General features: G+C 42.9%; 9 protein-coding genes and 2 long non-coding RNA genes across 47 annotated transcripts; 5 read left to right on the forward strand and 6 right to left on the reverse strand.

Moving 5' to 3' along the window:
- Positions 1 to 9,851: 9,851 nt before the first annotated feature.
- LOC129784990 (uncharacterized) lies at positions 9,852 to 15,324 on the forward strand. Its single transcript, XR_008748387.1, has 3 exons — positions 9,852 to 9,938; positions 12,174 to 12,371; positions 14,939 to 15,324. It is a non-coding gene; the product is annotated as an uncharacterized LOC129784990 (long non-coding RNA).
- A 36,969-nt stretch (positions 15,325 to 52,293) lies between these two features.
- On the forward strand, positions 52,294 to 63,204 carry LOC114010366 (uncharacterized). Of its 2 annotated transcripts, XR_008748383.1 has the most exons (6): positions 52,294 to 52,432; positions 61,493 to 61,556; positions 61,814 to 61,840; positions 62,212 to 62,287; positions 62,453 to 62,601; positions 63,079 to 63,204. It is a non-coding gene; the product is annotated as an uncharacterized LOC114010366 (long non-coding RNA). The 2 variants fall into 2 exon arrangements; XR_008748382.1 differs by lacking the exon at positions 63,079 to 63,204 and having other exon boundaries at positions 62,453 to 63,041.
- Positions 63,205 to 64,579: 1,375 nt separating this feature from the next.
- CASP8 (caspase 8) lies at positions 64,580 to 87,162 on the reverse strand. 7 transcript variants are annotated; one of them, XR_003551773.2, is made up of 9 exons: positions 86,229 to 87,157; positions 83,074 to 83,403; positions 82,740 to 82,845; positions 81,571 to 81,709; positions 80,030 to 80,118; positions 79,311 to 79,422; positions 77,810 to 78,299; positions 76,720 to 77,048; positions 76,101 to 76,263 (listed from the first exon to the last, which is right to left on the reverse strand). XR_003551773.2 is itself a non-coding variant. In XM_055811519.1 (9 exons), the coding sequence occupies exons 3-9, from the start codon at positions 83,382 to 83,384 to the stop codon at positions 76,898 to 76,900; spliced, it is 1,398 nt and encodes a 465-aa protein (XP_055667494.1). In that variant the 5' UTR covers positions 83,385 to 83,403; positions 85,278 to 85,312; positions 86,308 to 87,162; the 3' UTR covers positions 76,101 to 76,897. The 7 variants fall into 7 exon arrangements, 6 of the variants coding, with proteins under 6 accessions (XP_055667491.1, XP_055667494.1, XP_055667492.1 ...); XM_055811519.1 differs by adding an exon at positions 85,278 to 85,312 and having other exon boundaries at positions 76,101 to 77,048; positions 86,308 to 87,162; XM_055811517.1 differs by adding an exon at positions 85,278 to 85,312 and having other exon boundaries at positions 76,101 to 77,048; positions 86,229 to 87,162.
- A 1,124-nt stretch (positions 87,163 to 88,286) lies between these two features.
- LOC101918719 (caspase-10) lies at positions 88,287 to 101,747 on the reverse strand. 6 transcript variants are annotated; one of them, XM_013305557.3, is made up of 11 exons: positions 99,802 to 101,358; positions 97,824 to 97,950; positions 97,139 to 97,478; positions 96,896 to 96,995; positions 96,194 to 96,329; positions 95,315 to 95,400; positions 94,056 to 94,092; positions 92,771 to 92,859; positions 91,228 to 91,339; positions 89,970 to 90,474; positions 88,287 to 89,441 (listed from the first exon to the last, which is right to left on the reverse strand). In XM_013305557.3, the coding sequence occupies exons 2-11, from the start codon at positions 97,888 to 97,890 to the stop codon at positions 89,279 to 89,281; spliced, it is 1,635 nt and encodes a 544-aa protein (XP_013161011.1). In that variant the 5' UTR covers positions 97,891 to 97,950; positions 99,802 to 101,358; the 3' UTR covers positions 88,287 to 89,278. The 6 variants fall into 6 exon arrangements, with proteins under 6 accessions (XP_013161011.1, XP_027633374.1, XP_027633373.1 ...); XM_027777573.2 differs by lacking the exons at positions 97,824 to 97,950; positions 99,802 to 101,358 and adding an exon at positions 101,436 to 101,747 and having other exon boundaries at positions 92,789 to 92,859; XM_027777572.2 differs by lacking the exons at positions 97,824 to 97,950; positions 99,802 to 101,358 and adding an exon at positions 101,436 to 101,747.
- A 543-nt stretch (positions 101,748 to 102,290) lies between these two features.
- CFLAR (CASP8 and FADD like apoptosis regulator) lies at positions 102,291 to 122,200 on the reverse strand. Of its 6 annotated transcripts, XM_027777575.2 has the most exons (12): positions 121,724 to 122,200; positions 120,787 to 121,193; positions 118,706 to 118,850; positions 115,400 to 115,831; positions 114,455 to 114,560; positions 113,884 to 114,019; positions 113,615 to 113,712; positions 112,495 to 112,546; positions 111,694 to 111,743; positions 110,436 to 110,514; positions 105,528 to 106,041; positions 102,291 to 104,737 (listed from the first exon to the last, which is right to left on the reverse strand). In XM_027777575.2, the coding sequence occupies exons 4-12, from the start codon at positions 115,693 to 115,695 to the stop codon at positions 104,599 to 104,601; spliced, it is 1,470 nt and encodes a 489-aa protein (XP_027633376.1). In that variant the 5' UTR covers positions 115,696 to 115,831; positions 118,706 to 118,850; positions 120,787 to 121,193; positions 121,724 to 122,200; the 3' UTR covers positions 102,291 to 104,598. The 6 variants fall into 6 exon arrangements, with proteins under 6 accessions (XP_027633376.1, XP_027633377.1, XP_005230994.2 ...); XM_027777576.2 differs by lacking the exon at positions 120,787 to 121,193 and having other exon boundaries at positions 111,694 to 111,740; XM_005230937.4 differs by lacking the exon at positions 120,787 to 121,193.
- Positions 122,201 to 128,171: 5,971 nt separating this feature from the next.
- NDUFB3 (NADH:ubiquinone oxidoreductase subunit B3) lies at positions 128,172 to 132,841 on the reverse strand. Of its 2 annotated transcripts, none has more exons than XM_055811532.1 (3): positions 132,581 to 132,841; positions 131,047 to 131,182; positions 128,172 to 128,428 (listed from the first exon to the last, which is right to left on the reverse strand). In XM_055811532.1, the coding sequence occupies exons 2-3, from the start codon at positions 131,178 to 131,180 to the stop codon at positions 128,272 to 128,274; spliced, it is 291 nt and encodes a 96-aa protein (XP_055667507.1). In that variant the 5' UTR covers positions 131,181 to 131,182; positions 132,581 to 132,841; the 3' UTR covers positions 128,172 to 128,271. The 2 variants fall into 2 exon arrangements, with proteins under 2 accessions (XP_055667507.1, XP_005230993.1); XM_005230936.4 differs by lacking the exon at positions 132,581 to 132,841 and adding an exon at positions 132,237 to 132,414.
- Positions 132,842 to 132,929: 88 nt separating this feature from the next.
- HYCC2 (hyccin PI4KA lipid kinase complex subunit 2) lies at positions 132,930 to 206,583 on the forward strand. 10 transcript variants are annotated; one of them, XM_055811492.1, is made up of 26 exons: positions 132,930 to 132,972; positions 133,500 to 133,543; positions 154,214 to 154,315; positions 156,469 to 156,547; positions 157,606 to 157,707; positions 163,198 to 163,377; positions 165,368 to 165,448; positions 166,093 to 166,208; positions 166,980 to 167,075; positions 168,850 to 168,966; positions 169,666 to 169,753; positions 175,238 to 175,397; positions 191,275 to 191,361; positions 192,681 to 192,770; positions 193,540 to 193,571; positions 194,819 to 194,876; positions 195,752 to 195,936; positions 196,553 to 196,651; positions 198,270 to 198,379; positions 199,885 to 200,017; positions 200,434 to 200,530; positions 202,672 to 202,818; positions 203,412 to 203,583; positions 203,918 to 203,979; positions 204,687 to 204,805; positions 205,444 to 206,583. In XM_055811492.1, exons 4-26 carry the CDS (start codon positions 156,497 to 156,499, stop codon positions 205,528 to 205,530), a joined length of 2,469 nt encoding a protein of 822 aa, XP_055667467.1. In that variant the 5' UTR covers positions 132,930 to 132,972; positions 133,500 to 133,543; positions 154,214 to 154,315; positions 156,469 to 156,496; the 3' UTR covers positions 205,531 to 206,583. The 10 variants fall into 10 exon arrangements, 9 of the variants coding, with proteins under 9 accessions (XP_055667467.1, XP_055667469.1, XP_055667470.1 ...); XM_055811494.1 differs by having other exon boundaries at positions 132,933 to 132,972; positions 133,500 to 133,593; XM_055811495.1 differs by lacking the exon at positions 133,500 to 133,543 and having other exon boundaries at positions 132,942 to 132,972.
- A 697-nt stretch (positions 206,584 to 207,280) lies between these two features.
- NIF3L1 (NGG1 interacting factor 3 like 1) lies at positions 207,281 to 218,095 on the reverse strand. Of its 4 annotated transcripts, none has more exons than XM_027777570.2 (6): positions 217,474 to 218,095; positions 216,584 to 216,749; positions 216,010 to 216,136; positions 215,495 to 215,633; positions 214,072 to 214,155; positions 207,281 to 207,447 (listed from the first exon to the last, which is right to left on the reverse strand). In XM_027777570.2, the coding sequence occupies exons 1-6, from the start codon at positions 217,895 to 217,897 to the stop codon at positions 207,383 to 207,385; spliced, it is 1,005 nt and encodes a 334-aa protein (XP_027633371.2). In that variant the 5' UTR covers positions 217,898 to 218,095; the 3' UTR covers positions 207,281 to 207,382. The 4 variants fall into 4 exon arrangements, with proteins under 4 accessions (XP_027633371.2, XP_027633369.2, XP_005230991.2 ...); XM_027777568.2 differs by having other exon boundaries at positions 207,281 to 208,319; XM_005230934.4 differs by lacking the exon at positions 207,281 to 207,447 and adding an exon at positions 212,711 to 213,084.
- A 127-nt stretch (positions 218,096 to 218,222) lies between these two features.
- PPIL3 (peptidylprolyl isomerase like 3) lies at positions 218,223 to 224,528 on the forward strand. 3 transcript variants are annotated; one of them, XM_055811530.1, is made up of 8 exons: positions 218,227 to 218,286; positions 218,632 to 218,693; positions 219,031 to 219,078; positions 220,280 to 220,354; positions 221,142 to 221,235; positions 221,900 to 221,967; positions 222,428 to 222,546; positions 224,118 to 224,528. In XM_055811530.1, exons 3-8 carry the CDS (start codon positions 219,076 to 219,078, stop codon positions 224,242 to 224,244), a joined length of 486 nt encoding a protein of 161 aa, XP_055667505.1. In that variant the 5' UTR covers positions 218,227 to 218,286; positions 218,632 to 218,693; positions 219,031 to 219,075; the 3' UTR covers positions 224,245 to 224,528. The 3 variants fall into 3 exon arrangements, with proteins under 3 accessions (XP_055667506.1, XP_055667505.1, XP_005230990.1); XM_055811531.1 differs by lacking the exon at positions 218,632 to 218,693 and having other exon boundaries at positions 218,223 to 218,286; XM_005230933.4 differs by lacking the exon at positions 218,227 to 218,286 and having other exon boundaries at positions 218,519 to 218,693.
- Positions 224,529 to 224,672: 144 nt separating this feature from the next.
- On the forward strand, positions 224,673 to 234,870 carry CLK1 (CDC like kinase 1). 4 transcript variants are annotated; one of them, XM_027777563.2, is made up of 13 exons: positions 224,673 to 224,815; positions 229,397 to 229,554; positions 229,731 to 229,926; positions 231,065 to 231,155; positions 231,596 to 231,662; positions 232,457 to 232,573; positions 232,709 to 232,875; positions 232,951 to 233,045; positions 233,136 to 233,265; positions 233,398 to 233,480; positions 234,059 to 234,138; positions 234,358 to 234,448; positions 234,550 to 234,870. In XM_027777563.2, exons 2-13 carry the CDS (start codon positions 229,397 to 229,399, stop codon positions 234,760 to 234,762), a joined length of 1,488 nt encoding a protein of 495 aa, XP_027633364.1. In that variant the 5' UTR covers positions 224,673 to 224,815; the 3' UTR covers positions 234,763 to 234,870. The 4 variants fall into 4 exon arrangements, with proteins under 4 accessions (XP_027633364.1, XP_055667488.1, XP_055667487.1 ...); XM_055811513.1 differs by lacking the exon at positions 224,673 to 224,815 and adding an exon at positions 228,603 to 228,624; XM_055811512.1 differs by lacking the exon at positions 224,673 to 224,815 and adding an exon at positions 228,611 to 228,678.
- Positions 234,871 to 235,177: 307 nt separating this feature from the next.
- BZW1 (basic leucine zipper and W2 domains 1) lies at positions 235,178 to 245,591 on the reverse strand. Of its 2 annotated transcripts, XM_055811525.1 has the most exons (12): positions 245,374 to 245,591; positions 244,929 to 245,002; positions 242,578 to 242,754; positions 240,132 to 240,226; positions 239,814 to 239,879; positions 239,400 to 239,535; positions 238,706 to 238,815; positions 238,416 to 238,586; positions 237,932 to 238,078; positions 237,495 to 237,633; positions 236,525 to 236,647; positions 235,178 to 236,304 (listed from the first exon to the last, which is right to left on the reverse strand). In XM_055811525.1, the coding sequence occupies exons 2-12, from the start codon at positions 244,990 to 244,992 to the stop codon at positions 236,273 to 236,275; spliced, it is 1,260 nt and encodes a 419-aa protein (XP_055667500.1). In that variant the 5' UTR covers positions 244,993 to 245,002; positions 245,374 to 245,591; the 3' UTR covers positions 235,178 to 236,272. The 2 variants fall into 2 exon arrangements, with proteins under 2 accessions (XP_055667500.1, XP_027633368.2); XM_027777567.2 differs by lacking the exons at positions 244,929 to 245,002; positions 245,374 to 245,591 and having other exon boundaries at positions 240,221 to 240,226; positions 242,578 to 242,655.
- Positions 245,592 to 252,396: the final 6,805 nt, after the last annotated feature.

A 252,396-nucleotide genomic window follows, 5' to 3' on the forward strand; every position in this document is an offset into this window, starting at 1 on the left:
TCCAATGTATGAGAGCCTGCAGGGCTCCCATCAGGGTCCTTTGACCTACCCATCCTCCAGCCAGCAATCCAGGTGCTGGGGGGTCCCATGTAAGTCTCCTGAGGTACCATTTAGCCCCGGGCAAGGTGTCGTGCCTCAGTGTGTGCTTGCAGGGCATGTTTCCTTCCTGCTGACAAGGGCGGAATTGCAGTTAAATGCCCCTGGGCGGTCCCGAGCCAAGCAAACTTTTTTCTATGGGTCACACTGCTTTGCAGTCCATGTGTGTGGTTCAGCTCCTGCATGGGAGCTGAGGACACGAGGTGACCTAGCTCGGAAGCTGGCCACTCTTGCTCCAGGCAACTCCAGTTGCTTGCGTTTTCCTTCAGCTTCCCCAGCCTGATCATCTCCACTGTCACCTCCTCCCTGTCCTACAAGAAGTATCCCTATCCCAGCCATTAGGACAGTGGCACAGCACTCAGAATCCAGATCACTGGTAGAGAAGAAGGACAGAGGAAAAGAGAAGTTCTCCTTTGAAAGAAATCCTTCTTTGCCCTCCTTTAGCTACTAGTGGATGAAAAAAAGGGGGACAGAATTTCAGGCCAGCCACAGCACTTGGTTTCAAGCCTGAGCTGGTCATGTCATGGCTGTTCTGGAATGTGGTACAGTGAAAGGAGAGACTGAAATGGCAAATTTTCCCCCTCGGGGCGATCAAATGCTGGCAGAGGTTGCCCAAGGAGGTTGTGCAGTCTCTGTCCTTGGAGATCTTCAAAGGCCAAGGGCACACAGTTCTCTGTGACCTGCTCGAGGCGAGCGTGCTGGAGCAGAGGGCTTGGCCCAGAGGACCTCCACGGGTCCCTTCCAACCCCACCCTCCTGTGTGGCTCTGTGCTTTGCTTTTGCCCTGGCAGAGATCTTCAGGGACTTTGTGCTCCGTTTTGTGTTGCCTTAGGGCTACGATGTGCTGTGGTTTGGGGGCAACAAGGTCAAGTATGTCAGAGGTCAAGCGAGTTAGTGTCAAAGTGTGTTACTGTTATGGACAGAATCTGTGTTTGTTGGCCCTGTGTTCCTGGGGTTATGGCATTTTTATCTTATCTTGTGATCTGTGTGGTGGGTTTTTTTTGTGGAGAGTGCCTTTTTCAGCTTTTTTTTCCTTTGTACAGTATGGATGGGTGCCTTTGGTTTGTGTACGAAGTTTCTTCTGGTTGTTTTTCTGCTGTGCTGGTGGATGGTGGTGTTTTTTCTGTCTTGAAACCATCGTTACTGGTCTAATAGATCTCCTGCAGGTCAGGCAGTGTCACTTCTGGCGTGGTCTGACTCATTTCTGGTGAGCTGGTAGGTAGGTGTGGAGGACTTGTGGTCCCTCCATGGAGAATGACTGCTAGAGGACTAACAGGCAGATCTGTGGAGGGGTGAGAGGACCGCTGGCCCATAAGTAGTGACTGTCAGAGGACTAAGTGTACTTGAACTAACGTGGGCTTCCAAATTCGTGGTTATCTGTCCTGCCTTGTGGAAGAGCCATGGGAAGTCACCAGCCACACGGAAGGATAAAGGGTTTCCCACGGCTACGTGGCTTCTTGGGTTTTGCTTTTGAGTAAGAAAGTCTTATCTCTACATGAGTACAACTGTGGACAGTCAATTTTGCTCACTTTGGAAATTAGGGAGCAGCACTTTTCTGCTGTGCCTCACATGGCTGCCCGGGCAGGGTGAGAAACAGCAAGAGAATTCCTGCCTGGCACCTTCTCCAGGGGAGCAGCGCTGCACTTTGCTGAGGTGAGCTCTGGTTCTGCATGAGTGCAAAATGCTTGGGTCAAATTTCTTACCACTGAAAGCGGGGAGCAGAACTTTTGTGCTGTGCCTCACATGGCTGCCAGGGCAGGGTGAGAAGCAGCAAGAGAATTCCTGCCTGGCACCTTCTCCAGGGGGACAGTGCAGCACTTTGCCAAGGTGACTCTTTGGGGCTCTGCATGATTGCCAATGTAAAGGCGTCCAATTTCTCATCACAGAGAGAAGGGTGCCGAACTTTTCTGCTGTGCCTGACGTGGCTGCAAGGACATGGTGAGAAGATCCCAGGTAGGAATTCTCTTGCTGTTTCCCACCGTGCCCTGGCAGCCATGAGAGGAACAGCACAAAAGTTCTGCTCCATGCATTCTGTTCTGAGAAATTTGACCTCTCATACTTGGAATCATTCACAGAACAAAAAAATCACCTTGGGAAAGCGCAGCGCTGCTCCCCTGGAGAAGATGCTAGGAAGGAATTCTTCTGCTGTTTCTCACCATGCTCTGGCAGCCATGTGAGGTACAGCACAAAAGTTCTGCTCCCTGCTTTCTGTGGTGAGAAAACAGACCCCTCACATTTGAAATCATGCAGAGCCAAAAAACCTCACCTTGGCAAAGTGCAGCGCTGCTCCCCTGGAGAAGGTGCCAGGAAGGAATTCTCTTGCTGCTTCTCACCCTGCCCTGGCAGCCATGTGAGGCACAGCACAAAAGCAGAGCAGTACATAGTAGTAGGTACTGGAGTAAAGGGAGCGTGGGGGAGGGGGCTGGAGCTTGGCACCCTGCTCTGGCACATGTGGGTTTCCTGAGACACGTCAGGAATTGTACCCCAGCCCTGGGTATATTTCCTCATTGCTTTTCTGAGGTGATGGTAGCTGTTGTGTCCTGGCGCAGCTGGTTCCCCTGCCCAGGGTTGGGGCGTTCATGCTCTGAACCCACAGTCGAGGTGCCCGAGCCATCTGTGCCCTGAGCCTGGAGCAGAGGGGCAGTTGCAGTCTGTCCTTAATTTCTGGGGGGGGTGAAGGGCTCTCTGAGGTGGGGAAGATGGAGCTCCCCGTGCAGCAGCCAGGGGTGGTGGCTGGAGGTGGGCTGTGTTGCGGTTGCTGTTTTGTCCTGCCCCCGCAGGAGAATGTGGCTGCTTTCTTAGTTCTGCTGCTTTCCTCCTAATGCAGGAGGCTGGTCCCTGCAGGCTCCAGGGAAGTGGGGCTGTGGAAGTGCCTAACTCTGGGGCTAGAGGGTAGGGGAAGCTGCTGGACTGGTATGGGGGCATGCAGACTGGAAGCCCTCTGGAAATAACTGGTGTGGGCATGATGAGCAGGATTAGTTGAAACTAATTGAAGAAACAGTTTACCAACAGAATTTCAGTCAATCGTATGAGAGAAGTACCAACTATTCCATCAAGACATAGTCCACCACCGAAATATGTTGAAACAAATGATATGTAAATAATGCGAAAGTATTGAAAAATTATTTTCAACACTTTCAAAGGGGGGAAATGTTATAAATTTGCTAATAAGTTAAGATTGATTGACTTTATTTGATTGATTATTTGATTTTATAAAATTATTTTATAGAATAGAAAGATAGAAGGATAAGAAATCTATTTTTATGAAACTTATAGTTGCACAGCAAAAGCTGCTATGAGATCCTCTGTACATCCCATACCACGGCTAGAAGAATGGGCTAGAACCATTGTGAAAACTTCAGTAATAACTTTAGGGTTTGGAAGGTTTCTTTCTATTTGACCAGTCTTCTGTATGTAGAAGGTGTATTGAACTGTCAGAATATGAGATGATTGGAAACTGGGGAGAGTCGACTGGAACAGCTTCTGGTTACCTGCCAAGAAACCGTGAACTTTAGTAGCAGGGAATTCCGGCAGGGGGAGATCGCGACCACCGACTCACATACCACCTACCCAAATCGTACCCCAGACCCATTTCTAGACCTTTCTAAGCTCTACTGCGCAGAATCGGATATAGGAGGAGAATATGTTAATGCTTTACGGGAAATATCAGGGTTATGCGTGAATACTTAATGAATATGTATGAATAAGTTCTATATATGGTGTCTAATTTTGAGACCTGGCGTGCGTTGATCATGAGAGGACTCGCTCACGCACCCGGCCGTCAATAAAGAAGTGTCTGCTTATCTACATCACATTGGTGTCGATAAGTTCTTCATTCCGAGATTTCGGTAACACAGGGAGCTCCTTCCCTTCTGAGCAGGAGGAGATGGGCTTTGCTGTGGGGGTGTCACGGCCTGGGGTGGGCTACCCCGGGGCTGGGCAGTCTCTGGAGGCTCTCAAACCCTGCCTGGCCGTGACCCTGAGCGGCCGGCTCCTGGGGGAGCTGCTTTCGCAGGGCCTTGGGCTGGATGGCCTCCAGAGGTCCCTGCCAGCCCTGACCAGTCTGATTCTGCCGCTCTGTGCGGAGGCGCGGGGCCGGCCCACGGTGCTGAGGGGCGGTGGGGCCGCAGGGGCCGCGGGGTCGGGAAGGCGGTGGCGTGGGCTCTGAGGGGCCGGTGTGCGGGACAGCCGGGAGCGGGCAGCCCGGCGGGCAGCGGGAGCGCCCTTCGGCCGGCCTGTGTGCCGCCACAGGCTCACCGCCCCGGCCATAGGTGGCCAAAGACTGTTGCCGTGCATGCCCGGGGCATCGTGGAGGGGCTGCTGGCTGCCCGCAGGTGGTCTCCCCTTTGGAGACTGGTCAAAGGCTTGGGCTTTGTTTCTTGGGCTTTGTTGATGGCTCAACAGTGGGCTTGGTTTTGCAGTGTGCCCTCTTACTGCTGCTCTCGTGACGTGCTGGGCAGCAGTGGCTGCAGGGCAGGTGGGGACAAGTGGCATGGGCAGGAGGCAGAGCTGCCCATCCTGCTGGGGACATGGAGGGGCCTGTGCTGCTGGAGCCAGAGCATCGGTGGCTTGGTAGCCCCTGGGCTCGGCCACGTCAGCCCCAGGCAGTGCAGGCTGCTCAGACAGTGGGTGGCAGAAAAAGTCATTTATTCCGGCAGCGTGGCCCTGGAGAGGGGAAGGAAGGCATTGCTTTCAAGTTCTGCTTCGGCTCCACCTTGGGCTTCTCCCCTCTGCTTCACAGCCCAGTGGAGCAGCTGGCACTTTATGGCAAAGGCGAAGCGTGAGGGCACGTCTTTGCCCTGGACCACTGGAAAGAGCAGTTGTCCTGCTGCTCTCCAGAGGACGCCAGCTCCTCTGGGGCTGAGGTGTCTTCTTCCCTGTTAGCCTTCAGGAAGAGAAGCCTGTAGAGCATCCTGGGGCTGGGGCTGCTGCTTCGTCTCTGCCTGAGCAGAGCCCTCGCTGGGGGTCCACCTCCCCCATGTCCTTGGCAGCCATAAACACAGTAGTCATAGGTTAAACCACCCCTTACAGCCTTCGTCGTCCAAGGATGAGGAGTGTCTGAGTTGCCAGGGAGGAGACCAGGGGGCTGGTGTCTTTCATTGCGCCTTTAAGCACTGTGGGGACAAAGCAGCAGAGGTGAGGTGACAGCCCTGTGTCCCCTCCAGGCAGGGCACACTGCACCCTGTGATTGCCAGGGCCAGGAGGCAGCCAGGGGACAGGTGGCTCGGCTGGAAGCTGCTTCTCAGGAACAGCCCCCTGCAGAAACACCCCGTCCCCCCTAGGCACGCTGGGAGCAGATCCCCCCTTGCCCAGCTTCCGGGGGTAGCTCCGTGCTAGCTCCTTCCTCCTCCCCACTGCCCTCGCTCACCATGTCGGATGTACTCCATGTGCTGCTGCTCACGCACGCACCGCCCAACGAGCCCTGGAGCAACACAGTGTGTCAAGGATGCTGCTGCCGCTCAGAGACCCTTGCAGCCAGCCCACCTGGCTGCACGGTCCCCCCGGGAGGGCTGACCCCGGAGTGCAGCATCAGGGAGGGGATGGATGAGCCTCCTGCCAGCCCCACCTGTGCAGGCAGGGGCAGGAGGGGGTGAAGGGGTGCCCCATAGGTCCTGTGCTGGGACACAGATAGAGGGTGCCCAGGGCCAGGTGGCCTCCGCAGCCATCAGCGACCTGGGCACAGGCACTGTCATGTGGGGAGGCAGGGAGCGTGGCATGGGCTTGTTGTGCTCATCATCTCCTTGCCCCTTTGCAGTGCCTTGACGTTGCAGCTAGTCCAGGCACTGCCCCCCACCAGTGCAGGGACCCTCGCGCAGCGCTCCAGCTTAAGATCCCTGGCACCGGCTGCCCAGAGAGGCCTCTGGAGACATTCCACCACCACCTGCACAGGATTTTGTGCAACCTGCTCTATCACAGCCTGCTTTTGCAGGGCGTTGGACTAGATAATCTCCAGAGGTTCCCTCCAACCCTGACCATTGTGTGATTCTGGGACTCGTGGCACTTTGGATGAGGAAGAAGAGGTCAGGATCTTCAGGCAACACAACACCTGACTGCCCTTCCAGTGCCTGTCCAAGAAACCTGCCAGTCCTCCCTAACAGAAGTTGGACCTCCACACATGGGCTTGCAGATGTGCATGAGCACTGCAGGGCAACAGCCTTCTCTCTCTTCCCCATCCTCCACTGCAGGGCGAGTGCAGATGTTCTGTGGAGGAAGCACCAGCCTGCACAGGCCCTGCTGCCCTCCCTGTCATGCACTGACCATTCTACCTGGGCTCCCTCTACTGTGTCCCAGACCACTGGCCTGGTGTGATGGCAGAGCCAGTGGCACTGCCCGGCACTGCACCTTCCTGGTCCATCAGGGCAACCTGGGTGCCAGTGGGAAGCTGGGAATTGCCCTTGGCCAGGGCCTCTCCGTGGAGCTGCCAGAGCAGGAATTCCTTGTGGATGGCAGGGATGCCAAAGCATGAGGAGTTCCCCATTGGATGGCAGGGACAGGGCGTAGAGCCCCATCGATGTGCAGCCACCCCCGGCAGCCCCTCAGCCACAGCCACGGTCACAGAGAACCTCACTGGGGAGCTCATCCGCATCGTCCAGGGCACCCGTATAGTGACCAGGCAGTACCAAAAGTTTCTGCAAGTAATGATGGCCAAGTGGCAAGAGGCGGTCCGTAGTGGGACACACACCACGCACACCACCACCCCACAGTTGTCTCCCTCCCCCTCGCCAGGAAAGAGGAGCAGCAGGAAAGAGGAGCAGCTCTATCCAGGGCTGCTGGAGCCCAGAGGGTTTCCCCAGGGCCTTAGCGTGGAGCTGCTGGGGGCAGATGTGCACATGGAGAAGATGGCAGATGGGGACAAAGACCAAGGGGAGGACACGGGGCCAAGCAGAAGCAGCCCTGTGCAGGTGGGCAGAAGGAGCCCAATGGGGATGAGGAAGAGGAGCCCCATGACTCCAGACAGAATCAGCTCCATGGGCCTGGGCAGCACCATCCACGTGGGGCCGGGCAGGAGGACCCCAGCAGACCCCAGTTCCCGGCACCATGTCCCTGTGGGCAGGGCACGTGGGCAGGCAGCCTCAGGACCGTGCTGTGCAGGACTGTGCCTGCAGGAGGGCTGCTCCCAGCTGTGGGGCTGCCCAAAGGCTTGGTGGAGATGCGACTGCCGGCTCCATTGTGTCTGTTTCTGCAAGCCCCCGTGGTGGCAGCGCTGCTCCCACAAGAGCAATGGGTTCCCCTGCCAGTGAGCAGCTGGTGGGGTGCAGGGCTGGGACCCCCCTGGCCTGCCCCCTCATCTGAAATGTTAAATCTTTCCTCTATCCATGGATCTATCTGTGGAGCTCATCCATCCATCCTGCAGCTGGGGCTGCTTCACCCTCAGTGCCTGAACCCAGTGGGGATGGTCTGGCATTGGGCACTGCTGGCACCCACAGAATGGGGGGTGGGGGTGTCTGGTACCACACTGGTTGTGCTGGCAGGTGGGGACCGGGCTGGGCTGGAGAAAGGGGCCAGCAGGAACCTCATGAGGTCCAACAAGTGCCAACTCCCGCCCCTGAGGAGGAGCAAGCCCAGGAGGAACAAGCACAGGCAGGGGCCACCTTGCTGGAAAGAAGCTTGGCAGAGAAGGTCCTGGTGGGCCCCTCAACGAGCTGCCTACTGGGCAGGGGTTCTGTGCCCCTTGCAAAGGGGGGAACTGGTATGTATTGAGACCCCACGGTGAATCCATACACCACAAATAGAAAGTCATGTTATCCCCAGGTTGGCATATTCAAATGGCTAGTAAGTGGGGTATAGCCTTGGTGCCTTAAACATTTTTGTCCAAACTAGATAACAGAGTTGAAACATGGGAATAAGTCCCCCACCCCATCAGAACACTCCGCTCAGGAATTGTTCGTGAACGATTTGTTGTGAATCGTGGAATAGAACCATGGTACACCCCAGATTTGCGAACCCTTATTCCAGGCATGTGTCTTTGTTGGGGTTTTCAGGCACCAGGGTTTAAACTGCATAACACGTTTGCAGAACAGGTTTGCAGGTTTGGAGATCCCACGTGTTATGCAAAAACTACCAATCAAGGAAACACATTGCAATATGCAGTTTTGCTTACCCACAAAACAAAACGAAATTTTGTGTGAGACGGAAAAAAAACATGCCACGACCCATCAACGCACTCCACCGTTCAATATCCAGCCCCTCAGGGTCCTTTCTGAGCATGTTCAGATGGGAAGATGTACTTTGCACTAACTACTTCCTCAAAATTATTTACATATGCATAAGGCACTTGCACATGTCACTTTGTTCCTGGGGGCCTTTCTTGGGGTCTTTAGAGATCGTTGGTGGTCAACAGCCTGGTGAACTTCAGCTGAACTTTCCTGGGGCACCTGTACTCTACGTGTGGTTATAGAACTTCATTTATTCTCTGTGCTGTGTGGTCTTGAAGGCAACGCACCGTTACCCCACTACCCTCATCTATCGGTATAGCCCAGGTGCCTCAGAAAGCTGCCACCCCTTACTGAGCTTATTCAATAGGTCGAGTTAACCACTGCTTTAGCTGCAGCCTCTCCAAGTGATTCTTTATAACTTAATCCTGTCAGCAAGGAGAAGCGTCCAGCTCTGCCACTGAAGGCAGCAGCCTCGAGTCACCAGGCTGCTCCCTACAGGAAGCAATCCCGACTGCCTGGATCTCGCCGCTGAGAGGCTGTATTTAAAAATGAAGTGTTTTCCAGCAAGGGAAACAAGGCTGGAGCACTCATACTCTGGCTGGTGACTCTCCCAGGCAGCTGCATACTCCCAGTCCCTCAGCAGGACAGGTGTAGCCAGAGCCCTGTCAGTCAGCAGAAAAACACGCTGGCCCTATTCCTGCAGGACCTACAGATGCCGGGGCCGCTCCAGGGGGCTCTGTGAGTCGGGGTGCCCGGTGCCTGTGCCCGGGGCACCTGCCGGCGCCTCTTTCCCTCCTTAGCTCTCAGCTCCCCCCCAGGGCTGCCCCGGCCAGGCCTGACTCCAGCTGCCCCGGGGCCTGGCACAGCAGGGGGCTGGAACCTCCCCACAGAACCCCCGGGCAGCCAGCAGGCAGCAGACACCCCTGTGCCAGCCCAAGGGGCTTCCCTCGCCCCACGGCCGGCCACAGATCCCCTCAGCCGGGCCACAGCCTCAGCACAGGCTGTGCCTGCCCAGCCCAACATGGCTGCCAGGAGGCTGAGGGTGGGCAATGGCAGCTCCCAGCATGCCCCGGGAACAACCTGGCCATGGGGCGGCCCCGGGCCTACAGCTCCCAGCATGCCCCGGGAACAACCTGGCCATGGGGCGGCCCCGGGCCTACAGCTCCCAGCATGCCCTGGGAACAACCTGGCCATGGGGCAGCCCCGGGCCTACAGCTCCCAGCATGCCCTGGGAACAACCAGGCCATGGGGTGGCCCTGGGCCTAAAGCTCCCAGCATGCCCCGGGAACAACCAGGCCATGGGGTGGCCCTGGGCCTAAAGCTCCCAGCATGCCCCGGGAACAACCTGGCCATGGGGCGGCCCTGGGCCTACAGCTCCCAGCATGCCCCGGGAACAACCTGGCCACGGGGCGGCCCTGGGCCTACAGCTCCCAGCATGCCCTGGGACCAACCTGGCCATGGGGCAGCCCCGGGCCTACAGCTCCCAGCATGCCCCGGGGCACACCTTCTCCCAGCAGGCCATGGGACATCCCTGCCCTGCAGTCGGGCCCTGGGGGGACACCAGCCCCCAGCCCGGGCCCTGTAGGCCCCATGGCCCCTGCCTGGGGCTGCCCGAGCACAGGCCCCGGCCCCGGAGCCCCCGTGGGGCAGGGACAAGGGGAAGAGAGGCACCAAGCGGCAGGGAGAGGTGGGTCGAGGCGGAGGGGTGGCCGGAGAGGGACAGGAGGTGGACAGAGAGGCAGGGGGAGCGGGAGGGGATGGGCAGGGATGGAGAAAGGACAGGGACTGGCAAGGAGCGGGATGGAGCGGGACAGAGACAGAGGTGCAGGGGGTGCCGCCGAGAATGCAGGATCAGCAGCAGGAGAGAGGGCTAGGGAGTGTAGCAGAGGGGCGGGAAGGGGGACAGAGGCACAGACCAGCACAGGCAGGGCGAAGGGACAGGATGAGCAGGCTGTGGCCTTGGCAGTGGGAAGCAAAGCTGCTTCTGTGGGTCTTTCCTTTCCCCCTCTGCCCGTATCCCCTCCCCACCCTTCCCCTCGGTGAGGCTGTGTCTGTGGTGTGCCTGCTCTGGTGAAAGGAGCTCCTGCACCAGCCTGAGGGCAAAAGAAGAGGGGCAAGGAGCGAGCGGTCGCAGTGACGTGCGGAATTAGACTCTATAACTTGAAAGTTATAAAGTAGGTATGTTTATTGCGCGCAGATGCACGGGGGATCGCTCCTCCACAAGCGTGCATGCCCGAAGTGACGAACCATCTCACATTTATACAATGAATCAAATGAATATTCAATTAACGCCTATACATATTCGTTACCTAAACCCGGCTTCCTATGTTAATTAGCTTATCAGTCCGTTTTCTGGAATGTGGTGGTCTTACAGGTTTGTAGGTGATTCATGTTCTTGTGACCATCCGATCTTCTTCAGGTGATTCATGTCCTTGTGACCATCCAATCTTCTCCAGCAAGGAGACTTAGCACTCCCTCCCTCTAGATAGCATTGGAATATCTCTCATCCTTTTCTCATTCTCTTTTAAATAGCCCCTTTGTTAGAGAAAGAGGGGCAGGCGTCTCCCCGTCTGCCCTTTGTTAGAGGATTGTTAGAGGAGGAGGGGCAGGCGTCTCCTCAAAACTGTAGTTGTCTCCTCAGAGCTGTGTGCCTATGTGGCCAGACACCGCACCCATGACGAGTCACCATACCCACATTCCTTGAGCAGACATATACAATCACAATCAATGTCCATTATCCCCATTTCACACTATTTCTCCATATCAGCAGTCCTTAATTTGCAGGTTTAATGTATCGGCCCTGTTCAGAAAACACAGCGTGTCTGTGTGTCAGTGGTGCCGGCAGATTTTTATTCTTTATAGCAATTTCTTTAAGTACCGGGCTTCATGCAGAAGGTTCACATGGTGCTGTGCTTGTAGTAAACGGAATTGCTTTTATGCATGCTGCAGTCTGGAGGTGGCAAGTGCCAGGTTAGAGATGAAGATGGAAATGAAAGCAAGTGACGCACACGCAGTGGTGATCCTGCCACAAGCATGCTGTGTATTGACCTGGGAGAACGCTGCAGGGACTCTCAGAAGTCAAGGTTTTCAGTGCTGTTTCTGTGTTTGATACCCCAGGGATGGTTTCCCTCTGCATGCGTTTCTGGGCAGGCATGTGCATGGACCATAGGTGTGTCTCTATGGTGCGGTAAGTGGGACTGATGGCAGCTTTTCATTTCATTCCAACTCAAAAATAAAGAAAGATTGTACCTGCAAAAGAATTCAAACGGCCGTCTTTGGTTCCCAGAGCGAGCATACAAGCATGGGGGAGCGGTTTACAGGTTCAGAACTTTGGCCAGCTCTGGATGGTAAACTCTCAGGTGCAGCGAATGAAGAGACGGGACGCAGCTTGATGCAAGCAAATGTCAATTTATTGTACAGAAGCACGCGTTTTTATACACTTTCAGAAGCTGCGCGTTTTAAACAGATTGGTTCTTGAAGCTAAGCGTTGCATACTAGGCAATCCCTGATTGGTGGTTAACTACAAGCAATTAACCGCAAGGTGTTACCTTTCCTTGGCGCCATCCGTCTCCCACTCCCCTGTGCTCTGTAAACATGCCTCATCATGTTAATTGTCTAGACAAGCTCAAGCACATTCCCCTGAGCTAACTGATTGCCACGCGTGGTCCTAGTTTCCAGCCCGCTCCTGCACTCAGGAGAGGAAAGAGAAGCCCCACTTTTTTAACTACAGCTCTGCTTCCCTTTATGTGTCTTCTTGTTAGATTGTGTCAGTAGTCCGATTAAAAGCACATGATTAAACTGTGCTTCTTTATGAAGATATTTGAGGGTAATTTACTGTCTTCAATCCTCTTACAAGTGGGGCACTCTGTTGCCCTGTGGGCAGTACAGTGTCGTGACTGGTAATTTTCCTTTTCTTGCCTAGTGTACGGATGCATTTATGAAGGCAAGTGTTGGGTCTTATTGGCGCCGCACAAGAAACCAACGTGTGAAACCCAGACATTCACTGTTAGAAACAGGAAGAAGCTGTGGGCCCTTGCTTCAGATTCTGCAAAAGATGTACCAAGGCTGAGGAAACTGGCAAAAAGGGAAGAAATGCCGTAGCATAACTTTGGGATGGCAGGTGAGGTTTCCATCAGTCTTCCTCAAACATAGCAGCCTCATTTGGTTTGCGGATGTGGTGTTGAACTCAAACTGCGAGACTAGTTTCCTTTATTATGGGTGGTACTGTAGCGCACATACCTTTCATGTCCCAAGTGAAGTTGCCAAGGCTCTAGTTAAACTTCTGCAGAACCACCTCAAATTTTCCGTAGTGCGTGATTTCCTTCAACAGTCAAGTCCAGGTCTGTGGCATACAATAACCCCTACCCCATTTGGGATCTGGATGGAGTTGATTTTTAATTCAGACTTACCTGTGTGCATTCTTTTGCTTTTTCATAGTGTTGTTCCATGTTTAGTCCTTTGTTCCTTACAAAAATAATGTATGGGTGTCTATGGAGCTGGAGGTGTTTACGTTCTTGTGGCTGAATGTAGCAGTGGAGCTATCTTGCTGTGTTTAAATCAAGAGGAGCATAATGTAACTTCACTTAAAATCTGGTCTTGGTAGGCAGATCCTACCCTGATAAGCATTTAAAACAAAAAATATTAAAAAAAAATCAAATCTGTGACAAGGTATAGGTAGAGCACCTGAACTGGTGCAAGGCAGCAATTCTCTCGCTGATATCCACACATTGCAGAGCTGTTGCCATCATGACCTTGAAACAGTGAGCCATTAATGTTAACTACTAGCAGCTTGTGAACCTAACAGTCAAGGTAGAAAATAATTTCCCACTGCCACCTTTTTTTAATTTTCTTTTATGTTTTAAAGTTTCTGATTTGATACTTTCTGATGTATTTGAAACCTGTGTCATATCCTACGAAGTTTGTGACAAGTGTGTGGCAGATGGGACTTTTCTGCTTGGAGAGGTGGTAAGATGGAGAGTGGAGAATGGTTTTATGGCACAAGTGTAGAAGTATAAAAAGGGATTAAGAGGCTTGTGTACCTTGCTGCCAGTTCAGTGGCATGAGAATTCCTGTAATGACAAATTCCTTCTGGCTCTGAAGGCATGAACATGCCAGCCTGCTGAGTTTCCACCCAGAGCGACACTAGCAACGGATGTCGTTCCCAAATGGTGAGGTGGTTGTAAGCTTCATCAGTAGTAGAAGCTGTGGAGAAAGTCACGAATCATCTGCCGTTCTGCAAGTCAAGTGCTTGGCTCTTTTGTCACTAGTGTTGATTTAAGGGTGCATTGCTTATAAATAGCACTTGACCTTTGTAATTCTTCATACTGCTAAGTTCTGGGTGCCATCAGAGAACCACTGTGCTGTGAAGGCCCTGTAAACATACGGCGATGTTTGTGTTTATCCATTTTGCCTTCCCTTAGATGATGTTATTTTGTCATTTGAAACCTTAGTGGCAGGATTTGGGGCTTTATCCTGATCAGGCATCTAAGGGCCAGCTCTCGGCTGCAGCTGCAGCATAAGAATTCAGGTGGTTTGAGCACCAAATGAAACTTCCACTTGGCTGCCATTTTGGCTTTTCCCTTCCTCTTAATTTTTATATTTTAATTAAGAGTTTTAAGTATTTGGCTTCCTTACAGAAAAAACCCCCAGTGCTATCCTTGTCCTGTTATGATAAGGCCCTAATCTGGACGGCAGAAAGCTGAGACCACCAGGAAGATGTTGAGAGGAAGGGGAAGAATGTTAGAGCCATGAGTTGGGTGTTCTGAGATCTGAGGAGATGGAAAAGGTGCCTCCCAGGTAGCTAAAGGGAAGTACAGGAGAGCAGCTGGGAGCCAGAAGTGTGGTGTGGGCATATGGAAGTGCTACGCTGTGGTATGTTAGGCAAATTATTTTTAGGAACTTTCACATTTGTTGTCATTTCCCAGGCTCCTGAGGTGCAGGAATGCTGGAGGCAAGAAGCTGCCAGCATCAACTACGTGGAGAACGAACACCTCTATCTCCATTTCACTTTCCTCACTTCTGTGTTGCGGTGGCAGGGCAGTACAGACCCTGACCCGGACCCTGACCCTGACCCTGACCCTGACCCTGACCCTGCGAGTACGCAGGCAGCTTGTGTGGCCAGTGCCGGTGTGGTTCTGGCACAGAGGATCAAGCTCTTCATGCTTCAGAGCTGTCAGGCTGACACTCTTCAGCACTCAATGAAGCTCTAAATTACAGCTAAAGGAAGACAGAAATTTTGCTTCAGAGCTTGATAATGTCGTTCTGATCCATCCTTTTGCTTGTTCAGTGGCTACAGAAGGGAACCACTGCCTTGGTGGGAGCATCCATTGAGTTCTTCATGTGTGATATTAGAGGATCATTGTGTCTGTTTATGCATGAGACCATTACAGTAGGTGTTTTGAAGATGTTCACATGTGGTACATAAAACCTTTGCCAGTAAAACAGTAAATCCACGCAGTGGGGTCTAAAGCACACAGATCCAGTGTGATTCTCCAAAGAGCTTTGAAATTGTCTCCCCAAGGGTACAGACCTGGCTGTTGGTGATTCTTTTGACCTGCCTTTTATAGCGGGTTGCTTGGAGAAGTTGCTACGTCAGAAGTCTTCTTCTGGGGGCCGAATGCTGCAAATGGTAGGATGTTTAAGGAAGCAAATGAGTAACCTTCAGACTTGATTTTACTCTTTTAACAGATTGTACACAAATGGGAGGCCTGAGCAGGCTGCTTTTAGCAGGGGAACATGACCTGACCGCACAGGAGGCAAGGAACTCTCTTCTCTCGCTGACCATGAGCCCTCAGTTTCAAGGCAGATGTGAAGAGGAATATTTGACCCGTGGGAAATGCAACTTCAGATACGTAACCCAGGTGGGACTGCCATGTGAGCCCTGTGATAGGAGCCGTGTATCCCAACCGTGAACGTAGAGGTTGGGCCCAGTTTTTAGCTTGGTTCAATATGAACTCTGCTGACTGGTTCTGTGATCAAGAGCAGGCAAGTCTGCCCCCTGAGAGGATGTTGTCGTGGGTGGAAGGGTTGAAGTGCAGTGACTGCGTCAAGAAACAGGTGGTTTGAAAAGTCTTTTGGGCGAGGATCTGGTACGCTGGTGTAATGCCTTTTCCCTTTACAAAGGTGTCCAGTAAACACAAGTGTTCCTGCATGTGTCCAGTAGCGCAGAGACCTCTGTACTTTCTTTGGACTGATTGTTGTGTAAGATCTGGGGGTTTGGGGACAGTTCTGAAAATTGTTCAAAAGGTGTCTTGAATGTTGGGTGAAATGGGTCATCACTTCCATAAACCTCTAGCCTGTAAAGAAGAGCCATGGATGTAAGGAGATTTTCTTTTTTTCTCTTTTTATTGTTGCTGGGAGGAAAAGCAGTGATTAACTATCGACCTGTGATACCCCCAGGTGCAGACTGTGCAGTGCATTTGAGGTGGATCACTCCTGTACTGCCAGGACTGAGCCCAGACTCCTCAATGCTTTGCACACTGGCACTGGAAGTCCTTGTGCAGCTGTGGGTACTGGCTTTCTGTGCTGTAGCATGAAAACACTGGGGTTAAGTTTGCAGAGAAGTAGGAAAAAATTGATTATTTTGTGCTAGGAAGAGAATGTCCTGTAGTTTTCAAGCTTTGAATGTCTCCACTTGGAATTTAAAAACAGCTTTTAACTCTGCTGCTATGTTTCAATGAGAGGGAAGGTGTCTGGTTGTCACAGATGATGCATGCCATCAAGAAGGATCTTTGCTTTCTGAGTTGAGCTTTCTTTGCTTGACGTGGAAAGTGCCTTAAGCTGTACGATTTCAGATGGCAGTGAAGGAATTACATCGACATGGGGATTTAGAGACAAATCCAAAAGTATGTTGCCCTATCGTTTCAAAATATGAACTTTCTAAACAGGATTTGCTGGGGTTTGAGCAGCAGACCCATTTCACATGTGCCTACATAAACCCCATTTTCTCAGACAGACACATGCATTATAGTTTGTGATGCGATATTTACTTGATTTGTAAGCCGTACTGTGCTGTGCTCTTCTGGGCTTGTCGTAGTCCTTTGAAACGCAGCCCTGCGCATCAAAGGGGCAAGCTGTGTCATCTGCTTTCCCCCACAACATAGAGCAATGTAACTGTCCTAAGTGCAGGCTGAACAAAACTAGTTGAGGGATTTGTGGGCTGCTGTTCAAATCATGGTGGGCCAGGAATCAGCCCATGCTTACTAAGAAGTTTAATTGTCCTATGCCACCGAGAGGCAGGACAGTGTCAGGGCATTTTCCCAGGGAATAAAACTGGACGTGTCTGCTTCTCTCCAAGGGTCCCCTATGTAAAAAACATCCTTCAGCACAATCTGGGTGCTTGGTGTTCTCAAAAGGACCCAAAGGGATGAAGTTCACTCCTCCTGCCTGCGTAACAGCAGGAATTATGTCTGCAGCTGTGCTTCTGCGCACTTAGAGACTGCTTCCGTTTCTTTGCTTAGCCAACCAGAAAAAAAAACAACCAAAAAACCCTGAGTTGGCAAGTGTCTTGCTGTCCTCTCTGAAGGAAGTAAATTACCATCATCCTGCAGCTTGCCAAACGTGCACCAAGTGTGAAGAAGAACATGACGTGCACTGTCCTAAGCTCTCAGCAGGTCAGGTTTTGCTGTCCTCTGGAAACTGTCTAGCTCCTCAGTTTTTCTCCACAAAGGACACATTGTTTGGAGTAGTGATGAGGTGGCCCCCCAGATGCCCCAGCTTTGTTTCTAAGTGCTGTTGAAGTATTTTGCCTCCTGAAGAGACTGTGTTCCTCATGAGGAACGGTTACTTCGAAATAAAGTGACCCCCTTTCTGTCTAAAGGGGTCGAGCTTGAGACTGTGGAGGGGGAGGTGCTTGGTGAGGGAGGCAGTCAGGCAGGGCCAGTCTGGGGTGCGCAGCTGCGCAGGGCAGTGATGGCACCCGTGTGCCTGGCGAATGCTTCTCTCGCAGTGTCGCAGGGAGAAGGTGTGAGGGTGCTGGGAGAGAGCCGGCGCCCCTGGGAATGACAGCAGCTAAAGGTGAGGGCTGGCTGCGTGGGCAGCAAAGGGTGAGCCAGCCATTCCCTTTGCAAATGCAGTGGAGAGGGAGGGAGCCCCTCCCTCAGCGCAGCAACGTCTGCTGGGGCAGGGCCGGAGGCACCGGCGCCCAGGGCAGGGCTGGCAGGGGGTCTGAGAGAGCCACTCCGCCACCGCCTTGCTTACTGAGCCTGTGGGGAAATCGCTTTGGGGGCAGCGATTAAAAAGTGCGTGCAAAGTTTTTAGGTCCAATTGGAACACTGAGAAGGGGTTCGGGGCCTTTCTCAGAGCGCCGCACGTTGCATAGTCATGTGTCATACACAGGTTTGGTGGCTGGTTTCTCGCTTCTAATGCAAACGCGTACACATCCTCAGTAGCACTGCTGATGTGTTTTATGGACTACACATGCTCCCCAAGTGGGATTTTGGCCTCTTTGGGGCAGAACTATTTCAGTTAGAGGTCCCCATCTCCCACTGCCACCATTATCTTTGTCCTATTTTAAACTCATTTTCTGTTGATGTCAGTGGATCCCAAGACCTGATCAGCTTGTGTTCTCTTGCAGCCAGAACTTTCCTCATTGGAAGTCTTCTTCCTGCGCAACTTAGATAACGGTGCTCTTTTCACTACCTGCTCTTTGTTTCTCACCCCTGCCAAGGCTGCCTCCCTTGATGAGAAGTACCTTCATTTGTAAATACTTTAGAGAGTGGGTCAGCTCTGTGGAGGTGTCACCTCGACAGAGGGGAAGGTGGAGCGTCAGATCTCTGCATGTAGCAGGGGCTGCATTAACCCTCATCTCCCGCTGTGTGAATGACCGCAGGCAGAGGCACTGTGCAAGGAACATCAAACCTTTAATGAATTAGGAAAGACAGATCTGGTAGAGGGCTGGGGCTGCAGTGGGCAGGTGCAGGTCACACGTCAGAGGGATCTGTGCTCCACACCTTCTCTATCAATATATCAACGGTGACTGGAGCAGCGTGGAGCACCTTGTCTCCCAGTGTTCCTCAGGGTTCTAGCTCGCTTGGTGGGCACATAGTCGCTATTGGATGCCCTCTGCTTGCTGCTGCCCCCCTGCTCCCCACTACAGCCCACTGCCGTGGCATCCCTGTGTGGCTTCCCCTCCCAGAGGGTTTTGGAGCTTTTTGCCACCGGGCACACCACCATCTTCTTCCTCTTCTTGGGTGGCATGCTGCCCCATGGGGACATCTCTGGCATCCCGAGGGTGTCAGCCAATGTGGGGCACTTGGCCTGTTTACCAGCAGCCTTGCCTGATCTGGGCACCACCCGGCAGGAGGAGATGCCCGGTGGTGGTGGCAAGTGGGTCAAAATGACCCGGGGCTGCCTCCGCAGCACCTCCTCCACCAGCTGGGCCATGCGGGGCGGATGATGCTGGGGTGCAGTCGGGGGGCTGGCCAGGGGACTATTCAGCAGGATCTGCTGAGGACCCTCTGGGAGACCCTTGTGGGCACCCTCTGAGCATCCCTTCAAGGGGCTCTCCTCTGAAGTGTCCATAGGACCCTCCTGAGAGGGCTCCATGGGGCTCTCTGGCAGCCGGGTGGGGAAGACCGCTGCCAGCCCACCCTGCTTGCCTTTGGCGTCCAGCAAGGGGGATGTTGCCACCCTCTGCCAGGAGGGGTTGGTGTCCTCCTGCATTGCGGCCACCACTTGGTCCTTGGGACAGTTGCCCTCCATCATGCACTCTAAGAGGTCAGGGATCCTGTTGAGGGTGGTGGTCAAGACAGGGACATCAGGGACACCACGGTCGGTGTCCTCGCTGCCCCCCAGCCCTGCCACCAGCGATTGCTCCTTGGAGCAGCCACCCTTTGCCATGTACTCTGAGAACTCCGGGAACTTGTTGAGGAGGGTGGTCAAGCAGGAGCTGCTGAGAACTTCAGGGAGCTCCAGGATGCTGTCGAGCCAGGCGAGCGGGTCACTGCTGTCCACGGTGGACGAATGCTCATCCTGAAACTGCAGATTGTCCTCTGCCAGCTCAGGGAAGGCCTCGCTGAAGGCATCTGGCCCCAGCTCGGGCAGGTCCAGGAGATTCTCTGGGCTTGGCGGGGTGGTCACCACTTCTGAAAAAGCAAACGAAGCCAAGCCACCCCCAGGGTGATGCAAGCCTTCCTTGGTGCAGGTCACCCCCTATGGGCTCTGCCACCCTGCAGACCTCACCTTGGTGCTTGGTCCTGCTTCTGCCAGAGAGCATATCCAGGGCGGGCTGGCAGGGGGTGGCAGCAGGGACACCATCCTCACTGGCCACCACGTCGTTGTTAAAGGCCTCCAGCAGCTTCTGGGCGCTGCCAGGATGGGTGCGGAGCACAGGGGAGACCTGCACGCAGTGCTGAGCCGCAGGGTGTTGGGGTGGCAGGGGCCCAGCATGGGCAGGGACGTTCAGCACAGTGCAGCCCGTAGGGTGGAGGGGCTGCCCCTGGCCCACGGCCCATGGGCCCAGCCCCACTGGCTGGTGGGGCACAAGTGTCCCCATCACCACTTGCTGTCCCTGGCCATAGGCAGGGGGACAAGGGGCAGGCAGCGGGGGCAGCTGCACACCGCTGGGGAGCTGCAGCACGTGTGGCAGCTGCACGACCTGCCCCGAGGCCCCCAGGGGCCCCTGCACACCCTGCCAGGTTGCCAGGGCGGGCTGGTGGGTGACAATGTGGAGCTGGGAAGGCCGAACGGTGATCAGCAGCCCCGGGACAGAGGGCAGCACACCAGCAGTGACCGGTGGCGGCATGGTCAGGGTGGTGAAGCTCATGCCGGGCACCTCTGGTCCTGTCGGCAGCTGGAGGGGGAACCTCTCTGTGGGCAGAAGCGAAGGGGGGTGATGGGGTGAGATGCTGGCCGGCACAGCTGGTTGGGGGTTACCCGAAGGGCAGGAGCACCACGAGGAGCGTGCTGCTCTGTGCCGCAGCAGTTGGCCAGCGTGGCGTTTGTTGGGGCAAACAGTGTTCTGGGGTTCCATCTCCATGGCGATCATTATGCCAGCACCCGGGTCAGCCAGCATTGTGACGGTTTGACTTTTAATGACAGAACAACTTCCCAACTCAATGGTTTCCCATCCTGCTGATGCTTTCCTGCCCTCAGCGCTGATTTCCCACCCCCACCATAGTTTCCCATCACAACTGTTTTTTTGTTTGGGAATTGAGTTTCATGTCAAAGGGGAGTTTTCACCAAAATTTCTGTTGATGTCAGTGGATCCCAAGACCTGGTCAGATTGTGTTCTCTTGCAGCCAGAACTTTCCTCATTTGAAGGCTTCTTTCTGCCTTCTTTCAGCCAGGGCAGGGCTGGGAGGGAGTTTGAGAGAGCCACTCCTCTACTGCCTTGCTTAGGGACCCTGTGGGGAAATTGCTTTGGGGTGGGGGCAATTCGAGAAAAGTGGGACCTCAGAGAAGCATAGTATTACAGGAAACTTTTTAGGGTAAGAGACAGCTATCGCTTTCAGGATGGCCGGCATTCACCATCCTAAATGTGTGCTGCCATGGCTCCCTAAGCAGCGCAGCCTGCAACCTCAGCACGTGCTGACAGGAGTAACGGGGGCTGGAGCAGAGTGGAGAGCCCGCGGCCAGGCTCTGTTATGCTCCTGCAGAAAGGGGAACTTGACGGTACCACAGAGCTGATGAGATGTCCACTGCCATGATTTTCCCTTTTATAACAAATTCTACCAGGGACGAGCAATGACGGAAAAGGCAGGAATATGGTTACGCCAGTACTTCACAGTCCCTTGAACTTGTTGTAGTTCCAGCGTACTGGATGGGTTGTGCCCAGATTCTTTCTTTTCCAGTGTGTCTGGTGGAAGAGAGGCAGCTCCTGCAACCCACCAGACTCCTTGGAATTTAACTTCTCATGCTGGCCCTTGGCACTTTGACTCTGGGACTTCCAGTCCCAACTTGATTAGTGTTGCCCAAATGGTTTTCATTGCACCTGTAATGCTTTCTGGCCCTTCTGCCCCGCTGAGGATGCCATCGATGTATCGATACACTGTGAGGCCAGGTGGAATGGTGATCTGTGCTAAGGCTGTGGCCAGAGCATTGTGAGCGATAGTGGGGCAGTGTTTGTGTCCTTGCGGAAAACTGTTTGAAAACATACTGAGTCCCGCTCCAGGCAAAGGCAAACCGGGCTTTTTCTTGTGCGTGGAGCAGAATCACGAGGAATACATCTCTAACATGTAAAGCATCTAAAGCTAACCTAACATCTATGCTAACCCTAATGTCCCACAAAAATCACTGCGTTACTGACAGTGAAAGGAGAGGAAACAGCACTGTGAGAACGAAAATATCCCACTAAGTCAATTTTTTTGTCTACCTATACAGCAGAAGTGTTCTTTCGTGTTAAAGTCAGAGTATGTTCTGATTTGCACTGCCCCACTAAATGGTTTTATGCTGGAAAGGTTTACTAAGAAATAATTATTAGTGTTCTTCCTGGTTATGCACCCACATCTTATAATGAAAAAATTAGATGATAACGTCTTTGCTGTGCTACACTGTTCTATAACTGAGAGTTAGGTTGTGTTTCATTTTAAGCATTCTCAAAAAAATACGGATAGTTACAGCTTTTACTAACAGCACTGTGGCAAATGTGAATTCACAGGTGGGCTTTTAAGCCTCACCTCAGCATGTTTGGTGTAGGAACAAACATTACAAGTACTCTAGTATTTTTGCCAATGCTTTCCTGCACAAATTGTATTAAAAGCATAGATTCTTCTGGTCTTCCATGCAGAAAGTATGGTGAGAATAAATCTGATATTAAAATGACTTCTTCAGATGTCAGAGGTTTATTTAGAAATGTCCACTACCTGTATTTTTTCTTATATACTTGCAGCGGGTCGTAACAACCTGCAGAGAAGGTATGCAAAGTATGTCATCCCTATTATTTCCATTCCTGGGTTATGATAGAATCTGGCACAGAATTTTAGATCAGTTGCAAAAAGTAGTGCTGGGCCATGCATATTCAGATTGATCCATGATCCCAGGTAGCTGTATGGGATTTGGTCATTTTCTTTAATAAGTAAAGGAAAACTGCATGTATTATAGAAATGAGAATTTAGTGAGACAAAGGGCAGGTCCAGTTCCTTTTCGACTACTACACAGAGATATTCTAACACATCAAATGAAAATAATTTCTAAAGAAGTAGACCTTTCTGAGCTGGAGAAGAGGTAGATGAAATAGAAAAGATAGAACTAAAATCTGCAGCAAAATACTGCCTCTAAAGGAAGATGTGTTGGGGTTTTTTTCTTTCACGGAAACAAATGAACAATTACTCTGCGATTCTCCAGACTGGAAATTTGCAAAAAGCTGTGTAGTGTGGTTTTCAGTAGTATAAAAAGCAAAAGCTCTTCAGGGTTTCAAGTACATCTTTGCAACAGCTGTGAAAAAAATGCAAGCATGCAGATTGTTCCATTGTATGAAAACACCTTCATTTACTACTTATTTGTCATACAGGGAATAAACTAGCAGTGACGACTGTTGGAAAGTTTTAGGTGAATAGAAAAATCCTCCAAACCAGGAAAAATACTGTGCTATCAGGTAGCTGCAGCTTTGCTGTGTGAGCTTAATATTCACGTAGAGACTTTTTCTAAATGTGTCACTTAAGGCAGGGATGGCTTCTAATTCTAAAAAGTCATTTGCCTAGAGCAGTCGCTCATGTGCCACATACAGGATTTTTATGCTAACACTATTAAAAAATTTCCCTAGAAAATTTTCCACCTCCTTCGAGTAAATACAACCGATGTCCCTAACTGTCTCAGTTTCCTATTCCACCATAGGTTGCTGTATTTCAAAGACAAAGTTAACCAACGGCTGGTTACTAACCGAGGGCTCAAACCAATTTTTGCAGCAGTCAGGTAGAGAGTGGCCATTTAGTCTGGACCCACTGAAGTGCCAATGTAAATACAAACAAAATAAGGTCTATCAAACTTTAGATTCTCTAGCAAAACAACGGAAAGAATATGAAGAACTACGTCTTGTCTACTGTCTGTTTCCCATATGTGTTGTGATCGGCTCCCTGGAAAACAAGAGGCTGGACTGGTCCTGGCTGTGCCCATGAGCTTGCCAGCTGAGTGCTAGGTGGTAGCAAGGAGAGCGCTAGAGAAAAGCACAGACCCATTGACCCAGCACCACTGTTCTCGTGTTCTTCATGCATGTGAGGCCTGTTAGCCATTGTACTTGTATTTATTCTAACACGGGACTTCAGTCAACAGTCACAACACAGGTGGATTACCAGCACTTCTGTCATATGCTTCACATATAGTGTTAAAGGAGAAATTTACACAGACGTGGGTACCACTAGGTTTGCTTTAATCGCCCCTCAGAGCTGGGCCACCACCCCAGAGAGTGGCAGAGAGCAAAGGGATACAGCACGGCTTATATACACTTATCAAATCATTAGTCAACGTCCAAAGTTTTTAGAAGTTGCCTTTGGTCTTGTCCATTCTGCAAATCCATCACCTGACCCTGTCCCTGTTGATTCATCTATTTGCTTCCAGTCTCTGCCTCGGTTCCAAGCTCCTCCTCGGATCGTGATCTTCTTTCTGCCTGCTTTAATTCACACACTCCTTCAAGCACACTTAGTCTTTGAACAAGCAATTCCTATTCACATATACTGATTTTTTTTTCTCGGAACACCTGCGTTTCTGTGAGCACCTGTGTGCACAAGTTGATCATCTGTTGTTTCTCTGTTCTCCCACTGATTAACTGGACTGGGTGTTAAACCAGCCTTGGATTAGGGCTGCACTAGGGACAAGGCCTGGTTCTGCCACTTTAGCTGCTTCAGCACTTTAAATTTCTGAATTCAAAACACATTTTCTTTAACAAGCAATACCAGAACAATTGAGAACAATTAACAATGGTTTGGTCACTGCTGATGACAATTGCTGTTTCTAGTGTATATTGCTATATGTCACATTTATGAAACCTGGATCTGCAGGAAGAAAAATGTTCTGTTTCACGTCCACAGATGAGCTCCCTGAGATGAGCATCCACGTTTTAACAAGCCTTTACATCAAAGGCTGTAAACGAGTGTCAGTCTGCACAACCAGCTGGGAATCTTGTGTTGTTCCAGGCACATATTTTTGTCCCATTCAATACCTTGTCTGTGTGATTTGCCTTTTGTCTGTCCTGTGCTTTCCTGCTAAAGATTTATAGGCTTCAGTCTTCTGATACTGCTCCAGCTCCTGCATCTAATGCTTCTTATCTCTATCTGCTCCATCAAGGTGTTGCTGAAACAAACAAGTCCAAGAGTACCAGGGAGTTGCCTCCCCTTCAGGAGGAAGGGAAGAAAAACAACTTGCCAGATGAAGTGCTGATCCATTTCACCTCTGCAAACAGGAAAGGAGTGAAGAAACAATGAGAATGTACACGAGATGCAAAGACGCAGGATTTCCAGATAATATTACTGTATTCTGGTGTGTGTCGTGTCCATGTCTCCCCTCCCACCCCCTTTTTTTTTTAATTCAAATCACTATTCTGTTAACTCTTTTTTTTTTAGATCAAGCTTTAACATTCAGACCTGTCTCAGCAGGGTTCCAATACGCCCTTGGTTTTTTGCCCCACAGAAAAAAATGCACTACCATTCTACAACCACACACTTTTCCCATCTGAGAGGCGAACAAAACATCATGGCTATTGGAAAAGAGTAGCATAAAGATAAAAGAGCCTAGGTGATACCAATTTAAGCTATCTACGTTTAGGTTAAAAGAAAACTTCAGGCTAGGAAGAAAAAAAATATTTCACACGTGCATAATAGAATGAGCTTAGCTGGAGAACTCTTTAGAGGGACCAGTGAACTGAAAACCATTTAAGAGGTGGTCACAGCACTTGATAAAGGGATCCTTTCCAGAAAAAAAAAAGGTTGTTGAGCAAGTTTTTCACCCAATGAGTTTAAAATTCAATGGAAATAAGTATTCAATCTGAGTGAACATTAGTCACTGGGCATGCCTTTTTATTTTCATTACGTCATCACAAGAATACATGCAATAGTTATAAATTTCATGCATTTGCACACCTGTTTTGATGCTGCTGAGGACACAGTTAACATTCTAGATTGGGGTGCAAATTTAGCGATGCTGGGTTTGCGTTTCTGTTGGACACTGTATTCTTCCAGAAGACATTAATTCTTCTCTTCTGTCTCCAGCAATGTGCTGCTGACAGAGTACAGTAACTGAGTCAAAAACAACACAAGTTTTTCCTCAGCTTGTGTCTTGGATGGATTGTTTTGAATCACTAAGAAAGAGTTCTACTGTACTACCTGTAAGTAGGTGTCCTAGGTTTTCTAGCACAGATCTATACAGTTCTTTAAATATTTCTTTATATATATATATATTTCTTATAAAACTTAAACAAGAAGAATGATTTTTAGGGTGTCTGCTCTATGACTACAGTAACGGTCTTTTTCGAGAGGAGACTCACTATTTGGTCAGCTCAACCAGTCCTTATTTCAGTCAATTCCAGTCAGCTCAGCGGTCCTTATGCTCACCAAACACACCAAGAAGTAGCAGGACTACAAGGCTGGAACAGGGGAAACGCGAGACTTGCCCTTCAACTGTTGTATCGGACAACTAGTTTGCTGTTGCTGCAGCTCAGACACTTTTCCCCTGGGTTGCGGGACACTCACCCACACACAGTAGTATACTATGACTCCACCACTTGCTTCAGGAGAACGACTTCATATTCGTTAGCTAACCAAAACCAGGCTTACTCAGCTTCAACAAGAATGTTGGTCTGTATTAGAGATGGGGGCTCCCAAGCAGCAGCAGCCTTCAGTGCCACAGTCAAAAAGCACAGGAGAAAACGAAGGGAAGGAAGTACTCAGCAGCCTTTCCCTGACCTGCTATAGGCTAGACTCACCATTTTACTCAAGAAATGCCCTGGGGATTTAAAAAGCAGCACACAGAATAGAGATTTGAACTCAATCTCCTTCTTCCTAGAATAAAAAAAAAAAAAATCTGTCTCAGGCATGATAAGAATATGTTAAGGGCAAGGGGTAGAGGGGCGGAATGTCTTACTCTCTTCCCCCCCTCTCCCAGCAGACAGCAACATCATTCTCGCTACAGATGTGTTACCAAATCAACGGCTTTACCTTTGACACACATCCTCAGTTACGGTTAACATGCTATGGCTATGCAGCATTTTATAATATCTCTGTATAAGTTACATTCTACAAGCTTAGTGAAAAGTGACAAAAGGAACCCTTGTTTTTTGCATCATCCCACTTTTCATCCAGCCATCATAAAAACTTTTAAGCATTTAGTCCTTGAAGTATTTTCAAAAGCTTAAATGTCCTGATAAATTCATGTGATGCCATCAAGTTGCACTGGGACTTAACTACTGCTTTGCTGTAATCTCCCCCTGGCAATGAGGCACGGATGGCCCGTTAGCAATTACAAGGTGCTCTCTGGAAGGCCTTCAAGAAGGAGACCCAACACTGCCTGGGTCTTCATTCACCTATCAGACCCTGCAGAAGGACACAGCAGTCCCAATTAGAAGGCATTACATGATGACTGAAAGGTGGGAAAAACACTTTTCCTGATGTAATGTGTGTAGAAAGTAGAACATGTAACTCTCCCTGTCCCACCCATCGTACGGATCTCAGCTTGCTTTCTAGGGCTAGCAATGCTTTAAAACACTGTCTAAAAGTTTATTCATGTTAACCATCTCCTCCTTCAGTAACCTGTCCTTTCAGGTCTGCTTGTCTTAAGAGTGAGACACCAGATGTTTATATACATGGATGAGTTTGTAAAATAAACAGATCTGCAAAATCCTTGCAGAAGCTGTGACATCCTGCTGAGTTCTCCTCAGCCACAGTGAATAAATGCCTGCCCCATCCTTCCCAGTGACTTTGGCCTTGGGAACTGGTGGGTCTCAGCTGTGTCGGAGTTAGGTACAACAGAGTTACACCCCGCTGAGTCACATCAACCCTGGGATGTCTCACCAGAGCAATCCCACCTGTTCTGCCTGGATTCTGGCACTGTCTAGAGGATACAGTTCTCCTCAAGTCACACCAGGATGAGATGCTACAGCCCTACCAGGGTGCATTATTTGAACGCTGGAGGACCTGCGCACCTTACTTTGAGATATATTCCTAACCACATCTTTAATCAAAAGCCTCTGTTAACTTCCTCACTAAACAACATTCCCATTTAACAGTAGTCATAATCCAACAAGGAAAAGGGAGTTTAATGGTACCCGCTGCTCCACAGGAGGCAGTTTACTCCATTCGTTGCCCAGCATCTTGGTGATGTGAAACATTTGAACATTTGAAAGATGGACAACAGGCTGTGCTACACACCTGGGCTCCTCGTTCTTGTCTCCTTGGATTTCCTCAGTTGCCCACCCCTGAGAGCTCTCCAACTTTATCCTCTTCCTGCCTGGCTGCCCACCCCTCCCCTCTTCACAGCCGGGTTTTTGCTTTCTGTTTTCTCGTGAGAAGCCTGGCAACCTTTCCATTCAAGAGTACTGTTAGACAGGTAAAGCCACAATGAACTTGAACCAGCTCTGCTCTTAATCAAAGCTAGCTCATCTTCCCTTCTCTCCTCAGAGGAGTTCTTCAGGTGTTTGCACTCTGGAGTGACTGGAGGCACCTGCACTGGAAATGTGGAAGCGAACAGGTGGCAAGGACCGACCTGCCCAATGGCTACCTTAGCTCTGAAAGGCAGGTCCCTTGGATGGGTTTGCTCAGTCAGCTGAGCCAGTTCTGGCTGGATCACTGCACAAAGTGCCACGGCCAACCCACATCAGCCTTACTCTGCACTTGGGCAAGGTGGATGACCTTGCTCATCCCTGCGGCAGCAGGGCCACTTTCAGCAGGTGGAGGCCTTTGTCAGCACACTGGTTTTGGACCTCACATACCTCTGCGGTTTCTACTTCTGCCCCCGGGGCTGGCAACTCCTCAGCTGATGTGCTGGCCAGACCAGCCACCTCCTCTCCAAAGAGTTCCTTGTGGTGCTGTGTCATCTGCACACAAGCAACCACCGTTGGTTTCCACCTAGGTGGCTGAAAAGTGGCCTGAGCAGCCTTTCGCACTCCTGACCCTCGCTTCTGCGCAGAAAGCTGCAGCTGTGGGGCTGCTCTGCCCAGCAGCTCCCCCACAAGCGTTTGCTCAGGAGAGGCGGCAGCCAGGTACCTCTGGGCAGCAACGCTCCGGTGGGGACGGAAGGCTGTAGCGGGCTGGTAAACAGAGCGTAGCTTCCCCATCACCTGCCCCAGGACGTCCAGGGGGAGCGTGTGCCCGTCGGGTGGGCTGAGGAGGTTTGGCCCCACGCAGAGGGCCAGGTTGCCAGTCATAGAATAAATAGCCACAACAGCTGAACTCTCCTGATTTACTCTTCTTTTTCTTTGCCCTAGAGTGCACTGCACTATCTTAAAGTGATGCGCCACAGGGATACACCACAGACTCCCCTCCCCTTATTCCAGCATGACTCATCCAACATCTGGCTTGCTGGGAAAAGCTGTTTTAAAAGCCATTTTTTAAAAATCCCTAGGATGGAACGCACTAACATTTTTTAAAAGGCAAAGAACAGCAGGGCGTAAGGTCTACTCTAACAGACTAGCAATCACTTTTGATTAGGGTATGTAACGGAAATAGGCTTTAGGTTACCAGATAGATCATTCACTTCTCCAGAATTTGATACATGACTCTCATCAGAGCTGCTCTAGAGAAACGGATCTCTTAATTCCCATGTAAACTCCAGGCAAACAGTAGCAAAGCACTAATGTCCTGAAAATAAGTTTTCATGATTTGATTTCTTTTTCTTCTGTACCTTATGTAGCTTATTTTTCTTTTATGTAGGAGGCCTGTGAGGCTGGGAGGAAAGGCTATGGGTAGGAGGGTTATTTACATACCAAAGGAAGATAAAATAAATACCTAAGTAAAGGTAAGCTTAACTATTCTGAGTTGGAGCTGTTCAGATGTTGGCCTGAACTTTTAGTGAAATGGATTTGCTTGTGCTTTTCTTTCCTAGTTCATGTGTGGGTACAGGAGAGAAGGCAGCAGGCATACACACGAGATAAAGCCCCTTTTTATTACCAGCCATAAAGGTGCCTCCTGGCTGGGAGCCTGATAAGGACCCCGTATTTCAGTTCTTGATTCCTTATATGCAATCTTAAGGCTGCTCACCTATTCACCTTTACAGTCTATTAGTTTTGGCCACGAGATTGCCTGTTGCCATTCACTTTTGAGTATGTGTTCACATGAACCCCCTGTGCAAGGACACTTTATGCATATTTATTAGCTGAGTTTGCACTATGTTGTTGCAACTTTACCCCTTTCAGCTGGTTTCTGTCTGGTTTCATCTAACAATAAACCCACTTGTATAGGCAAGGTCAGTCGATTGGGTCCTCTGGTGTCTGTCTTTGAAGCATCTTCACACAGGAGCTTTTTCTTATGTACCGCAATCTGCTGATCAGCTTTTCACCAGGCTAGTTCAAAGCCTGCACAGCAGGATGCAACTGCTGCCTGACAAGTTTTCTTCATATCCCACCGGAGCTCGATGGTGATAACACCATTTCTAGCTTTCCGTGGGAGCGAGGGAGGACCACAGCTCTTGTATCACAGCTTGGCATGGTCTGGGAAGGCAAAGTGAAGAGCAGGTGGGAGTCACAGACACTTCTGTCCAGGGCTGTGAGCTGTGCAAATGCCAGCAGAAAGCTTTGGAAAGGTTTTTCACATGCTATAAAGCGTGTTATTCCGCTAACTGTTAGTGTGAGTCCTTTGTGGGCGCTAGTGGTTACCAGCAGCAGGTAACACATTTAAACAAAGTGGGCAGACCCACTGGGGGGTCCCCTAATGCTGCTGGCGTGTTTCCCTGCACAAGTCAGTCGAATTGCCCTCTGATCCAGTGGGACTGTTCAGTGAAGGGTCCCTGTAACGGGACACTGGCAGACTGGTCAGGCACAAGGGTCTGGGCTTTCCTGTGACACTATAGACAGATCAAACACCTGGGCTTGAGAGGATTTCCACACACACCCTCCTTTTTCACGTGACACTTATACTCTTTGTCCCCTTCCTCCCCCTCCTGCCATTCACCAGTTCCTCTTTGTCCTCCTGTTCATTCTCTGTGATGGTGTCATCAGAACCTGGTTGATTGGGTGCCTGGGACTCCGTGGTAGATAAAGGGATTCCCCATTTAGAAGCAGGTTTCCGTATGCCCTTTCCTGATGTCAACGAGAGAAAAATGACAGGTGGACAAGTGGGGGTTTTAAAGGGTGCCTGGGTTGGAGAGAGCAAGAAACTGAGCTCATTCCACCGGGCATCCAGTGGGTACCTGCCCCTTATTAAAGTGTCATTATTTAAGTGCTGTTAGTTTTGGGTCTGTAGGGCAGGCAGAAGACCCTGGTGATTCCACGAGATTCACGCCATTCCTGTACAATTTTATGTGTATCAAGGCAGAAGACTTGTGCCCTGCAGGAGGGGAAGGTGCCATTTGTCATTTCCTCCACCAGTTAGCTATTGGAGGAGGAGTGAAAAGTGCTGCTTGATTTTCTAGACAGTGCTCTGTGCGCTGCTGCACTACCCTGTTTGGTGACAGGCTCATCGCAGCCTGGTTAGCTGGGTGCCTGGGACACTGAAGGCCCGTAAGCAGGGAAGAAGTCGGCCTGGTGCCCAGGAACCTTAAGGCCAGTGGGGAGGGTAGAAGTCTGCCTGGCACACAGGACCTTCAGGTCCTGATGAGAAGGGGAAAGGGGTGGATAGGTGACCATCTCGGTCACAGAGCATGGCCATTTGCCTGATCAAATGGCATTCGCCATGCCAACCGCATTACCAGGAGCCAGGAGAAGGGGCACCGGTCACAAGTGCCATGTTAATTGCCTTTCTTAAGTACTGGGATGGCAGCATTGCAGGGCCCAAAGAGCAGGTTAAGCTCAAGGCCACTGCTTTCATCCTCGTTCTCCCCGGCAGAGCACAAGCAGAGATGCATCCCTGCCTGCAGCTTCTCTGAAGGGAGTGCAGCAGCTCTTGCCCATTGCCAAGGCACTAGCTGGCGCTCAGTTTCATACCACAGTGTCATGCTTTGCAGATGAGTTGGTACAATAGTTTGGGAATGTCCCTTTCCTAACAGTCCCTCCTTTTCGTCTGACCATCAGGGTCACACTATACATTCATTAAGTTGTATGTCGAGTTTGTAAGGCAATATAAAAGTCAGGAGGTTAGCTTGCCAGATATATTTAAGGGAGATCCCAGACTTACTTCATGTAATGTTTTTTAATGAGTCTTTGTTTCTGTCAATTTCATTTTTCAGGGCTTGATTTACATATAAACCCCAGCGGCTGTTATTCAATCATGCACACACTCTGTCCTGTAGTTCTAAAAGGGGGTGTGGGGCTAATCATTCCTATGTTACCATTTATGATAGCAATTTGATTTCTTCTTTTAGGGCTGTAATACCACCTGGGGTTTCATTAATGGCTTTTTCTAATTCTCTTGATACATCTGCAATGTTTAGCAGCCCCTGACTGTGGGATGAAAGCTGTTACAGACAGGTGGAACTCGGTGCCACATACTATCAGAAGGCTCTAATGATTTTTCCCATAGATATCACTAGTGAGGAGCTACAGAGGCAGAAGATAAACTGTTTCTAAGCAGGGGGATGGCATTCCTGCACCTAGAAGACACATTTTGGCTCAGGCTGAGGCTAAATCCTCAAATGCCCATTCTCCATTTATCTAACGTTTTCCTGGGAGTTGTGTCAGTGGGTAGTATAATCTTCAAATATGTCTGACTCCTGTAAATTATTTCCTGTAAATAGGTTTGCATGTGCCTGATTGGGTTGTTTAGGTAAACCAGTGAAGGTTCAGACCCAGAGTAGGTGATGCACAGAAATTGGGATCCTAGAGGCCTGTAGTCGCAACCAAACTTTTGACATTGCCTTCAGTTTGATTACGGCTTCCTGCAGAATACCAAGTTAACCTGTCTGGGAATATCCCCATTGTCTCAGAGTCTGCAGGGCTGATAAACTCCATCCTGGAAGACATCTACAGCGTGATGGCTTATGAGAATAGGTTTTATGTAAGGGCTTCTGCAGAATCTCCCTTCCCAGTTCAGTGGATGTGTGGTATGTAGTAAGGTGTTGGAAGAATCTGTGGAGTGATAGCGTTTGCCTCTGGACATAGGAACAGATCTATGGAATGTTCCAGGCATAAGACTTGCCTTTTCATCTGTGTGGCCCTCAGATCTGAATAGTCCATTTGCAGCCGTTTTAAGACTTTATTGGCATTTGCAGTTCCCAGTCCCTACAGAGTGAGTAAGCTGGCCAATGTGTTTGCTCTTCAAGCATACCCAGGAGTCTCCTTTCAGACGAGCGATAAACCTTTCTTGGAGCAAGGGTGGTACGCTTGCTTTCCTCAGTGAAAATTCCTAATGTAGATGCAGGTTCTTGTACCACTAAGAATTCAATGGGACAGATACCCAGGGGAATTGATTTCTTGGAGCGGGGGGCTTTTAGCATATGTCCAACACCCGGGCTTGTTTGCCTCTGCTGCTGTAGTATGAACTGTGGCCGTGGCTGGATTATGGAATGAATGCCTATAATCCATGTTCCACCACCGGCTTATTAGCAAGGCTGCCATATTGAAATGTGGGCTTCCAAATCACTGTTAACACTAAAACCAAACGGACACAAATAGCAAAAATAACTGTCCCTTGGATATGGAGGACAGCATGGAAATCAAAAGGCTTTCCTGACTCTAGAAAAGCAGGAGACATTTAAAGATTTAAACCAAGCAAAATGGTTTAACGTGGAAGCTGCTCATCAGCCCTGCCAGACTTCCACAAGCCCTTTCTGTTTTATTTACATGACCCAAAAGGCCAGTCGGCCAGACAGCCTGCAAGCCATAGCCTACTACTCATCCGAGCCAGAGCTCATGACTCCCGGTGGGACTGCGTGGGCTCGGGCTGTTGCAGCAGCAGCAGGGATGGCTGAGAAAGCACAAAGCGCTGTCCTGGGCCCCCTCCTAACGCTGCCGGGTCGTTCCTCGCTTGTTGCTCCTTCTTGCCAGAGCTCAAGCAGCTGTGGATGTGCCGCAGTTGGAAGGACACTGGTTGGTGGCAATGAACAGAAATGGGTCACTGGCTTCTCTGGCCGGGCTTGCCATACCTGCAAGGAGAGACACTGTGACACCCTGAGATGTCTGTTACATTAAAAGAGATGGAGTAATTTGGCTGCTGTGAACACAAGACATTAAAAATGTCTGCTGTGAACACAAGAGAGCTCAGTGAGGGGTGGGAAGTGGTATGGATGGTGTCCTTCTGCAAAGGCCATGGCAGTGCTGTCCCTTGGAGGTGCTGGCTTTAAGCTGCACAAGCACGCATTATCCCCTCTGCACCCTTGAGGGACTCTCAGCCTTCTCTTTGCCCTCCCTCAACACCCACCTGGCTCCTAGGCTGATGGGTTGTGTTGTTTTCATTACTGATGACCCTGCACACCGTCAATAGCTGAACTGAGCGGTGGCACGGTGAGGTAGCTCTTCGTAACGCCGGGAACCTCTGGGAAAGGAGGGAAATGTTCAGCATCATACCCTCTTTCCGTCTCCCTCTGGCCAAGGTTTGCAGGGTCACGGTGGGTCTCCTCAGCGGCAGCCAACTGCGTCTTGTGGGCAACTCCTCCTGAGTGCTTGGGCGAGGGCATTTCTCCCAGCTCAGAGCTCTCCTTTCTCACCCCTCCAGGCAGCCTCATCTGTCACCGCAGCTCTGGAGAACTTTGTGAAACCTGAGCAACTGGGTGGTGAAAACAGCTTTCGATGTAGCAAGTAAGATGATTACTAACAACAGATTAATACTTGTTTCTGCATGAAAGTGCTGCGTGTCATCGAGCAGAAGTAGCTTCAATGCACAATCATGAGACACAACTTTTTTTTTCATATGGCCTTATGGTACTGAAGTCTTAGCATAGCGTAAGGATGTGTGAGACAGGAAAGGTTGTCTGGCCGCCTTGGGGAAAGACAGGGTGCTTTTCAGCACTTGGTGCTCTGCTTGTTTTCAAGGTGTGACAAGACGGTTACAACTCTCAAGAGGGTTACAATCGACTGCGCGCCCAGGGTTCTCACACTGCGACTGGGAAGGGGTGATGCCGCCAGTGAGAAGATCAACAAGGTGTGTACGCAAGTGGAGGGCAACTCGTTCTCTTCCTGGAGCAGGAGATTTGCCAAAGCAGGGCACTCTGTCACAAACTGTTCAGGCTGAGCTTCTCACGTTCCCTTCTGGGGAGAGGAGCGTTCCCGTGGGAAGGCAAGCATATACTCTGCCCTGACCAAGCTGCTTCAGCCAAGAACAGTTTCCTGCTACCAATGCCACCAGCACGATGTCTTGCTTCAGGAAAAAATGAGTGTTGATGAGCCACAAGGATGTATTTCTACACCGCTGGCCCCTGGTCTTGGCAGGCTATTTCATGTAGTATTCCAGGATCCTTCCTGAGCCCTCTTGGTCTCTCCACAGTTTTTCTTGTATCCCCTATACTTGGATCTCGGGCCATACATGTCTCAGGCAGCTGCAGAACCACTCCACTACGCCTTATGTGCTGTCCTGGTGCACAGTGGTGACAGCTGTCATGAAGGACACTTTTTCTGCTACATAAAGGTAAAGAGCCACCTCCTTCACAGTGGGGCGGAATGTGTGCTGGGGAAGGCAAACTTTGATGGTGGTCGTTTTGGTAGCCAAGGTTTTGGGGGAGAAGGTCTCCTTACTGGCTGGATGGGACTTGGTTGGGTGGACTCTTGCTTTTTTGTAGTTTTCTGCCTGTGTTGTTCTGGAGAAACCATGCAGTTCATCCCCAGATGTCCTTGCCTTTCTTTGACAGGCCAGCAACGGGCTGTGATACCAGATGGATGATATGTCTGTGACCTGTTGTGGCCTGTACACAGTTCTCAAGCAGGAAGCCTATTTACTGCTTTATGTCAGGTAACAGCCAGTACTAAAATGTGTCCGGAATGCATTTCCTTTTCCCGGTTTTGCTGTTTTTCCTCAGATCTATCGAGTCTGTCTTTCTTAGGAGACAGTGACTACCTGTGTCATCCAGTGCTGATGCATTTGAACTAGCCTCCACCAGTCCTTCTCTTCCCTTGCTGGGCTTTAGGCTGCTGCCCTGATGTAAACTGCTACTTGTCTGCTATCGGTAGCTGGCCGATAGAAGAGTACGTGGAGGGGGCCTACAGGGAAGATGGAGAGGGACTCCTTATCAGGGAGCATAGTGGTACGGTGAGGGGCAGCATTTTTAAACTTCAGGAGGGTAGATGTAGAGTCAGTATTGGGAAGAATTTGTTTACGGTGAGGGTGGAGAGACACTGCAAGAGGTTGCCCAAAGAAGCTGTGCATGCCCCCTCCCTGGAAGTATTCAAGGACAGGTTGGATGGGGCTTTGAGCAACCTGGTCTTGTGGAAGGCATCCTGGCCCATATCACGTGGTCGAAACTAGATGGTCATTAAGGTCCCTTCCAACCCAAACCCTTCTGTGATTTTATGATTCTATGAAATGGAGGCAATAGAGGGTAGGAGGACAAGGTCTTGCTGTGACAGGCGTCGACCTGGTGGGAAGACCCCAAATGAATTTCCCATTTGTAGACTTGACATGACTTCTCACTGTCATAGAAACCGCTCCAAGTAAATGAGTGAACCCCAGTGAAAGCTTCAAGAACAGCCCTAAGCAAACATCACTTTTTTTTTTTCTTGGGGTTTTTTCCCCTGTCCCCTAGGTGCTCTGATTTGAAAACTGGTCAGCAGACTTCATCCTCATCTGTGCTATCATATGCCTGCTCCTTCCACAGTCAGTGGGAGGCCAGCAGCCAGCTGGCAGGTCCTGTGGGACCACAGGATCAGCCTTGTTGGACTAAGGTAAGTCTGAGGAGGTGGACCAGGGCACCAGATGGACAGTGGGTTTCTTTCTGGGGTCTTGGCATTGCTCTCTTCTGCCCTTCCCCCTCCACCCCACCCCACCCCACCCAGCTTTCTTCACAGCCGCAATGCTGCTCCCTCTCAAAGCATCCCACCTAGATCCATCCTACTTGTGTGCCTTTGGCCCCTCTACCTTCACAGCCCTCCAGGAGGGCCTTTGGGAGGTCTTTAGCTGTCTCCTCACAGAGATTCTGGGGGTTCCCCACTGCTCTGTTTCTGTCAGGAGGAAAGCGCAGGAGCTTTTCGCATCTCTCAGCAGGACATGGCGATGGGCATGGAGGACTCTCCAGAGAACAGCAGCTCCTCCACTAGAGCCAGCACCAGCCAGCTCACCTGGGCAGGTGTGCGAGAGGCAGCTGTAGGTTGGCTGTGGCCCATCTTGTCAAGCAGGCTCAGCATCACCACCTGTGTGGGCCTGTGCTTACATCGCTGCTTCTGCAACTGTAGAAGGCTGGTGTCTGCATGCCCACACTGGGCATGTGCGCCTCACGCTGTGCAAAAACACGGCAAGAAAGGGGAGCACAGATCCAGCCCTTATTCCTACATACAGAGGAGTGGTGCCAGGAAGAGAACCTGAAGCAGATCCCTGTGGTGGGGAAACATTCTCCGCAGCTGATTTGCGCACCCCACAGACTATGACCACTCAGCAGGGCAGTGGAAGAGGAAAACTAGTCCATGTCTTGACCAGGGATAATGCAGCTCCAGGGCCCTCCAATGGCAGCTCCCAGTATTCTCCTGCACGCAGGGCTGCTCGGGAGCAAACCCTGCTGAGGTAGAGAGAGCAGAGCAGACCCTTGCGGCATGGCTACGATCTCCACAACCGGTTTGTGAACTACACAGAGTACCACCATGCAGGTAGGAGGAGGAAAAGGAGGAGAGTTTTGGTGCACTGGAGATGCGGCTCAGGGAAATACTCAGGGTGCTGCAGTGGAGACAGGGGCAGGCTGTGACCCTGGATGAGGGTGGAGCACAGCATCTGACTCCTGCAATGTCAGAGAGGAGGAGGTGGAAAAGGATCCAGGAAGCACTAGAACTGCTCCCAGCAGGGACCAAGCTGCACAAAGGGCACCAGCAGCCCACCCTGTCCCTCCTCTCAGTGCTGCCTGTGGCCAGGAAGAGCTCACAGGGAGCTTCCAGAGACTCGGACAGCTCTGCTGGCTGGCCCACCTGCCCATGGGTCCATCAAGGAAGAGCTTTGATCCCTGTTCTGCTTTGGGGATCACCTTGCAAAAACAACACACATTTGGAACCCACAGGCAGAAAAGCCAAAGCCAGAATTGAAAGCAGTTGTTGACCTTGCACGTGTAATTGATGGGGCATTTACTTCTCTGTAGGTTCTGGGGGAACTGGTGGAAATACCCAGTGTGGGAAGTTTATGCTATGGGATTTTGAAAGCTGTGTGCTTGCATGGGCCCTTCTTGCAATCTTTTTAAATTTGGAGTTCAAGTCACTGAAATGGAAATGGGCTGGATGAGCCAACAGTGAGCAGGGCTAAAATGGACTGAACAGCCGGGCCCAGCGGGGGCTGCTCAGTGGCACCAAGAGTAGTGTGAGGCCAGAACTAGCAGTGTCACCCAGGGGTCAGTACTGCGTCCAGTCCTCTTTGACAGCTTCCTTAACTAACAGTCTGCATGACGGGGCACAGGGCACCCTCAGCAATTTGGTAGATGGTGCCAAAGCGGCGCTTAGGCCAGTGGGCCGTGCTGCCATCGCAAGGGACCTGGGCAGGCTGGAGAGGTGGGCTGACAGGGACCTCATGCAGTTCAGACCTGCTTCAGCACACACAAAGCAGCCCTGTGCTTGATGGCAAAGAGGCAATGTACCATGAAGCCTAAAGAGTGAACGAACAAAGGAGGGGAGGAGTTAGGGAAGACTCCATCATAACTTCAGGGATCAGTCAACAGGCTGAACTTATCTCCTCCCACACAGGGACACCTACTGGGCAAGAACTTTATTCTGTGACTTAAGTCATGCTAGCTATTGTTAGCCGTATGGTTTTCAGCTTGTTTTACAGTCAGTGTGCTATCACCGGCAATCACTGAACCTTATTCTGAGACAAACTTGTGTTTTTTGGATAATAAACATCTTCAGCTGAATCCATTTCTTGTATAAATCTCTGGATATTTGAGTAGTTGACTCCGTGATGATGTCACCAGGGGTCCCCGAATAGGTTGGTCAAATCACCTCCCTGATATGGAGAAATAGTGTGAAATGGGGGCAATGGACATCGATTGTGATTGTATATGTCTGCTCAAGGAATGTGGGTATGGTGACTCGTCATGGGTGCGGTGTCTGGCCACATAGGCACACAGCTCTGAGGAGACAACTACAGTTTTGAGGAGACGCCTGCCCCTCTTCCTCTAACAATCCTCTAACAAAGGGCAGACGGGGAGACGCCTGCCCCTCTTTCTCTAACAAAGGGGCTATTTAAAAGAGAATGAGAAAAGGATGAGAGATATTCCAATGCTATCTAGAGGGAGGGAGTGCTAAGTGTCCTTGCTGGAGAAGATTGGATGGTCACAAGGATATGAATCACCTACAAACCTGCAAGACCACCACATTCCAGAAAACGGACTGATAAGCTAATTAACATAGGAAGCCGGGTTTAGGTAACGAATATGTATAGGCGTTAATTGAATATTCATTTGTTCATTGTATAAATGTGAGATGGTTCGTCACTTCGGGCATGCACGCTTGTGGAGGAGCGATCCCCCGTGCATCTGCGCGCAATAAACATACCTACTTTACAACTTTCGAGTTATAGAGTCTAATTCCGCACGTCAGTTTGGGGAGCCGGGCAGGAGGATTTCTGCTCGGCTGAGGGACCAGCTGCGGAGCGGACGCTCCTAGGCGGAAAAATTGGGTTTTGTTTGTTGTTTGTTTTTCGGCAATTGTTCATTGAAATGCATACTTTGTGAACTGTTAGTGTTCCTAAAAGTTGTACGTAAGTGCACGGTACCGTATAACATACTGCTTGTGTGACTGAGGGCTGCCCGGAGAGTGTGAATGGTGTGATTGAGATGCGCATTTTGATTTTCCGTGTATAGCTTAATTATTTTGACTGAGTGTGAGTGCAAGAGCGCTTGAGACACGCGTTTGAGTGCAAAACGAGTAAGAAGCTCTATCCGCGTTTCCGACCTTGGGTGGCTAAGGCGGCCGGAGAAAAACAAAGTAATTAAAATTGCAAAATGGGAAATGGAAGGAGTAAGCCCTGTGAAAAATCGCCCTTGGGTTGTATATTAAAACATTGGAGTGATATCGTAGGACATGGTGGTACCAAAAATAGAAGGAAATTGGTTAAATATTGTAATCAGTGGTGGCCTTTGTATAAATTGGAGAGTGATGCGAAATGGCCTCAGGAGGGAGGAACGTTAGATTATAACACTCTCCTGCAATTAATGTTTCTGAGGAGAGAGGGAAAATGGGACGAAGTATCGTATGCAGACATGTTCTTCGCCCTCCAGGACAAACCTGAGTGGCAAAAGGACTGTGGATTAGTACCCCCTCGGGATCCTATGGTACTAGCACTAGAAAGAGTGCGGGATTAACATCACCTGATCTTTGATTATGGCTCTAGACAAGGATAGGAAAAAAAACCTAAGACCTAAACTAGAAAGATGTTCTTGTTGAAATTTTTGTGTTTAAAAGCTCAGGTTGTGGTTCCTTCTGCGGAGTAACCAGAATGAAACACGTTGTAAGATAAAAACTTATACTAATGTGACGTGCGGAATTAGACTCTATAACTCGAAAGTTATAAAGTAGGTATGTTTATTGCGCGCAGATGCACGGGGGATCGCTCCTCCACAAACGTGCATACCCGAAATGACGAACCATCTCACATTTATACAATGAAACAAATGAATATTCAATTAATGCCTACACATATTCGTTACCTAAACCCCGCTTCGTATGTTAATTAGCTTATCAGTCCGTTTTCTGGAATGTGGTGGTATTGCAGGTTTGTAGGTGATTCATGTTCTTGTGACCATCCGATCTTCTTCAGGTGATTCATGTCCTTGTGACCATCCAATCTTCTCCAGCAAGGACACTTAGCACTCCCTCCCTCTAGATAGCATTGGAATGTCTCTCATCTTTTTCTCATTCTCTTTTAAATAGCCCCTTTGTTAGAGAAAGAGGGGCAGGCGTCTCCCCGTCTGCCCTTTGTTAGAGGATTGTTAGAGGAAGAGGGGCAGGCGTCTCCTCAAAACTGTAGTTGTCTCCTCAGAGCTGTGTGCCTATGTGGCCAGACACCGCACCCATGACGAGTCACCGTACCCACATTCCTTGAGCAGACACATACAATCACAATCGATGTCCATTATCCCCATTTCACACTATTCCTCCATATCAATCCCCCCTTTTCTATCAAACTAAGTAAATTCTTTTACTTAAGCAGTCTTCCCGAATGATATAAAGCATCATACATAAGTGTTACCCTTTTAAGCATTCTCCAAACCCACAAATATAACATAATGATTAGTATTAAGGAAATTCCTGAACTGATCAATAAGATCACAATGGGGTGTACCATAGTGTTAAGAATTCCTGTTGCAGAAGGTGACCAGCCAAAGAGAGTATCCCACCAATTAGGGTTTCCATCCTGTTCTACCTTTTTAAAACTTTCTTGATCCCCTCTACATCATGATGGATCATAAGAAGAGTTTCATGTCCCTTTTCTTTGGTTTCTTCCAGTATACGTTGTAAATCTGCATGTTTTAATAGTTCTTTTATACTGCTTATATTTAGTCCTATGGGGGTAGGAATTATCATCTGTGATAGGGTAAAGTTGGATTTTAAGAATTGATGAGACACACTGGGGCTGAGTAACTAAAATCGCATCCTGTGATAGTAGTAAAATTACAAATACAATAATTTGAATACTGTGCAGTCTCCTTTACCTCCCCATCTATGGTTACTGTGTTACACTTAGTTCTCAAACACGCACATCCCTTCCCTGCATATATAATTACTGTTTTCAAGTTTGCATTTGGTCGGGCCTCGAAATGACATATTTTCTGATCTGTATCTAAACAAGTATCCTGAGCCATTATAGTATTGCTTTCACAGAGGAAGCCCTGCTGTTCTCGCATAATACAAGATTCTAAATCTACTGTTTGCCACTTGTCGCCTGTCTTTCTGGCCCATGTTCTATGTTCAAAAGGGTATAGGAGCACCCCATTATGGTTAATTCCAAGGGCTACAATGGGGTGTATGGTAATTATTACTGCATTATGTATGGTTAACACAAAAGCTGTGATGGTGTGTGTGTTGGGGTCGTAGGTAAAGTTCACCATATTCCACCATGACTGGAGTTTTCTTTCTACCTCCGTAGCATTGTCCCAAACCATCTTTCGAATTTCCGTAGGAAATATGCCTTCCTCTCCTTCTCTTATTATGGATGCAGCTATTGATTGCATCCACATTTGGGCTTGGATACAACTTAGAGCCAGGGCGACGTCATCCTGTAAACCACCTAATGCCTTAGTGATGAGTTGATGATCTTCCATGTTTATTTGTTCCCACCTGGGGAGTACCTTCGATATCAACCATTGGTGCGCCCCTAATGCCAATAATGAAGATTTTAGTGGTTGTTGTAGTTTTGATAGATCGGCCGTGGTGGCGGCTAGTTTATTCATTATCACCTCTGAGTCTATGGAATTTAATACTCCGAGTCCTGTTCCCAACATTCCAGTTACATCTCTCACTATTCTGTTTCGATAAATATTTCCCCCTTTTCTTAACCAAGTTGTCCATCCCTCATAAGAGGTTCGTAAGAAGGGGGAACAGGATGGCTTAGCATCAGAAACACTGACTTGTATTTGTAACTCTATTCTTTTAAGAGACCATTCTGGGTTAAACAACATTTGTTGCTGACCTGTATTTCTGATTACATATGGTCCAATTGTATAAATTTTTGGATCTGGTTTAGTTAATTTAAGATCAAGCTTTAATGGGGTTTTTGTAACTGTGGTTGTGGTAGGAACAATGGTTAGCATGATTGTTATTTTGATCTTGTAAGTCAGAGCTGTTCTTGGGGATTCCTTTCCTAGGCATATTATAAAGATGGGCTCGGTTAAGGTAAAATTGTGCCAATATGTGGATAACTGGCTAGCTGAAAAGGGTCACATAGACATAGTCCAGCTGGCTGGACAAAAATGCACATCGCTCTCAGCTTATCTGAAGTAAAGCAAAATACACTGTCTTTGGCTGTCCTTGTTACACAGTAACAGGAAGATTTTGGTGGGAAAAGAATGTTGCAGGTGGGAACAGAAAACTACAGAAGAGAAACTAGGGGCGGGCTTGGTATTTAGGCAACTAACCAATAATGAGCTTAACTTTTGTAATGTGTATGAGCTAATTATAAGAAGGCATAAAAGGTGACTGTAAGAGACAATAAACGAAGTCTGCTGATCACTCATATTGAGTGACTGTGTCTTCCCTCCGTCGCGACACCAATATTCCCGTGAATTAAAGCACATGGTTGTATTTAGAAGGGTAAATTCCTTATCTACCTTTCTGACATTAATCAGGGTGTCTCCCAAAATCTTGGTGTTATCCTTTTCATTATATGTTTGACACCCTACTTTTATCCTATGTCCTAATTTTCCTCATAATCGGTCGACTATGTGTACATCCTCCCGATCCCATTGATTCCTTTGGTACACCTCATTTTCAGAAAAAACCACCATAGCTAGTTTCATCTTTGAGTCCACCTTTCCCATTATTCCAGTGTGTTTTTTCTGGGCATGATTCCAAGGCCAGTTATCAGGCTCTTGGTTGCAGGCAAGAGAGAGGGTACAAAAAAACCCCAAATGGTTTAAACCCACTATTGATCATTTTAAGAATCTAAACGTTCCTCATATATACATATAAAATCTGTTTTGATCAAAATATCTTTGTTTGAGTTGGGGCTTACTGATAACAAGTTGGGCAAGACTGGCCACTGGCTCAGTCCCAGACTCTTTTGTTCTATATTGTTTGTTGTGGTGCCCTTCCCATATGGTGGATCCGCAACCGCTCAGGTTCACTTACTTGCCACCCACATTGTTCCCATTTGTCCGAGTAAATTTGAGTTTCAGTTCTTTTTTATCTGGGGTTACTTTCCACGAAGTTGCAGGGGCTTTCTTAATCCGGGTATGGTGAATCCAAGAATTCTGTCCCTCAACCTTGATTGCAGTGTAGGTGGTGAGTAGGACTTGAAAAGGTCCGGTCCACTGTGGTTCCAGGGTTTTATCTGCAAAACACTTAACGTATACATAGTCCCCTGGTCGTATATCGTGAACAGGTCCATCCAGACCCCTACTGCGTGTTCCCTTCACATGCTTCTCAATTCTTATTAACTGTTTGTTTAGCGCCACCATATAGGAAGTCATTGTTTCTTCACCAATCTGTGAAGACATCCCCTTTTGTACCCCATAGGGTCGTCCATATAAAATTTCAAATGGGCTAAGCCCCTCTTTTGCTCTTGGTCTAGTTCGAATTCATGTAAGAGCTAATGGCAAAGACTGGGGCCAAGTTAGATTTGTTTCTTGACCTAACTTGACAATCTGTTGTTTGATTAGATGATTCATCTTTTCCACCTGGCCACTCGATTGTGGTCAGTATGGGGTATGTAATTGCCAATCTATTGCTAGATGGTGGCTGATCTGTTGTACTATTCTGGACACAAAATGTGGTCCTCTATCCGAGGACATTACCGCTGGGACTCCAAACCTAGGTATTATCTCTTGGAGTAGTATTTTGGTCACTTCCCGGGCTTTAGCAGTTCTGCACGGGAAGGCTTCTGGCCAACCTGAAAAGGTATCTGTTAGTACCAATATCGATACCCCCCTTTTCTAGGAAGTTCCGAGAAATCAATCTGCCAATGTTGCCCTGGAACATTTCCTCTACTAATGTTCCCTAGTTTTATTTTATTTGCTGTATTGGGATTATTGTGTAAACATATTTCACATTGCTGAGTCACTTGTTTTATTACAGTATACAAGTTTCGCCCTTTCAATTTCTGATTTAGACTTTTATATAAAGTATCAGCTCCCCAATGCATCTTATTAATAATAGCGCTGTGGTCCATATTAAATTGGATGGTACCACTATACGACCAGCCCTTAAATAAATCCACTTATTTATTTTTATTTTATCATTCATGTCCTGAATTACCTTTAAGTTTTCTTTAGAATAGTTTGGCTCTTGATCTGTACTTTCAGTTTGGATTTTATCATCTGGTATTAAGGATAATTCCTCCTTTCCTACCTCCTCTGTTACTTGTCTGGCCTCATGGTCGGCCAGGCAGTTTCCAATTTCCAAATCAGTGCCTCAGAGTGGGCCATGCCTCACATCAAGGCCTGGCATGGCACATGTTCCCACCACTCAACGCCTACTGGGTTGCAGCCAACAGCGGAGCTCAAGATTCTTCTTGGTGGCAAACACAGAGGCCAACCCAGTCTTGCCCTTGACTATGGTAGGAGGCACCTGACCAACCTTATTCCTTGTACTTCGTTGTCAATGCAGAGTTTCATCTGCGCATCCCATAACAAGTCACTGTCATGGTAAAACACACAGATTTACATTAGTAGAACTACTACAGAGTGTATTTTATTTCACTTTTTCTGCCAATATCCCCACAGCCTTGCTGACCAAGGGATATTGTTTTTATCTGAACTGAGCAAGCCTCCCCCTTATCATTTTACTGTAACAGGTAAAGCATTTTTCACCTTTCCTGGAATTTATTTTCAGATACACCTGGTTAAAAATTTCTCTTACTTCAGGGAGGTCCTCTTTTCCTCTTTTCTGCTGAATTAAAGATGAGCTCAATATCTCAATTACTTGATCATATTTAACTTTTAATTTCATTTCCCCTTCTTTAAACGTCTAGATGTTCTAATAAATCTCATCCCAACAAAGATTTTAGTGAATTTGGCATTCTTATTTGTTGTTTTAGTTTGTACTTTAAAGGTTTCAGGATGTTTTCCTGGTGGCCAGCAGCTCCCACAACTGTTAACAATTTTTTAATTTATTTATTTATTACTGAAGTTTAACAAATAAGTTGGTTTTGTATTCACTAAAATTCCACCTCATACCCATTCCCTGCCCTAAAGGGGCCGTTACCGGTCCCGCTGTACTGCAAATGCTGCAGCAATTGGGGTGACATTGTCAGGTCCTTCTGCTCAATTGTCAGCAACAGCAACCCCCTCCTCCTCACCATCAGAAGGATTCGGGGCAGGAGATGCTCTTCCTGCTCTGCAGGTTACACAGGCCTGCCTCTGCAGCAGCACTTCTGTTTTAACTCTTTCTTACCCTGAATGCAAATCTGCTACTTGTTGCTCTGTGTTCTTACATATCACGCCTTCGCAGGCAAACAGCAAACACCCTGCCATGCGTCCCAGCATGATTCAGTCGCACCTTCGAGGGGGTACGGGGGTTTGTACAAACTCACCCCAATACTTCAACACTTTCACAAGGTCTCTGATTCTCCACACACACACACATGCCTCAGGTTTTACATACATCAGTACAAGTTTTTATATCTTACAATGTGTTTCATTCTGGTTGCTCCACAGAAGGAACCGCAACCTGAGCTTTTTAACACAAAAATTTCAACCAGAACATCTTTCTAGTTTAGGTCTCAGTTTTTTCCTATCCTTGTCTAGAGCCACAATCAAAGATCAGGTGGTGTTAATCCCGCACTCTTTCTAGTGCTAGTACCATAGGATCCCGAGGGGGTACTAATCCACAGTCCTTTTGCCACTCGGGTTTGTCCCGGAGGACGAAGAACATGTCTGCATACGATACTTCGTCCCATTTTCCTTCTCTTCTCAGACACAACATTAATTGCAGGAGAGTGTTGTAATCTAACGTTCCTCCCTCCTGAGGCCATTTCGCATCACTCTCCAATTTATACAAAGGCCACCACTGATTACAATATTTAACCAATTTCCTTCTATTTTTGGTACCACCATGTCCTACGATATCACTCCAATGTTTTAATATACAACCCAAGGGCGATTTTTCACAGGGCTTACTCCTTCCATTTCCCATTTTGCAATTTTAATTACTTTGTTTTTCTCCGGCCGCCTTAGCCACCCAAGGTCGGAAACGCGGATAGAGCTTCTTACTCGTTTTGCACTCAAACGCGTGTCTCAAGCGCTCTTGCACTCACACTCAGTCAAAATAATTAAGCTATACACGGAAAATCAAAATGCGCATCTCAATCACACCATTCACACTCTCCGGGCAGCCCGCAGTCACACAAGCAGTATGTTATACGGTACCGTGCACTTATGTACAACTTTTAGGAACACTAACAGTTCACAAAGTATGCATTTCAATGAACAATTGCCGAAAAACAAACAACAAACAAAACCCAATTTTTCCTGGTCTTAAGCAGAGTGTTAAGTTTTCCGCTATTTGCCACGAATTACCAGAATATTAATATTTTTCAACATACATTTCATAACTCCAAGTTTTGAACATGTAACAAGGCAACACATAGAACAAACAAGACACAGAGCGCTATTTCAGTTGTTACATTCTAGGAATTCCCCAATTCTTAAGACAACCTAAAGGAAGTTTTTTAGCTTCCTCTTTTTCCTATGCAAAAGTTTCCCTTTTACTTTTGCTGTGAGGTCCCTCTTGTTCCTGTGAGATTCCGCCGTATTCCGTCCCGCCCCCCTCTTTCCATCACGAGGCCTCCGGGCTTTTAGGAATGGCAGTAACCTCGGGTTTGCTCGATCTGCCCTCAAGATCGCTAGCGGCCACCCCTTGGTCAGCAAACCCCCTCCCAAGGTACCTTTCCTCCTGGGGACTACGCTGCGCGCCGGACGTCTCCGTGTGTCTCACCAGCCGCCCCGTCACTAAACATACCGTTTTATCCGTGGATCCAGGGGTTTCTCTTCTGCTCCCGGGTGAACAGCTGAGAAGAGGAGGCTCCTCCGAGGAAATCTCCCGGGGCGCGCCTAGGAGCGTCCGCTCCGCAGCTGGTCCCTCAGCCGAGCAGAAATCCTCCTGCCCGGCTCCCCAAACTGACGTGCGGAATTAGACTCTATAACTCGAAAGTTGTAAAGTAGGTATGTTTATTGCGCGCAGATGCACGGGGGATCGCTCCTCCACAAGCGTGCATGCCCGAAGTGACGAACCATCTCACATTTATACAATGAACAAATGAATATTCAATTAACGCCTATACATATTCGTTACCTAAACCCGGCTTCCTATGTTAATTAGCTTATCAGTCCGTTTTCTGGAATGTGGTGGTCTTGCAGGTTTGTAGGTGATTCATGTCCTTGTGACCATCCAATCTTCTCCAGCAAGGACACTTAGCACTCCCTCCCTCTAGATAGCACTGGAATATCTCTCATCCTTTTCTCATTCTCTTTTAAATAGCCCCTTTGTTAGAGAAAGAGGGGCAGGCGTCTCCCCGTCTGCCCTTTGTTAGAGGATTGTTAGAGGAAGAGGGGCAGGCGTCTCCTCAAAACTGTAGTTGTCTCCTCAGAGCTGTGTGCCTATGTGGCCAGACACCGCACCCATGACGAGTCACCATACCCACATTCCTTGAGCAGACATATACAATCACAATCGATGTCCATTGCCCCCATTTCACACTATTTCTCCATATCAGTAGAACTATTGATTTCCTGATCGTAGAATGCAAATTGTGGAATTTGTGTACAATAGGGTGGCCATGGGCAGAAAAATATATACTTCTAAATGTACCTATGCCTGACCTAAATTTTTCTACAGTAGCACTGCACAACATCACTTTTTACAGGCAGGAATGGACCATCCCAAATTATAGTAAGAATCAACACATCCCATCTCTAAAGGGAATTAAAGGAGACATCATTTCAATAGGATGCCAAATTTGAAACAACACTGAATGAGTAACAAGTCCTACACATTGTAGCAAACTATGTTGAAGAAGGTGGTGTAGACTGTGCACATTGTACATACCTGTTCTTTTAAACATGAGTGCTGGTATACCTTTGAAATATTTAATCCAACACTCACAGATCCCAGCTCTCAGTCGAACCTGGGCCTTTAATTCAAAATTGTTGTTGAGGATATACATCCTACAACTCAACCTCCAACAATACAGCCACCTATTGAATTGTCTCCTTGGATCTATAACATTGGCCCCTACTTAATCAAAAACTGATTGTCAAATGGTTCATTGAAGTTACTTTGCGTCAAACACAGGGTTTCAAAATAAATCCAAAGGGTTGGGTAATACATATAATAATAACCTACAAAACAAAACCTAAAACCAACACTTACAGCTATATGTTTCACTTAATAATAAAAACCAATATTATTTAAATGAACTATAAACACTATAGTTTCTTAACACATTCCTTTTTTATTACATGCGTCACTATCATGGCTAGACTATAGGGATTTCGCATGCGCGGTCTTTACAGATTTTTCCAACACATTCCGTGGGGCTTTAAAATTGCGCATGTTCAAAGGCATACACGGATCATTTGTGTGATAAAAAAAATGGCTACTGCATGTCTAGATGAAGTCCCAGACCCAGAAAACCGTAAAAAGCCAGATTACCAAGAATATAGCCAAAATCACACTAACAATAGAGTCAAATGTCCACACTCAGTAAGTCAGAAAACCGTAATAAGCAAAATTACCAAGAATATAGCCGAAATCACAGTAACGATAATCAGAGTCAAATTTCCACACCCAATAAGTCAGAAAACCGTAATAAGCGAGACCGTACCAAACGAGCCCTATAGGTGAACTTGCCAGGCTCCAAACGGCAATTGAATGCCAACCAAACAGCAATTAAATGCCAACCAAACAGCAATTGAATGCCAACAAAACCAAACGTATACTTAAGGTGCTAGCCACAAAAGCATACACCACCCTGCAGAAGTTTAACTTTTGACTTACGGGCAGTTCCAAATGACCAGTCTACCAAACAAACAAACAAACCAAAATAAAGAATACCGTCACTTACAGCAATGGGGTCCTTGTCTGCCACCACAGTGATCCGTTGAGTCAAGGAGTCCCTCTGGGAAATCCCGGGGGTACCCTAGGGAGTCCTATCCCCAGCGGGTCCTACAGCCTGGCAGAGAGGTGTCCCATCTGGGTCGCCAGATTGATTTAATTGATGTCCTTGTCGACCATTTGTTTCTTCTGCTTGTTTCTTTTAGTCACTCCCTCTAGATAACTTATAAACAGGCCCCTTGTTAGAGGAAGTTAAAGAAAGAGAAACAGACTCCTTTCATTAATTATTTCATTAATTATTTCTTTCAGACTATGGTTACATGACCTAATTACCATACCTACATTCTTTGAGTAAATATAAGTTCTTAGCTTGGTACAGGGCTGTACAGAGAATTTCACAGCAGCTTTTGTTGTGCAACTACTAGCTTCATGACGATATATTTCTTATATTCGTTATATTTTAACTACAAGGCTTAGTGAATTCATACATCACACTGCTGCACTTTCCCAAGGAGTGTTTTTTTGTCTTTCTACGAGTGCAATCATGATGGGTCAATGTTCTCACCACAGAAAGCAGGGAGCAGCACTTTAGTGCTGTGCCTCACATGGCTGCCCGGGCAGGGTGAGAAGCAGCAAGAGAATTCCTGCCTGGCACCTTCTCCAGGGGAACAGTGCTGCACTTTCACAAAGAGAGCTCTGGTTCTGCATGAGTGCAGAAGGTTTTGGTCAATTTTCTCACCACAGAAAGCAGGGAGCAGAACTTTTGTGCTGTGACTCACATGGCTGCCCGGGCAGGGTGAGAAGCAGCAAGAGAATTCCTGCCTGGCACCTTCTCCAGGGGAGCTGTGCAGCACTTTTACTTTTTCAAGGTGACTTTGGGGGTCTGTGTATGATTGCAAATGCGCTGTGTCAATTTTCTCAGCACAGAAAGCAGGGAGCAGCACATTTGTGCTGTGCCTCACATGGCTGCCAGGGCAGAGTGAGAAGCAGCAAGAGAATTCCTGCCTGGAACCCTCTCCAAGGGAGCAGCGCTGCACTTTCCCAAGCCATGTGTTTTGCTTCTGTATGAGTTCTAAAGTGCTGTGTCAATTTTCTCACCACAGAAAGCAGGGAGCAGAACCCTTGCGCTGTGCCTCACATGGCTACCATGCACGGTGGGAAGCAGCAAGAGAATTCCTTCCTGGCACCTTCTCCAGGGGAATTTCCCAGTTCCCAAGAGACTCCTGGCACCAGCTGCAAGGGGGCTCCCAGCCGAAGGGAATTGGGGTGGGAATTGGTGATGTCTCCTTTCCTTAGGCATGTTAACACTTTGGAATAACAATTGGATGCTTCGCTTCTGTTGCTCTTTTATCATATTGCTCACAGTAACTGCTACTGGTTCCTTTTATCATATTGCATGCTATTTTCTTTTATTGTAATATAAGAAACTGCGTTTGATATATTCCATCATTTGATATATTTGATAGATTTGATTATATTTGATGTAGAGTTCAGCTTTGCTGTGTATCCAGTCAGTCAGCAAAACATAATTTGGCGTAGTCGGCATCGTATGAAGTAAAACTCTCTCTATTTAAGAAGAAAAAATGTTCCTCGACTTGCTATTGGCAGGTGGGAACCATTGCCTTACGGTGTTTGTGCCAGAGTGGTCTGGTGGTGCTGGGCAGTTGGGCCGTGCCAGGGACAGAGGGACGGGGGCAGGGGAGGGGGCGGGGGGAAGGGGTTTAGGGACGGACGGGTGGGAATGGATGAAGGTGTTTAGGGATGGAGCGGGGTGTGTGGGGGCGGGGCAAGGATGTGTGTTTGTGGGAGTGGGTGTGGGGGGGGGTGGGGGGTGGGGGGAGGTGGGTGTGTGTGTATTGATAAACCGGGGGTGGGGGCGTGGGGGGGGTTGAGGGTGTGTGTGTTATTTAGAGAACAGATTGGGGGGCCTGGGGGAAGGGTTTTAGTGGCGGACGGGGGGTTAATGGAGGCCTTTAGGGAAGAACCGGGGGGTTGGGGGAAGGATTTTAGGGACGGGCCGAGGGTGGGGGAGGGCTGGACCAGGGTCTGGGGGAAAAGGTTTTAGGGACAGGGCGGGGAGGTGGAGGTGGGGGATGATTTCAGGAACAGCCAGGGTGGAGGAGGGGGTCAAGGGAAGTCTTTCAGGGTTGTTTGGGGGGAAGGATTTTAGGGACGGATGTGGTGTCTGGGCGGACGTTTGATGCCACCGTATAGATTCCACTGTATATACGTTTATGTCCAGGGATTCTGTTAAGGGAAGGCTGCTGGCTCGGCAAAGGGACAAGATGTCTGAGCTCCCCAGTTACCACACTGATTTGCTGTGTAGCTCTACGTTAAACACACCTGCGCACAAAGGTTAGGCCAAGCTGACTCTCTAAAGCTGTTAGAAGTGACAAATTAAGGGACCTCTCATCCAGGGAGTCAGCCTTGGGAAGGATGGGGAATAAAGAATGGATGGGGAAAAGATCTCCATTCTCTTCAGTGATGCAGAAAGAGCCTCTGGGTGAGGACGTTGTGGCCACAGGAGGAGACAAGCCGATAGAGTGCTGCAATCCGCAGAACGTTGGTTGGAAGTCGGGCAGAGGTAATTGTTGTGGGGGGAGATCGCGACCTCTGACTCAGATAGCCCCCCGAGAGAGGGCAAGGCCCCGCTTGGGGAGCACGGGGAGCTAGTAAAAAACCTCAGCAGTGCTGTCTGAGGGTGTGTGCTCATTTGTATTAAAGCAAGAAACTTGTAACCCATCCTGTGCCTGACTGAAAATGCATGTGTAATGCGCTATGAGTGTGCAAGTGCTCTGCTGTCCGTAGTGCGTGCCCTCGAGTAACTGGGTGAGCACGCTCAGAGGAAACATTCCCCCGTGCTCCCAGCACTGCCATAAAGAATGCCTGCCTTCTGAAACTTGCAAGCAAGGCTTAGAGGGTTTCTCTCCATGACCGACTTTATGGCATCATTCCCACCATACTGGAGAAAGCAAATCTTTTATTGTTTGGTGGTGAAAGCAGCTTGGGCAGTGTCACTGATGTGCAGCACTTTTTTAACCTCAGGTCTAAAGTGCCACCGGTCCCACCGTGGGGTACATCCTTCCTCAGGCTTTCACCAAACGGAAAGGATGCAACAAACCCACCCCACTAACACGTCCTGCACTTTTTTTATCTTTCCTGGAACGTGGGGACATGACCCTGCTGGGCCATCAGTGCCACCTGCCTGGGAGCCAAGATGGTGCCTTTGCATTCCAGGCTAGGAACTTACCTTCTTTTTTTCCTTTTCAGTGACTTTAGAGCCATCCTTAGGGAGGCTGGTTAAGCTGGTTTACTGCACAGCTGGTCGCCAGTGGAGGGAAATGGTAAGCTCCGCTGTTGCCTTTGGTGTTTGCTTGTTACTGTGTCGCTCATTTGAGTGATCTTCTCATGCCCCGGCAAGCAGAAGCTATCACTCCACTTTAGGCCTTGGTCTAATAGTCATGCAAAGCAATATTGAAAGTCATTCTGAGATCTGGAACAGGCCCCAATATGCATTTTATAAAAGTGCTTCTTGGCTGCTGTTTCTCTTTGTATGGGGTTTTTTCCCATTTCTCCAGACTGTTGAAGCTCTGAAAGGCACCGATGAGCTGCTCTCCCTCAGTTTGCTCCTTTGCCTTTGGGGACTGCGGTTCATGTTTTCTTCATGGCTTTGCAGAGGAGAAAATCCATGAATACACCACCTTGCTTGAATTGATCTTGCAGGACAGTGGTTGAAAGCTTATTGCTGCCCCATCTTGCAAATGGCATACATTCTGGTTCTCATTTGATGGGGCAGCGTGTCGGCTTGTCAGTTGACTGTAGAACAATTCAGTTGCTCAAAGCAGCAATGCTGATAGGGAGACTTTACGTACTTCATTGCACAAAGCAGTTCTGGTCTTTTTTCCCTCTGCGTGTGTTTCTGTGCAGGCATGTGCATGAAACACAGGTGTCTCTCTGTGCCACAGGTGGGACTGATGACAGCTGTTCATTTCATTTCAACTAGAACTTAAACAAAGATTGTGCCTGCAAAAGAATTAGAGCAGCTGTCCTTGTTTCCCAGAGCAAGCATCCAGGCGCTGGGGAGCAGCTGGCAGGATCAGAACCTGAGCCTGCTCTGGGTGGTAAATCCTCAGGAGAGGAAAGAGAAACCCCACTTTTTTCAATACAGGTCTAGTTCCCTTAATATTTCGAGCAGCAGAGGGGGGTGAGATGGGGCGGTGTGGTGGCAGGAGAGGGACAGGAGAGGGACAGAGGAATGAAGAGAACAGGGGTGGAGCTGGGCAGGGAGTGGAGGAAGGAAACCCCTGCTGAAGAGCCAGCAAACCGTGAAGTATTCCTAAGTGCTAAATTTCATCACACGAGCCTTTTTCCACAGCAAAGACTCCAAAATTGCCCAAAGAAGCAAGGAAAAGAGCAACTGGTAGCAGTGATGGCAAACACGACAGAGTTCTTGGCAGCATGAGGAAGTAGATAACTACTGTAGGAAGTTCTTCAACCTACCCTGATGGAAACAAATCTCTGAATCATTTACGGCAGCTATTGCGTAATTTTTCTGTCTGCCTGATTATCTATCTATTGATTAATATTGCAGAAGACCAAGTTGCAAGATATTGAGAAATATACCTCTGTTCCTGGTAATAATACTTAACCTTAAGACTTAAGTGAAGATTTAACCTTAAGACTTAACCCTAAGAATTACACCTAAGACTTAACTCTAAGAAATAACACTAAGACATAACAAAATGACCTAAGCATAAGACTTAACCCTAAGACTTAACCCTAAGACATAACCCTAAGACTTAACCCGAGGAATTAACCCAAAGACATAATCTTAATACTTAACCTTAAGACTTAACCATAAGACCTAACCCAAAGACTTAACCATAAGACTGAACCCTAAAGACTCAACCTTTAGACGTAACCTTGAGACTTAACCCTAATACCGAAGCTAATTACCTAACCTTAAGACTGAACCCTAAGACTTAACCCTGAGGCTTAACCCTAAGACTTAACCTTAAGCCTTAGCCCTAAGACTTAACCCTAAAACCTAACCCTAAAACAAACGCTAAGACCTAACCCTAAAACCTAACCCTAAGACTTAGTCCTAAGATTTACCCTAAGACTTAACCTTAATACTTAACCTTAAGACTTAACCATAGGACTTAACCCTAAGACTTATCCCTAAGACTCAACCTTAAGACTTAACCCTAAGATTTAACCCTAAGACTAAACCCTAAGACCTAACCTAAAGATCTAACCCTAAGACTTAATCTTAAGAATTAACCCTAAGACCTAACCATTTAGACCTATCCATAAGACTTAACGCTAAGACTTAACCCTAAGACCTGAAAGTAAGACTTAGCTCTAAGTCTTAACCCTTAAATTTAACCCTTTAGACTTAATCATAAGTCTTAAACCTAAGACTTAACCCTAAGATGTAACCCTAAGACTTAACCCTAACACTTAACCTTAAGACTTAACCCTTAGACTGAACCCTAAGACTTAACCCTAAGACTGAACCCTACGGCTCAACCTTTAAGGCTTTACCCAAAGACTTAACCCTAAGACCTAACCCAGAGACCTAACCCTAAGACCTAACCCTAAGACTCAACCTTAAGACTTAACCTAAAGACTTAACCCTACGATTTAGCCCTAAGACTTAACCCTAAGACTCAACCTTAAAGAACTAACCCTAAGACTTAACCTTAAGACTTAACCCTAAGTCCTAATCTAAAGACTTAAACCTAAAACTTAACCCAAAGAATTAACCCTAAGACTTAACTATAAAGCATAACCCTAAGACTTAACGTAGAGACTTAATCCAATGACTTAACTTTAAGATTTAACTGTAAGACTTAACCCTAAGACTTCACCCTAAGACTCAACCTTAAGACTCTACCTTAAGACTTAACTTTAAGACTTAACCCTAAGTCTTAATCTAAAGACTTAAAACTAAGACTTAACCCTAAGAATTAACCTTAAGACTTAACTCTAAAACATAAACCAAAGACTTAATCCTAAAACTTAATCCTAAGACTTAACCCTAAGACTCAATGTTAAGACTTAACCCTAAGACTTAATCTAAGACTCAGCTTTAAGACTTAACCTTAAGAGTTAAACTAAGGACTTAAACCTAAGACTTAACCTTGAGACTTAATGCAATGACTTAACCTAAATACTTAACTGTAAGACTTAACCCTAAGACTTAACTTTAAGATGTAACCCTAAGACTTAATCCTAAAGTTTAACCTTGAGACTTAATCCAATGACTTAACTTTAACACTTAACTGTAAGACTTAACTCTAGGACTTCACCCTAAGACTCAACCTTAAGACTCTACCTTAAGACTTAACCTATAGATTAACCCCATAGAATTAACCATAAGTTTTAACCTTAAGACCTAACCCTAAGATTTAGCCCTAAGACTTAACGCTAAGACACAAACTTAAGACTTAACCCCAAGACTCAATATTAAGACATACCCTAAGACTCAACCTTAAGAATTAACCTTAATACGTAACCTTAAGTCTTAATCTAAATACTTAAACCTAAGACTTAACCCTAAAAATTAACCCTAAGACTTAACTCTAATATATAACCTTGAGATTTAACCTAAGATGTAACCTTAAGACTTATCCCTAAGACTTAACCCTAAGAACCAACCTTTAGACTCAACCCTAAGACTTAAACTTAAGACTTAACCCTAAGTCTTAATCTAAAGACTTAAACCTAAGACTTAACCCTAAGACTCAATGTTAAGACTTAACCCTAAGACTTGCAGCTTTAAGACTTAACCTTAATAGTTAAACTAAGGACTTAAACCTAAGACTTAACATTGAGACTTAATCCAATGACTTAACTTTAAGACTTAACCCTAAGACTTAACCCTAAGGTTTATCATTGAGACTTAACCTTGAGACTTCATCCAATGACTTAACTGTCAGACTTAACACCCTAAGACTTAAACTTAAGACTCTATCCTAAGACTTTACCTAAAGATTAACCCTAAGACAACCTTGAGACTTAACCCAAAGACATAACCCTAAGATTTAACCTTAAGGCTTATCCTAAGACTTAATTTTGAGACTTAACCATAAGTCTTAACCTTAAGACCTAAGCCTAAAACTTAATCCTAAGACTTAACCCTAAGACTCAGCCTTAAAACTTAACCCTAAGACTCAACTTTAATACTTAACCTTAAGACGTAAACTAGGGCCTTAACGCTAGGACTTTATTCGAAGACTCAACCTTAAGACAACCTAAAGACTAAACCCTTGCGACTTAGCCCTAAGACTCAACCTCTAAGACTTAACCCTAAGACTCAACCTTAAGAATTAGCCCTAAGTCTTAATCTAAAGACTTAAACCTAAGACTTAACCCTAAGACTTAACTCTAAAACATAACCCTAAGATTTAACCCTAAGACTTAATTTTAAGACTCAGCTTTAAGACTTAACCTTAAGAGTTAAACTAAGGACTTAAACCTGAGACTGAACCCTAAGACTTAACCTTGAGACTTAATCCAATGTCTTAACTTTTAGACTTAACCGTAAGACTTAACCCTAAGACTTCACACTAAGACTCCACCTTAAGACTCTACCTTAAGACCTAACCTAAAGATTAACCCTAAGACACAACATTAAGACTTAACCTTAAGGATTATCTCTAAGACTTAACCCTAAGACTCAACCTTAAGTCTTAACCTTAAGACTTAACCCTAAATCTTAATCTAAAGACTTAAACCTAAAACTTAACCCTAAGAATTAACCCTAAGATATAACTATAAAACATAACCCTAAGACTTTAACCCAAAGACTTAACCAGAAGACTTAACCCAAAGACTCAACGTTAAGACTTAACCCCAAGACTTAAACTTTAAGACTCAGCTTAAAGACTTAACCTTAAGAGTTAAACTAAGGACTTAAACATAAGACTAAACCCTAAGACTTAACCTTAAGGATTAGTGCTAAGACTTAACCCTAGAGACTCTACCTTAAGACTTAACCCTAAGTTTTAGTCTAAAGACTTAAACCTAAGAATTAACCCTAGGACTTAACTCTAAAACATAACCCTAAGACTTAACCCGAAGACTCAACATTAAGACTTAACCCTAAGACTTAACCTTTAAGACTCAGCTTAAAGAATTAACCTTAAGAGTTAAACTAAGGACTTAAACCTAAGACTAAACCCTAAGACTTAACCTTGAGACTTAATCCAATGTCTTAAATTTAAGACTTAACTGTAAAACTTAATCCTAATTGTTCACCCTAAGACTCAACCTTAAGACTCTATCTTTAAGACTTAACCTAACGATTAACCCTAAGACTTAACCTTAAGGCTCAACCTTAAGACTTAACCCTAAGACTTAATGCTAAGGCTCAACCTTAAGATTTAACCCTAAGAATTAACTTTAAAGCATATCCCTAAGACTTAACCCTAAGACTCAATGTTAAGACTTAACCCTAAGACTTAATCTCAAGACTCAGTTTTAAGACTTAACCTTAAGAGTTAAACTAAGGACTTAAACATAAGACTTAACCTTGAGACTTAATAAAATGACTCAACTTTAAAAGTTAACTGTAAGATTTAACCCTAAGACTTCTCCCTAAGTCTCAACCTTAAGACTCTACCTTAAGACTTAACCTAAAGATTAACCCTAAGAATTAACCTTCAGACTTAACCCAAAGACCTAACCCTAAGACTTAACCCTAAGATTTAACCTTATGGTTTATCCCTAAGACTTAACGTTGAGACTTAACCATAAGTCTTAACCTTAAGACCTAATCCTAAGACTTTACCCTAAGACTCAACCTTAAGACTTAACCCTAAGACTCAACTTTAATACTTAACTTTAAGACTTAATCTAAGGCCTTAACCCTAGGACTTTATTCTAAGACTTAACCTAAAGACTTAACCCTAAGACTTAGCCCTAAGACTCAACCTTAAGACTTAACCCTAAAACGCAACCTCTAAGACTTAACCCTAAGACTCAACCCTAAGGCTCAGCCTTAAGACTTAACCTTGAGATTTAATCCAATGTCTTAACTTTAAGACTTAACTGTAACACTTAACCCTAAGACTTCACCCTAAGACTCAACTTAAAAGACTTAACTTAAAGATTAACCCTAATACACAACATTAAGCCTTAACCTTAAGACTTAACTCTACGACTTAACCCTATGACCTAATACTAAAACTTAACCTAAAGACTTAACCTTAAGGCTTATCCCTAAGACTTAACCTTAAGACTTAACCCAAAGACCTAACCTTAAGACTTAACCTAAGACTTAACCTTAAGGCTTATCCCTAAGACTTAACGTTGAGACTTAACCATAAGTTTTAACCTTAAGACCTAACCCTAAAACTTAATTCTAAGACTTAACCCTAAGACACAACTTTAATACTTAACCTTAAGACTTAAACTAAGGCCATAACCCTAGGACTTTATTCTAAGACTTAACCTTGAGACTTACCCTTAAGACTTAAACATAGGACTTATCCCTAAGACTTTACCCTAAGATTCAACCTTTCAACTTAACCTAAGACTTAGCCCTAAGACTTAACTCTAAAACATAACCCTAAGACTTAACCCTAAAGCTCAACGTTAAGACTTAACCCTAAGACTTAATCTTTAAGACTCAGCTTTAAGACTTAACCTTAAGACTTAAACTAAGGACTTAAACCTAAGACTTAACCTTGAGACTTAATCCAATGTCTTAAATGTAAGACTTTACTGTAAGACTTAACCCTAATTGTTCACCCTAAGACTCAACCTTAAGACTCTACCTTTAAGACTTAACCTAAAGATTAACCCTAAGACTTAACCTTAAGACTTATCCCAAAAACCTAACCCTAAGACTCAACCTTAAGGCTTATCTCTAAGACTCAACCTTGAGACTTGACCTTAAGACTCAACCTTAATACTTAACCTTAAGACTTAACCTAAAGACTTATCCCTAAGACATATCCCTGAGACTTAACCTTAAGACTTAACCCTAAGACTCAACCTCAAGACTTAACCTTAAGACTTAACTCTAAGACTTAACCCTAGGACTTAATTCAAAGACTCAACCTTAAGACTCAACCTTAAGACTTAACCATAAGACTTAACTCTTAGAACTGAACCTTAAGACTTAACCTTAGGACTTCACCCTAAGATTTCACCCTAAGACTTAACCCTAAGACTCAACCTTAAGACTTAACCCTAAGTCTTAACCTTAAGACTCTGCTTTAAGACTTATCCTTAAGACTTAAACTGAGGACTTAACCCTAAGACTTAATGTTTTAACTTACCTCTAAGGCTTAACCAAAAGACCTAACACTAAGACTTAACCCTATGACTTAACCCTAAGACTCAACCTTAAGACTTAACTATAAACTTAACCTTAAGACTTAACCCTAAGACTCAACCTTAAGAATTAACCTTAAGACTTAACCCTAAAACTTAACCTTAAGTCTAATCCTAGAGACTCAACCTTAAGACTTAACCTTAAGCCTTAACCTAAAGACTTAACCCTAAGATTTAACCCTAAGACTTAACCCTAAAACCCAACCTTAGGACTTAACCCTAAGACTCTAACCTCTAAGACTTAACCCTAAGACTTAACATTAAGACTTATCCCTAAGACTTAACCTTGAGACTTAACCATAAGTCTTAACCTAAAGAACTAACCCTAAGACTCAACCTGAAGACTTAACCTAAATTATTAGCCTTAAGACTTATCCCTAAGACTTAAGCCTAAGACTCAACCTTAAGATTTAATGTTAAGACTTAACTTAAAGACTTAACCCTAAGACTTAAGTCTGACTATTACTGCCGTGCATGTTATCTGCCTGTCTACCGATCGTTCCTGCCTCTTGTTCAGTTGTGGTAATTCCTTTGGGTAATGCGTTGGGCTCTAAATGTAGTGCAACTTGACTTCCTCCTGACCCGCCGAGATGTTATCGGTCTTTGCCTTCCTTACGTTTCACAGGGCATGGCAAGGCCAGAGAGACTGGAAGCCTCAGCTGTTGTGTGCGGAGAAGCTGTCAGCCTTCTAAGAGAGCATGTAGCCATCAGGCGCATCGTGGTGCTTCAATACCAAGCTGATACCACAGGCCTCAGTCTTTTTGTGAAAAGGGATCACAAGGAAATGTGCTGATGTTGAAGGGGGAAAGGTGGCGGGGGAAGAGGCAGGAGGCAGCTTTCAACCAATTTTAGGCTTAACTCCTGTGTTCCTGAAAATGGTTCTGGGCTTTGAGGGGTTTGCTTTTTGCCTTATTCGCATCCTCCGTCACTGCTATCAGCGTGTGCTGAGCTGCCAAGAGGTGTTGCTTAGGGAACTCTAGTGATATGGATTCTGTGCATGCCAACCATCCTGAAGGCCATAGCTGTATTTTACCCTAAAAAAGCTTTCCATAATACTACGCTTCTGTTAGGATGCAATTTTCTCAAATTCCCCCCCCTCAAGGTGATTTTCCCACACACCTGCAGGCAGCAGGACTAATGTCATCTCCTTTTGCCCACTTGGGCTTGGACTAAAATCCCTTCCCTGACTATTCTTTAGTTCTTACAGCCTTTGAGCCTTCCCTTGGGCCTGGTTGATAGTCCTTTGCCATTTCACCCTGTTCACAGCCAGCATGAGTCTAGGTACAGACTATCTCAAAGAATTTCAGTTACATGATAAACCTGCTTTTTTGTAAATTAATTTTAGCATTTTAATTGCTTTCAAAGGGAACTATGGGAAATCCTGTCCGCATGGTGGCCTAGCATAAGCAATGATGGAAAGGTGCATCAGATGTGACCTCTATGTCAGCTCAGTGTGCCTCAGACAGACTGCATTTGGCACCCCATGGCATGCTGCACAGCTCCAGAAATTCATGCTAGGGAAAAAATGGGCAAAAATAATAGTCATGTAGAAACATGAGTTAGGAAGAAATGCTATAAATTAGGTATTTCTGTTGACTGAGGCAGCTGATCTTGCTTGTGGATCTTTGGGGTGTGAGCTTGATGCTGAACGGCTCATTTTTCATTTGACATGCCTTGAATTATTTTAAAAGAGATAGAAGCTTATGAAATAGAATAGGTTATTGAGTCTTCCTAAAATGCTCACAACGATTATGTATAAAGCCAAAGTGAAGGATGATGGAATAAAATTCTGTGCTTTATAAGTAAATACAGTACATTTAAACCTGATCTCCATGCAGGGTCCTAGTTTTTTTCTGTTTTTAAAATCCAAAAGAAGTTTAGGAAGTCTTAGAGGTTAGTATTGTGGGAAATAAATGGCTCTTCCACAAAAAATTCCACATAAGCAAGGCTCTTTGAACAATTCTTTTTTAAATCGGTTCTAACTACAACCAGTTAACAGTTTAATGTTGAAACGTATACTTGCTCTCCTATAAAGCAGTATTTCATTTGCATTTCAGTGCTGTGAGTCTTGACAAATTTGGGAAGAGCCCGAGGGAAATTTTTCATCCTGAGCTACAAAAGGTAGGAGGTGACTTCTTTTTTTTGTTTCGTTGTGGCTTATTATTATTTTCTGGAAAAATAAGTCATTATGTATAAATGCTAGTGGTTTGTTTCTTTCGGTAGCAGGATAATAATGATGAGTAGGGTTACAGCTACAAAATAAGCTGTCTTTATCAGTTAACTGGCTACTTGGAAATTAAACAAATATACGAGTACATTACAGGGGGGTTTGTGCTGTCTTCAGTACCAGTGTGCTAAAGATATTTTTTTGTTTACAGGATTTGTTGGCTCTTGAAGAGCAAGAGGTAAATGTAAACTTTTCACTCCTAGCACTTACTTAGTGACTTATAACAACTTAGATATCAATTGCTTATTGCAGAAAAAAAATGTAGCATTTCTGTGCAACATATGAGATCAAAAATTATTTTAAGCACTGGCATAATATATCATGTTAATAGATGATCAACTTCGTATATCATAAAATTCATAATCTATGATCAAAAGTAAATTACTAGGTATCTGCTACTTGAGCATGTCATGGAGCTGGTATGAAGTGTATATTCCTGTGTGTAGGACATATACAAAAGATGTATATAAAAGTCCTTAGAGGAAACATTATTTTAGGTCTTTTGTTTGATTGTCTATTTATCCTATAATATTTGGTTTTATTTGTCAGGGACCTGTGAATTTTAAATTTGGAGTCCTTTATGCTAAGAATGGGCAGCTTACAGATGATGAAATGTTCGGCGATGGTGAGTTTTTCACCTTTTTCTTGGCTGAAGGTGCATAGAATATTGAGCTTCACTGTAAGTACAAACATTCACAGTCATGACCCTCTTAGAATTCATCTTAGAAGCCTTGAAGATTTGTATATAAATCAAATTGTTATACTGAATAAACTGTTTCTTTTTCTCTAGTGTGTGTTCCCACAATTAAGTGGTGTGGAGCTGAAGGGGACTACAATGTAATGGTGATGGAGCCGTTTGGACCGAGCCTTGAAGATCTCTTCAGGTTTTGTTCAAGGAAATTTAGTCTCGAGACAGTCCTATTACTCACTGACCAAATGGTAGGAAACTGCTTTGTTGATCTTGACGGCGCAGTATGTTGGAATATTAAAATTCCTGGAGAGATCAGAACCAAATACGTTGTTTCTGTAATTTAGAGGTGAATAGGCCTGTATCATTAAAGAAAAGACTCAAAATTGGTTTTGTTTCTCTTAAATACAAAGTGCCCCATCTAAAGTGATTACAAAGTCTTAATTGATTTTTAGAAACCAGACTTGTGCTGTTTGCAAACCATCTGTTGCACTGCTCAAAGACAGAAGAAACTCACCCAAGAAAGTTTTTGGAAACAAATGTAAAATAGACATGGGGAAAGAGCTGGAGAGGTTTATGTATTGTCTATCGAATTATGTTCTCTCTAATGCCCTTACATTTTACAATAAAAAATTTCATTGCCTCTTTTATCGTTAAGACAATGTTGCTAGTGGTTTTGTAAGGAAAAAAATGTCTCTCTTGAGTGATTTTTTTTTCTCTTTATCTAGACTAGTTGAATTGAATTGAATACATTCACTCTAAGAACTTCATCCACCGAGATGTGAAGCCAGACAACTTCTTAATGGGCCTTGGGAAGAATTCCATTATTGATTCCATTCCTATAATAAACTTTGCAGTCTATGTTAGAGAGATTGGCTGCAGTGCCCATTTGTTTTCGCTAGGTGGCAGCAGCGCTCCATCGGCCTGACGCCAAAGGGCGGGTTTTCGGGATACGCATGTGTATTACGCAACCTGCTGTTGCGCATGCGCGGGAGTCCCTCTGGCACGCTGAGGGCAGCGCATGCGCAGACCCGGTTTGAGGCCTCGGGGCGGGTCTGTGCCTAGGTATGCGTATTACGAAACACGGCTGCGTTTGTCCCGGGGCTGCAGCCGTGCTGTAATTCCGTACTCCCGTGCCCAGTGCGCTCTGGCAGCGTGCTCGGGGGACGGCAGCGGCGCCTCCGTACCGGGAGGCAGCAGCGGGCGCCGCGGCACCGCCCCGCAGGCAGCGCGGGATCGCGGTGCCGTTATATACGGCGGGCAGCGCCGACTGGGTACGCGCCACCGCGCAGGCGCAGCGCCAGGGCTCAGCACGACCGCTCCGGAGGGTTTCACAATGAACCGCTAAACGACCATCAGCTATCTTGGAAAATTTCTCCTAGAATCTGGAAGCACATATTTGCCCATTTCTGTCTCTGCTTGCTGCGTCTGCTACTTGTTAGGACTCTAGTAATTCTCACAGTCTGTAATCCCTCTGCCCTTACCTTTGGGGACACACAACTGGTACCAAATAGAGAAAAAGTATTCAGCACAGGAGTCCAGGGAAGGCCTTGGGCTGTTAAAATCATTCCAGTAAAGATCTGTCTGTTTAGTTAAATAATCACCTATGCTGAAAGCCATAACAAGGATGTAACAGAGCGAGCACCTCATTCACAACAAACCAGAGAAACTAACAAAGCTTTAGTTTCTACTCAGGGCTCCTTAAAACTCCCCCTTCTGTGTGCACACTCATCACAGAGGGCCATAGAAAAACGTTTTTAAGGAGCTGGGTACCTACCTAGTGATGACTTCTTTTACTGTGCTTAGAACTGAGACTCAAGTCTCAAAGATCAGCAAAGTAAGTGAACACAGGGTAACCGTGAGGGAAGGTGTTAAATAAGTTTTAGTAGGTCTAATTGCTTAACGATTACCTAGATTGTTGTTGATAAATAATGCTTTGTTTTACTAACTATTGTGTAAATTAACTGAAGCAAGGAGTCTACAGCTCCTCCTGAAGGACAGTTTGTGATGAGAACTAGCTAAAACCAACTCTATAGTTTGGAACAAGACCAAGGAACAACTGAGTCTGCATGAAGAGAGAAAGTAAAAAGTTCATAGTGAGGGAGACTACCAAGCCTTCATCCCCAGGACCCCCAACCCAACCACCACCACCAGGCACTACGCAAGCGCAGTTGGGAGGGACTTATGGAAATTACTTCTTGGAACGAATTTTAATATGAAGCAGGGCAAGGTTATGAATATGTATAGGTGTATTTGGAAATCTTATGTATGTGCAACATTTGATTATATAAATTGAGCCAAGTTGTTGCCCCTGGCATGCATGGCTTTGGTGGGACTACCCCTGGTGCTGCCCAGCGCTGAAAAAACATACCTACTTTACAATCTGGTAAGATTGTGGAGTCTGATTCCACACAGCAACTGGACATCTTCAATCACGAAGCAGTACCTGAGCAACTGATTTTCATTAAGACTATCCTGTGTAAAGGATACTCTGAAATGCAAGTTGCAGCCACATTCTGCTGAGGGCAACAGAGGACAAGTGCTTGTCTTTTCCTTGAGGTGTACCAAGATGCTAAAAATGAATAGTTTTAAGTGATAGGGACATCTGTTACTACAAACCATACTGATGTGAGCTGATTATATCCTATAAAATTTGTGGCATCCCCCCTGTCTTTACTTTGCAAAAGTTAGTTGGGCATTAAATACACAAGGCTTTGTTAACAGTCGTCTTTTAAATCTGCACTGGAACAATACCTTACTAAAGCAACTGCAATGCAGTACTGCTGATAGAGGAAACAGAGCGTATTTTAGCTAGCAAACCACAAATTGGAGACCAGTTCAGAGATGCTTTCAAGTATAAAGTGTCACACACATTAACACAGATTTCTTAAGGCTTTTGCTCCTCAGCTCTATTTTCGATAAAAATGTTTGCTCTTGTGGCAAGAGCAGACACCAAATGTCTGTTACATCTTCCCAATTTCTTAGCTGATACCAGCCAGTTCCAGACTGCTGCAGCTCCCTCTGCCATGCAGGTTCCCTCCATTTAGTTGACAGGAAAGATGAGCTTTTTCCTCAGCGTGAAACTGGGCTGTGGCATCTGCTTCTCTGCATTCGGCTTGCAACTCTTTCTGCTCACCTCTCGATTCACTGCTGTCAGGATGGTGAGAATATCTTCTCCTCTGTGAAAACACACACATGTTTTGTATTAGGGAGGCAGTTAACATCAGAAAAATTACCATATTCTCATGTATCTTGATCTACACTCAGTGCTAATGGCTCCTGTTTGGAACAGGCTTCAAAGTAGTTAGCAAAGGTGCTCTGAACAATCTGCATGGTGTTGCTCTGTCCCACACTAATGTTTTCATTCTGAGCAAGCAGTCTCACTGCATATCATCTACCTCTGCACCCAAATCAAACTCCTGTCATTCAGAAGGAAAATACAGGCGTTGCCAAAAAGCAGCTTATGGAATCAAAGTTACCGAGGACAGCTGTACTCCAAGTGCTGGCACAATGCCTGTATGTACCAGGTCCCCTGCCTTGGGCTTCTGTAGGAAACATAATCTTGCAGGGTAGCCATGCCCAGGAGGAAGTCTGCCTCTGCAGGGATGCAGTCAAGTTGAAATCTTGCATTTGTTTCTACAGAACAATCTTGCTCTCCAGAATCTGTTTCAATGGTTACACCTTTCTGGCAAGCATCACCTTGGCAGGCCTGAACAAAAAAAACTTTTGGTTTTCCTGCGAGTGAGTGGCAATTCTGCCCAGTGAAAGAAGTGGTCAGTTCCTGGATAGGTACTTCCTGCCCATCAACGCCATATATAATGCCTCTTTTCCCATGAGACAGGATACAGCAAACAAAACAGTCTTTGTCCTTGTGGTCTTCGCGCTGGTAGATGTTCACAGTCTTACGGATTTCCTCTGCGGTGAGGTCTCTATGTTCCGCTATTGTGAACTGAAGCTTGCTAAAGACTCTTCTCAGAGCCGCTGGGAAGTAAACAGAAGAGGAATTGGAGCCATTTCATTATATGAAAGTTGCGGACTCTGCAATTGCAAATTGCATTTCTAAACGATCTTATTCTTTTTAAATCCTGCTATGCCACTATCCAGATAGTTACATTCCTGCTCTGAAAATAATCTAGTAGTCTAATCACTAATGGTATCTCTGCTGAGTTCCCTTCGCTCTCATTAATAGGCTTCCTTGCAATCTTGCTGTTTGGTATTGCCTCTCTTAAGAGAACTGTATTTCTTTCCCCCACCCACTTCACAGCTAGTCCCTTCATCTCACAAAAGGTGTTGAACAGTGCGGTTGCTTTACCCAAGAGAAGAGGGGGCACTACCCATTTGGGTAGTACCCACAGAGGAAGGGAAGGAAACCTTGCACTGAATCTTGAATTAAGTTGTTCGATTAAATCAAGGAAGGTCCGTTATCGGATTTTATCTCTTGGCATAGATAATGTAAATACAGGCATTTCACAGACCCTAGAACCTGCAAGGAGCTATGCTGCTCCTGCTGTAGGACAGCCTGCTAAAATCAGGGACCCTGAATAGCAAGGTAACAGAGTCCCTAAATTCCAGTGTCCTCCCTGACCCACCCTCACCCCACCCTTTTTTTTTAAATTTTTTTTTTAAGTTGGATGTTAAACAACTAACACCCTGTTCCGGTTCAGTAGAAAATCTATTTCTGATTCTGCATATTTTACAAGTAGTATGCATAAGGCTGATATAAAGCTAGCCTAGCTTGTGAAGTCCAGACTGAGGTTGCTGCTTAAGGTTGCAGTAAACTCAGTAAAACAGCAGAATGCTAGTAAATTGTTCTAATCAGTAAGAACCTGATCAGTTGATTAGAGATTGTCAACACAGGAAACAGAGCCTACTCACCCACTACAACAAAAGTACCCTAGAAAGGGAAGTTTGAAATTCAGACCTTTAGTACAGAAAAAGAAATGAGTTTTCTGTTTTTGAAGAGATGCAAACTCGTCTTTAATGTTCACTGTACCTGCATCCACATCTGTCCCATTCCGATCCTTCATGGTTTTGGGTTCTGGCAGTGCTTCCCTGGCTTTTGAAAAATCGTGATTATTCAGGATCAAGCACACTCCACGGGGTCGGCTAGTCATTTTGTAAGCTTCAAGCTGTTGAAAAGAAACACTATTGGTTTCTTTTCTCCTGCAGTCTCCTCCAGGTGCTTCTCAGCCTTTGCAAGTGGCACAGCAGGATAATGAGGGAGCTGGCTTTCTCCTTAGGCAGCTCTCCCTACACAGCTTTGCTCCCAGGGCCTGGCAATGCACTGCCCCACTGCCTTTGGGAATCCGTGCACAGCACAACAGCACCCCACCCCAGATCCACACCGTGTTGCGTTCAGCAACTTCTCCACACCCAGCCATGGTGCCAACTGTGTATTTCCTGGTATAATAAAAATTGGCCTATCTTGCTACCCTTGCAAACGTTTCTGAAGTTTTAACATTGCAGCAGCTGCTGCCTGTGACTTAACTTCAGAATAAAGGATGTTACAGTGGCAAATTTTTCTTCTTCTAGACAGTGCTTTTAACAGTTGGGCTTATAAATAACTGTTCACCTCACAGAGGATGATCCCTTCTAAGACAAAATGATGATGTTTCTAATAAACAAACTGACTTACCTGGGAAGATTCATTCCAGCTGCCAGGAGAATCGGGTGCCACAGATGGCGCCAGCCATCTGGCATGGGCTGAATACAGACAAAAAGATTTAAATACAGAATGTAGCACTAGAGAAAGCAGAGCACCTCTGTTCTTATTCTCCATCTCCACAAGTACCCCCTGGGGTCAGAACTGTTCTCTGAAAACACTGAATTGTGGTTGAACAGCTATTCCTGTTAGCTATAAACCACCAAATAACCAGAAGGGAGCAAAATGTATTGTGATCAGTTAGTAAGTAACTGAATACTTGATCACTTTTATAGAGAAGTGCTGTGTAAAGAAGTGAGATGCAAGTGGTGTGGAGAGTCCAAAAGGTGAAGAGTGAAAAATCCAAATATTTTTTCCCCCCCGCAGTGTTTCAATTACCTTTGGGGCCTCCTGTGCTACCCCTCTGTTCCTCTGTGATAAGCATCTCTTCTTCACCTGAAAAGCATTCATTATTAGTCCTGTATGATACCTATGTGCCACTACAAGAGTTACTATGGGAAAGAGGCTTGTTTGGTTTGGTTTACCAAATACGCTTAATTCATACTCTTCAATTCTCTTCAACAGGACGATGTTAATTTCTGCACAGAGACTCTTCAGGATACTTAGGTTTTCTTCTCCCAATAGCCCTTTCTTCTCCATCTCGGTGAAAATGTCGAGCATTGTCTGGGTAATCAGAAAGAAAGGTAGTTTGCTCTTAGGGCACCTCCGTGCTGTGACCGGGAGGGAAACTGCAGCATGTGTGCATACGCCTAAGCTTTAATGTGCTGACAGCACATGTGACCGTCAGAGTCAGTGCAGCTGACTGGTTGCTCAGTTGAGACCTCAGCTGAGCCAATTAAACCTAGTTCAACAAAACCTGCAAGTACTGTCAGTTCTCGAAACACACTCGTTTCCCTTCTGCAGCTCAAAGATGCTGAGACCTAGTAAGATCTAATCCAAGAGATCTAGAGGTGATCATACAGGAATATATAATGTCATTTTTAATGATTGCTTTCATTCATTTGACTTCCAGTGGCTATCTTTCACACTTAACTGAAACACAAGAATCACTGGAGCAACCATCTTGAGCGATGGTGAAAATGGGTATAAGTGTGCAAATACGGTATAGAGATTTCTCTGAGGCAAAAGGGGACTCAAGGGACAGGAGCCCATGACTGAGTGGCTGAGCGCAGTGGTCACCCCAAGGATTTATTAGAATAGCTACCACTAGATGGTCACAGTCTCTCCTGTAAGAAAAGAGAGAAAACGCTACAAGAGTTTTCATTAGACAGAACAAAGCACCCAGCAGATAGCTGAAGAGCAGCTGGATCTCCCGCAAGACTTTGTAAACTCCAAGCTCTTGGACCTTGGCCTGGATAAGGATGTGCTGCTTAGATCTGTATTCTCTGAGTCTGGAAATGAAAAGAACAAAAGCACAAACTAATAGCCACAGTGGGCGACTTTCTGTGTTTGATAATGGCTTAGAAAGCAGTCAAAAGAAAAACAGCTGGGCAAGATGAGTAAATGTGCTCATCAGTCTTCCACTGATCAAAACCACTGAGTCCCCCAAGTCCTATACAGTGCTTGCACATGAAGGCCTCTGCACCTGGTGTGGGGCTGGCCCATGCTCTCTGGGCTGTGACACTGCTGCAAAACCTACAGATAACACTAGCACAGGCAAGTCCCACATGCACCGGAATGCCCCTTTCCAGGTGCACCCTTTTCCTTATAGTATTTTCACCAAAAAATGAATGACACCATAAGAAGAGTGACACTCATTCCCAAACGCCAAACATTCCCAAATGCAACCCAAATGCCCCTATAGACTATAATAGTCGTTAAAAAAAAAAAGGGGGGGGGGGGGGTTTAAATAAATTCTTACAGTCTTCGGGTTTAGCCTGCATTTTGGCAATTCGTTCCCCAAAAGAAACTTGAAAGACTTCAGTTCATTTTCAGTGATGTCTTCTGATAGCTGGAAGAGCAGGTACCTAGTAAGAGAAGTGCAGGATGCTGTTTCATCGCGCCTCCCTCAGCACAACTTAACGCCACACTACTGAACACCTCCTCTGTCAGATCGTGTCGTGGCCCGTCCCTCCCGCACATATCCCCTTTCTTTTCCTTTTAAATGGGGGGCCATTAGTCCCAAGACAGCCTGAAGTGAAACCATTTTCCACTGCAGTTAGAAGTATCTCAAGGTTTCCTAAAATTAAAACCATGCCGAGACTCTCCGGAGTTGAGAACGAAGGTTGACCGTGAGGGGCCCCGAGGCCTTCGGGGCTCCTCAGTTCGGCAAGGCACGGCCTCAGCTTCCTCCCTCCCGCCGGGCCGAAACTCCAGCTCGGCCCGTGCCCGAGCCCGAGCCCCCTGGAGGCTGCCTGCGCGCTTCCAAGCCGCGGCCCGGCGCCCAGACAGCCGGCCGCAGAGCGCGGGGGCCCGGGCCGCCCGCCCGCCGCTCACCTGTAGGCCGACACCCGTGCCCTGCCCGGGATCTGAAGCTCCCTCTCCATCTCCGCTCGGCTGGAGTCCAGGTGGACACCCAGGAGGTCAATCCGATTGATCCGGTAGAGCAGCTCCTTCAGGAAGGACAGGTTCCCCGCCTCCATCATGTCTTTCTCCTGCAGCACTTCGAAGAAGGCTTTGGGCTCCCGGATGGCTTCCAGCTTCCTCATGGGGATGTGCTCCAGGCTGAGGAACTTCAGAGCCGCCAGCTCGGCCTCACCCAGCTCCTCGCTGACCGCCAGCAGCCGCCGCCGCTGCAGCTCCATGGCCCCGCGGCGCGGCCGGCCCGCGGCCAGGCCGGGATGGGGGGTTCCCCGTCGCGCTGGGCGGGCGGGAGGCGGCGCCTGGGCCCCGGCAGCTGCAGCGCTTGGTGCAGCGCCGCCTGAGCGAGGCGGAAGCCCAGCCAAAAACCGGGAGCACGACTGAAAAACGGCGCATCTCGCGGGCGCATTTTAGGGCCCCCCCGCTCGCGGCTGTGAGGCACTGCCGACTCTTGGGTCCGTTCCCGGGAACGCCCAACCTGCTAGTGCAGGGCCAAAGGCCTCCCCCCGCCCGGGCTTTTCCGGCAGTCCCCTTCATCTACCTTAAAGGCACTCACACGTCGTCGCCATTTTAATGCAAACAGCAAGAAGCTCACAAGCCCGCTGGCTCGCCCTCCGGCTGCTGGCAGGCCGTGCGGCAGCACCGCCCCCCCAGGCCCCCCGGCAGCAGGAGCCGGCCCGCAGCAGCCTCCGGTCTCCCCTTCTGGTGCAGCTCACTAGAGGTGGCACCCACGGCGGCTGGAGGGAGCGGGGAATGGATCCTACCAGCTGGCACTTCACCCTGCTGAACACCTTAGTGCTCACCTTGGGCCGGAGAGCAGCCCTCAGAGCATCCGTACTCTCCAAACAGGAACAGTGCTCTCGCTAGGCACTGTTTAAAACCAGAGTCCCTTCCCTCCAAAAACCAGTGAAAACCAGTTTGACAAGCGACCAGGCAGAAGTCTTCACGTTGATACCACAGAAGTGGCTTATCTGTGTTCAAAACCCTACATGAGAGATTAGATTACTGCATGTGTGGCAAATTGGGTTAAAGGTAGACATAATCTGAACGCTACAAGTCCCTTTTTCAAGGTCAATGAGCTAATGTGCCCTCAAGTCATGTTTAAAATAAGCTCTTCCCAGTAAATTGAATGAAATACGGATCCTTCACTCTGCACTGGTATGCCTGGACCGATCAGGCCTAAACACACAGGGGCTACATGAATACAAAACCAATGAAAAAGACTCAAGCCAAGCTCAGAAGACATGTCCAGAGCAATGTTCCACCCAGCTAGAAATGTATTACAGTTGGCACCCACGAGAGCCAGCCACGTCTGGGTCCTCGGGAACTCCTGCAGTTGTCAGCAACAGAACAGAGAGTGTGACAAGCAAAGGCACAATTACAGCAAGGACACACAGAAATTAGTATCTGGGAATTCCCAAAGATGTCAACTATATTTTTTAAGCACATTGCACAGAAGTCATTGCAGATCAAACATGCCATTCTCCACTCGTAATTTTACATATCTCTAGCTGAAGAGAGGCAGATCTGAATAATTTCAGGGAGAATGTGCCCATGTTAGTTAGGGGTCAGGATATAAAGGGTAACCAGCAAGGGCTGAACACCCAACATCTCCTGAGAAAAATCTCACTCTGGACTCCCTGCCGCATAGCTTCACCTCCTGAACGGTGTGTATTTTGTTTCCACTCTCCCTGGGCTTCAAGATTTCCTGCAGGAGACCTTATAGATCACAGACACAGGCAACAGTTCAACTAATCAAAACTCCACAGTGCCCAGATTTTGCACCGCTTTGACAACTAAGAGTGAACCCTTATATAGGTGGTGAGAAAACACATACTCATAGCAGCCTGTACAATGGGAGAAGCTGGCAGAAATCTGAACACAGGCAGGCTCCTCACACATACCGCTAACCCGCCCCAACCAAGAGCAGCACATTAACAGGTCACCCTAAAACCATTACGGTGGAGAGAATTACAAATTTCCCATGGAAAGCAGGTGTACACAGCTCTGTGGGAACGGATGCTAAACAAACAAATACAAATGACCAGGCAGGGGTTCATGCCACTGAGTAATATCATTTCCACCTCTGCGGCTAACAATCCTCCCCAACTGTTCTAAGCATTTTGCTTTTCAAACAGCAGCACTTTAATCTTGCCTGCTTTTAGCTTAAGCCTGCAGGACTGTGACTCACCAACTTTACTTTCCTACTCACCTTCTGACTCCACTTTCTGGTGGTATTTGTTCTGCTCACTGAAAACAAACCACAGAATTGAGGGCCAGGACTGTTGTGCTGAAGTGTTTGGCCTCCCAGCCAGGAGCTGAAGAACAGGGAGGGCAGGCAAACGCCTGTAGCCGAAGGCCTTCAGAGAGGAAAGGCAATCACCCCTCACCACTCTCTGAGTTGGGCTACAGAGGAAAAACAGAGTCAGAGAACTGCAGATCCTCCTTCCTTCTTCCCTCTCGGTTCTGTGGGAGAGCCACAAAGGTATGCGAGAACACACCAGCCACCTTGCTGCAGGTACATGTTGGTATACTTTGCTCAGAACCATAAAACTGAAAGGATATTTTCTCCTTCCTTGACCGCTGCATGAGCCACACACAAACTCACAGTACCGCTACTTCTTCCAGTCCTTTAGAGGATCTTGGTGGCGTTTTCTCTCGCTTCTAGTAGGTCTTCATCCACAGGCAATCGTGATAGCTATGGAGGTGGCCTGATTTTAACAGGTGGAACAAAATACCGTGCCGATTTAATGACAGGGTGTGACTGACCAGCACACCTCAACAGTGAAGGACAGCTCAGAGGAGAGCAAAAACCCAACAGTCTCAGGGAAGAATATATTGTAAGGAAAGCTCAAGTTACTTCGGCATCAGGGAGACCAGAGGGTAACCTTAGTTTTACAGAAGACAGCTGTACCTTTGAATCATCAGGTACCCCAATTAACAAAGAATAACGTCTTCCTGGGCTAGCCAGACCGACATGGGGGGAGTGAATACATGGCTGAGCCCAGCATAAAAGTGTAACAACTGGATAACTGATAAAACATTTAAACCCTGAAAAGAGCAATGGGTTTGAGCTGGCTTCAACCCACACATTCCATCATGACTGGGGATGCTCAGTGTCATGATGGTGCGCACACAGACAGGTAATGAGAATCATGTTTGTATTGTGATTCAGCTGTATATTGCAGTTGCTACATTACGCTTGTGTTGTAATTTCAGTATGTTGCTGTATCACTCTACTAAATCAAAATCCCACCTAGCAACACATATAACAAATAAGTGATTTTGATATCCAGTTCCCCTTCATGTGGAATATCTGCAAGCTTCCTCTGAGAGTACTGAACTCTGACACAGAGAAATATGAAAAAACCTGAAATGTAGATTCACAATTTCACTATTGGAGCAGCTGCCACCTTCCAGCAAGTTTCTCCCACAGGAAGCAGTTATTTCATTTAAGCTCTATTTCCTTATCATAAATCAACATTCACAAATCTAATTACTAACTTCATATCGGGGTCTCATTTATGAAAACATCATAAAAATGCGAATAAATTGTTGCCACAGTTCCTTCAATGGTTAACCAACAGAACTGTATCACACCTGGTAACACCTTCTGGTAGCTTCTGCCACAAACAGCACTCTTGTTTACATAGTGCTGGTAACGTCTATTTTTATTTATGAAACCTGTGTGAACAGAGCTGTGATTCTACGAATGGGCATTCTCCCTTTTACCTGGAAGGTGAAAAAGGGTGAGGGGAGAAAAATGCAACTCCCAACACAACGTATAGAATTAGGAAAAAAAAATGTTTTGCTTCAAGAATACAAGTAGGTTGAATAAAGAACCCCTGCTTCATAGCTAGACATGCATTTCAAAGAAACACCAAATAAAAAAAGCAGAATTTACAAAGTGTCTCAAATCCATCCCTTATCTTATTATGAACTCAAAAGGAATGTAGCTGTTAGAATCCCACACACCATCTACACATTGCCAAGGATGCAAGGTAGGAACAGCCTCACTGGCACTATGTGGGAAAATCACCTTGGGGGGGGGGGGGCGGGGGGGGGAATTAGAGAAAAATTGGGTCCTAACAGAAGTGTAGTATTACAGAAAGTGTTTTGGGGGTAAAATAGAGCTATCGCCTTCAGGACGGTTGGCATGCACGAAATCTACATCACCACAGTTCCCTAAGGCACAGAACCTGCTATCCTAGAGGAGCAGTGGAGGGTGGAGCAGAGTGGAGACACCACGGCCAGGCTCTGCTGTGCTCCCTGCAGGACTGGGAATGCAATGGTACCATACAGCCGACAAGCAGCATAGCAGCTGTAAAATATATGAGAAGATAGCTGGTGCTGGGCCAACAGCTGTGGCGAAGACCAAGAGCCTCACTATCTGCGAGAGAAGGTTGGGAACTCGGCCCGCTCAGCACTTCAGAACCTTCTAACAAGGATGTGCTAACTGCTAAAAGAAAACAAACTGCTGAAGAGATAAAATTAAAGGATGCTAGGGTAAAATAATTGTGGTAGTGGGAGATCGCGACCTCCTACTCAAATGGGCCCCCCGAAGAGAGTGAATCCCCCCGCTCGGGGAGCATGCCCAGTAAATTTAAAATGAACTCTACCTTTAAATGAAAGCGAGAGAACTTTGCACCAATGATAATAAAGGAATGTATGACTAGAGTCACTCAAGCTCCACCTGAGAGTAAAGAGAAGCATAAAAAGTGATGAATGAGGGGGACAAGTGGGGAAGACACCACCAAGAGCAAGTGAAGGGAAAATGCCACCGAGACGGACTCCTGGGATCAGCCGGCGGGCTGAGCCTTGCTTCTCCCCCCCTTGGGACGCCTTGGGTGAGACTGAAACCAAGTGCTTCATTGGGAGACTTAGAAATATCTCTAGAGAGTTACTTTTTAATATTTGTAGCCAGGCTGCATTGTTTGTAACTTTTCCACATGTATTACACTTTATAACATTTTATTTGCACATGCCTTTTTGCAGACAGTCACTATCACTGGCAATCCAAAAAGCCGTGTATCTGTTACACAAATACAACTGCCCTGTTAAGGAGCTGGTCCTCAGTTTCTCATGGAAGGTGACCATACCCTAGAGTGTGGCCATGCTAGTTCATGAGCACGGCTGGACTGGCAGTGCAAACTGCTATCAGTGTATCCAGGCCCATGGTAGTGTAACATATATATATTAAATGCGACTGGACTGACAGTGGTAAATTGGACATAGCTTAGAATTTAAACCTAGCCACACCTAATCTCCCACCTCAGTGAGGAGAGTTGGAAGGCGGGTGTGTGTGTGTATTTTCTGCTAAATTACTCCATCCTCTTTAATGCAACACACCAGCTGCCACTATCATGAAAGTCCTGAACTTCACCTGACTCTTTCCTCCCATCTGTCCAGCTGCTAATGGAGGGATATCAATATGCTGCCCCTCAGGGTGGCTGCCATTGAGTATTTCAATGAGAGCAAAATAACTTCTGCTACTGAAGTAAAAGCACTCGTCATGCTGACTGCCCCTCAGCCAGCTCAGCTAAAAGAGAAACACACCGAACACAAAGGTAATATGAAAACCAAGACTGTTTATTACAACAGAAACAAGAGTCCACAGGAACTAGAGTCAGTCGCCAGGAGGAGAAGGCATCTCAGAGCAGAGGGTCTAATGAAGTGGGACCTTCCTTCCAGCAGTCAAGAGCCATTCAAAACAGGCTGTCCCCTAAGAGCTCTGAGAAAAAAACACAAATAGAACCCTTACTATTTAAAAGCCTAAACAGCAGTGCTGTTTAGCCAAGTTAATTAAAAAAATAAAGTAAGCCAAATATTTGGAGGAAATATTATCATAATAATATCTTTTTTTCTGTCCTTCTGGACAGGGACGTTATTTTCCATGAAAAATTATACAGCTTCCAGAGACAGCCAATGACCCACCTCTGGGTAAATCTGTTACAATCTTACACATGCCCCCAGTGAAGAGATCTAGTATTCCCAATGTATCTGTTCTTTTCTTCAGATTCCAGGAACTTAAAACAACTTGGACAGAAACGGAACTTCCATTGGTATTTCCAGAAACTCTTAAAAATCATACTACTTGGAAGTGCTTCCTCACTTGAAACCCAGACTGAACAGACTCCACTGCTTCTGCAGGGCAGAAAGCCAGACCCGTACTCCTCCACGGCCTTACCAGACTGCTACAGATCCAGGTGACAGGAGTCTGTTTAAACTCGGGAATGGGACAACTTAGGTCCCATGGCCCCTTGGAGGAGCCAGGCTAACTACACAGCTCCAGATAATTCCTCTTGCAAATTCTCTTCCTGTGGAAGCCCATTCCAAATGCGATTCCTAACTGAGTGTATATTTTTCTACTTTTCAGTTGACTGACATTGTGAAATTTGGAAGATCAATTGCTTCCGTAGGGTTGATGTTATCTTTGGCATCTGCTTCCATCCATTTAACACTCTTCCTCCCACTTCCTTGTTCACTTCTGTCAGGATTGTTATGAGATCCTTGCGGCTTGAATAAAAATGAAGAAAAGTTACATTGAGATACATGGTACTTGCAGCTAGGCCAAGAAGCTGATCTGTTTGCTCCAATCAAGTGGTATCTCAGGGAAGGCTAGTATCTTCCCCTCACCCTGCCTGTCACTGAAATTGCATACTCCGTTGTGCAACCACAGAACTCACTGTGTTTGGTGGAAAAAACCGAAACCTCCATGTAGCATCACTTTACCAGCAAATGCAGTTCCCTGCTTTGGTTACAGTCAGAAGAGCACACTAAGATGAAACAGAACTAAACCTATGCATTCCCCACACCCTCTTCTGGACACCATGAAAAAGTCATGTCTGAAGAGAAATTCTGTTTTCTGAATCAAGATTATGATGGAGATGGGAGGGAGGCAACAATACAAGTTATGACTAAAGAACACTGATATTTTTGTCTGTGTAATCACTCAACAAATTGGCCTCTGATTAGGTGTCACCGGAAAATAAAACCATTTACCAGTCAAAAAACTGTTCAAATGCATGCACACACATACACACACTTGTTTATATGTAATGTTCCAGCATTACAACCCTGGTTCTGCCACAGGAAAACTAGGGAAAGTCACTTGTACTTTGGTTCATCTGTAGAATAACAATGTTGAATCTGCACTGTTCTCCAGGTGAAAAGCATCATATACCACAAATGCAAAACACTCATGTTTCAAGCACAGCATGCTTAAGCATGTGTATCTGCAATACTCCAAATGTACATGGATTTAAAATAGTACTTACAGTGGGCACAGCAACTCCATTTTGTCACAGAGGCACTGAACGTAAATGCTGCCAGTCTTTGTACAGCGGTAGCACTCGTAGTCTTCCACTGTAGCCATGCCAATGAGAATATCAGCCTGATCAGGAATGGAAATCATAGGGGTAGCATCCACCTCAAGATGGCTAGAAAAGTCTTCTTTTACTGTGACAGCTGGATGACCTGCAGAGCCTTGGCAAGCCTGGATGAAAAACAGCTTGGGTTTGCCAGCAAGAGACGGACAATTTGATCCACTGAAGCAGGAGACTAAATCTCTAATATTTACAAACTGATGATCAACACCTTTTATTTTGTCTTTTTCACCATGGGAAAAAATGAAGCAAACAAAACAGTCCATGTTACTATGATCTTTTTTGCTGTATTCTTCAACTTTTGCGTACATTTGCTTTGCTTCTAGATCCATGTGCTCAACTGTCTCAAACTGAAGCCACTTGAAGACCCTCTTCACTGCCTCTGGAAAAGAAGTCAGAAGGCACTTGGTTAAACGTAGACAGTGACAAGGAAGATGCTAAAATATCAGTCTGTGTGGTAGATTAGATACTATCAGAAGTGTTCAAATCCCACCAATAAACTCACCTGACTCATAGCCCGCCAAATGTAATTAGCAAATCACAAATGCCTAGTTTCACTTTTTTTTAAACGCAACTGGGTTAAGCATCATGCTATCTAAAACAAAAACAGGTTTCAGATTATCTGATTCATCGGTACAAATTAGTGAAGCTTACTGTGTTAAAGCAAGCTTTAACTATGCGTTGCATAGTAACCTCAGATGCTTAAGAGCAGGGGTCCTCAAACTACGGCCCGTGGGCTGGATACGGCTCCCCAGGGTCCTCAATCCGGCCCCCCGGTATTTACAGAACCCCCCCGTGCCCCCCCGCCGGGGGCTGGGGGCGGGGAACCAAGCAGCCGCAGATGACTGCCTGCCACTGCATCCGCGCCGGCGCCCTGGATAAAAAGTCTGAGGACCCCTGCTTAAGAACATCACTTAGCAAGTTAAAGCAGGTACCTTTTTTAGAATGACAAATTCTGCCACTCTTAAATGAAGTAGGTCCATCATTCTGTGACAATGATCAATGCAGCAAGAAGGAAGGCAGGGTAACCCGCTAACAAATGCTATGCTGACTTTTTGCAAATGCTGGCTTAATTGTGTGGGTGGTGAGAGAGTAGCTGGGAAGCAAGCAGCCAGCAGACGGGCTGGATGAAGTTAAAAGATCAGTGATGTGTGCTTTCATGAAACAGGTTTTAATTTTTATTTAAGATACACTCTTGCTTATCTTAAAAGTGACTCTTGCAGAAAGACAGGCTTTAAGGAAAATGATAAAGCAGTAGCATTTATTTGAGAATTAAAGAGAATTTAAGGGAATAAGAGACCTAAGCTTAAGTGGACATGATTCTTCTTCACCAGAAAGATTAGATAATTTTTTCAGAGAAAAAAACAAACGAGTAATTGGATTAAGTACTTACCTCCATCTTTCACTGTTCCTTCTCTGGCTTCTGATGGATTTTTAAAAATGTAGTTGTTAAGAATCACACAGTAACCATGGGGGTTATTTTTCATTTTATATGATTCCACAACCTGTAGAAAGAAAGCAAGCTGATAAGAAAGCAGTGCCATGCATCCAAAAGAGAAAGATGCTATACACGGGTTGTTGGTCCTTCATGTCCAAGCACAAAAAAAAAGCATGAGGGCCAAGAAACCAGAAAAGAAAAGTGTAAGTATACAAGCTAGCTACAGGGGAGAGGAATCTGCTTTGTCTCCCTGAATCCCTCCTCCTCTCTCTCTGTGGTTAGGATATGATTTCAGCATGGGAGGAAGCGAGCATCCAGAAATGCAAATTTGCATGTGCAGAGGAAAAACATTCCCTCCGAGCATGAGGTAGTAGATTCTGTGATTCCCTTTCCATCTGTCCAGGAGTATCCTGACCAGGACTTTAATGTCCCCGACTCCATTATCATTAAGACTGGTTTTCTTCACACAAAAGTACTCCTTCATTTCTTGCCAGGTCCTCACAAAGGAACAACGTTTGCTCTTGTTTTGGAAACAGGCATTGTTCCAAGGCCTACATATAAAGCCAGAACCCCTCCCTTTCAGCTCTTCCACCTGCTTAGTCTTTAAGAGTTTATGCTCCTCCCTTCCAGGAGTTGGAGAAATACTTTAAAGGGGATCTTGAGGTATTTCTCACCAGGTGTGGTGTCTCCCCCTCTGCTCCTTGTTCTGCTGCATGCACAGACGCAGATACTGGGTGGTGGAATTTTTCCTTAGAATCATTTTCTAAGAGGGAGAAGACAAACAGAACATTTTAGGACTAAAAAGATAAATCCTCCACTGTGCCTGTTTCAACACTCAGAAAAACAGTACAAGAGTGGGGTAGAGGGTGGTTTCCACATCACTGAGACACCATCATTTTGTGGAGCTGGGCTAAGCAGGGTTCCAGTTTCACAGACTGCTGGTTATTGAAGTTGTGCTCCATTTCTTCTCTGCTCTTTCACTGGTGGCAAGATCCAGATAATAAAAGGCTGAATGTGAGCTGTCACCCCAGGCAAGCCAATAGCACCTCCACTATGGAATACATAAGTGGAAAAGGAGACCCATTTTTTTACCGTGGTACACTACAGCTAGTTCATTTACTTCTGAGGCCATTGCTTCTCCACAGAACTCTACCATTTGGGTGGACACACCGAGGATGCAGCATACCAGCATAATGGAAGATCTCCTCAAAGCGACAAAACACATCTTTGAATACAACTGTCTGAAATAAGTGAAGAAATGATCAAATCCATGATTCTACCCAAGGAAATAAATCACACTACCCTTTTTACAAGTTACACCGATGTGTTTAAATGGAATGTAATTGTCAGGGCAATAAGATCTATAGGACATGCTCTTTTGCTACTTATCAAGGGGGACAAAATAGTAACAATACTACTAAAAAGCCATTCCCCTGACACAGGGCTTGCTTACACTAGCCACCCTCGGCAATTTTCTTCTGCTGTTTTAGAGACACAAGCATATGCTGGGGAAACTAGTGAGTATTTCTGCAGGAAACCACATGGGCTGTATTGATGTGTCTAAGACACATATGTCCCGAGTCATCCAAAAGAATGTTCTGGGGAAAAATTTAATAGGCCTCAGTTGTTGCTTGACATACCCTGTTTCACAAAGATGAAGGCCCAGCTGTGGTGTCAGAAGTCACCACCTCAGCTGCAACAGCCCAGATATACTGATGTACTTGAAATTTCATGTCTGGTACAGAAAGTTAATGGTTACACTTTAACCAAGTACCTAGTCTCCAAGGAGGCTTCCTTTGACTAGGAGCAAACAGTCTGGCTAACAGAAAACAAGGGTGACAACCTCCCAATACAAGTTTCCCCAAGGCAACTGTCACTTTCAGTCTCTTTCAGCGACTGAAAACCTATGCTGGTCCAAAACCAGCACTGCACTGTTTCCTGAAGAGAAACATTGCATGTAAGGCAAAAAAGAGGAGGGAGAAGCAAACCATTTGCAAGGCACAGAACGTATTTCAAAGAGAGACACAAGAAGGTACGATGGGATAATGAAGTAGCAGAAAACTTCAAAAACCACAGGTATTAAGAGCCACTGTGCCTATCCTAGGATACTGTAAGGTCTCTCTTTCACCTCTGGACTCCTAAACTGCCAAGAATAAAGCCAGAAAAATCACAAAAAACCTAGCTCTACTCTTGAACAACAGATTAAATAATTTACCTTTTCTTTTTTCTTCATAGGTATCGATTTTTTTCTTTAGATCAGCTCTAAATCCCTTTAATGTATCTTTCAGCACTGCCAGGTCATCTTCTTTAATTATCCCGTTTCTTTCCATTTCCAGGAAGACCTTCAACATTGACTGGTAAAACAAAACCACATAACACACAGTCATACCGTGACCTTCAGTAATTGCAGCATCAAGCACTTCTGGACAGAGCAGAAGACAACATACTCATTCACAGAGACTGACCAGCTACAGATCTATTTCTTTTTCCTCCAAACCTCATTAAGACAAGGGTCAGGACACAGTATCACTAAGGCTAAGACAGGATCATTAGAAATTGGCTGCGGCTAAGTTATCCTGCTTTGTTTCAGCAGTGCAAAGCACTGATGTGAATAACAGCATGGCATCCTGTTGTGCCTCTGTGTTCAGATCTTAAGTGCTGTTAAGTCATATAGCTGTGCCATTTTACATTTTCTACTACAGAAAAGGTGTTCAGATCTAATTTTGTTTTGTAAAGTTCAGTAGTCCAACAACTTGGAGGTAAATCTGCTAATTTTCCTACAGGTGCTACAATACAAACAGGACTTTTAAGGAAGCTTCTTAATAACACCAAGCATTTTTAGAACACTGTTCATTATTTACTAGTATTAAATTAGCTTATCAAAACTCTTAATACTTTTGTGGGGGAATTAACAAAATGCTGTTACCCCAAATTACAATAAAAAATAAAATTTAACCAATGACACACAAAAATTTGGTTGAACTCACATTAGAACTTGAATTTCTGACTCCAAAACACTGTTTTTCCTCCAGCAAACATCACTCTTCCTAGATACAGCATATGTACAGATGTCTTATAAATGCCAAGCAAAGACGAAAGGAAGAGCATGAACGGATTTTGCAAGATGAAAAGATTAGGGAGACAGGTGGTGGAGGAGAAATAGAAACAGGACAGCAAAAAATGCTAGAGAAAAGATACAATGAGGAAAAAGAAAAAAAAAAAAAAAAGAGGAGTCCATTCTTTCACACAGCAGCTATCAGCTAACATCACAATTCTTTCAACAGATTTTTGTGAACAGGCTGCTTTCTCTTTACTCCTTTCTTAGAAGAACTAGCGGATTCTGAACTAGCCTTGCAAGAAACTTAGCAAGATCACTTTGCATACAGCATTATCCTGGAGCTTGTTCTTTGGTATTTGTTTTTGGAGCAGGAACTTCACGCTCTTGACATCTTCCGGAGTCAAGTCCTCTGCAATTTCATATAGCAGTTGCCTGGGAATAAAGGTTAGGGAAAGACCAATTAAGAAAGTTTATGAGAAGAAAACACCACAATTACACAGCTGAACTGCAAAATGTAAAACTTCACAATGGGATGTAGGCATGCTGTAATAAATACAATTGTGCTGGGATATTCATAAGACAACAGCGCAGACAGAAAACAAGACAGTACACAACAGTACTGTTGTATATTTTGCAAAGGTTTACTGCTTCTGTGCTCACCTGTAGGCCGACACCCGTGCCCTGCCCGGGATCTGAAGCTCCCTCTCCATCTCCGCTCGGCTGGAGTCCAGGTGGACACCCAGGAGGTCAATCCGATTGATCCGGTAGAGCAGCTCCTTCAGGAAGGACAGGTTCCCCGCCTCCATCATGTCTTTCTCCTGCAGCACTTCGAAGAAGGCTTTGGGCTCCCGGATGGCTTCCAGCTTCCTCATGGGGATGTGCTCCAGGCTGAGGAACTTCAGAGCTTCCAGTTCATCTGTGATCAAAGCCTCAGAAATGGCAAAAAGGAGTTTGTGGAAGTCTTTACTCATTTCACATCAGGATTTGGATCTAAACAAACAGAAGTTGATCTCATTGGTCAGCAACAGCAGAGCAACAACATGATTATAAAAGGCATCATATTATGTAGAATGGTCCAAAATAAATATATGCAATCAAAATCACTTCAGCAGAGAAAGGCGGCCCTGCTACCATAGCTCTGATGCTTTGCTCTTTCAGTTCCTGAGACTTAACAAGGAAAATAAAAAACTCTATACTAAGTGAATTTCACAAAGTCACAGACTGTTCTTGCTTCCTATGGTGTGCCTAGACAGCTGAAAGTACCTACATACAGGATGCGCGATCCTGACAGCATGCTGCTGTTTTAGTTTGGTTTTGTTTGGTTGAGGTTTGATCCCATTTGGGAGCAAGAGCCACTTGCCAGTCTGAAATAGAGACTATGTAGTAAATGAGACTGCCAGGTTTTACACCTTAACAAAGATAGGATACACTTGAGTATGAATCTTCTAGGCTATCTAGCTTCTCCCTTCCTTATGCACTGCTTCTGACCTTGGCCATTACAGCCAAAGCACCTCTTCCTGTTCTGGATTAGCTGCATCAAGTAAAACTCAGTTTCCAGCTCTCAATCAATCTGTATTATTCAAATCCCACATAGATCATGTCAACCCTTTTAAAAAGGCCACAATTCTTGTCAAACTATCTCTGTTTCACTGAGCATCAAATACCACCTCCCTTCCACACCACTTCCTCCATCAGCTTTGTGGATCCAATTTTTGAGCACAAGAGGAAGTTAGAAAATACCAAGTGCAAGCCTTCTAACTATCTCACCTTGACATTTATAAGACATGCCTCCACTGCCCCTCTGGTAAGAGAAGCATCTGCAACTTTATTCTCTCTGCCTTAGATCTAAGACACCTAGGAATCTCTGAAGAGAAACTCTACAGAAATGCATCTAGTTGAGGTCTCTTGTCCCATTGAAGTCACTGGGAGACAGAAAAGTTACAGACAGCAAACGCAAACAAATTATTCCTACACTACTGGAATATTAGGCAACGCATTTCAATGTTACTGCTACTGCAAATGTTCTGATACCAGGGCTAATAACTCCAAGGCAGCTCAGCTGACTAACTGAATCAGTACTACTGTAAATATTGGGGGGGGGGGGGGGGGGGGGGGGGGGGCAGCGGCGGCGGGATTAGCAGACAATTGTACTCCCCTCTCCTCCAAGGACCACTCTACAGCAAAGCAGTTTTTTGTGGCATGCCCTTGGTCAGCATTCTGTTAGTTAGCAAGAGTGAACATACAACTGAACCTTAAACCTTTGTCTAGCAAAAAAACTGATAAAACAGCAAAACATGCATTGTGATGCAGCATATACGATTCATGCTCTGCCCCCAAATACTGTTTTCTTTAAATCCATTCAAACTTAATTTTTAAACAGACTGGAATCTGTATACCATTCAGCCCATATAACCACAAAACCACTGGTATCTGAATTAATCATATGTGCTTAACCTCACAATTCGATGATCTTGGATCTGACTGAATATTTCTGTACCCACACAGGAAAGAGAATACTTTCTTGGTAGCTAGTTAGGAAGTTATCTTCCTTCTCACATAAACCATGCCTTTTGTTTAAGATACAAGGCATGTGCTTATAACAGTATATCCTGTAAAGGGAATTTTTGGTTTTATTTCTCAAAGAGTTTAAGTTTCAAACCCACAAAATTACTGCAATTAGAACAGATTTGCCACCTAACACACTATATTTAAGCCTGTCTGCAAACACAGGGAGCACACTAAAAGAATATTTAACGGCTTCTGTCTTTTTCTCCCACTTCACTAAATTAAAGACACAACTGATACAACAAGCAACTGTTTAATAGTAATAATAATGATAATAATTATAATTTTACAACACTTACATGGGAGGACAGGCTGGAGGACTGCTGGGACCACTCTGAAAAAAGTGAGACAGCCATAGTCTCCAAGTTCCAGGATAAGTATGGCCTTTTGTACTATGGTCTATATTGTCACATGACTTACAAAATGTATGTTACAGAAAAGTAATAAGCTGTGGTCATAAAGCAGAAGTTCCCTACTCCACCTATCATGGTTCCAGCTTTAGGAAATGAATCATTACAGTGCTTGTGAGAAAAATCAGTGAACAAGCCACAAAAATAACCCAGGTTTCACTTTTGTTTTAAGCGGACACAGTAAGCAGCATAGCCAGAACTTTCTAGCATACAGCACAGCCCAGTACATTTGTTCCCATATATACATCCTAATTAAAAGGCAGTGAGGGAACGGTAAATCAATTAATTTTATCTCCCCTTTTTTAAAAATATCTCAGTACCATTGTCCAGCTGTGTCATCAGACTCTCCATGACTTACATCCTTTCTCTGAAGACCCTCTCCAACTCACCCTAGCCTATTTTTAACATGCATTTTCATGTAAGGTTATTTACTGAACTAAAATCAAAAGTCAGCTACCAGCACCAAATTCAGCAGCAGTGGTCAGTGAATACAGGGAACTGAAAGGCTAAACATTCCTCTGAAATTATTTAAGTGATAGAACTTCCCCGTTCACAAGAGAATTTAAGCAGTAATTAACTTCTGGCATTTTCACCCTCTTTAAAGTGTAGAACTTTGCCTTCAATGGTAAGGTTCACAGTATGATCTGTTGGTCACCAGCACCCTCCCTGCGGCATGAACCACATGATCAGCAATCGGTACAGCTACCACACTCTCTGAAGCTTGTGAAGCCAGCGTTACGGAGAGTTGGAAGAGCTAAAATTTGTTAAAATTTTGCAATGAAAACAATCGTTCGTTGATTTCAACCTATCTACCTTTAAAGACTCAAAATCGTAACATACCCTTTGATAGAACGAGGCATACAAATTCCTTCCAAAAGGCACACGCTAGTTATCAGCTCAGAAAACGTGCCTGACTTACGGCACTGGCACGAGTTGTCCTTTTATCAAAAGGCTGGGAGCAAGCACTATCTGATCTTCAGGCCCCAAATAGTTCTGCCTCCACGTCATCCCATGCCTCGGCACCTCTCACTCACTGCACCCATCAGTTCCTCTGTGTCCTAACTGAACCAAGGCCCCGGTGAAAAACGCTTCCGGAGGAGACCCAGCCCAGCTTAGCTCCTCCCGTTCCCATCATGCAGCAGTTTCAAGGACCAGCCCTCCTGGCACTGTTCTTTGTCTTTACTGTTCCACTTCCTATTTCTTCCTCTCTCACCCTCCCCCAAAATGTTCCCGTCCTTTTGTTAACTTACAGTCTCTCCAATTGCCCTTAGTTCTCCGGCACCCTGGTTTTGCCCTCTGGCTTCCTCTAGAACTGTCTCAGTGACCTTGTTCAGCAGCCAGCAAAAAATTAATCTCTCAGAAAGGCTGGTCTGGAAGAAGTGAAAAGGCTGAGGCTACCAACTACTCAGCAAACGTAGTGGCTGTGGCTTCTACTGGCACAAGGCAGGATACCCAGCTCCTGCACAAAATGGTGACAGTTGGGAGGGAAGGGACACCAGAGACTGGTGGATGTTAGAAATCCCACTTGAAGATCATGATCTTCCCAAGATACCAACTTCCCCAACAGAAAGACTCTTGTTACACTAATTCTGCTTAAATCTGTCTAAACAAGGGTTGCACAAATCATAGCCCTTCTTTAATTCCGTAGGTGGAGAGCATGCACGTGTGCATATGCTTCTGTATGCCACCAGTAAGCCTCAACAGAAAACAACCACGTTTCTTTTGTTTGCTTGTTTTAGGCCAATTTCTTTCCGGTACAGCTCTGTATTACTAGACTTACATGTAAGGTTTACAGTGTGGACAGCAAGGAACAATGAATATTTAAGTTGTATAAAAACCACCCACCCTCCCCCAAGACTTTAAAACTGCTTACAGTACACCGCGGGAGATCACACAGAAACATCCAGCCACCTTGCTGAATGGTAGCTGTGGCTAGCAGTACTAAGCCTACCCTGCCTTCGGGCTTGTGCTGAGAGTACCACTGCCCGCACCCAAGTGATACAGCGTGCAGCCCTCCACACACAGCCCTCCACACAAGCGAAATATTCACACTGAATAGTATAAATTATGGTAAACTGTGTTTGAACAAACCTTTTTATGAGCGAGGGAGGCTTCACCAGTCTTTTATACCTCACAAGAAGTGGACCCCTCTCCCCAGGGAACTCAAAGCAGGAGTCAGCTTAAACTCTTCTGACTGCCTTTACCTACCTATGATTTAACTGGAGACTACCCAGGCAGAAGTCTCTAACAGAGAAAGCAAGTTAACAGGATGATGTGCTCTGTCTACTAAACTTAATGAAAACAAGATCCCGCAAAACAAGGTCAAAATTTTTGTCAGGTGTTTCCCTGTACTGACAAAAATTCAATTGTTACATAAACATACAAAACAAAGGTGCACCAAGCCTGAACAGTAATTGCGAGCCAGAAATTCCACCATTCTATTAAAGTGTGTTATATATGCTACTAACAGACACAACATTTTCTATCTGTGGCACAAATGTAACTTCAAGTGTGGCAGCCATACCAACTCAGAAGACTCAAAATGCAATGAGATCACGCGACCATGAATTCCATCACGATAAAAGTTCACCATTATGTTTTGGCAAACTTGCTGCATTTCAATGTTCTGCATGATGCAAAACCCCCCTCCTAAAAATCCTGGATAGCGCAAGCTAAAAACTGCATTAAGGCAGTATCCTTCCAAACTGTCACTCTAACCTGTGGCTAGTAATCATACATAACAATCAGTGTTTTGCTGAAACAAAATAAGTTTCACTTCAGCTTAAACCCTGAGGCAGTTAAAACCCCGGTGATTCATGTAGCCCGACAAGGTGCAGGGGCCAGTCAGAAACACAGATAAACCTTACACTAGCACATAATTTTTATCTCACCAAGCTCTTAAAAAGAGGTATGAATTTAATGCAGTCACAAACAGGAAGGACAGACAGACATAGTAAATGCTCATAAAAAACATGACATTATTTCAGTTAACTCACAAAATGCTCTGTTAGAAGCTTAATCAACAAGAAGCCTTGTTTCCCATATGGCTACCTATTGGGTCTTAAAGCAAGAAACAATAATCCAAAAATTTAATACTTAACAAAGTTAATCAATCTGATAAACCTATACAGATACACTGCTGAATGCCATATTTCATAGTGTGCAAATCTTCCATCATAACTTCTATTTCCGGAAGTGATGGGGAAATGACAGTTCACAAGGTTTCACAGAGGGAATACTATGCAGCATTTTGGCTTGACTCAGTTTTTGAAAGATCTCATTGTTCTGAACAAGGTTTATGTTAGCCACTAGACAGTCTCAGTGTGCACTGTGGAACAAATTACTAATGTCAATAGTTAACTGTTTCCCCATTAAGTTAAATGTAATTTAAATCAAAGATGGAATAAATCCTCTTCCACTCACTACTTAAGCTTCTCCCCTTTGTCCCCACCTTTGTCTTCCTCTATGAACATTGCTAGTGGATTAGGGGCAGGATTTAACAGTTTTAGCTTGCAAAATAAAACATGATGGGCCTAAAGCAGACCATTAACAATCCTGGTTTAGATATGGAAGGCTACATGTAACCCTTATGCTGTCAGAAAAACACTTCTGTATCTGCAGTCTGTGCAGGTACAAAACAGTTTTAAAACAATAAAAGCATTCTTCTCCCAACCCTGATAACTCAAAATATATAGACGATGTAAACAGCTGGCACATGGATTGTTTAATTCAGTCTTTTCCAGTTTCACAGTTTTGTTTGTCCAAGATATTTATGAGCCCTTGCCTTGAAGCTAGGTTCCTCAGGATTCTGGCTAACTGCTTTAAAACAGGTAGTGTGGTAAACTGCATTTAAATGAGATGTGCTGGTAAAAGGATGTATTTTAAAAACCTCAATGTTGCTGTGAAGGAGGAGGGTTTCTAGGTATCGGGAATATTAATTTTCTCCTTAAGGTATATGCCGGTTGGGGCATCTGCTTCTTTGTCCCCAAGCGGTCAACACGTCTGCCCACATCTTCATTAACTTCTGTAAGAATTGACAAAATATCTTCACCCCTGCAGCCAGAAGAAGAGCAAAAATACAAAAATTACTTATTAATGAGCAGATGGCACTCCATTTAACACTTCCCAGATAATCTAGAAGATACGGTATAAATATTCAAAACACAAAACCCACATCTTTTTCTCCAAATTTCTCTTTTGTTCTCATTTCAGTCACATTAAATACAAAAGACCTTTTTTTACTCTGTCTTGCTTGATTCAACCAGCAAAAAATAACGGAAAAGAGTATTTTTACCTCAATCCACTCAAGAAACAGATTGTTCTGCCTTAGAGAATACAGATAGGAGGTTCTGAGGTTTTTTTACAATAAACTTTGCATTGTCCAGATTATCTCTATGGTACTAGCAGTGTTAAGGTAAATTTATCAGTGGCAAGCAAACAAATCATCAGTTTAACGTTTTGGTTTTTTTGTCCACCTCAGAAGATGGTTAGGGTTCCTATGTGAATTTGCCTTTGGAAAAAAAGGAGGGGGCAAGTTCCTCCCGTTTTTTCATGGAAGAGCTAAGCAAAGTACTTACTTACCTTGGTACCAACAACTGTAGCTTGCTGCACAGGGCCTGAATATACCAAGCACCCTGCTGAATGTGCCGGAAAGAGACATATCCATCAATTGTGGCCATGCCTAGGAGGAAATCAGCCTCTTCGGGAATACTTTCAGAAGGAGAAACACTCTGTTGCATGGAAGACAAATCGGGAATTCTTGCATCAGCTTCAACATAGACAGGACACTGTATCTCCTTTCCCTGGCAAGCTTGGATAAAGAAGAGTTTGGGCTTTTCAGCCAGTTGTGGACATTGTTTAGCCGTGAAGTGGGACATGATCATGCGGATTGATACAAGTTCCTCATCTTTCCCGTAGATCGCTCCTGACTCTCCATGAGATAGAATACAACATATAAAACAGTCCCTGTCTTTGTGATCTTGCAAACGCTGCCAAGTTCGCATCAGATCTTTAATCTCCCAAGATGTCAGGTCAGTGTAAGTCCTCACGTCCAGACCAAGCCATGTGAATACTTGCTCCAGTTCCCCTGTAATTAAAATATAAAAGAAAAAAAATGATGCAGTAGAAAAACATTTCATGAAGTCACCATGCAAGCTAATCTGAAAGACCTCACAGCCTGACACTTCTGCAGATTCATCCTCATACTAGTATCAACTAAAGGTTAACTGGAATAAAAAAAGGTAGCATCAGCTCAAACATAGGAGTTCCTCAGTTTTTGTAGACAAGTTTCAGAAAATACAGTGACATTTCACAATGTATGATGACACACAGAGTGAGCTCACAAATGACACCTGAAAACTCGCGGAATCCTCCCCACCCCAAGTTTCAGATTAGATCTTTCAAAACCTTCCTCATATTATTATTTTCCAGTTGCAGTTTTGACGATTAGAGTTTCACACACGAGATAAAGAGAATGAACAGAATAAAACAAGAAGTATGCACAGAGTTGCTTGGTTATGGAATTTTGCATTATATCATGTAGAATGATGGTTTACTTTTTGTTCTTCATTATAGCTATATAGATAAAGGCTTAGTAAAGAGATTCTTAAAAGGATCCAAGAGTGATCCAACTGCATCAGAAACTCAGTGGTTACTCATCCTTTAATCCTTCCTCCCCTAGGAGACACAAATAACATAATATAACACATCCCAAACATTTTACTCTTTAAGAGTATTAACTACCTAAAATATGCACAATATATAGAGCAATACTAGACAATCAACTCACATGGGTAAACAGAGAGACTAATCCTTCAAAAAACTGACTTCAGTAACTTACCAGCATCTTTGCAAGAACCCTTCCTCTCCTGAAGAGACCTATCAAAGTTAACATTATTAATAATAAGACAAAATCCTCTGTGTGGTCCATCCATTTTGTAGCTTTTCATCTTCTGTAGAAAGGAGAGGAAAAAAGATTACAGCCTCAATGAATTTATTCAACTTACTTGGATTTCCTTAACATGTCTCAAAATTGGCATCAAAAAATTAGAGGTACCTAAGACTGTGAGTGACTTTTGGAAAGCTGGAACTCAATGGTTGCCTCCCTGTGTGAAAAGACATGGATGAAGCCTCAAGCACACTGTCACCATACTATCATACTGCAGAGGACAGGTTTAGCAGCTGGGTTGGTCATCTGTATGCAAAAGGAAGGACTCAGCAGCCAAACTGCACAATCTGAACTGGTGATAGGGACAGAAGTCCCCAGCTGTTTCCAATGTCACAACAATATTTTAACTTCAGATGGCAGAGGGTTGACAATGAAACTACAGGATGCTAGACATCTGAGTTGTTTTTTTTTCAAGAGTGCTGATGAATACCTGGAGCAGGTGGTTCACAGTGATCCACTGGAAAGTAATGCAAGCAGAACAGAGATCTCAGAAGTGTGTAAACCTGCCCGCACTACCAGTTTTGCTAAGACTTAAAAGTTACCTCCCACTGTTAGGAAAGAACGTTTTAAAAACTGAAAAGTCACCAAAATTTCAAGTACCATCTCTTCAAGTCCAACCTTGGGTTGAAATCAAAAACTCCCACCACTCCAGTTCCTTTCTGCTCACTAGAGAAAAGCAACAAACACCTGCTTTTGTGCATTTTAGGAGAACAAACCGAAGGCAGCACTCCAAGCCCCTTCAACAGCAGTAAGAAGTATTTCTGATACACCAGCCTGAACATCAGGTGATACCAAGATATATTACAGCACAGAACATCAAGAAGTTAAATAGTTATAAACAAATGCAGGAAATTGCTCCCTCAATATCCATGCTCATCAGAAGGAAACAGCCAGAGGGAGAACCCAGTGGTTACACTGCTGCACAAGGTTAAAAAGTGCACATAAAGCTTCTAAGAAGGGAACTCACAAAATGGATCTTTTCTCCTGTACCAAGACCTCTGGTTTATTGAGAAAGATTGTTACATGCCTGCAACAGCTTACTCAAAAACTCTTGCCACCTTTTATCCTCACGAGGTCTTTGCATGCTACCCCTGATCAAATTTCAAGATGGCCTGAACCTTTTTCTAAGCCAGATCCAGAGAGAACTGTGAAACTGTTTGTGTCTTGCACATTCTGCTGCCGTCTCGAAAATACATAACTTAAGAGAATGCCAAACAGTTTGCCTGTATCAGGAAGATAAGAAGATACAATGATGTGTGGATAACATCAAGGGTTAAAATGTTCTCTGAAAAGCTCCAGTTGATCAGACAACTCAAAAAACTTTATGAGACGCGCAGGCATCTCACATGTCCTTGTATGATAAATGTCATTACAGGGATGAAGACCCCACACACCCAGGTATTCAACAAGAAGGATTTAAGAGATTGTCCCAAACCTTGGATTCATTTTCTACATTGCTGAATTCTTCTGGCAGCTCCAGGTTTATTTCAGAGAAGCCTTGTGTAAGATTAGTTGCTTTGTTATCTAGAAAAAAAACCCAAGCATAGATATTTATGACGAGAAATCTAGTACTGGAGGACGTAACGAAAAGGAGCTTAACTTCAATGCAGCACTTTTTGTATTTTAAATCCTGTTTTCATTAAAAGGAGTAATTACTCCATATGAGATAGCATCATCATAGTCAAAGGATCTATTTTGAACATGTCTCCAGTTATTTTTATTATACATATTTTCATGAAAAAGGCAAGGCTTTTATTTGTATTGGTATTGTGGAACAAAGATATCCATGGTACAAGATTAGGTTCTACCTGAAACGTTCAAATGATTTTTTCATTTGGAAATCTGCTTAGAAATAAACTGTATTACAAGGATTTCCAATGTTACTACTGAAGCTCCCATTAAAGATTTTTTTGTTTTGTTTTGTTCCTGAGTCACTGAAAACTCTCAGACAAACTTTCAGAGCAAGGCTGCACCAACAGAGCTTAGAAGAGGAAGAGAGCTGACAGATGTTGTACTGCTGTACTTTGCAACTGGTCTATTTGAGAGAGTCATACAAGGTGGATGCAAACTAACCACTGTTATTTTTACAGAATCTTTTCAGAGATGTAACTCTGAAAACAGATCCAAAATGTAACTTTATTTATTGCTGCTTTATTTACTTCTCCTTCTGAATGCCCTAAAATGCTTGTCTCCTTTTGTACGAATCATACACTATTTAAAGCATTCAAAACATCCATCTCTACCATGCAACACTCCCTGGCTCTTCAACATCACGATCTATACAGCAAAAGAAGTCAGAGGTAAAATCCTGCACCCCAAAAATTAAACCCATCAGTTTTATAAACAGTCATGGTGTCTCATTCTCTTGTCCTCCCAGGGATATTTAAACAGAAAACTTGTTTTTCTTTTTCAGGAAAGAAATAACCTCTTTGCTTCTAATAGGACCAGCCCTTACTTCACTTCCCAGAAAGCACATTGAGTAGTTGCTAGTAAATGCCCGACAAAGTACACATGATTTACCAGTTTTCTCTTGCCTCTTTTATGTAAGAGCAAAAATCCTTCAAATCTATTTGTGCAGAAAGCAAAAGACCCTTCCAAGAAGACAACAAGGTAAGTCCATTGCATTAAACCAAATGGTAGAAATTTTCTAGAGAAAGTAAAGGAATGCAACATTAAACATAAAGGTAATAATAACCAAACACATTATCAGAAATTCTTACCATTGATATTAGAACTGACTGATTTGATCGAGGTCTCCTATTTTTTGAGGAGGAGGAACACCATGTTAAATATCACTATTATATAAAATGAGTTTTCATAGTTATTTTTAGCAATATAGCCTTAATACAAAGCTCTTTAAGTAGTGTGTAGGAAAAATACTGAATTCCTAAGAGCAGCAAAGCATTTAATAGTGAAACTACAAAGGAATTCCTCACTTAGAGCAAATCTTACAGAGCTGGAAACAACTCTATTTTCTCTCAAGGATAAAGGGAAACAGCACAGAATTTTCTTACACTTCCAAATGATCCTATCACTATAGGGGTAGGCAGTCACTACAAAGAAAATAAAGGTCTCAACACAGTCCCGTATCAATCCTCTTGGTTAGCCAATTATTTGAGCATGAATCATTGTAACTAAGTGATTCTAGTCCTGCCTAAGAGGTATCTTCTAGCAGTAAGTGTCAATGGTTTATTACAGAGCATGGAAAATGTTTATAACCTCTCATAATTTTAAAGAGAAAATCAAACATAATCATCAGGGTTATGGAAACAGTCTCTAAGTCTTTTTCTAAAATTCTTTTAAATATGTTTGCTTAATAAAACTACATTAATTTTCTTACTGCACCAAGTGCCAATGCATGACGGCTTCCCCAAACCCTCTGGACACATATAGCAAAAATAGCTCAAAGCAGCAGTAATGCAAACCCTTCTGATACTAAATAGCTCATTTTCCTAAGCTCTTGTCTACTAGAGCTTCACTTAAGGGAAGTATCCTTAGAAAGGTCACTGGTTTTCCTCATTCAGAACTGGGTTAAGACTCCCTACCTTCCTCCCCTCTTCCTCAAAAAGGAAATCCATTACAGCCCTGGTAAGTTTCCCAATCTGATTCATCATGCAGCTGCAGGAGTTTAACTGATCAAGGACTAGTACGGTACGTTGAGCAAATCGGACACCTCCTTTAGCAGCAGCAGTTTGAACTGATCATCAAAGTATAGCGTTAGCCTTCAGAGGTGATTTAGTGTTGATCAGACTGAACAGATCAGCAGTGACTGATCCATTCTCTAGAAGACACCTGTCTAGCTTTTTTGCTCATCTCTCTTCCTAACATGATTTTTTTCCCCACAGTTGCACATGACCAATAGTAATACTTTTAATAAACCACTGTTTAATACTATATGCAGCTCTATTCCTTACATGCTGAACAAATACAACCCCCCAGACCACTAAAACCCAAGCTGGCAGTATGTACTCCAGTGTACCTGTGGGGAAGTGAATACTCTGATGTCTCCAGTGTGAAACAGTGAAGATTCCTTGACTGGCAGAGTGTTCTGCTGAGGCAGAGGCACTAAGAGCAGAAAGAGACAAAATGAGAAGCCAAGTGCCTTTTAGTTAAGCCAGTATCAATCTGCACATTAGGCAAATGTGGATCTATACCTACTGAAAGATGTATTAAAACAGAAAGCAACTTCGAAACACACTCAAAAAGCATGGGGGAATGGAACTCACGAAACACTGAGTGCCCTTGCACCTACTGGGGAGATGTAGCTTTTTACTTCCCAGAGTCTGTTTCCCAGTGCTTAAATAAATGGAAATAGAACTGTTTTCCCCCAGTATGCTTATAGTCACCCCATAGGGCGTTAGATGAAGGGAAATTACAAACTGCATTATAACCCTTGATTACGTGAATCACACATTTAGTAATAAAACATACCATGTATTGGGGACACATGCAGAGTTTGCCTCTCCAGTTTTTTAGCAGGCAACTGCCTTGTCATACTGTACATTCATACACCACAAAGTGCCTTTTACAGGACAGTCATCATCATCTCAATACTACTCATGGGGAAATGGAGAAGTGCAACATAACTATAAATAGATTTTCAGTTTCCCACCCTGTTCTGTATGTGCTGGACTGCTCTTTGTGGCCTCAGGTATGCCAGCATGTCCCTACTGGAATTCAGCTCGGAAGTAATGCAAGGTAGGGACTGTTAATGCCAAATTTGTGTGTGAAGATGAGTGATACCACTCCAGCTCCTGTTCCAGCAATGCACACACGGAAACCTGAGGCAGTGTTACCCAGACCCTTCTAGTGCTTCTTGCATTTCAGTGAACCTACTCCCTGACTCTGAATTTCTCACCTTTTGTCCTTTTGTAGCAGTTTACTGTTTCCAGGAGATCAGGTGAAACATTCATACAGACCTCCTCCAGCATCTGTACATTGTTTTCAGTTAAAAGGCCCTGTTTTTCCAATAAAATCAGCAAATCCAGAGCAGACTGGCAGCCAAAAGGAGAGGGTAAAATACAGTTATTTTTCATTGGAACTGAAAACCTGTCTCAGGCCTGTCTGTCTCAAACAATCATGTCATTATATGCTTTGCTTCCTCCCAACAAGATTCAAACAGTCAATTTCACATCACTGTGGGAGGTGGAAATGTGGCTCCATGGAAAGCTCCATGTTTGCGTTATAATTTGGTAGGGTCTTGTTTAATTAAACAGATTCACCCAAACCATATTAATGGCTTTAGGCCTTGAGAAGGCTTTATTGCTGTAAAATGGAACCAATGACATATATGGACGTGAATCTCCTTTACACACAGCTCAAGCAGGGAAAGATTTTATTTGTCACCCTTTTATGACCTAATGCAAGACCGTGGACTGTCAGCGATTGACCTTGGCACAAAGCACCAAATTCCACACTTATCTGTCAACAGCTTCCTCCTTGCTCGTCTTATAAATACTGACTAGTCTAGTTGCAATTATGCCCTATTCTGCCAAATACTTTTCCCACTTTCCCTCCTGTTTCCCCTCCCATATACATATTTGGCTCTCTCCTCACATACATAAATTATCCGTCGCTTTGGAAGACAGTTTTGCAGTAGGAATATGATGTGCTTCAACATCTCATTGGTAATGTTCTCTGACAATTCATACAGCATCTGCCTGTAACAGAGATACAGCGAGATAAAAGCAGAACAGAAGATCATGTACAAACTAAAAGCAATTTGAGAATTTAAAAATGGAAAGGGAAACAGTATGGCATAGATGGCAGTAATGGAAAGAACAGAACCACACTGCAAGCTTACCTGTACGGAGACACTCTTCCCTTCTCATGCAGACATTCTTGCACTTTCTCTTTGGTATAACCAAGTTTCTTGAGCAAGGAGTGACATTTAATTCTGTATAAGAGTTCAGCTAGCAGGAAAGTATCTTCCTTATTCAGATATTCTTCAGCCATGAGAAGCTGAAAGATGTCCACTGCTGACTTCACACTTTCTAGTTTTTTGAAGGGAAGCAAATCAGTACAGAGAAATTTTAAAGCTGCTACATCTTCAGCCACCAGATTTTCATCAATGAACAGAAGCTGCTGACGGAACTTCAAGCTGACAACTTCCTCCATGTTGCTGGAACCAACAGTCTCTCTGCCTGAAAGCAGAAAGCAAATGCTAGTAACACTTGAATCTTCAATACAACAATCTTTGTAATAAGATTACACCCAACAGATATTTGGAAGCCCTGAATTCTCTGCAAAGAGGAGTTTCCTTTTAAATAAATTCAAAACTTACTTCCTTCTCCAAACACAAGACTACAACAAAGCCCAGATTTGGCAGAAGCTCTGAACAACCCAGTCTAAATTTGAAGTTAGCCCTGTCTGAGCAGAAAATGGGGCTAGATGACCTCAAGAGGTCCCTAAGTTCTTCTGTGTCTTTCAAACATTCAGATCTTTTCTTCTCTCCATTGTAGGTGGGACGAGTCCCTGCAGTAACTTACCACAACTTTCAGTGGAGAGAGCACAGTGGTTCACACATATCCCTTGATTTGCAGTCCAAGGGCTCATTCTTCTCTGGCTGTAGCAAGGTGGTGTTCCTTTGTCACAAGCCTCACAACGAAGCTGAAGCTGTGGAATACCCATCCACTCCCAGTCATATCTTGCTACCAGACTATGTTTCATATTTGGCATAGGAAAAACCTAAAGCCTCCCTTGTAAGTAAATGTCAACTAAAACGTAATAGCGCTCAGCCTAAATAGGGTCTGCACAAGCAACTCAGTCTTAACTGAAGTTTAATGGAGACTGATCACCCTTCCACTACATAAACTTCCGCATAGCCTAGGCAGTTCTTTTCTGCCTGTGGAAGGTTATATAGGTAAAAAGGTGCTTCAGTGCCTTCTGCCCAAATGGGCAGGTAGGTCTTTAATCTTTTGTTTAGAGCAGCTGGAAGCAGCAAAGCTTTCTACATGAGAGAGCACAGGGGAAAATCAGGGGAGTAGGGACAGAACCTCCAAACCTGAAGCCTTTGAAGCATCTGGGAGCACAGCTCAGCAGATAAACCACAGAGGATATCACAGCACATGGCGGCACAGAGAAGAGACTGTTGCGTTTTTGTGTTCAGGGGCAGACAGAAAATATAATCCCCAAATCCAGATGCCCACTTAGGAAACGAGGTTTGACAGAACTCAGGAATCCTGAATTGTGTCCTGTCCCCAGGTCACAAGTCAGAGCCTTTGCAAAAACAAAAAAAGTCAGATTGCTTTTTCCTGTATTCAAACTTACTCTCCCATAGCTTAGTAATCGTTCTTCACATTCCTTCTCATACTAAATCCCACGTGCCATGACATCCTCTTCATGTGAGCTGCTATCAAAAAGCTTCAGACCTCAGCCTGTCAGCTACACAGAAATTATATCACTTCACAGTAAATCAGACTTTAAATTCATTTAGCTAAAAGCTACTTTAAAGCCCTATCAAGATGCTTTGATCAACTAAATTTAGCAGAATAACTTAGGTTAAACTGACCCTGTCTAAACTAACAAGCTTATGTAATCCAGGTTCAAACTGAAATTATGACAATCCAGCACTTAGAGCTGATTTCAACTAAATGAATTTAAAAATAATTGCTTTAGGAGATTTAGGGGCAATCTGTGTGTACACCAGGTGTACATAGTCATTTCATCAGCAAATCAAACTGAAGCAAGATCTGGCACAAATTCCTTCATCTGCCTCTCAAATAGTTCTCAAGACTGTGTTGCTGCCACTCTTGGAAAACTTTGTTCACTCCAAATATTTCCAGCTTGAGTTCGAAAAGCCTTCAAGGCCTCTCAACACGTGCTGCGTTTGCCAGGTACCCGTACCTCCTCCTCCTTCCCCCCCGCCGCCCAGCACCACCAAGCAGGGGAATCCTGCCCACCCGCAGCCCCTTACTGCGGCAGCGTCTTTATATCCCTCTACCACTTCATAGGCCACTTATAAAACAGCGTGGCAAAAAACCAGCGTCCTAATGCAAAGAAGGAAAAGGGGCGGACGATCCCCATCCCAGTAAAACCAGATGATGCCGAACACCCGGCAGAAACACAGGCGGGGCGCAGGACACAGCCGCGGCCCGAGCCCGCCGCGGTTCACGGGCACGCACCGCTAGAGCCGGCAGGACGCTAGCGGGCAGAACAGCGATGGATCAACGTCTCTCATTTATATTTTGCGATATACCCTTACAGAAGGAAAATCTCATGAAATACGCAAATAAGATTATCAAATTACTATTTCCTCCTGAAAAGTTTTATTGACCAGGGCACTACTAGGCCGAAATATTTAAGAACAATGGAGAAACACGGAGCACAAAGGAATGCCCAGGCACAGCCCGCAGCCCCGCGGGCAAGGGGAGCCCCGCGGTACCGGGAGGAGCGGGGTTTAGGCTCCGAGCTCCGGCGCCGCAGCCCTCCTTTGTGCCCTCCCCGGTCCAGGCCCCCCCTTCTTACCTCTCACACGGCTTCCCGCCCCGCGCCCTCTCCCGGCAGCTGCTCCGCGGGCGGCGCTCAGCGCTTCCCGCTGTTTCCCGCCCAGCCGCGAGCCCAAGCGCTGTGTCACGGCGCCGGGCCCCCCCGTAGGGCGGTGCGCCGCCAGCCCGAGGCCTGCGGGACGGAGGCGGCACCCCCGGCCCCGGCAAGCGGCAGAACGTCGGTTTGTGGGCGCGTCCGCGGAACGCGCCGCCTCTGCCAGCAGGCGGGCTCCGGCGGAGCGCGGCGGTGCCCCCCGGAGGGAGGCTGGGCCCCGCGGAGCTGAAAGGGGCCATCAGACATACAGTACGCTCCATCTGCAGCTGTTAGCACCGCGACTTCCTCTTGAACCTACCACCTTCTGGATAACGAGCGGGCAACCACAGTAATACACACGTATGTAACAGCACAAAGTAAACTAGACTGATGTGACAGAGCCATCAGCAACAAAGCCTGGGGCAAAACACCACAGAATCTCCTTCCTCACTGGTACACCTGAGCTGCTGAAAGCCGTAATTTATATTCTGCCAATTCTCCTTTCCCTCTTCCATATATATACAGCATGTACTGAAGTACAAGAATTTTTTATTTCTGTTATCAGAAGGCAAAACTGAAATTCAGTACCAGGAGCAGTGTGTTTCACAGCCTTGTTCCAACCACAGTCAGTTGAGAAGCAGAGGAGGAGTGGCTTGTTTTATCTTGTTCAACAGCTGCTTCTGAAAACAGGCATTTTGGCAGTCCATGACCATGAAATTTCACCAGCATGTCTCTTTCATGTTACTGTGCTGACACCCTAAACTCATGGATCCAGAATGAACTCTTTTCCTCCTCTTCTGGCTACTGAATGGAAGTCTGGTATCATTCAACCCTTCTATCTGCAACACATGTACAACTTGATGCAACCCATGCCCTGCATCCAGTCACTTTCCAGATTCAAATTTTAGGTGCACAGGACAGCAAGCGCAGACAGTCCCTACCATGTGTACAGAGGGACACAAAAAGCTATGGCAGAAGTGACAGACAACTGGCATCACAAAATTCCTGCATGTTAAATACTGACTTCAGTGCTACTTCTTACTGTGCAGTGAGCACAGGGAATCAGTCTACCCACACACCATTCTTCAAAGAGGTGTCAAGGCAACAAATACTGCTTGGATGATTACAGAGTGACTTCTGCTATGGTTTAGAATCTACTGAGGGTCAAGACATGAGTGCAGAAAATTGGTATCTGACATCCATGAATGCTGCATGTCCCCTCCACTCACTGGTCATTAGAAGGCTCTGATCACTCCTGAGCCAAGCAGCAAGATACTAAGAGACTTCCTTCCTTTTTCACTGCAAGGGTAATTTACAGAAACCGCAACAATTTTCAAAACAGCATTTCTTCATCATTTAAGGAAGGGGACATGGATTTTACTCACTGTGTCAAGCACTACGGTGAAGAACCTCCAAACCAAAACCTACATTGTCACAAAACTATCACAAACAGAATATATTCTATTGCTAATATTTTAAGTACATAGTTGTATTTAGCATCACGCAAAACCCCCCAAAACAATAAACCCACGAAACCCCACCACATTGTTAAACCCTGTAAGAATAACCACTACTCTTACTTCCTTTCTCCCTTTTTTCCTGTTTTCTTCTTTCTGCTTCCAGTAATGATGCTGTATTTTTCCTCCAGATCTTCTTTTCCCTACTTGTTCTTCTCTTTGTTCTCCCTACCATTCTCCTTCTTGTTCCTCCTTGAAATTTCCATATTTCTTTCCCTTATCTCTCTGCCCCCTCTTGGTTCCATTCTGCCTGCTTTTGGTTGTCTATAAGGCGGAAGTGCTCATCACATGCAAAAGCTAGTAAGGGAAATGGGAAAAAGTGAAGTTAATTTGTGAAAAAAATCACATTTATTAACATCACATAGATATATATGATAACTAAGAATTGCATCTTATTTCTACAACCACAGAAAACATATTTGTTTCACCATTTGCTTCATTTACCAGCCACTACAGGAAGTAACTTCTAATAGAGACTCCAAATCTGTCATTTTATAATCCTTCTTACCCCATGAAAAATGAGCAAGGTAGTTTCAAAATTACACTTGTGCTTTATTTTATTTTAAGACAGTCAGTTATTAAATATTCAGGGTTAGAAATGAATGCTATTTTTATTACCTACCATATATAATACACACCCTTCTGTTAATGCAATGCATTAAGTTCTCTACTTGAGTGTGTGGAATACATATGAGGGCAATTTTAAGACACAAAGTATTTTTAAAGCCAGAAGCGATACGGCACTAGTTTAAGCAAAAGACCAGTTCAACAGGGCCTTAGAAAACAGGAAACTGAAAGGAAGACCTGCACCCTCTCCCTGTCCTGCTATGATGCATTGATTTCCACACCTAAAACACCATGATACTGGATTTAGTATTTTTACTTTAAAGCTCATAGAAGACAAGCTTTTAGATAGTCTGAATTTCGCAAAGAATTATTTTTTATTTTTCTCTTATGTCTGACTTACATAAAATTACAGTAAGACAAATTACATACGTACCCATGGCTTAACAAAAGATTTGGGGTTGCATTTCCCAATTCAAAGCTATTAAAAAGTTTGCATGTACTTTAATTAAAGATGACACTACAGCTTATGAAGTGGAAAGAGAAAAGTATGGGATGTATAGGCTTGCAACAGATGAGTGTTTCCCTAAATTGTGCAATAATACCTTCTCATCACAACTGTGTATGTAACTTCCTAGAGTTAATATGCAAATAAAACTGTTTATAAAATTAAAAAAGATAACAAGTGAAAATTTAATCACCATGATATAAAATGTACTTTATATATATTATACAAAATTGTACATTAATATGAATAAATATACATTTTAATCTTAACATTTTATATGGATATTTAAAGACTATAAGGTAACACTTGTTCAGTTGGTTTCTCCTCTTTGTATACTCTTAACAATCCTCATTGATCAGCAGTCTAGGAACCTCTCAAGCCAAGAAGGGTCTGGGTCTACATCACATAACAAGGATGGAATCCTGAGCACTTTTTAGACTTTGATACATATTTTTTTTCAAATAAAAGTGATTTTTACTTTCAGTTATAAAAGCTACTTTAAAACTATTTTTTTTTTTCAGAATGAAACTTAAGAAGCCTGGTTTGAAAAAAAAAAGTTAATAAAAATTACATCAAGGCAACACCTAAGTAGTACAGCATAGCATCAAGGAATAAAAAAAAAAAAGTCACTGCTACCAGAGTTTACTGGCCAAAATCTCCTAATAATTATGAATATAATTATTGTATACAGTGTATAGTATCAATAACCTGGCTGCCTGTTAAGACTTGGTCTACAATGAAAAGCATTGTTAGTGAAGTTATGTATGTAAGCACACATGCTTTTTGTTCAAATCAAATGCAGCTACACTAGCAAAAAAATCTTTTTGCAGTACATTTGCTAGAGGAACCAGCATACCCCGTACTAGTAAAACCCCCTTTCCTTTCTACTTGCATGAAACACATGCTAGGACTTATGACGTAACTACACCAGAAACCAAGCAAGGCACACCAAGGCCTCAAATTTTTTTCCTGGACAGGAGACTGCATTAAGAGTATTAAAAGTCTATAAGCGGCCTACATTAGGAGGGAATTAGGATTCCATAAATTCAGTGATAATAAATTTCAATACCACTCGTCCAGGTTATGCTGTATACAACAAGCAGGTTACCTGAACTCTTCATGTTAGGCATCTGCTCCACTGGAGAAAAAATTCTGTATTTAAGACAATTTTCACTCACCTTTTTTTAAGAAGATCAAGGACAACTTGAAAAAAAGTATCAATTAATAAAGACCTATCCTTTTTCATAAGAAAAAGTAGCAAAGGTGGGGTGTCTTAAAAGCCAGTGGCTGCTCCATGACATTTAGGTTCAAATACGATAAAGTGCACTTTTATAACTATACCTGGTGCAACAAGTGTGCATCATGTTCCAGCTTCCATAAAACATCTGCCAAAATCCTACACTCTTTAAACTGTGTGGTAGATGACTGTAAGGCCCTGCCACAGGCAGACTCATTTTTGCATCAGCAGAAAACAGCCCAAAACATGGCAGACTGTCTCATTTATTAACATATAAACCTTGTGTGCAGTGGACGTACTGACGACACACGGTTCTAGGTGGACCACAACCTTTAATGAGGCAGGCAGACAGAATCCAAACTATTTAAAAGACCATCTCTCTCCTCCTCCTGTTTTGCTAGTCTGTGGAGGCATGAAAACTAGAACTTGTTAATGAAGAACTAGCTTTGCTGGCTAGGCACTCTTTCATGACATATTTTCCACTACTAGGTGCTGGGGAAAGCACTCAGTGGATTTTAGTGATTTGCACTGGCTTGTATTTGAAGTATCAACAGAAGAACCTAGATCACTGCACTGCTAATAGTTATGCTAAAAAACAACCAATAAACCCCCAAACCCCTGGAAAACCCAACAGCTATACAGTTTAGCGCTCTTTCCACCTTGTTTACCTGTTGTACTTAGTTGTAAGACCTGTTGCAGTGCTATATGAAAGCTGCCATTCTCATCCAAGCTTTCAGAGCCTTCTGTATTAAAACAGAAATAACACACGAAAACACTTCTAAATCCACAGGTTTGGAAGCAATAGGCATTTTAGATACACATGCAATAACAATGCATAAAGTAAAAAGTATGTGTGAAACTGTCTGAATCATAGTGTTTCTTGTTAGCCACTTCAAACATGTCCTTTCTAACAGCTGTTAAGTGGGAGAAAGAAAAAGTTTCTTCCTCAGCGTGTGTTGGAGCAGAAGTGAGTATTGGTGGCTGGGGTCAGCGGTCTGATTCCATTCATAGACTTTCCTGTTCAGTTCCGTATGGATATCTAATATAGAGAGTTTCCTGCAGCAACAAAAGTAAAAGCTTTCTATTAGAGAATGAAGCAAGACACCATTTAAGAATTCACAAGAGAGAAGACAACCTTAGATTCAGCAAGAAGAAAAGTTTCAAAATTCAGTCTTTATTGCAGAGGTTACACCTCTAAAACCCAAGGCTAAATATGTATTTTGGAGACAATCTGTTATAACCCAGATTACTATAATATTGGTTAAGCTAACACGATGCTCTGTGACTTCACAACAAGGTTTTAGAAGCTGTAAAAATGTACTAAATATTAACCCTGCAACTACCTTGAAAAACAGTTGCTAGCTTGCTGGTAGATCAGTCGTACAAAGAAAACTTCTGTTGGCAAGTTATTTATCCAAACATACCTGGTTATATATCCAAACATACGTGATTTTTTGCTCAGATTCCTTTTGATAATCTCTTTAGATAGTTTAAATTGAAGATTACAAATTGGCAACATAGTGGCTCCCAGAGTGGAGGGTTAATTAGATCTGAAGAAAGGACAAAATCCTTCCCTCTCAACCCAGGTCAGGTTCTTCCCTTCTCACTCTGCAAGACCAGTGCCATAACACACTTAAATTTTACTCTCCAGAATCAGAAGCTTCACTCCTACTTTAGATTACCTTCCTGTGCCATCGTTCCAGGATCAGGTATACTTGTCTTTTAACCTATGACACAGCACGGAGACACTTTTCAGGACCAGACAGGATGAAACTTAAGGTTTCTCTTTCTCTAGGACAGCAGGCTGTCACAGGAAAAGGGTTATTTTTTTCCTGTTTTTATTTACCTTTTATGAGGATTGTGGAGTAGCTCAGCCAAGCAACGTAGATAATATGAGGATGAACTTGGACATTTTTCTAGTATAGACACATCCACCTTGCAGTGACTCCAAAAGATATCTGCCACTTGGGGGATAGTGACTTTCCAAGGGATTTTTGCACTGGCAATGACTTTCTCATCATTTCCATCTACTTCCAACAGACTAGTACATTCTTGCTCATTTTCTGGCACAATGTAGGTCTGAATAAAAAAAAGCTTTGGTTTTCCTAGGAGTTCAGGACATGAGTCTGCTGTAAAATATTTCTTTATTTGTTCCAAAGGGAATCCAGAAAAGGTATGGTCTGTACAGAAGATGCTCTGAGGACTTCCATGGCTGACCAATATGCAAACGAAGCTGTCACAACTTCTATGCTCCTGCAACCTTGCAACTTTAAGCAATGTTTGATTCATGGTGTTAATATTTAAATATCTGTGACAACGAACATCATAGCCTAAGCCTCTGAAGGTCTCTTCCAACACATCTGAAAAAAGCAAGATGTAATTAAGTCAGAGCACATCAGGACTCAATCTCAGCTATCTTGAATTACAATATTTACAATATTTTGCTACTGGAAATAAGATGTTTATTTTATCACAATTAAAAAATAGGGAGTACTTGATGTCGATCACAGTACATTACATATTTATAGTGCTCTATGCATGCTGTGTTTAATATGACTGATACGTTTCACGATAGCAAGATACTATTATTTGGCATGTGATCTGTTCCAAACTCCAAGACACTTGTATGCTTTCATTCAGAGCCAGTATCCCAAGTTCCTAGGGTTTAAAATACTAGGCAAGAGAAAACATTAGGAAATGCTTCACATGGAATGTTCCTGAAATGGTAGTGATCTGGATAGCACGGGAATTCTGTTTCACCTTTAAGCTTGTCTCTGAATTACTCTGAATGGTCACTATACATATACAGAACTGCACAGGAAACACACAGGCTCCCTTTCATCAGTCAAAAAGGAACCTGCTGCAGTCATTTATGCTTCATATTATATAAAATGGACTTTAAGTCGTGAGTTCCAGGTGGAAAATGGACATTGGGTCTTTAACTGTGACAACACCATTTTTTGGGGGGTAAACTGAACAATGAACGCTTTCAAATGTGTTAGAAATTAAAGCTGCAGATAACCAAAAATCAAGATTTAACTCTATTGCATTTGTGTTAACCTGTGCTGCAGGAAAATGTGCTATGCTCTGAATAACTACTTTGGATGTTTATTAATATGGGAGTGAAGCCAGATACATAGTGGCTAAAGCCACAGGTATTTTTTAAGTGTTCAGAGAACCACAAGCTACTACTATGACCCATTTGTAGCATCGCATCTTTAGTACAAACCACATACACATTGCCCATGCACGGTTTCTGATCTGACAGGACATATCAAGTGCCATGTTTATGTAAAATGCCTTACAGGCACAGAAAGCTAGACTGTTCCCTGGCTTCAAAAATTTAACAATCCCTAATTAGCACAGGCTATTTCAGAGCTAACTGGTAGCAAAGCAGGATGTGTACTACCACACTGTTTTCCTCAAAAAGCCTATAGTGAAAACAGGGAACAGAAGTTGTAACTTTTCTCAGCAAGATACAGGGTAGATACAAACTGTATACTATAGCAAGATGATAAATGGGAACTATAGGGTTTTATTCCAGTTCTGTTGGTTTGATTAAATTTTGTAAAACAATACAAACACTTTCCAGACCTTTTTTTTTTTTTTTAATAGACAGGAAAATCCCCTCTATTTTAGGCACTGAAACATACTCTCAAAATTCAGATGGAAGATGCAGTATTAATACCGTTTAGCAGTTAACACACTCGATGAAGCACTTCATCCATCAGAGGGCAGTAGTACAGAGGAAAAACGAGAGTTACAGCCAGAGTGCTTTTTCTGTAATTCACTTACCTCACTACCATATACACACACAAAGATACAAAACTTGGCATCACCTTAGACCATACACACACTCTAAGTGCCACAATTACAAAACATTAAACGCAAAAAACTTAGAGCTGATACCTTGGTTTAACAATGAATCAGAAATTACACATGGTAAACTTTGGATACAGCAATTTTAGGGCAAGACAAAATGCAGCATCAAATGATGCAACCTGTAATTAGAAAACACGTTTCTTCAACAGTAATTAGCTCCCAACAAACCTCCACTGACTACTGAGCACTTCCACTCAACATAAAAAAATACCCTTTTTCTTCTCCTGATTGTTTACAACATAAGGATAAGAATTGGCTTCCAAATTAAAAAGTCAAAAGCAGCTATTTACAAAACAGCAAGACTGTACTTACAAAGCAGCAAGGTGCAGTTCAGTTTTAGTTTTATCAGCATCTGATGAATTCACGTTGTTTACACTGGCCATTTTAATTGTTGTAAACCTTGATCCTACAGTACCTATCATTGGTTCAACTTCCTCAGATTAAATTACAGGATAGCTACAGATTCTAATGTTTTCTCATTCTACAGAATCTAACCACAGATACAATTCCTAATGCTCTCCCTGCTCTCTTCTCTTTCTTTGGTATTTTCAGACTTCAGAAGTAGTGTGGCACGACTCTTTAGAATAGTGAATGCCTTTCTAACAAAATGCAGTGTTGTATGTCTTGCCTCTCCTGAATCTCATTAGCACAGTAATGTATTTTAGTAAAAGTCTGGCTTTCTATCATGTTAAAATGCTGATGTGCTGGTCACATTAAACATCTAAGACACACTACAAGTTTTAATTGCTTCTGTATCCAATGCACACGTGTATGGAGACTGAGGCACACTAAGACTTGCTTTGGAAGTTTGGAACAACAGCAACAGAGCCATCTAACATGCCAACTGCTAAACACTTAACCCTTTCTTGTCCTTTCCAGTCAGCAGACACCCTCCATCACGTTTGCACTTTCTGTTCTTGTACAAGTACTGAAATGACCATATGAGCTCATGAAGAGCACATGCATTGATTATTTATTATACGCACATCTTTGTATTTAGTAGCAATTATTACGACAAAGTATATTGCCAGTGCAAAAAATTTGTGCCTTCTAAGAAAGGGAAGATCTAAATTTATGTATCTGACTATGAACTGACATAGCAGTTCCTTCTTTAGTTCCCATTTTCTCTAGTGTATGGGCCTTACTTGCTTTTATACTGTTTAATTTAGAAAACTCAGACCTGACAGAGTAAACCACTCTTGTTCGATACATCAGGTCAGCACATGCCATATCCCATTAGAGGCAAGGAAATTTAAAGAGGTTTTTTAAGTAAACAAGGCTATTTTCACACCTCATGCTTTCTTTAGCTGTCCACACTGAAATTTCTCCAGCAACCCTTTTTGCATTTGCTTTTAAGAAACAGAACTCCAAGTAGCAAGTAATTATTTTGGTACTAGAACAGATGATCATGCTACCTTCCAGACTAAGGCTGCATAGTAAGTTTCTTGCACCAGAAGGGTCATTTGTTCTCTAAAGCTACCATGAAAGAGAAAAGAACAGGAAAGTAAAGCAGCAGGCAACAGAACAGAGCAGGATGTTTGATCCCAAGAGCTGCCCCAACTCCCCAGTCTTTCACTTCTTGCCAGGCTGTCTTACCTTCCTCTTGGGGCAAAGTCAGTATTTCAGGGAGTGGTGGTGGTGGGGTATGGGGTGTAAGAGCAGAAATGAACAAGTGCTTCAGATTGAACAAATTGATTTCTACATCCAGCAATTGCATCCTTGTTTTATCTTTGGCTTTTTGGGTTGGGGTTTTTTTTGACCAGAGGTCATCAATAACCTTGGCAGGACAGACCAAAATCAGATCCCAAGGATGCCTCCCTGTTGCATGTAACGGAGTTAAGTGCCTTCCTAGTCGCTCTTCTCCATGCACAGCAGGATTGTGAATCAGTTCTAGTTTCTGTTACCCTAATGGTAAACTAAGTGTCTTGTTTTATATCATTTACTTAAAATACTACTGTCAAGCAAAGACAAAAATTTTATGGTCTGTGCTCTACATCCATTGCTCTTCAACAACTACATCTGTAATTCTAAGTTGGTCCATCTGTTGGACCATTAGTTATGAGAAAAGATATGCCCACAAACCCTCTTCTTCCCTTACACCTACTAGCCTATTACAGAACTGTCTGCAGTACTATTTTTTAAATTTTTTTAAATTAAAAAAAAAAACCCAAACATTTTTGTTTTTAGCCTCCTATTACAATGATTAGAGTGGCGTGGGTTTTTCTGTATTCTACAAAGGCAATCAGGAAACCCCCACATTTTAACCATGGCACCGACTACCTTGAATTCTATGTGCAAACTGGTTTTTTTTTGCTTTTTGTTGCTGGTTGTTGAGTCGTGGGGTTTTTTAACTAAACCAAGAGGAAACAAAGAGAATACCTTTCCCTACAAAGCTATGATGATTTAGTTAGACTGTGTCAGACGTGACAGAGGCCTACACACATTATTGATAAAGGACCATGTGCATTCAGCTATTCAAAATCTATGGTGTCCGATATGATTTCATTTCAAATCCACAACAGTTTTGCTTTTATTAGCTGTTAGGAAACACTGTCTTTACCACCTCTGCCAATAATCTGCTGTATGACTGTAGATTAACTATTCTGTTGGTCTCCTTTTTCTCCTGCCCAAAATTCAGGCCACCCCCTTCCAAGTTTGTTCATTCAAAGATTCTGCACCAAAGAACAAACCAAAATTGTTTGCAATAGTTAGGACAGCTGGCTTTATAAGACTGACTAGAACTGATAGACCAACTGACTGGGACCAACACTACCCTAGTCTGTCTGGTAAATGTACATCATATTCTTTATACTAAATTGTTCCAGTTATCAGAGATTAACAAGATAAGGAACTTGAAATTCCAGAGACTTACCCGTGTCATTGCCAATACAGTCTATTATCAGGCATACTCCTAAAGGTTGACTTTGCATTCTGTACTGATCATCAAACACCTGAGGAACATGAAGGACAAATTCTGAGTTAATATGTCATTCTCTTAACTTACAGACTTGATTCTTTTCTCAAATATAACCACCTCAGACCTATTCAATTATGAAAAAAACAACAGAATGTAGAGTAGCTAGGTGAAGTCTGTCTACTGGTATGTAGTATGTCATATCTGCACAACAGAAACAAAACCAAAAAATCAGAATACATGGACTAATGACTTTTTTCTCCCTATTTCTAGTACAGGTTTAATTTTTGCATCCTTGTTATGCAATCTTACTACCATAATGATCCTTTAAACAAAGGCTAAGACTGTACCAGAAATGAGAAGCAAGTTTGAGACTGAACCTCAACTCTGGACAGATATTCAAATGTGTAAAAAAACCCCTCAAAACAAAAGCAAAGAAAGCAGTTTTATGGGGTGAAGGGGCTTTTTAAAGACCTGGACTATGACAGCAATGATCCTTCTATAGTACTTCCAAACTGATTTCTTTATGTGTAACTGCAGCTGAGATGTTGGGAGCTACAAGCTTCATATTGCCAACACAATAAATGTAGAGAAGTGTGTTCTTCAGGTGAGCAAGCAAGCACTGCCCATCAGAACATTTAATTCTTTTGTTTAATGGAACAACCTCCTTGTTCCTAAATAATCTGTAATGACTTTATCACAATTCCTCTCCCCTTCAAAAAGATTACAATTAATTGGCTATAGGTAACTCCCTGGTTCCTGGCCTATAGGGGAGCTTGTGTCCATTCTTATTATTAATACCCAAAGCATGTCTGTCTTCTACCTGAAGAGTCAGGGACAGGAAGAGAATAAAGGACAAAATTTACTGCATGCAAAGAAACCCCACAATTTCTAATGCCAATGACAAGAGGTCTGACTTCCAACAGGTTTTGACTTAGCCTCCACCAATAAATACACAAGTTCGCCGTGTACACCACATGCATGTGCATTTTGCACACTGCTGCTTCCGAGTTACAGCAGATATTTTATATTAAAAATATGTTCTTCAAAAGTAATTCATAGAACCTGTTTATGGCTGAGGAAGATATGGACATACACACTGTTCTGTTTGCATGCAACTACAGGAAATCTCAAAACGAAACACAAAGATAACTAAGGTAAATACCTGCAGAAGGTTTTTTTATATTTACACGCATACATAAGCACAAGCACATACCTTATGGGACACTGATCCTGATTCCTGAACGGACATGTGGACTGGTTCTGCTGCAGTAAAAACACACAGAAGTAATCTTGAATGTAGGAACCAGTGACATTTCTCTGATGCCAGATCAGTTAAAGAGGAACCGCTCCAGTTCAACCAAGTTCTTACTCACCTGGACATCTTAGTGTCTATGTATCCTATTGAAGTCCAAACCCCCCCCCCCCCAAATTTTCACCTCTAAAATGATATTTGGATTGCATTCTACATTGATTGTGACTAGAATAAACAAACAATCTCTCCTACGCTGACAGAATTCAGCCATCTACTCTTTTAAAAATCACCACATGTGAGAGTTATTTTGGGTTTCTAGAAAGAACACAACACACATGGTAATAACCTGGTACTCACTGGACAACTTCCTCATTGACCTGGTGGCAAGTTCACCACTGAACTGACAAAGGAACTTCCCTTGCAAGACTTAATGGGCACAGCTGCACTACATGGGCCTCCAGAGCCAGCTAGTCAACCATTTCCATGATTTTATTAATAAACTATTTATTCTGTTTATAAGTTGTGACAGTGGAAGCCCCCAAAAATTTCAATAAAGCTTTAAGATCTGGCAGCACAAGCAAAGCAAATACAACAGCAAACAATACGCCAATGCTCAGTTTTCAGAAGTACCAAATACTCTCTGCTCCTGGTGCTAACAGCTGGATTAGACAAACACAACTATCAAACAACAGTCCTTTTGATATAATGAAATTCATCATTTGGCTCTTTTAGATTATCAACACTCAGAGAAAATGCTCTTACCCAGAGTAAGACTTTGTCCATTTTGTGAGTTTTCTTTGTTCACATTCTGGATCTAAAATGAAGAAAAAGGTCTATTTTCCCCTCTCTCCTTCCAGAATTAATAATCATGTGTTCCAAAATACAACACAACAGTATTTTTCTTCCTCTATAAAAAGGATTACATATTTTAGATGTACATCTATCAGCTAATTAAATTAGAAAATAACAAGTAAAACAAGAATCCTGCCTAAACCACAAACACAGAAAACTCAAAACTATTCCTCCTCAGAAAAAAATTACCAGCTTGCCACGAACAGCAAAGAACAGCTTATTCCCTAATGGAGTAAAACAAAAAACCTCTGAAGATGTAAATTTTATTTCCTATAGAGTAGCAGGAAGGAACTTTCACTGAATTAAAAAGGAATTTTTAACAATATTAACATAATATGGAAACTTGATGCAAACTCTTTCCTATCAGTAGTCCGGAAAACAAAGCTCTTGCAATTTGTTTTAACTAACAAAGCCACACCACCAGTGTCTTGTATGGAAGCTTTATACACACATATTTACCGAACACGTGACAGAAATAATTTAATCAAATTCATTTAGCAAGGCTAAAAACTTTAAGTAAGTTCATACTATTACAATATCAGACCTAACCCAAATATAGAGAATACTGCATGCAGTAGGATTTGATGGACCTTTCACATACTGAAATATCTTTGTTAAAATGAGATTAAAACAAACCGCACAAGAAAACCCCACAACTGAAAAGCTCTCCTTAAAAAGCCATAACCTTCAGCTGCCAAAGTTAGAAAGCTACTTTTGCTGCAAAGTCCAGAACTACAAACAACAAAGATGTTTTCCAAAGAACAGTCAAAGCAAGTCTGTTCACTTCCCAGAGTAGCAGAAAGTACTTTGGAGATACAGAATTTGTATGTTCTTTAAAGGGGATTTCTCTAAGTCAGAAGATTTAAACCAGACCCTAAACCTAGCAAGTAACAAGAATAAGAGAAATAAACCAAGTAGTATTTTACTTATTAGCGATCTCTCATTCCTTAAGCTCTGCAAAGATGAATCCCCTTTCAATGTCTGGTGATATTTAGAAATAAAGGATCTGTCTGATTTATTGTATACTTACCCCTGAACTATAAGGAGGATCAATCAGAGTGAGATTAGGGAGAGATGCCTGAAGTGCATTTACATATACTGGCTGAGTATGAACGGAGGGCATTAAAGCTGAAAATTTAACAGAAACACACAGAGAAATACACCATGATGTATCAACAGTTTAAAAACCTAAATCTGTAAAGCATGCAAATTCTCAAACTTGTAACTCAATTTTATCTTCAGTAAAAGCATATCTGATCCTTGCTATAAAGAGTAACTGGTGCAAAAATAGCATCTTACCTTCATGTTTGTACTTCTGAATCTTCCTGATCAGGTCTATCCTGTGAATATTCTGAAAACAATTTTCTATCAAATCCAGTTGATTAGGAGTCACCAAATTTAGTTTCTCCAGGTCAACCACAAGAGCTAGAAAACTCTAGAATAGCAACAGAAAACCAAGCTGTCATATCAGTAATTTCTTCTCCATCAGTAACAAAGCAATCCAGAAAATAATGTGGGGAGGTCATAAAGCAATATTTCGTATGATTATTGGTTTGAGATCCTTCATATATGAACTTTCAGATCAGTAATACTGAAGATATATTTTTTTAATTGCTTCTGCTTGTGAGGTTCATGCCAATACCATTCACTACAGCAAGTCTTCACAGTTCCCTCTCACTGTTTCTCATCCTTCTTTCCTTGAATTAGAAAACAAAAGTTGAAATAGAAGCCACTACTCCTTCTCTCTGACTTCTGTCTACTCCTGCCTCACTACCCCTTGCAGTACTGTCTCCCCTCTTTTGCTGTCTAGCTACTTCCCTTTTTACTTTAATCTCTTATTGCTCCAGAGAAGACCAGCAGACAAACATACCTTATCTTTTGCCATTTTCATACGAGGTGCATAATCTCTGAGTAGAAAAACAAGAGAACCCACTTCTTCTTTTTCCAGATTCTCATTAATCTCTACCATTAGTACCCTGAAATAAAACTGAGATGTTTCTGAAGGATTGGCTTTCAGCAAAATCCCACTCTTGCCCAACAACCCATCTCCCATGTTCCAGTCTTAATGTACCATCCCCAAATAAACAACAGGAAAAACACCTACCCTGCTCCAAGATCCAATTACAAAATACCTACTTCTTCCTAATCAGCACCTGTGTTACTCAGACTGGCCATGTAATAACCACTGCTAGGAAAACAGAAGTCTCCTTAATATTTCTATAGAGATGAAGTGAGAGAATGAGACAGAAAATCCATCTAACTTTTTTACCTAGTTGTTACAGGGGTTTTATTTCAGTGAGAAGTTAACACTGGGAAATCTTTCATATCAGTAAATGTATTTCTTTCTGAAGACTCTCAAAGAAAATAACTGGAGCTTCTTAATTTAAGCCTCTTAAAACTACAAAGGGAAAAGTAGTAAGGGGCAGGTCCTCTGAGAAAAGCTATACCACAAGGCTACGTGCCCAAAGCAAACTAGGAAAGAAAGTATCTCTAACTAATGTTCCTCTAAAATGTCATTTCTATCTGCTAATCTAGAACTGTACAAACATCACTGGTTTTAAGGATTAACATACACAAACTCCTTAAAGACAGATGCTTCTAATGCCATGACATGGAAGAAGCTAAGTCTTATTTTAGGGACTAAACTAGACATATTCTTCTCACTGTAACTCAAGACAATGCCATTTTCTGCTTTCCTTTTACCTTCAAGGCCCATTTAAGAAAGCAACAAAACCCCTCCCAAAAAAACCAAAACCAACCCGCACCCATTTTGAACAAAACAGAGTAGCCATGAAATCTGAAATAGACATATTACCTGTAATCAGGGACAAATCTGAGACTCCTCGCAAGGTTAGCTTCCACTGTTCCTTTCTCAGTCTTCAAAATCCTCCTCAGCAAGTCAAACCTCTTAACTCTGTACAACAGCTCAGACAAGCCAAGGAAAGACAACTTCTCCCTCTCATTCAAAGCCACCAAGACCTCTCTAAGGTTGCCAGTGGCCAAATCAGGAGCAAGGTCTCGGCATAGGAAAACCATCATCTCTTCTTCTTCTTTATCCAATTCTTGTTCAATCTGGTAAATAAGGGCAGCTGGCACTTGGCACCTGGTCATCACTTTGTTGCTGTGCCTTAAAAATTGCCAGCCTACTGTTTTTTAAACAGAAAGCCAACACAACATGAAGCCCGTGTCTATCACAGCACTTTTCTGGCGTTCATTCTTAACTAGATGCATTTTTATATAAGCAGTTCTGTGGGAAAGAATTAAAAGGTACTAAATCAGTGATCTGCTGCACAAGTTCACAGTTAACTCTCCTATCTGATATACCTCACTCACAACTAAAACACTAATGTAGTCTACACATACCTGCTGTTCTCATGGGGTTCTCCCAGCTGTTCATTATAGAACAAAAAGTACTTGGTAGGTCATACTGATATGAAAAAAATGAAGTTCTTTTTAAAGTAAAATTACCTTAACACAAGTCTGTAAATTCCGTGGGAAGTGAAACAAAAGTCATCAGCTTGCTGATGAGTAATATTTCAAGTGCTTCTGGAAGTAAGAGTTAAATTCCACAGCAATTTCAGTCTAAAGATCATACCTCTTCCCAGCAGCCCTCCACCCCTCTGCTCACCACCACCTTTTCTCCCCTAGAAGTCTCAAGGTATTTTTCAGGAAGAGTTTTGGGGGTTAAGTAGCAGCGTAGCACATTGTAGACAAAACAATTAACTCACACACACCCCCTATAAAACCAGTGCTATCAGGCAGGCACTTTGCCTTAAATGCAGTCAAAATAAATATTCACAATATGTAATATTTTAAAATGTTAATTATCTATAAATTCAGGAATGTGTGGATTTTCTTACTTACTAACATAATTTAAAGTGATTCCAATCTGAATGAGTTATTGGAGTTTTAAAGATTCCCAACACACACTCTCCATGCGCAAAAACACTGAAGAACCACACAAACAAAAATTTCCAGCCTTAAGTATGCAAACTGTTTAACTCTGAAGGTACAGATAAGCCAAAGACTGCCCTTTTTTCATGTGACATTCATGTTTCACCATACTGAAAACTGAAATAAAAATTCAAACCTAGGAAAAACCCTACCCTTTTGATTAACAAAATAAGTAGGGTGCTATGCTCAATTTCCACTGCCACCAATATCGAAATTCAATCTAACCTTCTCTGATCCCAATTACCTACATGGAGAAAGGTGAAATGAGCAGCCTCAAGACAAATCTTAGCCTCTCAGCCCTTTTACAAGGAATGCAGTCACTATACTGCATAGCTATGTTTAAACCATTCTGAAAAGCAAACGCCAATTTGACTTCAAAGCCTCATACACTGAAAGATTCTAGCATCTGGATAACATTGTTTAAAGCATTTTCTGCCTTTGTTACACATTCCTGAAGTTACAATCAACAATGTCACACAGTGTCCATGCATTAAGGAGAGAAGATAAACTCATCTACAAGCTTCTCCATCCGCCCCCCCATTCCAATGCTGTTTAAATTTAAAATAACTCTATACATCCACCTGCCTTTCCTCAGAAAGGGAGTAAAAGTTGGATTTGATTAAATCCATGGATTGGGTTCCAACGCCGACTAAAACAGAGCTATCAAATTTAAATTCCTAAGGCAAAGTCTCCTTTATCTACATCTATCCCAGTGAGCCCTATTTTCTATGGTGTCAAAGACTGCAGTGGCTTTCTCCTCACAATGGCAAGTCATCAGTCTTAAAAAAAAAAACAACAAAAACCCAAGCACTGTTAATCTTACTGATAGTATCTGAATCACTAGGGCGTTAGAACACAAGTAGCTGCTATGACCTCAATGTCCCACCTTCAGAAGAAAAATAGAAGGGGGAGGTAAGGAAGGGCAAGCTGTAAAGTATCATAAAGCCACCACATTAGAAGATGCAAGCATTACTCAAGTACTCCTGCACTTCCATACCACAGTGTAAATGATACCTAATGTATATGCCACAGAATCCTCAAAATGGCACTGAGGCCACTTTGGCTCATTTTCAGAAGCACAGAGCACTCAACAGTTCTAAACAGACTATGCTAAATACCTAAAGAAAACACACAATTATAATACTCCTGCTACAGCACACAACCAGAAAAAAGCAAAGCCAGTCCTCTCTGATACAGTTCTGTTCTTCAGAACCCAAAAGGGTCAGGCACAAACACGTTTTTTTCTCTTATCACATCACACCATTTAGGAACTTCAGAGAATTAAATGCACTGTTTGCTCTAAATACAACAGCATTTAACCCTAATGTAAATAGTACAATAGCAAAGAAACTCACAAACAGAAATGAAACATCAGTAGAAGCTGCTTCTTTCAAAGAGCTGGGACCACAGTATTTTTAATACAGCAAGCTGACAAGTTTTGTTTCCAACAAAAACAAACTGGGTAGGCAAAATACTTGTTCTTTTGAACCTGTTCTAGTTCACACATGGACTTGTAATACTACCACTTGTACAGCTTGGGTGGAAGGGGCAGGGTGGGAAAATGTTCAGGCCTCTAATAAGCAGAGGAACACTTCATGAACTGGAATGCATTTTCTACTGTTTTCTATCAAGAGGAAAAGCATATTTATTGCAAACTTCTTATTTGCAATCTAGCATCAAACATTAGGAAGAATTCTGCAGAAAGACAAAAACTTTTCCTGAATAATGCAGTCAAGAAGGAGGCACAAAACGCTGTCTCGTATGACAACACTTCCCAGGTACACACCAATGGGACTTTCAAAAGAGCTTGAGGAAGTCATATTTATGACTCACTCTAAAGGGAGATGGGAATTTAACAGCTTTTGGCCATTTTCAGAAATTTCAGATAAACTTTTTTTTTTTTTAAACTACTTTAGTTGATTTTTATGTTAACTTTTAAAACTAGTTTAAAAAAAAAAAAAGCTATGCGTGTGTGATAGGGAGGAATCTCCTACAGAGGTAACATTTGAGACACGCAAAATTACTATTTATACGTTATCTTAAAAATAATCTGCCTTTAAAAAACACATACAAATTATTTATTTTGCGAACTTCCTTATATAACATAAAACACACATTCATTATAAAAAAATGCTGATCAATACTTCCAGTGCTGAAACTCCCTTACCTGTATGCAAGTCTGTCCACAAGAACATTGGAAGACTGGCATCTGACCATTGCTAAATCACTGATCCAGATCCAGTACACACTGGTTCCATCCAGCATTTTCCGATGATGGTCCATAGGCAAAGCTGATTACATCAGCTTGTTTTCTGTTGGACAAATAACAACATCACAAATTACTACTGGGGGCTACTTCCTAATTTGGGGGCGGGGGGGGGAAGGAAAAATGACCTAGGATCTATGCATTCTTCTGTATGATTCCACTTCCACTGGTCTACTGAACCAGGAATGATGGTCCAAATTAAAGGAAAAACAACTGTGCACATATAGTGATGTCAGTAACATTCATTCCCCCAGAGTGAATGAGTAAGAGCAACATGAAGTAAGTATTCAGTATAAACTAAAACAGTTTATAACTTTGCATCCAAAAACTATGTCACTGTATTTTGATAGCAGGAAATGTCACGCTGCTAGTGCAAGCCCGATACATTCCCATCTGCATACATCTGAGCCAGATCCACTTCACTATGAAAGGTGAATGGCATCATACTTCACCCTTTCACCTCATATGACCAGTTTTGCAAACATCATACAGTTATCATAGCTGCAACAATTAAAAAAAAAAAAAAAAAGAGAAAACCTGTGACAAGGTAAAACTCAGCAGCCTGGCTTTCATTTTAGGTTACCTGGGCCCTGCAAGGAAAAGTTACTGAATATGATTTCTTTACAAGGAAGGAAAGAAACACAGATTATCTTCTTCAGAGGAAAGAAAAAGGTTCACAGTCATCAGAGATGAAACTGCCCCAATAGTTTGTGCGTTCACATGCATGTGCAATTTGCCAGTATTGCTGCAAGAAAACACTCAAGATTTTCCTCTTCAGTTCAGTGTTTCATGCATTGAGTAAAGATTTCAATGCAAAGCTTAAGGAGCATGAAGATGGTTGAAAAAAAGAAACCTAAAGTGCTACACATTCTCATTTACAATCCCGATTTAGAAGAAACCCAGAATTATTCCAAGTAGGTGAAGTCTAACACGATAACCACCACTGACAGGTGAAAGGATACTGCAAGATCACCTCAGTAACATTCAATGCAGAGCAAGAGAAAGGGGCAGGCCCACACACAAACAATGATATCTCTTTTCCTCCCGCATTCAAAGAACAAGAAAAACCCCTGGCATGCTGAGGGAAAGTGACTGGTGAGGGGAGAATTTTCTGAAAGTCTGGCTATTTTAGTTCACTATCACCCCAAATTTTCACAGAGGAAGGGCTCTTCTGGGAAATAGTTTTAGGGTCTCTGGTAAGAAAATCACCAATTCTAGGGTGACTCATCTGTCCTCCTGTCCCCAAAATACACTGGAAAGAAAACACATGTCAAGCAGATAGTACCAAAGTGAGTGCATTTAAATACAAGTTTCTGGGTTTATTTAACTTTCAGATTATACTGAACAAACTAAGATTTTAAAGCTGGTGAAATTTGTCACATACTGCACAGGAAAACCACCTCTATCACAGGCATTTTTGTCTAAGTCTGCCCTGACTTTCAACCCCAGGTAATTACACTGTAAGCAAGGTTCACAAAAAGAATATTTTTTTTTAAGGTAAACACCTGAGAATATCAGCAAGCATATTTATTCCAGACCACATATCATCTCCATTCTACACTCAAACAGGTAGAAAAACATCTGTATGTTCATTAGCTTCTGCGAAGCTAATAAAATGGATTATACTCCTATTTTTTAACTATTTCACACCACCCCCAGTCCATACAGAACACAACCAAAATCAGGGATAGATCCCCCCCTTTTCCTTCCCCAAGGAGCAAGAAATAACAACATACTAAAAATCCACACACAATGACGCACAAGGCTCCAGTTAACTCCTTGCTGGCAGTTAACAGGTGGAAACTGGTATGCGCCTACAAGGCTCAAGTGATTTTACTCTCCATTGTTTAATACCATGCATGAAACCTTGTTCCCATGATTGCAACACAAACGTTGCACAATATACAAATACCAATGTGATTAACAAGGTAAAAGAGAAGTGTCCCGTATTAAAAATGTTAAGTCAACATATGAGGACTCACATTAAGAGGGAAGATATTTCAATAGAAGCAAGGAAACATTTCACGCTCCAGACATGGTCTACAATTAGTGTCTGTCATTCCTGACAGAATTTGTTTCTTTAACGTTTCACAACAATCTCTGCAGCAGCAAAACCAGGATATAACATCAGTGGGTGTAATCTGATTTGGAATATGATATTTGTTTCACAAGATCAGCTCACGTGGAAGCCCCTGCGCTAAAGGGAGAGAGTTAGGTAGGTTACTTTGCTACAGGAGGCACTAGCTGCCTTTTGTGCTTCCTCTGCTCTGCTTTGCTTGAAGAGGTAGAGGTGGTGAAACCAGAGGTAACTGCATTTTGAGTCTGTATCATCTGGCATTTTCCAAAGTGCTGAATTACTTGGAGCATGCTCCAGAATTTTCACGCTTCCCTATAAAAGAAAGAGGATTTGGTACGAAATACTTAGGGAAAACAGAGAAATCCCTCAATAACTTACACATTCCTCATTACCGTATTAGGCTTAAATAGTTCGTTCTCGGTGTAAACTAGTAGCGACCACGCTAATTTTTTAGAGACGCACGAATTTCACACCCCAGTCCTCCTAATACAATAAACCAAACTACAACTGGTTTTACCGTAGGGAATTTATGTAGATTTCCATACAATTAACCACGCCATTTTAAATCACACTCGGAAAACGAAGCACGAGGAACCTCCGCGCTGCAAGATAAAATAGTTTCGGGCGGACGGGCTGCGTCGGGTTCCGTTCCTCCTCACGAGGAAGGTCAAGCTCAGGCGCCAGCAGCGCCGGACGCGCCGGCTCTCCGCCCCCGGCGAGGACCGGGCCTAGACAGGGAAGACGACTCGGTCCCGGCGCACGGAGTGTTGGGGCACCTATACTGAAGGCGCAGGCTGGGAAGAGAGGCGTGAGGGAAAGGAAGAAGAAAAAGTGTAACGCACCGTGAACGTCTCATCTACAGCAGCAGGGCCACGTCCGGCGCTGGGAGCGGGGCGGAAAGGGGGTGGTACCGGCCTGGCAACAGGCTCCGGGCGTGGTTTCGAGTATCGCTTCTTCTTCTCTTTCCGTTTGTAAGACGCGCGGAGCGCTTTGCGCTCGTAGCTCTTACAGCTATCAGAGCAACCTGAGCCGCCTCTACGTGTCGGCAGCAGCGCTGTTCAAGGCAGACGTCTTCCCTCGCTGAAGGACGAGGGAACTGGCCGCCTTACCATCGCTGCATCTGCCGAGCCACGTTCGCTAACCCTCACGATTTTATCGTGAGTCCGGCCGTTAGGTGTTTGGGGTGAGGCGAGGGAAGCATTATGCTTTGCGTGTTGTTTTACAGTCTATTTCCGGAGGTGAAACTCGCAAGCGGCGCGAGCAAGGCTGCCCCGGTCCCTGCCTCATAAGATGGCGGTGGGGCTGTGGCGGAAGGGACGTCTCCTCCCGCGCGCCGCTTCCCGCTGCTGCCTCTGGCTGTCGGTTGCGTACGAAATGGCTTCCGACTCGCCGGGGTGCTGGCAGCGCCGTGAGGAGAAGGGGCCGATAGCAGGGTGGGCTTCAGTTCAGTGCGTGCGTAGATGTTTACGGGACTCTGCATTTTTACTGGCTGCTGGTATGAGGGCAGACGAAGGAACTTTGTGTTGTCCTCGGTAGCCGTTCAGTGTTAACAGACCGTTGATCAGTGAGCAGTTACAGGCTCGGGGTTGGTGCGGGCCTGTGTTTTGGTGGGAGCTTGTACAGAAGTAAGCCCTTGGTTCGCGTCTTGCTCTATCGCTGGGTTTGTTCATAGTGAGGATAATGTTGTACAGGTGTGTGAAACTTGCATGCTTCCCGTTATTGTATAATCTTCGATAAATTTTAAGTAATGCCTTGTCCCTGTAAACTGGGTGTTGTCATTCCCTTGCTATAATCCCAGCAACTTTCATGAATGACTTGTTCTGAGGTGCTGGTTATGGTGGATGGACCTGCTTTCTTGAAGGCCTAAAATCTAAAATACTGGGATGTTTTATCTGCTGAAATAGACAAAAGCCACCTCCATGTGTGGTGAAATTAAGACACATTATATTTAACTCCCAGCTCAATGGATTTCAAAGCATTTACAATACAGTCAGTTTTTATGCTGCTAAAAATACAGGAGTGGAAGCACAGTACTCTAGGATAGCACGCTGTTGTGCAGAGTCACACTCGCTTTGGAACTGCAGGGAACATGGAGGCAGAAAGTCATCACCCAGACTAGAATTTTGTGAAGTACCAAGCAACTGCGCTGTTCTGAAAAAATACCAGGGTTCTTACTGAAATTGTATGATCAGGCTCTCACTTTAAAATCAGTCATTCAAGGGTATCGCGGTGTCGCTGCTATTAAGACATAGCATTGGATCAGTGCTGATTCAAAAGGAAACCAGCTGCCTGTTGTGAATTAATATGCACACTTGGACCATGGCTCTGTTCTGTACAAACACCTAAAGACTTGTACAGGCTAATAGAGATTTTAAGGAGATGGTATGGCTGCAGGCTTATGAAAGAATGGGGTTTTTTTTTTTCGAAAATGATTCTATGAATGATCTACCAATTTAACACTGTCATTACTTAAGCTTCCAAAATACTCTTTTGTTTACTTACTCCACTTTTCCGTAATTTATCTAATTTTTATATTCTTATTAAAGAGTTTTCACATTTGTATGGTTGCATTAATGAGTTGTATGCAAGTTTTTTTCATTCCCCCCCCCTTTTTGAAGTTAAAATACTACTTTGTCTTCATTGATACGTTGTCATGTAAACTGGAACTGTAAATCAGTGTAAATATAGCACATAGGGCATAACACTTAAGATCAGATACGACTGAAAAGAGCTGGTCCTATATATTTCAATTTAGCAGGCTTTGGGTATAAATCTCCAGCTTGGACATACTTCTTTTCATTTGTTTTCATAACAGGTTTGATCTATTTAATTTTGTAGAGTTATGTAAAACAAAAAAAATCTTTTAAGGATTTATGCCTCCTAAAATACTATGAACTTGTATTTATGCTGTATGTTTCAAAATCAGACTTGGTATGGTCTGTGTGAGTGCATTCTATCTGTATATATAAATGGTGTCACGAGTTTAATTAGTTACATCTTGGTGTTGCTTTTATTATTATTATTTTTTAAATGGCTAAGTCACTAAGGGAAGAGACCATTTTTGAGAGTTTTTCTCCTCCAGTGGAACAATGGTAAAATGATTATTTGACTTCAGATTTCCAGATTCCTATTGGCCTGCAGCTGGGAGTAGAGAACATACAGAGCATCTGTGAAATTAGTGCCCTGTCATACATGTAAAACAGTTTGAATCAGTCCCTGAGTGTTTTGATACCCATGATGAAATCAAGAAACTCAATTGGAAGACAAACAGGGGTCCTATGCACGCTCCTTGTAAAACCCCTTGAAGCAAACATTCTTAACTTCAGTTAGCTGCATGTAAAAAATGCATTGATGTAAAAAGCCTATCTAATAAACGCTGATCTGGCAAAGACCTAATTGCAGGATAGAAGCTCCTAGTTTGAGAGCTCAAAAAAGAGGCTTTTTGTCAGAAGGTTTTCAGGAGAGATTTCAAGGCAAGCTAAAAACACAAACTCACAGTTATAATCTGCTATTTAAACTGGAACTGCCTCACATCATGAGAACAGCTATTCCATTATGGATACGTGGGACCTTAAAGATAAGAAACTTACAAGAGAATAGTATCACAATAGCCTGGAAAGATACGGTGTACTGATCCCAGAACGGAGTTTGCACCGAAGTAAAGGTCAATCGGTGGGCGCAGTGAAGAATACTACAAGTCTTCATCTGAAGACCCTGACTACTGCCCAAATACCACCAGGGAATACAACTGTGACTGCGCATGCGGACCATACATTTGCATATGTTAATGATCTCAGGAAATCTCATATATATGTAAATGAGTTCTCAGAAATCTTGTGAATATGTATATCCTTATGGTATATAGTCTTTAGAAGTTTGCCAGATTGTGGGAGCACTTAGAGTGGAAAATCCCCAGTGCGACCCCAGCGCTGCTAATAAACAATACCTGCTTAACAGTATCATCAAAGTGATGTTGAGTCACATTTTTGTTTCAGTATTGGCAAAACCAACAGATAAATCACAAGTATCTTTCCAGGTGAACAGATCTTTGACTGCTGGTGGAGATGGGATTTCCACCTGGATTTCAGAAAATGGAGCATCATCAGTTCTGTTTTTCAGAGCTTAAGATACACAGAGCACTGTGGTGTTACAGTCACGTGTGTTCCTCACCTGCCAGTGCCGCTGCTGTTTGTGACCCTGTTGTTTGCACTGTAAAATAGCTGTGCTGGTAGAAAGGGTGTTTTAACATAGGGACAGCCATTGCTATGGTTATGGTGAAGTCAGATTTGGTACTTTATTTTAATACACAGGAAATACTCCACCCCCAGGCAGGATTAGTATTAGACTACCTGTGAAATAAAAATCTTTTTAGTATTGTATATATGATGAGACATTTTTATATTCCACAATATTGGCAAAATATGTTTATCATAAATTAAGGCAGTTGTTTAGGGCAGTGGCTGCCATCTGGCTATTTAGCTATTGAATGATACTACCTTAATTCATAAATTAATGAATTTTGCCTAAACTAGTCCAGTGTAACAGTGAATATGCCCAGTATATTTGCTTATGTAGAATGTTGGTAGGGCTGATGCTTATGATCATCCCTATACAGGGCAGCACTTATGCATTAATTTGATTTTTAAATCTTTAAAGTAGAGCCAGTGTGGAAATTAAATTTAATTGAGATTACTTGCTTGCATGTAACTTCTGGAAACTGGCTGAAAGTAGAAGACACAACATTTTGATTGTCTTAATGTTCTCCATATACAATAAAGTCTTGGTAAACAAAGTGATCTGTTTTTAAAAGTCATTGAGGAATGCAGCAGCCAAACTACCTTTGTATGTATTTTGCATTGGTCTAAATAAGCAACATACCAAGGTTATGTATGCTTAAAATATGAATACAGTAACTTTTAAATCTGTGTTCATCTGCTAGTCCTTGAAAATAAAATAATGTATGAATATCCCTTCAGCTAGTGTTAATTTTCTTAGTAGCTGCTGCAGTGCTGTGTTTTGGGTTTAGTACGAGATTAATGTTGATAACACACTGTTTTAGTTGTTGCCAAGTAGTGCTTACTCTAAGTCAAGGACTCTTCAGCTTCCCATGCTGGGCCAGTGAGGAGATGCACAAGAAGCCGGGATGGAGTGAAGGCAGGACAGAGTAAGGCCAGGACAGCTGACCCGAACTAGCCGAAGGGCTGTTCCATGCCACAGAACATCGTGCTGGGTATATAAACAGGGTTAGGGGGGAGTTGGCTGGGAGGGGCTGATCGCTGGGGGTGAGCAACTGTCTTGTGCATCACTTGGGGTTCTTTCCCTCTGGGTTTTATTCCTCTTTCTCTTCATTACGATTGTTGTTGTTACTATTTTTTTTTATTTGTATCTATTTTATTATTAAACTGTTCTTATCTCAACCCACAAGTTTCACCTTGTTCCTGAGCCTCCTCCCCACTGGGGCAGGAGCAGGCAAAGTGGGCAGCTGCGTGGTACTTTGTTGCTGGCTGGAGTTAAACCACAATGTGTACATACAGAAGAACAAGGAAACAAACTTCCAACAGGAAACTGAATGGGATAGGAACTACTGCTTAAAAGTTTTTGGTGTTTTGGTTTGGTTGGGGTTTTTTTAAGGCTTATGCTTCTGGGACAGCTGCAACAGAGTTGGAGCTGAGGGGTGGGGAGGGAGGAAGGAGCAGCCTGCTGGCACACAAGTACCACACACTAAATTAAAATTACAGAGCAGCTAAAGTAAGAAGCAAGTATCTCAACTGCAGGATTCACCAATCCTGCATGTAATGCTAGCTGTGTTGTTTTTCTGAACAACCATCTAAAATTCAGTTATCCAAGAGGTTTACTCTTGGACCCAGATAGAAAACAGGCAGTGAATGCCAGCCTTTGAATATGTGCATTCTGGGCGGAGGGGCCCAAGGGACAGCACAGAAATGTTTTGTGCAACAGACCTTCTGCAGCAGGCTCTTGATTTTGCTTTTCAGGGAATGATGCAACTGGATAGGGATGCTTGAGAAAGAATTAGGCAAGAAAAGTTTAGGAGAAAAATGCTTGCCCTGTGAACAGTGCCTTGAGCAATGCCATACGGAGATGACAAACTCCATGGAACAGTACAGCTACACTCCCACAACGGATTGTTACTGGCTCTGAAAATAAAGCTGTTATAATCTCACTCCAAAAGGTTGTATATGAATATATATGTATATTATTTTAGATGTATTTTGGTAGGACCTTCAAGTTTTTTGTAAACCTGCAATTTGTGACCTGATTAATATTTAAACTTTCCAGTTTCTTCACTGTGGAAGTACACTTATGTAATTGCCTAGTGGCATTTACAGTTTCTCAATTGTCTAATTTTGTTTTTCTGTTTAGTGTCACAGATATCCTGTTGCTTGCACTGAAAAATGAGACAGCATACCCTCCTTAGCTTATGTCGCTAATGGTATATAAAATTTACAATAGGGTATTAGATCAATTCTAATCACTAGCACTGCAGAGGATGTACACTGCCAACAGGCCCTTTTCTACTATAGTCCTCAATCCAGAAGCTGTTAGATAATTTAAGGAAAAATTAGAAAATCTGAAACAAATTATTAGAAGAGACTATGGGCAAAAAATAAATAAATTGTACGACTACAAATTTACAACTCAGTACACTAGGACAAAGAAAAAAACGATTGTTCTTTCTCTTTTCATGTTACATTCAAGTATATTGGAAGTCATATTAGGATTAGGTAGTTATTGCTGAGTGAAACATTCTACTTTGCTAGTAAATGTGGCAGCAATGTACTTTTTAATTTGTGGATATTATGCAGCAGATTAATTTGGCAGACGCTATGCAACAAAATAATTAAATCTTCAATATGATTATAAACTTTGCTGTTTTCATACACTTTGGACCAGTTTTGGATACTTTTTAAAGCTGTAAGGTAATAGTTCTTTTTATTTAGAGATGCAAGAGTGAATAGTAACAAACCGTACTTTTAAGAATGACAAGTCATTCATTACCACTTACTAGCAAATAATAATTATCAAATGTGTAATTAATACAATTTCTCTTAAAAGCAACACACTTCACACTTTCATTTAATAGAATGTTGGCAGAGCTTGAAAAAGCTGGGCTGACAGGTTCCCCTGTTCTTTTAAGGATGGTACAGTAAAACCAAGAGCCTATGTCTGTCTTGTTTTTTTTCCCCCCCCCCCCCCAGACTGAAGTCAGGTAAATTGCTCTGGCTATGTGTTTTGATCCTTCCACAAAAGTATAATAAAATCAAAGAAACATGTTTTTGCCTGTGATAGACTTTAATATGCATGTAAGTACAGAGTGAGCAGGCTTATCTATGTTTCAGCTTACTAATTAGTAAGTAGTCATATTTGATCTTCAGTGATGGCCTCCATTCTTCTTTGGAGGAAATAGTGTGTATTCGATGCCAAGAGCTATGACAAAAGCTGCAAATCCCCACTTGAGTCCCCTAGTAAAGACTTCTGTTAAGGTGACAGGTTTTGCAAAGCCACCCATGTATCTCCAGGCTTCATTACTAGAAGAAAAACAAAACAAAAAGAATAAAACAAGATCAGCGGAGCCACTGTGATAAACATTAACAGGAATTTCTTGTTTGGGGAGGTGGGGGCAGGGGGAAGATGAAGGTATTTCAGCTAGATATACATTGAGACTGTAACATTTCTATCACTTCAGTATCATTTAAGTAACAGGAGTTGCCACAAGTGAAGTTTGTGATACTAACTCTAACCCTTTGTGTATATAATTTGAGACACAAGTAATACTAGGCAACAACATAACTATAGTAGCAGAATCACCTCCCCTAACCTATGTAATTGTTGTCTTCTGTTCACACTCTGAAACAAAATCAAAACCCGCTACCATATGCACGGGATGGAGTAACTACAAAGGCTAGTCACTGTGCTAGACAGTACCTAGCATAGTTAGATCTTAAAAGGGTAAGTTTTTCCAGCCATAGAAAACTCATCCCACTTTCTGTTTTACAATATGACATGTAACTATATTAGGGTCAGAAAAACCTACTAAAACCAATTAAAAAAAAAAAGCTGAGAGGATTGTGTTTAGCTAAAAATTTACAGAATATTTATATTGTTTTGCCTTACTGCTTTCAACCTATGTTATTAGTGAAATGTTAGCCATTGCTATAACTGACTGTATTTATGTGTAGCACAACCAGTGTAATCTCTACAGGTAGCTACAGTATGTTTCTTCAAAGAATTTAAAGTCCTTAAGAGAAGGAAAAAAAACATTTGCACAGAAATAAGCAATAAATTCAGAATCGTTATTTCAGGAGAAGATTTTTTTTTAAACCAGGAGGGGTGTCAGGTATTTATGTTTATAGATAATCCCCTTCTGCAGGTGGTTTCTGTGACTCACAATGAAGGCATATTGGCACAGAAAAGCATCTTCTAGATGCTAGTATAGGGTGCTAATTGATAAAAGCTTAGGTTTCCAAATACGACATCTCTCACACAACTTGAGCTGTATTGAATATGTACATTAATGTGCATTTGCTACAAAGGTGGAAAGCTGATCCCCTGTTAAAAGGAACTTAACACACCAAAGAGGGAAGCCCTAGAGAGGTTTAGTTTTTCAAGAATTCTAGTGCAAGGTATTAACAATGGAATCTTCTTCCTGGTTACTGAAGCAAATAACTTGATACTTTAATTTCTCCTTTGTTAAGAAAGACTGTCTTGATACTTGTTCTACGGAACTGAAGTATTACCTTACATAAAATTTTGAAAGTTCAGGAGGAATCATCTCATACTTAAAGAGCTTGGTTTTGTTCCTTATTTCAACTGCTCAAATAATTGGCTCAATCCCCTTCTTTCACCAGAAAATTAATTTTTTTCATCTAAGAGGGGCAAAAATTACTAAACAAGCTCTTTTCCAGTTTGCTGTTTTCCAGCACTACCTGAACTTGGAATTGTATGCACTAAAAGGTTAGTTTAAATTTGTGATATTAAACTGTGTCCTTTTTAAAAATGGGAATAAGCCTATTGCTTGCTGTAAACAATTTTGTCTGAAGCAAAGGGGAAAAACAAGAAAAGCTAACACGGCTTGCACTCCACAGAAACAGAAGCAAAATAAATGTGCCACAGGCCTGTAAAGTTTAACAGTAACGATAATCCTAAGGACTCATACGTCAAATGCTTCTTGTCATCATCAAAACTGTTTTACTCCATGCTTACAGCCTTAAAACTGCTTCAAAGGAGGGGAAAAAGTGCTGTGAAACCCAAAGCCACCTAGAGGTTATAGCACGTTAACAACTTTTTAACAGGTTACCTGTTTGCTCTTACATTTTTCTTGTAGTTATTTGAAGTAGAGCCTTTTCTATGAAGGCCTCTGGAACAGTTTCCTCATACAGCTTTTCCCTTACAGAAGAACCAGACTACACAGCACAAATCATTTAGCGTTTTTATTCCCCAAGATTAAAGACTACTTGAGCAAAGTATTACACAACTCACTATGTGGGAGAAATACTTTAAGCCCTGTTTTAACATCTGCCTAAATGATCCAGATTTGCTCTAGCTGAAGAAAGAGGTGGTGTTCTTCATTGTTGAGTGGGACAACTGAAGAGGTAAAAATCTGATCTTCCATTATGTCATTCACCTTATCTTCCATTATATCATTCACTGCTTAGCAAAATTAAATGCTCTGTTGAATCAAAATCCACATTGTATGCTAGTACATTTCTTCTTTTCAAGTAAAGGCCTCCTGTTGTATATGAGGAATGCTATTCCTACTCTCAAAGTCAATGTAAGTTCCAGCAACTTCAGCAAGATCTGAGCACACAATCTCTTCCCTGAGAAGGGATAGGCTTACTTATGTGTCAATTTGTAATATTACTTATGTGTTTTGGTGGATGAGGTATTGGTCATTCATGCTGAAACAGATCTGGCACAAACATCACAAAGTGCAAGAGTGCCTTACAAAATGCGAAGACTGGTCAAGGCAATGCAAGGCATGACCTCCATGCAAAAAAGTAAACAAAGACTTAACTGAAAATCTGTCTAGTATATTCCAGATGCATTTTCACTAGTTTCATTGAAGAAAGAATAATCTGCAATGACAAGGCCTGGTTGATGCTACAAGATGAGATATCCAGACTGTTTCTGAGGCTCTTGGACTTACCGAGCCCACGGATCCCTAAGACCCCGTTTAGCTAGCCTCTCTTGGACTTCCTCTAGTGGAGTACCCTCTATCTTCCATTGCCTGTAGTCAGGGAGTTCCATTTTGCCATGGCCATGTTCATTTCCATGCCCCATACCTACAGGAAAAGAGTTTTTTTATTTCTTGGACAGTATCAGCTTATTTTCACACACTTGCAGAGAACAATACCCTGTACAGGAAAAACAGGGAGGTTACAAGAGGTATTCCAGAGTACATAACACTTCACATGAAGCATCTTCTCCATTGTACACAGTACAATGCAGAACAAAGAGCTAAGAGACTTTGTGCTGCATTTCAGAAGCTGGTGATTAAGCACAACAGGCAAACCGTGCAGACTTAAGCATTACTGTGTTTTAAGTCACCACCACCATTACATTAAGGAGCAGTTACGTAATTTTTTTGTGCCAGAAAAGCAATTGTTTCCAATGTCTATAAATGCACTTTAACAACATCAGAGCCCGTCAACTTGCAGGCTTTTCAAAGTAGCTCAAAAAGCTCACAGTCCAGTTTTGAAATTTCTGATTTAGGTATGGCAGAACTATGATGACGAAGCTCTGAAGAAAAAAATGAAAAACAAAGACTTAGCTCCACAGCTCCTTTTAAGTTGCCTCCTATTCAGTCAAACATAACTGTAGTGATAAACAGGTACAAGGCAGATGAGTGGACAAGGAGATGCACCTTACTACTCATTTCATGAGGCTGGGAAACATAGGTGTTATTTAGATACACTCTTGAAAGAACTATGAAAATGTTAAGGTTCTTATTAAAAACAGTGATCAAGGCAGGCGGGAAGGCGAGCATTTTCAGTGAGATCAGGAGTGACTGGAAGAAAATCATGATGGCTTTTAATTCTCTATTTTCACAAAGCTGCTGAGACTTTGAGCCAAGTTTTCCCACTTTAACACATATCTGGTAGCAAAGAAGAGATTTAAAGTCCTTAACTTTTAGAAGAATTGACTGGAATGCAATGGTGCAAAGAACACAGCTTTGAAGCCTGTAACTCTGGAAGACCTCAAGCTGCAGAGGCCAGCAAAGAGGATTCTCTTGCAGAAGCAAACCTGAAGAACTCTAATGCGGTCATTACCCAAACCCACACCCCGGTCTACAGCCTTACCATAAAACCCCAAGGCCTCTCTCCTACCAATACTTACCTTCCTACAAGAAAGGCGCTTATGCGCACATGCACACTGGCGCCCGCGGGTCAGGACCAGCGGGCTGCCCTGCAGCACCAGCCGAGAACCCTCCGCCAGCGCGACCGGCAAAAAAAGGGCCGAAAGGGCACTCCGAGGCCGCGGGGAAGGCGGGGCGCGCGCAAGCTCGGCTAACGGCGCGCGGAGAAACGCTCAGCAGCACCCGCCGGAGCGGCGACCATCCCCACCACCCCCTCCCCTCCCGAGCCCAGCCCGCACATAGGCGCTCCCAGGGTGGGCAACGGCGCCGACGAGTCCCAGAGGACGCCCGGCCCCCGCCCCTCCCGCCGACAGACCCACCACACCTGCCCGCTCCGTGACCCTCCTTCAGGACGCAGCGGCCACCCGGAAGCGGAAGTCTCGCTAGGGACCGGCCGCTCCAGGAAGCGTAGCCAGCCACGAGGGTTCCAGGCAGCTTCCGTTCCGGTTGCTCCCGCTGGCTTGCGGAAGGCAGCGCGTGCGCCCCCCAGCCCTCCGCGGCTCACTGCCCTCCTGTCGCCAGGCAAGCAGGTCCCGCACACGGAGCGATACCGCCAGCTCTGGCGGGGAAGCTGGGGACGGTAGGAGGAGGGAGAGGCGGAGGAGAAAGTGGCCAATCAGCGCGGGGCTTGTTGGGGGCGGGAGCGGCCCAATGGGCGGGTGCGTTGTTGAGCTGTGGGGTTGGCAGTGGCTGGAGGTGGCAGCAGAGGAGACAAGGGTGAGGGGGCGGCGGCAATAGCAGTCGGTACCGGAGCCGTTGGGTGGCGGCGGCGGGCGGGGCCTAGGCCGACACCAAGCGCTCCCGCTTTCGCTGGTGGGCTGCTGCCCGCCGGTCGTTGCCGGGTGCGCGAGCAGGGACGGAATCCCGCAGGGTCTGCGTGTGCGGGGGCGCGAGTCGCCGCTACCTCCTCCCGCCCTCGCCGCCGCTGCCGCTCGGCCTCCCCTTCCCCCACACCCCGGCCGGCGGCTCTCCCGGCGCCGCGGAGGGGCGGGCGGGGGCAGCATCCCGTACCTAGCCGTTATGTAATCCCCGGCCCCGCGCGGCCCCGGCCCTGGCGGCGAGGAGCGGCGGAGCGGCGGCGGGGCCCGGGGCAGTGCCCTCCCGTTGCCTGTCGCGGGGCTCGCCTCCCGCGGGGAAGAAGCCGTGGGGGGAGCCGGAGGTGCTGGCAGGCCCGACGGGCACCGGGAGCAGCTCGCTGGCGTTCAGCGGACACATCGTAAAAGGGCCTCGCTGTTTTTCCGCAGGCGCGGCGGAGGGGCGCCCCGGGACCCTGGAACGGCGCTGCACGGTGAGCGGCAGTTCGGAGTCCTACGGGCAGCCGCGATTTGCGCGAGCCAGGTGCTTGGGGCCGTGGAGTACCTGCCGCGGGGGGGTCGGCGTTTCTCCTGGTGTGGCTGTGTAATTGTGAAGGGTCGATTGCGTTGGTGTCTGGGTAGTTATTTTTTCTGTTCCTCAAGGTTGAGTACGTGGTCCCCTTCACCCGAAAAGAGACTGGTAAAAGTTAACTGCTCAGTGAGTTATGAAGGCTTGAATTCTTAGATCTCTTACAAGAATGAGAAAAAAACACTGGGTTATGGCGTTATGCTGACAGATTTTTAGGACAGGCTGTAGTGCCTTTTTTTATTTTAATACCCTGATGTAAAGCTGCTTCTGGTTTTCAGGGCTTTTTTATAGGGAGCGCATGAGAAGAGTTCCAGGAGGAATGCCATTATCATGTTGCTAACAGTGAAACTGTTCTAAATGGAGTGCCATCTGTTTAATCCAGACTGCCTCTGTCTGGTTTCAGCAGTCAGTGTTTTTCACTGTGAGATAGTCTGCAAGACTCAGAGCAGTGTCTTCTCTGCAGATGCAGTGTCAGGTTGAGGGGAGACACCTTTGTTTCTGTAATGTATGCAGGGTGGAATTGCAGGAGGGCTTCTTTATTTGTGAGGTGCCTAAATCTCTGTCCTATAGAGGATGAAGTTCTGTCAGATAGATACCTGTGAAGTATTTCTTCTTTCTTATTGTGACTGAAAGTTAATGGGTATGCGTTCAGAGTCTGGTGTTGCTGAAGGTTGTTTCTATTTTCCTCAGAAAAAAAAAAAAATTGGGGACCCATGGATGTGTTTGGTACCAGACACCTTGGTTTTGTTTTTTGAAGGACAAATATAAAGTCCTGGGTTTACTTTTTTTGGTTGTTGTTTGTTTTCTTTTCTTTGTGGTGCTTGGAAGCATGCCTTGATTATTTATGCATGAAGCCATACTTTACTGGAATTGCTGAGTCTGTCAACATGAGCATTCAGTTCTGATCACAGAGTATGGACTTTGTGTGACCTACTGCAGTCAAACAGATTTGTAGCAGAAGAGTGCACTTGGCAAGATTTGTTTCCAAATATGCTATTGCTTTCAAGTTTTAGCAAGGTTTTGGGTAGCTGTTTTCCCCCCTGCCAAGTGCGTCAAAACTACCAAGTAGGAAAAACTGTGTGCAGTTGATAGACTCACTCTACCGTGAGGCTGCTTAATGTTTTGCTTCCTAAATTTCCTTGTCTTTCAGCATGGACCATACTCTTTCTTTTAAAAACAAGACTGCAGATATGAGGGATGTGATGTTTTGGGAATATAGGAAGCTTTTTGAAGCTGTATCTTCACCAAATAAGTGAGTCTGCATAATTTCGAGGGGGCTTACAGTCTTGCTGCAACCTGTTTTTTGAGATGGAAACTTCACCATAATGACAGTGTCAGTCTGAAGAAATGAATAGTATGCAGAAAGAACAAACGTAAAGAAAATTAATTTTGTATCTTGTGTAAAAAATGTGGTATGCCCTTTAGGAAGGGAAGGTCATTGTGGCTCCATGTACAAATAATAAGTACTTTTTGTGGTTTATTCAATTGCTGCGTTTGGTTGGGGGTTTTTTTGTACTATTAATAGTGGTGATAATTACTGAAAAGATTAAGTGTTCAAGGGTACAGTTATGTTAGTCTGTATCTAGCCATCCTAGTTATGATTTGCTGGGATTCCTGCTTATGTTGCTAGGTTAGAGGAAGGTGGCAGGATTTTCTTGAACAGCTTTGAGAAGCCCATGTTTCCAGAAATTTGTTGATAAGCGTTTTGGATTATCAGATTGTGAGATGCATTATAGGTACTGCTCTTCTGTGCCAGCGTATATAATATCCTTTCTAGTGTTGAACTGTATTTATAGTGGTATGCTCTTCATGATTGTTTTTTGGAGTAGGGAGCTGTGTGACTGACAGTTACGTGAACTATTTTCAGGTTTGAGATTACAGGAAAGGGTTGTGGGGTTGTTTTGGGTTTGGTGTGATTTTGGGGCTGGTTGTTTGCTTGTTTCTTGGCTCAATATCTTAATACATATTTGAAATACTGAAATACTGCATCTTTTTTTTCCAGAAATTGTAGGTTACTTTTCTTCCAGCTTTGTATTAAGTAGCCATTTATAAGTCATTGGAAGCCTTTTGTCATTTAAATAAAAAAGTCAGTCCTGCTTTAATTACAGTAATAATGGGAAAGATCTGTCTTTAGTCCACATTGGTTTCTTTGCATGGTTTTAAAAAAAAGGCTATGAAAGGTGGAGAAGCAGATTATCTTCTCAGGCAGCATTAGGGAGCTAAATATTTTATGGATAGTATATGGATATTTTATTATATGGATATTATATGGATATTATATGGATAGTTTCACCTCTATTTTGTAGAAGTGATGTGCTGGAGCAGTCATCTTAGTTTACTGTTTCTGTTTGGTTTGGGGTTTTGTTTTTTGGGGCAGTGCAAAGACATGTTTTTCACAGGAACAGCCATACTGGGCTAATCTGCAATTCTCTCTTGAAGCCTAAAGCTCTTGGATCCTGGTAGGTGACAGGACCATTGTTTCAAGTCCTGCTTATTTCCCACAGCTAAGCAGTATTTGACAGCAGGTGCTTTATTATTACACTCTCTTCTAGGCAAGCGTATAGGGTTACTCCTTAGGTCAGCTCTCCCAGTCTCTCAGTGGGGATGATGTTTTGGATGGATTTTTATTGCATGGCTATACTTAATTTTTAAAAGCCTTTGAGCCTGTGTATGGTTTTTGCATCTGCCGTGTTTTTTGGCAATAAGCACCATGCTTTATGTGCTGTGTGAATAAATCATGCCTCTGTTCTGTTTTTGAGCCTGTTACCTGCAAACTTCCTGTGATACTCCTTGTTTTCTGTATGAGGAGGGACAGAGTTGTTTGGCTCCTTCCTGAGCAGTTTTACAGGAGTTTAGAATCTCTAAAGACCAGGGTGATGTGTTCACTCAAACACTTGTCTGGACAGAAAACTAATTTTAGCTTCCATTAATTTTCCTTATGCTTGTTCCCTTACATTAAGATATGAACTAGTATCAGGAAGGGAAACTGGAGGCTTCTCCAGCTGACTCCTAGTGAAGGACATCTGTGCCATAGGAATGGTCCTTTAAGAAGTTCTGTGACTCTTCTCACAGGAAATTCATTTGAGCAGAGATAGTCATCAGTAGTACAGTTTGACTTGCTACTTCAGTCAGTTATTTTCATTTCTAAATAGAATAGTTGTGAGAAGTAATTCTTATTTAATGCTGTTTTCCACAGTGTTTCCTTTGCAGTTATTTGCTTGTAGTAGCTAAAATTTCATGCAGAGTTGTTTTCAAGAAAACATTAGTTTCTGGGTTGTGTAAATTGTTCACATGTTTCATGTAGGCTGTAAAACTAAAAAACAGAGATGATGACTTTTAAGAAAGATTTGCAGGTGTCAGGTATTATCCCAATGATCTGTTTCTTCTTGAACCTTTTTTTTGTCATCATCTTTGGCAAAAGTAGACATTTAAGAAAACCTGAATTGCGGGATGGTTGAGGTTGAAAGGGACCTCTGGTGATCTAACCCCTTTGCTCAAAGCAGGGCCAACTAGAGCAGGCACCTTGAGATGTTGTCCAGTTAGATTTTGAGCATATTCAAAGATGGAGACTTTGCAACCTCACTGAGTAATTGTTCTAATGTTCAAACGCCCTTATGCTGAACAAGTTTTTTCTTACGTTTAAATGGAATTTCTTACATTTCACTATGTGTCCAGATGGGTGCAAAGTTTTTTTTAAGAGTAAGAAAGTATTCTGAGTTCATGTTTGTTTAACTAAGTGTAGCTAAACCAGCAAGCTGGTTGAATTTTTCTCTCTGCGCCTTGGCTTGGATAATTCATGGTTCTAATAACAAAACAAATAATACAACTTTTTTTTAAGAAAAAGCTTTAGCCACAGGACAGATGTATAGCGTGACTTGGTCTCCTTTTTTGTATTTTGTACTCGGACTGCAGTTTCTAAACTAGAAATATAAGGTCAAGAGGTAGAGGGGCACTTCTGATGAAATAAAATATAGTTACCTAGTAAAACCCTACTGTAAAACAAAATTCTGTATTGCCAGCAATACCACAGAGAGGAGAACATGTAAGCCTTGATCAGGAGCTTGGTAAAATAGTATAGAGTTTGCAAACTGTTCCAACACATACTGCAGGCTGTCAATCATAGTAAAAGTTTTGTATTGCAAGGGAAACTGCTGTGTGGCCATTAGTCATTCTTGTGTTAGTGTTAGGTTTTTTGTCAAATATAATGAATTTGGGCACAGACTCTTTTATATTCTGCTTTCCGTAGAGCCAAAGAAGATAGAGGTGCTGTGCTACAGATGTTTAATGTGTGACATTTATTTTCATTTATAGTGTTTTAAGAATAATACATTATGTGGTCATGGAACATATAACATATTTGTCTAACAAACTGTGTTGCTACTTTTAAACTATAATCTGCGTCTTTTCATTTAATGCCAGTGTAGCGTAATTTGGATCTCATGTACCCTGATGAAGGACTAGGCTGAACTCCACAGCAACATTACTCTGTCACTGTGAGATACCCTTTTCCTCTGAGATCCTGTGTTTCCCATGCTATGGATTCTATTTGAAAATGTTCATGGGAATAAAAATGACTTATGGTTATCTACTTCAGCAGGTATTTTATTCATAATCACAATTCAGATGATTTGTAAAAGACAGACCTATCATTGTCAAGTGACCTTTTTGGTCTTGATTGTTTTCTGTTCTTCTGCAGACAGTCCAGCTTGCCCCTGCTGCCCGCTGTCTATGTCAGATCTGCCACTTTCACCTCCTAGTGTGGTTCTGTAGAGCAATACGGATTTTATGGTTCAAAATTCTTAACTTCTTTGTGTGAAAATAGAGAGCCAGAGACATTTGGAAGGAGATCCCACTAGGGTAGTGACACAAAATGTCAAGTGAATAATTATTGCAAAGTGGTAACTATTTGTTTATTTTTCTCTCAATACTGAATACCATTACTTTGAAAATGCCAAGTTCCCTGGCTGCATAATACTGTTCAGCACAGGATCTGATGGTGATAGTTGGAGCATTCAAACCTGTTTAAAACACTATTTCAGGAATTCCTGCTTTCTGCATAATCTGCATTATTTTTCTACAGGACAGATTAATTAATGACATCTCATTTTATATTGTATAAATTATACACATGTTAGACTAGCAGTGAATTTTGCAATCCAGAAATAAGTCGTCTGTGTTCTTGTGTGTAATCTCCATAATTTAGCCAATCTTGCTATGTTTTTGTTTTACTTACTGTGATTCTTCAGAAAACTGATCAGGTTAGATCTTCCATATTAGTGTCTGCGTTTGTATATGGTTAATGGATTCTTTAAATAGTTATACGTTACTGTTCCTGTGAATATTTAAGTTAAATGTATGACGTGGACATTTGTGCAGGCTACATGACTGCAGTTTGCTGAATCATGCAGGGCAATGTTGATACTTCTGGGATTTTTTTCCATTTCTATTCTCTATGTTTAGTAGTTTGAGCTTTAAAATGTAATCATATTTAGGGTCTTCCCTCTTCTGTCTTTCCTGGACCCATTTTCGGTGGGGGAATTATTCTACATCTATCTGGAAAGATAGTGAGAAAGTTTAAAAGAATGATCTGATTTTTAACGATTATTTAGCTGAGAAGCTATTGGGTTGAAAGATAATGAGGTGAAATATGTGTAAAATCTGTATGGGTTTTTTTCCTTCATGGCTTCATTTATTTCCTTTTTATTCGCATAGGTTGGTCATTGTTTGAGTTGGAGGTTTTGATATCCCGTTACCACAATTATCTTTCTCCTGCTTTGAACTAATTTTCTGTGGATTGCAACACCTTATCAGCTTGTCTTCTCTTGCAGCCAGAACTTTCTCACTTGAAGGCTTCTTTCTGCATAATTTAGGTAATGGTGTTCTTATCGTTATCTGTTCTTTGTTTCCCAAGGTTGACTCCCTTGATTAGAAGTCTGTTAATTCATCAGTTCTGATGACTGGAGAGGGTGGGTCAGCTTGACCTAAACTTTGTGTATGTACTTGTTTAACGTATAGTTAAACACTAAATCAGAGTTTGGTAATTTGGGAGTTTAGGCAGCAAAGTCAGTGCTAAGATTTATATTCTGCAGAATTCGGGATAAAGTCTGAATTTCCAGGCTTCTGTTATAACCATGTTGCTTTGCTAAAATATGTATGTGTACTTCAAGTAGACAGAACTAATGTGTTTGTAGTTGAACCCAGTCTTGACAGTACAAGTCTGTCTTTGTACAACAGTGATAGTATAAGAGTAAAAGAGGGTGTTAATATTTTTTTCAAGTCTTACATTTTAGTAACAGCAGTGAGATAGATCGTTGGTTAAAGTCCATTTACTGTAGTGAAATTCCACAAGAATGGAGGAGTTTAAGTTATAATAATGTGCCCTTGTACATAGAAATTTAAGGCATGCTGACAAAGACTTTATCCTAGTAAAAGCTCATGTTTCTCTGTGTGTGACGGTGGAGAACTTTCCATTGCTTTTTTCTTTTTTCTTTTTTTTCTTAAAGATGGTCGGTTGAGCCAGAACAGCATAGAGATGTGAGCTAAATACGGGCACAGAGGAGAGTGAAGGGGGTTTGGATGTGGAATGGAAAAATGACTAGCTCCTTATGTGCATGGATTTTAAATATTTTTTTTTAGCTGCTTGTTTCCTCTTCTTACCATAGAGCAGGCCTTAGACAAAATTGCTGAGGTTCCAGAGCTGCTTCTAGATTGTTAATTATGCGTCCCCTCTATTTGATAATTATGTAACTGACAAGCCACCATACCTGATAGTCTGTCTTCAACGTTGCACCTGTGCAATAGTTTCAAATAGTAACATCCTTAAGTTTCTGGAAGTTATTAAACCGTATTTGTGGCAATTTCTTGGGAAGATCACAGAACAAAGTGGTGTTTTAGTCGGACTTCACCTGAGCCATTCTAGTAGCTTACTTCACATAAGCAACTTGCAGCATGATTCTTGCCATGTCAGAGTAGCAAGAGCTTAATGAAACATCTCTTAAACAGTTCAGTGTTACCTATGGAAGTACAGAGATGGGAATCCTGAGCTGGAGGCTAAGTTGAATATAAGTAGGAAAGGAATACCTAAAATAGCGAACTCATTTAAGCTAAGCATTCATAAGCTCTATTTCTGTGCTCTTTATTTTCATAGACATTCTGTGACAGCAGTCCTTCCTTTAAATCATAACTGTCACATGCATTTCATGATTCTCTAGTGAACAGGATGGCTAGTAGCAGGCTACTACCTCTTCTGTTTGCTTACATCTGTGCACCTGCCAAGGCTTGTTTCATGTGCTGTGACTTTTCAACTTTGCCTTCACCCAGGTTACTGTAAATGCCAGGTGAGTTTGGGAAGCCTCTCATTATCTGGGGAATAAAAGAACTTCCTAGCTTTCTTTTTTTTTGTTTGGGAGAGGAGAGAACAAGATTTTCTTTCTCCTCACCATAATCAGCGTTAGAACTTGAGACAGCAAATAAAAATTTTTAAATAATTTGCGCTGAATATTTGCCTGGTCCATCCAGCCAATTGCTGGAATGTGAACAGTCTAGGCGCAGCTTATTGTTGACAAGTCTCCAAGGGACCAATTGCAGAAATAACTGAGATGCCCTTTTGCTTGTGCAGGTGCTGAGTGGTCTTGGGATATGCATTGTAGTTCTTTTAAGATTTATAGTAGTCCTAGTGAGAATAACTGACCATCACAGAATGTGCACGTTTTCTGCATCAGTGGTGAAAATACGTATGCAGTCATTCTTTGTACATACAGAAATGAAACTTTAGTAGATTGTTACAGTCACTTCAACCATGGAAAAATGTTTTTGAAGCATCTGGGTGTTTAAATCATTCAAATGGCAGATGCATTATACACACATACCTTGTGTTCTATCAAGCACTGCACTAAACTTTGTGAGAGAGTACATGCTTTGCTTTTTTCATCTTTATAGGTTAATTCCTTTCAGTTAGCTAGAAGTCTACTATGGTTTCTAGCACTTAATTTTTACAGTTTACGTTGCAAAACTGAAAAAAAAGGGCTAATTGCCCTTTTTAACTGAAATTAAAATGTTAGCGTTTCATGTCCATTTTTTAGCTTGGCAAGTTAGCCCAAACTTAATTCCCAAACTGGAATTTTTAGGAAAATGGTTGAAGATGCTCTAATAAATTCCATAATAATGTTTATAAATTAACTTTGTTCATGACTTTACTCTTTTTTCCCCTAGCTACTTAAATATTTAAATTGCATAAAACTCATGATGTTAAGGCAGAAAAATAAATGCGCAAGAGTGGTATTGCACATTTGTTGTGCACAGTCTTAATTGGATTAAGGACTGCAGACTGAGTTAGGGGTTAGCAGCCAATACTGATTGGCATTGATGTTGCTGAAATTGTGTAATCAAGTATTGTGCTGATTGTCACAGGGTGTTCTGTGTGTTGTTCCCCCCACCCCCTTTATTTAGCAATGTATAATTAACCAAATGTTCAAAGGTTGTTTTTTATTTCCTTTGTGCCCTTTTTCTCAGACTTGCAGGTATTGGTCCATGCTAAAGGAGAACACTGGGCTCATAAGACAAGTAAGAGGAAGTTCAAGGAAACTGAAGTAAAGAGTGGGCTGCCTCTAATTTCATCTAATAAATGCAGAAAGCTTTAAAATGATCTGTTGGTCAGTGGGGGTGTGGGAGTTTTGTTGGGGTTTTTTGCCAGCTGCTAGGAGAGAGCTTCTTCAGCACTGCTGCTTGTCATTTTACTGAAACACTTTGTAGGAACATTACCACATTTGGGTGGTGGAGATGTGCATGGGTATGATGGTCATCTGCTTTTCTCTACTGATGATACTTCTGTGACTGTAACTTACCAGAGACTGTATTTGATAAATTATTTTGTTAATAAATTTTTGGTCTTGTGAGAGAGGAGGAAACAGATCTTAAATTAACACTATCATGCTGATGAGGGTACCTTAATCACCATTAAAAGAGTTTTCAGCTTTATCAAGTTTTGAGGTATTTCAAATTCATATGCCAATGCGTAGCTTTTGATAGAGTATTTTTCCTGCATATACTGACTTTGTGCAGAATTCCAGTAGCAGTTACTTTATTGCTATTTCTATGAACTATTGGGGCATTTTGCCATTCTGCTTTAGTAATGTGTGTTGACTTTGAATAGATTGTGATAATTATCTCTTTGTGAATGCAGACTTTATAGCTTTCTGAAATGCATAATGTTGCTATAAGTAAATTCTGCATGTTTAAGCATATGCATCACATCTATGGAAAAAGGTTTTTATTAGCATTTACTTTTTATTGCAGGAGAATGAAGTTACAAAATTTTTGTTTTAGTTATTAAAATAAAACAGAACTGACTAGGAAACAAATTTGTTAAAATCTGGTTACAAAAGTCTTTTCAATGTGCCAATTGGATAGCTGGCAGATAAGGCAAAAAGCATGAGGATTTCCCCTCAAGTATGAAACTCCTGCTGCTCACTGATAAGAAACAATTATTGCATAAGCATCTTAACTTGCAAATCTGCACATAATTGCAAGTACCAGGGTGTTAGGTCTGGATTTGTGTTTTGTTCAGAAAAGTTTTCTCGTGTACAGAAGTAGTCACATGTGGACATGTGGATTGGTTTTGGTTTGCTGGTGTTTTGTTGTTGTGGTGGTTTTGGGGTTTGTTTTGTTTTGGCTTTATACCTGATCAGCCCTACTTTTTGAGAAGTTACTCAGTGCTCTCTCTGTAGGTCCGCTGCCTGCATTCCAATAACCTCCATATTTCTAAACCTTCTAAGTTGCTCTTGAAGGATCGCACGTGTTTTGTGAAGCATGCTGTATGAAAGGCATTAGATAAATATATTCCTTACATCAAAAATGTGTAATCTAACAATTTCAGGTGCCTGGTGCTTGAACTTTGGTAAATGCTGCTGATTCCTATCAGCACAATTACATAGGGAGAGTGATGCTTTTAACAGGCTGTTTAATTAAACTCAGGTTTTGATTAAAAGATTTTGATAATGTGTTTGAAGAGAATGAACTGAACTTGCTGTATTGCCAATATAAGAAAAAAGTATAAGATCATAACTGTTACTTAGATGGGCAATGTGACTTACCTGTAAAAGAGTAAGGAAGCCATTTATATTTAGTATAATTCATGTGGATCTATTTCAGTTTGACATAATATATAGTATTTGCTGAAGAAGATGAATATTGCAAAAAGCATTAATGTAAGGCTTTGACATATTTGCATATAAGGCTATCTCTGATCTTTTTCCAAAGGTAAATTTACTTGGGAGACTTGAGGGAAGGAAAAACGCCGTTCTACCAACTGATTTTGAAGTTTGTTTTTATAGCAGGAAAACTATTTAGTATTACAAATGAAACCTCAGAGTTTCTCTGTTTACGATGAGATTATGGCTGAAGTTTAGAACATTGAGTCCTTGGTGAGAATTTCTGCAGTTGTTTTGTTGAGTGTAAGAAAGTATGTAAGAAAATCTAGAACACTGTAAAATTGACCATGTATAAATAATTCCGTTCCTCCCTCCACACCAAACAAACTGGAGGAAGGGTACCCATGAAGCTATCTGCATGGATTTTTTCAGTACTGCCTGCTAATTCTGTAATTCTTCGTAGTCGTGAAAGACTCCTGCTTTCTGAAGGTACATTAGGGCAGTATTTGATAAAAACCTTCGAATTTTGTTCAGGCTATTAGTATATGCATGAAAAAAGTAGTATGTGTTTTAACATCTTGCTCTTGTTTCTGTGTTGTTGGGGAGGGGATACAGGGCTGTGCATTTCAGTTGCTATACCTACGGAACGCTGTTCTTGTTTTTGTTGTTGTTTGTGGGTGAGTGGGTTTACTGAGCTGTAGCTTAGATAACTGAAAATTATTGTGGAAGGTCTTGTCTAACAGGGTGCATAAAAGATATGGTGCATTTAAGTTACTTGTGCTAGGTTTGCGTTATATTCCTAAAGAGATAGTGTGCAAAGTTTAGCCCCAGAAAAAGACTTTAAATTTCAGGTAAAAAAAAGCCCCACCACCATCCCTGCAAGAAACATTCCCCCATATGTTAGTAAATTAGTGCTCCTCACTACTTAAAATTGCATGAAAAATTCACCACTTTACACTAAAATATTAACTAGTTATTCCTTAAAACTGGACAGTCCCTATTCTGTTTTAAAATTGGTTTAATAGCAGAATAAGGACTGTGTAAACTATATGCACCGTGTTTAACTATTCAACAGTAAAAGGTTAATTATTAAACTCATATCAAGACAAAAGGGGAACCTGGGGTGGTAGTTACAGTAGTTTACTAATGTTCTAATTCTCATAGTTATTTCACAGGGAAGTAACATATACTTCCATGTGATAGGCCACAGAATGCCAGTTATATGGTAAGGTGAATTTCAGAATTTCATGAGAGCTTCTAAAAAGGTGATTAAAAAGGGTTGTGCTTTCTTTAGATGCACTGTTTCTTTGCTGGTTTTCTGCAGAGGAGATGGTCCAACAAAGGCCATGTAACTTCTTGCTCTGGAGGAATCCTAGTGAAGTTAGTAGGATTGGTTATGAGCATAGGTTTTTATAGCATAGTTACCTTAATCAATTGGGTCAACTATGGATAGCTGATGTTAAGGTAGCTCTTAGTGAACTGTGTTGTACAGAATTATGGTGGTCAAGATCATGTGTTATTTCTTACGTGTAGAAATTTTGACTTGCATGGTCTGTCTAATCTCAATATAAAATAACAGTGTTTTCTTCTCATTTGCTGAGATTGTTCATTGCAGTTCTTAAAATCCCTTTCTAACTTTCAGAAAGCAAGTGTGAGATTGAAAATGATTGATACTGAAATAATGCTGTGATGCACAACATGGAATAAGGCAAGTTGTTTCCCATAAAGTGACAGGCAGAAGTAGTAAAGGCAGCTATAGTACGAGCAGTTTTGACTCTGTAAGTTGAAGCAGATCTTGTTTCTGGATTCCTGATGCTACTTTGCTTTACCTGTGAATAGCAAGTAGCCTCTGTGTGTGGCTTGAGTCCTTTTCATGTTTTGTGTGCAGGGCTTGATTGCCCCCTGTACTACACTAGATCAAGCAGAACAGATGTGTTCTGAAGTTGTGCCATCTTGATGAGTAGTGGTGAGATCAGTGATGATTCCTGTAACTGTATTTATTGTTCAATTTGCTTTTTTAAGTCTAGGAACTTGCATTGGAAAAGCAAGACCAGAATATCAATCAGAATTAACTTTATCCTTGAAAACCATACATCTTAAATGTGAATGATGCATCTGAGTCACACATACGAAATCTATGGCATCTTGCAATAAAGGAATATATCCTAATGCTCATAATTATTTTTTTTTAAATTTTAACACTGGCATTTTGTAAGTTTACAGTGGAACTTTGTATTCTTCTGTAACATTTTAAAAAAATCAGCAATATGACACAATTTTAGCTGAAATTGAAGTACATTGAGATAAATTTGAAAATTCTACGCATGTAAGAGTTTGTGGATGTTTAAGTAAGTGTATGGAGGGGGGGCAGGAATCTGTCACCTCAGTTTCATTAACTTAGACTTTACTTTCCGGAGATGAAGGCTTTACTGTCTGGAAGTTGGAAAAATTAGAATGATGATTTCATTACTTCAGCAGAAGATCCTTTAGGTTACAGCTCTTTGGCAGTATTTAGGGTAGAAGAAAGGAAGTTTGGAAATTTAGGTTACATAATTAATTAATTAACCTTTTGTGTGAATTACAGTTGTAGGAGACAGTGCAATGAGAAATACGTAATACTGGTGTTCTATCAGTCTGGATTTGATGGAGGACTTAATTTTTTTAATGGCTTTTTTCATAATATAACAGACATTTATTTCTATCAAGTGACGATTTTAGAGCTTGAAAATGAGAAGCTGCTTAGAATCTACAGTTTGTATTTCTAGAACTGTTCCCATATGCATTTCTTTCCTTTGCAGGTAAGGTAGCGATCTTTCTCAGTAGAACATAGGCAGTTGTGTTCTATAGTGTGTGCTTGAGGGTCTTTTGGTAGTGTGGTGGTTTTTTTTTTTGATGGTTTGTTTGGTAGGTTTGGTTTTCTTCTCACACAAATTCTGTTTCAAGATTACTCCTTGCTGCTCATTTTTAGTACTTAGCACTGAGTGTCCCTTAGTTGTGATTTTGCAAGTGTTAGTTTCCTGTTAGATTTGTTTTGGTTTGGTTTTGTTTTATGCTCCATTTTTTACTATGCATTTTCTAGCTTTAATTAAGTCTTTCTAGATTTAATTTACTTCACAAACGAAAACCGTGAACCAAGGAGTTTGGGAGAGGTAGGGTTACATGGAAAGTACTTTGCATGGAAATGTTTTTGTAAGTAAAGAAATGAGTTGCAGACAAACTAGCATAGGAAGAGTTCCTGCATATGAACTGATGCAAAAGGAGGACAAGACTATTGTTTACACTAGAGTGGGTTATCACACAGGATCCTGACAAGAGAATGTTTTAGGTTTAGTGTAGGATGACTACATGAAGTTGTTTATAAGGAGACTGGTGCTGAGAGACTAAGGTAACGTTTCTATGGCTAGTCTCTGTGTGTGTGTGTGTGTATATATATTTTTAAGTGTGGTGAGTCTTTAGAATAGAAAAAATAACATGTGTTTTGCTGTATTTAGGGCTGCATGATAATTTCTTTATTGTTTCCCAAATCCTGTAAGTAAAGTAGAGGAGTACTTTTTTCCTATACAGAAGATAAATGTCTCCTTCCACATTCTTGATCATCTTAACTCTTCTGTTTCATTCATTGCATGAACTGCTAACAGGAGAATTTAGCTACAAGTGTACAATTGTGGTTTATTCTAGTTCTTAGACACTGTGAGGCAAACAGGACTTAAATTTTTCTCTAGTCACCTGACTTCTATAGCTCTCTACAACTTCTCTGTGCAATACAATGAAAACATCAGCTGTAAAATATTTTTCAAAACTCTTTAGTGTCTATTTTCAGTGTTGTATTTTCATTCACACTGCCCTAATTGTTTGTCTTCAGCAATTTTGTATCTGCAAAGCACAGTTTCACTGTAGTAATTGCAGAAAGAATGCTTGTCAGCTGACCTTTCTGATGCTTGAAAAGGCACAGAAGATAATTTAAGGCTTAAAATGACTTAGAGGAGGCTTTTTGGAGCAGATGTGCTATGTCTTTTACCTTTTTTTGACAGCAACTGAAATGGATGTGACCTTTTCGATAAGGAACGAGCTCACTGTGCACATATGGTATAACGAAAATTTACGAGAGTTTTGTCAATCATGTTTGACTTCACCGTGGTAAGGCTTTCTCCCATCATTTTCACATAACTAACTTTGTTGCTGGTATCTAAAAAAAAAAAGGGTTTTTTTAGACTGGTTATTACTAGTGAGCCAGAGTGGGCAGGGAAGAAGTATGTTACCCAAGTTGTTCTGCATGACTAAAGTTTGTCTAATAAGGCTGGCAACCTAAATCCCACATATAGAATATGTCAGCATTTATGTTTTAATGTTGGAATGCATGTCTGGCTGCTTAAGCTTGCAATTAAATTACCCAAGAACTGGAATTGGAAGAAGGCTCTGCTTGAGCTGATGATGTAAATTAATCACTGTCCAGACAGTGTTTTGTTTCTTTCTGTCTGTCAGTTTTGTACCTTGTAGAAGTTTCTGTTTCTCTGTACTGTGGAGCTGTGCAGCCAAGAGCGTTCTGGCAAAATACTTGTACCTGTTTCTAACGCCCAGTTGCAGTTGTAGTTCTGATTTTTTGAGGACAGCGGTTTTCTAATTCATTTTTTATGTCCTTACCAAAATGGGAGCTTATGTAAGTGTTCATTAAATATGACTGTGATAGAATAATATGTTTCTGTAGATGGATAGAAGGGTATCACAGTGGAGTTTGTGATATGTTTATTATAAGAAACATGTATTGTAATACATGTACTTTTAAATAAGTACAAGAAGTCATCTACCAAAATTGAACATTCCCAAGGCAGGTCTTATTTTTCTCTTGGGATTAGATTAGCTGAAGAGTCAATCCTTTTTCCACTGTAGAAATCAGAACATACCATGGGTGTTTAATATGGTCTAGCATGTCATTTGACAGTAGCTGGATGAAGCTGTATATACTGAGCAGTTAAGGAGGGAGAGGGTAATGAGGCACTGGCACAGGCTGCCCAGAGCAGCTGTGGGTGCCCCGTCCCTTGGGAGCACCCTGCTCCAGTGGAAGGTCTCCCTGCCCAGGGCAGGGGGGGTTGGAAGGGACCTTCGAACCCAAACCATCCTATGATTCTATGAGTTTTCAGAGTTTTACATTTCACTGTTTTGATAGTATATTACTGTAGTAAGTTTTATTTCAGACTGGTATTTTCAAAGACAATGATACAGAGAATGGTGAATTATATGAATGATATCTTTAAAATGGGAATCTATTTCTAGGTAGTGAATAAAAGGATTGTCATTTGAATGTAAGGTCATGGTATTTCAGTCTGTTTGTAACTTCCGTTACATATACATGTAAAAAGTATAGGTTTATACGTATTTTATAACTAGTTGAATCATAGAATGGTTTGGGTTGGAAGGAACCTTAAAGACCACCTAGTCCCACCCCCCTGCCCTGGGCAGGGAGACCTTCCGCTAGAGCAGGGTGCTCCCAGCCCCGTCCAGCCTGGCCTTGAACCCTCCCAGGGACGGGGCACCCACAGCTGCTCTGGCCAGCCTGTGCCAGTGCCTTGCCACCCTCACCGTGAAGAATTTCTTCCTTATATCTAACCTGAATCTACCTTCTCTCAGCTTAAAGCCATTATCCTATCACTACATGCCACAATCCCCCCCAAACTGTCATTCTAAGTGCATTTGGAAAGTCAGAGTTGTGAAGTGCTGTCTCATATTAGCATGAGCTAGGAGAGTGTTTTTGCTTAGTAAAATTCTGTTTAGATCTCAACTGTAATTGGCAGGTACACAATGCAAGACTGTGACTTCCTTTGAGGACAGAGTATTGTAGCATTAATTTTAAGCATAAAGATTCCAGGTCTAATGATTTAACAGCCTTATATCTCATTTTGCCACTTTATGCCAAATGAGTATGTTTAGGAGAATTTTTTTAATTATTTTTATTTTAAATGCTTTTTTGGGGAAGCTTTTGAGTAATTGATTTTTATATTTGATTTTAATGTTGAGTGACTGTGGTCCCAACTGTAACTTCTCTGTTCTGTCTGTTAGTGGGAATTTAAACTTCCTTGCTTGTTTGGTATTTAAGGAATCCTAACAATCAGTCCATGTGTAACAATATTTTTAGTATATTTAAATATTACTGTTGCTAATAACTAGATTTCAGTTTAACTGTTACAGTCCCTATAGATTATAAGAATGTTTGAGCCATAATAGAAAAAAAAATCTAGTCTTTCTACAGTAAACATGAGAAATCACTTATATTCTCTGTATTTTATTTGCTTTGGGAGAGAAGTGAACACTCTGGAAATGAAATTCAGTGCTCTTAGTTCAGGCCACTTCAGTAAGTATGCACAGGATTTAATGCAGTTGAACCAGTTGATTTTAGAGATACACCCACATGGTGCTTGATTTATTGTTTTTGCTTCTCCCCAAAGGTACAGCAAACCAGGGAAATGAACATAAGCACAAGGTGTGCTTTACAGACCAGACGCTCATGCGAAAATCCCAGAATACAGTCTGTGTGCCAGGCTGAGACAGTCATGCAGCTCTTGTGCTTGTGTTCCTCTTCGACAGACGCGGCAGGGTGTGTTGGGAGGAGCCTGGCTGGTGGGATGCAGGACAGGGCAGCGCTCCCTGCTCTGACAGGAGGCTTGGAGCATGGGCATGGTGGGCAGGCACAGCCACCAGGCACCGGGCCAAGATGCTCGCTGTGCTTTTGTTAAGTGTTCGTGTAGGGTGTCAGTGCTGAGTTAGTGTACCATGACGTGACTATGTTGCCTGTTTGTATGAGTCCTTAAAAATGTTGTTAATATCCAGGCAGATAATTTGAAAGGGAGAGGTGATTTGCCCTAAAACGAAGCTAGTAGAGTAATCCTAGCTGGATTACCCTAGGTGTGGGCTCCCTCTGTATTGATACAGCAGAGCTATGTGTCTACATCTCTTTTAAGCCGCGTGAGCAAATCAAGCTTTAACATCTGAAAAAGCCTTCTGGGAAAAATGCAAACATAGCATTGGAGAAATGAATATTTTGTGTTTATATTTTTCTGTAAATGTGGTGCAAGACTGACATGTAGATAAGGTCCTTTTCCTCCTGGGATATAGTTCATATTATTGGTCTTTAATGTACACCCTGTTTTAATGTACACCCTGTCAAAAATGTGCTGAAAGCATCAGAATAACTAGCTGTATTTATATAAACAATCACACAAAGCTGCACTTGGAATTTTCATTGAGTGAAAATGGATAGATTGTACAGTAGAGATGGCCCAAAGAGATCTGTTATGTAAAGCTCGCTTCCCCTCACTCTTTTAACAAATACACAACAAGCACTGTATGTTGTTCTCTTCTTCAGGGATGAAAAAGTACAGGATTCCTGTGTAGGTGCCCCGCATTCTAATCCTTTGCATACTCTGGAGATAATCACATGCAGCCTCAACAAAAAATCTTGTGTTTGTTCAAAGTAGAACTGTTAAACTCTTACTGTATGTAAGAAAACACTGTGCAATGGAGTTTTTCTTGTGTTGTTCTTAAAGGGCGTAGTATAAGCTCCGTGCTTCAGCAGTTGTTCTCAGGGTAGCTACTTTCCTAGGCAGCAGGTATGGCTTTGGTTCTGAAGCTGACTTATACTGGAAAACATCCCCAGACAGGGCTTGCTTGAACATCAGAGCATGGCACAAACATCGGGAGAGAAGTACATGGCATACTGGAGGGGAAGGTCCCTTTTTCTTTTTCATGGTAGCTAGCCACTAGATGGGCTTAACTATAATATCAGCCTGCACCCAAATTTTGACACAAGCACAGGTTCAGTTGTTAGCTTTATGTGAGTTGACTTGTTAGACAAACTGCTTTATGTGGACTTTCTCTAACATGCAATAGCCTTCTGTAAGACAACTTAATTTCTTAGGTGGGTTAGGTGTTAGGCCATTATGACACTTGAAATTTTTGACTTACCATCGTAGGAACATTGGCATCTGTATAGCATTCACAGTAAGACACTTGAATCATTCTTGTGATTCCTGGTGGTTTTGTAATTTCTTTAGATACGCCAGGCTAAATCCTGACTCAGGAGAATTGCTAATTTTTCAATTCAGTGATTTCACTTATTTGTCATATTCTTCTCTTTCTCCAGACTACTATGTTTTTACTGGCCTGATGCATGTGTTTCTTGATAGCCTCATGATTTTCCTTATCTCTGCGACAGTTAGCTTGCTTAGTGTTCTCCTTGCAGTCTTGCTCTGAATTGTAGTGCTATAGGGCAAAGAATGCTTGTTGTTACTTAAAATATACAGTAGTATTTGGTGCTTTGCTCAGCGTGGCTTTATCGAATATGTTTTGCTTTCCTGTTGGAGCTGTGCTGTAGTTTCATACACATTGATGTTCACTGGAGTGTAAAGAGAAGAGGGATTTGTGTTTTGCATGGGGTTTTTTGTTGTTCTTTTTTTGGGGTTTGGTTAGCTTGTTTTTAAGCGTAATCTTAATTCCCCCTTCCAAGGTTTCTCCAAGGAACTAGTCAACTTCATACAGAGTTGATGTAATCTCAAATTGATATAATTGCTAGAGGAGAGCAGCCACTTGCCTCCAGTTTTTAACAGGATCATCTGAGCTGAAGTAATCATTTGGGGGAGAGGAGAATTTTTGGCCATGAGTTACAGCTGATGTTTGCTCAGATATCTACTACTTTCTGTGTGTAAAACTGTTTGAACCCCTATGCCCCATTTGTGATGCTGTGTAAATTGCTTTTCAAAAAATTACCCTCTACTTAAATTTAGTTCTAGAAGACCTGAGATTTGGTTTGTAAGCAAACTGACAAACGAATGAAAAAATTTGAACTGTTACAGTCAGATTCTCCAACCAGGTCTCTGCACATCTGCTTGTGTTTGGTTTTTTTGTGTGGAAAACCGTACAGAAATAGAAATGCCCTTGTCTGGTTTGCTGCTATATAACTGTGATTCATGCTTTGGGGCTAAAATAACTCTAGTTCCTATGCAGAAAAAAAAAAAAAGTCTAACTTAATGCAGCTCTGGAAAGGTCCACCTTCTGAACGTCCAGGATCTGTATCTTTGGTTTTAACGCTAGAGATAGCAGGTTAGGTACAACTGAACATCTAGGTAGCAAGCATAATAACATAGAGCTAGATGGGATCACATGATGTTTCTAGAGACTAGTGTATATCAGGTATCATGCCTGGACGTAAAGGGTGTTCCTAGCGTGTTGTAAAACTTGGGAAGCTTCTAGAAGTCCTGAATCAGCTCTTATGATCTGATACTATGTCTTGAAGATGCGTGCCTGATGATTATGAGGAACAACTGATAATAAGTTAAATACATATGTATATTTATCTTTCAAGTCTCCTGTGCATGTTTAAAAATCTGTACATAATCAGCTACAGTGTGCCTGTAGGGTAGAATTTGTTTATTTTTTCAAACCCCTCATAAATACTGTCAGGGAAAGAAGAGGAGGATTTGAATTCCATTCATTCGGAAGTGTATTTAAGGTTTCTGCAAGGAATTGGCTTTTTTTTTTTTTTTTTTTTTTTTTTTTTAAATAGTTGATTTTAGGAAATTTGTAAGGGACATGGGTTTGTGTATATCATCTCACGATAAAAGCATTCACTTGCAATTTAGCCTGAAAAGGATGGTACCTACTGTTAGTCTATCTCTAGTTAGTGCAAAGGAGGTGGAAAAAAAAAAAAAGAGGGGGCACCTTTCAGTAATTCAGTAATTTGGAAGAGGAATTAATTTAATAAGCAGTATGGAATGGAAAACACCCATTGTTCATATACTTCAATTTCCTATTAGAGTGCTCTAGATACTGAAATCCTCTAATTTAGCTAGAGTGGTCTCATTTGCGTGTTGTTTACCTCATGCTCAGCATGAAGGGATCCTGCAGTCAAAGGTGAACTTCAGTGTAATACATAATTTTTGCAATGACATTGAAATTTTGGCTCTATAAGGAATATGTATTAAGAGCAATGATAGTAAGGAAGAGTCTTGAGTATATTCTGTTTAAGAGGTATGTGTTCTTCAAAGTCAGGGTATTGATTCAGCTCACATTTTTATAAAAATACTACTCTTTCATCTTAGATCTTTCTTGCACTGTTGTTCATTAATAAATAGTGCTTCAGTTTTCCTTTCTACGGTGCTTGTAGTACTATGCACCATTAATAAGTAAGGTTTTTCCACATAGGTGACAAAGCCGCCTTTTTGGATGAAGGCAATTTCTCCCTTCTCCCCACTGCAAAACTGTTGAGCCTTTTTTTTTTTTTTTTTTTTTTTTAATGGCAAATTGCTTTGATACAGAAGGACCCACCCAGCTTTAGTGGATTTGATAAACTTCATTTTGTAAGGTCAGAATATATTACTGTTTGCTTTACTGTATTCCTCTTTATTTTGTGATCATCGGAATTTCTTTTCACTTTTCAGAAAACAGGGCAGTACTTGAAGGCTTGACAAATGCATCCCAGATTGAAAAACTGCTGCATTCCTCCTCCTCTTCCTCCTCTAGAAAACTGACTTTTTGAAGAGGTAAAGTTGAATGTTGCACTTTCTGTAGAAAATACTTTTTTTCAAGGCAAAGTGAACTAAATCTCAGCTTCTTCTGTTGCATGTCCTGTGGTGTTTTAAATTAACTTATATCCAGTCTAATTCTGGTGACTGATAGCTGTTTCCCTATCTATTGAAAAGTATGGTTTTGGAAATCTTTGTTTACTAGGGTCTATTGAGTTGTGTTGTATTATTTTATAGAATTATTTGTCAGCGCTTTTTCTGAAGTAAGTCACCGAAGTGTTTGTTGAATTTAAATTAATCTAATGTTATTTCTGATTCTGATACCTATTAGGGTATTTAAACACACTTTATAAATCTGAGACAGTTCCTTACCCACAGGAGTTTATATTCTTTGAATGACTTGCTGCCAACAGCCATGTGAAAAGCTGTATGTAGCCCTTTTCATATGAAATTGCTAACATTGAACTTACAGCTTCCCAGCACAATTTTTGTATCTTATTTCACTTCATTTTCTGTTTAACAAATACTGATGTGTTCTTAAATACCAGTGTTCTGAGACCAGAGTAGGTGATCCCAGTCATGTAGCCTGGCTATTTAAAAGCCATTAATCATAGCACTTTCATGATGTAACTTGTATATCAAACTTCTAATTTTTGGTTGAGTCTAAACAATTTTCAAAACGCATCTGAAAGAAAATTGTGGAAATTAAATAATTCAGTTCATGTTTACCTGCCTTTATCTTACAAATTTTACAACAAATTCTGAAAATAGTAGCATTTAATGTGTTTTTGACATTACTTGTATGAAGTTGGTGAGCATAAGTGTTTGTAGGATTAAAGATGATTGTAGCAGTCTTCATCTTATTGTCATCTGGCTGTGGAAATGTTTCTCTTCCCCCACCGCCCCATCCCTTCCCAGGCTAAAAGAACTTCAGAAAAACTCAACTGTTATGAAGGACAAAAAAAACAAGGTGGGGGGGGGGGGGGAAGCTTTGAATCTGATGGCTATTTGTAGGTTTTAGGGAAAATGCGGTAAAGATACATGACAGTACGTGGCAGCTTTGTTGCATATAATTGTTATATAGCAATATCAACTTCTTAAAAAAAAAAGTGACCAAAGTATCTCTTAAAATACAATGTCCCTTCACAGATTTTCTGTTTCTTGTTTCTGTTCAGGCAGCTTTTAACCTTCCAGTCCTGTAAAAAATAAACTTTTGTTGAAACCTTAGCTTTAAGAATCACTGTCTTCATATATCTAGTATGGCTTCAAACAGCTCTTATATTTTACTGTCTCCTCAATGTATCCCTTTCCAAGTCACTATTCTTAGGTCTTAGCCTCTAGTATTAGGCTACAGTTTCATTTCACTTCATCAAACTAAAATTTTCTGGGATCTTAATGACTTCCAGGTATTGCCAACCTGTACTGAGATCATGCAGAAAGACAAAATGACCCTTTACTGCTTTAGACCTATTTAAACATCAAGCAAAAGTATCTAGTGATGCCTTGTGTTTATAACATTTTTGCTGTTCCCTTAAGAATTAATTTTATGAGAATTCAAAAGATGTTAGAATATGAATAACAAGTTGTCCTTGCATGTTTGTTTGGTGGTTTTTTTGTTTTGTTTCTGAGAATTCCAACATACTTCTAGAAGAGCTAAATTTTGCCGTTGGAATGAGACACCTCAAAATTCTTTAACAACAAGGTTTAAGGAGTAAAGTTCTGCTATTAGAATTTCTAATAACTTAGGTGCTACGAAGCTGCTTGACTCCAAGCTGTATCTAGAACTGTCATTACAATCTCTCACATGGTTTGCTCCATGATGCTCTTTACTTTGTTCCATTTGTCTTTTCTTTGTACTATATTTGGTAAGGGAGCAAGAATGAGATGATATGTTTCTCTTTAATAATATACATTTTGGCCTGAAGCACTGAATCATCCTTTTTCCTCCTCTATTAATGTGCAGTACTTTCCACTGCAAGTCTGAAGAGAACAGTTTAAACATTGTTAGGAAATAGAACCAGTTGTCCAAAATGCAACTTTTCCTTTTGTTTGATTACGTATTTCCAATAGAATTATATAGTAACAGCTGTTCATTGGCATAGGATTTTACAAAACTTAAGTTTTGCTGCTAGAACTCTTATTTAATTTCTTTTATTCTGTCTCTTATAAAGGTAAGAGAGAAGCAAAGGAAGTAAGAAAATGTTGGGATCAGAACGAGGTGTTGTGGAAGAATGGCTGTCAGAATTCAAGGTCAGCTAAGAAGACAAATGATAGCTATACCATTGGCTTTACGCCACAGACCATTGATTATTATTTTTTTTTTAATATCCAATAATCAACGCTTTAAGTATCTATTACCTGATCTCTCAAATTCTTCTAATGCATAAAGCATGCAAAGGTCTCAGCAAAAGAGCCAGCTGGTACATAATATGCAATGCATGGTTTTAATAGTTTATTGTTTATTATTATAGAGCAGAACACTGCTATAGCAACGTGTTTTTTTAAAGTGTATATTTCTATGTAGATCAAGCTGTTAGAATTTAACTGATAGCTGGATAATGCTGCCCCAATTTCTGATGGGGCAAGTTTATTATTTTTAAATTTGGAGTTGAAAAAATATTAAAGAAAAATATTTGGCTCTGTTTTTATCCAGACCATAGAGGGGTAAAAATTAATTGTTTTATCTTGAAGAATCCAGAGTAATTTTAAGCTGTTTTGCCTTTGATAATTAACAATGAGTAAAATACAGGATAATGCATAAACAAGAAAACTGGATTTCATGACTGATGAAACAATTCTGTTACTTAAATTAAGAATTAGTAATTCCTCGTGTAATTGGTGATACACAGTAAGCCATTATGAGCTATTGTTGGACATTTCTTGAGGAGCCAAGGATACAAAATCCCCAAATGTGGTTGCTTGATGGGACTTGAGTCTGTCCATGCTCATTCTAGATTATTCATACCTCTTAAATAATTCCAGTTGATTTGATAAAGACTTTGAAAAATGCCTATTAAATAGAATATCAAGAAAGAGAGTCCTCATGTCAGGCTGGAGGAAGTGATTTTATGAAAGATAAATCTGAAACTGCTTTTTGATTTAACCCTGAAAGTGTCCCCAAATGCTATTCATTTGGAGAAGAACTTGTACTTAATGAATAGATTTTGAGTCTGAAAACTTACTAAACTTCAAGAATTTTTCTTGCTGTTGAGATGAAACTGAATCCTTTTGTGGAGATCTTTAATACTTGGAAGCATTGATTTATCAGGGTAATGCTTTTTTTGCCTTTTTTCCCCCTTTTTCTTTAGGCATTACCTGAAACGCAAATTTCCAGCTATGCAGCTACATTGCACCGAAAAAAAACACTGGTACCAGCTCTTTATAAGATCATTCAAGACCCAAATAATGAGGTAGGAGACTTTAAAATAAAGATTTTTGTTCATATTCTTCTATCTTCTACCTCTACAGCTACAGCTAGCATAATTGAGAAGTGGAGAGAGAGAGGAAGGGTCTTTGATTCTTCTTTCTAATGTAGTCTAACATGGTATCACCTCTTTTTACTCTCCTGTTTTTTGACAGTTACTTTAATGCCTTTCTGATAAAACACAACACTGTCTGCTCCCAAAAATACAGTTTATGCTGTCTGCTAGATTTTACTTGCCACAGCTGACTGTTACACTGGATTTGGCATGTTTTAAACCACCTTTAGGTCATCACAGAGGCAAAGTAGGCCTTACAGTGAAACTCAGTAGATCAATGTGCTTCTTACCTGGTAGCTTATTACAGTGGAAGATGGAGTCAGTTTATTAAACCCTCTTAAATTAACCACATCTTCTTTTGCTTATAGTTGTATCATGTTTCTGTAATTCGGTTTACACTGCTGTAAACAAGAGCAGGACTGGGGCCTCAAAATATAATTATATGCAATGAAAACTTAGCTTACTCTTGTACATAATTAATTTTGTAAATGACGTTAAACTGAGCTTTCTATTCTGTTGGCTTCTGCAATGAGCATTTCTGGGAAAGTGTGTGAAATACAACTTCTGCATACTATTCACTGCTGTGTAAACTACTTTAGATAAAATGCTTCAAAATACTTGATTTCTTATCTGTGATCTCTTGTGTATTTATAAATTAAATGGCAACTGTATGGCAAGTAAGTTCTTAATTTTCCTAAGTACTGCTTTTGGAAGCTGAATGCTTGATTGAGCTTAAAGGAGATTGCATAATGCTCATGCAGTTAAAAAAAATAAAGCTTTGTAGCTGCCAACTTCATTTCAGTGTAACAAATAACTTGCCTAGTGGCCATTTTCTTTGTACTGAAGCCATTGGTATTATGTCTCCAACCTCAAGCCACCATTGCTGCGATTGTCTTTTAGTATATATGTATCTGTGTATGTGTACTTCTGAAAATGTAAAATCTTTCCTTGCTTTGAGAATAAGCATTTGATTTATTAATGATGCAAAGAACCAGATTTGCAAAAAGAGTATCTTCTTAAGGGTGTGACAGTAATCTTATGTTACTGTACACTGAAGCCTGCCAAATACTGCTCTTTGGAACTGCTTCTGCCGTTTGGGCCCGATTGTGATATCGGGTATAAGATAAGCAATCCCAAACTCAAAGATGACTAACTTCAGGTTCTGCTTGTTAAGGCAGTTTGTATTTCCTTGTTGCACGTCCTCCAAACTTATTTGCATGTGAGGAGTATAACCATAGTAAATTCATTACTCTACATAATCCTGTGGTAGTACTTGGCTCTTGAGAGGTTTTAAAAATATGCTTTACAGGGCATTATTTGTTAGAAGGACAACTGATAGCTTATGAAGATAAAGCTTAAGTGGTAGACTTATCAAAATTTACTTGCTGGATTCTTAAACTTGATGGACAAGTAATTTTTTTGTACAACTTAGTCATAAAGTTAATCTTGCTCATAAACAGCTTATTTAACTGTATAATATATTGATTTTTGCATCATTTGAATTCTAAACTAAAGTGCTGTTTGAAGTACTGTTAGGTTTTTTTAGTTTTGCAATTTTTTGAGTTGGTTTATGGTTTTAGACATGAATACTGTATGGATTTTAAGCTAATACAGTACTGAAATGTAAATACTGAATATTCATGTTGGTCGGTTTAGGTTTAACTTGGAAAGCTCAGCCTTGAAACAAAATGACATCACCTTTGCAATGCCAAGCACTGCCCAAACCCATTACTCTTCAAATAATAACTAATTTCACCCATTATGTTATAGTTAAGCTTAAAATGAGCACGTTATTTTCTACCACAATTGAATTCTTCAAAAAGGCAAGCATTTCCACTCTTTGTCCTGCGTATTATAATACATTATATTTCACTTCAAGATGTGGCAAATTTGTAAAATAAGTCAAACTAAAGCTATTCATCAGCTTCCTTAAAACATGACTAGTTGCATCTCTGTGAGGTGTAAAAACGAAGTCTGCAAATTATATCATTCTCACTTACTGTGTATTTAAACCAGTAAAAGCTAAATTTGTAATTGTTATGCTAATAGGAATGCTGTTTAATATAAGTTTTCAATTTATTGGAAAAGAGATACGTTATAAAATACTTTTTTCTTTGGATTTTTTGGGCTGGCTGCTGTGCTACTCAGTTTCCTTTGACTTTTGCCTGAAAGATCTTTGGAATTAAAGTAGTGTCTGCTGCTTCATGGATATACCCACTACTGGTGACAAAAGCTCCATTTCCTCTGTTTATCCAGTGCCTTCTCAATATTTATATTCAGAGAGCTAATTGGAAAAAGCTGGTTCTCTGAAAAGCCAGAAAACTAGGATGCAAGGAAGATATTTGTTCTTTCTTACAGTGTCAAGTTTCATGTTTTCAGGTGGGAGGCAATCGTAGTATACTTTGATAGGAAAAACTTAGGTGTTTGTGCATTTGAAAATATTTGTGTTGTAGTGCCTTCGTGTTGGCAGCTTTTTCTTATGGACTTAAAGCTCTGAACACACCAAAAGCGTGGTTGCCACAAAAAACTTTCAGGTTTTCACCTAAGAATTTTACAGTTGTTAAACCTTTTGCACAACTAATATGACAACTACTAGGAATTAGGATTATTTACATGGTTGCAGCACCAGTGACTGGATATATCTTGTATCTTTCTAGGGAGCATGGTTTCACTTAGAAGACTAATATTCTAAAATATTCATTTGGAAGAAAGTAGAATAAACTCAGTAACTGCTCTGATTGAGTCTTATCTGACTTATGCTGAAGTAAATTATTTTTTCCCACTGTTTTTAATGGGACTTGAATTAGACTAGCTAATTTCAAATAGGAAGCAGCTTTGGGCTGCTGTCATCTCTGATCTAGTAGAAACACTCTTTATTGCTATGCTGCTATATATATCTGGTTTCTGATAATATTTGTTTAGCTTTTCTTGCATGTGTTATCTCCTTGCAGATACACTTGTATTTATTGTTTTCAGAGATTTCTTCTCTTTCTTCTTTATGCTAGCATCATGCTTAATTTTCTTGTAAAGAAAACCTACAAATTTATTCCGTGATTTCGGAATTATTTAGTAAACACTATTTTTATTTGAACATCTGAAATGTGTTAGGCCTTTCATAAAATAAGAGTACATTTCTGTCTCTGAGGATTTGAACATTTACTGTAACAGATGGCTTTAATAATTAGTCTCACTTTTAGATAGGAGTTTCTACTAAGTAAAAATTAAGAAAAAGTATACTTATGCATCTTTTGAACATAAAGTACCGTGTATATATGAAATACTGGAATAAATAAGGTAGATAATATATGCTCAACTTGATAGAGAAAGCCCTAGCGTTGTTTTATTAAAGTGATTGCAATAGAAGCTTTGTGGACTTCTAATTTCATTTAGATCCCAAAACAAAAATTAAGTGGTGAGGTATTTTAGCTGTATGGCTTGTAAAAATCTGTGTGCTGCAAATGAATGGACTTCTCTCGTATCAACATTGTTAGTGTCAGCTTTCTTCCCTCCCTCTCTTGTGGAGTCTCTTTGCTTCTCCTGTAAAAGCAGGATTTTAGCTTAAAGTAGCTGGGCTGTCAATCAGAAGCCTTGTTACACAAGGTACTTACACCAGACTCTTGTATAAGAAGAGATTTGTCTGATAGCAAAATTTTATTTTATGTAGATGTCATGTTATGGCTTATGCAATCAGTGGTTTAAAAATGGTGTGCTTCATTGGACAGAATACTGTGTGTTAGCAATGAAACTAACGTGTTCACCCTTTCTTGGGTGATGCTCTCTTAAGGCAGCTATGTGTATGGGTAGAAAATTCTGTCAAATTTGTGTTTTGCGTTAGTGATATACTAGAGTAAAATATCTTAAGTCTAAGTATGTGAAGTTGTACAGTCAATACAGATTCATGGCGTTGCACATTTATCAAACAGTCAAACGAGTCACTTGTAGAAATGTCAGTCCCTCTGATGATAACAAGGGACTTCCCAAAATTTTAAGAGGAGGGATGGTTCACAACAAACCACTGAAGTACATCTTCAGACAGCACAGCAGAAGAGTGACAGTGAATGCTACAGGAAATTCTTGGTACCAAGATTTTTGGTGAACAGACAAATTAATAAGAGCAGAATACATCAAAGTCTATGAAACATACTGCTAATGGTATGAAAGTCCTAAGCTTCGTGTACCTGTGAGTGAGAATGCATACTGAAAGAGGAGTCTTACATGCCTTACCTGATCAGCTCTGCACTGGGCATTTCCTACTTAAGGCTTCTTGTCTCACCAGCACAGCTGCTATTATGTTGGTCAAATGTAGGGCTTTTATTGCTCAAAAAAAATTATATATATGTATTTTCAATGTTTAATATCATATATGTATATGAGAGCTGCATAAAGCATGTATGGTTAGAAAGAAGACCTACTTAAGGTTCTGGCCTCTAACTCTGTAACTCTTCTATAGGAGTATAGAAGCTTTAGGTTACACGGATGCCTCCATCTTTTTGGATGTTGAATCCTACAAGTATTTACCTTAGGTCAGATCATCCCATTTCCTGGAGTGTAATACTAATTGTGTTACTTACTACTTGCTTAGATGTAAGGCTAGATAGGTCACAGACCTTATAAAAATTCCTCTTGGAATTCCACGCCTCCCCCCCCCCCCCTTTCCCCCATTTCTGACTTTGTTTAGTTGTTCTAGTTTCTGATATGATTAGTCATGAATAAAGGGGAGACAGTTTGATGGGGTTCTTTTTCTTCTCTTTTCCTGTTCATTAACAGTTTTAACAGTTCTGTGGATGCATTTTAATTATTGGTTTGACATGGTAGACTCTTAAAAATGGCAGGGGTTTTCTTATGCTTGTGTCACACCGACTTGGAAAGGATCGTTTTTGATTCGTGTACTGAAACCCAAAGGGCAGCTCAAGACAGAAAAATCAGTTTGCATTGTAATCAACAAATGCATACTTGTCAGTTTTGAGACTAAAAAGCTGTAGGTAAGAAATTAATTCCTATTTCTGTCAATAGACTTGTCGTTAGCAGCTCATTTTTAACCTTTGTACTAATATAAACCTTACAACTGCACCATTAAAGTTTTATGGTGCTCATAGTTCAAGCCATGTGTCTCTCACATGCCTTAAATTAGTACCTGTGTATAAAGTGAATCTTGTACGGACAGTCTTGGAGAGTAATGTTCTCAAAGCACAAGATGGTGGTGGCTATAGTAAGGCCACATTTCCCAATACTGCATGCCAGTGCCCCTCAGGTCTGTCCTTGCAGGTGTCCTTCAAAGGAATGTAGTTATCACTTTGGTTCATTCACTTGCTTGCCATTGAGGAGTGCAATTTTTACTGCCTGCAGTGGCTATATGATATAGCCCCTATATTTGCTATTTTGTTCTCTCTTTAATTCATTAGCCTTTTTGCCTTTCCACAGCTCCTGGAGCCTGTTTGCCACCAGCTCTTTGAACTTTATCGTAGTTCTGAAGTTCGGCTCAAGAGGTTCACACTGCAGTTTTTGCCAGAGTTGATCTGGGTATATCTGCGTCTTACTGCCAGCAGGGATAGGCAGAGTAATGGCTGCATTGAAGCATTGCTACTTGGCATTTACAATTTGGTAAGTGAGATGAGTGGGAATGGCTGAGGAAAGCTTTGCTCTGAGGTTTTGTGTCACTGACCACTAGGAATAAAGTAAATTATTGGAACAACATATTTAAAATTGTAATATGCTTACATGAAATCATATTTAATCTGCAGGATAGCATAAGGTAATGAAGATTTAGTAAGAAGTATTGCAAAAAATACTTCTTTTATAATAATCTTTTTGTGACAAACATTTGAAAAGGATCAGCTCATGGGCTTTCTTGAACTGTTATAAACTTGTGTTTGTAAGGTAATTAAGTAGTCCTCAGTGCTGAAAAGTACAGCTTTCTATGGAGATGATTGTCAGGGCAACATGCTTGGTTAATATGTGTCACTGCCCCCCACCCCACCCCCTGCTTGCTCTGAATATGTCTTTTTCGGGGTAATTTGAAGCTGAACCACTCTGCGTGTTAGAACTTGGATGCATGTATGTGTACATTTGAGGCACAGTTGTCTTGAGTGGAACTGTGATTTTAAGAATATGTAAAAGTAACTGTACATGAAGTTTGGCTGTTGGATGTAAAAGTAGTTTTTTATATCCTTACCTTGGCCTGGAAATGGTTACTCTTGTAACGTTATGGAGTGGTTTGATAAATTTAGCAATACTGCCAAGATAGGCATTCTCTCATGGGGATTTTTGTGTACAGGACTTTAAAACATATTACACTGAAACATCGTCCTTGTCTTTACTATCATAGTAAACCCCTCCTTTAAATTGCGTATTGTGTTTCTACACATGAGAAAACACAGAACAATCAAACTGATTGTTAAAAAAAATATAATTCTTGTTATGTGTCTCTACATCAACTCTTAACTGGAAGATTCAGTTCTTTTAGGAAAAAAATTGGAAACTGCTTGCTGATTTTTGGTAGTTTACTCTGTAAGAAGTAGCATGTTTATCTTTGTCGATGGCTTTCTCATAAAGGTCCTTTTATAGTTCCTTTGAAAGTCATGTTGGTCATTTATGTTTTTTAAGGACAGCAATTTCTCCATTCTCTCCAGATTAAGGAAGAAAGGGGCCTCAAAATGGACAGTGGCTCCCACTTACTTTTCCCTTTGATCAAATTGTTGATATTTTTTCTGCACATATACTGAGACTGAAGGAGTGAAGTTATTGTCTCAACACTTAAGAAGTGTAAGATGAGGATAAACCTTTTGCATTCTGCTAAATCCTATCAACAGTCCTCCTGCTGTGATCCCTAAAGCCTGCTACAAGTGCTGTGCTACCTTGGACTGAGTTTTCACATAAACTGGAATGACTAGAGGTCATTGTTTGGAAATTTGCTGTACAAAGTGAAAAGGCAGGGGTTTAGATTCCTTTTTGGTACAGTCGTCTGTAATTGCTCTTGGTATATTTGCTTTAAAAACTGCTGGGTTTGCTTATTAGTAGCCTAGCAAATATAAAATCTGACTGCTTTAAAAGTCTTTTGAAAAAACTTTGTGTATTTCTTACAGATAGAATGCCTGAAGAAACTCTGCCAGTCCGCTTGATTTCACTTTTTTCTCTATGGTGCATTTATTATGAAGTACTGCCCATTGTCAGCAAGTGACTCATCAGCCCTCGTGCTTCTAGATCAAGTGGGCTTAAAGTGTAAACTTGCTCTACTACGCAATTCTATTATAAATAAATGTTATAAAGGTGGGCTAGAAAAGCTTTTTGTTCAGTTTTGGTTTTGATGAAGTCACACTAATCAAGGAGCCAGTGCTGTGTTTTTTAAATGTTGCAGACCAGTACTGCAAAACAGTCTGTGATAGAGGTCTTTTCCACTTTTTAAATAGGTATGCAAATTTGCTGATATTCTGCAAAGGTGCAGAGACCTTTGGGGTGTTAATAGTCTTACTAGATCAGGACATCTGACTGCTTCCTGTTCTTATTTGTTAAACGCCTTTTAAGAGATGAAAATGATTCAGAGTCCTGTCTCCTTACTTCTCTTTGGGTTTTGGTTCTGTTTTTTTTAATGCAGGAAATTGCTGACAAAGACGGAAACAACAAAGTTCTATCTTTCACGATCCCTTCGTTATCAAAACCCTCCATATATCATGAGGTAAGAGAGCTGCTGTGGTAAATTAGAATTGGATCTATTAGAGAAGTGAAAACTGGATCCATTTGACACAACAGGCCATTTTGGATGCATCTTGTTGCAGTAAGTTTTCAGTGTCAGTAGCTTGCAATTAGTCTAATCGAATTCAATAGCATTAGTAGAAGAAAAGGAATGTAAATGTTGAAATGTTTTTGCTGACAGTGCCCATTTTGAACAGAGCTCAGTTGTGTTGTAGTTGCAACTGTGTGGTTTTTTGCCTCTTTATTCGTTAGTATAAAAGTAGCCTTCATTCTTCTAATTCCTCCTTAGTATGGTTTGAACTTGGTATTGTGTTTTTCTTTCTCTACTGTTGCTGCACAAAAGGTTTATGCAATTAGGACAGACTTACTGTAAATGGATATGTAAGAATAAAAGTTGAAAATTGCTCTCACCTGGTCTATTTTAAGTGTGGAAGCTGTTTATAGTAATGAAATTAGGTAATCTTTTTAGATTTACTGTATTCTGGAATAATCTTAATTTTTACAGATCACAAGACAAGCGTGTCTTTTGGCATGGGTGGGTAGGAGTTTTAATGTTTTTGGAGACCTTTTACTTATGACTTGATTTCTCCCCTGTCCTTCCTTCTTCCTTCTGGCACCTACTTGTAGCCCTCTACTATTGGATCCATGGCTTTAACTGAAGGAGCTCTATGTCAGCATGATCTCATCAGAGTAGTTTATAGTGATCTTCATCCTCAAAGAGAAACCTTCACAGCACAGAACCGGTAGGTGGATGTATTCTAATACTGGATGTGCTTCACTAGGCATTTAACAAGTCCTTAAACATTAAGACCGAATATATGAAGTATTCAGTCCTTTCCATTGACTGCTTGGAAATAAATCTGGAGAACTTGGTAGTTCTTGGTAGAAGTCTTGGTAATCTTGAGGTATAGTATTTTTCTTGTTTGTCCCAGTTTTGTATGTTCTTTTGCTAGTTAATTTAGCAGAGACTAGCTTCTCTGTCATTTCTGTGTCCATCAGGAATATCTTTGGGTTTATGTCTGTCAACTCAAATTCTCCTGAAAGTGTAACAAAATTCAGCTTTGGCTCTGAGGCTGTGACTGCTTTTTCCACAGGAAAAGGGGAATGCAGTTGAGTGGACAGACAGAACTAAGGATGAGAGAAATTACCCTGCTGTTCTAGTGACTGCCAACTTTACCTAAAGCCAGCTCTGAGAAAACTGATAAAATAATTTTGAATGCATTGCAGGCTTGTCCAGTTTTGTAACTTTGTCCAAATATTATGCCATTTCCTCCATAGTTCCTGGATATACTAATAAATTTCAGTAATAATAATCTTAAGTGTTTAATACCGAACCTTTAGTAGCCTGTTTCAAGTTAGTGAATTATAATGAAAGAGGATTTTGGGATTTATGTGTTTACTTCTAAAATTTTTCCTGTGGGGTGTTTTTTGAGACTAAGTTGTAGATTGTGTTAAATTCTGATAAAATATGAAGAACTTAAACCATGCAAGATTTTGCTCTTATCTCTTTTCAGGTTTGAGGTGCTGAGCTTTCTTATGCTGTGCTACAATTCTGCTATTGTCTATATGCCTGCCTCTTCTTACCAATCACTTTGTAGGATGGGTTCCAGGTGAGAGACTTGTCTTTGAAATAGTCTTGCAGGGTGCATCTAGACTTCTAAATAAGAAAGAATTAATTTACTTGTTGTGTTTAATAACTTATAATATTGAACCACCGGTCATTCGTACAGTTTAATTGGAAATTTGAACCTGTGCTTGCATACAGATAAAACACATGGGTGATGTTACTGCTGTGTGGGCTTTCATTCTAGTTATAGATAAATAACTTTATGTAACTTGGAAAGAAGAAAAAAAGAGGCAATTTTTTTTGAAAATTAATTGAAGCTGTTCAGACTGATTTGTGGTTGGTGTGTTTTGGGGTTTTTTTTGGTTTGGTTTTTTTTTATTTCTGTCTTTTAGACATTTTTCAGTTTGGTTAGCTAAAAAAATCCTGTCAGGAATACCACCACTTTCCTTTACATCCAAATATTAATGTCTTGCTTCTGAGGATGGTTTATATGAAGTGCTTGTACAATGTTCTGGGGTTTAGTGGTTTGTTTGGGTTTTTCTTTGTTTTTTTGGTGGGATTTTTTTGTGGGTTTTTTTCCTTCCTTTCTCCCCCGCGCCCCCCCCCCCCCCCCCCCCCCATAATAACATCCCACATTCTGGAGAATTCAGTACTGTGATTTCTCAAAGTCTTATATGTGCCCTTTATATAACGTTCTACTTGAATAGTCTTAGAAGCTTCTGGCTGGCAAAGATCCCTGCTTTTTGTTCTGAAAAATCTCTAGTATATCTGATATTCCCATATGCCTGGTTTTTACCAGCATTTTTGTCTAAAATGAAATAAATTCTCTTTCCTGCTACTCCCAGAGGAATGTCTTTAAATGTTATGATTTGTAGCCTGTTTGCTTCAGCGTGATACTGCCATGAAAGAAAAGCATTACATGCAATTTGGTTACATAGCAAAGAAGAAATTAACTACCTTCTAACAACATATATTCTGTAGTAACACAGACATGCAGCTAAGATTATAGCCTATTTTTTTTTCCTATATTTTCTAATGGGAATGGGTTATTTGTTGCTGTGCTTCCATTATCTTCACTTGAGTTGTAGCTATGCAAAATTTGCCAAATGTGTTCAGTTTTCCTGCATCTGAAAATTAGACCCATTCTTTGGGTAGAGAAGAGACAACATTTTGTAGGCAAGGGATTTTTATATTGTTTTTGAAACAGTGCAGCAGCTATTATGTATTAGTGATCATTTGTTGTTTCCACGATAGATACAGATATTAAAGTTACGAATAAACTATTCTGGGTTTTGTGGAGACTCAGTGCAATGCAGTATATGGGAAGGCAGGCCTTTTTTCAAGGGTCAAAAGTTTTTTTCAGCGGGCAGCTGAGAGCGGTTCTCAGGAATACAGTATCTGTGTTACCCAGTTTCAGGTAAAAGGTGATCGCATGCTGTCGTCATACATTAGATTAGAGATGTCACAGTTCTTTTATACCACTGAAATGTTTCCTTTAAAGAAGGTTGGTTTTGGTTACTGTATTTTGGGGAGAGTCTGCTACTTGGCGGCTGGCAGTAGAGAACATCTTGCCACCCTTATTCTTCAGAAGTGGGTTATGATTTGAAGAAAACAGATGGAATTAATGGTGGCTATATGGGAATAACATGGGATTATCAGCAAGCCACATCCCATAAAACTGCTTTCATGACTGGGAGAGCAACATAAGAATGTTTGATGTTGTGTACTTATATTTTAAAAATTAAAATATCTGTGATGTAAAGACATATGTAGTGTTTGTGGAGTTAATGTTCTGTTACAATGCTCTGTTTTTTCAGGCTGTGTGTGAGTGGATTTCCACGGCAGCATGAGAAACGCTGGAAAGAACGCTGCGGTAGAGTGGTATTAGACCCCAATTTCATGGTGCAGCTGCTCACAGGTGTCTATTATGCCATGTAAGTGGATGTGTTGGGTTTTTTTTTATAAAGAGAAATGTCTGGTTTTACACGGTTTAAAATATAAATGCTAGTTGGTTTATGATTGAAAAAAATATTTAAACTCATAACACAAGCTTGTAATTTGATTAGTATATTTCCTGTTACTTGCTCACTTGGCCAACTGATAATTTGAAAACATGTTTGTCAGCATTGAATTAGGTGAAGAAGGGCCAGCAGCAGGTGCTGAAGAGAGTTGGGCTTCTCATTTCTTTTTTTTCCCCCAATTTCCACTACCACCAGATACCTTCTGTTCACAAGTGTAATGAGCTTGGATGCCAAGATAATCTAATGAAATGCAGACCTCTTGAATGTCAGTAGCTTCTGAGGTAGCAAAAATAAATTTCTGATGGAAATTCAGTTCTGGGGGTAGTGTTAACCTTTACATCTTGACCCTATTTTAAAAATTCGTTCAGTTTGTCCTGATTATGGCATCAACTTGGTCTTGCTTGAAGGTGACGGGGAGCAGCTTTTTTGTTACACCCACAAGATTAGTAAAAAAATAATGCTTTGTCTATACTTCTAAAACAAGTGAAGGGGCTGGGGTGTATATACAGTTAAACTTTCTACATAAGCAAAGAAGTGAAGAGCTGGATTTGGGCAGAAAAAAAGTTTGAGTTCATAAGATATGAAAGATAAATATGTATCTTTACTTTTTAGATATAATGGTCAGTGGGATCTTGGCCAGGAGGTACTGGAGGACATAATTTACAGAGCACAGCTTGAACTCTACTCACAGCCTCTGCTGGTAAGAAACAATCCATTGAAGTTTGTGGTCTTAGTTAAGAGGAGTATGGATGTGTTTCTGAAGTGGACTGGTAATGAAAGCATTTGTGGCCATTTACTGCACTCCAAATGCAAGCGGTTGTTAACAGCTGGTGTTTCAACATAGCAGTTTATACCATGCTTTTTTCTGCTTGCATATTAAGCTAGGGTGTTGGGATCTCCTAGGACTCATTGATGCTGAAAGCCAGGGTTTTCTGATGTATTACAGTCGGATCAAAATGTTGTTGTTTTGGCATAAGCTACCAATGAGTTATTCAAAGAAGCTTAATCAGAGGGTTATATGACATAGGACTTTGGTTGCAAAAAAGGTGTTTTCTTCGCTTCTAGACCTTCAGCAGGGCTGAGAATATGCTGTGTGGTTTAACTGATAACAGAGGAGAAAAAGCAACAACAGGACAGAGCTGAAAGTGAAAAGGCGCTTCATCTACAGAGTCAATGTCAGGTTTTGATTGATCGAAGTCACAGAGGTCTTAATCTTGACCTTCTTCAGAGGAACAGCAATAGAAAGGAGGAGTTCTGACTGAATGGGGTTTCTTCAGTTTCCACTATACTTGCTGTTCTGATCATAAGAGGAGAGAAATGAAATGGGGAAAGTAGTGAAACTCTGCTGGCTGCAGGTGGATGTGATTGGGAAGGATGAGGAGGCTGACAGAGAGAAAGGATTGGAGGGATTTTATTTTTTGTCAGGTGTAGGAATCAGGATCAAAATAAGAGGGAAGATTAAGGAGAATAAAGTAAAATAGGCTTGTCTCGGTTTCTGCATCAGAATTGTGGCTAGAAGCCTTCAGTGCTCTCTTGAACTAATGGCAGTAAAATTTCACTGCTTTTTACATAACTGAGAAAGGAGTGGATTGGGAAAAATCTTTTTATGTGGCAGTCAGAGCTCCCTCTCTTCTGCAATAAATTACGTAAAATTATTCTCTTGATGAATTAATATTGGCTATAAAATTTATCCGCAGGCTTTCTGACACTGCTGCATTTTAAATGCTTGGTACCCATTGAATTATTATAATAGTTCTTTTTGGAAATGACTCATCGCTGTATCAGATTGAAAGCTTTAAATTAAATATTTAGCCTGCTGAATTGGGCCACCCTATTAAACTACTACATTTAAAAGGTGTGTGGGAGGATCTGAAACTTGATGATATGACAATTTTCAGTCCTTTTTGTTCATTTTTAATCAATTTGTCCTTAGAGATTACTTCTAATTGTAAGAATCATCTGGAATATCTTTAGTTTTTTTCCAAAGCTACTCCCCCCAGCCTCTCTGGTGTCAGTGGTGGGATGACATCACCAGTTTTCCCTCTTCCCCAGTTGTCAGGTTTTTTGTGCATATGCATACAGTCACATCTGGTTTTTTGGGTTTTTTTCATGCGTATGTGTGCAGGCACATCTGTGGGGTTTTTTTAATACTCTGATCATTGCCTTGCTTCCTCTCATGTTTCTCTACAATTTTCAAAAAACAGCTTTCAGAAATTGTCAGCTTTATTAAAAAATGAGCTGCATGTCCTTGGCCTTGTGCTACATATTCAAGTGATTTGACTTTTTTAAAGGTTGGAGTCCTTTCACCTTGTTGCATTTTCCAGGACTTGTATGTTATTTAGCAGTATTATAATTTTTTTTATTTTAAACTCAGCGCTACTGACACAAAATAAAATACCGTCTCTGCAGCATCCCAGGTAAGCGTAGGATTTCCTAACAGCAGCAAATTCTTTGAAGTCCATTTAATATTCAGGCAAACCCCCACATTAGAATTATTTTTAGATATCTGTACTCGAGGTGTTTGTATATTTATAGGAATACCATCAGTCAGCATTACAATGAGAAACATCACAGACCCTGTGTTTGGATGTATCTCTTGAAAAAATATTTTTGACGTTATGGTAGATCCATGCTTTTGTTTAATTAGGTTTATATTGCCTGTGGACTTAAAAAGAAGAAAAAATCCGAAATAGCAGCATCAGAAAGCTATGAAATATCTGTCATGTAGAAGCAGTGTTTCACTGTTACCCAGAGACTGCAAGGGAAAGGTGGTTTTTTTTTTTTCCTGGGAAAAGTATCTCTATTAACAAACACTGTGTATTGGTTTCATAGACATGAAAACTGGGAGTTTCTGTAGAGGGAAACTAATCCTCAAGACTCAGTGTTACTACCAAGCTAGCCTGGACCTGGGGAGTAGCTCCATTCCGGTCAGTCTTTTTCTCTGAACTTCTGCACTTGTTTCAGACAGAAATCCTTGTCTTCAGTGCAGAGATGCACAGGCTTCCTTAGCCTAGTACACAAGAAGTATGGATCAGCAAGTCCCTATTGTGACAGCACCTTTATCCAGTGTATTTTATTGATGTACTTGCTGGTTTTGTTGGATGCTTTTTGTTAGAGCTCCTTTCTGGTAGGCAAGAGTGGATGTCTGGCCTGAAACCAGCCCTCCCTTGCCATCAATAGTTGCAGACTTGGCGTGCCAAGTCTGAATCGTGCTGTTTGTTTTCCTGCTGTGCTGGGTTAGACACAGTGAGGAAATCTTTTTTGCATCCCAAAGGGTTGCAGGTTGTTGGTTTGTTGTTTTTTTTTTTTTCTGGTGGAGAAGGGCTGTGACTCAAACTGGTTGTTTAGGTTGTTTCAAAGTTTGACTGTTGTGTTGATTTTTGTCTCCATATGGTTCTCCTCAGTCCTGAGAAGTGCAATTTGTGCTGTTAGAAAGGGCCAGCTGTTAAAAGGTTCAACAAGCAGAAATGCTCTGTCACTTTTCTGGCCCTGTTGCAGAAGCTTTTTCCTACTAATTTTTAGTTTTTAGTCCTGTATACTGAGAAGGGTACCTATTCAAAAGAGGGTGCAACTCCAGTGAGTGGACAGTGGGAAGGCAAACCATTGTTGAACTTCTATCTGCTTTGCCACAGTACAGCGCAAATGATCTTCTGAAGTCTTTAACGTGATCAAGGGTAGGGTGAATGCAGTTTGTACCATTTCAAGAGGATGGTGTAGGAAAAGGCCTGTGTGTGAATACAAGTGAGGCTGAGAGAATTGGCTAGCAAAGGGTAAATTGGTGTTGGGCAAGTGGAAGGTAGAATGATAAGGAGCATTTCTGTGATGGTGCCAATAATCTTTTGTGCTGGTTAGAAGTCAGACAGGAAGGTGGTGTAGAAGATGTTTAATGGGGAGTTACAGGGTTGCAACAGTAGCTGGAGATCAGGATCAGCTACGTGGCAGCCATTCCAGCCCCTCAGGTAATGGAAAGTGTTTGATTTAGTTAATGTGCTGTGATCTGTGGCTTTACTGTTTGAAATGGTTTAATTTCTTCTCATGGTTGCTGGGTGATTTGCCTGCTATAACTTGTAGAAGAGTCACTTTTACTTTATCGTAATGTGAATAAACACCTTTAATTCATGGAGCTTTTATGGCATGCCATATGCATTGATATAGTCTTTTTATCAAATGTTATCTGAGATCTTCACAGGACAAGTGATACGAAGTTCTGCTAATAGGGTCTGTTCCAGTGGTTTAGTAGATTTCTTGTAGTTTGTGTTTTTGTGAATGCTAACAAAAGACAGCTTAATTAGTTAAACTGGTTTGGTATCTGTGGGCTTTGGAAGTTCAAGGAATTTGTTGGTTGTCCTTTACATTTCCAAGTCCTCTGGCAACCTAAGACTATCAAGACAACATTGATGAGGTTTAAAAGCGTGGTAGTTCTGTTACTAGGTTGAGGGGAACATACGAAAATGCTGCTTAGAGCATAAACCTAGGAAGTGCTTGATTGTAATCATGTGCTAAACAGTTGATACTACTCCATCAGCTAGCCACAAGTCTTTATACAATAAACAAAATGCCTGTTCTTAGAAAAAGAAAATGGTCTTAAAGGAAGAAAAATGTATATATGCATTGTCAGGAAAGTGGATTATCTTGCAAAGATACATACTCTAAAGCAGATCTGTATTTTATTTGAGTGGACAGAACCGTCAACCTTACAGTTTTATCTGTGGCTTAGAATAGGGTTTACATGCCTTTGCCTTGAGCTAACAAGTAGACTGAATGGATTTAAGACATGCAGACCACATGTATTTTTAAGTAAATATGTTTCTCTTGCCACATAGTGAACTCTGTTCTCTCAAGTTGCAGAATCAAGTTTTTTGTGATACGAGAGAAAATCCGTTAGAAGGCAATGTAAAATTGCTTTTCACAGTGTTTCTTGGAAACTGTAGTGGAGAGAATAGCCTGCCCAAATTATGGTGGGAACTGTTGCTAATTTTAGAGATTAGCAGGTTACGTTTTCAGTAGGTGTTTTAAGTCTAAATCTCTCTGACACTTCTAACTACTGTCTTCATTACTGGGGGAGTAAAGAGCATATAGGAAGTCAGATGTCTGTGAAACAGACCTATGAAGTTGTGATGTTAAATTTAAAATGTGTCTAATTTTTATTGCTGGTTGGTTGTATACATTTATAAGATTTTGGAAAATCATGGTGTATTCCTTTTATTTTTTTTTTTTTTTACTTTTTATTTTTTACATTTTAAGTCGTATGTTCTGTGCAGCAACTTTGTTATTGTTCAGTACTGTACATGACAGAGACTCAACTTGCTTTTCAAGAGCTGGTACACAAGTTCACTTTTTGAACAGTTTAGTTGTAAACTATGAAACATTTAACTGAAAGTTGCTTTTTATTATTTATTTTTTTTTAAAGCAAGCCTCTAATCTGACAACGGCATTTTATAGGAAATTTAAAGAAGTAGTTAAAACATCAAAGCCAAAAGAAGTCACTTGTTCTTCTCAAAGCTGCAAAGCAAAACTTCTGACTTTATAATAGGCTATTACAATAAAAAATCAGATATAATAAAGATGAATGCATTTTAATAATTTTATGCTCGTTGGCTAGGTTGCAGTTTTTATTTTTTAAATCTTGCAGGTACCTGCAGGCTAATCCCCTTGGTTAGTTTTTTGGTTGGGTTTTTTTTTTTTTTTGGTGGTGGCTTTTTTTTTTTTTTTTTTTTTTTTTTTTTGGTGCGGGGGGGTGTGTTAGTACGGGGTAGGGTGGGCTGGAAACTGGCCCTGTCTCCCCCATGCACAAGGCTATATGCTGTTCACATTGGCTTGGCCTGTGACTTAGTTTTATGACACTCTTGTCATAAAACATAAATGGTATTTTTCTTGTAGTTTTGCAGTCTCTTTTGGATGGACACCTTCCTGTGTAGGTTGTTGCCTCTGTCGGTACAGGTGGCAAACGTAGGACAAAATAAATTACTTCAAAAAAAAAAAGGGGGGGGGAGACAATTCAGCTATATTTTTGGGAGTAGGTTTGTGATGAACTTTTCAATGGAGTTATCAACTGTGATTCATGGGGATTTGGCATAATTAACAATTCCTGGTTATTTCCCTTTCTGTATTCAGCCAGAGATCTAATATTGCCATTAGTGCAATCAAGGACAGTTAGAGGTACAGCATTTTACTTTTATCTTAGGTTGCAAATGCCATGAAGAACTCACTGCCCTTTGATGCTCCTGATGCATCACAAGAAGGCCAGAAGGTACTAAAAGTAGAAGTTACCCCAACAGTGCCGAGGATTTCTCGGACTGCTATTACAACAGCTTCAATCCGTCGTCATCGCTGGAGAAGAGAAGGTGAGCTTTCTCTGCCAAGAGCAAGTACTGTAGTGGACTGTATTCATCATCATCACTGTGATCTGGCCTTTGAGTTTGAATGTTTGCAGAACAGTTGGTTGGGTTTGTGTTGTGTTTTTTTTAGTTTGTTTTTTGAAAAGTGATACTCCATAACTATGTATAGTATTTTACATCTTCAGAGCATTGCATGAACATGAACATTTGGAGTGTTTGTTTTGTTTTTGATTTGGTGATAACCCATGAGGTAGGTGAGAAAATGGAAAAGCTGGAAAATGTTGAATAAGTCTGCGCTTTTTTTTTTTTCCTCCATGTAACGTGGCATGACATTGTAGAGATAGTTTGGCTTAGAATTTGAGTGCTTTCTTTAATACACATTAAAACTCAACTGCCTCCTATCATAAATAGCTCAGAGAATGAATGTTACTATCCAGACCTTGATAGGGTTCCAGATACCTAAAGCTGCTGAAGGCAGTGGGAGAGGGACTAGCTGAACATCAGACTCCTACCACCATATGGCCCAATTTAGAGATGGGCCATGTTATAAAATATCTTTGGATAGGTTAGAATTAGTCCATATTTTTCCTCTGTGAGTACTTAGGTTGTATGGAAGTGTGCCTGACTATGAAGGAAAAGTATATAATAAATATTCACCTTGATATGATAACATCTTCAGTGTAGGTGTTAACAAAAAGCTTGCTTTGAAATCAGTTTGTCATACTTGTAAAGCTTTGTTGCTGCATGTACAAAACATTGACTAAAACAAGCTGCATAAATGGCTGAAAGTAAAAAGTAGAATAACCTAAAATTAAACTGAGGGTAAAAGAGTCTGAAAACAAGAATTGCATATTTTCCTATGGTACTCTCTTCCACTGCGTGCACCACACCACCCACCCTCCCCCCGACGCATGAACAAAAGGATTTGACGGCCTCTGGTCTTCAGCTGAATTAGGATGTCCAGGACAAGTAGCTGTCTTCTGTTTTCAGGACTGTGGGTCATGTTTGTCTTCACTATAGTTGCCATTATATTTGTTTACTGGTCTGGTCTACAGTGTAGCCCACCTGTCCCTCTCTGTGGATGTTCTCACGACTTTTAACTAAGCATGGGTAGTGTTTTGTGTCTGTTCCATGTCCACGTAAATATTCTATTTTCCCTGCCTGGGTTGGAATGCCAAGAATGGAATAGAAAAGCACTAAAATGTTATATGTTGAATCCCAGATGGCTTTGACTTCTCAAACGAGGCTGACTCAAGCATACCTGGCTCACCGATCCAACACGGCTCCACAGACCTAGGGATCAAACGTGAGCAAGAGGGGGAGGTGCCGATGCGCAGGACCCCTGAGCATGGCTTCCCGGAGCCCACCTTGGCAGCAGCCACAACAGAGGGTAGGACAGAGATGAGGAGGCAGAAGTCAGTGAGGCAGTTGCTGGAGGAGGATCCTGGCTCCCTATCCCCAAGCAGAACTTCTTTCCATTCTAGTGTCTGTTTCCGCTATCCCAGGGTGTATTAGCTTCTCTTTGCAATACACGCATCCCCTATATACTTAACATCAGGTCAGGTACTACCTTTTGTTATCATGTGGGCTGGCCTGGGGCTTGCATTTGTGTGGTGAAAGACTGCTTGGCATGGCAAAAAAGGGAAGAAATAAAAAAACAACACCCCCCCGAATGATGGGGTAATAACCAAGAGCTTTGGGATTGCTTGGAAACTTTCTATTACTGAGCATGTTTAATATTCAGACAGAAAAAATGCACCAGACTAATATGAATCTAGTCCTGAAAAGCAGACTCTATAAATTGATTGGCTACAACTTAGTTACAATAGTGTCTTGTTACTCTGCAGTCTTTAAATTTCCAAGAATGAAGTTTCCTGTTCCCGTTAAAAGTCAAGCATATCTAAGACAGATATACAACTGCTGATATTATTTGCCAGTCATCCTTTAATTGAAAATTCATACACATACAACTCGTTTATATGAACGAGTTGGCTGCTCTAAAGACAAGTACCAAAAAAGCACGTGTTGTTTTCAAGAAGAAATCAAGTTGTCATGTTTCTAAAAACTTTAAAAACAGTTACTGCTTTCTTTCTCAGTCATGCTGTCCCCACAAATGCTGCAGGACTTTGTATGTCGCTCTGCAGCCAAGAATGGCAGGTAGAGTAGCTGGTAGAAATTTATTTCACTTAAGTTCATCTATTAATTTTCTCATCTTTACTGTATAAAAGATGTGGTTTTGAGTACTGAATTTGAATCATGATTTCTCCTTGGAGATGAGAACCAATTTCTTGTAAATTTAGTTAAACATATTTTCAAGTATTCTCCTATCTTGAGTCATCTTTTCTATCTGAACATTCCTTTGGTATTTCCAGCCTCTATAAGCATATCAGCTGATCATAAATGAGATTTATTTACACATTTGGATATGACATACATAGGTTTCAGATTTGGTCTTCTGGAAACAATAATCAGGAGAATTTGGAGATTTAATGTAGTGTTATCACAGAATCCTTACCCTTAATCAGAGTTGCTAACAAACAGTGATTAAGACATCATCCTTCTGTAGAAGATAGTTGCATAAAAATGTTTAGTGTGGTTTATAACGTACTTCTTGGTGCATATTCAATTTGAGCATGCTCCGTAAATGAGTCCTGTCTTCTATATTCACTTGTTCAGTTGGTCTTACTCCATTTTACTAAACTTTGCATGTGCATGACCTGAAGGATATGGAAGAGGTCCTCAGCTGCAGAGAACCTTCTGGGAGAGACAGGAAGGGGGGAAAAAAAGTTGATAAAATTTGGCCTCCTACTCTTAATTGATTTTAAGACATCTATATAATTTGGCATGGGTTTTGGATAAGGCGTCACTCCACATGCTTTACTTCTGTTGAAGTGGGTTGAATACCCTTTACTTCTGTCACAGTAGCAATATATAATTACATGCTTGGGCAAACTGAATTCTGCCAGTTGACAGCATCTGAGAGAAGACCAAGGAATGGAGTTTGGCTTGATTATCAGTATAGAGTTGTGTGTGTATGCATAGTGGTCTATTACTTTACTGATGCTGATTTCACAGAAAGTTTCAGCTAGCAAATTCTCTCTCACAAATATATTTTTGATACCAAATGCTATGAGAGACTGATCATTTCTAGTGACTTTTCAACCTTCAAGTATGGGAAGGATAAACAGAATAAAAGTAACTTTAAAAAGTGGTATAAACCTCTTTCTTCAGATCGGTGTTTTGAGCCAATAAGTAGAAAAAGACATTTCAAGCATGACTCAGTAATGCTTTACAAAGATTTCCACTTGGGTGGTAGCAGCTGTGGTTATGTGCGCCATTTTGTGTTAGTCGAGGATCCTGTATCCATGTCTACTGGATTAATCACGTACAGGCATAAATAATTACTTGGGGACAGACTTACGCTGACAAGGAACAGTGAGAGTCCTGAATACACGCTGTAGTGCAATTGTACGGTTTCTGTCAGGTTGCACTGTCTCTTTCACTTCTGACCTTACAGTAGAAGAGTGCTTGGGAGGAGTAGGTTTCTAGTTTTAGTTTTCTTTTTTAATTGTGTTACTGGTCTATTACAGGGAGAAAGCTTTATGACTTCATTCTGGTTTTCCCCCAAAACAGAATATGTAAGGACTCAAATATTTTTTGTTTCTGAGGGCAGTTTTTAGAGGAGGAAGAATGTGTGTTGGGAAAAGAATGTTTGCTGAAATCAGTCCCACTGAGAACTCCTATAGTTATATAGGTCTGACTAAACAGAAATTCTCTTGCATGTTGTCTTCTCTATCTTCTTAATTTTTGAGCACTGCTGAGCTGCTTAGGCCTCTGTATAGTTGCAGCATCCAAAAGCTTGCAACAACCCCTCTCAGTCTTGCCATTAAATTCTGTGGATAAAATGCCACTTTTTCAGCATGACTCTCTTGCTTCGCTGTCCCTGAATAGGAATATCTGTTTTAGCATCCTATTACTCCGCAGCGTTTTAACATAAACTTTGAAGACAACTAATGTTCTTGTAATAATAAAAAGCTTAGCAGTATTGTCTGGAGAGACATACTTGCAAGACACATCTTTTGTTTGAATTAAGAAGGGCTTGAGAGGGGACTTCAGCTGCTGCTATTGCTGCTTGTAACCAAACATGCTTTCATCCAGCTTTGCATGATTATATAAAGAAACATAAATGTTGGTTTATTGAAAAAGTGCTCTTGCTTTTCAGTATGTTCCAGTTACGTCATGTTTTTATTAGCATCTTTGATTATGTGTGGGAAGGTTGGGGGCGGAGGGAATGGAGATGTGGTGGGTTGTGAATAAAATGTATGGCTGTCTAGTGTGAGGAAATACACTTATGTCTCAATGAGAAGATGGAAGGCCTACATTGACCAAATGGGGTGGGCAGAAGAGAGGGAAAGTGTATGTATTTCAAATACGGTTACAGGAAGTTAAAGCAAGTAACACACTCTGATTTTAATAACAGCCCTTCCTTGAAACCTAGGAAGCTTCTTTTTCTAAGGCTACAGTCTTTACCAGGGAAGTGCAGTAATGTGAACTATATTACCTTTCTGCTTCAGGGAGACTGATGAGTCAAAAAGAACAATACAAAAATACAGAATAATCTCACATTGCATTGTTCTGAGAGAGGCCTGAGAGTGGTTTTGATTTGGAGATGGCTAAACATCCTTTGTAGGCTGATACACAGTAATGATAATTCCAAGGCCTGTCCTGAAAAGAAGTAGTAAGTTTAAAACAGAACAATAAAAACTCCCTGTAAATTTTTCTTTTTGCTTTACGCTTCAGAAACGTGAAGTCAGATCAGGCTATATTCCTGCTACACAGAGGTGGCAACACTGAAAGCTTTGTGTTTGTTCTGCTTGTCATGATGTAATATGTTCCTTAGTGCTCTGCTAACAATGAGCATGAAAGGATGAGCTTCCGCTCAGATGTTAGAATCTCTTAGATCCTTGCCACCACTTTTTTCCATTCCACAAGAGATTTAAACATGTTTGGTTGGTGGAAAGCTGGGTTGAACGAACTGCCGGTGGAGCAGTACAGTGGCTTTAGCTGGGACAGACCCACAGGCTTTGCAGATTTCTCTCAAATAATCAGCTTTTATCCAGCAATTAATCCACAGCTCTTATAAAGAAAAACAAAATTCTTACAGCCTGGATGTCTCCTTTTTTGGTAGCGTTGTTAAACTTTATGGCCTTTTCCCACTGAAATTAGATATATGGAGCAAAAACTCAAGCTCCATTGAAATTTGAATGCTGTTCAGTTTTCTACTAAAATGATAACTTTTTTTGAGTACCTAGAGCTTAGAAAAAGTACTGGAGAAAGATTAAAAAAAAAAGAAGAAGAAGAAAAAAGTCTGTTACAACCCTAACCATATTATAGGCCTGAAAACAAGGATTTAAGAAAGCAGTTTGTCAGGTTTTTTTCTATTTGAGATTCCAAGTCAAAAACACAGTGCCTCTTCTACAACATGAAGTGTTTCAGAGGTTAAATTTCTCTTAATGAAATGGTTGGGGTTTTTTCTCTGAAAAATCTAGACGCTGAGATAAAAGGAAATATGGTGGAAGTACCTGGATAGGATTGCTGGAAATGCAGGGAGGATTGAGCTCTGGAGGAGAGAGATCTAGGAATTAGGTTAATCTGCAACAGAAAATACAGTCACATTGTTTGAAGTGCCAGCTACACACAACAGAAGCCTTTTCTCTCTTGTTGCAGTGTTGTGATTGCTGGCCTAGGAAGTAGCCTAATTCTGAAGCTTACCAAGCACTTGCTGGAACTTACTCTGATTGGAAGAGATCCTGAACATGCTTAGGTCTTGCCTCAAAATAGGATAAAAAATAGTCTGAAAGCCTTTTTTTTTTTTTTTTTCCTTAACTTTTTCTGAAAAACCACGTGTAGGAGGAGAATGGGCACCAGTACCTGCCAACAGAATTGAAACAAATTAACCAAATGGGGCCTAATTTTTCTTGTTTATAGACAAAGTTTGGGAGATATTCTGGCTGATAAAAGTTATGTAGAAGAAAGGCAAATCAAGCTCAGGGAGTACTTATTGTTAGATTCCACTATTGCGTTAAATATGATGGGAAGATCATTGGCTGAGAATCAGAAGTTTTTAAGCAAGTGGAAACCGGGTGGATTAGCAAACGAGGTTTAACATTCTGTGCACATCATCTTCATGCAGCTGGAATGCTTACTGTGTGTTCTGATTGGTTTGGGCTTTTTTTTGGTTGTTTCTTAATAGATACTGAAGGTATAAATGGAAGAGAGGAATCTGTGACCCTTAATGATGCTGATGAAGGATTTTCATCAGGAGCTTCCCTCAGCAGCCAGCCAATTGGGACCAAACCTCTACCATCTGTGTCCCAGAAGAGCAGCTTAAGGAAAACGGCAAGTGGGCGTTCTGCTAAGGATAAAGAAACCTCTTGTACAGCAAAATCTAATGAGAGCCCTCGCGATTCAGTAGCTCGGAAGCAGTACGTGCACCAATCCACTGACCTTGGTGCAGACATAATTGAGATGACACCTACTAAGAAACACCTCAGCTTGCCTGCTGGGCAGGCGGTGTCAAAAGCCAACAGTCTGAGCCTGATCAGGACCGCCAGTGCTTCCTCCAGTAAATCATTTGACTACGTGAATGGCAGTCAGACAGGCTCCAGTGTTGGAGCAGGTTCGGAGTCTGTCACCAATCTAGCAGCTGGCAACACCAATCGGTTTTCAACTATCAGCCTACAGGAGGACCGACTAGGCCAAGCTGGGGAAGGTAAAGATCTCCTTCCTCCAGGAGCTCCCCTAACCAAACAGTCTCGATCTCCAAGTTTCAATATGCAGCTGATTTCCCAGGTGTAACTTTGACTTCCTTCCTTGGGACTCCTTCTTTCCCCTTAATCCCCAGGCAAGTTCATCCTTAGGCAAAACATGAGCCATCTTCCCGCAGTGTGAAAATACTGACTGTTGTGATCTTGTTTGATTTGGTTTGGCTATCATATTGTATTACTGAAACAGCAATAATTCTTCCCTCACCTTCATCCTTCCCCCCCCCCCTTCCCCCGTAAACATGGTTGTGAAGCAGTATATAATGTACTGTATGCCTTTTTCCATGCCTTCCTTTCTCCTTGGGTGATGTGCAATCCATCGTAGGCTGATCAGTCCCATTTCAACACTGTGAGACTGGAGACACCGGCGGAAATGGTGAATGTGATCCCTATGAGAAGATGCTTTGGCTTTGTTAAGAAATAGAAACGGGTTTGTTTTCTTAGTGTACAGTACTGCAAGACTACTGGATCATGACTTTTCTTTCTCAGAACCAGGAGTGCCTCAGAGATTCTAGTGTGACTTTGGACCTCTCTGAGTTTGTGCAATCAGTTCTGGGGAGGGGATTGTTGTTGCTGCTCCTGGCTGCCTACAGCACTTTTTTTTTTTTTTTTCTTTTCGGTTAAAATATGAGAGTAGTTGGTTTTTTTTTGCCTGCCCCCAGTCTCTCATCCCAGAATCTTGTGATGTTCAGCAACCAAGACATGCATATTAACAAGTTGGGGTTTTCCCCTCAGAGAGAGGATTCTAAGTGGATAATGTAGGTTACAATGCACTTCTAATGGTGTTGTAGCCATACATAATGTTACATGTCTTCCTCTCCAGGACACAGGGTCATTCTGGACATAGACTAAAATTTAGAACACGCGCTGCTGTTAAAGCAATTTGGTTTGTAAGTGGGAGGGAAGCACTACTTTCCCAGGAACTAATGCTAGCTCTGCTCCTCTTTTGTTGTTGTTCTTGTGAGGTGCTGATCACTGAATTGAAAGGTGTATTCAGGTAGAGTATTTCTCAGGCTGCTTTCTATATGGTATCATGGCTGTTGGACACCGCCACCCCTCTCGCTGCTTTCTCAGTATCCCTGAATTCAGTCATGGAGTCGTTTGGAGAATCCTGCAGCCCAGACAGACCATACTCTTAAGGGGCTGTCTTGGGGAAAGCAACAATAGTTTATTAGAAAGACTGAAGCTTCAATGTGAGATGCTTTTCTGGAAGCATGGTTTGTGCAAAGGGGTACTGACAGTCCTTGTTCCATGAAGGATCACACTTCATTGCCTTGATATATATAATCCATTGAGGGTTTTTTAACTCTTTATTTTAGTGGATTGGCCCTACTCTAGAAAACTCAGAATTTGTGGCATTGAGCCAAGCCTTGAATGTGTATGACTGGTGTATGGCCACTGACTGGTACTGATGCTAAAGAACACTGCTTAGAGGCACATTTCTGGTTATGCAAGGAAATGTCGTTTTCTCTCCATCTCTCTCTCTCTCTCTCTTTTTGGATTGTTAGAGGGAAAACAGGAAAGTTCATCCTCTGTGCTTAAGTTCTATATGATATCCTGGATGTTTACAGATTGTAAACGCACAGGAAAGAGTTACAATTTTTATGTGGGCACTTTGGTTTCGTTGTCACTGTGAAGGATAAACATAAGCAGTTATAAATAGCAGGCTATCTTTGAATGATAGTCTTTAAGAAATTCAGGACAATGACATGGTGTTGCATAGCTGGTAGCTGGTTTGGAGTTTGGTGGTTTGAATCTCTTTATTTCAAATAGAACTTTTTTCCCAAAGTTATGTTAAAATTCATTGAAATATTTGAAGGGGTTTTTTTGTGGTTCGACGAGTCACTTTAGTAGTCTAGTCTTTGTATCTTACATCCATGAAGTGAATTAAGTGGTATCTGGACTGATGCAGATATTCGATTGAAGAGTAAATGGAATCATCATTGGAAAGAAAACCATACAGTTTCTAAACTGAATTTAATCTTTTAAGGACCATCAGTTACACGCAGATGGAACTACGGCAAAGTTGAGATTAAGCTAAAAGACATTTTCTGTAAAAATGTCAAAAGCTGTATATGACTGGACTCTGTTTTTTAAAGTTTTGCTAGTGGAGACAATTGGTAAGTAGTGGCTGAAAGTACAAAGTTTATATTTTGTAGAGACATCACAAAGGAAATTCTATTAAAGAGCTGTCACTGTAGATTGAAAAGGACCAAATAATTTGCTTAAACCTTTGGGAAAGAAAAGGTCAGGAGTGTCAGCTAAGAATGACTTTATTATAGTATTTTAAAAAGTAGAGTTCTTCATTAGCAAGGTTCTCTACTTTCTACGTTTGCCTTTATAAGCATTCCTTCAGAAGTTTTAGGATACTTAAATTGGTATCAGGCCAGATTTTAAGCCCCTTTTTATGTAATCTGATTTTTAAAAATTTTTTTTGTGTTTTTTATTTTTAAACACTCTTATCTGTGGGGTCCCGCACTATTAAACTGTTTCAGGAGAGTGAGACAGTTCAGTGACTTCAGTTAGGGAAGTAAAATGTATGTGCATAAATTCAAATTGGTTAAAACTTCAGACTACCTTTTTAAGATATTTTTACAGTTCTCATTTTGATGATGTGCCTTTTGTTACTGTTTCATCCATTGTATTTTGGTTGGTTCTTGTGTATATGTACCTACCACATATAAGGCTTTTTAAAGAGTTTGATTTCATACTGGGGGGGGGGGGGGGGGGGGGGAGAGAGTTTTTGCTATGTGCGGATGTGGTACATCTCTAACTTCTCAATTACTTTTTTAGTGCAATGTTTTGGTTGTGGGAGCTTGTTTTGTCATTTTTTCAGACAAGTACTGTTCAACATCTATCTTACAAAATGAGTCACCGTAAATATCTGCAAACCAGCTGTAGTAACAGGCTTTGCCAGTGCTGTGTATCGTGTCTTATCATCAGTGCTTCTAGATGTGTCTCAGACTATGCCAAGGTGCATTAAGATTGTAGCAAAATTTTATACACTAAAGTTCATTACACTTCAAAGTATGGTGGCAGAAATAAAATTAAAAAGTGTCTGGGATGTGGGTTGAGGGAATAATCTGCAGGCTTTCTGTTGATTTATGCTAAGTACTAAACAAAGTGCAAAACATACTTAAATTTTCTGACGCCTGTGACAAATATTTAGACTTAAAATCTCTTTATCCTGAATTCACTCTGCTGTGTCTTGTTTTAGAACATTTGGTACTTGACATGAGGCGCTAGATTTAGACTTCTGCAGTATTTCAGTGCAACTGCAGCATTGTAATAGAAGGTCGAAAGGCACGAACACTATGGTTTTTTTCCTGTATATGTGCACATGCATGCACATTCATGTAATTCTTAGGTGAGGAACTGTGGGTACTGTGTTTTGATGTGTGTGTGTATATATACGTTTAAGTAGGGATAAATGAATTATTCCTTGATACAATTTTTACCACGTCACAATATGCTGCCATTTTGCAACTCTGTTTTGTTGGGCTTTATAATTTTAAGAAATAGGAAATGTTGGAATTGCTAACTGCAACTTGTTTGTCCTTTTCAGGGATTTATTGTGAGCAGCCTTTTGTTTGATCAGTGAGCCAGTTTTTCATCCTGCAGGCAGCAAAGTCATGAAGTAAAAATATCTATTTAAATGAGAGTTGCAAGATGGAAGTTTAAATTGCTGTATTATCCTTTTAGTTTTCATTTGGAGACTTTGTATGTCAGCTGTCTGTTCTAAATGCAGATTTCTTTGAACACCCTTTCTGATGTGAATTCGGAAAACTTTAACAGCATACTTCGTTCTGTGATGCTGAACATGATGTTGCAGCCAGTAAGCATTAGATCTGATATTTGTAGTTTGCAAGTGTGTTGGTCTTAAATACAACATTTCCAACATACTTCTGCCAGCTTTAACGTAATTTAAATGTATCTGTTTTAACATCAAAATAGTGAGAAGAAAATAGTTTTCTGATGAAGTATTTATTTGCACTACTTATGAATACTGGAGTTTACTGGGACAGGGTTTTTTCTCACCATGTGAGGTTTACTTGTGTGTGGGGAGGTACATTTGTCACGTGTTGACAATCAGTTGCCTCAACTGTGTGTATACTGTATGTAAATATGAACATATTTTTCAAGATTAAAGGAGAAACCTGCATCTTGGTGGTGGTAAAGATACTCTGTAGTAAGATGACCCCAACTCTAACCCCTTTTCATCTCCAGATAGAATGTAGTTTGTTTTACTCCTTTAATGAAGATTATTAGTATTTGAAAAATTTTCACTCCAGGGAAATTTTCCTCAATATTTAATGTATAACATGTTCAGAGAATTATATTTTGGAAAATTAATTTTTGAATAGATAATTCTATGCTATGGCTGTATTTTAACCTGAGAGTTTGAACTTGTCCTATTTTATGATGAACCAGTGGCTCTCTCTTAAGTGTTCAGCATTGTAACTTCAGTCACAAACCAGAAATTTTTGTTTATCTTGGCTTACAAAATTAAGTTGAAGACTAAGTGAGAAGAACCAAGAAGTAACCTTTTGAGTAAAATCATAAAAATCAAGCAGTACAGATAAGGTATTGTAGTCATAATCCTGGAGGCAGATGAGGTATTGTACTCATAATCCTGGAGGAGGTGTGGAAAATATAATGGAATATGTTTGAATGAAATGTACATACTGCACACAAAAGGAAAAAGATGTTTCTGATATTAGTAAATCTAATAATATCATCCTTAAATTCTGCGGTTCTCATTGCCAAAGATACTGCTACCTTGGCGTGTTTAATATTATATAGCATTAAAGCCATTAGCTAGGTCTCATTTGTAAAAACCATTTACAGCCTAGGAATAGTTTGCATCAGAAAAGTAAACATGCCCCTTTTTTATTTAAATTTTTTGTTTGCAGTAATTGCAGGACTAAATTGGAAAAATACCACTCAGTTCCAAGCATGGTAAGCAAAGAAGCCAGATCCTCTGTACTTGCATTGCATTCTTGGTTATATCAAATTGTTCAATATTTTATATTTTCTCCAGTATTTTAAATGCCGTTTGTTTCTAGCATATGGGCCTTAATCTCTCGTGATTTTTTTTTTTTAGTTTGTTTTCCCACTGGCACTTGGATAAACTTTGCTGTGGAAAGCTTTTCTATATAGGTCATTCAGGGTAACAGATCATGACATGGGTGTTTGTGTTGGTGAATACATGTATCAGTGTGTCAAAATTTGCATGTCATGACCAGCTGAAGAGCCAAAACCTCACCTGCCTCTGACGCAGTGGTGGAAGGATGATGGAGAGCTGTGAGCGAGACTTGGTTTGTCAGTGGTTCCGGAAAACAAGTAATAAGTGGATTTTGCAGGACCAATACGTTTGAGGACTTCCACATAGTCATTACAAAATTTTATTTAAAATAAAACAAATCTTGGAACAAGGTTTCAAAACAAAACAGCTGGCCATTTCAGATAAACTTGCCTAGTAATTTTGGCAAGTGTCAAGGACTGTGACTTTTAAAAGTTCAGAAGCAAGCTGTAGAAGTCTTAAGGATACCTTACAGCTTCCAGAAATAGATTTAGTAAAAATCTGACCCATTTGTCTGCATTTGAGATTTAGTGGGGAAAAAAAATTAACCATTTTTGCTTCCATTCTTTTATTAGTTTTCCTCTAGGCTGCACCCCCCCCCCACCCCCCCCCATGTTTCTTTGGTTGATGGGCTTTTTGGGGGTTTTTGGGGGGGGGGAGGTGTTGGGTTTTTTTCAATGTGTTCATCAGATTTTGCCAAAGGTAGCATCTGAGGGACCAAATGAATTTAAAATGGGTCCATAAATTGTCCCTCCTTTCACAAAGGATTATTAAGCTATTCCTGTGAGGAGCTGTTGATGGGAACAGATGTATAGTAAAACTTTGTGTCTGTACAGTAAAACCTTGTCCTATATTTTAGCTTGTGCATGATGAGCAAAACGATGAGATCAAGTTGTATTAACCAGTTCCTTGGTTGTGAGCTCCCAGTGTTTTACAGTCAGTGAGATGTAAGCAATTTAGAGTGGAGTGTCTTTGCTTTCTGACGATTAATCACTCATTAAAACGGGGTTTAGAGTTCACACAGGTTTTTGGTTTTAGAGCGTGAAATGTTCAGGGGAGACTTCTGTTCAGGAGTTATCCCCCTAGTAAAGTGACTCTGTGGTGCTTTGTCATGGAGACTTCCATACAGATGGGATCCTGCCTGTGTGTGTCTTCATCCTCCCCCGAACTGATCACAAAACGAAAAGCAGTGTGAATGAAGCAACCATTTACTGTCTGTTCTAAAATGAGGAGGACTCAGGAGTGACAGAAGTACTGGCTATTGACGCTGTTCTTTCTGTTCGGGCTTTGTTATTGTGCTAGACTTTTGTGTTACTAGGTTATGAGAAATGCAAGTAGTAAAAACTTTGTGGCTTCACGTATACAGTAGATGTGAGTTAATGATCACTCAGGATAAACCCACCTTGTTGAAGTGTTAATAGATTCCTTGTACCTGGGGTGTCTGTGTCTGTGTGTCAGTGTTCAACCGTTACTTTGAAACAAGACTTCTTATAGGTTTCTTGCAGATAGTGAACACTTCTGGGATAGCTATTGCTAGCTGGTTATTTATGGGAAAAGTACCACATGATTGAATAAAATGGAGTCATTTAGTATTGCTTCCGTATTGAAGATTCCAGGAAAAAGCTAATAAAGGTTTTTAATTATAAAATCAGATGCTCCTGATTTACTATGGTAGCTTTTATTTGCTATTAAAAAAAACCCACAACAAACCCCAACAACTAAATTGAGGTACCCCATGCTGCATTTTTTAAAATTTGTGGTTCCTGTACTTTACAATGAATTTTTTGATCAGTTTTCGTCCTTGTAAGAATACAGGATATGCCGTCAGTTTTACTAGCAAAAAGAAACACTCCGCAACGGTCGAGAGATTATTTTCTTACTTTTTTCTGTCATACCAGGTTTGTTTCTCTGAACTAAGGTTTCTGAGGATTTTCACTGCGCCAGCATTGTGTGCCGTTACCTCTGCCGCCGGAGAGCGCCGGCGGCGAGCGGCCCGCCGCGGGGGCCGGCCGGGGGGGTAAGGGGCGGCGGCCCGCGCGCTGCCGTGGGGCGGGTCCGCCCTGGGGGCGGAGGCGGCAGGTGCTGGAGGTGGCGTTACTGGTGCATGTAAGCCATTAGCTGGACCGTCTTGCCGAGCTGGTTAACGCTGTTGACTTGTTGAAATGTGAAATGTAGTTACTATTGACTCTGTAAATACCTGCCAGAGATGAAAGATGATTATTTTAAATCGTTGTAAATAGAGATGTATAAAACTCGACACAATCTGCAATGCAGAAGAAAGAATATAAATATATAAAGATGTTAAATAAATATTGTGCTGTTTCTAAACAGAAAAGCAAATCACCGAGTTTGGTTTTGGGGTTTGTTTTACACGCTGCCTTACGCCGATGGGGCGTGCAAGGCGCGGCGCAGCGTCAGGGTGCGTGGGCGGGAGGCGGGGGGTGGCGCGAGGGGCGGGGCGGGCGGCTCCGGCGCGGTGCTCGCGGCGGCCTAGTGTCGCCACGGCAACCGCGGGCGCCCTCCCGGCGTGGGCGCGCCTCACTGGCAGCGGAAGTCCCGCCCCCTCGCCGCTCCCACTTCGGGCGGTGGGGCAGAAAACAGGGTCGCGGATTGGCGGGGGTACACGTCACTCAAGGCTCCGCGTCGTCGTCGTCACCTCCTTCTCCCGCTCGCCATCGGGGAGGGCGACGGAGATGCTTGCCTCCGGCGCGTGACCCCGCTGCCGCCCCGCACTGGCGCAGAGGGTGCCCGGGAGCCCGCGGCGAGCCGGCGGCGCGGCGTGGGGCTGTAGGAGCCCGAGGCTCGGGCCCGGGTACGAGGGGGCGGCGCGGTGAGGAGGCGGGCGGTTCCGTCTGTTCGTGCGCGCGCGCGCGCGCCAACGGCAGCGCCCCCTGGCGGTGTCTGATACGTGAGGGAGCCGCGGGCGCTGGCGGGGCGCCCGCCATGAGCCAGCCGGAGGGGAAGGTCAGCGGCGCCCTGGAGGTAAAGTTCGTCCCCGACGAGGCGGTGCTGAGCCACATTGCTGACGACGCAGGTACGGCCGGCCTGGGGCAGCGTCCGCCCCGGCGCCCCCCGCGCAGGGACCCCCTCTGCAGCGCCCGAAGCAGGCCCCGGCGGGCCGGGCCCTCGCTGGCCGCCGGCTGCCTCCCCCGAGGTGCGGCCCTGCCCCCGCCGCGGCGCGCGGTCGGTTGCGCGCGGTCTGTGCCGCTCGCTCCCCGTCGCTGCGGAGGCCGAACGCCGCCCGCCGCCGCCGGCACGCCGCTCGATGCCTGCTGCGCGGGGCGCTGCCGCTGCTCCCAGACCGCGGGAGCCGGTGCGTGTGCGCACCCTCGGCAGAACCGAGGGGCCGGCTTCGGCGGTGAGGGAGGGCCGAACGGCTGTGGGGTCAGCTAGCCGTCGTTAGCGAGACACCTTTTCTCACTTCGTGTTTGTTCAGTGATTTGCACAAATGGAACTTGGCCGCTGAATGGGGTGTCTGTGTACTACTGAGATAGAAATAACAAAGTGGGGGGCGGTTAAAGCTTCTATTGCAATCCCAGGTATTAAAGTACGGAAGGACAAGGCTCAACTGGCAGTCAGTGTGAAGAGATTTGCGAAGAAGCTTGAGAATATTTCAGATGACGAAGCTCAGGAGATCCTGGCAGAGGAGAACTATGTTGCTGCTCTTGGAACATGTGCCCAAGGTATTGGCCTGGGAAAACCTAACACAGCTGTCACTTCAGGAGATTCTTGCAGCGCTGAGGTTGTACAGTGTTGATGAAATTGCATCTCAGGGCTGACCAGCTCTGGCTGTGCTTGCGGTAACAGGTAGAGGAGAGAATAATGATTCTAGGGTTTCATTGTGATGTTTATTTTCTAACACCTGCAAGATGAAGAGTGCTTTGAGCCAAATAGTGAAATGTTGCATTCCCTCTTCCTTGGGTTGGGAACATACCAGTGCTTTTCAAATAGCTGCAAGTAACGCTTCTTTTCACAGATCCGGTGGGAAACGGCTCAGGTGTAAGCGGTGGGGAAGTTTACTCATTCCAGACCCCGAAATGCTCCAGCAAAATGGCAGAGCTGGGTATGTTTTCCCCTTTTTTCTTTCATTCTTGCTGTGGCTATGGTCTCTTCTTGAGTGCTCTATTAATGTGATTTGTGACTTCTGTTTATTCGAAAGATATGTTTGCAGTATTTCAGTAGCTTTTATCTGCCTCTGAATCAGCCTTCCTCAGAAACAAAGTACAGGGCTAGGACAAAGCAAAGGCTTGATGGGGGTAAGCAATACGGATAACAAACTAACATGTAAGAGAGTTTCTTAATGCTGGGAGAAAGTCTGCATGGAAGTGCCAAAGGCTGGCAGATGTTTTACTTGTGTAACTTAAAAGTATGTGAGAATAGCTCATTATGGAGCAAAGAGTCAAAAAAAGGCGGTAAGTATTACCTTTGCGTGTCAGGGGATTTCTCCTTCGCAAAGTTGTGACTGTGCTTGCTAGGCTAACTGTGAATTTAGGAGAAGCAAGCAGAAAGGGGCAGTTCTGGAGAGTTCTGTTAGCTGTAGTGGTTCAAATAAGAGCTCTTGAGCCCTCCTGCCTCTATGTTTTGTTTCACTCGAATGAATCTTTGTGTGCCCAGCATCATCTGAACTTCATTAGTGTTTAGCTGTCACAGCTACTGATATATCCTACAAAGGATGATCCAAGGGAGAGGAGTCATCCTGCTGTGTCGCTCGCTATAGAGAAATTGGTTTCTGTACCTCTTTACTTCTCTGGCCTTCTGTGTCTTGGGAAGTTAAGTGTTTCTTATACCTCCTCCTGCAGCAGGGTGGGTTTCACTGGTGCTCCTTCCCAGAGCTGTGATTCAGTTTGAAAACTGAGACAAGTCATACAGTGGAAGGCTGGTTTTCTTGAGGGACTTTTAGCAGGATATGGAGGTCTTCCATATTCAGATCAGTGATTCCACTTCAGCTTGTGCTGTTAAGTAGTAAAAAGAGGTAAATAGAATACCAAAACACACCTCCTGGGGAACTGGTGTGTTTGCTATACCTGATGCTCTACTATGTCCACTTGAGCAATTTTAAAGGACTAAGCGAGCATGACCAACCATTGCTCTGATTTGAAGTGTTCTCCCAGGAAGCAAAGCGTGCTCTGCCATTGCCTCAGCTATACTTGTAAAACGAATTAACTGAGGAGTTCAGGCTTTGAAAACTTTATTGAGGAATACATTCACCATTAGAGTTAGGAAAAAAAAAATGGAAGTGTCTGGTCCACTTCCTGAAATAGCTAGGAAATTAATACTTAGTGTTTCAGGTGCATGGCTCCATGGCTGACTAGCCAGAGCTGGATGTTTTATACCTGATATACGAAACTTCTTCCCTTGTTCCCTTGACCCTATTTCCTACAGCCTCTGAATTAGCCCAGACACCAGGACAGAGTGTTGCACCTGATCACTTCAAGTGCCCTGAGAAGACAGCCAAAACTCCTCAAAGCAGCAGTAAGTCCTGTGATGCTTTGGGGAACTGAAGCTGAGTGAATGGCGGGGCGTTATGTTTCTGTTTGGGTGGTGGAGTGGATGCTTGAGTGCCTGCTTCTGTCATGCTTCAGTATTCTAGTCAGCTTAACCTTGTAGACTGAACTGCTTTGTGTGCATGGCCTCTGGTTTGCCTGGCGTGAGATCTTTTATTCTGCCCAGCAACAGATGAGAAAACAGGAACTTTCCTGTTTTCCTCCATGATTTCCTCCGCGCTCAATGGAAGTGCTTGCACTTGAGAGAGTTATGAGCTGGGATGATGTGCTGAGCAGCACCAAATGGATAGGATTGTGTGGATGTTCATGTGTAAATTCAGGCTATTTATATAATAATATTCAAGCACCCAATGCTGTAGGGAGAAATACAGGTGGGAGGAGTCAATGCAGGTCAACATTGGCAAGAGCATGCTACTCTGCACTTCAGCAATGGTCAGATGTGCTCAGGGAGAGGGTGTTAGCTCATTTTTTCAGCCTTTTCCCTCCTGCTGATGGCCTCCCAAAGCTGTGACCAGAATTAAAAGCTGCCTTTTGTGGCAATGACATCGACTGTCATTGTGCTCTCCTTGCCTACCTGTGCAAAACTAGAGGCTTCCCTCATAGGATTAACACCCAGGGAGTTGTTATTCTAGTGCAGTGTACCTTTGAATAGTGAATGCCTGTTTTTCTAGTGGACCATCTTGTGCCACTGTTGAAAATGTGCAGTACTTTGAACGATGCTTTTTCTTGCTTTGCAGAACGCTCAGGTTCAAACAAAGTGCAGCAGAGGGTAAGTAATGTCTCTGCTTTGCTTGGCGGTTTTTTGACACATCCACACGCACCCACCCCCACCCCCCACTTTTAAAACTTGGAACTAGCCATTAACTACAGTTCTGGAAAGGAAGGACCTTGCAAAGCCTCATTTGCAATACATATGTCTCTCCTAATCTGACCAGGCAGGAGTAAATCAAGTGAGAACCAGAGCTACCATTAATCAAGCCTGTGGGATTTAGAGTCAGTGGGCAAATAGTGGGTTTGACAGCTTAATTAGCACAGGTGGAGACTAATTCCATGCATCACACAAATCAGTTAAACTCATAGCTTTCTGTGTCTCATCGAAGGAGGAAACAGCCTTAATCATAAGGAGTGCTGTTAGAACAGGAATTCAAGAACTGTGGTGCTGGTTGGTTTTTTACTTTAGCATTGGCTTGTAAAAAATAATCTGTGATAATGGGGGGTTGTAACTTGATGTTGTCTCTTGTGATGCTACAGAGAGATACAGTCCAGAATTGCCAGTTGTGGTGCTTATAAAGGGGGTGCTGTGAAACAGTTGGCTTTCTAAAACCCATGAAAAGCCATTTCATACTAGAAATGTGTGCACAGCTTTTCCAGGATGAGGTATGCCTGTAAGAGATGCTGTTTGGGGATGCTGTGTTCACTCCTTGATGATTTCACATCTCTTTTGGCAGGATTAGCAAAAGTGTTTCCCAAGTATTGCAGACTTGATCTGGTGTCCAAGTCAGGTGTGTGCCTTACACATATGTAAGGAAGATACACCAGTACAGCTTGATGAGCCCAGGCAGCCTGGCTTCCCTTTGCTGTACTTATTCTGAGTGGTCTTCTGTCATTCCAGTAGTTGTTCTTATAGCGAACTTCCAAATTGCTTTGAGTAGACAGTGTGATGTGGAAGATGACTGCTCTGGGGAGCCAAAGCATTTTCAGTTTGTCATTGCTTCAGTTTGACTCTTCCTGAGTGGCCAAGATTGGCATCTTGTTTGGAGATTTCATGATTTTCTACCCTCCCTCTCGGGACATTAGTTGAAAGAATTAAGCCCCTTTTGGAACTTGATCCTGCCCCCCTCTAGCTCTAAAAGGCAAAACAAGAGGTCTCCATGCTTACTGCCTCTGCTTTCCCAGTTTCTTGTGGCTGAAAGAGCTTGGAAATGTAACCTGATTCTACTTTTTGCTTGGCAGAAGGCTGTTTTGAGGATATATGTGTTTCTTCTTCTAATGTATGTTTTTTCTTTGCTGTTACAGAGTAAAAAGAAAGAATTTCTGTCTACCACACCTTACAGACTCAGAAAGAGGCTAGCAGGTAAAGGTCAACCTTTGCAGTCAGCTTCCACAGTCAGTGAGACACTGTGTTCAGAGGAGAGTGTTTCTGCTGGTGGGCTTCTGCCTGTAGTAGGCAATCTGACTGAAGTAATCTGATTCATCCTGCAGAGTGCAGAAATGTCCTTAGGTCTGTGTAGTCCTTTTCCCTACAACAGATTCCTGCTTATATAAGGAGTGGAAGGGTTAGAAGCACCAAGCTGTTAAACTTCAGTAACGTGATCAAAAGAGACAAAACTTTCAGTAATCTTAACCTATACTGACACTTAAGTCTGGCCCAATTGCTTGAACCAAGGCATAAAACTTTTTGATGATGGCTGGGACATTCATGGTAAAGTATTTCCAATAACTGGTTGGCTCACGTCGAATGCAGATCAGTGTATGGCATTTTGTGTTCTGTTTCTTCTTTTATGTTGAGACACTGAGACTGAGCCAGATTCTGTCTGTGCTTTTCAATCAACGTTGCTAACAGAAGTCTTACAAAACCTTTTTTTGCAGTATGACCCAAAAGATACTTGGCTTGCACAATTGGTGTTTGGGAAAACTGACATAGAGATGCTAAGAGAAACAGGGAATTCCACTGTCCATTTTTAGTCACTTTTTATGGTAGGATATGTTTCTTAGTTGGTATCAAGGAGCAAGCTTTATTAAACTGTAATTCCTGAGCCTAGAACTGGGAAAGGAATAGCTATGTGTGTCTGTGGTCCTCTTAAGCATTGATTTTACTTTTCTGTGAGATACATTTAGGAATCATATGCTTGAAAAACATCTAGAGAATGTATGTGAGAGAGCAAGATGGTGAAAAATGTGTTCTGTAGAAGGTGTGGTTACTAGCTTAACCTTAAATTTACGCTCTAGCTCCAGATTCCTGTTTAGAAAGTGAGAGTGAATATTCTGCTTCCTGCTCAGAGGAGGATGATGAGGAAGACCAGAAAGAAGTCAGCACTGTTTTATCAGGTCAAAAGACCGCAGCCAAAGCTGCAGCTGCAGCTACATCTCCTCCCAGAAACACCCTAGCCAAAAAAATTAAGGAGGAAAAGATGGTGAGTGTGCAGAAAATACACCCCTGAGCTAGCAAGAATGATGGGATACATCATGACAGTAGGTTGTCACTGACCACACCTAACTATGGGGAAGATCTGTGAGACTCATTTCAAATCAAACCAGCTGGCTTGGCTTTTGCTGTACCTCGGGGCAATTCCTGTTGGACAGGCATCATGTGGGCTAATCCAGTCTGTGTCCTCAGCAGCTCCAGAAATTCTAAGATGTCCATGAAGCAGGAGACCTGGTATTGAGAAAGGATGAAGAAATTGACTCCTGTAGCACCAAAAGAAGCATGCACTCTCCGTCTTGGTGTTCAGCTGCATTGTCTGGTTTCCTTCCAGCACCAGGGATCCCTGCACCCCCTTAGAATTATTGCTATGTTTTGCTCTCTCAGAATCTCTTTTCTGTCTCCTGTCTTAAGGAAAGAACCATTTGACTAGGTTAACTTTGGCAGAATGCTTCTGTAGAAGCCATTTTTGCAAATATCTTCTGACTTTCTGTTGAGCCTTGCTCTATGTCTCATATCAGCCATCTTCAGATATGTTTGTGGGTGCAAAGGGAGAGGGGTAACTGGACAGCAGGAGGAGTGTGGCTGATCTTGCTGTCCCTTTTTAGAGCAATCTGGTGGAGGAATACTTTGAAGCTCACAGTAGTTCCAAGGTGCTCACTTCGAACCGAACACTGCAGAAGTTGCAGACAAGAAGACTGAATCAGGTACGCCTCACAGTGAAGTATACAACTCTTGGAGTTTTTGATTCTTTGATGAAGAAATTTTCTTCAAAATTTCCTGATGTTGTTATTTTCACTTTCTTTCTGTTGATTACATACTTGGTGGCGATGCTGATTTAGGTAGCATTTTGAGCATTAAGTTTTCTGCTGCTCTGAGCAGGGACAGTGCCCAGTTGTTTGAACCTCCAACAGTAGGGAAAATGCAGGGAGAAGGTATCAGGTAAGCAGATCGTTGAAAGCTGCAGTTACCAGAACAGGTTGAAGTTTGCTTTTGGGGGAGGAAAAGAGGGAGAAGTCGAGTTGTAGAGACCTGCCTTAAAAAATTACCACCAAACCAGCATTTTTGTCAAAGAAAGGCTTAGGGGAATTACAAGCTGTCTTGGCTATTTATGTGTACAGGAAATAGAGAGAGCCCTTTTCATCTGAGCATTACTGGGTCAAGCCACGTGCAGGACTAGGACAGCTCTAAATGTTGTCACCTAGTTTGTGAAATGCACTTTGTCCTCTTCCAGTTCCTAGGAGACAGGAGTGGTCTAATTGTGGTGATCATATTTGTTTTTTTTCCTGTATACCTTTTCTAGAAGACAGCTCAAAGTGAGCAGTTGCACCCTCCAGAGACATGTACACAAGGACAGGTGCTGGGGAAGCATGTAAAATACTTGGAGCTCTCATGTCTATCACTGCTTTTTGCACCCATCTGTGTTTTGAAAGGTGGCGTATATGCAGATTGCCTGATGCCTGCTGTTGTCTGGAATTGCTACCCAGAAAAACATCTGGATTCTTAACAAGTTCTTTCATAACAGCTCTGGAAGGAAATCAAGGCTTTCAGTATTAAATCTACTGCTGGCTCCAAAGAAATGTTGTCTCTTGGTGCTTTATGTTTGTCTGATACATTGCAGTTGCCTGTGTGCTTTCCAGAGTAAACTGTCATCTTCTGCAAGGGAGTGGAAAGCAAAGCTGTTAAAATTGAAGAGCCAGGGAGGCCAGTGTAGACGTGATGCCATTTGTCATGCATTACTGTGCAGTTTAAACATCAACATCCCAGCATATCTTTAAAGCTGAATTAATCTTCTGATTCTTGATGCTTTTGAAATACTACTACATTTAGGTGTCAGCTGCAAATTATTTCTTTTCTGCTGTATTTCTTTTTTAAGATGATGCTTGTGAGCATTCTTTTGCAGTGACAAACACCTGAGCCATTGCTAAGCACGGTGATTGCAGCACTTGCTCCTGTGAGCAGGGCTGTGATGTTGGTATCTTCCTGGTACAGTGCTTGGTGCTGTGTAAGCTCTTAGTGTGTTCGTTATTTCAGTAGTGGTTTTCCCATACTTGGCAGGAAGAGATAAAACACAGTGTGATGCCATTTCTAGCCCTAGTCTGGCTGCAGTTGCCCATAACAAGGTTACTTAATCTCTGCTTTTTTCTCCAGTAGCAAAACTGTGCTTAGAGGGGTCTTCATGGGAAAAAAACACAAAATGAGTGCACCAGCAGTGAAATCTATTCTGCTTCCTAGCTGGAGAGCATACTAGAGGGATATTTGTAAGGACTCCAGGTGAATGTCTTGCTTTTTCTCAGCTGTTCTCTTATCTCTTTCTCAACACAGAAAACACTGCATGACCTTTTGAAAAAAGCTCCCCTTGCCTATGCTGCTGAAATGAAAAAGCTAAGCCAGCAACATGAATCCCTGTTTTCCAAGTGGATGCTGCAATTACAGTAAGTATCCAGTGAGAGTCATTGAAGAAGCCTAGTAAACAGACACTACCCTCATGTCCACAACATCATGTTAAGGAGCGACTTTGGTTTTTTTCTTTGGTTGATTACTTAAGTTTAAAATTAGGTGGCATTAATTTAGCGCAATGTTTCCTGTGCATCAAATCATACCTGGCTGACTGTGAACTGAATGCCTGCAATGAGATGAAGTTGCATTCTGCCTGGCTAGTTTTTCTGTGCCTATGCAAACGAAGCTAGAAGGGCAGTCGCAAACAGGGAACATGAATAACAAGAAAACGGGGAATGTGAACGATGAGAATGTCCTTTGTCTTTTGTGAACAATCTGTTTTGCTTACAGCAGTGTAGTTGGCAGTGAGTAGCCCACCGCCAATTTCTTCAGTATGTGGCTATCCCCAGTGTCGTAGCTGTTAACTTTGAATGCCTACAGTACCTAATGACCTAGGCACGAAGAAACCTTACTGCTGTTGGAAACGTTAGCAGTGTAACTTTTATTGGGGTTTGTGTGTATCTTCGTAGAAAGGCGAAAAGAGTAAGCATCCAGGAGAGCAAATGGGGAACTATAGAGAACTGCAAGATTCTGAAGTGCCTTAGAGAAGGCAGGCCACCAACTCTGAAGTCAAGTGTAGATGTTGACGAGGAGAAAGGCCCTCCGAGGCTTTGCGAGGGAGTGGAATATAAAGAAATGTCAGGTCCATGGAGCGTGACAGAGTATATGAAAAAGACATTAGCTTTGCAAGTTGAAGAGCTGCAAGAGGAGTTATCCATGACCCAGTGATGTGGGCAAGTGGTTAGAGATGTATGTGGCAGGGTAGAAGGAACAAATCTGTAGGCGACTGAAGTCAGTGACAGTTCTTGAACACCTTACCCTTGCCCAGTGCTATTTGAGTGACCTGACATTCTTCTTCCTGGTCAAGATGATGCTTTTCTTGCTTCTCAAAAATAAAGCTTTGTGATTCCCTACCATGTTCTCTTTATGCTTTCCTGCCTCTTTCTCTGTGCAACAGTTAGGATAAGAAAGAGACATGAGAATAATTTTGTTTTGAAATTGTGCCTGTGGATCAGAGTACAAAACCACTGTGAAGGCTTACTTTTTTTCCTTTTAACTGCTTTGACCCATGGTAAACATTTAATCTAGTCACTGGTGAGGGGGTGAACATGAACGCTGGCTACTCTCTTCATTATCTGAAGTTGCAGATCTAGTCTCATATTCTTGGACTACACCATTTTTGTCCCTAGATGTTTTGCTAAATTCATGGGCCTCCATACTGCTAAAACGCTTTTACTAGGATGCATGTGCCACATCCATATTTCAGATTCCTTGCGGCTAAACTTATTTGTCAGCTGTGAGCTGAAAGTAAGCCTGGTATTGATGAAACATGAAATTTTTACAGGCAAGATTGCAGTGGATCGTTTTGCTTAATGAACGTATGAACACAAAAAGGGAGTTACACTGAATCATAAAAGTACATTTGCTCACTTTTCTGCAGCTTGGGTTTCAATATCATTCTTTATGGACTGGGTTCAAAGCGTGATTTGTTAGAGAAGTTTCGTACCTCTGTGCTCCAGGATTCTGCTCACCTTGTGGTTAATGGATACTTCCCCAGCATCACTGTGAGATCTGTAAGTGTGGGGAAAAAAGCTTATGGGTTTATCTGATCATTCTGCACTACAGATACCTCTGAAGTCTTTCAGTGCAAAATGTTAAGGAAACCTGCCGCATCCTATAGCAGCAGACTCTTGAATGAAGAGCAGTTCCTGTCTCTCCTTTAAAAGTTTAAATAAATTAGCCCGTGTATTTTCAAAGGAATTGCGGTAATTCCCATTGCTAATAGATATAGTCTAAAGCCTTATTTGTTATTTTATGTCACTGTTTTGAAAAAGGGTAGAAATTTTTGGTTTGTGTTGACGGTTTTGGGGATTTGATGGTAAAAATCAGTTAACTCCCTCATGACAGCCAAGGGTTCAGTTTCAGATTTTCTGCACTAGGTCCTTCAGTGCCAGAGCCCCTCAGAAGGGTCTGCTGTCTTCTTTTTCAGATTCTCAACTCCATCACAGAGGAGGTACTGGACCATATAGGGAGCTTCCGCAGCCCCCTTGGCCAACTTGAATTCATCCATAAAAGGTTTAAAGAAGGTAAAACGACTAACTTTACACATAAAAACATTAGAGTCCGCTTACTGTTAGGAGAGCTTGGACATAATCTTTCCTCATAGCTTTCATGTGTGCAGTTAGTTTCATAGTTTATTATACTAGTGTACTTTCTTGCTTGTAATTTATACCGCATATGAAAATATATATATGCACTAGGAATATATGTGTACGTGATCCCAAGCTGTTAACCTCAGTCACTATTTCACACACTAGAAGGAGACTGAGGAAGACATGAGTGTTCTAACAAGACAGAGGTTCCTGAACCTTTTGGCAAACTGAAATGCTCATCTCTCTTGCACTTAGCATAGTGCTTTTGGACTTTTTTCACATGGTGTTTCTGTAGCCATGCATTCCCTGGAAGACAGCATAGATAAATTCCAGCTATATGCGGGATGGTTCTTAGTGGCTCCTTGAGGACCTGATACAAACCTCACTGAAATCAACAGAACAAAGAACTCTCAAACGATTGGCATGACAGTTGCTGACAGATTCCAAGTCCTTTAAGCTCCTCCTGGAAGATCGTGGCCTGAGGATTGTTTCCATAAATTTCAGTATAGGCTGGATTAAGGCTTAAATGTACATGGTTCGGTGAAATGGCCATTTAAACTTAATGTATGTGTAGAAGAATGGCTGCAGAAGCATGGCCTTAGAATCTCTGAAGATCTGCACAATCCAGGCCTGGTATTAGAATAGGCCTGTAATCAGAATTGTACTGAAGTTGCTGTGCTGAAGTTAGCAAGAAAGGTAGCCTTGAGCTATTCTTGAATCCTGAGACCAAGTAATGTTATGCCAACAGGCCGTGGCTGTAACAAGCTACAGCTGCTGGGAAAGCAGGTGCAGGGCCAAGAAAGATAGGGCCCAGTATAGGAAAATAGGGAGTAACAAACTACAAGGCTGAAGCACAGCAGCACAATTAGCTACATGGATAGAACGCTTATTTTAGTCATGATAATTAGGGGTGTGAGAACCGCGCGTGTTTAGAGACTAATAACCAATTATATTTCTGCTTTACGAATATGCATGTGTATCGGTTCTATATAAGTAGTGTTAGAAACTAATAAAGTTGAGCAAGATGCATAACTCATATTGAGCGTCTTGATATATGCACATACGTTAGGACGAAATAAAGGACAGCAGTGTCAAACAAGCAGGTTAGAACTGGGTTCAAAAGCAAAATTAAACAGGTGTGTGTGGCACATGGAATGCTTGCTGGATTCTTTTTGAATATCCCTTTACCACTTGTGTAACTGTACACAAATTGCCACAAATTGTGCATGGCATTGGTGTTTATGTTCTGTTTTCCATCATTACCTTATGAGTGTTTCTGGTGTGAATAAATGAAAAAGACTGATTAACGGCTGTACCCACCTGAATCTACACAAATCAGTCTTGCGTAGTACAGCTGATCTGACTGGGAGTCTGAAGAACCTCTGGTTTCCATTGGCAGCCAAGTATGTATTCATTCGCACAAAAACTGGCTACCATTCCAGATTTGTTTTTGGATTCAGGAAATAGCTGTTCCAAGGGATAAGTAGAGCAGCAATGAGTTAGCTGGAAATTTTAACATCTACCATTTTCATTATCCAAGCTAAGTCTTCGTAACTTCCTTTGAGGAATGAGTGGGAAAGATTTCCAATGAAGTTGGTATGCTTTGGATCCAACCCTGAATAGAAAATGCATTTTCATTGTGTGAGGAGGAACTTAAGGATCTTAGTCATGTAACTGAAAAGAAGCTGAACAAACTGTTTAGATTTTCATCCTAAAATACATTTCAGTGACCTTGAATTGCAGGACTAAAAGTCATAGCTAAAACGGCAATTCCTGGTAAAGCTATGAGCAAGTGGACAGTGGATTACAAGAGAAAAGCTTAAACTGCAAAAAGAACTGTAACTGTGATGAGAAATGCAATATAGTGAATTGAGAAAAAGCCTTTCAGGTGCTCAGAAACACTTACGTGTGGGATAGACATCAAAGTAAGCTGTACAGGGAAAGTGATTTGATACTGGAGTGATTAATATGGGGCTTGATGGAATAGACTTGTTCTAGGCTGCACTGGGAATGGAAAACCACTTTGTGTGCAGTTTCTTTGATTGGTTCTCTGCTGTTTTTTTCTGATCTTGCAGATGCATCTTTAGAGCTCTATGTGCTCATTCATAACCTGGACAGCCAGATGTTGAGAGGAGAAAGAAGTCAGCAGATCCTTGCACAGTTATCCTCTCTGCCTGGTGTTTACCTCATTGCTTCTATCGATCACATCAATGCTCCTCTCAGTGAGTCCCCTTGGGCCGATGTAGCAAAGAGAGAAAAATCTGTGTTTTACTTTGGGCTGTTGAGCATGTTTCATAAGCTCATGTATTAGTACCGTTACTGTGCAAAACAGATCTGGTAGTGTGTGTGTGGTGGTAGCAGCTAGAAGGCCCAGCTGGGGCTCTGGCTGTGTTGAACCAAAACCGTAGATACTAAGAACTACCAGTCACTGATCATAATATACAAATAGACTCCAAGCTTCTGGCACCCTTCGATTTAGGGGCTTACTGAAATGGAGATTGAATGTTATGTCTGTCATTGCATCTAAACAGTTCTGTTTATTAGCCAGAAATGCTTTGCACACAACTGACTCTGGAAGGATTTAGAGTATATCCATGAAGCTGGTATGAAAAAGGGATGCATGTAAATGTTTTGTTGCACAGAATTTGTCTTCCTTGAACTGCAAGTATGTGGCTGTATGTACTGTGAATTTCACAAGCATATCTTGTTTCCCCAATCCTACAGTAGAACTAAGCACATTTTAATGTTGGTTATTTAACACCTTAGAAGAGCTGAATCTCCCAATTCTGTCTGCTCTTCTTTTCCCTCTGTCTAGTGTGGGATCAGGCAAAGCTAAGGCTCTACAACTGGCTTTGGTATGAAACAACCACATTTAATCCTTACGTGGAAGAAACATCTTATGAGAACTCACTTTTAGGACAACAGTCTGGATCTTTGGCTTTGAGCTCCCTAACGCATGTCCTGCGCAGTCTCACTCTCAATGCTAGGTAAGACTGTTAAAACTTCATAGCAGCACTTGCTGAGGATCCAGTTCTTAATGGGTTACTCTGGTCTACACCTAGCAGGAAGCAATTCCTGTTTTCTGACAACAGTGTTCAAGATGGAGATGGTAGGACCTGGATTCCAATTGATTGGTTACTTGAAATTAACAGTGTTTGGATAGCAAGCCTTGTCCAGTGATGAGATTCACGACCGGAACTTTGTGCTTGAGCGAAAAATCAATACTTCCTAATGGTGGGGTTTTTTTCAGTTTGGGGTTTGGTTTGTTTTCTGTTTCTTTTTTTCCTGTTCATTTTCCCCTGTCTTCCTCCTCTCGCTTAGGGGGATATTCAGACTGCTTGCTCGGTACCAGCTGGAGAACAAGGACAACACATCTTATCCAGGTATGTACCTACTTTTTCTCATCTGTGTGGGGTGTTTGCCATTGCCAGCTTGGTCACAGCAGCACTGGCTTCAGTAGCATAGACTGTCTTTGTAGAGGTACTGTCTGACGGACAGGAAGTCAATAGGCTGGTTCTGAAGGACCTCGCCTTCCTGTTGTCTCCTTTGATGTTTAGACATGACTGACACCATTCATGGGGGACTGCGGAGTTAAAAAATTAAAATAAGGAAGAATATGAATTTTCATGACTAGCACTTAAAGGACCAGGGAAAGACAGGAGATTCTGTTCCCATGCTGCTCCCAAGTGACTTCTGATGTGTCCCTGCTGTCTAGGATATGTGTGGAATATCCTGTCACTGTCTCTAAACAGGTGTTGCAGGGGGTATGAATAACACGTTAATGGTAAAGAAAGTTGGAAGTAAGATAGAGGAGTTAGAAATTGAGAGGAACCATGCTGGGAAGTGCATTTAAAGTGCTATTGAAATTCCGTTAGGCAGACAGGGTGAGTGGAATGTTAATTCAGCTGTTTGGCATTAATTACTGAAATATTAGCTTGGCTGTGTACTTGAAAGAAGTGACGTTACTGTAGTCACTGTGGTCTAAGCCAAAGCAAGGTTTGTAGGTGGAGATGATACATGTTGTTAGACCTGGAAAAATCTGACAATCTTACCACTTCTCTTTCTTGCTCTCGCCTTTTCCTATGCCCAGGGCTGTCTTTCCAAGACTTCTACCAGCAGTGTCGAGAGGCTTTCCTTGTGAACAGTGACCTGACACTCAGGGCACAGCTGACAGAGTTCAGGGACCACAAGCTCATCCGGACCAAGCGGGTGAGTTGGGGGAAGAAGGTAATTCTGGGTATTAGCCACCTTAAACAAAAAAGATGCTTACTTGCTGCTAAGTATCCCCAAGACTCACAGCTCACAGCAAGGCTATGTTGGTTGAAGCACCTAGAAACTAGCAAGAGGCTGAAATTCTGTTAATTGCAGGTCTTTCCATGCCTCTGATTTCTCAACACCCTTTACGTGCATAGGGGGCTGTAAAAACGCAGTGTGCTTTGGTCACTCTGCAACCTGCAGGTCTCTTCTTCCTGAAGACCTTGAGAAGTAACAGACTCTGGAGCCTGCCAGTCTGCTTCCAGTAGTCACCTGTGTTTGCACAAGAGCAGAATGCGGGCTAAGCCCTAATAATGCAGTATGGAAGCAGATATGGGAGCACTATGCTGAGGAGCTGTGTGGTGTCAGACTAGCATAGCCCACCAGAAGACTTCACATACACTGACTCTTCTTGGTATTTGTGCATTTCGTGTTGCTCTAGTGAAATATTCCTGGTTTTTGGCAATGTAGTCCTTCTGAATGCCAGCCAGCTCTCACCCAGACCGCAAATGTTAGCATTGCAGTGCTGTCTAGTGGCTTGCGTTGCACTGTGCTCTGGTGTTAACAGAATGTGTATGCATGTCTGTCCTCAGGGAGCTGATGGTGTGGAATACTTACTGATTCCTGTAGATGACAGTACCTTGACCGACTTCTTGGAGAAAGAGGATGAAGATGTATAACGTGTCTCTGTTCTCAAAGCATCTACAGCAACTGCTCTCAAGGGCTGCTGGAGAGGGGCCTATACTCAGATCTCTCTCCCTCCAGCCCCAAGGCTGCTGGACTACTTACTGAAATGTAACAATGGTAATGAATGATGCTCATTGTTCAGCTGCTTCAGGTAGTTTGGAATGATGACTTCTGTAAGCGAGGCATCTGTTGCTCTGTAGTCAGGTTTGTCTGCTTTGTTTCTTAGCTCAGATGCTGCCTTCTTCATAATCTATGCAGCCAACCTTAAAAGCCAGAAAACCAAACTTGGTAAGATCGTGCCTTCTGCTCTCTGCCCCACCAGACATGACAGTTTGATTGGAGCAGTTTACTTGGGAAGTGCAAATCACTAGATGGTCAGAGCTTTAGTTTGTACTTGTGGTGCAGCTTTTCTCAGCTGAGTGCTTTCCAGTACTCCTCTGCCAGTTAGACAAGACTAGCTTCCAGTGTATGAAGAAGCCAAGATTTATAATGCTAAGAGACCTGCCTTGACTGCACGAGAGAAGAATACTAGTGGGTTTGGGATGCTGTGGGTAACTTACTAAACTCTCAGTAGAACGGAAGGACTTGCCCCAAACCCAGATCCTTTTATAACAAGATCCAGATACTCAAAACTGTGGTAGACTCAAGTCATTACCTGTTGGTGAGGGCTTCTTTTATCTACTTTCCAAGCTGCCATCCAGGACTATGAAGAGGCTGTGAGGTTTTTTGGTTTATTTTTTTAAAAGCTTGAGTGTATATATGTATTTTTTACATCAGGAGTGTCCACTGATCCTGGAGGAGGCCTTAAATGCCACTTAATAAGCTCTCCCTTTTTTTAAGCCCTTAGAGGTTGGGAGACTGCTGAAGTGTGACAGCTTTTCTTCACTTTTTTTCTCAGGTATGTGGGGGTAAGGCCTGTAGTTCCGTCAACTGTAGTCTGCCAGCCAGACTTCAGGGACTCTGTGTCTAATATTCGGTAGCTGTGTTACAGCTCAATGTTGTAATAGTTCAAATCAATAATAAATAAAGTACTTTATTAATTTTCATTAGCTTGTCTGGTCTTCCACAACCTTTTTATGCTATAGGAAGATAAGAGATCCTTGTGGCACTTTCATTACTATGTCAAATACCTGTACAGATCCTCATGTGGTTTGCAGAAGATTTTACTAACATGTTAATAAAGTAACTTATTAGTTTGAAAAGTATTTTATATTGTTTCTTATAAGGTATAAAAATTAAAAATAGTTTGCCTGTATTTTAATACCAGTATATAGCTTTTGAAGAGAAACAAAACATCACATGGAATAATAGTTACCTGGTCTCACTCGCTGAGAGAAGCAACAGAGGTTTACAGCCTGACCTTTGTTTGTTTTGAAAAGACAGGGTATCTGCTTAGCCCGTTGACAAGGTGACCTTTCAAATATAGGACCTAACTAGCTTTGTGGGAGAGCCTGATGGGGGAAACTGGTACATGCCAGCAGTACTCTCCAGATTCCTCCCACAGAACTTTTTCCAACTAACATTCTCTTCTGGTGGCATCTGCATTTTACAGGCTGCAATTCTGAAACTTTGCAAAATGCATCAGATCCTGCCTATTGCCACTTAGGCTACCACCACAATCACTAAAACAGATCAAGGCATTGTGTCTTTCTTGAGTTCTCCAAGTTAGGTGTAGAGTTCAAGAACTCTGCTGTGGTGACGCAAGTCGAGGCGGACTGAAAAGAAACACTATGTCTGCGTGGCTGGGTTTGGACAAAATGGCCTTTATTGTTTATACAAACTATTTATATATCTTAGACAGTGCAGGTGTCAGACCCTGAGAGGTTTTTGTGTCCTTCTTGCTTGCTATTTGCTGTTGCTGTAGGTGCCCGTATGCTGCGGTTCGGTTCTAAGTTCCGATTCTTCACACCCTGTTTACATACCTGACAATTTGTGGCTGTCTTAAAGGTACACAGCTAAGTCTTTGAAGTCAACTAATTTGTCTGCAGACCCTAACAATTTCCCCTTTTTGTTTTTGAACAGCTAGTACCAGGTTTGCCATGTTCTGCAGGGCCCTTGCAAACATGACAGCAACCAAGGTAATAGCAAACAAACAATACTGCCAATTGAGTGAATGGATGCCAAAAAGGCTGACATTTCCTCAGATTTTGTTAACATGTTGCTGCAGTGGGGCGCCTAAAATCCACGCAGCACATACCATCCAAATCCTCACAGCCGTGTCCTTGAACCAACAACAAAAAGCCAATAGTTGCTCTGTTTTGTATGTAATGGTGGCAAATTTGACTCACATTCTTAACTGCCTACCAAACAAGGTGATTTGACTTTGTAATGCTTTCCCTGCTGTTAGTTCGAATAAGAGAAGAAGCGCTGCAATACGTTCCCATCAGTTCCATAAATCAACTCCATCATTACCGCGTGTTGATTTATGCAGGTGTCATGGTCCCATCATAGCCTCCTACTACATTAGCATCTACAGAAAGACAATTATCGACATTCAAATTGCAAACGATATCAACTTCTTTTGGATTAACATTATACAGAGGTAATCAGTTATCCCAAATATCAAGGCTTTTAGTAAGATTCTTCATTCCCCACATACATTCACTTTCTTGCAACAATTTCTGCAAGTCAGTTTCAAGGAAGGGCACACCAAACAAGGACTGGTTCAGTAAGGAGGCCACACATCAGTTGTTGGGTTGACTGGCGGCAGCAGCGCTCCCACGATCCGGCACGCTAAGCTCAGGCCGCACACAGCGAGCAGGCATCCATCGTGGACCTTCATCTGTAGAAACACAAGCATCACCTCTCCCCCAAGTTAATAATTCATGCGGTCCCGACCAATGCCCGGTAGGAGGGTCTTTTATGCGTACTAAGACACCTTCATGCTTTTGCTGCTTGTCACCAATTGACACAAAATGTTGGACAATGGGAGGCACCGTATGGTCAGCAGAGATTTTCAGAAAGTTCAAAACATAACATGTTTTCTCTAATCGTGCCTCTGGGGTCATTCCCTTCATTCCCCCCCCCCCCCCCCCCTTTTTTTTTTTTTTAAGTTAGTGCCACTTTATTAATAGACTCACACCAATTTATACCCCCAGCTAAAAATACACACGCTAAGCAGACTTTGTTATTTAAAAGGTGATCAGTTAAAACTACTCGTTCACACACTCCCATCTCCCCTAAGGTTGGTCCCGGTGTGGTGCCTACCCGCTGCTCCCCCCTTGTGCAGGCATCCTGTTTTTTCTCATCTTTCTGTCCAACTCTCTTACCTCTCTGCGAATACAGTTTGTTTGTCTCCCTTGGCCTTGCGTATGTCCTTCACAACACCTGCAGCTTGTTACAGCTTCGGCCTGCTATTACAGCAGTTACTTGGTCTGCATTGCTCATAATATGTCCGTTGTCTTCCAGCCATTCCACAAATCCCCCTTTTTGTTTTTGAGCGATCCAGACCCCTTTTATTATTCTGTTCATAATTCTTATAAAGCAATTCCACACACAGATCAATATCATTAAAAAGATTACAGTGGCAATTAATACCGTTGTCCTGTGCAGAAACAAATCTTTTAACCATCCAGTAATTCCTAAACTCTGTAGCCAGTCTGTTAACCCGTTCTCAATCTTTATGGCCTGTACATTTTTTCTTAACTCAGCGAGCTGCTCATGAATAGAGTTAGAGTGATCAGTCAAATTCATGCAACACTTCCCTTGGTGCTGTTCACTCTAGGCTACTCTCTACTGTTCATGCCATTTCCTTATCTTCTAGAGGCGAGATCACATTCCTCCTTTGTTTCTGTCTCATCCTAGTTTCTTCTCATACTCCCTTAAAGTTATTTAACTCTTTGCTGCAGCATCTCAGCTGCACATCATGCAAAGCAAGGCCAAAACTGCACATCATCAATGTCAAACCAACCCACTGTCTCTGTTCCGTTGTTCTGTACAATTCTACAATTCCTTTTTTTTTTTTTTTTTTGGGGGGGGGGTGGTTTGTTCTGTTTTGGGTTTGTTTTGGTTTTTTTGTTTGTTTGTTTTAACAGCAAAATACATTTCAACCGCTGTAATACAGTAGATTATAGACGGCTTTTCCGCGTGACAGAACACAGTCACCCTGTACTGCGAAACAGTTTTTTGCAAGTCCTGTACTACTTTCCAAGCAAGCGGTGTGTGAAGGTGAGGATTACCAGCAGCCGCACCTCCCAATACAACAGGATATGTGTGCGGTGCATCGGTGGAAGGCTAGGAGGATCAAGGAGCGCTCCGCCCATCTGCTCTACTAAATCCCAGTTCCCGTCTCTTAAAGCCCCACCTCTCAGCCTGCCAAAATCGGCGAGGGTCGCGCGTCATTACTGTACCACTGGAAACTGGAATTTTACCACCTCCAGCTTCTTCACTGCCTGGGACTGATAACGGTGGCGTAGCTGGACCCGAATCCGGGTTTTCGGCATTTCCACCCGGAGCCGAGGGGGCGGGCGCGGGGCGGGAGCGGCCGCGGGAGGCAGGAGTGTGGGCTGGCACAAACGTTGGGGGGGTCAGGGGGGCTGGGCTCGGTCCGCCGAGGTTTCTGCCTGCCGTCCTCGGAACTGGAATCGGTATCGAGTGTAAGTCGATACAGTCGGAGAGATTTAGGGGATTCGGGGCATTGGGGAGTGGCGCCTGCTAAGGGACACGGACTCTCCCCCTCCCCCACCCCCTCATCCTCCTGTCTGTATTCTGGAGGGGGATACAGGGGAGGTTTGAACGATGTACCCTCATTCGCATTTTGCTGACTTTTTAAGCTCCCACTCGCGTCTTGTGGACTCTGCAAGTCTCCACTCGCATTTTGCTGATTTTGCAAGCCCCCATTTGCGTCTTGCGGATTTTTGAAGCTCCCTACAACATGTCTAAGCAGTCCCCATGTAGGCAAAAGCCCTGACGCCTTTTTGCCCCCTTTCTCCAGAGCTTCTGACAGTGTTGATCCTAAATTGTCCCAGGTCGACACACCAAGAGCAGTCGCGGGGGACATTTCCACTCCATGTGTTTTGGCCCACAATAACATATTTTTTAACCGAAGCCCATCTAAAGTAATTCCACGCTTCTCTAGTACTAATTTCCACATAGATAGCACCATGGTATCTTCTTTAGATAACTTACTCCCCGTGCTGTCCCTGGTGGCTCACCTTACCGGTGTCAGTTCTCCCGGGATCTGGCAGCCGCTCGCTGCGCTCCTCCGCTTCACCAGGCTCCGCCTCCCCAGCAACCCGCCGGTCACGGTCTCGGGATCGCTCCTGACACCCCTTACCGGGGTCACAGCGGCACCGTCTCACAATCTCTTTTTGATACCCCTTACTGGGATCATACAGGCACGTGGGGGTCACCAAATGTGGTGACGCAAGTCGAGGCGGACTGAAAGGAAACACTACGTCTGCGTGGCTGGGTTCGGACAAAATGGCCTTTATTGATTATACAAACTATTTATATATCTTAGACAGTGCAGGTGTCAGACCCTGAGAGGTTTTTGTTTGCTGTTGCTGTAGGTGCCCGTATGCTGCGGTTCGGTTCTAAGTTCTGATTCTTCACACCCTGTTTACATACCTGACAATTTGTGGCTGTCTTAACGGCACACGGCTAAGTCTTTGAAGTCAACTAATTTGTCTGCAGACCCCAACACTCTGCCACTTGAAAAAGATGTGTTCTGGAAAAAATTTTAAAAGTATTCTAGCTAAGCAGCAGCCATATCCTATTTTGCAGTCCTTTGACTTTCCCCAGTTCTTGTGAAACTCAAGATGTTGGTTTAAATTACATTCTGAGTACGTGTGGAAGACACCGCCTAATGTGTTTATAACCAGTGATACCATGGTGCGTTTTCAGTGCAACTAGATCTGGTTTTCTAGATGTGAAATTTACTTTAATGAAGTGCTCTAATCATCCTGAGTTCAGAGTCAGCCACTAACAGCAGACTACCAGATGCCCAGACAGGCCAAGAGGAGGGCTGCAGGGGAGACCACACATCTGCTAAGAGAAGGTTAAGTTTGAATAATTTTTTGGCTGCTGCTGATTCTGTGATACAAGCTAAAGAGAACGACTGTGAATTGATTCCAGGGGGCGGTGTGTGTGTGTGTGAAAAGGATTTTATCCCAATTTCATTTACCCCATCTATGCATTCATTTTCTGTGTCTTGAATTCTGTGTATGTACTAAAGCAGTAGCAGGGTAATGTCTTCTGTAGCAACACAGAACTGTTTGATTTGGAGGGGTCGCTTCTACAATCCTTTACTGGGGAAAGAAGAAATTTCCTTCTACTTCCTGTTCCTCAGCTTACTGAGAGGTCTTCATGGTACCGCTAAGAACGGTGGCCATTATAGGCTGTGATAGCCTCAGTAGCTTCTGGTAATACCGCAGTCTTCTCTTTCCACTTAAATGTAAGTGGAACAAGACATTGGCAATTATGTGGTGGAGACATTGCTTGTTGAGCCAGTTTTATTAACTGAAAAGGATGGTGCCAAGTTCTCTACCAATTTGCCATGGAGATATTTTAATTTTGTTCAAATACTCTGGTGTGCACATAATCCAGACGTGGTATGTTGGGTTTTTTTATTAAAAAAACAACCCACAAGAAAATAAACCCCGGGCATTACCAGTGATGAAAATGCTACTTGTTCAGTTTCAGTAATCCTGTAATTGAGTCATAGTTATATAAACTGTTTTAAAAAGGAAAGTAATAAAAGCACATTAAATTCATTTACAGCTTTGTTTTGAGTTTTAACCTTCCAAAGCTTTTATTTAATTGAGAGTCCCTCTATTAACAAGCCATAAAGCTGCATTAATGGTAGATTGTGCAGTTGAGTACTAGAACCAAGTACCTGAATTGTGGTCTCTATTTGCATACCAGTGGTGTCTTTAATAAAACTGTTCAGGCAAATGGATGCTCCACACCCTTTCATAAACTGTTATCAGGAGGTTTATTAGCTAAAATATCAGTGACTTGTACTGACGTGATTCAACATAACTGCAGTAGGTGGAACTGCTGTGTAAGCTTAAATCTGGAGATAAATCGAGATTTTATATTTTACCCAAACCAATCCTTGAGTATCACGGTTACTGAATTTATCTAACAAAAATTCTTGTTAGAAGAGAAGTCATCTAACAAGACGCAGTAACTTATTTAAGCGCAGCCCAGTAATTGAGTACATCGGCCCTCTGTAGCCCAAAACAAGCATTTATTTATCTGGCAGATGACAAAACATATCCCAGACTTTGAGGGAACATACAATACAATCATTCTGTACTGATCCAGTTCAGAGCATCTCTATTAAGCTTGCAGTTGGATAGGTCTGTGCAAGATACCATGAAATTCTTGACAGAATTCTCTCCCCACTGTTTTTGTTTCCTATGCTACCTGGAGGGGATCTCTATCCTTCTCAGACACGATTATGTTGATTTTGTTCTGTAGGTGGACAGCTAGCATGTCACGCAACTCTGACAAGAAGCCTCGCTCAGTGTTGCTGTGCTCACACAGAATAACACTTATCCCATTGGCAACTGCATCCAGAACATCATGGTGGGACATCTCTCCTGCCATTTTGAGAAAGAAACGCCATGTAGATCGCCAACAGTACAGTTTAGGTAACCAGTTTTTTTTGTAACATATGCAGAACCTTAGCTACAAGCTGGGAAGACGTAACAGGATTATCTCCCATAAGGGAGAATGCAACACCATCTGCTTGGTATAAGAATATGTAATGCTTCTGCTCCAGTTCCCCTTGAAGGACATCCAGCTGACGTCCCATGTGTAACTTGAGACAAAACCTCAGAAATTCCTTGCCCTCAAATAGTGGTAGATTCTACCACTTTGGGCAGGAAATAAAGAGTATGCAGTGGTTTGGAAGCAGACCGTGGGTGTCGTGCATTGCTGTGACGGAGGATAGCAGTTGGGAAGCCTTGCGAAGAAGCTGTCTGAGGGTCAGCTCTGCAGGGCTGTATGCAAGGGGGAGATGGGGCATGCCTTACCAAAGAACTTGCCTGAATTAAGTATTACAGAATGCAAGGCAGCCTTCACATTGTTGGCAAGCTGTAAGGAGTAGCTGTCCCATTGTCAGGAAAGAGGATAATGAACCAAGTGTCTCCTTGGTCAGATACACCATGGCATTCCTTTGGAAGATTCTGTAGACTACATTATATTCCATTTTCCATGAAGGAATTCTGTAGGGAACTGAACTCTTATCTTGCCAAAAGAGAAACACACTGAAGGTTGCGATAGCCTGCCATCAACACCGATTTTGTGCTGGAATAATGCACGTATAGCCATGCTTTCATTCAAATAACCTTCACTATGCCATGCAGCCATCGATCCACGTTCTCTCTACTGTAATGTTACTCTTTTATCATTCCAATAACTAACTGCTTGTTTCTCGATGATGGCAGGTAATTCTTTCTGGCCAAATCTTTCAACAGCCAGTCAACTTTTTTTTTTTTTTTTCTCCTTTCTCCCCCCCTCCTGCTTTTTTTTCCCCCTAGTGACTATTTTTATAAAGGTAACAAAACAGCGACATAGTATTTTACCTGTGAGATAGAGGTCAGCTTCTGTTCCCTTCAGGATGCTGCTCCCAGAACCAGCACACAGAGCAGCTTTCCTCACTGGTGATTCTGCAGGATGCAAGGTGCCACAGTTAAACTCCCTTCCCTGTGCTCAGCCCTCGTGTCAGTATTGCTGTTAAATTGTTTTGCAGTAACTACTACCTTGATTTTAGGCTCAGTGTAAATTTGCTGGAGGAAAAGACACATCTGTCAGTTTGAAAGAGTCATAGGCCTATAACAAAAATAGACGTGTAGATTTTTTTTCTTCAAGGGGTAGAAGGTTTGCAGAAAACGACAGCACAGAGGCTGGCTGCTAGGTAGTCACTCCTGGTGAGGTGTTAACTTAGGTTTCTGAACCCTTTAATAGGCTGCTACTCTTTCCAGGACCCTCATGTTCCAGTTTTCCAACTAATGATGCCACTTAAGGCAGTGTTTTGCCTCTGAGATACACTAGTTCCTAACTTTTAGCTCTCAAGTGGCCAATCCTGGTGCAAGCTGAGAGCTGGTCCATGCCATTAAAAATCTGCCCATTTGCTATTATTGCTGATTCTAAGCTATTACACATGTGATGGTGACAGGAAATTTAATTCTTCATATATATTACTTCACTAGTGAGGGGACACACAACAGAGTTTCAAATATCTGTTAAGGTTTTACAGTATATTGCCATGTAATTACTGCTGATAATTTAAGTGGAGTCACACCACTACAATCCTGCACCACAATGAGAGGCTTCAAAATAGTTTGGGGGTTTTTTTAGTGCAACTGATAGTGTCAGAGGCTTCTAAAAAGACTTCTGTCTCATAAGCTCTGAAGAGTTCTCAACATTTGCTCTCAAAAATACTAATAGTTGTGCTTCCTGGACATTAGGATAGGTAACAGGCATAAGAGGATGCTTGTTCCACATTTTACTAGTGACCCACTGTTTGTACTAGGATAGTTCACCTTCCTTGCCACTATTTCTCTTGCATCAAAACATGTCTAGTTGTATGTTCATAAGGATACCATGAAGTGTCTTACTGTTTTAAGATGCTTTGAAATTTAACATTCAGTTGCAAAAGGGAGTGTACAGTGAAATGGTACGCATTTGTGTCTGATATCTGGTGGGGGAATCTTAGTCGTTACACAAATTATGAAAAAGTACGTCTCATATTCAACTTACGCTCTCCCTGCTCCGCAGTGATAACCAGCATAATATAGAACTTCCAGTTAAAAATAAAGATGAGATTCTTTTTGCGTGATTTTATCATGTAAATTCTAAAATGCTGTTTCTTAACAGTGCTTCACACTACCTGGAAGTAAACACATCCAAGGCAGCAGTATTTCACACACTCATGTACCCACTCACGCCCCTTGGCTTCCTGGAATACTAGTTCTAATGGACAGTCTCACTTGAAGGCCTGTTTACCTAGTGTCTTGCTCGCTCCCACGGCTAAGCGGATGTGGGGTAATTTTAGGTGGCTTTTGATACGCTCAATTATGTCTGACAAGGAGACTGGCTCGCTCAGTGTGCACAGACGTCCCATACCATTATGGGGAAGAAGAGGCTGAAAAAAAAAATTTAAAATTACTGTGAGAAAGCTGACCCCAGAAGTTTGCATTGTTTTTCATACTGTACAAAGATGAGTATGCTGGGCATTCAGGAATGGCTCTGAACTTTACAAAAAAAATACATCTCGAATATAACATACTAAGTATACTAGCTATTGGAATTGATTCAAAAGTTAGTACAGGCCACACAGCTATTTGCTGCATTGTTCTGGAAAAGGTGCGTGGCTTCAAATCCCCACAGGCCAGTATTTCAGAGCACTGATGGGGTAGCATAGAAAACCTGTGATGCTACTGACTACTGGATTCCAGCATTTGGGGCACTTGGGTCACACAAGCAATACATTCACTGGATGTAATATATGATTATATTACCTTTTGTAATAGGAGAATCTCGGTCTTGCGATAAAGAAGGCTGTTCTGGGACAATAATGCCACCACCTCCAACAGTGCTTTCTGAGAGCAATTCAAACTGACTCGTGTTTGCTCCTCACCATCAACCCTGAGGAAAGATATGCTTGGTGCTTCCTAAGAAACTAGATAAAATTTCAGCATTGTATTAATATAAACAAAGTTATTCCATCCCAGTGGCTATTCTACCACAGAGAAAGAAAAAAGAAAGCATTGTAATAGCCTAGTCTAGTCTAGGTTCTTGGAGGAAAGGAACCTAGGGGAATTTAACTCCACTGTCCTCATCAAATTTCCTGTTAATACTCTTCCTTACTACCCCTAATCTACGTGATGCTGTACTGAGTTCCTGTTACCATTTAGTATGACAAAGACTGATCAGAAAGGGATGATTATTCCCTGCATTTCTAGATCTGTTGCTGAAAAGAAACAACAGCAACACACAGAGAAATAAAGTGACTGCAACAGTAAAATACCATTCCAGCGACTTAGCGTGTCAAATGACAGAAAGAATCCAACATTAAGAGAGTGAAGCAGATACCTGGCAGGGAGAGTGGTGAGACAGAAGATCTCTTGGATGTCTTTGATTTTGGCCAGCACCATGTCCAGATGCTCAGTGTTGTCTGTGCAGAATTCTACCCGGTGACTGCCCTCAGCTGGATAGCTTGGCGCCATTGATGGAAGCAGTGGGACGGAAGTACAGGCACCTGAGAAAAGAGTACAAGACTGCAGTTTTATAAAGCTTGGTAAGTGTCCTAATACTGATTTAGCACATATCCTAAAGAGATGCAACAAAAAGATGCAAATGCTGCACTTGAATCCATTTTCCCTTATCAGGACTGAGGACTTGCTGCTCTGTTGTCTCCATTAGGCACAGTCTAAAATAGACTAAAATAGCAAAGAAGCTGATGGATACATAACATTTGTCATTCTTAACGCCATCCGTTTTATCCTAAGAATTGTATGAAACCAAAATAGCGTCTGGTTTGTAAATCAGGCTGGAAAAGACATCGCTGTTTTCATTTATGAGCCACAATACAGGGTAAGAACCTAAAAGCTTTTCAGATACCTTAAGTCCTTTGCAAACAATGAGATCTTGCCCTTTAGAAATTAAAGGTGGTGACTTAGGTGCCTAAAGTTTGCATCCAAGATGCCCAATAAATATGCTGCACCGGTTCTGACTACAGCCAATTGTACAGTCATGCATCTGGAACTGTCCTCTAGTGTTTGTGTCCGGTATGCCTCGCCAAGATAAATTCCCTAAAGACGTGTTTGTGGGGTACTTAGAAGTACGGAGGGGGGCAGAGAAAAAGCCCTGAAATCGTTAAGTGTAAAAGCTGGAAGAAAGGGAAATGAGGGAAGGTCCCCACATAAAATAGCACATACTTAAGAATAATTTTAACCTTTTTTGTTTGTTTAACAGAATCTCACCGAGTCCCTTCGTTAGCCAGTTATTGACTCCGTGAGGTACGGCATCGTACGCTGTGTGTGGAGAGTAAATCCCGATCCTGTGCTCCAGAGCTCGCACCACCAGCCGTTCCTTCCAGGTCTTCCACGTCACTCGCTTGAGCGGCGCGAATATAGGAGGGTGGTAGGAAAGAACGAGGTCTGCCTTCTTCTGCACTGCCTCCTCCATCACCGCTTCGGTGAGATCGTTAGTGAGGAAAAGGGTGCTCACCGCGTGGGGAGGGCTCGGTTCCACCAGCAGCCCCACGTTGTCCCAGCTTTCGGCCAGCGAGAGGGACGCGAAGTCGTTCAGGGCTGTAACGAGCTCCCCGAGGTCCATGAGGGAGCGCGAGGGCAGGCGGCCCCAGGCGCGGACGCAGCAGAGAGGCCGGCGGGCGCCCCGCAGCATGCGGCACTCCGCCGGGGGCCGGCAGCAGGCGGGAACGAGCCCGGGCGTTCACCGGCCGAAGCGCCGCCCGCCCAGGGCGGGGAGCGCGGCCCGGCCTCCCCCGGGGCGCTGCCGGCGCGACACCGCCCGCCACGCCGCGGCCTCCCGCTCGGGCCGTACGCGGCTTCAGCCTCGCCCGCCGGATCCCGCCGGAGAAGCGCGCGCCCCCGCGGGGCCGGGCCGCGCTCGCCCCGCGCCGGGGGCTGAAGGCGGAGCCGCGCGCGGCCGCGCCGCTTCCGCCGCGCGAGCGGTGCTGGGGTGGCCGCCCCGCCTCTTCCTGCCGGCGCGGGAGCGCTGCCTCGCGGTGGCGGGGCTAAGCCGGTGGCGGGGCTAGGCCGCTGCCTCGGCAGGTCTGTACGCGGGCGGGGCGCACGCTCGACAGCCGTGGGGTTGGGGGTGGAAGTCGCGGCGGAGCGGCGGGTCCCGGGCTGCCGGGAGCGGGCGGGCGGCAGCGAGCGCAGGCGGCCCCTGGGGCGCTCGAGCGGGCGGGGCCGGGCCGGCGCTGGCGGCTTCCCCGGCTTCAGTGAGGGGCCTGGCCCAGCCCGGGCGCGAATGAGGGCGGCGGTGCTAGCGAGGGGGCTAGCGTGTACCGCTGTGCAATCCCACACAGCCGCGATTCTGTTTTCCTCAGCGTGAATGCTTTGCTTGAGAACGTTGCTAAGATAAAAAAAGTTTAATTCTGCGCATGGATGCAGGTGCCTGGCTGTTGCAGGCAGGCAGCTGTCAGAAGGTGGTTCCGGATCTCGCTTCTGTGGAGGTATGGGCGTGTGGGTTTTTTGCCTGTTAATTTCCGTCATTTATAAAACCATAATATTTGGAAAAGTTGTAACTGCTTAGTATAACCGTTCGTCTTGGGAAGATGGTGGTTTTTGTCACCACTCCCTTTCTGTAAGCTCTTTTGCTCTTCCAAGTTACTTACGTGCTGCATAGTTGGATAAGGTGAGTGAAACGTTTATCTGCAGTCACTTGGGTGGCACTGTAAAACTGTGTGGTGCAAAAGCATGTAACCGCACAAATATTTTAGAAACAGATTTTGAAAAGATTTGGAAATTGGTGGAAAAAACCCCAACAAATTTCATATGTTTTCTTTGCAGGAAATTGCTGTGTACAAATCTACCTCAGCTTTTTGATAAGCAGTCATGGTGAGAACAGTAACCCTTTTTATATATTTTCATCCCTTCTGAAATGGAAAGAATTCACTGAAATGGAAAGTGAATAGCTGCTTTGCATCTCAAACGGTTACACGTTTTACTCTGCTGTGAAGACTTTGTAACGAAATGTTTAGGTTTTCATTTCAAACTTCTAACAAGATACCTTGAAAAGGAAAATAGGTCATTTACATCAGTCAAAAATACAATTACACTTTCAGTTCTGAGATCCTAAATTTTAATCCTGCCTTGACAAATATTTCGTAATCTAGTTTGGATTCTTTTACCACAGAAGCATTATTCAAGTTGCAAGCAGATAGCTCTGCTTGAGTGTATGTAACCTATGCTTGCAAGCTTCTGAAAGTTTAGCAGATCGGGAAACAGGGATAAGACCGTGTGTCTTAAACCGTGCATACACCTTTTATAGCATCCTCATGGACACCGCAGCCAACTATCTTCTCTTCTTCAGTTGTATACTTACGGAACAGTATGCCAGTATCAATGCGATGCTGATTTTGATTAGTTTTCTGATACACTCATCCCCAGTATAGCCTCACAGTAACTGTTTTTGTGCAACGTAGCACTTTTCGTGGGAGCACTGTGACATATTTGGCCTACAGAGAGAGATTTGCTTAGGTGGCTGGGTAACTACAGTTTTAAATTTTATGGAGGTTATTTATACGTTCTTAAGAGAAGTGTGTGATTTTGTAGATTTGCTTGTTTGTGAAGGCAGATTATGTATGGTGCCATTCAGAACTGGCCTTGCCACTCAAAAGGCAGCAGGCAAGTAACACGCATCAGTTGTTCCTCTGGTTGTAAACCAGTGAGGTATGCGCACCACGCCGTCGTCTAAAACAGATACAGCCTTGGTTCTTCAACTTTGCAGTTAAGTGGCTGAGTAGGTCCAGTTTGAAAATGAATAATGTCTCTCTGGAGTGTAACAGTGTGAAACAGAGCTGCTGCATTACCATAGCAAACTTTGTATGTCCTGAAACTAAATGAAACCAAGAGCTTTCTGGTGATTTCACAGGATATGTGGAAGGGTTGTGACAGTAGCCTTGCCTATGGCCATGTATTGAAACAGTGGTTATATATGGTGGGAACTTCCTTATGTTCGTGGTGGGACTGGGAAATAAAACTGATTCTGTTAGCATATCATTGCTGATTTGTTTATTATTTTCTGCCTTCTGCTCAGGCTGTCACACTGCATACGGATGTAGGAGATATTAAAATTGAACTGTTCTGTGAGCGTACACCAAAGACTTGTGAAGTAAGTCAAGTGACAGGAGCAGTATTGCCTCACGTTGAAACAAAGGAGTAGAAATAGTGAAGACTACAGAGGGGGTGAAGTGGCTTTTGCAATTCCTCTTTTCACATAATGGAATGCTAATGTTAAGCTGGTACAGTGCCTGTTCTGCTTGGGGAGCTTGTGCGCTGTCACACTGCCTAGAGCTCTGCAGCCTGTTTCTCACCAGATAGGGTTAGGGGCCACTTCTCTCCAAGTTCCAGCATCTCCCAAAGTGTCCTTTGCTCCTAAGGAGAAATGTGGCACATGGCCTGGGATTCCTAGATTTCCCTGGGTTTGCTCACACGCACACAGATTTGATTTTAATTTAAAAGAGTAAGAATCACTCCCAGTTTGTCAGAGGCCCCAGTTTTTCCTTTCTGCAGTAAACTTAAGCTTAAATTGAAATAATTTACTTTTTAACTAAGAAAGCTGAGTCATGAAGTTATTGATTAAAAATTTGCATTTACAAAATAAAAATGTTGACTGGACGTGATACTTCTGAGCATGTCTCAGGCTTCTTGTTTGTTCCTCATGTCAGACAATTTTGTGCTGTAAGCTTTATTTAAAATCCTTTGTCTCTGTGATGGTGTCAAAGGAGCATATTAACTATAATTTATGACTATTTTGTGGCAATACTCTGTGGAGTTCACATGCTCACAGTGCAATGTAGAGGCAAAAGGGTTAGTCTTCGTCTTGCCGATGCTGTCGTTTTAGTAAAAGGGTACTGTTTCTGAATTGTTTGTTAATATGGTTTGCTTCATTTCCTTAGAATTTCCTGGCTCTTTGTGCTAGTAACTACTACAATGGATGCGTATTTCACCGGAATATAAAAGGCTTCATGGTTCAGACAGGGGATCCATTAGGTAAATTCTTCTCTCCAGGACTCTCTGTAGAAAAATGTCCATAAAAATAGTATATAAATATAATAGAAATAGAAAGAAATTATAAGTTTGAATATTAAACCCAAACGTAAATAAAGTAAAAATAAAATAAAGAAATTGTTGATAGAGTTTTTTGTGATGAGATTAGTTTTCTGTGGTGAGCTTGCAGAAGAGCAGCTGTTACCCTAGTTCATGCAGCAGTAAAGCATTCTGCAAATTTTAGTTTTTCCAGCTGTTTCCACTAAGTAAAATGGTTCTGCTGACTTAGCAGCTGTTGAACAGGTAGCAGTTTCTACTGTGGTTTCTCTGGTTTCTGCCTGGAAAGGCTACACTCCCTCTGAAGCATTTGGGGAAAATGTCCCAGACAGTGGCAGCTGTTTGGGAGAGAATCTTATTCAGCTGTGTGTCTGTTTGTACTTGTATTGAATTTAATTTGAGGATATGTCATGTTTTGTTACACTACCTAATAGGTGTACCTTATAGAGAGTTATGTCTCTGCTCGGTATCAAGACATGAGAACCCAATCCCTGCCTCAAACAAATTACAGGCTGTCTGGGGTCTTTGTTGTAAAATGTTGCCACACTACATAATCTCTGGATTTTTTCAGTCCAAAAATCAGTAAGCTGTTGTGGTACTTCTTTGTCAGGCACTGGGAAAGGAGGTAACAGCATCTGGGGCAAGAAGTTTGAAGATGAATTCAGTGAATACCTAAAGGTATTTCTGTGCTCTCAGTATGCAGTTATGTTTTCATATGAATTTTCTTTACAGGTTGGAGAAAACCAGCATTGTGCTGTACTGTATCGAATATCTCTTTTGTAATTGTGAGCAAAGTATAATGCTGCAGTAAAGGGACAGAAAGATTATTATTCAAATAGGAGCAGGCATTTCTGTACTTGGCAAGTTAGGTTTGAGGCTTTTCATCACTGAGAACTGAAGTAGAAAGAATTTTTAACAAAGTATTTTTCATGCACTGAAGAAGGCAAAGAAGTAATTTTTCACTGTAAGAGCAATTCTGTGGAGCTAGTTATGGACTGTGATGGAAGGTATTAGCAACCAAGATCTGTTCTTAATAATGGTATTGAGGCAGAGTACTAAGTCACAGAGCACTTTGTACAGTTTAAAGTCCTGCTTTCACAGATGTGTATTCAGGTTGAGGTTTTTCCCCCTCTTTCAGCACAGTGTCCGTGGGGTAGTTTCAATGGCAAACAATGGTCCGAATACCAATGGATCGCAGTTCTTCATCACTTATGGCAAGCAACCGCACCTAGACATGAAGTACACTGTGTTTGGAAAGTAAGTGATCCAGCTGCGTGCCTCCTTTTAGTGTTGGTGTATGAGGGATCTGAATATTTCAGGGCTCATGCAATGCAAATTTAGAAGCTTCTGGTTCTAAAACGCTTTAAAATATTGGATGTGTATATGTAAATGTATGCTCTTGCACTGTCACCAGAATTAGGTGCTCCAAAATGCTGCTCCTTTTTTCTTAGTGGGGAATTCAGTGGAAACGGGCAAAAGTCACACCTCAGGAATGGAGCTGTTTTCTGTCTTTTTTTATCCCCCCGCCCAGTTATTCCAGCTTGCCTTTTCATCCATGCCCAAACAGATGCAGCCCGATTTTAAGCAAACTCCAGAATAGCTGGATACACAGTTGTAGGATTTACCGAAAAGTAAGAATCTGATTTGGGACTGGATATGGAGATGGGTGCGGTGCTGACATGGTCATGCTTCTGTTTGGGTGGACCTTCCTGCTGGTCAGATAAAACTCATGGGACTGACAGTTTATAAAATCAGATGAAGTTGTTTAATACACGTATTTTAAAACACTCTTATGTTACTGCTGATAATAAATATATCATCCTTAAAGCAAATGTTTTAAATTTTGAGTCTTTCGGATGCTGCTTTTTCTATCTCAGAATCATGGTAATTTCTTTCACTTTGTTGTTAAGAATTCTCTAGTGTACAAGTGAATCTGCTGAGAAAAAGTCGCCTTTAAGTTAAATATTCAAAGGAAACTATCGAAATGTGAAAATACTATTTTCTAGCAATTGTATTGTTTATAGGCATCTAAGTATAGATGTGCCTTTCATTTCTGAGTTAGTTTACAAATATGATAGAAAGGAGGCTCTTAGGACATGTTTATTAGAAAAGAGTAGAGGCTCTGACAGTTGCACTTTGCCAGTTTTTCTGTGGCAGTTTAAGATACTCCTGCTTCAGTTGCAGAATCAGCAGAATGGCATGTGCAGCCCCTTCTGGCCCACGACCCGGCATCCTAGATTCAAAGAGTTGATGAATGTGACTTGAGTTGAACAGTGAACAGCAGATGTTTTCTGCCAAGTCCGTTACTGGGGAATAAACTGCCAAGTTTTACCAGAGCTAGTTATTTAAACAAAAAGTGAGAGGTTCATTAGAACAATCTCTCTTGCCACTTCTTCCACCTGAATAGGAAATCCGAAAGCCTAAACATGTTTGTGCCATTAGATTTACACAGTTACTACTTATTCTGTCCAGTCTTGCCTTTGAGTCAGAAGGTTAGAAATTACAATCTCACCTATCCTATGGCTGGTCAGCCCTGCCTGCCAGGAAGTGCAGCCAGGGTCTTTATACAGCTATGGCTGGTATAAAATACGGTATTGTCAGGTCAGTGGGAATTATTTGTACTTTCTATCAGAATCTGGAATGGATGCTTAATATTTCCTTTGAAAACATGTTATATACCGTATATATTGTTTTGGCTGTCTTACTTGTATCATTTGCTTGCAAAGTCTTCGTTCTATGATACTTAACGGTAAAGAGCTTTGAGCTATCTCAGTTGTGAAATTTACGTCGTTATTAGGAGATTCCTAGCACTTCTGCTTTTCTTCCAGAGTTATTGATGGCTTGGAGACCCTGGATGAGCTGGAGAAGCTGCCTGTGAATGAGAAAACCTACCGACCTCTTAATGATGTTCACATTAAAGATATTACAATTCATGCCAACCCTTTTGCTCTGTAGCCACAGAGTGCCTCAGCACATTCTTTAGAGACTGGTCAGACCAACTGCTGGGGTGTGGGGTTTAAAGTGTCGTTAAGAAGGATTGCTTGAGCCGGATCATATCTTCGCTCACTGAATGCAGGATTTTCAGGTGTTGGCATTGTTTGGGAGCTGTCACAGAGGAGTCTTGTGCTTTACAAGCCAGTTTTTCCAGAGCATCTTCCAGGATTTGGGTTTTTTAACATTGTTTTTTATACTTGTAAAATAAGAAGAGAGTCAGAAATACATATGTTTTGGCAAATCTTTTTCTGCCTTATCTGTCTTAGTGATACTGTGTTGAAACAATGTCCTTTGCTACAATTTCATACTACCAGTTTTCTGGAACTTTCTCATGTAAATCCTAACCTTCCTTACTTTCCTGGGTTTTTTTAGAAAACCAAGTATGATACACAATTTTTTCCCCTAGGTGAGAGGAGCAGTGTCATAGATAGATGAAACCTTTCTCTCCTAGAGGATTAAAGACCATGTTTAGAGGAGTGCTTGCTCTTGTACTGCTGTGGTGGAATGGTAACCTCTTCAGCCTTCCCGAAAGGTATGTCAGAAACACTCGCTTCTGCCGCTGGTGTAGTGCTTTTGGTATGAAAGAGTAAGTGTTTGTGTCTTTAACATAGCTGTTGATCAAGACCAGGTAACCATGGTTTTACTGTAAGTTGTTTTTCATCACTTTATTGCACAAACAATAGGGGGTAAACACACCAAAAAGTAGTGACAAAAAGACTGTGGTCAGACTTCTAATCAAGAATATCCTGGTGTACCCAAAATAATAAAAGATACTGTGGCCACGATGATGTTGAACAAACGAGAGAGGTACGTTGTTTGGTCTTTGTTTGAGACCAGATATCGTTGGACTCAAATAAGAAAGCTTGCAAGGAGGTACAGAGATACCGATTATTGACCGGTCAAAAGGAAGAATAGAATGCATGCATACATAATGCGTGCGTGTATATCTACATACACGTGTGTGATCCTATGCTCAAGTCTAAGCATAAAATAAACTGGCATAGGCAGGGAAAACAGAGTGATTTGTACACTTCAAAAAAGCCATTCTCCACCTTGGGTGTACTGGGAAAAGAAGAATGTTCTCTTTGTTGCAAATTTAAGAAAAAAATGCATTTGGGTATCAGTTTATATTCGTAAGGCAGGAAAAAATCTATGCGTTTTCAGAGGTTCACTTTGACTACAATACGTAGAGATGAGAGGATATGTTTCTAGTCCCAACTGTGCCTGAGAGAGACAAACAGGAGAGAGTACCCACAGTTCCTGCATCCACCTCATACCATTCTGGACTTCTTCCCCCAATCCTCTCTGGACTCTGTCAACATCACTTAGCGAAGTCCATTCTCATATATATGCCTTGTAATCCTGGGGAGGTCCAGGTCCAGCTGACTTGCCGTCTGCTTTAGACGAATATTTCCCATCTTGAGACTTCGCTGCTTAAAATAAAGAGGGGAACTTATTTGCAAGAGAAGGGCGAAGGTACGCCAGGTACAGGTTACTGAGGCTTTAGTGAGCAGTTAGTTAGTACTCTCTCTGGGACAAAGTTTCTGTGTTCTGCGTGGAGTGTTGCTGAAAGCTCCCAGCCCTTGCTCCAAACTTAATACATTTTACCATAATACTTCAGTCAGTTAAGTAAAGGATTTAACTACTTGATCTCTGTGCTTTCTGTCTATTCTATATAACCAGTGGAATGAGCAAGTAGACGGAAACATGCAACTGCGTGTTTAACTGTTACATTGACACTTCTGTGCAGAAGGACATACTGGAAACTGTCCTACAATGCAAAGGAACCAATACTTTTAAATGTTGACATCTAGCACTGAACTGGGAACAGTTTCAGGTCTATTTGGGTTTTTCCTCTCTACAAAAAGAAGGTTATTACATACAATGTGTGAAATACAGGGACACCATGCAATTTGCTCTCTGGAGGACACATTAAATTTAGATGCTTTCTTTTTTTATCTAAGGCTGTGTAATGAAAGGAGAGTGATCTTATGGGACAGGATTACATCCCAACTTCTAAAAATTGTTATGCCTATTTTCTTGTTTGTGGCTCTGAACCTCTCCCAGGATCTCCTTGACAACCTGGAATACAACAGGAAAAATAATGGTGGGGTTGGTCCCACGCCCTTGTTGAAGAGAAAGCAAAACAGAGTAGGAAGTAACCCAGCTGCACAAGTATGTGATTTTTTTTTTGTGGGCAGTCACTGGGTACAGCATACATGCAAGGTAGTTCTGGTGATGTGTATAATCCTTCCAGTAGCAAAAGTGTTGCAGAGTACTGCTCTTGGTGGTGTTGGCTTGTGCTTGGTGAAATCCTCTGTTTGCTTCCATCAGTTTGGCCCTTTATCACAAACACTAGAGCCACAAGGTGAGCTGGCAAAATAAATCTACCCATGCAAAGAAAACTGTGTACGTTAACACAACAATCCTGCGTTATGACTGCGATGGAGGGTCTCGTCATGTATGTTCTAGATCCTCGGACCTCTGCAGGCATTAGAAAAAACATAGGTAAGGCTAGTGTTTGAAATACATTTTGGTGGGAGCAGTACTTGATCTCAACTGGAGAGCAATGGGCAAAAAGAAAATAATGGTGCGTTATCTATGGGCAGTGTCAAACTTGCAGTTGTAATGTAGGTACATTGATCAGAGGGCCAGGTGGCGAAACAGATTTTAAAAACAGCACAAAGAGAGAGGAGGGTCATTCATCAGGGATGGAAGTGTTTCAGTAGGTTTAATCCTTCCCAGAATAAAAAAAAAATCATTGGGTTGTAGGGGGAACTGATGTGTATAGGCTGTTGCAGTGTTTCAGAACTGCTGTACCCTTGGGTGCTCTTTTCCCACATGAATTGGAGTGCACGTGAGATGTTTGCTTACTGTGGGTTTTTGGGGAGCCGACCTTCAGGCATAATGTGTGGTGCTGGCGGCAGAGGTGACAGCCTGGAGGCAGCTGGCAGGCTCGAGCTGCATCTGAGTGAGCTGGTGGCTGGTGGCTGTGGCGTGGCACGGGCAGCTGCGACAGGGTGGTGAGCAGCAGGGCGGTAGTGTTGCGGGAGGGTCCGCAGCTTGGTTTTTCTTCATTCTGTGGGTGTAGAAGGCTGGTCTGTGTGTTACAGATTGCTAATAAGTTAAGATTGATTGAATTTATTTGATTTTATAAAATCATTTTTAATAGAAATATAGAGGGATAAGAAACATTTTAATGAAACTTATAGTTGCACAGTAAAAGCTATTATGAAATCCTTTGTACAGTCCCGTACCAAGGCCAGAAGAAGGGGCTAGAATCAGTGTTTAAAACTTAGGTAATAAATTTAGGGTTTGAAAGGTTTCTCTGTAGTTAACTAGTCTTCCGTATGTAGGAAGTGTATTGAAATGTCAGAATATAGGATTAATGGGAACTGGGGAGAGTCGACTGGCACAGCTTGTGGTTACCTGCCAAGAAACCGTGAACTTTAGTAGCAGGGAATTCCGGCAGGGGGAGATCGCGACCACCGACTCACATACCACCTACCCAAATCGTACCCCAGACCCATTTCTAGACCTTTCTAACCTTTACTGCGCAGAATCGGATATGGGAGGAGTATGTTAATGATTTTCGGGAAATACTATGATTATGCATGAATACTTAATTGAATATGCGTGAATAAGTTCTATATATGGTGTCTGATTTTGAAGCTTGGTGTGTGTTGAGAGGACTCGCTCACGCACCCGGCCGTCAATAAAGAAGTGTCTGCTTATCTACATCACATTGGGGTCGATAAGTTCTTCATTCCGAGGTTTTGGTAACATGTGCGCTTGGTTGAAGAGTCGCGTTTAGTCTGGTTTTATTTATGTTCTGTTTTAGATCTGAAAACATGACTGGGAGCTAGTAAAAGATACAAGACATGGGGGAAAAAACACAGGAGGGCAGGACATGAGATGACACGACAAATGGCATTCAACCATTTGGATTTTTTTAATGCCGGTGATTTACAAAGAAATTTAGTCACATGTGGCCCTTTAAAGCTCTATTGATTTACAGCCGACTACGTGCTTTGGAAGCCTCTCGCCGCTCCTGCGGGGAAGCACGGGGTGAGGTGCTCCATCCCCCAGGGCGAACAGCGGCGGCACGGCGGGCCGGCGTCTGGCCCCCGACACAGCCCAGCCCCGCGCAGCCCGCTGGGGCAGCCGCGCCGGGGGCGAGGGCCGTGCGGTGCCGCTGGCGAGGGCTGGGCCCCGGGGCGCGGGCAGGGCTGCGCTGCGCTGGCGGCCCCGCCCTCCCGGTGACGCCGCGGACGCGCCTCTGTGACGCGACAGCGCGCTCCAGAACGTTCCTGGCAACGCCATTTTGTGGCGGGTTGCGGGGTGAGGGGCGGCGGTCGGGGCCGGCGGCGGCGGCCTCCGGGCGCGGAGGTGGAGGTGGGGCGCCGCGCGCTTGTTGCGGCCCCGTGCCGCCGGGCCGAGCGGAGCGGGGCGAGGGGCGCCGCCCGGTGCGGGGGCACGAGCGCTGTCTGCCGCCGGTGGGGGGTGGCCGGGCGGCCGGCGGCTCGGCTCGGCTCGTCCCGTCCCCGCCGGAGCAGGCGGGCGGCGCGGCTGGGGCGCTCCTGCCGCCGGGCGGCCGCCATGTTCTCTGCCTGCGCCTTGCTGCGCGCGGGGAGAAAATGGCTTCGCGGCTGCGGCGGGGGGCGGGGGGCGTGCGGGAACGGGAGCGCCCAGCAGCTGCGATCGGCGCGGGGCTGGGAGGCGCCCCCGGGGGCGCGCGCAGCACGTTACGTGCCTTGCGGAGCGAGATGCGGGGCGGGGCGGGGCGCGCGGGAGCCCCGCGGCCTGGCGCTGGCCGCCGCACGGGGCGGGGCCGGGGGCCGTACGAGGCGGGAGCGCGGGGCGCCGGGCGCGGCGGCTGTGAGGCCCTGGGTACGGAGCGGGCTGCTGACCCGTGCGCCCTTGGCGGGAACCGAGCTGGAGAAGCTCGCGGTGTAAAAAATAGCGTGGTAGAAAGAGCAGAGGAAAAGCGAAAATCGGGTATTTGAGGAAAAACGCAGTCTTCGTTGTAGTGTCAATTTGTCAACTAATGGCTTTGAAAATGAACCGTTTGTCTGTGGGGTATAATTCAAAGAGCAAAACATCCTTGTCACAGATGCGGCATTCCAGGCGAACTGTCTATCCCGGCTGGGGTAACAGGGAGAGCCCGGACCACAGAAGGTGCAATAGTGCCGATACGGGTCGGAGGAGATCGGTCAGTCGTGCACAGGAGAACAGGCACTGCAAACAGGATCTTCCCCAGCTTCCTGACAGGTAACTATAACTTTTTGATTTCTGATGCCAGCAAACACATGTTTTTAAGATTTCTGTTATTCTCATCAGGTCATCTGATAATGTATTCGGAGGTGTCTTACAGCTTAAAACAAAAAGCCGTCTTATAGGGGTACTAGGATTATTTTAATAAAGTTTATTTGGTCCTTTGTTTCTAGTACACGTTCAGAAACCAAATCTATAAATGAAAGAGACCATCGTGAACGACGCTATGTTGAAGAATACAGAAACGAGTACAATCAAGGATGCGATATGGGGCATCACAGTAGCAAATCATCAGGTCGTAGTGGGACGAGCAGTTACAAAATGAAATACAAGACACATCACACTACCTGTCATCATCATCGTTCACAGGTGGTGTGACCAATTTTAATTTAGGAAATTTTTTTAATTATTATTTTAAGAAGATAGTTTCTTATCTGGGTGGTAGTAATTGAGTGTGGGGGTTTGGGGTATTCTGTCAATAATATTGATAGTTTATTCCTTTAGCTAGTACTAGTAGATAAATTCTTTATGCTAGGATTTCATTTCCTTCAGTGAAAACGTAGTTGGCGGGTATGCTTGTGGTACCACAGAACATAGCCTTGCGATACGTTCATTGGGTGTATTTGAGCAGATCAATCGATCGTAACCATCAATTGGAGTACTTGAAATACAGGCATCACTTTGATGCTTTCAAAATTTTTCTTACAAGAAGCATTTATTTCAGCCCTACTTGAAAAATTCAAGCACAAGTTTTTAAACCGGCTTTTGACTAAGTATCACTGAAATAGCAAGGAGGTAGTGTCAGGTTCTTACTGTTCTTATTTTTTTTATTTATACAGTAAGATGTGTTAAGTATCACTGAAAAAATCTGTGGAATCAGTTATGTATGATATCTGCCCACTAACAGGGCATTTTTTCTGATCTTTGTTAAATATATGTTAACTCTTAAAAAAGCTGAAGATAGGGTTTATAGTTTTAAGACCTTTGGCTTAGACAGCCTAAAGTAAATGTATAAGCTGTTTATGATTTTTTAAAAAAGATTTGTATGAAATACTCCGACCAATGATGTAATCTCAATTACTTAACGTGGGTATTTTAATTTGGCCACAAGGCTATTTTATATATATACATACATACATACATATAAAAAAGATAATTATTAAATCCTTTTGCTTTAAAAAAAGAAAATACGGGCACTGAAATCCTAGAGTAAAATACAGTGAACCAATCTTCTAAAAGAAAAACAATTGTGTTGTAATTTTTTTGTTGCCTTGCCACTTTTGAGTATCTCATCTGAAAATCTGTTCCTTGCCATGTTTTTCTCCTGTAACATAAACTATGTGCCCTGTGAATTTCCGGGGACTGAATTTGAAATTGCTCCTGCCAACTGTTTGTGGCCTGGCGTGTATCTGAATGCCTGAATATCTCCCCGCTGAATGAATTTCGTATTCTGACCTGAATTCACTCGGGTTTATTGATTGGCTGGACGATCTTGGTGCCGTTCCAGAAGAGTCATCGAAGGAAAAGATCCAGGAGTGTAGAGGATGATGAGGAGGGTCACCTGATCTGTCAGAGTGGAGACGTACTAAGTGCAAGATGTATAGAATATTTTTCAAAATCTATTAACTTTTCAGATAGAATAAGTTCTTTTAGCATAAGATGTGAGGGGGCTTTGGAAGTCTTTTCTTTCTGTCTTGACTTGTTTTGTTTGGGGGTGGGGATTGTTACTCTTCTTCTGTAGAACTTAAACATACTCCTTTTTTCTTTTTCCCTCGCCCTGCCCCCCTGCCCCCCCCAAGCAGTAAATGAAGTTAATGAACCTACTAGAACGAGATGCCTGTAAATGTACCTTGATGAGAGTTGTCCAATAACACCTCTCAAACTAGACATTGACAAGTTAAAGCAGCACAGTCTAGAATAGCTTCAGTGATAGTCCTTCATCTTTTTGTTTGTTTTGGTTTTGTTTGTTTGCTTTTTTAAAAAAAAAATACCTGAGTAACTTCACAGCTTCTGTGACTGAGAGTTCTTGTCTTTATAGATGAGATCGTTGCTACTTTGGGTGAAGGAGCTTTTGGAAAAGTAGTGGAATGCATTGATCACAAAATGTAAGTCTTTAATTAAAAACACGTGAAACTCTTCTTACCGCTGCTACCATAGTGTTGTTCATGAAGTGCTTTTGGATTGTATCAGGTTTTGCAGGTGCCCCCTGGCCTGGTAGAGGTCAAGGGCTGATGGGGAGGGGGTGGCCTAGACAGCGTGGGGTGAAGCTGCACCCCCAACACTGGGCGGTCCTGGGGTCTGTACCACCCCCAGTCTGTACAGTCAGTACAGTCTCTTGACCTCCCGTGGCTTGCCTTAAAAGTATCTCTGACGGTGCTGTGCCATTTGGGTTCTAGCAGCAACTATATTGCAAATAAAGGGATTTCGTGCTGGACGGCAGTTTCACTGCGTGCAGAACGGTGTGAAGCTAGGCTGTCTTTGTAGTCACTGCACAGGGTATCCGACACCTCAGTTTGTGCTGCTGGAGCGGCTGAAGGCGGCTTGTCATTTTTGACAGTCGTGTTGTGCTGTGAGGTGTGGAGGTGTGGAAGTTACTCCAGTATTAGCCCAGTACATGTAAATAGAAAGGGGAGGTAAATGGGGCTTTTAACCTGTGAGAGTAATACTAATATATATAAGGTATCATCAAGTATGTTTTCAAAAATGTAAAGATTAAATTTTAGTTCTGTTTGTGCATTGACGAACCTTGGTTATATCACATCAGTATGTACTTAAAACATCCCCCCGACCTTTTCCTGGTAAGGTTGCTGCCCTTTTAAACAATGTATATAGTGATTACTGAACATCATTAGTTAAAACTACTCATTGTTCTAATGACTGTTGAAACCTGTCTTTGCAGGGAAGGCAGACATGTAGCTGTGAAAATTGTAAAAAATGTTGATAGGTACTCCGAAGCCGCTCATGCAGAAATACAAGTACTGGCACATTTAAATGCATCTGATCCCAACAATACGTAGTAAGTGTATAAAGCTGACTGTACTTTGTTTTGGCTTTAGAAGTTCTGTGACATCGCCTTCTGTAACGTGTGTCGTACGTAGCTCAGCATTATGCAACTTCCTGTTGCAATTCATGCATTTTCCTGCTTTTGCAGTCGCTGTGTCCAGATGTTAGAATGGTTTGAGTACTATGGACATGTTTGCATTGTTTTTGAGCTACTGGGGCTCAGCACCTATGACTTTATTAAAGAGAATGGCTTTCTGCCGTTTCGGCTGGACCACATTAGACAGATGGCGTATCAGATCTGCAAATCTGTGAACTGTAAGTATGTTTCTTTCCTTGCTTTGTTAAATGCGCTTTGTGGAATTGGCTAACTCTTCTCTTGTTACCTCGCAGTTTTGCATTTGAACAAGCTGACACATACAGATCTCAAACCAGAAAACATTTTATTTGTGAAATCTGACTACGTAGAAGAGTATAACCCCAAACTGGTAAATTGCTGTCCTCTTCCCCACCTCCCCCTCAGCCACTATCTGGGTGTATTTGGTCACTTGCATCTATCTTACTGCGTTTCATTTCAGAAATGCGATGAACGCACACTAAAAAATCCAGACATCAAAGTTGTGGACTTCGGGAGCGCAACGTACGATGACGAGTATCATAGCACCTTGGTGTCTACAAGACATTACAGAGCTCCTGAAGTGATCCTAGGTCAGTAGCAGCCTCTTAGGCTGATCTTTTCACCCGAGATGCTTTTGTGTGCCATTGAAGCGTGCCACAGAAGTGTTGTGCGTCTTGCTTGAACTGTTCGCAGTCTAGTACAAACATGGATCTTTTTCACAGCACTGGGATGGTCACAGCCATGCGATGTCTGGAGCATAGGATGCATCCTCATAGAGTACTACCTGGGATTCACAGTATTTCCAGTAGGTAACAGTGAACCTCAAAATGACACAGCATGTGTAATGCTCCTCAGGTTGGTGAAAATCTGCTATGGAGAGGGGGGGGACTAAGGGGAATGGTCTGTGCAGGAAATTCAGCTGCATTTCTCTGTAATGCTGAGTTGAAGAGAACAGAAGACGCAGGCCCAAAGGAACTTTCTCAGCAGGTGCCTACAGGTTCATTTCAGTAAACATTTTGGCAGCAGCTTGACAGGAAGGATCACCCCGTTAGCATTTGTAACTTACAGTAATTTACACACTAGTAACAGATGCAGCTTTATCTGTCACCACCAGCAAACACTACTCAAAATACCTGAATTTGGTCATCTTGACTGTATTGCTGCAACTCAAAATTTATTAGCAAAGAAAGAAAAGGTAGGGCCAAGGGAAAAAAACCTCCAGTATGTTGTAACATATTTCAGGAACTGATGACTACAGCCTCTCTTCTTGCCTTGATCTGAAATTTACTCTTTGCAGAGTACAGTCAAAGATGAAGCAAGGCCAGGGTGTGGTGGTTGCTCACTGTTAGAAGTTACTACAACTTTGTCTTGATTTCCCTGCAGACCCATGACAGCAAAGAACACCTGGCAATGATGGAGCAAATACTGGGGCCCTTGCCAAATCATATGATAAAGAAAACCAGGTAATTATGGTTTTCCATACTGGACTGCTATAAATACTCTCAGATTTGGTTTAGTAGCACATTTTTTAAAGTTTAATAAGCTCAGATTCATCCTTTTGCTTTATTTAACAAGCTGTCCACTCTTGAGGAGTGTTCCCAAGCTGTGAAGGAACATGCTAATAAACTTCTATTGAAGGGACAGAACAGAATCTCTGAGTAACAAACTGTGGTCTGTTTAAGGAAACGCAAGTATTTCCGTCATGACCGGCTGGACTGGGATGAGCACAGCTCTGCTGGCAGATATGTCGCAAGGCGCTGTAAGCCACTGAAGGTAGGCTGACAGAAGGAAAATGCTTTTGGGGAAGAGGAGCTTTAGGTGCAGTTAAAGGTAAAATTAAAAAAGAAATGCATTTTGTTGTTTTCTTCATGAAGGAATTAATGACCTGCCATGATTCTGACCACGAGAACCTCTTTGACCTCATTCAGAAGATGCTCGAGTATGATCCAGCCAAGCGCATCACTCTTGAAGAAGCCCTGAAACATCCTTTCTTCTCCCCCCTGAAACAGCGGAAAAGGGCGCTGTCTCCTGCAGCGGAACAGGCTGACACAGATGTCAGCACACCAAAGAAACACAAAAAGTGTTAAAATATTTATTGTGCACTTATTTTGTAAGAGCCTTATTTTGTATTGTAACTCTTTGGATACTGAAGTTAAATCCAGCTGCTGGCATAAAACTTATTTAAGAAAAAGGTAGTGATGCACCTGGTTACATTTGCTCAGCAAACACAGATCTCAGCATATGTGCACTTGTAAAGAAGAAAAAGAGCACCCTCTAGAAAACATGCCTACTTACCAGCAAGGAGGTGTTACCAATTGTGTTTTATTCAACTGTCACTGGAATAGCAAACACCCTTTTAAGTGTCGCTGATGCTTCCTTTTTGGGTGAGAGAACAGACACAGCCCTTAATGGGTAAAGATGGCCTTTATTTGGTTAAAAATAAGGTACAAAGTAAGGAAGATCACTGTAGTACTGAACAGATTGCACTGTGATCACAAGGGGGGTGTGTGTTTTGGTTTTGTTTTTTTTTTTTTTAATTTTAGTAGGCATATTCTGGTTACCATCATTCAGTTAATGCTTATTTACTAGCTTACAACAGTATATTCTTTACTTTTACCAAATTATGAATTATCCTTGAATTATGAGCTGTCCTGAGAATTTCAGTTAAGAACTTAAAAGTTTCAGGGTAGATAAACTGTTTGGTTTGACATGTCAACTACCAGCATGAAGGAGCCTGTAAAGTTCAGGGAGAGGGGGGCATTCTGCCTGCCTTGCCCCCAGCAGCACGCACCACCTAGCCCTGTCGCAAGCAAGCTGCTCAGCCCGCGAGCTGCTGGGCGGCTGCCTGCGGAGCAGCACTGCTGGAACTCTCCAGGAGAGCGGTGGCGCAACTGCCCCTGGCTGTAAGGCAGGCTCGGACATGCCTCCCTTGTCCCCCACCATCATTGCCATTTGCTGCCACCAGAACAGCTTCTCTCCGGTAGGACACAGAGCTCCCTAGAGCAGGGCAGCTGCCTCGCTGGGCAGCTGGAATGGAGGAAGAGAGGACTGCTTTATGCTGGAAGCAGGGTAAGAGATGAAGTCCTTGGGGAGACGGACAACCACCGATGGATGGGGTTATTGGGAGCAAGTGGCACAGACAAGCATCACAGCAAGTTAGCACACAAGCCATGGCCTCTTCACTTCAGAGGCTTTTTACAGTTTTAATTTGCAAACAGAACTGCCATAAATCTCATTCACCATATCATGTCTACTGAAATAATAGATAGAAAACCCAAAGGGTAAAATTAATCTTGTTGTGGAAGGCCTTAAATTACATTATTACAGTAGAAAATACAGGAGGTAGAATATAACTGAAAGGACAAAATGCAGATTAAGAGTCAAATCTATAATGGCTCCTGTAAGCTACGTAAGACATAGTTTTAAAAACTAAACCCAGTATTTCAGTAACTATAGAAAACGGTTAATGTAAATTGCCATGAGAGCCCTTATATCATGCTTGATACAGGGAGGTAGGATGTAAGAATCAGAAGGACACGTGAGACATGACACTATCTACAGCTCCTGTTTGCTTTACTGAGGACAGTGCTTTGCAGGTCAGTCGCCCTCTTCAGCTTCAGACTCTGACTCTGGAACAGAGAGACGGTTGGAACTGGCAGCCAGCAGCCCAGCCCCCCGCAGCCCCCCCCCCAGCTCAGCTGCTGCCCTGCACAACGCCTACTGTCAATGCATGGGGCGGGGGATACCACCCCCCAGTCCAGAGGGGCAGTTCCCACCCTGCATGCCCAAAACAAAGCATCAGCACACAGAGGTTCCCAAAATGAGCTTGTAAACTGAGCTGCTGCTTACCTTCTTCAGCATTTTTGAGCCATTCAACAAACTTCTTCATTTGCTCCAGAAAGACACTCTTTCCTTTTGCAAGATGTGCATCTTTATACCACTTCAGGATGGGTTCTTCACTCAGAACTTCAGCTGTAATATGTCCAAGAGCAGAATTAACACAGCGCACCACTGAATGCCAGCTGGTGAGAGCCCCTGACTGGCAGCCTCTGCTTCCTCCCCTGGAAGCAGCACCGCAGGCTCCTTCCCTGGGTACGGCTGGACACACCTGCACCCATACAATCGGCACCCATTTCAGAGTGGCTGCTGGGGGTTTCCCGAGCACTGCCCCCTAACAGGCTCGAGTATTTTGTAGCCATTTGCAGCAACACGCTCGTAAGGAAAGCTTCAGGCAACAGTTAAGGACAGATGCAAATTCTCTGAAGCCCAAAGTACACCACAGGAAGCATTTTAGGTTAGTTTTACAAGTACAACATGATGTTCAGTTTAACATGTTTCCTGATGTTCCCACCGGCATACAGCATGTTTTGCCCCAACACCTTATAACAGCCATTTAAGAGAGCCTAGAGCACCCCACAATACCTTGGTGGCCACCATCTCTGGCTATTTACAGTCAATGTTCAGAGAGCGCACTAAGAAGAACACACTGTCATGCGTCTTTCCCTATGTGATTGGCCAAAGAGCCTCTAAAACCCGAGTTCAGCTTTGATCTACCCCAACTCTTAAAGCCTAGAGACAGGCAGCACCCTTGTCTAAAGGAGTGCTTCCCCACGTGCCAAGGACAGCTGCATCCACCTTTGTGTTCCACTGCTCCACCTCTGCAAACCAGAGGTAGAAAATTCTTCAGCCCATGAAGTGCAATGGTGTAGCACTGACCTTCCCTAAAGGTCTTAGCAGGACTGAAGCCTTCTGCAAATACAGGCTTTAAAAAACCCCGACCAAACAAGAGCAACCCCACAGAACCCCACACAGAAGTTACCTTTATAGAAGAGCACCACTATTTTCTGGAAGGCCTTCATGAAGTGAATGTTGTCATAACAATACTCCTGAATCTTCAACAGAAGAGTCAGCTCTGACTGACCTTGGGTAGTAAAGGCAGCGAGTAGAGGGCTGTATTGCTGTAACAGGAAGGACAGGTTGGCGCACACAGAGCACCACATTTACCACCTGCCTAAACTGGCTTCATGTAGCAATGCCTGCCCCCCCTCAGAGCGCCCCTGCAGAAGTCACACCGCTTTCGCCTCAGTAACATGGACTATAAATACCACCGTTACAAGGAGTAGTAGTCCCTGTCTAATGCTGTCTCTGTGTGAGGCGGGCTGTATGTTCAAACTCATTCAGAAAGGGAGCTGGCGACAAGAGGAAAGCCCGAGCCCTACCCAACAGGTGCTGAAGTCCTCACTCAAGTTACAATACCTTCAAGTGCTTAATGGCTTGCTCTGCTACCAGCTCCTCCTTTTTGTTCCATTCCACTGTGCTCATCACACTCGACCAGATTATGGCTACCACAGTTTGTTCCGAGATGTTGTTTTTCTTCATCTCCTCCTTCACGTACAAGATTATCTGGCAGTTAGAACCAAAGAGTCAGCACACAGACCACATACAACACAAAGCCAAATTAAAAACTTTGTTCTAAGAGTAACCCAGAAGCCTTCAGAACCACAAACAACCCCTGTGATCATACAGTAGGATTCACGACATTAAGACTATGAAGCCAATAGCGAAACACCTTGATCATAACTTTACTTCTTAGGGAGAGCTCAGTGTTTAAGTTCAGTATTTAATTAGGCATGTATCTTCAGATTAGTATTAAATGCTATTGTATTTCAGATGATTTGAGACAAATTCCTACAGAAAAAAAGAAAAAAAAAAGCACCTCCATCTTGTTACAAGTACTTACATCCTTGAACGGATCGCCCCGTGACATCTGCTCCTGAAGTTCTTTCTGCAGCTCTTTCCGAGCCCCTATGGTTTGTTGGTTTCGAACATACTCGGAAAGTTCTTTTAGTCCTGCTTCAGTGAAGTACTTGGAGAAGTGTTCAACACTTTGTTTGTTGGCTGGGAAGAGTTCCTGAAAACAAAGTTTACACCAACTCTTTCACAAAAGAAACACATGTTGAGTACTTTCCTGGTAAATGCCATTTACTAAACTGGCTTAAGTAGTAAATCAGCGCTTTTGGTGGTACTCACCATCAGCCTGTTATCCATGTTTACTTTACGAAGACTGACAGCCACTGCATTAATATCTTTCTCATTTATCCATGATTTGAACAGCTTGACTGCGAAAGCTGCAGAAACACCTGTGTAACAGGAACAGTACTATTATTACTGAAATTCAAAGCAACGGGAATCATAAGGCCTCAGAGCACCGGGCACCTAGTTTGTCACACCCCTGCTCAAAGCAGCAGCAGCTGTGCTCAGAGGCAGCCCCGACACAAGCTGCGGTACCTCCACCTGAGGATACTGCAGACTCCGGCACATTGGACTTTTCCCACCACTCAGCATCACGAAGGCTTCCCGGCAATAAATTCAACTCTCCTTGCTGTAATTTAGGCAGGAGCCTGAAGACATGACACGCCTTCTGCATCCTGCAAGGCACCTCTCCAAAATACGGTACCTGCTGGGCAAGGCCAGTGATGGCAGCCCCCAGTGTCACGCAGAGAAGCCCTACGCGCAGGCTTTCTGGAAATGGCTAGTTCTCTAAAGTCTTAGCAAGACCTTCCAGGCCGCAAGGCAAAACGTTTACTTCTGCTAATCCTGTAGTAACTATCACGAGATGAAGCCACTGAGCTGCAAGAATGTACTGTCACCACATCTTCCACCCGCTTGTCACAGTTCTGTCCCCCACCATCCTTCCCTAAAGGAGGAGCTGGGCAACACTTACCTTCTTTAACCAAGTTCTCGTTGTAAAGACTGTTGAGAATCGATGCATTGAGTGTCCCATTGGCTAGCAGAATACCTGTCAGCATGGCCAGCTTGTTCCGCTCAGACTCTGAGAACCCTTTCAGGAACAGCAGCAACTGCAAGAGGAAGTAAGAGGAACCACCCTCCTCTCACTAAACTGGCTACTGCCTCCATGTTAAGACACTTTTCTTTCAGGCAAGCTATTCAACTAGCAGAAGCACTAGTTCACAGTAGTCTTCTCCACTAATCATACAAGCTAGCTGCTGTTCCATTAACAACCTTAAAAGCGTTGTATTTTGATAACCCACTGTATTATATAATTCTTCTGTACAGAGTGATTAACTAGCAGAATTTCAAGGTTTGTTTTGTCTGCTGCTAAGAACCTACTCCATACCTTTTTGACTTCATCTTCAAAGCCTTTCTCCAGGTACTTGTAACGCCTGATTAGCTTGTTAAAAACCTAAAAAGATACAGACTATATTATTTTTTGCTCTGAACTATCATTTCATTAGAAATTTTTTTTAAAAAATCAAGTTCAGTAAGTTGGTGTGAACTCTTTAGAGCACTTTTAGCTTGCAACAGTGCTACTCTACCTCTTCTAGTAAGCTGCTTAAAGCCATACATTACTTTTATCTAAACTTCCAACTACACAAACATTTCATTTTTGACCACCGAAGAGTTTAAGTTAAATAGTACTTATTTCAGAACTAACCTGAGCAAACGCTTGCATGGTTTCTAGGTCTTCCTGTGCTGCAAATACACAGACGTTTGTGCGTGTCATGTCATCAGCCAGGGTACCACCTGGGGCTAAAGAAGGGTTTCAGCATTAGTGGCATTACTCCCCAGTGAGAGTACTGAGTGCTCCTCACATTAACAATCCCAGTACCTGTAACATGCAATGCATCGTCCTTTCGCGGTGAACTGAATGACTGGATCACTGAAGACAACCCTACATTTCCATCCGCTCCACTGCTGTAGTGGAACTTTTGAATCAGCAGCTTAGACATGAACATTTAAATATCCTGCCTCCCCTACTTACTGCTAGAGTGGATTGGCAACACATCTTGTATAAGGTATGGATTAAGTTAACATGACTGTATGAGCTCCTCTTCCCTTTTAAAGGAAGCCACTGAAGCTGCTCAATCCTAGCAAGTGTCCTTTTAGTGCCTGCTGCAATAGTGCTGCTTTGTTAGTAGGTGTATTTTAAACAGTAAGTCACAACAAGAGATGAAACATGTAGACATGCATGTTCAAAATTCAGTGCCCCAGAGATGAGCTTGAAACTTTAGTCCTGAAAGACACTTCAGCTTTTTAGCTGCTAATTAGAAAATGCTATTTCACCATTCTTCTTTAGTTTAATGCAAGCATTTGACTGGTAGCCAGGCTACTTCACTAACTTGGGTAAATTCAAGTCACCAACTCCAGCGTCAGAATATCTCATCACCAATTTCTATGCCATTCTACATGTAAGGGAGATCCTTTTGTTATATATTAGCCAGAAATGCAACTTAAAGATAGAGATAAGCATTAATGGCAATAATATTAAAAGGTGGTAAGGCAACAGGATGCCAGTTTTTATTTTGGCCTTGTCTGAAGATCAAAGCTAGTTACTTAGCTACTTGTTACCTTGTTACAGTCAGGGAATGGAGTAAAGGATCTCTGTATCTCCATTAGTGCAGCATTGCATTTTTCCCTTTTTCTCAGCCTCACTCCTAGAAGGAACACTTCCTAACACAGTCTGCACTGCTTTAAGACTCTTGAATGTAAACCCACAGATTGTAATGACTTGTACATTGACAGTTTCAAGTACTAATGCTCCACGTGTCAGACAAGTTTACTTACTTGTACTACCAGCTCAGCAAAAGAGACTCTTGCCAAAAGGAACATCACAGCTAACTTCAGTCTGCATAACACTGTTCCAATACACAGCTTTGGGATAAGCAGGCACGTAAGTTAAACCATGTTGAAAGCCTTCTTTTCCAGCATTTGTTTGAGCAAGTCCCCTGCCATTTCTATGGTATCAGTGCAAGAACCTCCTCAACAGGCAACAGATGCACCCTCCCAAGCCAGCCACCCCCACTACAGAACTGCCATTCACAGCCTGACTGTGGCCCACAGTCAGGTATTTCCTCTCCTCCCCCCAGGCATTTAGGTAATTTGAATTCTATTTCTGCTAGGTTACAGAAAACCTTCTACAACTGCTAAATTTCTCATTTAAAGTCCTCACCCCCAACTACTGCCTAACAAATGTTACAATCTGAGACAGACCTCTCCCAGTCCAGGCGAACACCACAGAGGGTCCTCTTCACGGCCTCATTTTAAATGGGTCCCTGCCATCTGAACCACTTCTCACTAAACAGCATTTAGTCAAGCAGGAAATGTAAAGTATAAATCTAAAATCTAGAAGTACCACTTTTTTTTTTTTTACTTTTCTACCTTGTTTAGTTTCATCTGCTTCTTACTTGGTTGGTGAGCATCTGTTCCACTCTTTGCTCTTTACACACAGCGGGCATGTGAGTTTACAAGACTTTCCACCACACATTTCACTTCCTCAGTTTTCTGCCAACTCAACCGCCCTCTCATTTCTCTCTCCCCCATATCTGCTAGAGCCCACAATTTCACTATTGTCAACAACAAAGGATTTGTAATAGCATTTCTAAGACTAAGCGCATCCAATTCTTCTGTAAACAATACTGCTTTCCAAAATAACAGGGCAGGGTGCACAAAGCACAGGATCATGTCAGATTCTTTCAGGGCAACTCTGCTGGTCTTCCAACCACAGATCTCACACCTCAAACAAGCACTCAGCCATTTCACATCAGCAGAAGTGAACCTGACTACAGAGTCAAGCTCCACTCCTGGTTTAAAAAAAAAAAAAACAAAACCACAAAACTAAAATCCAATATATTTTCCTTTAAGCCCAATATGTACAGTCTACACTTCGAAGAATGCAAACTGACTCAAGCAAAACTACACCAGAGTATTCCTTACAGGAATCTGAATGCTCAGTCAGTCACCAAGATGGTCAGGTAGTTTTACCACAGATAAGTTAAACCCTGTTCTACATGCTCAATGGGCTCTTTAGCGGAGTATTTGCACTGAAAGAAAACAGTGAGCTTTTGTAGAGTCAAGACAGCAACCCCATCAACAGGACTTACCCAGCATTCCACCAGCCACCAGGATGTCAAAAAGCGTTTCTGCATAGCGGCGATAGTCAAGTTTTGCACCAGAAGCATCAAGAAACTTTGCTACTGCCTCCAAGTCAGTGCCAGTTTCAGTTAAACCTTGAATAATACAGTCCTGGAACTGAGTAGGGTCAAACCTCTCTTTTTCATCTGTAAAGACAGTGTTGAATTAAGTTGCCATAAACAGCTGTTTAGTTTTTAAAGTTTGTAATTTCAATCTCACTTCTAAAAAAACCAAGAACACCCCATCCAAAACCAAAAAAAAAAAAAAAACCCACCCCAAAAACTACCCCAACCTAAACCAAACTTGCCCTGACGAGCCTGACAACTGGTATTAACTAGCACAAACAGTGGCTTAACAGTGTAGCTGAAACAGCTATATGGGCCATTGAAATTCATTAAGAAGTTTTCCTGCTTTCACTCCCCTATTCACTCAAGGCTTGAAGAAAGGCTATCAAAAGCTAAACCATTTGTTAGTTACCTCCAATCGAATTTTTAACTGTACTTTCACCGAGAACAGTTGTTTGTGATGATCATTGGTTGGCTCTAATAAAGCTTATCTGACTTCTCAGTTCGATTTTTATACCCCCGTTCACATGTCAGATCACTCCTTCCCTCCAAAAACAGAGGCCGAGCTACATTGCTAGAAGGCAATTCTTAATACCTGCCCCTATAGTTTTGTACATTTGACTCCATTAATCATGTACCTTTTCCAGCCCTTTGGGCCTCTCCCTGTTTTGGATGAAATATTCTGACCAAAAGGCTGCACACCATCATCATGTTACAGCTAACCAACACTACTTGCTTTCTGGCTATGAAGACCACCCCCTCCTCAAAATACAGAGTAAAATGAGCTTGAAAGAATTGATTTTCCTCAAGTGCCTGGAAGAAAAGTAGAAATCTGAGCCAACTTCTTATTTTTAGATAAATATGAAGTGATGGACTATTAACTACAGATCTGTTTAGCATCCTTTGTTGTTGTTAAAGCAGAACACGTTTCTTCACATTTGAGATGTATCAGTTGTTCATAGCCTTGTTTTCACTATAGGTAAGGCATAGTTAATACGCAACAAATCCACCCATGTAACTAACAGAAAGCCTTAAATAGAAGAGGTCCTCAGCTTCACTCATCTCAGTCTGTCCTTGGACTATGTAAGCCACGAGAAGAAAGACTTCCAAAGAAACAGCACTCGGCTGCTGACCTTACTTTGAGTGCTGTCTACAATTGCCTAGCCAGCTTGGTTAGCATCTGCTAGCAACCTTTCCGTAAGGAACTACACTTAATGCAAGTACCAACAAGCTGGTAAAGGGGGGAAGTCTGGAAATACTCGATCAGTTATCTTCCAGGACAGATCCACAAAGCTCACTGTTACCACAGAGCTGCTTGGAAGCCAAACTATGGTTAAATGTTTAAACAAACAAAAACAGAGAAGAGAGACAAAACCCCAGGACACTAGCATTTAATTGGCTGGACAGACTAAATCCAACTCTCTCAACAGTTTCTCAGGGTGGTTGTGCTTTAACATTATAATAGGTTCTGCAGGTAAACACGTACATGTACTGCTGTACAACTTCATTAGTCATTTGGTATGTACGCCATCCTTAATGCTGTCAGTTTTGAGCTGGAAAACTGCTAGCATATTAGTAAAACAGTGTTAAACAGAACTGTAAAGAGCTGTCCCTACTTCCTCTTTAGCTTTAAGAAAAGCACCACCACGATACTAAACCAAATTACTCATCACACCTCTTCAGTCATTAACTCTTCTTACAGGAATAACTGTGCGCATACAGAGCTAGGCACTTGCACATCCCACACTAAGGGGTTTTTTTTGTTTGTACGGATGGAGGAGTGGGTGGGTATGTGGGGTTTTGGTTTCTTGTTTTGTGAGGGTTTTTTAAATTCAAATCAGGTATTCTTAGAGCGTTAAGGGCACAATATAACTTTTACCCAGTGGCTAAGGCTGAAATTCTTACCAGGTTAGATACTCCTTAGATCCAAGTACTAACCTGCGACAAGCCTGTGCTGGAGCTGCCCGTACATCGGGGCTACTAAAAGCTTCTGCCTCCAGGCTGCGCACACTCGGTACAGTGCTAGCGTGACCATCTATTAGGCCAAGGTTACCACCGTAAATTCAGCTACAATTCTTACTGCTAAATACTTTTTATTAGTGCAGAGAACGTTCTGGCACCCAGAGTTAGCCTCAAGCCCTTGCAATTAGCACGGTCTCCGGTAAAAGATTCAGGGGAGCATACAGGCCTCGGCTTGCCTAGCGACAGAAACCGAGGGCGCTCGGGGCCGCAGGCGCGCGCCGCCCATCGCTTACCTCTTTTTCTGGTTTTAAAACGCTGGCCCGATAGCGTCGGCTTCTGCGGCTTTTGATTATTCATAAAAGACACCCTGCGAGGAAGCAGGAACACGCCTCAGGGCGCTGGCGACGGAGCCCGCCCGCCGCGCGGCCTCCCCCTTCCCCGGCCTCCATCTTCCCCGCGGCACAGCTCGGCTGGCGGGGGGCGCCCGCCCCGTCCCGGTCCCCCGTAACGCCACGGGCCTCCCCGGGCGGCGGCGGCACCTCCCAGCCCGGGCACAGCGCGGAGCCGCCGCGCCCCGCGACCGCGCAGGGGAAGGTGGGGAGCGCGCCCCGCCGCCCCGACCGCGCCGCAGCCCTTAGGCCCGGCCCGGCGGCAGCCGGCCCCATCCGGCCGCGCCAGCCCCCGCCTCCCGCCGGCGGCGCGCCGCAGCCGCCCCCCGCCCGGGGCCCGTCTCCTCACCGACTTTAAGGCAGAGAGAAAACGCCCGAGCGGCCCGGAGCGGAGACGGGCGCGAGCAGCGGCGGGGAGCGGCGGCAGCGGCGACGACGAGAGCTCTGCGGGCGGAACCAACGCGAGAGGAAGACGGGAGGGCGCGCTCCGCCCCGCCCGGGACGCACCAACCCGGCCGTGAGGACAGAGGGGAAAGGGGCCGGGGAAGGAGGCCGGCCCTCCCCGGTGCCGCTTGCTCCCCGCGGCCGGCCCCGCGCTGCGGGCCCACGGCGAGGCGCTCCCCCTCCCCGCCGGCGAGGCTGCCCGGCCGATCCGCCTCCCCGCCGGCGGGCGCGTTCGTCATCTACCCTCACGGGCCAGTAGCCGCCTGGCGCCCCCCCCCCGCGCCGGCGGTGCCCGTGGGTGCACCCGGCGGGGGAGCGCGGCGCCCTCTGGCGGCGGCGGGGCGACCCCAGCTCCGCTCCGCTGCTCCGGCGGGGCGTGGGGTGCTGTGGCCGCTGCCGGTTGCCCGCGGACCGTCCCGCTGCGCGCAGCCCCTCAGCGGGGCTCGAGTTCAGCCCCGCCCGGGACGCGCCCCGGCCGGGCACAAAAGCCGGGCGACGGAACGCAGGCCGCTCCGGAGGGGAAAGGCGTTCCCGGCGCCCGCCCTAGCGCAGGCCGCCGCGGCGCGGTAGGGCCGGCCAGGTGCTTGCCGCCGCCGCCGGGCGGTGAGATGTGCCCGGGCGAAGCGCGACCGGCCGGGCCCCCTGCACCCCGGCGCTCGGGGGAGCGGCGCCGCCCGTCCCCGCCTCCCCGAGGCGGGCGCTGCGGGCCCCGGGCGCACTGACCGCCGGCCGCGCTCCGTATCCGGGGTGGGAGCTGGGCCCCGCCGACACCGAAGGGAGCGTGGCTCCTGGCCTCGGTATTGTAGGGTTTCACTCCCCGCCTCAGAATCACTCGTTCAGCAAGGAAACACGGCTTTTGGAGGGGAACTCGCCGGTCAATACGTTACATCCCTTCCCCGATCATCGCTACTTAGTGAGAGCTGTACAGCTTCCTGCCGAAGTAAACCGGCTGTTTTTGAAGGGCTGATGTCTTAATCGATTAAGTTTTGAACAATCAGACTCACAGAACAGCTTTAGACAAAGCTGCTGTCAAGCCATTCTTGTTCATTTAAATACAGAGTAACGGGCAGAAAATCTGCCAGCCCAGACCCTGTTCTCACTTTCAAATGGATTAGATTATTCCAGATTCAGATTTGACAAGCCGTTTTGTACAATTTACTTGATATGTATATCGGAGACATCATCAACATTAATTATGACTGTGTTAAATTTATGCCCAGAATGTCTGGGTTTTATTATCATCTTGATTAGCCTTTGTGTTAGGTGCTGTACACATATATATACACAATATATATTAAAAGATCACTCCAAAAGGCACATTTGACCCTTCTTTCATTTGTGCATTCCTGCAAATAAACCTGGTTTTCAGTAACTGTCGGAGCTTCCGTATGTTTACTAGGTGTCTTTTTCTCTTATTTGGGGAAGTTATAAAAGTTCATGAGGCTTCACAGTTTTAATCTCACACCTTTGTCAATACCATACCTGCTGTGCCGTTAGCTCCTAGATTTGCTATTACAGTTGTAGTAATTCCTTCTTTCCTCAGATCCTGATGATAACCTTATAAATACTTCAGTATCGTTGTCTGCACAGACAGAATTATCAGTTAAAAGCTGCTCACATCTGACATAGGATAAAGTTCCTTGGGTCCAGAAGTGCAGGCCTTCTCTTCTGCAGTTAAAACACAAGTTCTTTCACTAGCAATGATAATAACAGCCCTTATCCTATCTTCAGGCTGTAGAGCAGTCTGTCTATTAGCAGACAGCATAGGTCCTTTAACTACTGTCTAAAAAATAAACGGTGCCAAACTCTCACACAGCACGTAACCAGTGATGTCTATCGGACTGAATATGAGAACGTGCAATATTATACCCTCCACGCTGACACAGGACAAGTGATGCAATCGCAACTCAGTTCTTTGCTCCCCAAAAGGGCAAACCACTAAGCTAACCTAGAGATTGTAAGCTTCTCTCTAGACCTTACACAGCTGCCAAATTTCCACCAGGTGTTAAGTATAATGTTCCTTTGACTAAAGCTCTTGACCAGTTATCAGGTGTATAAAGAGAGCAAGTCACTGTGCTTCAGGAGGAGAAAGTGGGGTCACCTGCATAACCACGACTTTTGAATTAAGGTCATCCCTAGCCCCATTTCTTTTTTTATCCCCATAAACCACTGCCTTGGATGTGAATCTTTTCTTTTGTCTTGTCTGGCCTAGCAGAGAGGTTGTCACACCTCTCAGCTAAATTGTAATTTTTCAGAAGAAAGCAAGGAGAAGTGCCCTTTGGCGTTCTTACATGGTATTCTAAGTGATCTGCATCAGCCACTCACAATATGGGGAACACAACAATTCCGGTATTTCTTTTTTTCAGTAGGCATGCTTTGAAAACCTGATCGCTGAATATATCTGTTTAGAAAAGTTAATAAGCATTCCTTATCTATACATACAAGAGGTATGAGAGATTACATTTGAAGCCTTGAAAAGAACCTTAGCTTTTACCTGAGAAATTCTGTCATCCAGGCATAACTGGTTAGCTTGCATTTGATCCCTCTGTCTTATTCAATTGGTCATCTTAAAGTAAAGCCGTATCTCCAGTGAGGCTGCTTACCTTCCGCTGCCTGTTCTTGCCAGGACTACAGGCATTTGCAATGGTGCAATCACCCAAGCCAGCATTCGCTTAGTTACGCTACCCTTACAGGTTAAAACTAGAGTAAAACTTGGAGGTAGTAAGATGACCAGCTCTGTAAAAGCAGGTAAACAGTGAGTGGGGTGACTTAAGAGTTCTATCAGACAAGGAAGAAGGGACCGATTGTTACCTTAATGGTCATAATTGGCTCTAGATCTTCATATACAATCTTCACCTTTTCAGCCCTCCATTTTGCCTGACTCTGCAACCACAGCACAATTACCTGACCAACACAAATCACCTGCAACACACCAGTGTATTACCCAAAGAAAAAAACACAGGAACAGTTAAGTTCCTGTACAGAGAGCATATTGTGGAAATAGAATCTGCTTATAGTCTGTTTCCCCAAAAATAATATCCCAGTGCAGAGTTACCTTTATTAGATGAGAAGTCATTTAATAGCATCTTTCATCTGCTGCAACATTTCTGGCATTAGAAATGCTGCTGACATCAGTCGTCACGAACATTTCCCCTGTGTTCATCCTGAGGTGGCCAGATACTGGTCAAGTAAAACCCCATCTGGCACAGATTGCTTTCCTTGTCTGTACTGAGAAATGAAGGAAACTCAGACAAGAAGGAATGGAGAGGTAAGAGCAACACATAAGGAATTATTTCTGCCCCGATGCAAATACCGCACAACAGTATCATTTGCAAGGGATACAGCCTGAGGCCTGGGACATTCTGTACGGTCATGCTGGCTGCACAGATCCTACAAATTTCTTAGCTCTGTTGATGCTCAACAAGAAACAGTGTTGTCTCCCATTGCCATATTCTAGTGTATAATCTGACAATTAATTTCATATTTGTTCCAACTGGGCAGTTCTGATTTTGTTTGTCTCACCTTTGAAAATCTCAGATGCCATGGCTATTTTGTACCTTCTCAGAATCCATGACAATCAGTCATTTATCAGCCCTTAAGGAATCATGGATAATTCATTTAAACCCTAAATTAGAACAGCTTTTCCTTTCTCTCTCACTAGGGAATGATAATTCTGTTCAGCCCTGCCTGCCTGGCACTGCATTAATAGCTCTTGCATTTATTTTCATTTCATTGCAGTAAGATGATACTTGCAAACTCAGTTTCCGTTTTTGTAAATAACTCAAGCAAAAGGTCCAGACACTCTTCCAGGAGCAAGAAATACCTTATCTTCTGCATATGCTTGCTCATCCTTGCCATCTTCCCCTGGAACATCTCTTGCTGTCACTACATCAACTCCTCCTGGCACTTGAAGGGCTTCTGATGCATCAATTGATCTAGAAAGTAGTACATGCACATAAATAAGTATAGTACATGGTACAAATATCTCTAGTACAGGTCATTTATTGAACTTTAGGACAGAAACATAAGCCACTTTGTATTCTCACCTCAGATATCTACACAGAGAAGAAAGTGGAAAAGTTTTGATTATCATACTGAGGAAAAATAAATGGAGGCATAAGCATCAGTGTGTGCATGGCATAAAACAGCTCTTTAAATTCTAGTTCCAGTACATTCTTTGTACTAAAAGGGGTGAAGGCATTAATGTAGACTGTTCTGTCCATACCTGACACTACTGAAAGCACACAGTAAAGAAATTCTTACCTCATTTGTAATACATACCCCCTAATATGGCCAAACCAGACAGTAAGAATAGAAAATACTTGCTAATGTATTTATGTTCTTATGTTTTTTCTTACTTACATACTCTTTGCACGGTGACCACAGCCAGTGAAAGTTCTCCATCCACTGGACAAATGTCATCCATGTAAACTAACTCACCAGTGGCATGCTTAATTCCAGACTGGTGCTTGACAGGACAGCCCACAGGATTGTCCGGAGACTGTCCTGGGCCAACATCCTGCAGAACAGGAACAGGTTATCCTCAAGCCAGAACAGTAATTACAGAAAGCTTTAACCAAACCACTTTCTGAGGATATTTTGTGATCATAAAATCCATGTGGAAACCATCTAAATTTTATGACAATATTTGTGGGACACATTATAAAGGGCTAATTTCATTTTTAGAATTTGTACTATATTGGCACCAAGGTGTCCTGACAGAGGTCTGAGAAATATACTGCATTAGATACCATTCATGTCTCTAGTAAATGGCAGTCTCTTCTGTGGAAAGACTGCACTAAATTAATAGGAAAAACATAAAAATCAAGAAAAAGAGAGGTAAAAGGGACAAAATGACTAGTTCACAAAGTGGAATGACAGCAGACAAAGGAGAGCTAAAGTCTTCTGGATCTTATAGCTAGCCTGTCTACTTCAGAGAAAACATATCTGAAATCAGGAATGTATTCAGGGATCACTCTAATTCCTTCTTGCACATCTTCCTAAAGAGACAGGTAAAATAATATTCTGGCCAGTGTTGAGTAGACTAAAAAATGGTTTCATCCAGGTTTTTGCTAATTAAATTCCCATCAATTTAAATAAATAGAGACCCCCTCTATTACTTCAAAGACAGCCTGGAATTAAAAGCATTTCAGACATACTTAATGAAAATACAGCTTTCTGTTGCTGAGTTGCTGATAATTCACATTAACTTGAAACACTATTATCAGGGACCATGAAAATCTTCCAACATTTATGTTTTGGTTCGTCTTTTACTGAGTAAAGAGTTCTCTGTAAAACATATCTTCTTAGTCTCTGAAAGGAGAACACCACAAATTCTTGGCTGACGCTGAAAGTTTTTGATGGAAAACTGGTAAGAAGCAGCAAAAGTTTGATTTTAAAACTTTTTCAATTTTGCAACAAAACAAAAATATGGGTGAAAATTCTTGATGAAATGTGAATTTTTTTTTACTTGAAATCTTCTACTGAACAAACTTTCACATGCCAGCCACCTCTCTGTTTCATACTGTAGCTTTGCAAATAATATCTTTAAGGCTTGAACTATCACAGAGATACTGCAGTAGGTTAATCCATTTATTTGTACTGAGGACCACTGACAATTTAACTAAATTCTGCTGAGCTCTTGCATAGCTGAAAGCTATGCCCCTGTTTCAGCTGTGTCAGGGCAGCCCGATGCTGCACATCACCCTGAGGACAAGGAGTGCATATGCACCTGAAAGACCAGGAAATCTATCAAAATAAAGATTTCCCACATAGGCTAATAGGGCTATATTATTGCTCAAGAAGCTGAGACAAGAACAAACTAAATGACTTAGTAAGAGACATTCTAAATGAGCGGTAGGAGAAGATCAGTCTTATATTTTCCTTGCTCCTGCTCTGATGATACTGGAAGACTCCCTTCGTATATGATGTAAACAATAAAGCAAAGTGACTGGACTTTGTGGGAAATCAGGATGTCAAAATTTCACTGTGTATGTGACAGAAAACAAGAAGTGTAGGAATCGGGGAGGATCACTTTATCCTCATTTTCTGTGTGTCATGTATCCACTATACTAGACCCAGACTAGTTTCTACAATATGTAAAATGTTTTTAAAAATTAAAGCACCTACTTTCCCATTTGTCTGCAAGGAATAATCTGTTCAGAAATATTGTGTCCTTGGGACGGTTGGTTGGTATTGAAATTTTTGTTTAATCAAAGTGTTTTTCAGGCACCTCCTGTCTTACAAGACTGAATATATCCTTTTATCCTGAGAATACCATGTATGTTGTTCTTGTATTTAACAAGTGCCATGTAGAATCATGGTTTCAAAATATGCAAAAGCAATCACTGAGAAACATCTGTCTTTGCAGGCAATGCAACAGACCAGCGGACAAGCCAGAGAACTGTTGCAACTGTGGACTGGCCTTTCAGGTAAAAGACATGCCTGAAACACAAAAAAAAAAAAAAGAGCTATGTGTTCGAGGGATCAGTCTTATTTTAGTGGTGTTAGTACCCTTCCTGTAATAGAAGAATCCATCACTAAGCATTACTGCCTAGATACCTTCACAGCTGCATTTCACATGTTTTTTCCAGCACTCCAGACATTTAAGCATATTCACCAAGCAGGTTTGATTTCTAAACAGAGAGCTTAATGTCCATCCCGCTTAAATCTACTCATAACTTGAAGCAGACTCCAATGGGATTTGAACAAGCGCAGCATAACCAATCAAGGTCATGTTAAAGACCTTGTGTAGCCTGCAGAAGTTGTTCACTCCTCCTGGCAGTTCCAGACATTGGAACATGTAAAGCAGATGACAGCATCTCCTTCCCGACTGAACAGCTTTTTGAGCCAGCAGCAGTTTAGCCAAGATCTTTAATGCAAGTATAAAAGTTGCAAACTATCCATTTAATACTTGCATTCTTAGAGC

This window comes from Falco peregrinus, chromosome 8 (genome assembly GCF_023634155.1).
Source record: "Falco peregrinus isolate bFalPer1 chromosome 8, bFalPer1.pri, whole genome shotgun sequence".
NCBI lineage: Eukaryota > Metazoa > Chordata > Aves > Falconiformes > Falconidae > Falco > Falco peregrinus.

Bases quoted from the DNA above. Each gene is read 5' to 3' on its own strand.
- CASP8 (XM_055811516.1), bottom strand. From the start codon at position 70,756: ATGGAGCTGCAGCGGCGGCGGCTGCTGGCGGTCAGCGAGGAGCTGGGT. The intron at 68,676-69,873 runs GTAAGAATTTAT...CTGATTACCCAG, and splicing joins GCAGGCTAAACCCGAAGACT to ACAATGCTCGACATTTTCAC. The intron at 68,054-68,390 runs GTAATTGAAACA...GTCTGTATTCAG, and splicing joins TAGCACAGGAGGCCCCAAAG to CCCATGCCAGATGGCTGGCG.
- LOC101918719 (XM_027777572.2), bottom strand. From the start codon at position 101,547: ATGGTAGGGAGAACAAAGAGAAGAACAAGTAGGGAAAAGAAGATCTGG. The intron at 97,479-101,435 runs GTAAGAGTAGTG...TTCTGCTTTCAG, and splicing joins GGAAAAAAGGGAGAAAGGAA to GCAGAGAGACTGTTGGTTCC. The intron at 96,996-97,138 runs GTAAGCTTGCAG...TCTCTGTTACAG, and splicing joins GGAAGAGTGTCTCCGTACAG to GCAGATGCTGTATGAATTGT.
- CFLAR (XM_005230937.4), bottom strand. From the start codon at position 115,695: ATGACCAGGTGCCAAGTGCCAGCTGCCCTTATTTACCAGATTGAACAA. The intron at 106,042-110,435 runs GTAAGTCTCTGG...TGCTTTTTTCAG, and splicing joins CTGTATTGGCAATGACACGG to ATGTGTTGGAAGAGACCTTC. The intron at 104,738-105,527 runs GTAAATAAAAAC...TTGTTGCTGCAG, and splicing joins CTCCACAATCCTCATAAAAG to GAAACTCTCTATATTAGATA.
- NDUFB3 (XM_055811532.1), bottom strand. From the start codon at position 131,180: ATGGGGCATGGAAATGAACATGGCCATGGCAAAATGGAACTCCCTGAC. The intron at 128,429-131,046 runs GTAAGTCCAAGA...TTTTTCTTCTAG, and splicing joins CTTAGGGATCCGTGGGCTCG to TAATGAAGCCTGGAGATACA.
- HYCC2 (XM_055811492.1), top strand. From the start codon at position 156,497: ATGTTGGGATCAGAACGAGGTGTTGTGGAAGAATGGCTGTCAGAATTC. The intron at 167,076-168,849 runs GTGAGAGACTTG...CTGTTTTTTCAG, and splicing joins CTTTGTAGGATGGGTTCCAG to GCTGTGTGTGAGTGGATTTC. The intron at 195,937-196,552 runs GTGAGTGTGCAG...GTCCCTTTTTAG, and splicing joins AAATTAAGGAGGAAAAGATG to AGCAATCTGGTGGAGGAATA.
- NIF3L1 (XM_005230934.4), bottom strand. From the start codon at position 217,897: ATGCTGCGGGGCGCCCGCCGGCCTCTCTGCTGCGTCCGCGCCTGGGGC. The intron at 214,156-215,494 runs GTAAACAGGCCT...TGCATCCTGCAG, and splicing joins GGGAGCGAGCAAGACACTAG to AATCACCAGTGAGGAAAGCT. The intron at 213,085-214,071 runs GTAAAATACTAT...TCAAAATGGCAG, and splicing joins AGCTGACCTCTATCTCACAG to GAGAGATGTCCCACCATGAT.
- PPIL3 (XM_055811531.1), top strand. The intron at 220,355-221,141 runs GTAAGTCAAGTG...TCATTTCCTTAG, and splicing joins GTACACCAAAGACTTGTGAA to AATTTCCTGGCTCTTTGTGC. The intron at 222,547-224,117 runs GTAAGTGATCCA...CTTTTCTTCCAG, and splicing joins AAGTACACTGTGTTTGGAAA to AGTTATTGATGGCTTGGAGA.
- CLK1 (XM_027777563.2), top strand. From the start codon at position 229,397: ATGCGGCATTCCAGGCGAACTGTCTATCCCGGCTGGGGTAACAGGGAG. The intron at 231,156-231,595 runs GTATAGAATATT...TTGTCTTTATAG, and splicing joins AGACGTACTAAGTGCAAGAT to ATGAGATCGTTGCTACTTTG. The intron at 232,876-232,950 runs GTAAGTATGTTT...GTTACCTCGCAG, and splicing joins GATCTGCAAATCTGTGAACT to TTTTGCATTTGAACAAGCTG.
- BZW1 (XM_055811525.1), bottom strand. From the start codon at position 244,992: ATGAATAATCAAAAGCCGCAGAAGCCGACGCTATCGGGCCAGCGTTTT. The intron at 242,755-244,928 runs GTAAGCGATGGG...CTGTCTTTACAG, and splicing joins TTTTAAAACCAGAAAAAGAG to ATGAAAAAGAGAGGTTTGAC. The intron at 238,816-239,399 runs GTAAGTGTTGCC...CCTGTTACACAG, and splicing joins CGAGAACTTGGTTAAAGAAG to GTGTTTCTGCAGCTTTCGCA.